Source organism: Apus apus, chromosome 5 (assembly GCF_020740795.1).
Source record: "Apus apus isolate bApuApu2 chromosome 5, bApuApu2.pri.cur, whole genome shotgun sequence".
NCBI lineage: Eukaryota > Metazoa > Chordata > Aves > Apodiformes > Apodidae > Apus > Apus apus.
In genome coordinates, this window is record NC_067286.1 from 5,500,641 (window position 1) to 5,749,348 (window position 248,708).

At 38.3% G+C, this 248,708-nt stretch overlaps 3 protein-coding genes across 3 annotated transcripts; 1 reads left to right on the top strand and 2 right to left on the bottom strand.

The window, feature by feature from the left end:
* The first annotated feature begins 26,606 nt into the window (after positions 1-26,606).
* ANO3 (anoctamin 3) lies at positions 26,607-149,970 on the top strand. The gene is made up of 27 exons (XM_051621893.1): positions 26,607-26,685; positions 71,290-71,490; positions 72,432-72,503; positions 81,711-81,847; positions 90,590-90,742; positions 93,152-93,252; positions 97,465-97,509; positions 102,797-102,928; positions 104,274-104,380; positions 105,817-105,872; positions 107,301-107,422; positions 108,639-108,773; positions 114,435-114,531; positions 119,758-119,818; positions 132,720-132,802; positions 133,710-133,850; positions 134,216-134,380; positions 135,525-135,561; positions 137,507-137,618; positions 138,843-138,900; positions 139,880-139,977; positions 140,740-140,885; positions 140,993-141,145; positions 141,824-141,971; positions 143,712-143,792; positions 144,652-144,757; positions 145,455-149,970. The coding sequence occupies exons 1-27, from the start codon at positions 26,640-26,642 to the stop codon at positions 145,635-145,637; spliced, it is 2,976 nt and encodes a 991-aa protein (XP_051477853.1). The 5' UTR covers positions 26,607-26,639; the 3' UTR covers positions 145,638-149,970.
* On the bottom strand, positions 122,187-126,007 carry MUC15 (mucin 15, cell surface associated). Its single transcript, XM_051621894.1, has 3 exons — positions 125,633-126,007; positions 123,314-123,469; positions 122,187-122,504 (listed from the first exon to the last, which is right to left on the bottom strand). Exons 1-3 carry the CDS (start codon positions 125,994-125,996, stop codon positions 122,344-122,346), a joined length of 681 nt encoding a protein of 226 aa, XP_051477854.1. The 5' UTR covers positions 125,997-126,007; the 3' UTR covers positions 122,187-122,343.
* Positions 149,971-154,081: 4,111 nt separating the features above from the next.
* Positions 154,082-169,977, bottom strand: SLC5A12 (solute carrier family 5 member 12). The gene is made up of 15 exons (XM_051621362.1): positions 169,621-169,977; positions 167,356-167,421; positions 166,003-166,054; positions 164,771-164,838; positions 163,589-163,743; positions 162,385-162,525; positions 161,017-161,146; positions 160,589-160,677; positions 159,315-159,427; positions 158,018-158,085; positions 157,584-157,670; positions 156,751-156,929; positions 156,439-156,542; positions 156,101-156,222; positions 154,082-154,737 (listed from the first exon to the last, which is right to left on the bottom strand). The coding sequence occupies exons 1-15, from the start codon at positions 169,975-169,977 to the stop codon at positions 154,582-154,584; spliced, it is 1,887 nt and encodes a 628-aa protein (XP_051477322.1). The 3' UTR covers positions 154,082-154,581.
* Positions 169,978-248,708: the final 78,731 nt, after the last annotated feature.

Below are 248,708 nucleotides of genomic sequence, written 5' to 3' on the forward strand. Positions count from 1 at the left end.
GAAATAAAGGAAGGTGAGGTGGACTCGAGTATTTCCAGAAATATCACCCAATGTACTGAACAGCAGGTGTGAGATGTACTGTTTTCTTGTAACACCTATATTTCCTATATTTATCTCTGGATGTGCAGAACAGGATTTTATTTCATTGTGTTGTTCAATGTAAGAAGAATTTGGTCACACTTCCTGAGCTGACTAACATACCTGGTGGGTAAAGGGCTTCCTACTGATCAGTACTGCAGAGTTTCCCATATAAGGGAACCTTTCATCTAGTTTAATGGTGTTTAGTGCAGCTTAGCAGCCTCTGGCCTAGGACATCATCCACTACACCATACAAGGCTTCCTGGGGTAGAATTGCTCACTGCTATTTTGTCCTGTTCTTGTTTTGCAGTGTTACTGAGTAATCAAAGATTTTAGCTAATTGTCTTCTACTTCCAACTACAATGAAAATTTTAGTCTTTGGGATAAAGAAAAATTTCTTATGATGATGCTGAATTGCTTATCTGACATGGTGAACACTTTAAAAATAAAAATTCACTACTCTCATTGTAAAGGACGGTGGAGTTAGTTTTACTTTGGATAATTTCAGTTGTGATTGTTTTTTGTTGCTTGATATTTTTTTTTTATTTTCTTGAGAAAAGGGAATTCCCGTTTGCCACCTGTATTATTTTTTGTTCACACCTATCTCTACTCTCCAAAAATTATTTTGGTAACTTTTTTTCTGCCCTTGTTCGATTCTGCCTGGATCACAGCAATTGTCTCACACCGTAAGTCTTACAGGCTTTAATTCATGCATTAGAAGGGCCCTAAAATCAATATCTAACTCCTTTCCAAAACTTCACTTGAGGAAAATGCATGAGAGAAGTTAACTTTGTAATAACAACACGGTTGTGGCAACCAGTTTCACAGTTTAATTAGGCTTCACACGAAAATGGTTTTGTTTGATTTAAACCTATTTTTGAGAACTCGATAGAGGCAGGAAAATCTACATGTCATAATTCATTGTTCGTGTCAAAGTGAAAATTCAATGCTTAAATTAATCTCACATTTTTTACCCTGTGACTCAGCAATGAGATCATTCAGCAGATCTTCTTTGACCTTAAATTCTGTGAACAATTTATCACTAGCAACCAATGTTGTTATTTGACTGTTCACTCTTTTTCCTTCTCATGAACAAATACCTTGGGCCTCCCAGGTCCCCATATATTATCTGACCATAATTTTTCTGCCATTCTGAAATCTATCAATTTATTCTTATCTTTACTTCCTATCTTTTAAATAGGTGTTACCTATCTAAAAACAATTGTTGCATGTTGTAGCACAGTAGCTTTTGGGTGAAAGAAAACTTTGGTGGGGTGGATTTTTTTAAGTTTTTTTGGAAACAACTATATACTATACCAGGTGCTTCATTCTTGATCATACACTTGTCTGATTCTAGCATCTTTATGAGATTTGATTTCTATGTTTGAGGGCCATAGGGTTTGTATTTTCTTTGGTTTTAATTATCTATGCATCTATAAAGTTTAAGTTTTGTCCTATTGGCTATATATCTAGCTAGGAATTCATAACTATTGCTTCATGTTACCAGAGTGCACTGGGCAGGTGTGTTTAAGTAGAAGTCACCTTTGGTCTCTTCATACCTGTTGTACATTGGCCATGTAGAGTGATAGAGTAAACCACTGCAAATTAGCCTACAACTTCTTATTTACCTTTCTGTAAAACCAAACCCACACAATATGCAATCCTATTATCAATATCTTTTTATAAAATGAATTATCATCAAAATACATATTTGGGTTTCCTAAGATTGCAGTTACTTTGATGCTTGGAATTATTTGCTGAACACTACTCTTAGCTCTGTTTCTTTGAATGTATCAAAGGCTTAGAAATACGGGCTTACTTTTTACTATTGATTTTTGTTATTTATATTTGGTTATTAGTCCAATAAAAAATGTGATGGTAAGGCACTACCTCATTTGAAATATGGGAATTATTCAAATCTAGTGGAAACACAAGTGCCTTTACAGATACGTTTGTGCACTTGTTGCGTATTAATTTGACATATAAGATTGGTGCTCCCTCCCCCCTTCCAGGGGTTTTATGGAATGAACTGTGCACCATGGATTATCTACCTCCTCAACATATGAACTGAAGAGCTGTGCAGGACTTTAAGTATGAGACTAAAATCTGCTTGGCAGCCTGACTTAGCTGAGGACTTCAGTTTGGTACTTTAAGGCTAGAATTGTAGGATCATAAGGCTACTCCTGTTTCTCCAAAATTTTTCCTGCCTAGACTCCTGCTGCCAACTGGAAAAGTATTTGCTCAAATGGATATTGTTTCAAAAATCAGCTTTCAGAGAACCAAGGTTCTAAAGAATTCTGGCATGCAGGGAAGAGCTCTGATTTTTCCTCAATTGTGTTTATACAGAATGGTCACACACCTCATAAAGAACCAGGTGGTGTTTTTCTCCTTAGGAGAGAGTGATTTGTCCCTTTTAAAACACATAAATCTTTGAATCTTCCCAGTTCTCCAGAAACCCCTGTGTACAACAGTACAATTAGAGCTGTAGGGGGGTGAGTTTTGCTAGCAGCAGGAGGACAGTGCAAGCGGGTGGCTGCGTGCTCTGTGTTCTGCTGTGCTCCTGGCACAGTGCTCCTTGCAGACTGTGGTAACCAAATGTCACTGTAGTTCACTGAGGACAGTGAGACACCATATTAAGAGACTACAGTCTCAGCTAGCCTGATGTTTTACTTGCGGGTCAAAAAAATGTAATTGAGGTTTGAATCACTGTAAGATAGGAAAGGTCATTAAAAGGCTGTTAGACTTTGAAAACGACTTACTCAGGAGGATCAAAGAGTGAAGAAACTCCGTGAACAAGTCAGGTATGATACTGTAGTCCTATGGGTCTGCTTTGTCCTTTTGTGAGCTCACACTAATTTAATGGAAGTTTCTGCATGCATCTCTGAGTTTTCAGCTTATGTGAAATTAATAAAAGGTGTGCTCAGATGAACCAAAACTCTCCCAAACCCTGTGGCCAAATCCAATATACAGATTCAGGAAAGAATATTACTTCTTTATGGTATGCTAACTTGGGGTTTCTTACAAGTACTTCCCTTACTATGTGGTGAAATCTAACTGTAGTATTACCAAAAAAGACCCTAAATGTGAAAGACAAATGAGCAGCACACGGGATCAGATCATAAGTTTTTATCACTCATTATCTCAAATTAAGGAAAGTCACAAGCAATCCAGAGTATGTGCTGTCCATAAGGACAATTTCATGCTAAAATGAAGAAGTAATGTCCTCTTCGCAGCAACTTTGTAAATCAGATACTTAATTTTTTGTAGGGACAACTAAATTCCTAATTACAAGGCCTGAAAGATGGGGATACTTCTGAAAATCCCCACAAAAATCAAGGTTATTTTTAAAATTATGTATAGTATGTATGTGAAGAACTCTGACAGATCTGAGGCATCACAGAGATCTGGCAGGTTATACTTGTGTGGTTAAACCTACCAAGTTAGAGCTATTTACTAGCAACTAGCTGGCAGAATCTTGCTTTTATACTAGATAAATTTGTAAATGACATAAAAAATGACAAGACCAATACTGTGCTGTTGTTAATATGCCAGTGGAACTATGCCAATTTTTAAATCAGCTGAGGATTTTCTTGGTCCTTTTTTGTTGTTGAGTCTCTCTTTCTCAGATAGTTTAGTACCCACAGGCTCTGAAGAATAAAAGGCTAAATTTTTAAACACATGATTCAACAGCAGAAGAAGGGTTTGTTGTATCTTTCAGATTAGTCAGATAAATCTCTGATTTATCTGTAACATTGCTCCGTATCTTATGCTGTAACTTTGGCTCCATATCCTAAAATGTCTTTATTTCTTCCCATATTTATCAAGTGCAGTGAAATCTAGAGTACTACTTAGGGTGTGGGGCATCTCTTACCACCAGTAGGAAAGGTGATCAAAGAAACAAGACGATGGAAATAAAAACAGATTATTAAGATAATGCTTGGTGGTATACAAAGTATATGTATATGGGAGGTGAAAACATCTGAAGCTAATAAGGAAAACATTTAAATATGGAAAAATAAATATAAAAAACTAGACTAAAAGAAATATTCTAATTTTAACTGGTTACCTTTTCTTATGCTGATCTTGTCAGAGTTAAGACTTAAAACTGAGTTGGCATGTGACTATTACAAAAACAATTTGTGTTTTCTAAGTGCTGCACATTTGAATTCATTTGTGGCTTCTTACTTTATTGGTACTATGATTTGAAATTTATCTGTAACTGAGAGTCTTCTGAAACACTGATGAATACCATGGGACAACAATGATAACACAGTCTTTCTGGAGCAACGTACAGATAAGTTTTCTCAGTGTGGTGCCAGCAGTCTGACTGCTAAACATTCATCTAAGAATCTATCTCTTGATAAAAAGCAAAGCAGTGCCAGCCTTAATACAGTGAGGAACCTCATATTTTCTGTTAGCACCAGAAACCTTATTTCTCAAACCAAAGTCATGCTTAGAAAACAAAATGAGAATGATGGCAGAAAAACAAACAAAAAATGAGATCCAAGCAGCATAACTAAGCTTTAGTGTAAAGCAGCATGTGCAGCATCCTCAGTGTCTGTGTGGCCCTGGATACCTCTGGACACCTCACCTGACATACAACACAGAGGAGCTTGTAGTACCTGGGAAAGGGCCAGAGCCAGAGAATGGCCCTTGTCCCGGGCAGAAAAGTGGTCAGACCCAGAAAGGATCCATCAAACTCAGACAGGAATGGGAAGATACTCCACGGCAGGATCAGATGAACAGATGAGCAGGTATCAGGAGAAATGAAACAAAGAAGAACATGTTTTGCCTTGCTTAACAGTTTTGGTCAACTATTCCTCACTATGAGGTATTTGTGAGAAAAATGGTGTGATGGAGCTCTAGGCTTGCATCTCGGGGAGATCAGAGTGAGTGAGCAAACGTACCTGAAAAGGTGGTGGAGCTCATCCATCTTCAGCTGCACGCCCTTCTCTACAGCATCATCACTAGGACAGTGCTCTTTAGGGCTGATGCTGAGCAGCTCCACCAACAGTTTCTGGGTTTTCTTCTCACTAGCAAGACTAAGGAAAGCATAGATTTGGAATAACAGAACATGAGGTTTTTTAGATCCATGTATGACAGATGACTGAACTTAAAGGTTTTGCCCAAAGCTTTCTTGAAATCAATGCAAAAAATGACACCAATTTAAACAAACTTTAGCTAGAGCAAACACCTCTGCATCCCAAATTCTTGTGTCATACGGGGGAAAGACACCAGCAACTGAGAGTCAAGACAATCTCCCAGACATCTTCCTTATATAAGGATTCTTTTTAAAAGGTATAATAATAGAATTAATAACACACATTAAAAAAACATATTTCAGAGTTTTTGCACCAGCTATTTATGCTTGTAATTAATATTCCTCTTTTTAGGGGAAATGAGCTTATAACAATGTCACTTTAAATCGTCTTGGAGTACAACTCTGATAAAGCCCCTTGTTCTGGGTTTGACTGTAGAAATGAGATGGAGAAAACTCTGGAGCCATAATTTAATTTCAATTGACATCACTGACATTTTCAATTTGAAGGAATGAGAAATCTGCATTCCCTAGGGGATAAATCTTCCTCTGGAGAAGATAAGTGGGCTTGGCCCAAATGTGCTTCCTGACTTCTGTGGTTGCTTACCCAATCTCCTGATGTTTATACTTGTCTTACAGAACCACAGGAAGTCCTCCTACACTATTTATCTTTCTTTCCTGGTTTTTACACATAATACGAAGTAGAAAGAGGCTATTCACTTATATAGTAGTCTAGATGTTACCACAAGTTATGTGCTCCTATTAAACCAATGTAAACATTAAACACAGATCTTTAACCAGATAAGGCAAATCCTGATCAATAATCAAAAGAACTAATCAGTAATCAACTGATCTAGTTTGGCTGTATCAATACTTAAGACACTTTGCACAAATATTTACATTGTAGGTCTGTTCCCTTTCTTATGAGGTGATTCATGATTCATATTCACAAATAATGGGACTGGAAGAGGTTAAATAATTTGCTTTATTGTGCAGCCTGTTCCTTTCAGAACCAGGAGAGAAACTGAGAGCCCACATCTTCCTGAGTCACTGCAGAACTAGTCTCTTCCTTACAATGCAAATACAGATTATAAGAAATTCTTTATGAGAAAATAAAATTCAGTGTCAGTCTCTCAGTTTATCCTTCTACTACATGAGTTTTCATTGTTAGAAAGAAGCAACTTCTCTGTGTTTACTGTAAATCATATTTATGCATTCCTTCCTAGCCCCACAAATGCTACCACTGACCTTTAGAGGAACTGAAAGGCTCCTTATTTGTTAAAGTACCAGCTTGCACATCTGGTTTTTGCTGCATGAGCTGATGGTGTTTGTAACATTAAATATGTTCTCGCACCTTCATTTTTCACACTTGTGATGCTGTTTAAGATATAAATACCACATTATACTTCATTTTTTTTTTCTTTAATAGATGAGAGAACTCATCTTTATGAATATGTTTTACTGTGCATTCACTGCATTAATGATCTGAGAATTTAAGTAGGTAGTATCACTACAGTTTACTGTGTTGGGATAAACTTTCAGTCTTTCCTACATACTGAAGAAAGGTTTGTTTGACCTATAAAACAGTAGGAGAAAAAATCATAATCGTCATCAGAGTTTTACTAACAATGAAGACAACTCATACAACTATCTCATATTTTTTCATTGCTTGGAAAGGAAAACAGAAAGGACAGTATCCAGTATAATTTCTTCATTTTCATATGAAAATAGCTAACGTATTGCTATAAATATGATTTCAGAAGGAGACTTTAAATGCTCTTCACTGAGTACTCAAATGTTGACGTTTTTCATGCTAAAAAGTTTGGTTTAATGTACACTATCAATCTGATCACTCTAGTTTTGTGGGACTTACGCATATTATTTCTAGAAATTACTATCTAGTCTGGATTTAGGTTGATTTAGGTTGATTTTTTATATACCTGTTCTTCACAGCATGGAACGAAGCTAGTGTCATGTTAAGTACTGTTGGTTGCCTATTACAATCAGAATAGCAATTAGGTTTATTTTTGAGATTTAATCCTACTATTTAAAATCTTTTTAAAAGAGCTTATGGTAAACCTATATAACAAAAATGTGACATGGAAACAAAAATACATAGATATAAAATCTTTTTATGTAACTGTAGATTCAGGTGTGTTCAACCTATTTCTAAAAGGTGACAGCATCTGAAAGATGACATCTGGTCATTTTGGAACTCTAGGGTCAAAATATTTTCATTATCCATTTCTTGTAATTATCCCATGATAAAAGATTTTAGTCTGAAGAATTTCTATAATTATTTGTTGGGGGTGAAAATATATAACCTGCTTATTCTGAATTTGCAGGTGTGTAGTGAAGAGAAGCAGGTTCAACAAAGAGGGTTTTTGTTGTGAAATAAATAGCTATGGCATTGTGCCATGACCAAGGCAGAGAGTGAATATATTTCTACATGATCAAATTAGACATGCAAATCTACAATCTTATGTTAAAATAATTTTGCCAAATCAAACCATCCAAAAGTTGAGGAATTGTGGTCCAAAAGTTGACTATGAAAAAAAAATAATAATTCTTCTCTGTGAGATGAACTTTTGTGATTTTTGAAAATGTGTCAAATGAAGCACTAATACTAATTTCTAACAGCTGCCTGAAAAATATTTCAGGATTTCAGATGTAATGTGAGAAATAATATAAAAAGTATGTTGAGCTCTAAGTTTTATAAGACTATATGAAGGTAAACTGCACAAACAGACTAAAAATAACCAAAAATACTAAAGCAGGTGTATTCCTAAAATGTATCAAGGGTTCAGAAATACTGGAGTAACTACTGCGTGTTGTGGTACTTCATTGCAACTCTTCATTCAGGATGGGAAAATAACACAGGAACTGGTGAACTTTTGATTTTTTTAATCTGAAATATGACCAAGGACCATTCTCTAGAGACGAATTTGGGTTGTTCTGTCTACTTATCCATATATATGGCACATTTGCAATTATTTTTTTCTTTATTTTTCAGCTTCATACATTCCCAGAAGGACTGTAAGCCTTTAGCACTGTTGAAAGATTCTCTCTTTTCAGTTTTTAAGTGGGCATGACAAATACAACAGGAACTGTTGGGGCTGTGTGGTGCAGTAGGATCATGGTGTCAGAACCTACCACTAAGAAACAGAAGGGAAGGAAATGATGATAAAACAAGCTGCAGGGAAACTCAGCATTTATGGGTTTCACTTTTGTTTTTCACTCTGTATTTTTATCTTTAGTCTTCCAGAGGGCCATTGAGTTTCCTGTAAATTTGCTTCTCTTTTAGGTGGTCAGATGCTACTGTCACCAGAGGACATAAAAAAACCTGTAGGTTTTATCAGTAGCAAAAAACACTCTGAAACGTGGGTCAAAGTTCAATTTGTAGCTTAATCTACAGATCTGCTGGAGTACAGAACTGAAAAATTGAATTTTAGCTGAGCTTACGGTTTGGAAAAAAAAGGAAGGCAATTATAGCACCACCCGGTGGGTCATTTTGATGTTCTCAGATAATTTAGTTTAGAAGTGTTGAAGGACTTAGAAACACTCCCACCACAGAAACAGCAAGATCCTTGTAACCTTTCACAGCATCCCTTGAATACTGGAGTGAATCTGTAGGGGTGGTTGTTGTTGTTGTTGTTGTTGTTGTTGTTGTTGTTATTATTATTATTATTATTATTATTATTATTATTATTATTATTATTATTATTATTATTATTATTATTATTGTTATTATTATTATTATTATTATTAGGTTTGCATAGTAAAGTAATTTGATACAGAGGAAAATATTCATTGAAGCTGGTAAAACTACCAAAACATGAGAATCCCATACATACTTACTTTCTTAGCTATAAACAAACTCAGAGCTCCCTCTAGTGAGATTTTGAAACACAATGATACGGTTTTTTCCCTGAGTAAATTTTCAAGGCAAATCAAGCATTTCACGAGTCCATCAAGCAAAAAAAATATAAAAAATAAACAAATATGGATGATGAATAATTTAGGAGGTGCAAAAATGTGGGAGCGTTTTCTCTGCAGTTCCCTGTTTCTCACCCCCCACAACTATTTCTAGTATGTCTCAATTTTTCTCTTCTCTTTGGCTGCTTTCATGGACTATTTATAAAGGAGTTCCATAGTTCAGGTTTGGCTTGGGAATCATGAGCATTTTTTTTACTCTTCTGAAGTGCAGTATCTTAATGATTTGAGCTTGTACACTTGCCAGATGTATTTTGTCATGAGTTTTCCATTATTTCCTGCTGCCAGTCATTAGCTTGTGAAATGCCTTTCCTGTGATATTTTGGTGTTTCAAGGCCTGATTTCAGCAGGAATGTGAGGAACATTTCTCACAAGAACGTGTCCTCACAGGACAACTGTGAAAATGAAGAATTATCAAGGAGTCCTTCAGTTAGGTTAATTTTGGTTTTGTTTTGAGAAATGGGGGGAAGAGCAGGCTTGGATTGTCAGTTGATATAAATAAACTCTATTTTAGGCCTAAATCAGATCTGTCCCAAGTCGCTTAGGGAGGAGCAGCATCCGGTCTCCTTGTATCTAGTAGGGTTTTTTTCACTCTGTCAATGCCCAGAGAGCCCAAATCAAATCAGACACTCTCTATAATAGGAAAGGTTTATGCATTTTGTATGAGAAATAACCAGTGCTCCAAAGTCCTCATCAGCTAAATATAACCTAGATAAGACCTAGAGGAAAGGCAAGTGGTATTATTCCGTTTGACAGGGAAAGTTGGTACTACTTCCATAAAGGACTCAAGGGTTTGTCCTCACTGTTGTGTAGAGGTACACATGGGCTCTCTCTACCCAGCCCTGAGCTTCCTTGCCTGAAATAATAAAACCAGCTAGGAGAAATGGCATCTCCATTTGGGTACTGCTTTCTGTCAGTGTGTTTAGAAGTCTTCTGGACGGCAGTATTCTTACTGTCTCAGAAACAGATGAATCAAGGTGTTTATTGGCTGCATCGTAGATGCCCCTCTCTGCTAGTAGACATTCTTCTTCAGTTTTTATGCTGCTAACAATGTGTAGCCCTAGCTTAAAGCTAAATCCAGACAAGCTTATTTCTAGCTGTCCTGACTCTAGGTTTTGATCATGCTGGCATTCAATAGGCAGGCTTCCTCTACTAAAAAACCCTAGTTCAGGCTTTGTTAGGAAAGTTCAGAATTTAACTGCAGCTAGTAAATGCCGTTCATCACCAAAACTGCATAAGCAAACTCCTTCTACAGTTCACTTTTAAAATGAAGCACCAAAAAAGTTTGATTGCGTGCCTGTGTGAAATTAACTGTTTAAGGAGGACAGGAGGTATCAAGAAGTTCTGGGTTTCTTCTATAAGATTTTTAAAAATAAAATTAGTATGTTAATTTCTTCTCCACAGGATGTTCTCTCTTTGGTTACCTACCACTGGCTGGCTTCATGAAGCTAGTCTGCCTTGACTGTGTTATTAACTGATGCTTTCAAAGAGTCATTTCAACTTGAACTGATTTATATGACTCCCTAATCACAACACATCTCTGCAGGATAAGCAGAGCAGTGCAGTTTGGCCACACTGATCTTTGACCCCAGTGTGACTTTATGTCAGAGAAATGGAAATATAATTTCCAGTAGCTGTTTCTGCTAGATATGTTGCAATACCACATTGTTTCTTTGAGGGATTTTTTTTTTCTTTGGATATCTGAAGGAAGACACTTTTATTCCCTGCATGATCAGGAGATATATCTGACCGAATCAACATTATTTAGGCTTCAGTATATGATGCTGTACAAACTCCTTTGGTTTTGGTTTGGTTTGGTGTTTTTGCTTGGTCTGTATATAGTCTTGGAAGAACATCTGCAAAAGTGATTATATCTTTTCCTTAGAAAGCATATAGCACTTATAGTGAAATTGACCTTTGACTCCCATTCTTTGTCCTAAATTTGTGTTTACGATTGTTTGTTGTTTGAGAGTTTGAGATGTAATCTTCTTAGTGGGCATTTCCCAAAGGCTGTTAGTAAAGTACCCTATGAAGAACTGGAGCACGGGCAAAATAAAAACTTGTGCTGGGAATAGTTGTCAGGATCTTATCCTACTGCTTTCTTGCCATAGGTCCCTCTGAGGAACCTTATTTAAAAAGGACCTTATAAAAAAAGGTCATGACATTTAAATGTTTATATTTCTGACTACTATTTTGGAGTCATATACAAAGAATCTGTAGGAATTATTTATTCAACAAGGAATAAGTAAGCTGGTGTTATTAAAATTAAATATATATATATATATATATATGAAATTTTAGGAAAAATATTCTCAGCAATTTTATTTCATGCTTTAATGCTATTTCTTGGATAAGGAAACAGTAGTGCATTGGTTAGGGAGGTAAAATGATGACAGAAAAGCGTAAATATGGATTTTTGCAAGCTATTTTACTATATTTAAAAAAAATAAAGTATCTTTCAATAATCTTTCTGGCAGATTTCTCAAGTGAACAGATTACATGGATTTTAATGGATTAAAACTGGAAGAGGGAAGATTTAGGTTAGACTTTAGAAAGAAATTGTTTAGTGTGAGGGTGGTGAGAGCCTGGAACAGGTTGCCCGGAGAAGCTGTGGCTGCCCCATCCCTGGAAGTGTTCCAGGCCAGGTTGGATGGGGCTTGGAACAACCTGGTCTGGTGGGAGGTGTCCCTACCCGTGTCAGGGGGATTGGAACTAGGTGATCTTTAAGGTCCTTTGCAGTTCAAACCTTTCTATGATTCTATGAAAGGCCTTTGGACTAGTTTAGGTTGAAATAGACATTAGAAAATACACAAAGGTGGTGTTTGTTGCTTGCATCTGCAGTGATGTTTTTCTACATGATGGATATTGATCCAATGATGGAGTTATCTTTTGACTCCCAATAATCCAAATTTAAATGGCTGAAATTAATACTTGTTTATTTATACACACGGTAGCACGAGGAAAAAATATTGTTGTTACTGAGCCAAATATCCTGCTAACTGAAGGCAGCAATTTTACCCATAGTAACACAAAACCATGAAGAGGACCTGATGCTTTCCATTAGCACCAGTGAGGGTAGCATTGTTTCATTTGATGTTTTGATCTGCTGCTGTAAATTTTGTGATATATAGTTGCTCTAGAACTTTCCTTATGTGCTTATTGGCTAAATAAATTAGTCTAGTAAAATTCTGATCAGATAGTTGTGCAATAAAAAAGAGAACACATGCAGAGCACAGAAGATCAGCATTTACCTTAAAGCACAGTTGAACTTTTACATGAGGTAAAAATAGAAATATGTTTCTATTTCCAATTAATGATCATTTAAGCTAATACTGCTGAAGTGGCAGTAAACTTGACAAAACACAAGAGCACGTTGAAGTACCATTTATTCCCCCTGAAGCTTGAGCCTCACAATTTTCCCCCTAACTGACTAGAGAGCAGTTGAAATCATTTGGTCTTCAGGCAAGTCTCTAATAGTAATAATTCAGCTGTTTGAGCCAGTCTTGTTCACTTGTAATGATTACTGTCTTGAGTGAATCAGTTTTAAAACTTACACAGTTCCCTAGAAATTCATTCTGAAATATCCATTATATTTCCACTTTAATCATTTTTCTTCTAATAGTGTTTCATGTCTCTTAATTTTCATATCATTAGTCTGCATGTGGAGAATAGATTCAATTACCCTTTCACATGTCTACTTTTAGACTTAAGTTGTCATTAAAATAATGGGTATTATCAATCTCTTCAATTAGTTTCAATGCTTCTAAAATGCAACCAAATGAACATATGGGAAGATTTACTCAAAACTAAAGTGTAACGTACCCAGATCAAGAATGGTACATATGATAGTACAACTTCCTTTATTTTTCTGTTCTTTGATATCTTCACTTTGGACCATATCACCTTGGCACATCTTCAAAACTCTGCAGATTCACACCCTTTTAGCTACACAACCTGTGTATTTGGAGTCTGCCTAATTTCCTTACACTTACAGGATATAAGTCATTGCAGGTGTTTGTGTGCCATTGAGTGTGTCATCACCTTTTGCTAGCAACTACAAATTAATTTCAGGTAGTTTACCTTCATTTTACTCTCCAAATGTGCCTATCTTCTGGTAGATGCTTTCATGAAAGCGGTATGGGAGAGATGCAAGGGAGATTTTTGCAGAGATATTGGAGACAACTTGATTGAAAATAGCAGTTAACCTCCTTTCAGACTTTGCTTATCTCAGCACTGCCTGAATCCATCTGAGTTCCTTTCTCAGTTTCCATTTCTGTGAGCTGACACACCCAGATCAGCCCCAGCCTGGCAAGTGGGCAACCTGACTCCTTTTTTACCATTGGAGTCTGGTGCTGTCAGCGTGTTTCCACAGCCCCTCAGCTGGACGTAGCTCACCCCAAGCACAACTCCTCAGAAAAAAAATTTAAATGCTTTTATCATGTGTGCACCAGCATTCCTGCTTCAAAGCAGCTGGGTAGGTAGAAGCTGTCTAGATATCTGTGATAGCAGGTGGTGATGATCTTAAAAAACGGATTGAGTGCTATGTCTCAGAACATATAATAGAGTGTAATTTCCCAAATTTCAGGTGTCTCCTATCAGATCTTTCCTTTTTCTCTTACCAAAGCTGTTCTAGGAGGCACTGGTTCATATAAATTATAAAGTATTTATCATAGCAGCAATTTTCACCCAGCTGAAATCACATGCCATCTAATACCTTTTCCTGTGGTCACATAAATATTTCATTGGTGTGAAATGGGACTGGAGAGGCCTGAGATTTGAACTATTTCTTATACTTTCTAGATGAACGTTTATCACAAGACTCATGGCTATTTGGTACTGGTAGATGCAGCTCCATTAACAACCAGTGAAATGGGGACAAAACACCAGAACTGAATGCCCAGGGGTAGGTAGGGCACAGATGGATGGGTCTAAGGTGAGGAGGATGTAGGAAATATTTTAGTTCCTTTGAAGATCGTATTATCCTTAATATCTTGTCTCTCCCTCACTCCGCCACTTGTTAAAACAGGGATAACATTAGCACTGTTGATTTCCAGAGGACAAAACTCATGGATCATGACAGTAGGCAATTTTTTTAAGGTGTTGTTCCTTGCAATTACTTGTAAATTAATTATTGTCATTACTCCTGGTTGTGATTTCTGTTTTCAGCAGCTTCAGTTTAAAAAAACCCAACAAAACAAAACAACAAAAACCCACTAAGTTTCTAATCTACTGGTATCTCTTTCAAAACACAAAGCTGTGGCTGAAAAATAAGAGTAAATAACAGTGAATGGTTCAATATTATTTTTAATGAAGCCAGATAAGGAAACAGAAGCACCTTTTGTGGTGGGTGGAGTAATTCCTACCAAGCCCTGCCTTCTGTGAACGATGGTCTGTTCCATTCCACCTAGCTATGGGAAAATGTGTCCCTTTTATTGTCATAGTACCTCTGTGGCATCTGTGTAGTCCTCTCCTTTCAGGCTTGTTAAGGGAGGCCACATCAATAGATTTCATGGGCTCCTTCAAGAACCTGTCTCTTACCTGTTCTGGAGAATAAATCCATTTCTGTGCATAAAATGCTCTGGTGCTGGGTTGATAAAGCTGCATGAGCACAGGGACAGCATGAGCTACCCCTTGGAAAGGAGGAAGAGCAGTAGCTGGCAGCTGTTCTCTGAACAGGCAGATTCTTTTAATTTTGCCACCCATGCTGGAATTCGTTTACATTGAAAGGAGGACCCTATGGCACAAATAACAGACAAATAATTACTTGATTGGTCTTAAATAAATCTGAGGCTCTCTGGGAAACTGCAGCATGCTTCCTCTTCCTGATGCCTCTCCCAAAATTTGCATCCCAGACAAAAGCAGTGGCATAAAAATGACAAGTGCCTCATACTCAAACAGCTGTTGCAGGGAGATATCAGCGAGCGTTTCCCTCCCACCATACTGGAGCATTGCTTGGCACATTTCATTTCTCCAGTGCTGACAGAAGGACAGAAATGAAAGTCAGAAAAATGTTCAACCATCCAAGCCCACATTCCTCTTTACCTCTCATTCCTGTCTGCTGCTCTTTTCTGTGAACACAGGCTCCTTTTCACAGCATAAACAGTTTTCCCATCAACAGATGGGAAGCAGAATAACTCATCTACACCAAGATTAACTGATTCATGTTATTACCATTTTTTCCTGCCACATGTCACCAGGCTGGTCCTCCCTTTTAAGTCCAGGACAGAGGTCCAGATACACAATGTTTATAGCAATAGGGATTGTCTTTGTTTGTGTACATTCCTAACAGGATAGACAGTTTACAGAGAATATGCTGTGATTTTTCTTTGGAGGGGTAGGAAAAGAGAAAGAAAAGATGCCAGAGCCATAATTTTTAAAAGAACAGTGTAAAATTTTAACTTGGTTTAACCATTCTTGACAATGCTAGTTGTGAAGTTAATTAGTTCTCTTACATTCGTTGAGTTTTTGCAACACTTTTTTTCAGAGCATGGAGACATCTATATATTGGGTTTTATGCATTTTTCTTCTTCTTTTCCATGACACATCTGCAAACGGGAAATCGATTGATAATCTTTCTTTTAATTTTCCTTTTACCTGATTTCTCACACAAGGAAGTTCTGACTTTCTCAGAGGGTGGTTATCTGGCAACCTCCTGATCTTAAAGCATCAGGTGATCTTTAAGGGGGTGTGTTTCCTCTGCTCCTCACCCTCTCTACACGATCGGTTCTTTCTAATAATGCTAATATTATTGTATTGTTATATACTAATATTATCATATTGTTATGATGCTGTTTTTACCACAGGTATAAATTTGCCCTCGTGAAAAGGGTTTTTTGGTTTTTTTTTTGCAATATCCAGAACTGTCTTCAAGTCTAACATGCCAAGACATTCTACATTATTATTTTATTGAACACTGAATGATTGAAAAGGAAATGTTCTCAGAATAAATAAGTATTTGCTCATCATTGCTGTTTTTTTCTAGTGAATGTTTATTTTCAGACTGCTTTTCTTTTGCTGCTATGGTTGATTTAGTTTTACTTTCCAGTTTTATTTACTAGAGTTTTATCTTCTTACCTGAGAAGACTAGGCTTAAATGTAAAATGTTTGGTACTATGGTACCATAATCTCCAAAATATTCAACGTTTCACTGGACATGGAAAAATTTAATTTGCTTTAATCCTAAATAAATCTGTTTAGGTATTTAAAGTTCCTAACAAATAACTAAGCATAAAATATCGTGGTGCTATTTACATTGGCCAGTGGATGTCACTGTTACAATGCAAATACAACTAAAAATAGACATAACTTTGAATAGCGTTATAAAGGAATTGTAAAAAAAAACCCACCAAAACCAACAAAAAATAAGGCTCAAGTTTCTTAATAAACTGTAGTTGTTGTGATTCATTCAAGTTGAGGATGAGAAAAAAAAAAAACACAACAGACAATCAACCTATTCCAACTGTTGATTGGGGTGGGATTATTTACTCTGGTGTGCAGACCTTCGGTGCAGAGCAGTGAATCCCCACATCCCAGGGCTGTTGTCCATAAGGTGGAAGTGGGCTGAAGTTGAGGGAACAGTTCCAGCAATCTCCTCTTTACAGCTCCACCATCATGGTGTGACTGGAAGCATTGTAGTCATATACGTTTAGTGGTGTGATGGGAAACATCTTATATTCAGAAGCTACATTTACATTTGAAAAATAGGGCATTAGATCCTGTTATAAACAATATACCATAATTACTGGGCAACGTATTTCTGGTTAGGATACAGTGTACTAAAAAGCAGAAAATGGGTACCAGGCTCTCCTATTTTCTTGATATCTTTTTTGCTGTTTTCTGTCAATCCATTGCTAATCACAAAACTCATGGCTTTCATTGTTCATTACTGTTAGACCACACCAGTTAGTGTGATGTCAAATATCTTATATACACACACAAATAGTTTTATATACACACACACATTTGTATATAAAAGTATGGTTTTTTCTCAGCTACCACTACATCTCTCAAAAAGTGTTATACCTGGAGATGGAGAACTGGCACAGAGTGGTCAGAAAAGAATGCATGATTTTCAGGGTGCTCTAAAAATTACTTGTCACCTTTCTCCTTTCTCCACCTCCACTGGCCTTTCCCAGAAGAACCTTCACTTCTCACATAACTCCTCACAGTGCTTCACAACACACTATGCTAATAAGTCTGAGGTGTCAGAATGATTCTTCTGGAAAGTGTAGTGAGAAATGTGCATATGTATATTTCTATGTATATATTTGTGTAAATATGTGTATACATACAGATACAGACACAAACTTGCTGCAGATCTGCAGAGGCAGCCTGAGCCATCCTATTCCTCCAGGCTGTTACTGACAGCAGCCATGAAGTTTCCCAGGTAAAATTCTCACCTGTTCTCAAATTGAGATTTGTTTGATGCATAAAACCATTAACAGCAGAAATGTGAGAAAACATGGAGTTTTCTATTTAGGATAGTATTTTTTTTTTAAGCTAAAACTGCTAATTACATGCCCTAATTCTCTTAAAATGTTTGCTTCCTAGTGATCATGCTTCCTCTCCATAAGCATCTCACCATTTGTTGTCTTAGATTCTTCCACGTTTTGCCTCAGTCACACCAGTTTACACATCCTAACTGAGACAGAAACTTGGGTTTTGCCAATCATCTGGCAAAACACTTTCCTGAAGAAGTTAAAAATATGATGCTGCTTCTCTGAAGCTTAAAAATAGGTGGTAGGATGGCTGAAACTGCCCCACCTACTGGCTTTTCCCGTGCACGTGCAGGCTGGGAGAAGTGGTACATTTGCCAGGTTACTCTTGTTTTCTCTACTCATGCTGGAATGGGCACAAATCATTGAGTATTCTGATATACTGCTTTGGGGAACTGAAGGATCTGGTTCAAGTGACACAGCATATGCTTGCAACTGTGCAACTTATACAATCTTAGTGGAATATGTTGTCTTTACACTTCTAAAGGAATAAAGGATAGAATAATGCTTCAATCATCGAATCATAGAATACGCTGATTTGGAAGGCACCCATCAGGATCATCGAGTCTGACTCCTGTCCCCATGTAGGGCACCCCAAGAATCACACCATGTGCCTGAGAAGCATCCAAATGCTTCTTGAACTCAGGCAGGCTTGGTGCTGTGACCACTTCCCTGGGGATCTTGTTCCAGTGCTGAGCTGCCCTCTGGGTGAAAAACCTTTTCCTGGTATCTAACTTAAACCTCCCCCGATTCAGCTTCCTGCCCTTTTCCTGAGTCCTGTCATTGATCACAAGAGTGAAGAGATCAGGACCTGCCCCATCTCTTTCCCTTGTGAGGAGGCCATAGACTGCAATGACGTCACCCCTCAACCTGCTCTTCTCCAAGCTGAATAATCCAAGTGACCCTTGCTGCTCCTCATAAGACATCCCATCCAGACTTGTCACCATCCTCATGGCTTTCCTTTGGATGCTCTCCAATAGCTTGATGTCCTTTTTTTATTGTGGTGCCCAAAATTGCAGGCAGTACTCAAGGTGAAGCTGCACCAGTGCAGAGCAGAGCAGGACAATTACCTCCCTCGACTCTGCCACTTGTTCCCTAGTCTACTTACCACCAGAATTGCCCCATCCCAGGTATAGAATCTGCCACTTTTTCTTGCTAAAATTCATGTGGTTGGTGATTGCCCATCTCTCTAACTTTCTGCTGTTCTTAAATCTCTGAGTGCACACCCTGAAACCATCAGGCTGTTTGGCAGAACTGGCAGTGTGTGCTTTTGAGATAAACAGCAAAACAAGAAGCATGTGGCAGACTGAGGTGAACTGGCATTTTCATCTTGAGAAAATGCAGTCCTTGGATTTGCATGACATACAAAAGCACTATGGATCTCTTGTTTTCAATTGGTAGAGGGAAATGGTATATATTTGATCAAGTGCAAAGCTTTTGTATGTCTTTTAAAAGTAAGATGTTAAGATGAGTATGTCAAAAAAAATTGCGGCTTTTGCCTCAGGTGCATTGAGACTGACAAACATTTTCCTGCTCCTGACAGGTTACTTCATCTGTATAGTTCTCAGTGATGGTGAAATAAGATACAGTGCGGTCAGTCAGTTCATGTTAGTTCTGCAGCACTAACAGTCAGGAGCAACACTCGATTAGAGAGCAGTGCAACCAGCACCACCACTCAACAGGCTGAGATGTAGCACTTCAGACCATGTGGAGTCAAAAAGCTATATGCAAGCAAGAAGTAGGCACACTGATTCTTTCATTTTTTGTTTTCTTTCTGTGATGATCATGGAAATAGAACAGATGACTAATATTTCTTCATTAACTACCAAATATTTTTTTCATTAAATAAAATGCATGCAAATAAGTTGAGGGATCAAAAGTGCTACTGTCTTACAGATGAGTGTTTAAAAAAGTTTTCAACTTACAAGAATACATTTTTAGAGGAACTAGCACGGATAACTTACTAAAAGCAATGAAGCATTGTGTAATGAATCAGTGTAATTCCATATTAACACAGTAATCATGAATATTTACTTTACAAAAACAATGCCATTTCTAACTAGCTAGAAAGCTGCCTAATAGCAACTGGAAAAGTAGACTTGGGAAGCTGTGTCTGTGTGTACACTATTAGTGCCTGAATTTACAACTGCCTTATTGCTTATCTGCTTCTTGTATAACTGTCTAGTTCTTCTCAGGTCAGAATATAAGATCTTGAGGCCAGATGGCACCATGCTAATTTCTCTGCAAAATACTCTCTACAGCCTTACTTCTAGGAGGCATGAGTCTTGTGGGAGTTCACCTGGTACAGCCAAGCAGGCAAGACGTGTGGTGGTAGAATGCAGAAGTCTGTGGGATGGGATAACCCACCCCAGTATGTTTCTTCCAAAATGATGGGGAGGTGATTGATGCATGGTAAATACGTGTGTGGGCTTGCAGCTCACAGGTTTGGCATCGATCCACACTCAGATGTTGCTGTCAGAGAAAATACACGTAGTTCTAGTGGAGAGCTGGAAGGAGAGGACATAGGACCTGTCGAGGGGTTGTGCAGCCATGAAGGAATCTAGCCATGCAACAGGCAATAAAGCCAGAGCTGCATGTGAGCATGATGCTGAAGACAGAAATGTGTGTGAAAATGCTAGTTGAAACACCCTCTTATGATTTTGTTGATGATGCTGCAATGAAGAAATAGTAATCTTGGAAGAAATTCTTAGTAGTTCATTTTGCTTTGGAAGATGGCATGTTGGCTGACAAGGAAGGCAGGAATGCTGTGAGACAAATTTAAAAGTAAAATTACCATCTCTGAACTTCAGTGTTTAACACAAGTCGGAAAGAAAAGTCTGATACTGCTATGCAGTGGTATTACATCATCGTGCTAGTTGCTGCCAAGAGGCTATCCTAAGGTTGTTGTTGAGCTATTTTGTTAGTATTACTGTAATCCTAGCACTTTTAGCTGTGGACTTAGTTAGACTTTGCTGTTCCCAGGTCTGTAAAGAAACGACAGGAAAGACAGTCTTTCCTGAATGAATCGTGCCAATTAATTTAACTTCTCCCTCACATGCAGGTAACATGTCAAGTTCATGTACTGTTACCACACTGATGCTGTTTTCATGTGAGTAGAAACAGCCAAATTGACAAGCAGGAAGAGGTTTTACGTAGTAAGTGGCTGGACATGCTCACGAACCACATTCATTCATCCCCTGTTTTGCCTTTCCTTGCTGCTCCTTTTAAGTTTGTAAGGTGCATTCTCCTGGCTTTTTTTAATGGTGAGAGGGGCTAAAAAATTGTAGTTGTGGCCAAAGAAATCCAAATAGTAAGAACTGAGAGGTCCTAAACTGAACTAGCTTGGAGGTGATGAGAGACTCAGCTGTCAGAAATGCATTAAGCAGTAATAGAGGGTTTATCTCCAAACCAAGAAACTGATAGTAATCACAAATAAATCTAGGAACAAATGCCTAATTTATTTTAATATTTTTGTTTTTTTTTTAATATAAATAGAGACTATACAGCTAAGGACTATGTTAATAACTTGCTTCTAAGGGTTTCTACAGCTGTCACTCTTGAGGCTCCTATGCTGAGAACACAGTACTGAAGAAAAGATCCACAGATTTTCAGAACAGGTCTATACAATGGAGACATAAATTAAATGACTGGTAAACTCATCATTGATAATTATTTTTTTGGTCTATCTGATTACTGTCTTCTGTACTTGACAAAGAAGGCTGCTAATCAGAAACATAATTATATTGCAGCAGTTTGGTAGCTGGTGCTGTGGAGTTTGATAGCAATAGTTTTTCTTGCTATTTGCTTCAGATAAAAGATGGAGTAAGAAAACAGAGGTGTATAATAGAAAATAAAAATATGACCATGTAGAAGGTTGCCTACCTGGGCAATTTAGATAGGCATGTCTATTGATGCTTCTATTATAATTCTGTTTTTCCCTCTTCCCCTGTTCCTTGACAGTAGTGCTTTCTTTATCATCTCTTTGAATTATTACAGGATATTTCACCATCGTTTCACTTCTGTATAGCTCTGTATCAGGAATTCCACTGTATATAAGGCACAAGACTACTGAACTCCTTAGAATTCCAGTTTGGCATTTTGATCAAAATATTTTAGAGCAGAATCGAGCTTCTTTGCTGGAGGAAATTAATTTTTCCTAAAATATATGGTTCTCTCTGTTCCTTGCGTTAGCTGGAGAAGTCACAGTCAAAACAGGAAAAGTAACTTTATTGAGGGAAATTATTAGGATGTAAACATGAATCTATAAAACACAAGCCTAAAAGTAAGCATGCAATTGCAGTGAGCTACAGAATCTAGACCCAAACACTTTATGTGAGTCAGAAAACTCAGTCAATTCCATGGATAGAAAATTCCATCTAACCAAAGAGAAAGGTCTCTTAAATTACCATAGAGATGAAATACTAAAATATGGAAATAAGTCAGATTTCAAGAGTTAGTGTCTTAGCAACACAACATAGAAACTTTATAGAGATGTTCAGTTTTTAATTCAGCCACTACAGACTTTACCATGCTCCATAATGTGCTTTCTAGTCCTTCTCCATAGTCACTGACAGCTTTATCAGGGCTAATGAAGGGCCTGCTCATGATACCAGTGTCTATGGCAAAATTCCCATAATTTTCAGCAAGATCAGAACATTTTCAAACAATTTCACTGTGAATATTGAACAAGATGAATTTTGCATTGCAGAGCATTAAAAAATATGGAACTGCCCTCTTTGAAAGAGAAGGACTCAACGATTATGTAAACATTAATCTTTCATAAATGTACTACATAAAAATTGATTGAAGATCAATAATTTTGGGTGCCACTGTAAACATTTAGTGCTCTCATTCAGACAACAGTTTAGACTAAAGAATCACCCTGGTCACAAAAATCTTCCTGCAAATTGTTTAGAAATTGTACTTTGGGAGAATTCTAGAAATTGGTATGTTTGAGAAGAGACATTTCATTTTGAATTTATATTTTAGACCATTTAATATCATGTTGCTATTTTGTGCTTTGGTGACCTGAATAAACATATATTCATTAAAATCCTTCATTAAAGACATTAAAAATAAGATAACATTATAGTGGGTTTTTTAAATAAAATTAAAAATTGTGTGTCTACCTCCAGATTTGAATTTGAACTCCACATGCCACGTGTGGCTTTTGTCACCAATCAGATCATTTGGCACCAAAAGGAGTTTAGTAATGTCATTTTTCTAAGTGAGATTCATGTCATTGTAGGCTGCTGGAACTCCTTATTTTATTTTTCAGATTAAATAAAGCCAGTTTCTTCAGCTTCTCACAGTTTATATATTCTAGTCCCCTGACTATCTTGAATAGCCTTTTTTATGGGCCTTCTCCAGTTTTCCTCTCCTGTATTGAGAGGATGTGAAGCAGGAAAGCTGCAGAAAATTGCAGGTGCAGCTACAGTCATGCCAAGTAAAGAGGATTAATAACCCTTTGATCTGCTGGCTACACTTCTGATAAGGTTTGCCTTATTTGTGATGCAAGTGCACAGTTGGCTGGCATTCAAGCTGGTGTTTCCCATAACCTTCAGGTCCTTCCTATCAGAGCTGCTGCTCAGCCTGTATTGATGTGTAGGGTTTTTCCAGGTGCAGAATTCTCCACTCACTGAACCTCATCAGTTTCTTTTGGATTAAGTTTAGTTTTCTTTCCGGGCAACAGGTAATAGCTGGCAATAAGTAACTTTTGAGATTGCTGTATTTCTTAAGGAAATAATTGGCATATGACACAACAGACTGATTGGGTTTTAATTTAAGGTATTTTCTGAAAAGCACTAGGGAGGTACAAAATTAAATTTAAAATATATCTCTCTCATAGCCTGTTTTAGCAGCAAAATTACTTCCTGATGTAAAGTAAATCTAGAGATTCAGTCCTCCTGTTCTTGTCAGGCAAAACTTTTACAGATCCCAAGTAAAACAGGTATGCATAGTGCTACACATATTGTGATGAAGCAAGACCAAGATAGCAAATCGTATTTTTTAATCTCTCCCAGGAAAGACTTATTAAAAAAGGCATGTCTATCTATAAAACAGAGTTAATATTAAAGTCAAACTGAATACCTCAAACCTGAGCAGTCAGATGTGTGGGTACATCAGCCTTAAGTTTTCAAGTCATGATTTTGGTTCTGTTGACTTCTAGAGATATAAGGTTGAAGTCTAGTTCTGGTTGAGCCTGATCTCTTCAGTTCAGAGTTTTGACCTGTTTTAGAAAAGGTTTATGAAACGGAAGGATAATGTGAGACTTAACTTAATACAACTAATTATTTAAAAAAAGAGATTACTCATTAGACAGTGAGTCTGAGGGTTAGATTTTTTTTTTAATAAGCTTCAGAGCCAATGTTGCTTGTGCATATGAAGTTTAAGAATGTATGCATTTCCTACATATCTTAGCCATCAATTCATAGTTGTTCTGTCTACACTCTAAAAATGCTGTTAAACTGGACAGATCTCTCCTTATTTATTGAAGAATTATCTTTCTAGACTCTTATGTTATCACATTTTAAAATAACCAAGCTTAGTCAGTTGACAGTGTGAAGGATTTAATTTAAAACACCTTTGTGAAGAGATTTTTTTCTTCTGTTTGCAGACCTTACCCCCAGCTGTTGTATCTGTAGTCTTGTGTGTACCTGCTATCTACTGCTAAAAATAGAACTTCCTTATGGAGAAATAAGCAGAAAAATAACTCCTTTCTGTCCTCAAAATGTAATTCTTCTTCTGCGTTTCTGAGCACTAGCTTAGCCTTGATGTCCCCACATCATTCTGTGCACTAACAGGGTCAGATAAATCTGTTTGAATTCAGGAGCTCTGTAAAGTCTCCATTGAGGACTGTGGTCCAGAAATTAGATGGATGGCCCTGAGTACCAAGCAGTTGATGGCTTCTTTTCCAAGAGTTTATGAGATAAGCTCTTTACGTTGTAATTTTACCTCTCAGCACCTTTTATTTGCATCTGCATTTTGTAGATTATTATAATAAGAGAGGAGTTAATGGTCCTCTCTTGTTTTCCTCTGGTAAGAAAGGGAGCATAACGTATGCTGCTCCTATACTTCACTTCCAAGTCAAAAAAGGTGCCTTGGGGAAATAGCTCTGGCCTAAAACCTTAAAAAGGTTTAGACCATTACAGTGAAAGGAATACACTTGCTGTTTGCAGACCACACATGATTCTTAATGACTAAGTTTATAGTTTGTATTATACTTATTTTTTTTCCCTGATGACTCTCAGCTACAGGGCATAGATTTGGTTTTAATCCTTACTTATGCATTCTAAAGTCTACATTAAAGCTTGAAAGTAAACAACAAAGACTTGATTCTACCTCTTCTTTTGGCTTGCTCCTGGTTTTCCAGGATTTGTTGATCCACGAGAGCCAGCCTGGCTGGCCTCCACTTACCTTATTTTGCTGTGCAAGATCTAAAGTAATGTCTCTCAGCAGGAAAGAGCTGTTCCCAGCACTTTTCCTGAAATTGCAGAAGTACAGAGGAATGCCTCATCTATTACCTTCAGCCACCGGAGACTGACAAATGAGTAGGATAATATCTTCTCAGCACCACAGCTTTTGCAACTTTTCCTAAATTAACTGACAACAGACCTTCTGCAAACATTCTAAACAAACCCAAAACTTCATCAGCTAGCCTGAGGAGGTAAGTAGGTTTATTTTTTCCTCTTGTGGTAACAGTTGTATGTGTCAGCTGCTCCTTACATAAGAGCAATGCCTGGTAAACTGTAGAAAAATCTGCTGGAGAAAACCTCCTTTGTACGGATGCAATTTTTACTTTATCTGTTTACATATAAGAGCCCTTGCATGGATGAATTGGTTTATATATGGCAGTTTAGTATGTTTTAATAGTGGAAAAACATCCTTAAACACACACACACACAAAGTGTGTATCCATTGTGGTCGTTTGACTAAACTGATACAGACAAAGAAGTACATTTTATAGTACACACAGGCCTGTAGTAAGGAGTGGCAGTCAAATAATTTTTAAGCAGATGGTGTAGTACAAGCCCCAGTCAACTCTGGGAAAGCTCTAACTCTGCTTTACTGTCGGAGGAAATCTCTAGTACATCTTCTGGCACACAAACATTGAAGGAATGATGGAGGTTTTGCTCCTAGCTGCACAGGTTCCAAGAGGTGATTTAATTTCTGTCAAGTAAATAATGTGTGTATCCCTAAATGGTGACAAGGAGAGAGATACTCAAGATGCAGGCTGGAATATTGGATTGACTGAATGTAGGAGAATTGGAAAAAGAAAAGATTGCTGTGGTAGAAAAATTAAAACCGAAACCTTTGTCAGGAGTTGATGGTACTGTTGTGAAATTTACTTAGAATCTTTTTGTCAAACGCTATCACCAGGAAGAATGTAAGCTTGAGAACACGTAAGGAAAAAAAGGCTCGTGACACAACACAGGTTTACGGGATGGAGAGGCTGAAATACAAACTCAAGTCACAACGCGTAGAGGGAAGTGCATCTGTTAGTACGTACAGGTGTGATTTATACTTGGCTTCCCTTTAGCTCATCGGTCACACCTGGTGTCTTTCCGAGAGCGACGAGGGTCACAGGAGGGCAACAGCAATACTAAAACCAGCCCTAGGACGGGTTTGCGGGCGATCCTGGGGCTTGGCCCGGCACTGTCTCTCAGAGAGGGGCCACACGGACTGTCCCGCACTCCGGGAGCACCGAGGACGGGCGGGGCTGCCTGAACCCCCCTCCAACCGGGAGGCGGGGGAAGACGCCGGCTCAGAGCCCGCCCTTCGCTGCTCCCGGCGCCGCGTTCCCGCCTCTCCCCGCCGGGCCGGTGCCGCCGCCGGTCCCGCAGCCTCTGCTGCTCCGCGGGCCGGGCCGGGCCGGGCCGCTCGTCCCGTTCCGGGAGCGACGGCGGCACCGGGGGCTGCCGGGCGGGGCGGGCCGAGCCGAGCCGGGCCGGGGCGGGGCGGGTCAGGCCGCATCGCTGGGTTCCCGCCCCCCCCCTCCCCGCAGCCGGCAGGCTGGCAGGCTGCGCTCTGCCAAGATGGTTCACCATTCGGGCTCCATCCAGTCCTTTAGGCAGCAGAAAGGTCAGTAGAAATTCCCCCCGATCCCCCTCATCGGGAGGGCCCCGGCGCCGCTGCCCAGGTGTGCGGGGAGGACGCGCAGCCTGCGGCGGGTGCGGGTTCCCCCCGCAGGTATCGCCCTGGGGAGCGCCCGGTGCATCGTGTCTGGGTCTGGAGACAGATGCCGGTGTGTGGCCGCCTGCCCGCGCTCCGCAGCCGGGCTCGTCTATCTTTTCGGGCTGGTCGGTCTTTTCGGGCTGTTTCACCGGTTCCCAAGTCCTGCGGCTGCAGCGCACGGGGAGGGCGGGGGCCGGGCCGGGCCGCCCCGGGGCTGGGGGGGACCGAGGGGCACCGGGCCCGGCCCGGCCCCGCCAGCCGCTCCCTCGGGGGGGAAAGTTTTCCTCCCTGAGGAACGGTGCTGCTGCTGCTTTGCTGTTTCCTGCTGTACAGGTGATTCTCAGTGGTGCGGACAGGTCGTTCACCTGCTGGACTTCGCTGCTCTTGTTCCTGGGTTTGCTCCTGGTTTTAGTCTGTGTCTGCTGCTGTTATCCGAGTAGAAACCCTGAGAAAGAACGGCAGGTGTCATTGCCAGGGGGGCTCTGGCGTTACAAGTGCAAATACTGCTTCGGTTTAATCCTTGCATCCGTCTCTTTATTGTTTGTTGGTTTGGTTTTTAATTGCAAAACAAAAGCTTTGGCTGCTCAACAGATACAAAGGCAGGTTTTCAGTTGTGATTACAATGGCTATTAAACCTTCTGTTGTGTTCCTTTTAGAAAAAACATACTTCACACAGTGAACTTGTTTTTTTCTTGAGCCCAAGCCTGTTATTTTTACAATTTTTTTTCTCTCTAATTCTACTTTGACAGTTAAGATGAAACCAAGATTTCTCTCATTATGAGCATCCCTTTGCCCTCTTCCTGTTGTTTTAGATGCTAACAAACTTTTTCTTTGAATGGAATATGCCATAAATTATGGTTTAATGTAGTATGCTTCATACATAAATCATGAATTCACTTATTGGATTTGGCCTCATTCAAGTTCTTCTCTTTGAATCGTTAGTGGAGAATAAATAATTCAGAACACTTATTCCATTCTGGTAATTCCATAATAAATTTAGTTCCTTTCTGTAGAAGTATTGCATTTAAGGCCTATCATGTGTGCAGTAATGGGTGATGCTGTTTCAAATTGTAAAATGTGTAGTATAGTCAGGTTAATTAATTAGTACTAAAAGTCTTTTTTTTTCACCTGTTCATCTATAAAAAGCATCAGGTGACATGAAGCCATGGTGTCAGTCCATAGTTTTTCATAATATATTTCTTATATTGCAGCAATGATTAGCAGGCTCCAAAGTCCTTATCAAGGCCCCTGGGGAGCCATTCAGCTGGTTGGTTTTTTTAAATAATCTTCAAAAACACCATCCCAAACCTAATTTCATTATGGTCAAGTTCAGGGATGAAATTTAGCTGTTTGAAACCAAGCTGTACCCTGTCATTTGTGAAATTGTGTGTTTGTGGTAGTCATGAAACTTTATAATAAATTAGTGGGTTTTGCTGGTTACCCACTGAGAAGTAGATTGTTTTCCACTTTATTCCTGAAGAAATCCTGATGATTTTAGAATTTAGAAGGCTTTGGAAAAGTGAGGATGCTCTTATGGATCTATGGACCCTGCACAGCATTAACTACTAATGTCATGAACTAGTAAATGTATTGTCCTCCTGAACATCCCATGTGCGGTGTGATGTGTGCTAAATCCACCTGAATGAGCTTAGTGTCTGTTTTCCTCAACCTACAGCTTTTAGGGATGGGGGTGGACAGCATGAAATTTTGGGCAAAAGACTACAAAGAAACTAAGCAAACATAAATCATAATCACGAAGTCGTCATCTAATCACGAGGTATTTGAAAGAAGCTGAAAGTCTTGGTACGCTGAAGATCGTGGACGTTGCTCTCTCAGCAGCAATGAGCATCATGTCATTTTGTGTAGTTCTTTCCAATTTGGTGTTTTATATCATTCTACATAAATTTAAGATTTCAGTTACTGCCATTTCTAACTTGCTGTAGCAGAGCAGAGGTTTTGACTGAAAGAATTGTGTTGTTTGTTGTTTGGTTTTTTTCTAGCTGCTGACAAAACAGTGCCCTACATTCCCTTTTTTACAGAATCAGTGGTAATCCTCGTGAAATGGCCAACTGCCCGTCACAGCTGTGCAGGGTTATGCTTCACTTGCATTAAAACCAAGCTTCATTTCTTTGGGGGGATTGAAAGGGCATTATTTTAATGCGGATTCTCAATCATATAGGAAAGATATAAAGTAACAAAGATAACAGTTCTTGTAAACTAAGAGAAATTAATGTTATCATTTTTAGAAACGGAGCCTGTGCCTATTGCCAAGTAACATAGTATCCAAACTCACTTGCTGAAGAGAGGTAACTTTTAAGATGGGAGATAGAAGGGGCTAGAGAACATTTTGTTTTCCTTACCTACTCTGAGCATTTTATTCTAGCTGAGTAGTGGTTTTGGTACCAAAGCTGTATTTACAAGTCTTGAAGGAATAGGACCATGTTCTCTGTTCTGTTGGTTGTCTAGGAATCTTCAGCAGGGATGAGAAAAGATAAAGAAAAGCCTTTATATCCCAAGGATTTATCTCTGGTTAGAGTTTGGGTTGTTTTTTTTTTTTCCCCTTGACAGAGTGAGGAGGTGTTCCCAGTAGGAGGCTGCCGTTATAATGTGCCACTGTGTTTTTTTGTCTTGCTCTTTGTTCAGATTGTGTATGCAGAGTGAAACCCTCGGTTTTCAAAAGCTGCAGTAGAGCTCAACGTGATGTTATGAAAAGAGAAGGAGAGTTTTGAAAAAATTAATCTCCTTCACCCCTGCAATTTTTGTTCTGCTTGTAATCAAAGGTATCAAAAAGAGCAGTGGCCTAAAGGTAGACTAATTGGTCTGTATTTCTCTGCACAGTAGTGTGTTGACTCACTTGAGCTATCTGTACAGTATTTTGTGGCTATTTTTAACCTGTGCCGTTGCAGAAACTGTTTTTTTTGTGTGTGTGTGTGGTTTTTTTCCCCTGAAATTAATTTATTCAGTAATATTCTCAAAAATAAAAAATATTATTTAATATGTACCTTTACACTTTTTTATCCCCCCAAAAGGTGATGTAAGTTATGGCCTCTGAAGAATAGTCAGAGGAAAAAGGAAGAAGTGCTTAATATTTACTAGTTTGGTTTTTTTTCCCAGCCATCCTTTAGAAGAGAAAAATCTCCATCATCAGACAAGAATAATACAGTTTTGCTTAAAACTACTAAATAATAAATACTTATTCAGGATGGAGAAATAATAAGATGATGCTGATAAGGACAAAGATCATCTCCACAAATAATTTGCAGTTTAATAATTCTGTGGAAAGATGGTCTGTAGGATTCAGTATTTGATCTCAATCACAATTGAGTAACAATCTTTTAAACACTGGACATAAAAATATGTGGTAACTTTACAGCAGACTTTGTGTTTTCTGTAATTGGTACAGGGCTGGTGCAAAGTAATTGCTTGTTTTATTAGGAAGCTGTATTGAAAAATTCTATCCTTTGGAAAGAAAGGTAAAACTAATTTGCAAGAGGTTTTTCTTTTAACAGGTGAGTGGGTTTGAATGTTTCTGGCTTGACAGGAGGCAAAACCTGCATTTAGGGTGCAGGTCATGGCAATTACAATGCTTAATGTTTGAGATACCTAGGACTTCAGTCCTGATATAAAGACTGCAGTTTCCTGGATACTCTGCTGGGGGCTTGTATTGACTATTTTGCTTTGTAATAGCCTATCACATCTTTTCAATGAAAGTAGTAAAGGCTGGGAAAGAGAAAGTAGGTTGATGCCTTGAAATTTAGTTGTTTTTATCACTGTGTGTGAGTTTTAGGAACTTGGGCTGCAGATCAAAATCCAGTGGCTACCTTGAGATACTTACCATGCTTCTTTTTCAAGGTGTGTAACAGGACAGGAAGGAGTTCAGCAACTTTAGTACTCATTATGTCTTTAAGGAGAGTGCTGATTTAGCTTATAAAGGGATTTATCTTGAAAATGCCTGACTTATGAACAAATCAGGTATCTCCATAACAGACTTCTTTCGAAATCTGAATTTGTGATGAGTGCCAAATATTTTGTTGAATTTCATATATTAGTCACCTGAAGTTGTAGTGTGGTTTAGATAGGTTGAGAATCTCTAAAAAGCTACAGTGATTTTCTCTTCATGGAGGCACTTCTTACTTCATTAACTGGTCTTGTTAAACTGCTTTGAGCTACTTAGAGGAACACTGCTGTAGCAGAGTAGAGAGCTTCTTTGTTACTGTTGTTTTACGCTAATTTTAAGATCTTACTGACTTGCATTCTTCATAAAACAACTTTCAAATTTAAATGTGGGTTCATAAATATACATTTTTTTGTGTTGCTCCAGAGCTTTCAGTATTCGGAAACTTGGACTTGTAATTAAGATTCTCATGGAGAATTCTCCAAGGATGTTTGATACTTCAGAAGCACTCGTGGATGTAGGGTCCAAAGAAACTGCTGGAATTACTAGTAGATGCAATGCTGTTGTACAAAAATTTAGGAGAGATTGTAATTCTAGTTGATATTCTTCAGAGCAAAAAGGTCAGGTTTCCATGTCAGCACGAGTGAGGGGATTTTTAGAGTTCAGTTCTTTCATTTGCCTTTCAAGGGGCACCAGTGTGTACGGAAAATTTCAAAGCAATCCTCATCTTGACTCTGAGAGCTTAGAACAAACACAGCTATTAATATACTCCCTTAAAATGATACCATATTCGAATAGTGCCATTTAGGATGCTCTTTCAGGGCACTGAGAAGCAAAGCCTATTTTTTTCTAAGATTTACCTGGCTATATTTGTTGTTGACTGGTATGGCTGCACAATTCAAATGCACTTCACCTCTTTCAGTCAGCCACCTTAGAAGGGCCATAATGTGTCTTTATTCAGAATAATACTGTTGTGGTTTGTAACTTAAAATACAGAGCTTCCTAAGAATTATTAAACATGACATATAAAACCTTATATTGTGTTGATGCATGAGTGCTGTAGAAATAAGTTAATTTTTTTTTTTTTTTTTTTACCTATTAAATTCATATTCAAAATTAAAAAGCTAAGGAAATCAGAACATTCTGGTTTGTAACATAACTCTGCTGACTTCAGATGATGATGTTGTGGTAAGATGTCTGTGCATAAGCTTTCTCCATTCTGATTTAAGTGTAGCTTGATATGGTATTATCTGTGGAAAAAAAGCCTTGTACCTATTCCAAAGCTTTTCAAAACTTTCTCAGTATGGACCAGATAAAATAGGCAATACCCACCAACGCTGATTTTCTTTAGAACTCTCATTTTAACACTTACGTATCATTTCACCACAAAATTCCAAGTTCCAGTTCTTCCTTTGTATTTTGATTGGTTTATCCTGCTTTTTGTCATTTTAAAAATCTGCTAAATGAGAACAATAAATGAAACAACAGTGTAAATTCTCTTGCATTTTTGTAATTGTAGTTTTAATACACCAGATTTTGTTAAAAAGCTTTGTAACAAAATTAGCAGTAGTCAACATTTTATGTGATAAGGTTATTTTACAGTTCCAACAGCCCTGAGAAATTGAAACATTCTTAACTAATGGAACACAGATCTCTGTATTCCAACAAATGCAGCCAGCTAGATTGCAAGTGGAAAAGTAATGTTTGTGGGCTTTTTTCCCCCCACTGAAAAGTGAGGAAAAAAAATAGCCATTCTTGTTTTAGACATACAGTAATACCAGAAATTAACTATGCTAAGTTCATAAGCTTGCTGAGCAAAATGGAAATCTCATGGTTTATGCTTGGGCCTAAGCTGAACAGAGTCTGTGTTATCTTGAATCGGACACACACTGAGGTTTTCAGAAAGCATCATACCTGGGGTTACCCAGGTTACAAGTCTTTAATTCCTTTTTCCAGGCTCATACTAGAATAAGTGCAGTTCTGTATATCCTAAAGTGTATGTTATGGTAGGTTGTTTATTGAAGACAAGTGTAACTCAGGACTAAGCTACATTGTACAGCAGTATGTTTTAGCAACTCTGAGCCTCAATGTATAGTTCCAACCCCCCTGCATGGGCAGGGACACCTCCCACTAGACCAGGTTGCTCAGAGCCCCATCCAACCTGGCCTCGAACACTTCCAGGCAAGGGGCAGGGACAGCTTCTCTGAGCAACCTGTTCCAGTGTCTCATCATCCTCACAGGAAATATTTTTTTCCTAATATCTAAATCTCCTTTCTTTAGGTTTGAAACCATTCCCTCTTGTCCTCTCACTGCACACCCTTGTAAAAAGTCCCTCCCCAGCTTTCCTGTAGCCGCTTCGCATACTGGAAAGTGCTGTAAGGTCTCCCTGCAGCCTTCTCTTCTCCAGACTGAGCGGCCCCAACCCTCTCAGGCTATCTTCATGGAAGATGTGCTCCAGAAGGGGTTCTAAAGAAGCTGATTTCTTAGCTGTCCTTTCAGTGATCTTCAATATACATGCATCATGAAAACAGTAATGGTTATGTTTCAACTATTTGATCTGCCTAAAAGTAGGGGCTCTTTAGGGCAAAACAAACCATAAAAATCAGATTCTCTCTCTGCAATTCAGGGAAAAGAAGGTGTAGTTTGAAGAGCATCCTGAATGAAGAGTATCTGCAGAAATCCCTTTTGAACGATGAAGCGCCGCTGTTCATATGAGTTTTGTTTCTTTTCTTTAGCAACAACATAGTACAAGAAGACTCCGTGGGTTTACTTGCTTCTTGGCTGTGATTCTGTGGAGTGCTGGTAGCTCAAGAAGGATACACAAACAAAGGAAACTAGAGCTCCCTCAAATTTGTGTTGAAAAATTCATAAGTACATCACAGTTACTGAAGAGGTTAGTCACGTATGCTCCAGATAACTACTGTGATGATGGCAAGCTTTGGAGTTAGAAAATGTTTGAAATATCTTATTCTATTCACTGCTTGTCTGATTCAGTAGAATTTCTCTTGCTCAGAAAAACTCCTTACTCCTTACTGTTTGTTCATTTATAAGCTAGGTCAAATGTGTATAATATTTGCATTCTGTTCTCTTTCTGCCTCATTAAGCTAGTGGAGTTAGTATTTTTAATGATTTTCCTGAACACTTATCCACATTTGTGGAGGGGGGGGAGTCCCTTTTTATCTGCAGGCTAACTTACAGAAGTCCATTAGCTTCCTTTTATAAGTGGTTGTTCTAAAAGCAACTTAACAGTATGAGAAAACAGCCACAAGGGGATTAAAAGGTGAAAATGCTAGGAGAAGCAGGTAATCCTAAGAATTTCCAAAGCTTATGAATGAGTTGAGATGGCAGGGAGGAATTTTTAGAGCATTAAAGAGTAATTGTGAATTAATATAGAAAGGTGGATAATGATGTAGAGATGCAGAAATGGTGGGTGGGTGGATAGGTAGGTAGGTAGATAGATAGATAGATAGATAGATAGATAGATAGATAGATAGATAGATAGATAAAACAATACCAGGCAGTGAAAGCAGACTGAACATACTGAACAATCTTCTGTGTGTGAGCAGTGCTCCTTAGCTGGTTATGCTGAAGTAGAACTGCACGCAGGGGATTTGCAGATATCTCAACAGAACCCTCTTCACATAAAGTCATGTCAGCAACACCAGCTTCAGCACTGAGTATTGATTTCAAAGTCACTTGCTAAAAGAAAGGGGACAAAGTAACTTAGAGACAGACAGTATTCACATTTCAAAGACAATCATACTGTGAGTATGTGAAAAATAAGGAAGTGTGCATAAAGCCAAACACTTCGGAGAGAAACAGGTACCAACTGAATGCAAAATCTGTAGGCCTGAATGTTGTGCAGAGGCTGGATCTCTCAGTTGAGAGAAAAAACAAGACCTGTGCATTTTCGTTTGCTCTCACATAAAATATTTCTGGTTTGTATTGGCATCTCACCTCAAATTACAGTGTGGTAAAACATATTGCTGAATTTTGAATAGTCTCAGTTGGAGAGGCTGGGGGGCCCAAATTCCTGTAGTGCAGAAACCTTCCATTTTATTGATACATTTAAAAATAGAAATGAAATATACGTATCTATATTTTATATATATTTAAAAAACATTTTCTGTATATTAAGCACTCAATAAACACTTGTACATCTCTGAAGGCTGATCCTTTGCAGAGGAAGGTTTTAATTTCAGAGCTATTTAGATGAAATTCCACTGAATACTGTCACATTGGAGGGACTTTGAATCACAATCAGATTTTAAAACATATTTTCAAAGATGTAGGCAAATTCTCTGTCAGGGTTTTTAATAGTGCTTGGCTATCTTAACAATGCAGTAATTATTAGGAGTTACGCACCTAATGCTGTTTGCAAAGTGTTGGAATTCAATGCACTCCAATATTTTAAAAAGCTGACCCTAAATATCCAAAACTTTTTTTTCTAAACACATCTGTGTTCAGCAGAAAAATTAGTTGTTTCTTAAAAATACGAATTTAGACCTGAATAAGCTATTCCTGGTTATATCTTGTATAGATGCATTTGTTGTGGTGTAGTTATGGCTACACGCAGTTATCCCAGAATTCTGACTTGGACAAGCTGCAAGCTTCATCATAAGTCATCTAGCCTTGTGAGTGTAATTGGTAGATAGTGTGTGTAAGTAGTTAAGTTAATTGCAAACTAAAAAAGAGATAAAAGCTGTGGGTCCCTGGCGTCAGCTCTCTGTAACACATCAGGGACTGAGGAGTCCTTGCCTAGAGGTGTGGGAGACATCATGGGATGGAGGGGGACAGCATTTAAGGACTCTACGAGACTTGTTAGGGGAGGAACTAAATCAGGGAAAGAGGAATCCACGTGCTTTGGGATCAGCATTTTACAGTATCTACCAAGCCTTTTCCTAACCTGTAAAAGCAAGACTTTTTCAGATAAAATGTCTTGCACTGCAGTTTTCTAGTGTTACAATATTGCAAGCAGGTGCTGTTGTCTCTATCGCAACCACCCCTGCATTCCTCTCATCACTGTGAGGTGCCTTGGTTTATAGGCTTCCGTAAAAAAGGAGGAGAAGCACAAATACTTGGCAGGAATAAATGAATGACACAGGAGCTTAACTGTGTTGCTGTTAATAATTCATACTTTTCAGAAATGCAGGACTTTGAAGTCACTGTTCTATAAATCCAGCATCTAAATAAAAAGGAAAAAATGGGGTGGAAAAGCAGACTGTCATACAAAAGCATTTATCATTACTGCTGTCCTTCCTGAAACATGGTTGCACTCAAGCATATTTCATAATGATTGATTTGATAATTATCTTGAGCATGCTTGAACATAAACTTTGCCATAAAGGTTTTATGGATGGAGTCTGCAGAGAATCCCCACATACCCTCAGTGTTAACAATGAGCTTTCAATGGATGTACCTGAGATTTTGATTGGATTTACTTTTACAGGGTTTAGCTATGAATAAGAAGTGATGCATCCTGAATGTCATTATCAAATATAAGTGGCAGGTGAAGAGGAATTGAAAAGATTGTATTAGTCACACTCCAAAACAATAAGGAGAACAGACTACTGAGGTGAGAACAATACTTAACATATTGGCCCCATATAAAGAGAAGTTCCCTGATCTTTATCTACTGGACTATCAGAGGTTTTTCCACAGCTGAGGCATGAAACAACTACTTTTTAAAATACTACACTGAAGTAGATAATGTGTTGTTAGGAATTATTCCCAACTTCCTATTATTTTGTACTGTAGGAAAAGAGCATTTCCAGCTTTCTATAATTTTATATTGTAGGAAATCTACAAATAAATGTGAGATTGACCTGTGTTCAGTCTGAGCAATAAACAAAGTGTTTTGAAATTTTCATGCATAAGTGCTTGTACTTTAATGGAAAGATTTTCTTCAGAAGAAGAAATAATACTTCATATTCTGATTACTGGACTCTAGATCTGTCTGTTTGTCTGGGCTGTTTTCCATCTTGGTCACCACCTGTAACTTCATGTTGAATTCTGTTGCATTGGTTCTGGAGTGAGTTATCTGAGGGGCCACAGGTTTGGTTTCTGAGATGTTTGGGATTTATTTGTACTGAAGACTAGTGCCTAGCATCCAACAGTAATAGTACTGTAGTTGTCATTATTTAGTGAAATAAACAATCTTTGACTTTCGCTTTTTGTCAGACTTAATGGTTCAGTTTGGAGACATTTGGAAATTAAAACTTCTTTTCAGGTCACATGGGACTTCCCTAGAGCTTTCTGGTGCTGTTATGGTTCTCACAAGTGTATTGGTTAGGTAAAGAGCTTTATTCAGGTTTTGCATCACCTCTGTTTTATTGCTAGGAGTGAACTACTAGCTCTTGGAGGATCTGGGCACAATTCAGATGTTCTCATGGTCACAATAAACGTGAAGAAGGAAGCCATGCTTGTTTGCCTACTAGTGCCATCATCTAGTTAAGATACAATCTCTAATAAACAATAAATTTCATATTTCTGACCATCCATAGGTATTTGCTGTCAAAATTTTTTCCTAAGCAGAAGGAATCCTAGTTTATTAGCAAGCTGGGATGAAAACAAGGCAAGGCAGGGAATCGAGAAACGGATTAAACTGGCTATTCAGCATTTTTTTCCCTTTAATAAGGGAAAGAGAAAAAGAGAAAGGCCTTCAAAATGAATCTTCTTTTAACTTAGGAAAGCATTTTTGCTAGTGCTAAATTCTGTCTGAGGTTAACAATCACCACTCCATTCCTGCTATTCTTTTAAATGTTTTGAGAGTAACCTTGGGCCGCTAAGAAAGCCTTGCAATATAAGGTAAAAGAAAAATGTCTTTGGTATGGGTGGTTTATGAAAACTACCATCAGTAAAAGTATTAGGCATGAGTTCTAGACAGCATACAATGGAAAGTTCCAGGAAAAAAAGAGGGATCTGGGAAATGATCGATAAACACCTGGAAATTAATGTTTTTTAAGATGAATATTAAAACTAGTTTGTGCTCTCTGCTGACCAGATTTCGTATTAAAAATACATTATGACTGTGTCATTAAAATGGACAGTCTTTGTTATAATACACTGAGCAATATAGAAAATGTTCTTTCAAAATAATGATTCTTTTTTATATGGCTGTTACTTGTTGTTCAGTTGGTTATTATCTTCTAGGCAGATATTCCTGTATGTCACATACGTTTCAAAATTCATCCACAAAAAAGGAACACTGGGAATGTTCTTCCAAGTTTGTTTTTTTGTTTTGTTTTTTTTTAGCATGTAGAACAATTAGTTAAAAAATACCAAAGTCATTAGACAAAAAAAAAAAAAAAAGAAATAGTAATGTAATTCTTGTGCATTAATTAAGAAAAAAAAATTAAAAAGGTTTTATAGTTTAGAGTACATCAATGGGAAAAACTCAGAATGCAACCCTCCCTGCCCCCCACGCCTACCCAAACTCTGAAGCTCTGGATTTTTTAAAATCTATTGTAGAAAAAAATAAGAAACAATAACATTTTTTTCAACTTTTTAACTGTGAAAACTTTTCTTGTTCCCAAATGAACTGAATGTTAAGGTATCGACTCAAAGTACATTGCAGAGGTGGAATAATTAGGGAATAATTATTTTAATTTTCTTTCTGGTTTGATAATGATTCACTTGTTTCTCCTGCCAGTTACTTTCTTTCTATTGGATTTTTCATATGCTATTTTGAAAGCTGCGTTAGTGTGACTGGTTGGAGGAGCTGATCAAATTTCAAGAAAATTCTGGTCCCTTGAAAATTTAGACTTACTGCTGTAGAGTCACTGTTTAGAGCATTGCTCACCAATTCTGTTGGTGGTTTTACCAACTCATGTCTAGGTAGCTAAAAAGAGTAGAATTATAAATGGATGGCAAAGATACTTCACTTGGCATCTGATCAACTAGGAAATGCTGTGAAGGAAGTGTCTTATAAATTGAAGGCTTAAGATAGATCCTCTTTCTTTCCCTGTCTGAGAGCTTAGACACTGTAATTTTGTAACCCTGGAGATGGTGAGAAAAATACCAGATAAGACCAGATAGAATATATAGAGAAGAATCAAGAGAAAATTAGTGGGTTTATTCTATTATCTCTCTTGCCTGAGATGGTAGATGTTTGAAATGATGGAAGTGACAGAGTGTGCTCCACCACTCCATCAAGGACAGGAGTTTATTGCTAGATTTCCCTATTGTGCAAATACCTGTTTTTGTATTTTTCATAATTAGGTCATTCTTTCTGATCAAAACATTTATGTAATTTATTATTTTGTGTGAGATCGAACTATGCACTTCTTCTCTTCTCATCCCAGCTTTCAGATAGTAGAGGACTAAAGGTTTTCCAGTTTCCCGTTCAACTTTCCAGCACTTTGTGAAGAAGACACTGCTATTAGAAAGAGTCTGTAAGAGGTATCTGTGTCTCTTTGCATATCAGAACCTTTTTGTGACTTCTAGAGAGGCAGGGAGAGAATAAGCAGCTGGAAAGAAGGTCACAGCTTTGGTAGCTCTTGCTCACTGTTGAATGTATGAAGCTATTTCTTCCTTTCCACACATCTGGGGATCCTTGAGTGACACTGGGGCCTTGAAATAGCCCATTTCTCCATGGCTGTGAGATTTTAGTTCATTTCCAGCACCCTTGTTGCACTGCCAAATGTACATTTATATTTTATATGTCCAATATCTATTCCCAAACCTCAGAGAAAGGAAATTGCTATCAGTGAAAAGATGCTAACATCTTAAACCATCACTCTTACATTAATTATGTGACTGTTAATGCAGCAAGAGGAAAAAAAATAAAATTATGACAGCTGAATTCAAACCAGAAGCAGCTTTGCCCAGAATGTTTCATAGTTTTCATCAGGAACATCCTTGAAATTTATTCTCTCATTAAAAATACATTTTAGTTTAGAGAGTTTAGCCTTTTAGTTTACTTCAGCCTCTTTTAGCTTCTTTAGGGTATTTTCCTCTTATTTTTTCTTCTCTTAATTTGAAATTCATGGTTTTCAGGAGTGTGCAGAGCTGGAGGAGAGAGGGGCAATACTTCTATAGCACATTTTATTGTTGCTACTGCTTTCATTAATTTTTATTCCTTGTGTTTATTAGATGGGTATTTAATCTGGTTTCCCATTAATATGTCTTTGGTTATGGGATTTCTTTCCCATGCTGTTTCACTTCTCATTTCATGTGTTCATTTTTCTTGTAATGATTTGTCTTTTGTAAACACAAGGCTTTCCTCATGGATTCTGTGTGAAACTTCATTTTATACTTGCTAAGCACTTGAGTGCTGAAGTCACTGTGAAAAAACTCTAGCCTAAAAATTGACTATAACTACTGCATGAAGATACATTTTATGCTACACACTTCTTGTTGAGTTGCCAATTTTGCGTTGGTTTTGTTTGTTTGTTTTTTACTATTGCAGACCTTCTCTCAAGTAATTTTATATCATAGAGTTGTGTGGGTTGGAAGGGACCTCTTGAAGATCACTGAGTCCAACCCCCTGCTGCAGCAGGAACACCTAGGGCAGATCACACAGGAATGCATCCTGATGGGTCTTGAAAGTCTCCAGAGAAGGAGACTCCACAACCTCTCTGGGCAGCCTGTCCCAAGGCTCCATCACCCTCACATTAACAGCACAGTAGAGCTCTAGGGTGCTGATAGCAGATTGCCTGTTATTTTGCATGTCTGAATTTGTCTGAATTTTAAAATTACACAGCACTGATGGTCCTATTCTCTTCAGATTTGTAAAATACTTTTTTTTTAACTATTTTTCACAAGAAAGCATAGTTAAGCACCTGGCCAAAATTAAAAATAATGCATTCATAATAGTAAAAAAATCTGAATATACTAGTTAATTTTTTTTCCTTTATTTTTTGGTTAATTATCTAGTAATCTGGGCATTCCATAGATAAATATTCTATCACACTGCATTATGGGACCAGGCAGAGACTGCTCTGATGGTTCCCACCAAAAGCCTGCACTGAGAGACAGTAAAGCCAGAGGAAAAGAGAGACCTAGAGACTGGGAAAGGGGAGAAGACCCTAACCCTGCTAGTTATATCTATGGAAATAATTTTTCCTAATGCAGGAAAAAATACTACTTGTCAGGATAAGAAATTACACTTTTTAATAAATGCCTTATGGGAAGTGATTCTAATCAAGATATTACTGCTTCATGACTCTCTTCAATTTTTCTCTCATTAATTTCTCTCAGTTTAATGCAGATCTGCATTGTAAACTTTTTTATAAAGTCATGCCAGGGATTGGGTTTTGCATCAATTTTAATTTCATGAAAAAGGAGGTCTTGAGGATGGTACCAGGAAATGTGTGACAACTGCATAGGAAGTAGAGCTGTTTGATAATCTCAGAATTGTAAGTGCTGAATGAATATATATGAGGTGAAGTCAGTTTTCAACAACTACTGTTGTTTGTTTTTTCAATGCCAAAAGTCATGCAAAACTCAATTTGTAATAGTGAGAAGTAGAGTGTCCTAAATATAGTGTAGTTTCTTGTTGTCATCTTGCTGTCTTTGGAAGCCACTGGTTCATTGAGAATAGTTGTAGCTGGAGTACTGCATGCTCCTGCAGAGTTTAGGCAATTTTGTCTGTGGCTGAGTTCTCCAAAATGGTTGTCAATATTTTTAATAAAAAGTGCTGGAAAAGCAGCACTTATCAATTAGGTAAACCTAAGGTTGCAGGGAAAGGACTCAGAATTCCCCTTACTTCAGTTTTACAAAACCTTCACATTTTTGGTAGTACTCTAAAATAAGAAGCTATGCATGCATAAAACTTTCACACAGTAAAAACTGCATACTTATCTTTAAAATAAATCTGCAGAAATATGAAGAAAACTCAAGACTGAGATACTTAAAGAGTAAAATATTCCTTACACAACTTGTGAATGTAAAAAGAGGTGTAGTTCAATGGGATCCCCTGTCATATCAACTTACAGTATTAGTGTTGCAGATATAGAATGTAGAACTTTGGTTTTGGATATGTAACTTCCAATAACAGTCACCTTGAATTTGCTGCACATCTGACTAACAAAGCTAAGTTCCTTTCAGGAATCTCTTTAAAAGTGGATACTATTGTATGAAAAATGACATCTCTGTTCCTTTGCATCTTTTCATTCCTTTATTGCCTTACTCTGTTTGCAGAACTTGGGAGATTCTTCTTAATTGACATTTTGACTGTTATCTACTTTGAACCTTCATCAGTTCCACTTTAAATCTCTTCCTTGCTCTTCCTACTCCCCTTCATTTTGTTCTATTAATTTAAGTCCTGCAGGTTTGTTTTTCTGTTTTGTTTTGGGTTTTTTTTCCCTTGCTCTGAAGAAAAGCTTCCTGAATTGTACAAGAAATTAGGTCAGAAGGTGTCCCTGGAGGCATCTAGTCTAAAACTCTGCTCCAAGCAGCCCAACTTCAAAGCTAGGTCGAGTTGCTCAGACCCTCATACAGTCAGATTTTGAAACTCTCTTGTTCCACAGCCCTCTCCAGCCCTGTGCTTTACCACTTTCAGTGGGATGTATTGTTTCCTTATGACCAACTGAAGTTTTCCATGTTACACTTTGTGATTGTTCTTTCTTGTCATTTTGCAGGGCACCTATGTCTCTCTTCTCTCTATAACTCCCCTTTTTAGGTTCTTATCTGCAAATACTGGCCTGGACCTGCAGTTAAGTTGTCCCTCAGACTTCTCTGGTGAAGCAGTGTTTCACCACCTGCTGTTCCTGTGCCACAAACTCCAGCTTTTTAATCATCTTAGCTCTCCATTGCACTGTCTGCAGCATGTTGAGGTCCTCCTCTACAGGTAGGCCCCGAAATTGGGCACTGTTCAAGATATGGCTGCAGGAGGGTCAACAAGAGGGGGATAATTTTCCCTTCACCTCCTGGCTTCTCACTTGTGCAAGCAGCTCAGCAGGGAATCAGCCTTCATTTCTGGAAGGGCTCACTGCTGACAATATTAGCCAACAACCGCCACCATGGATTTCTAAACTAAAGAGCAAAAACTCTTCAACCTCCCCAAACCAACCCTCAAGGGTTTTTTGTGAGAGGTAAAAAAACCACAACAACTAATGAGAGACTTCCCATCAGTTTGTCAGTTTGCCAATCAGAAGTAAGACTCTAGCAGTGATTTGAGTGTGTAAGAAAACGAAGTTCTTAGGGAAAGTGGCCTGCCCTCCTGGAGTGAGCTAAGGAAGTGTACAGAGTTTACAGGCAGAACTTCAAAAAAGTTGAAGGCAGTTGAATGCACTAAAGAGAAGGAGTCACATTGAGCAGAAGCAGCTGATGAGCCTTGAGAGACTCAAGTTACATATCTGTAACTGTTGTCACTTACCTTGGTGGGCAAACCAGCAGGTTAGAGATGTGTTTCTTGCTGTATTGCTTGTTGCAACTTTCCAGCAAGAAACATGGGTGCTTTTTTCCCCTAAATGGTTTTATTTGCCAGGGTTTTGAGTTTGTTGGTTTTTTTAATAGGCTGAGGGACCTGGGGTTGTTTAACCTGGAGGAGACACAGGGGGGAACTTATCACTCTGTACAACTATCTGGAGGGTAGTTTCATTTTACTGATAAAATAAGTAATATTGATTTATTCTGACATCAATATTTTTTTGTGCTTCAGTAACCAGTCCAGCCAGACTTTAAACAAAATAAACAGCAATAGTCATAGTGTGTTTCTAATGATAGTATGCAAAGGTTTTCTATCAGCAAAATGTATTTCTCTTAGTATCTGGAAAAAATTTTTGAAATCAGAGACTGAAAGATTATGTAGACAGGCAGCTGGATTCATTGCAGCAGAAAATGTTCAATCTTTTGGTTTCCCTGCAAATACCGAGTAAGAATTTTTTTATATTTTTTTTTTAAATCTGAAATGGTAATAATGAAATAATAATGAAATGGGTGAATGTAGTATTATGGTATTGATTCTGTAGCAGGGCTGAAAAACCATTTGGTGAATCTGGTTCATTTGGGAACTTTCGGATTTCTTTATATAGTGGGAGTGGAAATGTAGTTCTCAGTGGAAGCCAGTTTTATAAGCACTGGCCACATTTCATATAATAAAGCAAAATAATTACTCTTATGTAAAAGAAAAAAAATGTGAAAAAGCATAGTGTTGAGAGTCCTCTTTTTCTTTTGTAGAATGCATTCTTACTCCTGCTATTCTACGTGAAGGAATATAGAAGCAGAATAGTGGGTACAGATAACAGTACTTTCAGTTGAAGCCAAGGAAGAATACACAAATTGCACTGTGTCAAAGGAATGTTTCGATTGAATTGATTCAGAACAAACATCATTTAAGTTGATTTACCTCTTGCTTATAGCAGTCAAACTCCAAAATGCTTTTAAAAATATTGAATACATAAAAGTTATTCCCCAAACTTCTATCTTTCATTTGTCTGTCTTTTTCCTTTTTTTTTCCCCCAGCTCTTTTCATTATTGTCCTTCAGGCAAGGGAAACTTACCCGAATATCTTCTGCATAAAACCACAATCATTCCTTAAAACCTATTGCTGTTGGAGTTTTACTTGGTTGCCATTTGATCTTGGCTTATAGGTGTGTAGCTCTTCTTATCCTTTATGACTCAAATCCTTTTCATCCTTTTATTCAAGCAGTATTAATTCATTGAATCTATCTCCTACATGATGATGATTTTGGGGTTTGAATTGTATCTGCATGTCTCTCATTACTATTCAGTTCAGATCTTTACCATGTTTGGAGAAGGTGTATTCCATTTGTGTTTAGCAAGTCGTTTAACACCATTTCTAGAGTGAGAGGATTTTGTTTCCTCTAGTTTATAGCTTGTTTTTGTTAGAGCAAATAAAGAGAAAAAAGTTTTTGTTGTCTTGTATTTCCTCACACTTCCTGTCAAATTTTATTAATATAGTTCAATTTGTTAGTTGTGGATAATGTGTTTCAAAATTAAAGAAAATTTAAAGCAAATTCGGATTTTTATTTTATATGAGAGTGACCTGCTTTCTTGTCTGACACTTTCATTATCAGAATCACTAAACAATCTCATAAAGATGCCTAAACTCACAGCTACTTCTTCCTAGTGAAATCCTGGTTATATTGGAATATAAAAATCCCCATTCTTCACCCAAGTAGTTCAATTTTTTATGTATGCATACCAGAGAGAAAGCATTCCTTAGCTTAGCCTGACATCCTGATAACTCTGTCCCCATACATATTTTTTTTGCTTCCTCATTAACTTATTTTTATTGAAATAGTATTAAGATGCCTTGCATAGATGGAAAGGTTTAATTTTTAAAAGGTGAAGCTGTGCCTTGCTCCAGTGGTGAAACCTTTATGCCGTGTCTAAAGTACCCTGGGTAATATAGTTCCTCTACACCTTCCTCTAGGTTTTTTATTTAAGAGAAACATTCAGAATTATCAGCAATTACAAAATTTTAGAAGTGAAAAGTTTCATTTGATACCTTAAAGAAGTGGGATTGTTAGGGATGTCCATCTTAAAATGTTCAGGCTGAAACAAGAGGATGACATATTTCATTTTGAGAGGATGGTTGAACACTGCAACAGGCTTCCTAGAGCAGTAGTTGATGCCCCAGGCCTGTCAGTGTTCAGGAGGCATTTGGGCAATGCCCTTCGTTGCCTGCTTAAACTTTTGGTGAGCCCTGAAGGGGTCAGGCAGTTGGACTAGATAATGGTTGTCGGTCCCTTCCAACTGAAGGGCTCTGTATGCTGTTCTCTGTTCTGTTTCTTCTGGTGAGGCTAAGAAGTTTTTCCCTGCCTGTTTCTCTCTGACAGTGGCAGTTTTCTAGGTGTTGAGGCATATAGTATGAACCAAGTTTTATGTTCTTTCATTATACCCAAGAAACTTCATGTTCTCCTAATACAAGAGCACAGTATGCAGATGAACTGTCATCTTTAACTGCTGTTGTTTCACTGGAGTCCTGGGCAGCCTCAGGGTTGGAGGCTCCCACTGGTGCTTTAAACAGCCTTGGAAACACAAAGCTCATGAGAAGCCCCAGTTCTGCAGCTGCCTTCTCCTTACTCTTCCTTTTGCCATCCTCTCCCTGAAAATGCTTCTGCCACCCATGAATGGCCTCAGAATGATATTGGTTGATATCTTCTGTAATGACCTGACTGGGGCAATATCACACTGGTCAGAATGGGACTTCTAAGGCTGTTGAAAAGTTAGCCTGCTAACTCTGTGGGTGGGAGGACAAGGAAAGCAGGAAGGTCCATAGCTACGATCTTGGCAGCCTAGCCAGGACTGTCTCATTACAAATAATTAAGAAAACCTTCCAGCCATGAAGAAAAAATTGAAGGTGACTTTGTCCTTCTATTTGGAAGGCACTTATCTTCCTACATTTAATGTGTTCTGCATAGCTCATGAAATGAAAGGAGACATCTATAAATATAAATTATTAGAAAATAATTTTCAGGTTTTGTAAATCATGGTTTGTCATTGCTTTGTATGCTGATGCTTAGGCATGGTTGTCAGCTGAACACTGCTGTTACTGGTATTAATATATCATTAGGCTTTTGGTTGAAGTGCATTTGAAAAGAGCCTTTGTATATTTTAATTCTTTTTCTCTTCTTAGGGATATGATTATTTCAAATAGCTTATCAGCTCTGGCAGTTTATTTAGAAGTTCTGTTCCTGTTCCTCCTGTTTTTTCTATTTTACTCTATTTTTTATTTTTATTTTTATTTTTTTTGTGACTGGAAAGAAAAATGCAAAGAATCAGGAGACACTGGGACATGGTCTTTCTGTTTATGCAAATTTAATATTAATAACTGGTTTTACATACCTAACTATAAACAACATTTTTTCAGGGGAACCTCAAATGCCAAGTAAATTTTGCACACACCTGTATGTATACATATACACATATATACACACACACAACTAATTATTTCATGTTTTACAGAAGGTTTTGTGAAAGTATTTCTGGCAAAAGATGCTTATCTTTAGAGGTGCTCAGCCTCTTTATCTTCAATCAAGATTCTATTTTTTTATGGCTGATGTCAGCAAAGAGCTTTCATTATTTAGCCTAGCTAGGGACCTAAGCAATATAAATCTAGAAGTGTGCTATAAAGTTTTGTCATAGCACTGGATAACATTTTTAACCCATTTTTGTTGTATTAGCAAATTATGATAGGCAGATTTTGGCCAGTTTGATGTAATGGTTTTCCTATATGACGGGATGAAGAAAAGAGCGGAGAGTGAGAAATGGTTTGGAGTTCTGTTAGCAGCTGGTCACATTGTGTCTTCTTCAGCATGGTCCCTTATTAGGGATAGTTGTCAGGATGAGAGCATGTTGGCTGTGATGGCTGGAGGTACATAGATAAGTAAAGTGCTTGTCTGAACATTATGGCTGAGGACCAGAAGTCAGAAAATAAAACAACCACCTGATTTTAGACTAGCAAATTTTGAGGATTGAACCATCCCTTATTTTTGAATTCCCAGTATGGTTGATCTATCTACTTTGTATTAAGATATTGATAAATGTATTCATTAGGTTGTAGCTGCTGTTCAGTCAGCATTTTCCTGAGTCGGTGTCATTGTCACACCTCTTCATATGTTGATTCTGGTTCCTGGTCAACATACTGAGCTGGATGGTTAGAATGGGCTTTTTAGTTGAGTTTCATTCTCCCTGAACTCTGCTTCAGTCAAACTGGATGGTATTAATGTTCACGTATGATAAGACTGATGAACTTGAAAAATCTTGGAGATGGTTTAGGTTATTTTCCCTTTTACTGCAAGAGTCCAGATCTTGTGACATGATCCATCGCTACACATATGCCAGTGAAACTGATGAACTGTTTGTTGGGAGCACATTACATGCTTTTCTGGATACGCTCAACATATTTCTTCCTTGAAGGTCTGAGCTAAAAGGAGAGTATTATATTAAACAAATGTAATGGCATGTAATACCACTGGATTGCTTCTTTTTAAGTTTATCTTTAGTAAAATTATGATAAAGTGAAAAAATACTTACAAGTAGGTTTATTTAAAAGATGTGTAGATGTGGTGCTTAAGGAGATGGTTTGGTGGTGGACTTGGCAGTGCTGAGTTAGCAGTTGGACTTGCTGGTCTTTGAGGTCTTTTCCAAACAAAACAATTCTACGAGTCTTCCTGTTGACTGAAATGAGTTGATTGCAAACCAGGAATTTTGCAGTCTCACTTTTGCCAGATTTTTATTCTATTAATTTTTTTTCCTCTCCCTTAAAAACTGAAACATTTTTCTTTTTTCCCCTTTTTTGCCCTGAGATACACAGAAACAATTTACAAATCCTAAAAAGGTACTAATAATTTTTTAAAGGTCTATAATTACTTATACAAAAGCTTTCCCTTGGTTTGAGTCTCATTTTATGCTGGATATAACTCCTCTACATTTAGTTACACAGAATACATCATCATAATAATTCTAAAGGCAACACTCCAAGAACAAAAGTGAGGCAAATTTTGCAGTAGTACAGAAAATATATTTTATTAGCTAGTATAATTAGAGAGGTTAGACAAGATGCAGAAGGTGTGAGGACTTTTTGTAAATCTGAAATAAAAGCTGCAAACTTCAAATGTAAATTAAGAAATTGTTGTGAGGTTAATCACCTCTGTTAAACAAGGTTCACTGTCTTGTCTTTCTGATGGTCTAATTGATTAAACTGAATTTTAAATTAATCAGGAACTTCTTGATATTTGATAACACTTATTCCACTGTGGTTAGAAATAGTTACAATTTTATCTGTGGTATTACAATGCTATGCATGCACTCTTGTTTTATCACAGCAAAGTTGGAATTTAATAAATTTCACAATATTGAATTCCTCTTGAATGTCTCTTCACTTGGAGCACCTGCATAGTCCTCTCAAATAATGCACGGGACTACATGTTGATGCTATATATGTTGCACTGTAGTAGTTACTGTGATAAATGCTCACATAACAGTTAGGTTGAAACTTTTTCAGGTTGCTTGTTCCCATTTCTGGATGTGAAATGAAACAGTTGTGGGTTAGTATAAAAGTACTGACTTATCGTTGCAAAGTATTTTTAGCTTTCAGAATATCTTCCATTTAATTTTACATAACTCCACCTGCAGTGTCTGCTGAGCTGTTCCTTGAACAGTACTCAAAAACAGCTTTTCAAAATACATATTTGAATTTAGTATCTGTGAATTGTTCTGCCTATCCTGTTCTCCAGGATGTTCCCGAGAGGAAACTTCTCTTTATTCTCTTTAATGTGATTTTTCCCCCTCTGCACTATCAGCAGCACCTTTTGTAAATGAAGGCATTTTCTGTTACAGAATATTCTAAGTATTAGATTAAAAATATAGTAGAATCATCATGTTTATTTTTTTTTCTTTTAGATAACTGTATAACCACAGGGGAAGTAAAATTTAAAAAAGGTATTTTCTCAGGCATGTGACTTGGTGTGGTATTCCAGCCATCTTGCTGTGCTCTCATCGTCTTATAAACTAATTCTCTCTGATGTGACAGCATTATACTGTATAAAAATGTGTTGAAATCAAAAATTGCCAAGTAAGTAGAGGAACATAAACTTGTTAAAAAAAGATGTTCAAAAACTTGTTCAAAAAACTTGTTCTCAAAAAAATGCTTTGAGACAATTTTTTTAGTGCTTTCCTGGTTCCCAGTTGGTGTATGATTCTGTATTAATAATATGATTAAACACAATCTGTGATAGTAATTCTTGTGAGATCCTGCAATCTAGTTAAAAAATACATCTGTGGTTAACTTGCTGGTATTTGTACCTCCAAGTTAAAGGAATAAATTGCAAGTTCTCCAGGTATTTTAAGTTAGATAGGGAGACAATTACTTATTTTTGGTTTAAAATTACATTTAATGGGAGAAACTGCATGCTTATTTTTAAATTTATACTTTACAGTGGCATAATTTTATGTAATGCAAAATCAGTGAAGCCAATACTCTTTAGTCTGTAGTGGTTGTGGAAAACATGTTTGATGACACATTTTCAGTCTTCCTACCTATAATAGCTGAGCTTGTGGTGGTAACAGATACTTAAAACCAGACTTACCTCCATGTAGAACATAGTGACTGCCACCTCTAGCTTTCCAGATGGTCCTGTATCTTCTTGCTGTACAGCTTCCTTGCTACACAAGAAGGGTAGAATTAACTTGTGTGAAAGCTTACATGATCTGTGCTAAGTGGAAGGTCAAACAGTTTTCTAATAAAAATGTAAAATCTGTATCTTACTTTTAAAGGATAGAGTAATATGCATGATAGGTTCAGCAGGATGCTTCATTTCTGTTTACAGTATAGTGAAAACCTAAGAGCAGTCTTTGGAGATGGATCCCCTTACCTTATGTGTATTCAAAGGATGGGCATTATCAGGAAAGTCTTTCTGTTACTCTTAACTTCTCATGTGCATTTGCATGTGTGTGTGCTAGGGCATGTAACCTGCAGGATGCACAGTTCTGCATAACCTGCAGGATGCACAGTTCTGCAGCCTCTCCTAAACGTTGCAAATCGTTAGAAATGAATTGTAGTGTTGATTTTGCATTCTAGTGTTAGAAACGTAGTGTTGGGTTTGGTTCACATATATATTTATATTAGTGTTAGCAATATAATAGTTTGCTTGAGATAAGTGAGATATCTGCACATTCCAATTACACCAAGAGTGGTTTACGGCTGATTTGGTTGGAAGGATATCCCAGATTTGTAGTGAAGGAGATGCAGTGGATATTAAGAAAAGTGACAAAATAATTGTTAAAATGTATTTTCATTTGGGTTTGTAATAGAGAAATAAAAACTATGTTCTATATGAGTAATTCTGTAATTTCATAAAGTTATAAAACATTAATAAAATATATTATTCTTGATCTCTTAAAAGACATTATTAATAAAAAGAAAAAATCTTACAGTAATACTGAAATCTGAATCAGGTCTAAAGATGAATATAGAAGAGTTGCTAAGCTCTGTTCATTTTGCTTAATTGTGTTTGTTGAAAGGATATTATTTTCTCTTTAAATCATAGGCTTTGAAAGATCACTGGTAATTTTTTTTCAGGTATGTAACCTTTAGAGTTTTTAAGTACTTTAATAATGATCTCAACTTTCCCCCTGTAATTTAGGAAAATTATAAAATTACAGATTTTTAAAATAGTGCTGTACACCTCCACAGCACTTCTCAAGACACTTTGAGCTGTCTGTGTGGGCCTAATGTTCAGATACCTCACTGGAGTTTGGTACAAAGGTTGCTGTAGGTGACTAAAGAAAGCCATCTAATTAACAGGCTTTTTGTTGTAACTTGCTCTAAGCAGCCTTTGTCCCTTGCTAAATCTCCTCAGTCACTGAAAGCTAACAGGCAGCCACACTGGAGTTGGTAGAGAAGAAAATTACTCTGTTCTTCAGCATCTCCAACTGTAATAATCTTGAGAGATGATTCAGAATGAGAGGATCTGAAATGTTTAGAAATTAAACTTTTAAGTACTTAAATGGATCAGTGATGAGCATGTGGCACATTTCAAGAAATAATTAAAAGCAGTTTTGCTTTCTTCTTATCTGCTAGATACTGGCAGGAGATATGCTAGAAGCAGGTTGGAAAGTACCTAGAAATTGCTTCCTCTTAATAGGGGAAGAAAAGTATGACAAGTTACTGGATTACATACACCAGTCCTTTCCTGGTCACATCTTACAGTAGGAATAAGATTTCAAAATGTTTTTTATTTCTAATAATAAATAAGGTTTGGGGCCTCCTCTTGAGGTTTAAAAAATGTCCACATCATCACTCACCTAGGTGCTAAAACTGCACAGAGGATAGCATCAGCAAGCTATTAAAACCTTGCAAAATGAGCCACTGAAATCTTGAAGTATCCTCTGACTTAATCACCTAAAACATTAAATTTATATTGGGAAGTATTACTGAAAATTGGAGTTGTTTGAGATCATCTTGCTGGTTGTGCATAAAGTCACCATTCCAGTAATGCAAAGGAAATTTATCTGGGCAAAACTCCATCAGAGTAAAAGGGGACCATGGGAGTAGCACTGAAATGCACATGGACTGCATTAAAAAGGGAATTGAAGAGCAGTGAAAATAAGATACCAGCATGGAATGCAAATGGCCAATAAGGCAGCTAATGTAATACCAACAGTCAATAGGGTTTAAAGGCAGCATTAAAAAAACCTATTACAGATTAAATAAGAAGTGAACAAAATGCTGGCATAAGGCAAGAGCCCTTATTTGTTAGAGACTGAGATCTTGAAAGGCTGTACAACAAAAGCCAAAATAGTAAATGTTTCTGTATTTTGAAGGAAGTAGATGTAATACAACCACTTAAGAGATGCTGAGCAAGGAATAGAAAGTTCAGCTTTTGTAACAAAGGCTGATGTTAGAGAGCAGTTAAAATATTTTTGAATCAGCCATCTTTGATAGTTTAGACTCGAGAATCTTGCCATGTGTCTAGGAAGTGGGTGCAGGCAGTTGCACATGACCTTATCTGTGGTACAAACCAGTGCGGTGCAAACCAGCTCTGGTCTGAAAGCCGGAGAGATGGGTTGAGGTTGTGATCAGCCTGTGCTTTGCCTTTTGCAGTGCTGAATGTTTTGGGATATGTGTTGTGTTACCAAAAAATGTATTCGTTTTTGCAGCAGAGTTTTCCTGTCTGTGTCTGGTGGTGTGTGGGAGTCCTGATTTATAATGCGAAGAGAGTGGGCAGCCCGGGCTGTGTGTGGGGCCTGGGGCTGCTCAACCACCCTGCAGTTCACATGCTTGGGGGTGCAGCACCTTGTATTTGGCAGGGCATTTTGCATGGAGCCCAGGGAAACACTGTTTAGCTGAGGACTTAAATGAAAGTAACTGTTTCAGTTTGAGATCTATGTTTGGTGGGAAGAAAAAAATGTTAGCATGACTAAGCGATGCATTTCAATATGCAGTGAAATAAATGCAGGAATGACTTTTACTCCTCTACAGTGAGTTAGTATTTGTACAGTTAGTTAGTATCTGGGTGCTCCAGGTGCTGCTTTGGCTTGGTGGTGTGTGTTAGAAGTGTTTTGAGAATGAGTGTCTGTTATACTGTACTTAGGGCTTCCTGACTGGTTTAAGAGTCAGAATTCAAAAGATGATCGAGACATCTGAGATTCAAAACACCAGGAGGGCAATGTGTATGTGGCATATAATACACCAAATGCAGGTTGCAGTCATTCGAATACATTTATTTAAAAATCCTCATTCCAATGTAGAGCATGTTTAATTAATTTTTGAAGTATTGTATCCCCTAACCAGGTAACATTAATAGCAGTCATTTTTAATACCTCATTATACATCCCATCTATGACATTTTTATTCCAATTTATTGCAAAAACAATGTACCAGCAGAAGAGGAAGTGTCAATGATTTAGTTCTGAGCACTTGTTTAAGACCACACCTGAAACAGGTGTAACTTCATTTACTCAGAAGTATGGTTAGCATACAAAGTATTCCTTCTGAGACACTAGACAGAAGTCTGTCACTCCTTTAAATCTAAGCACATAAAATAATTATATAGGAGGTCAAGTATAATAATTTTTTTCAGATACTGAGGGATGTGAACGGAGCTGCTTTGCTCTAAGTTATAGGAAGATGGGAGAGGAGGATGAGTTACATACTAGTGGCTACAAGTCAGAGTAAAGGAAAAGTCTCCTCAGGGCTGATATTAATTCTTACGAGAGTAAGAACAGACGTTAAAGATAGGCTGGCAGAATGGCAAGCAGCAGCTCACATTGTTTTTCTCAAAAGCATGGGCACTTACCTGTCTTCCAAACAAGAGAACTTGAAAAATGCATGCATAATTGATTTAAAAAGCCATCCAGAATGTATTTCCTTTCCATGTGGAAATGGAGTTGTAAGAGAGTAAATGGGATAAAAGGATATATCCAGCCTTTTATACTTAACCCAGACATTTCTCCTTTCCTAGTATTCCTCTGGGCATACTCTTCCTTCTCTTATCGCCTCAGCAATACAAAAACCAAAAATAGCATATCAGAACTCACTGAACCTGCAAATTCATGAATAATAAGAAATGTCTGCTTAAACAACCCTGCATTGGCTGGACTTGTGATTGTGTTTTCTTCCAGTGAACACACTATTACAATATAGCCTTCACTCTCCATGCTAATATCTGAGGACAGCTGTATGCTAGGACTTCCTCAGGCTTTGAATTCCTTTTCTGACTCCTGCTCTGACTCTGCTGCACACTCATGTTTTGATATTGTTGTACCTTCAGAATGCATTTGACTGAGCAGAGTAATGGTGGTTAAAGACTGCAGACATAACCAGTATCTGGCACTTTATTTCTGACTTGCAGAAAGTCTCTGAAAAGGAGCAGAACTCAAACTGTGAAGGCTCATAACTTTTTGGAGCATGTAAATGTTCTTTTTTTGTAAAAAATTATTTGGAATCAGTTTCAATGGTCAACAGTGTTGACTGAGTAGTCTAAGTGGTCTGAAAAAATACACATGGTCCAGAAAACTACAGCCAGTTTCTAATAAGAGATTTTTTTTCTCTGTGTACTCAGATTTTGATGGAATAGCTTGCCTCTGTGTGATGACACCTTTTTTGTTTTGTTTTTTTTTGTAACACTGCATTCCAACATTATCTTCAGTACTCAGTATTTTTCTCTTTTCACCACATTGAAAGCTCTGGTACTGTAGAAGTCACGCTCAAATGGACACAAATGTTGCACACATGTAAGTATTATTAGAAGACAATTATTTTCTTGGTTCTTGCCATCAACTGATTCACGAAGGGAACAGAAACATTTCTCAGGCTTATGGACACGTTTTCTTTGGCAGGGTAAAAGTGACTGCTGGAGGTTAAAAATCGCAGGAGAGGCAAAACCAGGAGGATATTTGCATTGCTAAGGCTGCTTCATTACACAGCTGAGTGGTTTTGCTAGGGCAGGCCAGGCAGTGAAGGTGAGCTAGACAGCAAACATCAGCTTTTGTACTCAACTGGTCTAGTGTTGCCAGGCTTCATTCAGTCTTTGCAGTAGGGCAGGACAGAAAGGTGGGGATAGAGGCTTTTCAAAGGAATGCAGCTTGTTTTCCTTCAGTTTGGAAAGGAATACTTATGTATTAAACTATTTGATCTTCTCAGTGCAAGGTACCTGTACTATTCATTTCTAAAACTGCTGGTTTAGCTTTTAATGCAATCAAAAAGGACAGCACAAGTGAGAACAATCATGGGGAGATGAAAAGCAAAAAAAAAAAAAGCACTTTTCTCTTTTTTTTTTTTTTCCTCTTCTTCTTCTTCCCCAAATGTAAGCCATATAGCAGGTTTTCCCTGTAAATATTTTATAAAGGATATAGCAAATTGCCTTCCTCTTGCATGGCCACTTAGATTCTAACTTATCTTATGATAAATCACTTATTGTGCATCTAGTCTTAAAGATTACTAATTCCAATCAGAACTAAATTCAAACATCATCTGTTAAAATAGCTTTAATCTTAATTTCTGAAGGCAAAACTGACAGCTTTAACTATATGTGCCTTAAACAACAAAAAAGGTATGTGGTATGAATGTGGGAGTAGAATTGTAGTGTTTCAGTACTGGTGTCTACTCAGATCGTGGCTGGTTTTCAAACAAGGAGCTCAGCCCTCCTATACACAGAGAAAGAGTATTGGATGAGTGAAGGTTTAATCCTTACTTTAGGGAGCACACAACTGAATTCACAGTGACCTTTGCTTTTCCTCAATGTATGTAGACTTTCAATCATTTTTTCATGCAGGAGGACTGTAATGTTTCACCATTCATCAAAGATTGTCTATTAAGCCAGTGGCAGACATGCAAGAAACCTAGTTTTTCTCATCCTGAACTCTTATTTTCACATAGTAATGGCTAATATAATTTCAGTTTACATGTTCATTTAAAATGCTGAGTGATTTCAGCAAGATTCACTGCTTTTGTTCTCCTTTTGCAGATTTGAATTGATTTCCTTTAATTGAGTTTACTCTTCATAAACTTTTTAAGTATTTCTTGCATCACCAAATAAATGGTGGCAATTCCTGGTGTCAGCTCTATATGAATTTTTTTGTCCTTTTTTTGTATGTGTTCATAGCAGAATTTAGAGGCCTTCTGAAGTGCAGAAGACCATTTAATACATATTAAAGTCTGCACAAAGAACTCTGAAGCCATTAGTGTTACTTTTGTAGATAAGTACTTAGGGATTCGTAAATCCAGGGATTATTTGACTGCCTCACATGTTGAGCCCTTAAATCCTCATGTGAAATGTAGTATGAAATTTTGGTGATTGTGGATTAGTTTATCACAGAGTTTAGCAGCAAACTCATTTTTCTTCTTTGAAAGTAGAAGAGAACTAGTAAGTTAAGCAAACAAGACTAGCTGATGCTCAGCTGGGGCACACACAAGAAAATGAAAGAAGAAAAGCCCTCCAGATGCTTAATCTGTCATATCTTAAAGTTCTTCTTAGAGGTTGGTCCACAGCTTCCTTCTGAAAGAGTTAAAGCCTCAACAGTTTTGGTTGCTGAGATAAAGCCTTCCAGGCTGTGAATCCTCATGGAACTATTGTGAAAACTAGGCCATCTGCCAGAATGACTTTGCTTGCATCAAACCCTTAAAAGCACCACGTGAGCACATCTGCAGGGATGGGTTCCTTTGGTTTTTCCAGTCTTTTGTGTTTCTCGAAATGGTATGGACTAATGTATTTTTTATAGTTTTGAGTACCAGAGGCTGGAGAAGAACTTTCCCAAGTCATCTGTTGAAGGCAACTCTAAAAACAATATCATTGTTTTACCATAACAAGCAAGGGAAAGGGCAACTAGAAGATGTGATGTCTGTGAGTTGAATTGAAACCAAGGAGTTAGTGGCCTTAAGTCAGAAACAGCTAATAAAAGGTTATAAAAGTTCATAGGGAAATTACTGTAAACATAAATTATATCTGATATTGTTCATATTGTATTTAGTATAATATGTGTTATAATAACAATGCTGTGTTCGTTCTTATTTATTACTGGAATTCCTTTCATATGCCATTACTATTACTTTTTGTAAACTGTACAGTGCTAATCAGTTCAGAAAAGTCAGAACGTAAGTGGCTTCTATAACCTTAATTGAAGATATCACATAGCACATCCTGTTGCATTTAATCAGCTCCCTTGCAGTTGACTTCAAAGGAACCTGCAAACACTGAGGAGCATGATGCAAACACTCCTGAAGGAGGCTGGAGTCTGAGCCACTGCCAGCGCATCTAAGCAGACAAACCTTGAGCCTCTCAACAGAACTGCAGCATCTCCTCTGAGTGTTGCATAGGGTGGAAACGGTTTTCTTGGGGTCACTAGGCCATTCCGAATCCACAAGTTAGGATAAGTATGTTATTTCTGACACATATCAAGAAAAAAAGGAGTAAAAAAACTATTATGCACTATATTTTAGGGCTAGCTAAACTAGCTGTTAAGAAGTTTTTCCTAGTGTTCTCAGAGTTGTTAGTGGTGTCTGTGAGAGAGGACAGAGGTGCAAGTGGTATGGGATGATCTGGCACCATCTCAGGAAACAGTTGATGGCCTTCAAGTTCTGCTTGATTTCTTGGACAAGCCTACTAAGTCCTACTTAGCAAAGAATATCCATCTTACTTTCTGTATATGAACAATGCATTTGAAGCCTGGTTGCATTTTGTTGCCTGTTGCTGATGAGATCTTTCAGTTAATGTAACTAGGTTCTGACCCTAAAGTCTTGACCAAGAAAAGCACTTACATAATAACTACAAACACGGTTGTGCAGCAAAAAGATGTGCTTATTTAGTCCCTACCATTTCAAGATGTTTGTAACTGAGTAGTGATGTGTTTACATCAAGTCACAGAGCTGAGCTCTTTGCAGGGTTGTGTCCTGTGAGCACCATTCCTGCTGTGGTGTCCAGGTGCCTGGTCATGTGAGGTGAGATGGATAAGGTACAGCACCTTCTCTCTGGTGACTAGTTAGTAGGTCAGTGCACCCTATGGAAAACAAATAGATCCTTTCATTTGCCTACAGTATAAGTAAAAAATTAGTGTAAAGGTGCTAGAGGAGTTCCTTATCTTTTTCCTCTTGTCCAATGACCAGAAAAAAATACAAGTTGCTAAAAAAAAAAAAAAAAGTTGCTTAGAAAAGCAGCAGGGTATTTAACACAGAAGAGTGGAAAAGGATGAATTAACTCTCTTTATTGTATGAGTATAGCATTCAGATTTTAGTTTTTTTAAAAGTAACTTCTTTTTTGGTCCTTTTTCATGTTTACTAGGTTAACCTTTTGTTCAAGAATACTGTATCCTTGAAATAGTTATTTAAACAGTGCCTATTTGGAACTTAACACATTAATTGAATGTGTTAGTAATTCTATTGCCATAGTATGACCACAGGGTTTAGATTAGAAGCAGTAAGTGTTTGTTGGGGGTTTTTTTGTTGTTTTTTTTTAAACTGCAACAAATACCTGTTATACTGTAGATTTTTATACAGTTTATTGAGTGGCATCTATACTGCAGTACACAATCTAAAAAATAAAAGATATGGATGTTCTTTCGTTACTCCTTAGAAAATTTAAAATTTGCATTATTTTTTTCTTTCTTACAATAAATAATTTATCCTTTCTCCCATTTACTGACAGAAGAAAAATATGGTGCAAAGAGAAGTCAAAATGGTAATAACCAGTCTATAACTGAGGTAGTATCTGTAGGTTAGGTTTAGAATTATTTATGGAATTAGAAACAATTATAAAAAGGATGAAGAAGGCTTCAAGATTTAACAGGAAAAGGTCACTAATTACACAATTGTGTGGTACAGGTTCTACAGGGGCTTTTGCTTAGATTTTATTAACGTGTGACTGATTTATTTTTTTTTTTTTTTACAAGGAGTTCCACTGGAATGGAATGGCTTCCTTGGAGAATGAAGGCAGATAAACCAATGAAAATTATTTCCTCAATACTGTTTGTCTTACTGTTGCTAAATTATTATTTTTTAACTACCTTGTTCTAAACATCATATTAATGCTATTAAATGTTTTCTTCTGAATATCTCATCTTTGTTTGCTTTTACTGCTCTTTAGGTTGTGTGTATATGTATATTTGGGACCATTTATTGTCTCTTTAATTTGAGACTTACATCCACAAAAATGAGAATACTTTTTTCACATTAATTACACCTATTGTGTTTTAGTACTATCCTATAGCAAATTTCATCTTTCCTTCAGTAAACGTTTATACGTATTTTATTATTTGAAACCATTCAGGTTGTATTTATACTTGCATTTTTAAATAGATAGATTATTCTACACAGCAGTGCGTTATTCTCTGGGTCTTGCATGTTCTGTAACCTGCCAACACTACCATGCTCAGCTTTTAAAGTGACTGCTACAGGACTCCACTTTCTTTGGAAGGACCACCAATTCTACACAGTGCACAAAAGTCTGTCTTTAGCAATGTACAATGCTTTTAACTTCTATATTGTTTGTGTATGCAAAACTGTCAAGTACTGTCTTTGATCTCTTTTTATCTTAATGTTTTTTAAAAAATGTCAAAATGTTCACAGAGCTTTTTTTTTTTTTTTTTTTTCTATTTGGCACCAAAAAATGTTTAAGTCGATTTATTTTTTTTCCCTCACTTGTTTTCAAAGTTCACAGTATTTGTATTTTTCCACCATCTCTTGTTGTACCATTCCATCTGCTGAGTATGTACTAATCTACCTCAAAAAAACATTTGGGTTTTTCTCTGACAATACTAGTTTTATGGTTATTCTCCAGTACACTCAGCTCTAATCCATAGCAGAACAGCATCTAAAAACAAATCTCTGCTGCCTGCTGGCAGAAGGATTTTAATCAATTGTATTATACATATATATATATATATATTTATTCATTTATTTTTTTCCCCTTGGAAATACATTAAGCCTCGGTGAAATCATTGTCCTGAGACTTTCTGCCTAACTGCAATTCTCAACTGAAGTTTTCCAGCCATCAGTTTTTCAACTAAATATAATCAACCTACTCATGGATTTCTTTGATTTGGAATTGTAGGACTGAGCTTGGCATTTCCTATAAACTGCAGATAGGTCTGTCTCCATAATTGAAATCTGGGGGTGGGGGGCACTTCTTCCAGATCTGACTGAAGATACATAGACCAGTAGTGCTTGTAACTGAAAATACAACTACCAAAATAAGCAACTTTTCTTTCTGTAAGTTGGTAAATGCCTAAGCACTGTTCAGGGTAAGATCTGAAGCAGCACCATGCACCTGATGCATCTGTAGTTAACCAGCCATTCCTAATTTTAGATCAATTTCTGAAATGTAAAAACAAATTTAACACATCTCCAGGTTGTTTTTTGTTATGTTTTGTTTGTTTGTTTGTTTTTTGTAGCTTTTGAAGTCTCTTGCAGAGCTAAATTCCTGATCCACTTACACTAAAGTCTGAGGAATATTGAGTTATTAATACTCTGCTGACTGAGCAGCTTTTTTAACTGTGATTTACTCTGCACAACACATTATGCTTTTTACCTAAGGCACATCTCATACGTTTTTTATACATTGTTCTGCAAAGACACATTCAGAAAGCTGTGCAAAACCAGAACTTTGTAATCATGTTCCTGTTAACATTGTATTTAAATACACAAAATAACATGGCTTGGTAATACACTATGCCTTTTGTCTTGGCTGAACAACTTTATTGTTAGAAATCCAAATTAGGTTGTAGGACCCTACTTCTAATTTGTTGACTTCTAATCTGACCAACCATGACAGAATACAAAGACAGTGAGCAAAGACATTTCACAATTAATCTTGCCTGTAAAGGAACTGGTTGCTGTCAGACCTTTCATCTTCTAAGGTGAAAAATGAATGGAGCCACTTGGTTTTGCAAGTGAGAGAAAGCACCAATATCTTTCGTTTTATGCCTTCTTGGGCTGTTCAGTTGTTTGTTCTTTTGTTTGCCTAGTAAAAAAAACATTACAACCTGGTTCAAAACCCTTGATACCTATTCATTTTATGCTTGGTGCATTTAAGCCCTATTTTGCTCTATTAAAAGGCAATCATGCACTTTCTTACTATTCCATAACCTCATTATGTTTTTTGCTAAATCATCTAAATTGTACCAGTGCTGGTCTCCTGAGACAGCTGTGAGAAAACATTCTCTGAAGAATTCCAAGCATGAGGCCTAGGGAATAGGCTACTTTGATGAGGACATATAGCCTTCCAGACATTTACTATGGTATGGGGTTTGGGGTAGAAAACAGAATATTTTATGTATTTCTAATGGTTTTTGGCAGATATCTATATAACAACTTTGGAGATCTTCCAGATGCATCAGCAGCCTTCTGAAGCCTTTTAATTCCCTGCTCAATTAAGCACAAAAATATTTTGCTTTGTTTGCATGCAAGTATTATTGATTAGTCAGGCACCAATTTCATTTTGTTAAAATTAAAGTTTAAATTAAGAAAAAGCAGATATAAACAAACTTTATAAAAGGTATTGCATAAAGCTTTAGAATGATATCACTATTTAAAGCTGTTTATTTTTTGTAACTCCCCTTTTAGTGACAAGTAGGCAAAAAAAAAATAGTCATCCACTCTGCTTGTCTGTACTGTTCCTTACTTTAAAACTATTTCTCTGACCTTAGCCAGGAAAGGTCAAATGTATTGTCTGTTACCTCCAAATTAGACACTTCAAAATGTTAAAAGTACCTCTCACTAATATTGGTAATGTCAGGAAATGTTATAATCCTGTTTGTAATAGTGATCATGAGACAGCCTAAGTTTTGTACAAGATGAAGAGTATTTTGTAACGTGTTAAATTTTGTGTGAGTCCTGACTTACTGATGCAGTATTAAAACAACATTTTGTATTTAATTTGGATGCACTTTCTGTAGACAAAAAATAAATCCATTTTTCCTTTCCATTTTGATGCTCTTCAAAATCCATAAACTAAAATCTGTTTCATTAGAAGTAATTTCCTTGTGGAGAATATGAAAAAATGCAATCTTAAAGCAGTTCTCAGTCAGATGTCAGGAAAGAGTAGATTTGGGACCTGTGTTTGGTAATCAAGAGGATGTGAAAGAACACTTATTTTCAAAAGTTAGCTGAATCATATTGATTCTGAAATAGGTAGTTGTACTTGGGTGGGACTACTAAGTTTTTGTGTGGCAATCCCTATCATAAAGGGGCTAAACCACTTAAACTAAGAGCCACTGGGGCCAACACATGGTTGTCTGTAATAGAAGCCTTCATTTTTTACTAATTTTGTGAACATAGGTGCAACAGGACTCCTTAGAAATTTCACGAGATTAATAACTTTAATCCCCCAAAAAACTCAAACATAGATTTCTAATAATATTTCAATACAGAGACCCTTAAGTATTGATGTCTGGTTGGCTGCTTCTATAAATCTTGCAGTTTGGGACAACTTCTACGTTTTGTAGCTTTGACTTTTCAAATCACAAATGAAAACACATTTGTACTTTAAAGTCATAAATGAAAACACGTTCATACTTCCTTTTTTATTTTACATTTCTCATACTGTGAGTTAATTAGGTAATTTTTGTCAAGATAAAGCTGTTTGAAAGAATAGACCTCATTTTAATTATACAGCTGGTCGTTACAGGAATTATCTTGATAGGTGCCATGTGGGAGCAAGGCCAACTTCCTGCTATATTTAGTAGGAGAGGTTTGTGCAGCTTGCGAGCTATTTTTTAGTTCCAACCATTGAATTTCCTGCTGCTTTCAAAAGGAATAGCTCTTTGCTTCAGTGGCCTGAGTGTGAGACATATATATTGGAAAAAACACAATTTCTCGCTCTCTGTGAAAGCACCATAGTAGGTCTGTGCTTAGGGTTTGTTTTTTAATTTGTTGTTTACTCTACATTTGATATAGTCATGAGAAAAATCAAGCCACAACTGTTTGAAAAGAGTTTGCAATCAAAGCTGCAGAAACAGAGATTTTTGTTTGCAAAGATAAATTAAATGGGAGGAATGCTTCAGCATTTTTTATATCCTTTAATTTTTGTGCACTATTGATTTGCTTCTGCTGGCACAAAGGGAAAATGCCTGGGTGAGGATGATGCCACTAGGGAGTGAAGAGAGTTACACAATAATGGGGGTATCAGATGCAAACCCAAACACAAATGTAAAACTTCAAAATGGCACGAGTTTTGTTTTTCTTTCTTTTCACCAGTTTTCTTTTCTGGTGGAGCCCTCTGGGGATAATTTATAATCATAGCTGGTATTTTTAGTAGTGACCTGTAAGTGTTTGTAAAATCATCACTGCAATAGTGTGCAAAGGTCATGAGGACTGACTCTTTTACTAAATTGAGTGCTGGCCCATAATAAGCCATTTGTACAAAAGTTGGAGACTTTTCCTGGGAAACGGTGTCTCAGAAAGGGATTTTTATTTTTGCAAGACCCAACTATTTATAAAAGAAAATCACTGTCCGTGAAAGGCCTAATGTGACTTTCAAGCCTTGGTTTGCTGTTCTTACAGTGCTATTAGAAAGTTGAGTGCTGCTCTATTTTCAAATTAAGAAAAAAGAAGCTGAAATATTGATAGGATTCCATTCAGCCTTCCTTATACTGCTATACGTAAGTAGTTATTTCTAAACAGCTCATCAGAAAAATATTTTTAAAATAAAAAAAAAAATGAGAAAGGATGATCTGGTATCAGAATCTATGGTTATATAAATAAGTGAAGTAGTAGCTTTCTTTTTCTATGATATGGGAAACTGAACCTTGCACAAAATGTTGATACTATTTACAAGATCTGTGGGGGAAAATTCACCCCCTCTGAAAACTATTATGCCAGAATTCAGTGTTTTCTTAAATAATTATTAATTGAACTAACCATATATATTTTAGTCTTGCTGTTTTCTTGGAGACCTTTCAGATACTTCCACCAATTCCTTTCCCATTCAATAGCTATGCTTCTGGACTGAAGGCTACTTCTTACATGTTTAACTTGAGGGGAAAAAAAGGCTAGCAGGTGTGTAGGCATTTGCAGTTTACTTTAATGTTCCTCTTTTCACAATACTTTAAACTGCAAAAGATTGAAGTAAAATCAGGGTGTTTATTGGAAGCAATGTTTAAAGGCATGATTGATGGTATCATTAAACCTTGTATTATTTCATAAACACCTTCATAAATCAATGCTACTTGTGTAGTGGGATGAAACTGAAAAACCATCACAGTGACTTACTGTCATTCAGGATGTATTTATTGGCTTGCCTGGGAGTTATACTCACCCAAGTGGCTACATTTGAAACATTTAATAGTAATAACATTGAACTGGATGATCTACAGTTGGTCTTTATGATCTTGAAGGTCTTTTTCCAACCTAAATAGCCTGTTCACTTCAAAATGGAAAAGGCAGTTCAGGTAATCTTAAAAAAATACCTTTGCAAATTGGAATTCATAAGCTTTGATGAAATACTGATAATACTGAAGAGAAACAGGGGACATCCTTGAAGGCTTTTTTTCCCATGTTTAGTATGTGACTTTATTTTTTTTTCTTCTCAAGAAAGGGATTTGTTAATTTGCTTCAGTTTGGATGAGGCTTTTCAAGTGTGTTTATTAATGCACCAAGAATGCTTGATACAGGGGGGTCCTATCTGGTGAGAATATAAAATGAAATCAGAGGTTATCCAGTAAGATTCTACCTTTTATATAAAAAAGGAAAGCATGACTACATTCCTGACTTACTCAAGTATGGGTTGAATGTGTGAAAGTGAGTACCCTTTGTATTTGTTGAGGTATTACAAATAGATAAGAAAACTTCTGCTGTTACTGAAATAAATGATTCTTTCTTCATTATTAAGTATCTTTTTGTTATGGTTTCTCAAAATTAAAAAAAAGTAATTATCATACATTAAATTTTCTTTTGTAGATTGCAGCTGCCAATTAGTAAGGTTATTCTTTAGCAGTAAGTACCTGTTACATCCAGTGAGTACTGAAAACTAAATATTCTTCAAAATTGAGCTGTTTCATACTTGGTACTGTTGAAATGTGTTTTCACATTAAATTGAAAAGTCATTAAAACTGTTGAAAGCTTTTCATCTTTTATGTGATTAAAGATTCTAATTATGATGGTGCCATTGACAGAAACATTTGAGATTTATCAGGTTCTCAGTCTGTATAATGTGTTTTATGAGTGACATTTCTTTTTAATTAGTGAAGCACAGTATGTGAATCCAAAGACTTTACATAAGTTTTTTACAATTAAGAAGGTATTTTTGTCAAGCAAACTTGTGATGACATGAGTAGTTGGTAAGATTCCCATGTTGTGGATACTGGTTGTAGACATTACTATAAACCTGATGCTATTTATTTGATTTACATAGTAGCCACTCCGGTTTTATGCTAAGGTTTATCCTGGATTAAATGGGAAATAGTTCTGGGCTGTTCTTTTTGAAATGAGCACTGGTCTAGCCTTGCTTAAGGTGCTTCCAGCATTTGGGCCAGCAATGCATAGAGACGAGCTCTTAAAATTTCCTAATCTAAAATTAGGAGCAAATGAAATCCTTTCTTTTTTCTCTTAATATAAAATAAATTATTGACTGTCTCTGTTTTTCTTTGTTTCCAGTGGCCACAACCTGGAGGCCTCTGAGAGCTGGCTTTTTTTAAAGTCTTTGTTGATTGGCATAATGGTGAGCATGCAGGAAATTGTGCATAGCGATTTAATGATCAGCAAAGCTCCTCATAGCTCCATCTTTCCTGCCTGCCCTGACAGGGAGCTATGAGAAGATGTAGTACAGCTGGCTATTCCGGCTTTGAGCCATGTAGGGATTTGCCTACATAACAGGAATCCCTGGCTTCCCCTTGGAAAGAGCACTTTCCAAGGCAGAAATGCTAAAATAAAAGGCAGGATCTGATTAAACCATAAACGTTAACCATCGGGTTCTGTAACATGAGACATTTGTATACTCATTCTATACTCATTTCCATACTTAACTAAGTGCCAGAGGAATATTTTGTAAGGAAAAAAGCAATAAATGCAGTTTGACTAGAAAAACAAGTATATTATTTTCTTTTTTTCTTTTATTTATTTTTTATTTTTGTTAAGTGTGTACATGTCTTTTATTGCACTTCCAAATATGCCTCTACAAGTAAAGTCTGTCTAGCAAAGTTCTAGTTGGGAAGGTACAGATTCTAGCAAACAACCCTATGGAGAAGAAAGGAAGGAATAAAAATAATTTCAGTAAATCAGTTTAAGTGACCCAGTTGATGATGTCAGCCAAAAGCTGTTTGTGTGCCAAAGCTGGGTAAGTAATTGGCATGGAACAGCAAATGCCACCAAAGCTAGCAGATCACAGAACTAGGCTCTGACACGCTAGCAGAGAATCAATTAAGTTGTTAAATTCGAATCATAAAGGTAGATCATACTACTGGTATAAGAGCAAATGAGCTCTGAGGTTACTTTGCTGTGACTCACTCTCTGCAAGCAGAAGCAGCGTGGTATTAAGGAATCTTAATCTTGAAATGACACAGAGAAATATTAAATGAGAGAGAGCAAAAGGGAGTAATTTTGTTTTAAATTGAGGCAGTGCCTCATAGAAGAAGTATACTCTTGTTGATGTGTATCACTTAAATTGTTGTTCAGATTGAATGATGGTGTGTGTTATTTGAATTACTCTAGATTTTTTTTTTATAATAAAGTGATTCATCTTGCTACACACAGTTACTCCAATACAGATTCAAGAAATGGTCTTTTCTGGCAACAATATAATTATGCAGTAGGGTCCATAATTACTGACAGCATCACTGCTTAAGAAATCGATCATTCAACCCCTCCAGAACAATTAAGAAATACACCCTTTTATATATGATTCCTTTTTCTGTGTCTAAGTATTAAATATTTTGAATATTTTGGTCTAATAAATGCATCCGCTAGGAAGAGCTACAAAGAATACTTCTCAGAAAGCTTGCAAGTAGCAGAGCAGGCAGTGTGTGTGGCATCGGTCTGCTCTGATTGAGCTTCAGGGCTATAGCCAGGTGCCACTGCCTGCTCAGCTGGCACAATGTCCATTCCAGAACCATTGAGAAGCAGAGTCCTTTCTGGCTGTTCCTGTTTGAAGACTATGGCACCTTCTGAGGCAGCAGCAGAAGTTGGCCTCCAGCTGTCTTACCCTTCTGTTAAATTAACACCTGATCTGTCTGACCAAGAACAGTGATGCTGTGCTGCAGATCTGGGAGAACAGTCCTAGGTGGACTAAAGTTCTGCCTTTCTTGGTAAAGGAACACTTACACTGAAGGAAATCTCAGGGAAGTTATTTAATGAAAGACTCATTTAAACCTTAGCTATTCATATGGGGAGTATCCTGCTAATCAAAGGTCTTTCTTCATGGACTCATATGTTAAGGTTTAGCCAAGAGTGAAACTTGCAGAGTGTGACATTCTTCTTCAAGTGGCACAGATTTTGATAGGGAAATTTCCTTGGAAGGTCATGGCACTGCAGGCAGCAGCAATGTTTAGATTACTGGTTTCTTTCTAGCACATTCAGAGAGAGGTAATATATATCACTAAGAGACTAAGATCTGTAGGAACACGCTGCAGAGTAAATTGTGCTGTCAAGCAGAGAAATAGTGCAGTGAATCAGACTCTACACTAATCTTCTGAGGATCTTTGACACTGTGTACAGCAGTCACAAAAGATCTGCTGATCCTGTATAGACAGGAGGCTTTAGCATTCTTCATGGCAAACCCCATGTATTTAATTTTCCATGGCATTGAAACCATAGATATTTGGTTTTGTTGTTTGTTTTTTTTTTAACTCTGCCTTGTATTTTTGTAGAGGTGATTATTAATGTATATTTGTAATCTTTTATGTGAATATCCTTGTTCATAAAGATTTCCCAGATATTTTGGGGATTGTATTTCTACTTCTGTGGTGTGTTTCCATATAGCTCACCTTGACAGGAAAGGCAGTAGTCTCTCAGAGGTCACGTTGTATTGTTCTTGGTAGAACAACTTGAGGGATTTTAACACGAGAGTAGCAAAAATTACTGGGTCTGCCTGGGATGGAGGTAGTTTTTTTTTATAGCAGACCTTAAGGTGCTGCGTTTGGATCTGCAACCAACCGAGTGTTGAAAACACCCCAGCATTTTGGTGATTGCTGAGCAGGGCTTGCACAGCATCATTTGTTTTCCTGCTCTGCAGCGAGCAGACCAGGGGTAGGCGAGAGGCTGGGAGGGGACATGGCCAGGACAGCTGAGCCCAGCTGACCAGAGGGACATCCCGTGCCATACAGTATTACACTTGGCAATACAGTCTGAGGGATGAGGAGGTAGTGAAGGCTGGGAAAATGGCTGCGCATCCATCTGCTTGTGGGAGGTTGTGAGTGGTTGTCATTGCATTATTGTTTTGTTTTTCCTCCTTTATTTCTTTCACTTATTAAACTTTCTTTACCTCAGACGACGTTTTTCTTATTCTTGCTCTTCCCGTTCTCTCTCCCCATCCTGCTGTGAGAGGGTCAGCAAGCAGCTGTGTGGTGCTTAGCTGCTGGCCATGCTCAACCCACCCCAAGGTGGTCTTTGAAAAAGTGTTTCTAATTTTGTAAAAAATTTAAAGCTTCATAAAAAATTAAGAATTCCTATTAATCATGCAACTAGCTACTGAATTACTGAAGCAGTATGAGAGACACTGGCAAATACATGCTAATATATTTGCTTTTGAAAAATTTTTATTTTTAGGTTTCAACAATCAGTTTCCCAGTGGCAAAGACCACCTGGCACAGGTGCCTCTTGTCCTTTGTGAGTTCCTTCTGCTCTCCCTGTGACCTGGCTGCTTGCTCCATGCTTTACACCGTGATTCCTAGTCCAAAGAAACTGCATGTCCCCTGATGGGATGTGGGTCTCTTGCTCCTCAGCTTTCAGGCATGTTCCATCAGTTACCCAGCACATGGGATGTCCCCGTGCTCCAGGCAGTTCCTGAGGTGTCTGTAAGCAAAAGCAGAAGAAGCAAACTGTGTAAATGAGGGACCCAAATACAGGTTATCAGCTCTTTTGGGGACTTGCCTTTTGCTTAGTGTTGAATTCTGCAGTTTTTACAAGGATGATGTGCATCAAGGCCCTAGGTTGAGTCAGGCTGTGTATAATAGTATCTCTTCCATCTAAACTTAGGAAAGTTACTTAATTTCCTTGTATCTCAGAAACAACTATGAGGGTTTGTTGTTTTTTTCCAGATCATTGTCCCAACTGTTTTGTTGTAACTGACTTTGACATGTGGGTTATTTTGCCACCATGTGTTTCCATAGTGTTTTTCACAAAGGTTACCCATTGGCAAAAAAGATTTAGAGCATTAATATAATTCCATAATGGTGAAGGGGAAATTAATTTTGTAGCTTTGAAAGGAAAGTATAAATATTTTACAGAATGGAAGGCCCTTAAGCATCTGTATTTTACCCTTCCTTAAAAGAAAAAAACTAAGTTCTTACCTTATAGTGTACAAGTGTCTTTCAGAGATAGTTTTAAGTTTTCATAGTGCCTATAAGCCATCCTTTGTGCCAAATACCAGAATACAATAGGAGGCATATTTATTGCAGAGTCACAGTTGTAAATTCATATTGTCACCTTGAATCATGATTAAATAATTACTATCTGTCAAACCTGAACATTTAGCAATGTATCTTAGTGTAAATGCGAAAATAGGAATAATGATCCTGTAAATGGATAATGACAGCAGTTTTCTTACAAATTCCTGAGATTTTGGGAAGAAATATGGGGAAAATGGAAGTTTATTATGGGAGTTAAATGGATTGAACATTTGTAAATTATCATTTTGAAAGGGTCATTGCATATTTTTTAATCGTAAATAATTATCACACTCAAAACAGAGACAGCCAGTTCATACCAACAAAATGGACTCAAATAATCCATACTACTTAGAAAATGGAATTATTGTTAATCATTGTAGCACATCAACTGGCTTAATTGTTTAAAATCTCATAGTACACGTTAGCAAGAATGCTGTAAAATAGATTCAATATTGTAACTGCTAAGTAATTTTTCATACTCACAGTTCTTAATTTTGGTGAAGAAAAAAATCATATAGCCAGTTTTATAGTTCTCTGGTTCCTTTTCAATATATTAATAGCAAAGTCGTGTTCTGTGTCAGTGTAGTAAGAAGTAGTTAACAGTCAGCAACAGCTAAACAGAGAAATAAAGTAATCTTTTTTTTTTCTCAGAAATCTGACTTTTGAGTTTAATTTTGGTCTTATTAAAATGTGTAGTTATTTGTGACCAAGCTGAGATGTATTGAATTTGTCAATAGGACCTGGGGACTGACAGTAGCTGACTGTGTAGCTGATAGCCTTGTTATGTTTTGGAATTAAAAGACCTACGTGTGAACAGTGAGAATACTCAAAATAATTGTGTTTATATATGCAAAGGGATGAATAAGATATATTCCAAGGAAGAAACTTGATTCACATAGGGAGAAATGAAGGCTAGACTGCCTCTCATCTGCCTTTGAAGCCATTGTACTATTCAGCTGTTGATATACCCTGCAATGATGGATAGTAGAAAAGTAACAAAACTGTGGTGGTGTTTTTTCATTTAACACTAACATTTTCAATATTCATGACTGTCTTCAGGTTTATGTGGGAGTCTCATTTATACTTGGGTTCTTTTATGAAATACCTACTATTCAGTGCCTGTGTGTATTTAAGTGCCATTAAATTGTTTCAGGCCTACATTTTTGTGGCTTAGTCTAATTAAAGTAATAGTAATGAGAACACTTTGATAGTGCTGGGGAGAAAAAGGAGACAATAATATTCTCATGGCACATTGTTGCATTTTCTAAATCCTAATTGATAAAAAGTAATAATGTCAGCAAAGCTAACTTTAATGCATTTTGGTGTACATTGACAAACAATTCTGTACTGGGACCGTGGTTGGGGGTGCACACAGCAAGACTGGACAGGGGTGAACTCTGGGTACCCTGGCAAAGAGCCTTCCGAGTAAAAGTTGTAGAAAATTGGTTCTTTGGAAGGTGCATTTGGAAATGTGGAGCTGTAATGCTAATGTGGGACAAATTCAGAACAGGGAGTGAGTTTTGTGTCATTTTTTAAAGGACATGCTGAAATCAGTGATCCCCAGATTGCACTGTTGATTTAAACCAGCAATCTGATTGTTCCAATGTTCTTATTGATACTGCACATTTGACTGGTGTATTCTGTCCATATGTAGGCACCTGAACCTAAACCCAGTCAATCCATATGAAAACCCAAGATTTTTCTTGGGTCCCAGAAGAAAAACTAGAAACATGTAATAGATTCATCAGAACTTACACAGATCTGCACTTCAGAGGAGTTCATGAATGTCTATTGTATCAATATTTTTGCTAGTTTGCTTGCTTGTTTGAGGGTTTTTGTTTATTTCTACCACTGTATTAAGATTTTATTTAGCCATCATAATGTGGTTAGCACTAGATGCTGCTGTTTGCTTTTGTATGGCATATGGACCACAGAATCAGCAAATTTAGAATATTGCAAATTGGAATTGTGAGATGTTGATGGAAGGGTAGGTGAAGAATTCCTGGACTCTGTTCCAAACTCTGTATTCTTCTTTGAACTTTGAATACTTGTTTAGTTGGAAAGTTGCTTATTAAGTGGATGAATCATCTTGAGTTTTCATAATTAGCCACCTGTCTTTGTCATTGCCTAATATCACAGAGCTTATGTTCATTTTCTTTTGGCTTTTTCAGGTATGAACACAAGCAAGAGCGAGACAGTGAAAGAGCACCCATTAAAGCCCTCCAGAAGATCTATGCCATGCCTAGCCCAGAGCCAAACACATCCTCAGAGTCTGAGCAAGCATTCCTCATTTCTGCAGCCAAATCGTGTGCAGCCACAGCCCCTCAGTGCAGGGACATCTACAGCTACAGTGGATGTCGTGTCAGAAAGAGGTAGGAGGTTTTTTTCTTTCAGGACCTTGTTCCAACACTGGAAATGGACAGGAACGTCATTTGAAGTCCTGTGGTGCCTTAGATGTAATTTTTTAGCATTTTTCATAAAATTATAGAGACATCTGATAAGCTTTGATTTGTTTAGAGATCTACAAACTGCTGGAGAGATGTTTTTGCACAAAAACATCTAGGAGAACTAAGGTACCAAGTTCTTGAATTAATACCTATAATGTTTGAAGTGAGGCTTAAACTGATGATGATGATGATGATTCCGAATTACAAGATTATTTCCTTCTCACTGAAAACAAAACAAGAAAGTGCTCCTGTATGCTGGAGAAGAGCATGATATCTTTCTGTAGTCCATTCTAGGAGAGAGCAAAAGTAAATATTAGGGCTTTGGCAAGAAATGTCATGAACATGGAGGAGAAGATGCATTCATTTATGAACAGCAGATTCAGGGAAGATTTGTATGGAGAGAATAAGAAAAAAGGGAGAAAATCCCTATGAATTTTGGCTTGTGTTAGAAACAGTAATTACTTTTAGGTTTTCTATTTTAACACATAAAAATACCTTAACAGAGAGACTAGTCTAGCTGGAGATCTTAGTCACTGTATGTGTCACCTGTTGCCAGCTATTGCCAACTGTGCATGAACTTTTCTATAATAAATTAACTTTTCTGGCTTCTGCTACTAAATTTAATTAAATCCTTCCTTGATGTTGATAGGCATGAGTTATTTCTTCAGTACATTATTTCACCAAGTTAAACTTCTCTCGGGAATAGAGTGAAAGTCTTCACTGAAGTGGTCTTGTTCTTTTTTTCACCAATGGAATGTGCTCTTCATCATTAACTTTTTCATTTGAGTCACTGACAGCTTTAAAAAGTGTGTCTTTTACTTTCAAAATACATGTGAATGCTGATATGAATATTGTCTTTATTCCAGCTAAAGTGGTGGAGACTTTGGAAAACAACTTGCTTAAGCTGTCTAGTACAGAATACACTGATCCATTTTTAGGTAAGTTTATGTTTGAACAGAAATAATAATTAAAAAAATATATGATTCTTCAGTTAGACCTGCAGTATTTGAGTGTGGAAAGGACATACCTCAAACTGCCAGTTTTTTTGAAAGAGGACACTAAATGTGACTAAAGCAATAGATGCTGTCAAATTTCCTGATACTTTCACACCTTTTACACTAACAGTAGGTAGAAACTAAAGGCAGAGAAGTGTTTCTTCATACCTTCAGTGTAACCTTTTCCCATAACAATCCTTCATTATACAATTGCGTGGAAACAGGTATTTATAATTCCTATGAAATACTATTATTCGGGAATTATTATTCCTGTTTATTCATGTTATTCAGTATTGTCATGACTGCAGTTGTCACATTGTTTTTGCTGTAGATACTCAGATATAAGAAGTGTTCCAATCTGGCAAAAAAAAAAAAAGTTATGTGGAACAATACCTGAAACTGGATCTTATTTTTACCTGCATTAGTGTCATTTTGATGTTTTAAGTCCAAGAAAGTAGGAAAAGAGTTATTCTCAGAATAATCCCATCCTTGCAACTGTAAAGTGAGTCTGTATATACACACAAGTAGTAATTTGCAAGTTCCTACATTAATTAATCTTGAAACTCCCTGGTTGTATATTACCCATCCAAAGTACACAAAGATATTGCTGTACCTTGCACAACTACTGTGAAAGATCTTTTTGCTCACAGTCAATGTAGCATCAAACTAGAAATTTTATCTTCATGCTGAAGGAGAGAGATCTGCTTTCAGAAAGCTATTTCTGCTCACCTCTCACAAGTTTAAGCATTGATTTTTCTTGACACCCAAAATATATGATAGATAAGAGGCTCTTCAAGGTCTCCTCAAGAGGTAGTTACTGGAAATGTGAATGAAATAAATACTTCCTCCAAAACAAAATCCAAATGTTCCAAAGTCATGACACAGATCACAAATTTTGTATGAAGATTGTATAAGAAAATCACATCTCAGTAAGGCTCTAGTTAAAGCTACTTCACTCTCTGTGTAATTGGTTTCATTGGGTAGCCAAGCACAGGTACTAAAACATTTCACTGTTATAATTTGCTTCAACTTTTAAAAATATCCTGTTCTATTTTTTACTAATTGCTGGTCTTATTTCATGTTTATGTATGGCGGTTGTAAGTCTTTCTCCAAGTAAGTGAGGTGCTGTTTTTCATTCTCATCATCTAATTTTAACCTGAAAAGAAACATGGAGGGGTCAGGGATTGAGGAAAACATAGACTGAGTATCATCTGCTCAAAATTGTGTAAAACTTTGGCATGCATGTTTCTCCTCTTCTGACTACAGCTCTGCTCTCTGAAGAGAGAGGAAAACATTTTAAGTGGTAGCCCTTTGCTACCTTGATTCATTAATTTTCCTTTGTTAATTGAGTCAATCCCAAGTTAGATCACTGCAATCTATGAAGTTACTCTGTATTTACAGAAGTGTAATTGGTTAGGACGTTCAGCTACAAGCACGAAAGGAAATGCTATTTATAAATAAATCCCAGAAGTCATTAGTAAGATTTGACTTAGAAAAAAAATCAGCATCATCAGTTGGGTTCACAAAGAGAAATCAGGGACAGTTAAAGGTGCATTTAAAAGAACAGCCTTTCTGTAAGCTCTCAAAATACAGTTTGTTTGCACTTGAGGATCCCACTTATGTGGGAAAGAATTTGTGTCCAAGACCAAGACTTCCCTTTTTATCCTCAGTCTGGGGTATTGAAAAAAAAAAATAATTTAAAAAAAATTGCTGTTTGAACTTTGATCACCACATAGTTGAGAGTGATGCAGCATTGCTACATGCTTTAGTTGCTGTTCTGGCGCTTCGATGGAGTTTGCAAAATAGGCTGATTAATGGGTATCATCATCTTAGTGAACCTTTTCAAACTGCTCTCCTGGGAATGTGAAAGGATGCTGAATTAAGTGAACATGGGGAATTTTTAATTAGGCAGAATCTTGGAAATGCCCATAAAACAGGCCAAATGGCTTTCTCCTCTTTCCGAATTATGTCCATAGATGAACTGTTTTCTTGTGAGAAGTGAATTAATAGGCATCAGAGAAAAGATTTTCCTTCAGTGGAAAGGTTCTCTTTTATTTCAATTGACTACAGATGAGGTCATAAATGTGTGAGGCTTGTTTAGTCAGGGATGCCGATGGATTTATAAAACAGCTAATGTATTACACCTCCCTTACTGCCAACACAGACAAATGGCATCAAAGACATTATGGATTTATATTCTCTGTTCTCAGTCAATTTTTAATGGTAAATAGAGGTTTTAGTTTGAGGAATGAGTAGATCAAACAAAGCAATAGGCACTGAGCGTCTGTAACTTAGAAAGTTAAGGATGAGGTTTCAGACATGCTGGCATTCTCAGTGTTTAGCCAAAGCTTTGTAGACTAAGCTTTCCAGCCAGTGAAGGTTATGATCAGGGCTTTTGGATCTTACCTAGGTGGAAAGCACCTGCTACTTGCATCTGAACATTTCATAAAACGTTATGCCTTGCATTTCTCAAAGCATGGTTGTATAATTCAGTGCTCAGTCCACAAATCACATTATTTTCTCCATTTGAGAGTCACACCAGTGGCACTTGGACATTTGACATTCATCTTCTCAGAGGGAATTCAACATTATACTTTTTTTTTCCCCAAAGTCTTTTATCTGTGCATACAGGCTTTACAGAATGTAGTGTATATTTATATCTAGTTTTTACCGTGCTTTGTTTTTCTTCTGAAAGACATGTTCAAGAATCACTTTGATTGTGCCTGCTGGATTTAAATGACATAGCTTTAACTTCAGTTACTGAATTTCTGGCTTTACTGCAGCTGTCACTAATAGCTTGTGGCTGTGGAGCTGTAAACAGTAAGTAGGGAACAGTTAGTTCCCAGTAGCTGCATTGTAACTACATACAGAGTCACATCAATAGAAATTTGCTTTACTCTAGAACTTTTAATTTCTGGAAACAGAACAGAATTGCAGACACGTTAAGGTTAACTAATGAGTTGATTAATCCAGGAGCTGCTCCACTGGCCTTAAAGGCCATCACATGCATAAAGGGAATAAACCTTGTCTTTGAATTATTACATATTTGGCAGTCTTTTCTAAAAGAAATCTGAATGTAAACAATTTTGATGAAGGTTAATTGCACTAGAACTTTATCTCCCATGAACAGCCAGAAAATCCTCCTTGGTAATCTCTTAAAATTATAGGAGATGGTTACTACTTTCCTTTTTGGAGTTTTGAGTGTACTTTAGAAATCAGATGACTGAGTTTAAGAGAATCTAGCAGTTCTGTATTGTTGAACTGAAAAGTAAGTACTCGAGTTAAGCTGAAGAGAATTTTTGTAACATGCAGGAGAATTTGTTTTACTTCATTTTGGTAATAACTCCATTTTTCTAAGGACAATAAACTTTTTCTAGCCATAACTGAGATAAGTGTTCTCTTCTAATAAATATTACAGGTGAAAAAGAACTATGTAAAGTGCAAAGGCTCATAGTGCTAGTAAATAATACTCCACTGAATCATAGAATGGTTGGAGTTGGAAGGGACCTTAAAGATAGTCTATGGTTTGATCTTCTCTCAAATCATACTTGGGGTTTAGCAAAAGGGAGCAGAAGAACAGTGACAGTATTTGGAGTGATAGATCACATGCTCTTCCATTTGCTAGGTCCATTTCCATTGTTAAAATTCCTATTAGTGTTGCCAGGTTTGACTTCCTTTGTTTAACGTTCATTCTCGAACACCGTGAGCCACATTAACAAAAGTAATTTCTTATTACAGTCCATCCTAATGCTTTTAAAAATCCAATTTATCACATACATACCTAAGGCATCCAGATTTTCAGGAGTTAGGCCATGCTGGAAATCCAATTAGACTAGAGGAGACACTAGTGACTCTGATACTCTGCTTGTTGACTCAGAAATCCAATTTTCTCATTCTAACACAAATAAGCATGTAAATTGCTTTCTGCAGATCCTACCATCAGAAGTGGTAGAGGATCACCAGAGTATCTACCCTCCATGTTAGGCTGAAATATTTCATTTCATATAATTAAAGGGTCATATAACCAATTGAAATTGGCATTAGAGATTTAGAAATAATGACTATCTAATTTCAAGCTATTTGGCAAATAAACTCAACACTCAGTAGCAAATAAAACAACACTAATTTTTTCAGTTCTGTTTTTTTTTTAATTATTTAGGTTAATTAGGAGGGATTTATGCATAATGAGTCACGACATGTGTGACATGAAATTGTTTTGAGTTAGGAACTTGCTTGTGAATGACACAGTACATATTGTTGCTCTAATGGTTACCTTGTGTTCTGAACTTATCCTGAATCCAATTACTACAAAGCTGATATAAAAGAAGCTCACTCATTTATGTCCCATGCTGCAGTGTAGTGAACTGAGAAATATGAGACTTTTTTTTTTTTTTTCCAGTGTTCTATGCCAGTAGTGCTTTAAGTGAATGTTGAGGGTCAAAATATCAGAGAGCTTTAAACATTTAATAGGCTTCTGGTGTACAGAATTGGTATTCTGTACACTATCTTAACTCTTCCAAACAGCAGTAATACCTGCCTGACTCCTTTTTTTAAAAATTAGAAAAATTCTTTGTACTAAAGCCTGCTCTTGTCTGTTGTGATAGGTTTTGATACATAAATACACACACACAGGTGTACCCAGCAGAATAAAAAGGGAATTCCTAAATCCATCACAATGCCACTTATCCAGGTGTCTAGTCCAAATAACCCAGTCCAGGTTATTTGTTGTTTCTAGGACTAAAATTAGGACACAAGGAGATTAATTTCTTGACCAATAATCTCATTCCTACTAAAGCTTTGCAAGGTCTATCCCTAAATGTATAAAGGCTCAAAGGATTTAGTCAAGAGTCATCCTATCAAATGTTGTGAAACAGAAACTATTTAGGAAATGTTTTTATATTAATATTCCTTTCCAGAACTATGCCACATTTCAGTTGAAAACATTTGCTATTCTGCACTACAATTATCTAAAATATGTTGGTGGATTACATGTTACAGGGAATTTGGGACAAGTGGTTTTTATCCTCTAAGTGTTATAAAATTAAAATGCACTCTTGACCTTTCAGAAAAGTATGATACAAAGAAAGATAGCCAGGGAATTTAAAAGACCCAAAAATGAAGATGCAAAGTGTGGACCTAGAAATCAATTTGTAAATTAAATACTTCTGCATTGTCAGGTCAAAGACTCCCAGAAATGAAACTCTCTCCAGCATTTTACCCTGTGAGTGCCCTTAGGGCAAATATTAATGTCATGCATCAAGCATAGCAAAACTATGTCAGGAAGTATAAGTAGTTTTTTGTGATATATGAAGACTGAAGTTACTTATCATGCCTCTGTATTATAAGATAGCAAAACAAACAGTCTGCTAGGATGAAGAGATCTGTTATCTACTTGGTCAATGCTTGAATCTTTTTTAACTCACTTTATGCTTGAGTATGGATCCAAGCTGACAGTACACATTACTTAGTCATATGTTCAGGTATGTTAACAATTTTAAGTATACACCTAATTAAGTCTGTCCTAATTAAAGAGAAGTCCTTGACTGATTTAATAGTGAAATTCCCATTGACTTAATTGAAATACTGTTTGGTCTCAGCCTCTAGAATTATAAGCTGCCATCCTTTTCTCTGATTTAATATCCTCATCTTAATTTAAAATGCAGCATTTTTTTTCCCCTTGTCTTATTTTTGCAGTGTTAGGGAAAGCTAAACAGTTTAATACAGAAACCTTCCTTTTCCTGACTTGAAGTCATAGCAGCATATTAATTTTCCTTTCTGTAACAGGTCACTTGGGGCTTGCAAATTGTATATATAACTTTAATGTTTTTTAAATAAAACTTTTTATGTGACAACAGTTCAACAAGCTTTCATCCACCACAGAAGTTCTAAGTAACTAATTGAATAAGTGAAATACATCAGCAAGATTTCATTATTGGCTATGCTAATTGCTTAGAAATGCACTATGGTTACATTTTATAATTGTTTACCAAGTTCTGCAAGCACATAGTCTTTTAAATAGAAGACTTTGTAGGATTAATGTTTCAGTCTTTCTCCTCCTTTTATGCTGAAAACATATATAAAGGTGTCATGTCAAAGGTCATGCACATTCTGTTTGCATTAGCAATATTATTTTGCCTTTTTAACACTAATCTTATTTCCATCCCCCTTTTTTCTTGGTCTTATTACACCTCTTAAAGTGTTGCAAGGTTTCAGACTTTTCAGATAACTCAGCCACTTACTTTAACATTCATGTAGGAGAGGTGCTTTTACCAAAGAGCCTCGTCAACAGGATAAATTATTTAAATGTGGGTGTTTCTTTTAATTTAATCCTGCAGTAAAGGAGACATGGAAAAATGTTTCATAAACAATTATTTGCATGCTTTGCCAACTTTGTCATATTTTTACATTGACTAAAGATTTCGTAGACATTTCTGGAAATTACTATTCACTTGGATACCTTACTGAATTAGTACCTGCAGTGTAGACTAACTGAAAGCTAAATACTCCACATCTACTCAGCTGATACATTTCACCATATAAACATTGACCTTTGGAGCAGTATTTTAGTGATGAGACCTACACAGCTGAGAATCTGGTCAATATTTTTCAGCTCTGAGAAGACAGAAAAATAACTTTAAAAACCTCACATTTAATAAAAAAAAAAATCATGAGCACTCAGAAGTCTCCTGGCCTGTGGGAAAGGAACATTCCTGGCTCGTGTCCTTCAGATGTGCCCAGCAGAGCAGGGGTGGGACAGCACTTAGTAACAGTGGAGAAGACAGCATAGGCTTGGGGGGGCAGGCAGAGGTCTGAGGTCTGTTAAGAAGCCATCTTTCTGTTAATTGGTGTAAAAGCCTCAGCTGCTAGAGCAATAGGAACTGAATTTGTAGTTTATGGTGGAGTGTGTTGTGGGGTTTTTTTTGTGGGTTTTGTTGTTTTTGTTTAAATCTCCTGTGGCTTCTTGCCTACATATTCCGCTCCAGAAGTCGTGCAAGCTGGTTGTGGTGGTTGGCATGAAAGCCCCTCCAAGAAGTGAAAAGCAGGGAGAGCTGGCAGTTGTTCTGACTAAGTTGTTGTAGGCCAGGGAAGGCATGATGGGAAAGAAAAACTGAAGTAAACAGTAGCTTTCCCACAGTGCACAGGGAAAGAGCTTGAGGCGGCCAAGCTTTTCTCATGGTGTTTTGTGGAGCTGCAGCCAAATAAAGGCTCTTTGTTTGAATTTACAGATGGATACTTATAATGCAAGTCAAACAGAAACACTGTTAGACCATATCATTGCTTTAGGGGTATGTTACATTACAAACATCCCTGAGCAATACAACTGCAGCCACAACATTCAGGGATGCTGTCTTGGTTTGGCTTGTGGCAATCCAAAATGACAGTTAAAATGCAAACAGAAATAATAGAGGCATTGGAGGAAAGCATGGTAGAAAATAGTGTTCTTTTATAGACGAACATCATATAAAAAGCTGATGACATCTGGGTGTGAGTCGAATCTACAAAGTTACTTATCTATCCTTTTTCCAACTTCTTATACCTGCTGCTTGAAACCCTCTTTGCAGCCTATTGCTACGTTCACTGCATTACACAGAGTAACCTGTATTAGGCTAAAACATTGCTTAAAATAAATAAAAACAATAATCTCTGGGCTGTTTCACACATTAAGAAATCCCTTCACTTTTTTACTGAGGTTAATATTGGTGTCAGAGATTACCGAGGGCTCATTTTGTGTAATCATTATGTAAGCAGCTAAATTGCAGAAAGACCAGCTCTTGGTAAATGTTCCAGTTTAATATTCCATCTCAGAGATTTCTAGGCTACGTGAGATAATTGTGATGGGTTTTTTTGTCCTTTTTGGTTTGTTTGTTTTGGTTTTTTTAATGTACTACTTACTGTGGAGTATTTAACTGAGCAACTTAATGAAAAATACTTTTGTTGTTGCAGGTGAGCTTTTATGAATATAAAATTCAGGGAATTCAAAACTGGGGTTCCCACAGCAACCATGACTTGTTTCTTGGCTTCTATTTAGGGTTTAGAATTACTGGGCTAAATGCTGCTCCCAGTTCCCCTGACTTTTCCCATGTTCGTGTGAAAGTCGAGATGAGAACTTGGCTCAGGATTTAGGGGTAACTTTTTTGTCAGAATATGTTCCTGTTTCCAGTTTCTCCAAGATATAATTGTGTGGGAATAATTATTCCATTTTTTCTAGTCTTTAAAATATATTTTTTTCAAGACTCACCATTTTCCAACATTCATGAATAGGTACATTGACCAACATTGTACAGACACCACCCTTAATGTTCCTCCTGCTGGGTATATATGTGAAGTAATGTCATGATTTTTTTGATGGAGAGTGGGCAGGAAAATTAAATGTCTGGAAAAAAGGCTCCCAGCTGATAAGAGGATGTAGAGAGACTCAGAGACATCAGTCACTCTAACTTTCCTACAGTGATGATGCATGAGGAAATTTAATATGTGAGATTTGGTCTCAGTAAGGTTTGAGGGAAGTCTTCAGTCATCTGCAGCTGTCTCAGGGTTATTGACTAAGTTTTATAAAAACTTTTGTTGAGCAACTAAATCCATTGAAAAAGGAAAATACTTTCTTCATGGTGTCAGATATCTCCTACCACTGTTAGGTATACATCTTAAAATGTGTTCTGAAGTGATCACTGAAGTACCTCAATAGGCAATTTTTCAAATACTGTTTCCAGTGGTGTATGAAGGGGAGTCAGGCATTTTGATTGCTTATTTCAATTTAAAACTTGAGATGTTACTCTGGTCTCCAGGATGCATCTGCCCATTTGATAACACATTGTAAGTCTTGACAATTGTGAGTCAAACATAAAAGCATTTGAATATTTGATTTGTTTCACTTATCAGGTGTTTTTAAACTACTGTGAATAATGTGGGCTTTTTTGATTTTAATCTTAATAGAAAAAAGTTTCTACTAAAAATAGAAGCCACTTCTAGTTTAAGACAAACAGGATAACATTGCAAGTAAACAAATCTTTTGCAGGGAAGGATAGAATACAAGTTGTTGAAAAATGGATACTTTAAAGTAATACTCATCTGTGGCTGTAACACTGCTGTTAATTTCTCTCCACTATAACCTAAAATGAGCCCACTGTTTTCTTCTGTTTTTTCTTTCAGAGGTAGGAAAGGACAAAGACACATACACAGATGATTCAGAACATGGACATTATGATACTCGTACAGATCAGTCATTGCTTATTCAAAACAAGCTTGCCAGACAGAAAACAGAGTCTCGGACTAAATCATCTTTAAAGGTAATGGACAAAAAACTTGATTAAATTTTATCAATTGTCAAAATTTGCTTAAATATTTTTTAAATATAATTTTTAAGGAGTTAGTTATATTGCAGCTTAAATAAGTAAGCATCTCATGGTAAGAAATTAAGGTGGCTCTCATATTGTAGTTTGACCTACAGAATCAGTGAATGGGATTCACTGCATCAAAAGGGACCAAAATTATATAGAGTCAAGGATTCTAACAATTTGTATCAACTTATCTAAGAGGCAGTAGCCTTCTTTCAAAAAATGTATATTGCTCAGAATTTAGGATGTAGGATTCCTAGTATTCATGTCAGCTGGGAGGCCTCAAGACATTAGAGTTTAGATTAGACATTAGATATTAGAGAGCTTAGAAGAATAAAAATTATTTCTTTATTTATTTAGAAAATCTAGTGGTCAAGAGTGATCTAAAGTGCAGGATTGTCCTAAGCAAAATCCAAATGATAGTTAGGCATATTGAATGAAAGGTAAAATTCACTTAATGTATAGGAGACTGCAGAATTATTTTTCAGGAACCTCAACTAAAGCGCTGGGAAAGCCACCTCCACAGCAGTTCACCCACTACAATACCACAGAGTTATGACTAATTTTCAGTTCAAATCACATGCCTCACAAGAGTTGTGTAACTGTTGTAAGGCTTGTTCTCTCAGTCACACAGATTGTCATTCCAGGATTCTGGAACTCAAGTAGTGGGGGTTGAGGTTTTATTTCATGGGATGCTTTTAGAGAAGAAAACATTTATAATTATAGTTATCTATTAACTTTTGCATAGGTTTACAGGTAATAGTTTGTACAGATTGGAAAGCTGTGACCTGGAAATGGAGCTTTCGTCATAACAGAGAAGGTTTCTATTTTAATCTTAACCATTGTAATGAGAACTTTCTGTGTTCACAGATTTTTGGCTGTTTCTGCAGGGCTATCTGAATTAAGGCAGAAATAATTATGGATGTTCTTATTTGATTTTGTTGATCAGGTAGACAAAGACTTTTATGTCAAATACGGCCTAAAAGAAAAAATAATGCAGAATCTTCAGAATTCAGGCTATCTTATGAAGTTCTAAATATTTTTAAGAACAGGTAAAGCTGCTGCCAAAAAATGTAGTAAAAGATAATGTCTAACTAGTAACAGGCATTCAACTGTGCTGAAGAAAAATAATTTTTAATATTTTGATGTAAAATATAAAATGACCACTAGCTGTATTTTCTCCAAGCCCTGCATTTGAAATTATATAAAGTTTATAGGCAGCCAGTAAAGTAACTTTCTGTCCAAGTTTAAAGAGCAGCTTTGTATTTATATTAAGTTTAAACAAAAAGGCTTTTTTTTTTTTTACGTCTCACTCTTTGTATGTCCTGCTCTACTGAAGAAAGTGCTTCAAAGTTTAAAAACAGTCTTCTGTAGCCACATTTGGCTTTTAGCCTTGACAACTCTTTTTATTACAGAAATTATTTTGGAAACTTCCTTCTGCTTTTATACTCGTTTTGCAAATGAGGCAACCAAGCAGGATTCTCCTCCTGTTTACTGTTTGCCTGCCTCCGTGGGAAAAAGGCAGAGGGGATTTAGATCAGTCTTGTTAGAAAAGAAGGTTACTATTTTGCTTTTGAATTATTGTACAAGTCTTCGTGGCAATTAGTGGAAGATGTCTGAGGGAAACTTCTTTCCCAAACTGATATAAAACTAGCAAAAGGAGCCTTCTAGTTCTTCTTCATACTGTTGCAAGCACAGAAGACAGCTCTGCAGCTTTACAGATGGTAAGTCCTCTCATGTATTTGAAAAATAAACAGATCTATCTTGATTAAAAAAGGCTCCTCAGACTGACCAGAGCACGACAATGAGAAACACTGCATCGGCAAAGCGTACAAGGATAAAAGCTGATTCTTATTCTCTACTTGTTGATGATTCTAGTTCAAGCTTGTTTTGGAAATGTTCTTTTACTCTGGAGAGACTCAGGAGGGAAAATTGTTTAAAAAGTTATTTGCAATCAATGCTTGGTACTCTTCTCTGTCTCAGTGACGAGCTGCTTGGATACTTCAGCAATAACCAACATGTCTTGCTGACGTGATTACAGCCGATACGAGCTTTTTTCAGGAATTTAGTGTTTCACATCACATGGATGATGTTTCACTTCCCATAAATCTGGTCTGTATTGCTACAGTTTTAAAGGTCTAGAAACATCAGAGAATTTTGATACAGCATCTGGATGCCTACATTCATCTTGATAATCATCTACTTTTCTCATTTCCTTGATTAGGATTTATAACTCATAATCTCCTTTTGTGTCAGTGGGTATCATTTTGGAATCCACAGCTTTCATAATGGAAAACTGTGAGTCATTCAGACCCATGAAAAAGCTGTCTTCATTATCCATCTCTGCCATCCTCTTATCACCAGCTGCTGTTGAGATTGTCTAGAAAGTATGACTTCATGTAGGTGATTCTGCTGAGGGATCTCCTGCAGAGGAATGATGCCAACAAGAGGCTGCTGAGCAAAGTATGGAATGAGTAAAGTCTGCTGTTGCAAGGGAAATGTAGGAAATGAGAAGGTGTCCAGCTGAGAAGTTGAAATTTGCAATGTTCTAGTTATATTAAAGAAGGAAAGCGGGATAAACGGACTTCATCATTTGAATGGCAGGCAACATTTGTCCAGATAACCAGCAAATTCAGTAGCAGTGAATTATTTTCTCTGCCAAATAGTATCACATATATAGTGGACACTTAGGAATATTTGAGAAATTATGCTTCAGTTTCACTACATTACTGTTACTGCCTTTGATCTGATGAATTTTTTATCTAGGTAGCATATTTTGCTATCTGGCAAGGCAGAGAGAGGATTCTTAGAACAAAATTCACATATCACTGTGGCTTCAGGAACTATAAAGAAGTTCTGCTTGCACAGTAACTTGGTTTACTGCCTTTTCCTGGTATCCACTGATTCCCACTATAATACTGCATGTCCAGACCAGCTTTGTGTGGGATCCAGTCTGAAACAAGTTCTCCTTTGATCTTCAGAAATGCTACATAACTTCTAAGGAATTTTAAGTAATACCTTAAATAAGCAATTGACCAAAACATATGGAGAATTGTATCTAATCAGCTGGATGTACTGCTGAAAATGAATTGTAAGTTGAGTAAAACAGTGCATTCAGTGTAGATTATTACAATGATTATTAAAGGATAAATCTGTGAAAAACTGTAAAACATTTTTTGGGTATTTTATTGGATTCTTTGAGATTCTGAACATATTTATTCCTCTGTCTCCTGGAAAAAAAAAGTTTTGATTACAAAATTTAATGTAGGTCGTTTTGAAAAATGGACTAAATTAAATGTAGTATCTGCAGAATAAAAATGTTCTTCAGTCTTAATATTGTATTTTTCACACATTTGCAGGAAGTATTTTCATGTTTCATTTTTTCCTGTTTAAGTCCATAACTTTCAGAGTTGCACAGATTTGTGCTGTATGTTTTAATCCTGTCAATTTAGCACTGGTTTCACATAGATTATTTCGCTATTAACCTTGCTCCTGTGTTCAGTGGAAGTCAGGCATGTGTGCTGCAAGAGAAGGCTTGGCAATGAAAATGTTTTGGTGTATAAATAAGGATGAGATGTTGTCAGCTGACAACAGTGTACTGGAAAGGAGAACAGCAAAGGGAGCTGGGTAGATAAGGAGAAGTCCACAAATGCACACTAACTACACAAAAGAAAATAAAGCCTAAAAGGAATCATAACAGATATAATCATTATCCCAGAAGAGAATGACATTGTAAAGTGCAGCAAAAGTTAACTTCATGTTTATGCTTCTAGTACATGGCTGTCATCTGCTGTGAGGTTTTGTTTAATAATAATAATTAAAAAAAAAAAAAAAGAGAGCTCAGGAAATATTTCTGGAATTGTAAGTAATTTTATCATCAAGATGAAAGTTTTAAAAAATAAACATAGAACAAATTTCAGTGGTCATGTCAGTGTGCTTCTTATTAAGGCCTCCCTGTTAAACTTCAAGAGCAAATAAAAGTGATTAAGTATTAAAAATGTGAAGCCTCCTCCTGTCTACAAACATCCTCCATTGCTGCTTCCTTATATAGTAACATAGAACAGAGTTCCTTGCAAGGTTTTGCATAAGATTGTCTAAACCTAGTCCTTTTCTAAGCAAAATGTATTTTTCACATTATACCTAAATGTACTTTTCATGCTTCCTCTAAGTCTGAATAGAAAGAAAATGGAAAAGAAATGTTCTCTGTGAAGAAGCTAAAATCATTAGTAATTCTTTGTTCTTTGGTTTAGTCCTAAAAAGTAAAACTGCAGTTTTATTAAGAAGTTCAGGTATTTCTGGAAGTCTTCCTTCAGTTTTTCAGAAAACAAGTAGTTTCTGTGCAGTGCAGTATACACAGAAATACATTAGCATGGGTGATTGCAGCAGCCTGGCCTGTTAACCAGGCTGTGTTGTCTCTGATGCCCAAGGTAGTTTGGTTAACTTTGCATATTAAAATATGTCCTCAAGTTTCCTCTCCTATATTATTCTGCTGATAGTTATTTGCTAAAGAAAAGGAACCCAAAACTACATAGACCTAAGATCAATCTCTGTTTTTGGAATTAAGGAATCAAAAGGATGAATCTGTTCCTGGCTTATCCATTCCAAAACCCTTTAGGCACGCAGAGATGATTGCTGACTTAGTTGGGAGCTTAGATAATTTATCATAAAGCCTACCTTAGAGTACTCTTAATCAGAGTATGATTTTTAAAATGTAAAAAATGAGTCTAGTATTATTTTTTAAATATTTTAAAATACTTTCACAGCTAATTCCATGTTACTTAAGAAGTCTGGAACCTTCTTGGGGTCCCAGGTTTTATTTTTAAACAGCCTGAACATCTTGAAACAAAAGAAGCATTAATTAGGAATCTCACTTTTGTTCATGGAAATAAGCCAATTGTAGTTACCATCAAAAATGTTATTTATTTTCAGATAATACTTAAACATAAGAGTTAAGTAATAAGCTCTGAATGTGGACACTAACCGTGGACATGGTGGATCCTTCAGTGTGAATGTTACTTATTTGTAGAAGCATCAAATAAAGTGAACTTGACCCAAGTTCAAACAAAACAAAACAAAAAAAAAGAGGTGCCTCTCCCAAACATGAGCTGTGGAAACCCTTATAAAAAGTGTTGTAGAATCTGAAAGATTACGTGGACTGGGGGGAAGGTGGGCAAAGTTATGGAAGAGGAATTCCACAGACAATACACCTGAGCGGAAATTGCCTGAACACTGGGTCAGTGGTAGAGGGAAATGTCATTGTGCTTCCTAGTACATGCTCTCTCCCAGACAGGTTAGAGAGAACTTTTCATAGACATTTGAATGTGCTTGAGGTTTTGCTGTTGCCCAGTGTACATTGTAAATATTTTGACAAGTCATTAGGAGTTTGCTTATTGGTTAAAAAAATAGCAGGGTCTTGTCACTGTTATGCCAAGTGTAACAGAGTTCAATGTATTTATGGAAATGAAATTGCAATTAGCAGATGAAGCTGCAATATGGAGTAAATGAGCTTGGGAAAGGGACAGAGAGGAAGAATTCTCGAGTTCTATCCCCTTGTGAACCAGAGGACTGGGAATTAGAAGCAAGGAAGAGAAGGAGCATCCACAGACCTGCTAGTCTCTGCGCTTAGATCCTGCCTGTGTCTGAGAACAAGGTGGCCTATAAATCACATATCAACACGCAGCTAAATAATTATTCAGAATTTATAAAACTGTCTATACAATATGTCTATAGAGGTTTTGCCAGCCTTTAAACACTTGCTTTTATGTTAGCCTTGTTGAGGCTGGTCAATGGTTAAGTGAAGGCAAAATGAATGGTTCGAATAGATACTTTATATTAATATTTGGTTCTAATTAACTTCTGAGTTTACCTTGGTAGTACATATTATTCTTAACTTTCAGTGGTATAAAGTGAAAAAAAAAAAAAGTATTTTGATATTTCACAGTGTATTTTTCACTAATTTTCAGTAAATTTGCTAGTGGTTTTCCTATTACTAAAGTACCACAAATCTGAAGCCTACCCATACCATGTCCTTGACTCTTACATGAACCTCAGATTTGCTTACTGTTATGGGAATGGTTCAATTCACTCTTCTAGAATGTGTCTTTCTATGTATGGGGTGAAAAATTGGCAAAAGTTGAATCTGTGAAGCAGAACAGTAGACTGAAATCAGTGGAGCTGAAATAGCTATCATTTCTGTGAATTGTGCTACTTAAATTAATTGGGGAGAGAAAGATCATGCAAAACAGCTGTTCCCACTTGGGAAAGAGGGCATTGCTTATTAATTAGAATCTGAAAAATAGTTTCTTGAAAAATCCCTCCATGTTGGCTAAATCAAAGGAAAGGCTTCTTGTATCATATTAACTAGAAATGTAAACTCTATTTATTTTATAACTTTGCTAAATAATTGCATTGTACTTCTGTTTCATTTTTTCTCCTGGCGTGAAAACTTGTTCTGCTAGGTTAAATTGATCAATTTGTTTTGTCTTCTGTGAACTATAAACGTCAGTTTCATAATACAGTCAGAATTCTGAATTTTACACTGTTTCAGGCTCTGAAGCAGTATGTCATGTTATTTGTTATCAACCAAAAATGATGATAAATAATAAATAAAACCAAGGATCTGCACCAGATCTGTAGTGGCAAAGCCTCGGGTAATAACTGATGCAAACCAGTGTATTACAATTCTGCGTTATGAGCAAGTTTACTGTTGAGTGAGGAAGCACTTCACAGCCTTAGCCTACACAACTAGATAAGATTTAAAGTTCTTGTATTTAAAGCCTTGGAAGAACATGGTTAATTTAAAACTGGCATGTTGAACTATATAACAATACTCTAAAAGGAATTTATCAAATCAAACTTGAAGTTTTCATATACGTGTAGATGTAGGAAAGCAAATCATGTGGGTGCTGTTTCAGAAAATCTGGAAAACTAAGAGGCTAGAGAGGATGAAGAAGATTAGAGAGAAAACCAAACATTCATCAAACCTTTTTATACGTGTTTTCCAGGAGAAACAAGAAAACTAAGAGCAAGTAGAGGAGAGTAAGGGCTTTGCACAAAGTATTTCTGCTGATGCTTTTCTCTTCCATTCTGTTGAGAAAAAGGTGAAAGAATGAATCAGAGATCTATTGGTCCAAAACAGCAGATAAATAATAAATGTGCATTAGCCTGAATGCCCACTGTACTCAAAGATTGATTCTCTGTGCCAGGTGTGATCAGTACACCTTGACTCATACATTTAATTGAAATAACTGCTCCCTGATTCTGCTTAGACATTATGGAGCTCCTTCAGCTCAAATGAAAAAGCACCTAAAGCATCAGATAAATTCTTTTACTGGCAGAGGTGTTCCTGCTCGTAGAGGGGAACAATGTTGGATGAGAATTACAATAAAGTAAAGCTAGCAAAGTCCAAGTAGCATTCAAGTGAATCAGACCTGAAGTCAATAGATTATAGGCTGGGTTCACTGCTTGGTTGTGATAAGTGGCTTCAGTATTGCACATCTCAGCATGTGGCAGTACTCACCTAAAGTGGTCTGAGAGGAACATCTGGAAAATGTCTTTCTGCTATCATCAAAGCTCCTTATTTATGGAACGTTGCCCCCCTATAAATCTGTTTAGTGCAGATGAAGCTGAGGGCATATTTGCATGAGAAAGAAAACAGGGATTGAAGGAAAGCAAAAGATTGGAAATGAGCAAAGAAAGGCTAGAAATAATAATACAAAGAAGTGTAGAACTGCATTACAAAAAGATAAATTTAATTTGCAGAACATCTGTACAGAAACTGCATGAGAAAATATTGTCTAGATCTCCCCTTGAGGGAATTTTGGCCAGGTTTTTTCTATCTGCTTTTGCCTGCTTCATGGCTAAAAGGTGCAGCATTCCTAGACTTCTGGTCCCTTATATATGGGTGTAACGGATCTTCAAACGATCATACTTGTTCTGAACAGTTTGTGTGCTTCATTCTCCAGAACAAGATGATAGTTTCTCAGTTTACATTTTCAGATTTCAAACTCTTCAGAGTCTGACACCAGTTGATGCAGTCACTGTCTATTCTGAATCATGCAAAACACAGAATGCAAAAACAGCTTGCAGCAGCAGCATGTAAAGCAGAGGTTTGCATATCAGGTCAGAGAATCCCTGGTGTTTACAAGCATGGTGGGAAGGAACTAGACAAGATTTAAACATTGCTAACATGACAATGAAGAAGCACTTAAACAGGAATACCCAGGAAAACCCATTCCAATCAATGTAACATCTTTTTCAATTTTTTAGATTTATTTCTCTTTTGGAGAAAACACAGGTATGTTTGTTTTGTAAGGGTTTTTATATAAAACTTACCCAGATACAAAGCTGGTAAATTGATTTAATTTACTTTTCTTTAAATGTTATCAATTCCTACTTGAAAGTAAGGATTAGCAGAAGTTCATATCTTATATACCATGCAATAATATTTATGTTTTTCCACAGATGAAAGAAATAGCTAGAACATGGGCTTTGTGGAGCTATTTTATTTTGTTTTGTTCTAATGAATTTGAAATCCTGACCAACTGATGCCTAAGAACTGCCTGTTCTTGTGACTTATTCAGTCTTGTGGACATTTCCATGCTTTAGCAAATGCTGTGTTACATGGAATTGTTGACAGGGCTTTTTATCTTTATGATTGTAATATTTAGTGTATTTTTATTTGATCTTTTCCAGGCTGATCCCATGGCATCATCAGGCCTCTTCTTCAAAGATGGCAAAAAACGCATTGATTACATCTTGGTCTACAAAAAGTCAAGTCCACAGGTAGAAAAAAGAAGCACATTTGAGAAGAATTTGAGAGCAGAAGGGTTGATGTTAGAACGAGAGGTGAGTCTTGGAGCTCATGTGGTACAAGAAAACCTTTATAGTACTGTCATATTAATTAGATATATAAATTATTCCTAATAATCTTACAAGCCTTTCCAATTAGGCTTTTAAAAATGCTATTAATAATTAATAATTACAGTTGGTTTATAGTGTTTATCCATATATACCCATGCTTGTACCACCCACATTATAGTAACTTCTAAGTTGAAGCAGGTGTAATGCAGTATAGAGGGAAACCTTGCAGCTCCATATGCTTGCAAAAGCAGAAGAAGCTTCAGTAACTCATGTTGTTGCTTTAATATATAACATCAGCAGAATTCATGAGACTGAATTCTCTGTTTTTAAAGGAGTAAAGATTTTCAACAAGTTGATCCATCTCTAGTTTCCATGGCTTAATCTGCATTGGGTTCTTTGAGCCAGACTAGTTTACAATTTCAGTGCTACTGTACATGCTTCTGAATTTTCTTTAATCCAATTTAAAAAAAAAGGCCTGTAATTCTAATGTGATTTAAAAATTAAATTCTTATAATATGCCAAATGCAAAGTTTTACTTTCACATTCCTCCTCCCTTTCTTTAACTACTGAAACTTTTAAAAACTTTGAGTCTTAGAGTATAAGAAGGGGTTTGGTTTTTTGTTTTGTTTTTTTGGGGTTTTTTTTTGTTGCATATTTGTAATTTTGTGTGTTGATTCTGATCTGTTATAGTTTGTTTTCCCAGCATTCCAAGCTAAAAACTCTTCAAGTCTCCTAGTACAGTTGCTGGTACAATAGAGATTAATTAATATTTATTTCTAGGTGCTCACAATCAAGCTTCTAAATAAATGCTAAAAACAAGGTATTCTTTGCATTGTTAAAAAATAAATTGTTGGGAATTGTGATTTTTTTTTTAATATTTTTTTTTCCTTCTGTGCTGTTTGCTAGTGGAGTGTGGTGGATTGTCAGGAATTTTCAGTTTCCTTCTGTGAAATGATAGGCAAATGCCTTTTGTTTTTTCCCCTAGAACCATTCCACAATCATGTTAAATTATTGCTGCTGTTGGGATATTAGTAATGACACTACTAATATAAAAAGGAGGGGGGAAAAAAAGCCAGAAAAACAGCCTTGAAATTTTACTCTTTCATTATTTACTTCTAAAACTGGCATATATTTAGTCTATCCTGAAGTAAACTCTTATAGTTCATGTATCTTTCATGCAGATTTACACTTTTTAACTCCGTAGAATTAGCATCTACGTTCTGTGTTAAAGCAATGAGCTTGTAACTGTTTTGAAGTCCTTGGAAGTTCTAGCTGACCATGGAGCACGTTGAAAATTAAAAAATAAATAAACTACCTGAGAGTAGTTTACAATTTGTTTTTAAGGTTGTGTTTGGAGCATAGTAGACAAAACAATAAATTGGATTTTGGGATATTTCTTGAAACCAGAATAAGCTCAGCTGGAGTAAATTCAGAAGTATTGACACTTGAGAGAAAATTTTCTAAGATCATAATTGCTAGATATCAAGTATTGTTCATTGTCTTCTGGTTGTATGTTTTTGTCTTCACCTAGTGAGTAAAAGAAAATCCTGTGAGTAGTGTTATTGAGCTGTGGTCTGATTTTATGGAATTGGTAGGTAGAATTGTGAACATTTAAAATTTTATTAAGCCTTTAACTAAATTTTCTTTTACCTTTACTTACCAAACCATTTGAGGTTTGGGGAGTCTTTAATCAGACTCAACTCTATCAAAATATATACTTATAAAGACTCAAGCAAATACATCTGGGAGAAGCGTGTGGAACTGCAGTGTTCATAAGAAAAGATAATTATAGGAGCCTGCCATGCTGAAGCCTCTATTTTATGCACAAATCAGTAATCAGTGAGTAAATCAGTAAGAAAAACATTTGTGTAATTTTATTAAAAAGTTCAATTAATACAGAGATCACATTTATAACTTCACAGCAGAATGACTTAACCATTCCTTGGAGTTACCACTTGGCAGAGTGGGACCTGCAGCTTTCTCTCAGCTCTTCTCCAGCAGCTGAGTACTAGGCTCCTCAAATGGGCCACACACAGAAGGGTCTTCCAACTGCTCATCTAAGGTGGTTTTGAGGGGATTTAAATTTCATTAATTTATTCCACGTGAAAAAATGTTGCATGTAGCCTTTCTCTATTTCTGCGGTGTTTATGAGCAAAGATCTATCCCACAGGTTCCTTTTGACAGTTGCTAGTTTAGTCATATTACAGGGTCTGGAAGAAAAAAATAGTTACTAGCTTTCCTCTGTCTAGCTCAGAGCACTTAGAATGTTTTCAGTCTTGCATGGCCACTTCTGGCCTAAAACCAGCATTTGATCCTGAAGGATGCTTTTAGAAGGGTGAATGCCACAGAGGTTTGAATCATTAATATGTTTTTATTTTTTACTGCTCTTTACAGCCAGCTGTTACAAACAGTGATATCATGTTTGTTAAAATTCACTGTCCATGGGAGACATTGTGCAAATATGCAGAAAGAATGAACATCAGGATGCCTTTCAGGTATAGTGGAAGCTATTTTAAGAAAATTGTAATTTAATGCTTAATATTAGTACTTTGTTACTTACCTCAAGGCTAAATGCAGTCACTGCTGCATAATGCCCAGGCATGCTTATACTTAATTTAATGAGATGATGTGGAAGGGGAAGAGGAGAAACAAATAATAGACTTTTTTTTTTTTTCCACACTTAGCTGTGGTAGTTGTTTACAGGGTTAGCTTCCAAGTCAAATTGAGCATGTGTCTTTAGAAAATAATGTTAATACTTTACACATTGTTTTGATTGCCCTTGGCAGAGGTTCAGGTATTCCCCATCTCAACACAAGTATTCTCCATGATTTTAGGTTATTTCTGAAGTTTTACCCAAAGCCAAGTGAAGTGATAGAAACAGCTGGTGGCTTTGGCTTCTTTGTCTCCAATATAACACATACTGACATGCTTCAATGAGATACCTTTATTTCTTGGTCTGAGTTCCTTGTACTAAACTAATCCTATCATACATTTTTGCAATAAATATTTTATATTTATTTGTCATACAGTTGATATCTTCTGCAATAATATAGAAGTTTTTAAAGGGGAAAATGTATATTTTAATAACGTTCTTCCAGAGAGAGAAGAGAGTGTACTGTGCTCTAAATCTCATCAGGAGTTGAAGTGGTATCCAGATGCCAAAGCTGTGTGGCTCCCAGGGGAAGTACCCTTACAGCACTCCTTTCTCACTTGCATTGCCAAGTGCTCTTTCATGTCCCTGCTGATTTCTGCTGTCACAATGTGGCTCTTTTTGGTCCTAAGCCAGAAACATTGTGAAGCATCCTTTTCTCAAACCTTTCTTCAAATAGCCAGTGCTATACTGAGTTTCCACCTCATCTTATTAAGCCTTGAAAGTGCTTTCCATAAGAAAAAATAGCTCTATAAGTCATCTTCCGTATGTTTGAGAATATTATTTTAGTGCCATTTGAGCTTCTCTAGATTGAATAAGACTTGTCACCATTTTAAATATAGAAGTATTTTCATAGTGTGCACATAAACAATCTAAATTCCAATTAAAAATAGTTCTTTCTTGCTTTTGATGCTTGATACACAAAATGAAGTTAGGATTTAGCGACGTTTTGATTTGTTCATCATTTTAGTAGTTTCACAGTTCAGTAGTACTCTTCAGGGGAAAAAAAAGTGTTGACTTTCGTAATACTACTTTTTTTGGAAGGCATTCAAAGTCATGTTTGTTTATTATATTATTATATTATTAACTGCCATGTAAATACATTCTCTTTTTTTTTTTTTTTTTCCAAAGTGTCTGATCCATGTTCCTGTGTTTCTGGACTCTTGCTTTAGCTTCATTTTATCCCACTCAGTTCAGTGCACCAAAAGTACATAAAATGCTAAATTTTGCTGTTTGACCTTGTTGGCAGTGTTGCTGTAAAATGAAACATATTGATTTGGTAAGATAAAAGCCCACTGTCCACCTCTTAACTCCGTAACAGAACTGTGAGAAATAATAAATTGATCACCATTTCTTTTTTCTTAAAAAATATTTTAATAGGAATTTAAATGACTTAGCAATCTGAAACTTGTGTAGCTTAAAGAGGCTGTTTCTTTAATTTCTATACTTTTAAAAAAGTAAAAGTGAATGTAGTTCTATTCTGCACACAAAGTGGACATAGCCGAGTAGAACAAAGGTCTGTCTCGCTCTGCCAGCAGCCTGTCTGAAGTGTCCAATACAGAAGCTGAGCAAATCTAGAGCAGTGTCCCTCTCTCTCTCCAGAAGGCTGTGGTTTAGGGACTTGCTGAGGCAGTGTTCATGTCTTTATCTTAGGCTACCCCTGATGGCTTTTCATGGATGCAGAACGAGCCATCTACACTTCCATAACATCCTATCACTACGCTGTTTGTAATTTGATTACATGTTCTGTCAAAAGCACTTGTGCTTAAGTCTTGAGCCTGCTTATTTAAGTAAAGCTTTCCTTAACTGGATGGCACATACTGTTTTCCTGAGGTAACTATTTTCTCCAGTCAGTGGACAGAGAAGCTCAACTCATACATTTCTCCCCCAATTACAATGAATTATGAGTCGTTCCCTCCCAAGAAGTTTCAGATAGCACTACGAGGAGCCAGGAGTTGGACTTGATGATCCTTATGGGTCTCTCCCAACTTGAAGATATTCTAGAATTATAAGAACAGATTATTTCTCTTAGCCTTTATCTGATTTATCAGTGGCTTCTTACTGTCCATTTTTAATACATAACCAAAGCAGAGAGCTAACCTTCCCAGCAGTATTTAATGCACTACACTCTTGTTCTCTTGCACAGTGTTGCAAAATTTTGGCTTTCCATTATGGTCACTTAAATATATCTTATGTCAGTATCATCAATTCACAATACATGAAGAATTAAACTCATACTTTTTAGGTTCATTTTGCTGCATCCAGGAATCTAAAAAAAAATAATAAATCCATAGACTTATGAATTAGGTTAAGAAGTGTTTCTCTCTGTTGCTGAACAGTGAAACTGCTTTTTTTTTCTGATGCAAGGGACCACCCAGCATCCAAGAACTCTTTTATTATGGTATTTTACCTAAATGTGTTGGCAGATAAATAGTTCACGTCATATATGTAATAGAGATGGAATCTGTGATTCAATTGGAAAAGGAAATTTTTCTAGCATTTCAAAAGAGTCTGTGGTAGTCTCTGTTGTCTTGCATATGGTTTCAGACAGGATTTATGTTAGCACCAAGGTTAGATAATGACTGAATTATACTTTTTAAACAATTTATAGATATTTTTGTTAAGTATGGAGCCTGTCAGTAGAAATGAAGCTCTGTTACCTATTTCTGAAACTCAGACAAAAGGTTCATTTCATCGGTGTATACAAGTATCTCTTGTGACACAGAATTATTATGGTGTATAATGAATAAATTAGTTGTATGTGTAGCTCACCTGGACTCCATCTGTGCCAAAGAGGTAAGGGAAATTAAAGGGAATGAAGGAAGTGTTTTGTTCAAAAATGTTATGTCTGAAAATCCTTTATTAATTCTTCATTGCTTCATTTACAATTTGCCTAGTGGTACCAAGTGTCAGGCTGTAACAGCCTCCAGATTGGTAGATACAGAGCTTTCCAATGGCCATGCATTTTCTAGGCAACGTTTCCTTCCCACTCCTTTTAATGTATTCATGTCATTGTTACTTTAATGTAAGTAATATACTTTAATCAATCTCAGTGCCCAGTTGGGGAGTTGCAGACCTTAACTACGAATGGTTCTGGGCTTAAAAGTGATGGAGAAGTAACCAGAGTGCAAGTGCCATTTTTGTGTGTGTTGGGGGGGGATAATATATCCACTGAAAATAGTGCTGAACTTTTACATTAATTTATCCACATAAGCTTGTTTTAATTTCCTCCCAAAAAACAAACCTTGCAGAAGCAGAAAGGATTTAGGCAAAGTTTAAGTAGAAGATGAACTAAGCAAGGAGCAAAGATCCTGGTGCTGAACTTCTCCACTTAAGTCCCAGAATTAAGATACAGATACCTTGAGGATTGAATCTGCAAGATTCCACTACTTGGTGTAGTGGAAATGTGACATTATAGCAGGAGACAAAAAAAAACAACCAAACAAACAAAAAAAAACCTGAAAAAATTGAAACTACATGTGTAAAATATTACATTGCAGCAAATATGTTTCTATCTAGTTTCAAAATAGCTATTTACAGACTTTACTGGGAATTTCTGGTCTTGTTTCTCTAAGTTGCTATGACAGGTGATGGGTTGAGAGAAAAGAACTGTGAACATAAAAGTTGTTTGTTGCAGGTAATACTCAGGTTTTTTAGGACCTTGTATTGTTCTTCAGTCAGATGCAAAATGTCAGGGAAAGATGATAGTATAACATTTCAGATAATGAAGATAGTGCCTAATGGAGTTAAGTGCTTATGGTATTCATTGCATAGAGACCATAGGCATTTAGTAGACTGTTAATTCTTCTAAAATGAGTTTAGTGAAATAAAAGCTAAAAAAGACCACATGAAATAAAGACTAGCATGACACCACTGAACTGTGTCTGATGAGTCATATGAATGTCATTCTATTTCAGTTGTCTTTTTTAAATGTTTTTCACCTTTCTGCCTATGAAATTGCATGTTTTAAAATGTCCAGTGTTCTTTTATAATGTATATGTCCTTTTCAACTGTCTCCTACTTGATTATTCTCAGCTGATTTTTGCTGTTCTTTCAGGAAAAAATGTTATTACACTGACTGGAGGAGCAAAACCATGGGCAGGTTGGTGGGTGATGTGTAGCTTCTAATTTTGTCAGATAGTCACCCTGCTAAAGAAAATCCATTCGCAGTTGTAAATTTATCCAGGAAACTTGGAAAGTTAGATTATTTTTCTGAAAACTCAAAATATGTTAGCCCAAAGTGTTAAAATATTCATCCGCCAAGAGACACAGTACTTTACAGCTTTGCCAGGTCTCCTTTTAGCAATGCAAATGTGTTTATGCCAGGGGTAAAAAAAAGCCTTATCCTGACAGAAGAGCTTTAATATTGAAGCCTTACATTAATGTCTGCTGTTACCAAGGCATATTTCTTTAGCATGGAAGATGCTTTGGAGTGCATGTCTCAGATTCTGGTCGTCAGCTGTTTCCTCAGACATGCAAATGTCTCTCATATGTGTCCTGGTGATCAGGACTAAATCAGTGCCATGCACCACAGGCTTCTTTTGAATGTTTGTTTTATAGCTGACAGAATAAATTATATGCTGCTGTAAAAGCTATTTGTGACTCTCTGGGAGGCAGACACATGCAAACCTCACCTGTGGCTGCTGCTGTTGTTACGGTTTCTGCCAGCCAGGAGAAGGGTCCAAGAGGACACAGCAGTGGGCAAAAGGAGCCTGGAGGAGCTGGGGAGTGAGAATAGGGGCCACTGTGAACTGGAATTACTCCCCATTGCTCTAGTCAGATATAGTGATGTCTTGTAAATCTGAATTACCTACAGAAAAGATATGAACATTTTTACATGAGGGAAATCTCCAGAACCAGTTTTCTATCACAGGTTTTTATTTGAGTTGGATCCTGAGATGAGATGACATTTGATTTAGGTTCTCCTGTTTGTACTTTAGATGATGAAGAGCTCTCATTATTTCTCAGGAACAGTTTAAGTAGTCTCATGATATCAATTTGCTTGCAAGATGATCAGCTAACAAAAATAGACAAAACAATCTTGAATGATAAAGTGAAGAAACTTGGAATAGATAAGCAGATAAAGTATATTGAGATAAACCAACCTAAAACATAAATTTACAACTGCATTTTTCCTCTTCCCAGTCATTCACATGCTTGCTCCATTTTAGTGTGCATTATGAAAAATTTAAGCGATGTGCTTTGTAATGCAAAGGCAAAATCAACAAGCTTTACTGCAAAATTGTCTCATTTCATCTGTAATCCATCTGGTGAGTACTAGCCATTAAATACATTTATTTTCTTTATTTAGAAGGACAGATGTCTGAAACACACAACTGAAGTTGCACAGTACCTGTGAACCAAGTAATAAACAATTTTGGTGCCAGATTAATTTTTCATTTCAGACAAATGTTTTTACTTCTGAGAATTTGGGGATGAATATTTTTCTGAATATTTCCTCTGCCACTTTATACGAACCAGTGTACAAAGGAATAATGTGAAAAAGATATCTCTAAAAATTAAAGCTAACTCTAAAATTGCTGTCATACACATCTCACCATTTGAACTTCTGCTACTGTCATTGTTTCTTTGCGTCTTACAACTTTTCAAAGTTAATTGCTTGTCTGTAACTTACGAAATCTCTCACTAATATTTCTAAGTTATTAAGTAGAATTTACAAGAGCTGTGATGAATAACTATATTAAACTCTTTATATAGCAAAAGTAAAATAATAACTCTATAGTGTTTCTATAGTTTAAGAATAAAAGGCAACACCAGTTTATTAGACTCTGTTGGGGCATGTACAATTCTCTGTGTTTATTGACATGGTTATATGGTAGATGCATAGATCTATACATGTTCTTTAAAAAGTTTGCAAAAGATTAGTAGGAACATCAATGAAAGGGCAGAAGTGTAATGGTTATGTTATACTGCCTTATTTGTGATAGCTATGTGGTGTCTCTCCTTTATTTACATACCTTAAAAAAACCCAAATCCTTAGCATTGTACTCAATACTGTGAAGCCTGAACTCTATTCATAGGGCTACACTATAGGAATAATTTCTCATACTCCTTAAGACCAATGTTTTAAAAGCCTTTAAGCAATCATTTCAGAGGAAAGGAAGTTGCTAGAAGTGGGACATGGAAGTAAATAATGAAGGTGTTAAAACTTCTCTGAACTCTCAGTTCTAAGACTGAATAATCTAATGAATCAGTCTTGTGTCTGCCATATCAGATGCACTGATTCCATGCTGGTTAAGAATGACTTTGATGAAAAGAAAATTAAAAGACAGTTGCCCATAGTATGCAGCTTCACTCTGCCCCCTGAAATGTTGAAATGAATTTATACTTCTAAGGATAGAGAACCAAAAATGACTTTGTTTAGCAGCTGAGCTGCAATAAGCCTGCTTTGCAAAAGGACTTTTAAAACCTTCTGGATTTCAATCTGCATACTGAAGTGAAATTGTTTATATAATTCCATTGAACTAATAAAGTTGTTGGGTTTTTTTTCACTTATTGGGTGACAACTGTATCCATATATTGAATCTGTCAACCATAAGGTATTTCCCACTACAAAAGGTAGTACCATGCTCAGTAATTTGGTTGACAGTACTGGCTAGTGTCTTGTATATTTTTGAGAGGTGCAAACACCTAGCAAAATACTGGGTGGTGATTGCTATAAAAAATAACATACTCGAGTAAAGCAGTGACCACTTGTCATCTCATTCCATAACTCCGATCACATCATCCCAAATTCACTTCTGCTATGTTTCTTTGCATTGCAGTCTGCTGAGTAAACATAGTATGTGAGGATTTTTGGACTTCAACTAGTCCTGCAAAAAAGAGCAACCAAGTAAAATCCAACAGGACATTTCACTAGGAAAGCTGAGCAAAGCTGAAATTACAGGCCTCTACATGAAATATTAATTTTGTATATCTAAGAATAAAAGATATACGTGTTTCAGAATATCCCATAGCACAAGGTGCATAAAGTTACCACAGCACCAGCTGGAGCAGTTTCAGTAAGTGTGCCTGAAGTGCTGCCTATATCCTTGCAGTGCTGTTCCCCTGGGATAGTTTTTATCTCATTGAGTGACTTCAGGAGAGACTTCACCAGACCAGCTCTGTCTGCTTTTACTCTTCTTGGATAGGCTACACTGACTAGATTAAGTCAAGAATCCATTTAAATTGCTACTTGCTAATACTTAGTCCTGTGATTTAAGCAAATATTTGTCTGAAATTTGTTGTCACTTTGAATGAGAGTTCCATAAAATTTCAGTTTCTTCTTTAATTGTAAAACAGTGGAAACCAAGAAAAGAGGTTTCTTTTGCTGGATTATTTTTGTATATGGAGGTGGGGTGTACTTTTCAGTTGAAATCTCCTCTGCCACATGAAGGCATTAAGCTTTGGATTGACCAGCTGTAAGTGATGTAATGAAAAAGCAATCACACCTGAGATAAAAAGCCTTTCTGCCTCAGAAGAGAAACTGCAAATGCAATCTGGAGGAAATTTTTAATTTACTCAAATGCTGTTCTCCATAACTTTGCATGTTAAAAGGAGCACACATGAATTTTAAAAGAGCTAATTTCTTTAAGATAAAAATTATCTACTAAGTTTTTAGACTTCTGGAGGGGGGAAATGATCAGGGCTTTTTACATAACCAATTCTAAGAGAATTTTATAATGAAAACTCTGAAATCAGATGCATTGTTTTTCTGTTCTTCCTGATGCATCTGGATAATTTCCTCATTAATGCAGAGCCTGGGTTCTGACTCTAAAAAACATCAGCATGTGTAGAATAGAAAAAAGATGAATAAAGTAAAAACTGTACTTACATACACCATGTGCAACTTTGTACTGGGAGAACTTCCAGAGGAACTGGTAAAGATAATCAGCTCAGACAGTAAGAGATTATTTGAGTTAAGCAGACACTTAAGGGATGCACCTGCCTGGGAACAGGTTTCTGTGTTTCAGCTTCATTATCCTAGTTATGTTCTTTGGCTCATAATGCTTAGTATCAAATAGAGCAGTGTCCCTCAAGTGCAGTATCAGTTACACACAGTGTGCACCAATACATATAACAGTATATATCAAGAAGAACATTTTGAGAATTTTAAATCTAAGTGTAAAACATTTGGCTTAGATTTCTGTCTGCCATGGTGTCCAATTAGGGGTAGAACTTTTTTTGCTGTAATAAGAGGCACATTTTCACAAAGGAGAGCATCCTACTGTGTCATCACTTACTGCTCTTAATTATGAAATGGGTATCTGTGCTTTTGCTTAGCACAGGCAATTAAGTATTCACCTTGGATAAAACTGATATTTAACTTTACATTTTTTGTGGATGTGATATACATGTGCTTTATATATCATGCATACATATTCATTGAGTAAGGCCCAGATACCTCTGGAAAAAATATTATTTGGAGAATGTTTCTCTAAAAATGTAGACTTTTTCTGGATGTCTGATATGCTTATAGTATCATAACATATCACTTATTTAGTATGAAAACTACTCCTTAAATGGCCACATTTCATAGCAGTTGAATACAAAAGTAATGTAGGTCAGCAAGGAGTACAAAACTAAAGCGATAAGGAGGTAACTTCTAGCACTTAACTGCACTTCACTAAATTAACCCCTGCATAAGCCATGTCCTAAGACACTAGGCAAGCTGCCAGTAGAAGAAAGCCCTTTATATTACCAGTATATAATCTAGTTGTGGATACAAAAATGATGTTCTGTTTGTGTTTTATAATGTTAATTTTTAGGAAACTGAAGGAAGCCATACCTAGGGGTTTTGTCTACATACAGTATGACCAACTGTAAGGTGTCCTTCATTTGATGCTTAGGTACATTGTTTTGCAAGGCAATATCAGCCCTTGGATTTTGAGGAAAATTTTACAGGGGAAGGCTTTATTGAAATCAGAAACCCATACAAATTTGATCCTGAGTTGTTTCGTATTTTCTTTCAAATTTTATGAATTTCAGTGTCCAAATTGGCGGGCAAGGGAGGGAGGAGTTAATTTGCCTTGTCCAGGGAGGCTAGACAGAGTTAAGTGGAGATATTCTTGAGTAAAGCACAATCCTTCACAATGATGCCAGATGAATTACCTGCAAAAGTTATTTTCCCCAGACTCAATACAGCAGTCTCATCTCAAGCCATAGTCCCACTGATTTCATGATCTCCTGCGTTCAAGTAAATTGTGCAAGACATATCACAAATAAATACTGTTAATTTTGCTCTTTAGCTCCTTATTTTCTGTTAGCTACATAATGTGGACATTCTTGCTTTCATTTCATTTCTACCACGGTGTCGCTCAATCCGCAGTGCTGGAGACAGAAACAGCAAGCAGGTGAGAGCCTGTAAATCTGACTTCTTCTTGTCTCAGTTTGCAGAGAAATATGAGAGAGCTGAAAAGCTGGTTGCCCAGAAATCCAATGAAGCTTGATAAGGAGGCCTTGCCTGATCTGGAAGAAACAGATTGCTACACAGCACCCTTCAGCCGCGCGCGCATCCACCAGTAAGTGCTGGAACTGGAAAGGCAGCACCAGAGACCACAAGGACTTTTTTTAAATTTTCGCACTTCTTCTAAGCAAGTGCCACAGAAGCAGCCGTTAACAGATGGTCACTGGCAAATACTCAGTATCCTATTTCATATTTTCTATGAGTTTTCTCTTAAAGCCAAAATCTACTCCCTGTCACTTGTTAATTTGATGGTCATGCAGAAGTATAGGCAGAAATTTGACCCAAAAATGAACACTGCCTTTTTGGTTTAGTAGTTTTTCTTTCCATTACATTCCAAAATGCATGTACTTCCTCAAGTTTGCTTTGCTTATTTACCTAATTTACTTAGGCAAAACCTGGCACAGCTGTTAAAATTGGGAACACCTGGAGGCAAGCTAAAAGCAGTGATGACTTTTTTCATTCTTATCAGATCTGCATTTAAAATACGCTTTTGTCTCTGAAAGCAGAAATATATATATGCCAAATAAAAACTGTTCAAATCAGCATGTTGGTGGTGATGTAGTTAAACTGCCATAGAAACAGACTCTTTCATAATTTTTGAAGTATTTTGTGATCGTTCTTTTAGGAGTTCAAAGTTTATTTAAAATAAAATACAGGTATAAATTAGGCCAAATAGGAATTTTTTCTTCTCAGTAGAGAAGCCATATGCTAATAGACGGGCTTTACCCTGGAAAACAGAGTAGTTGCATTATAATATCTTTTTTTTTCAGTAATGAACTATATTGCATTAGAACAGTCACCTGGTTTTGGTGTTATTTCTCAACCTGCTCAGCTGACATTATCAACTGTAATAGTGTCACTTTTTGGCACAGCTGAGCAAACAAAAGCTCCTGAACGTCAGATTTCTGGCCTCCACAATCCACAGCCATCTGGGAAAGGATGCTTTATTAGTCTCCCTCCTAGGAATTTCTAAGAGAAAGTGGTTCTGGAGCTGCTATTCAAGTGTCCAGTGCAGGGAGATAATTACTTTTTTCTAAATAGTAGTTCTGGTAGTTCTATGACACAGACATCTGCCAGCTCGTAAATAACTTGAATTTGAGAGCACCTTTTCTGAACATCTTTCTAAAATTAATTATATTCAAAACAGAAATTACCTAAACAGTAGAATATTTTAAAATTTAGTTTTAGTTGCTCTTTTTTTCCCCCAACAGTAACCTGTGATGATGATAAATTTATCAGAACTGCGAAGATGCTCTAGGGATGTAAAATCTTATATCATGTGCAGTAATCAAGGAGGGTAAAAATCCAGTAAATCACTGTAAGAAGAAAAAACTTGAGCAGTTATGTTTCAACACCCATACATTGCTTTGAATATTAAAATACATTCATTACTTTAACAGTTTTACAATAAACAACAAAGACAGCTTCTTCAGCAATTCCACAAGAAGCAGAATTGTGCATCACATGCTACAGAGAACTAAGTATGAAGATGGAAAATCCAAAATGGGTGAGAATGCTCTGTTTTTTCCTAACCTGAAGCTTTAAAAACGTTGTATCTTTACTTGCCTGAAAATGTATCATTTGAGTAAAATCAGTTATTTTTGCCATTCCATAAAAGCTTTTTGTTCACTCAGTAAGAGAGTTGAAGGAATGAAGGAATGGCAGATCAACTATTTTCTGAAATAACTCCATGAAAATTGGCAATATTTTCCACCTAATTGCTCATTCCTTAGAATAAATTTGAGAGATCATGATAACTTGATGTAATCAAGAGCCACAGTAAAGCTAACATGTACCTCAGAAAAGTGTTGAGTGTTTTCAAGGACTGGTGCTAGCAGTTCTGCTGCTGCCCAGGAGTTCCAGTCCAGCAGTCAATGTGAGCTGCACTTCACTTGTTTGAGGTCTCCATGCAGCTCAGAAACAGTTGACCTGAAGAAGAATTTCAGTTTATATCAAAACTGCTATTGCAGTTTATGCAGTATTATTTTTAGAAGGTCTAACCACTCATTTTAATTTGCAAAGAGGGGATGTACATATGATTTCCTGTTTTCTTTGCAGCAATTAAATTAAGAATTAAATACATAGAGATATATTAATACTTTATCCTTATGAAGATTATAGAAATTACAGAAAGTTGTTGCTTGAGTTTCTGAAGAAAAGCATTAGTAAGAAAAACATATAAAATAAAGGTTCAAATCTAATGACTTTGAAGTTGATGATGGCAAATTTCATGACAAGATTAGTTCAGCTTTATTTGTATATTGGAATGGACAAATCTGAAAACCATCCTAAGTTCTTATTTCTTGGGGAAGCTCTTAGCTGCAGGTGTGCTCTTACAGGCTACTGAATATTTTAATTATAATTATTAATGGTTATTTATTATTTATTTTTTATAATGTGCTTTGATAGTACAACAAATCTGTTTTTAGGAAGACTGAAGGAGCTGATGCTAAACTGTGCAGCCAGTATGCTGCAGAGCATTGGTCTGATACAGACTCCTTCAGCTGGCTTATATTTAAAAATAACAACAGTTAGCTTTTAAGCCTGCAGGGGTTTTGCTGCCTCGAGGATTGTCTGTCCATACCCCTCTCAGTGTATGTCAGGTCATCTGCTCACTCAATAAATCTGTATCATATACTCTGGTGAATACAACATGAATGTAAGGATCTTCTCACACTTGGTCTGGCATGAGCACCTGGCCCTGAGAGAAAAGTTGCAGACACTGGCCCTCAGAAAGTTGCTGTAGTTTGAGGCAGAAAGCTTGAGGAATCAGCACGACCTTCACAAACAGTTGGTGGGATTATTGATTATTGCCACGTTTAGCAGCATCCTGAGCATCTAATATTAAGTTATATCTCAATAAGTAACCTGAAAATTCACACTGCTTGAAATTAAATGTGTATAAAAAAATGATACCAGAACTAACGCTTTCTTTCTCTTTAGGTATTAATAGATTACTAAATAATGGAACATATGAAGCAGCATTTCCACCACATGAGGTAACCTGTTTAATTTTGTATATGTCTCTATATTTAGATTACAGCTTTCATTAATGTTTTGAGGTCCTACTTTATTTTTAATTTTATCCTGCAAAAAAATTTCACTGTGTAATTTGTTGAGACTTTTTTTTTTATTATTTATAGCTCTAGCCTTAATGCTGAATTTTAATTTTTTTCTCATCTAATGCATAGTAATAACTTCCAGGAGCATTCTCTTACTGAACTGAAAGAATATTATAATGCTTTATTTTTATGAACCAGATATTGCCTGTGAAGTTCTTAAGATCATTCTTTCCAAATTGTTCCAATTAATATGAAATTAGTTTTGCCTGCCACCTACAAAATATTGTTTTTCTAGTAGCTTTTGCTCTTGATCAGTTAGAGAGACTGGTTAATTATTTCTCATTTAGTCTTTTCTGAATAGTTGTTCTACTTGGTGATACTTTCTTCAGTAGGTTAAAGTCTACTAAAGACTCTAAACCTGTGAAGTAAACGAAAAACTTGTTTGACTTCAGGGGATTTTCAGACAGTCTTTGTGTATGGGAAAGATAGAAGCAAGCTACACTTCAGGTATTTCAAATGCTGACCAGTAGCTTGGTCATGAGAGCTGTGAACTCTGTGGCTGCTTGGGCTGAATATTGTGACTTGATCTTGTGTTTCAACAACTGACCAGTGCTTTACAAATCACTGAGAGCAACTTTTTTATATGGCATTAATAATTAAATACTGGGAATGTAGAGGAGTGTTTTAGATAAATAATTGAGCATCACTGTTAATGCTTCAGCTGTGCATTGCTGACTTCAGGGAAAAGCCTGCCAGAAAAACCTGAGAGGCTTTCTATGGCTGTCAAAGCCATGCTATCATATTCAATTTATGTATATTTTCCTTTGTTATGTCATAAGCTACTGCTTCAAAGTTTTAGTTAAGGTTAATGAAGTCATATTTTTAAGCTCGTCTTCCTTAATTGCTGCTTGGCTGGTGCTAAGGGCTAGTGGTTGAACACTCTCCATTTTTATTTTCTTTTTCTTTTTTCTTTTTCACACAACCAAATGAGAGTGAAAATTCAGTCCCAGTGGAAATGCTGAGGCTTGAACTCTGTTATGGATAAACAGTGCAGGAAGAAGCGGGGGGGGGGGAAACCCAGAAGCATTCTGTAAAGTCTTGTACTAGCATATTTCTATCATTAATTCTCACCAAAAGCAGCCATTTCACAAGTATAGGTACTTGTATCTCTTCTGTTAGACATAAAATTAGCTCCAGCTGGCATGTCCTAGAGGTGTCTGGAAGAGACCTACTTATTAGAAATAGTGATCACCTCATTTAAAATACCTCTGCATTTTTATGTAGTGCCAAGTATTGTAGATTTTGGAGAGTTATGTATTTTCCATAGTGCCAGGTAATGTACATTGGTTTTCTTTGTGTTTTTAGGGAAGCCACAAAAGCAGACATCCCATCAAAACACACGGAGCTCAGAATCACAGACACCTCTTATATGAGCGCTGGGCACGGTGGGGAATGTGGTACAAATACCAACCTCTTGATTTAATCAGGTATTAGTACTTTGAAGAGTAGCTTGTTTCTTGTTGATACAGTTAGCCTGGTCACAGTGCATTAACTGTGCTGCTAAATTCCTTGTGCTTTTCCCTAATAGCTTTTCAATATTATCAGGTAAGACTGGAGTCATCCCAGTTGTTTCTTCTGGGTGGTCTTTCATGCAGGGCTGCTCATTTCAAATGAGTCTGCATGAAAGGCAGGTAGCTCCAGCTGCTTGACAGTTTGCATTGTGAAACTTAAAACTCAAACCCATGAGGTGTCTGCTGACACTTGCCCCTCCCGAGAACACCTTTGGAAGCAAACACTGTTACCCACATGGACAGTCAGAATTACCAGGTCCATTGGAGGGAAAATGCAGCCTGATTGTTACATTGCTGCATGAGTTTAAATAAGGCTCTGTTTATGTATCTTGTAATTATTGTAATAGATTACGAAATGTAAAGCAGGGAAATACGTGCATTTGAAGTTAAATTATTGCAATTTTGGGGTTTTATACTTTCCACATCTTTGACATTGAATACCAACAACTCATTTTTCCTTGCTGTCAGTTTTTATTCCTGATCTGACAGTCATAACTAATCATTGTGTGCAATATTGTTCTACTGAAGGCTGTGAAGCCAAGCAAATGCCATGGGACAATTCTGTGCTGATCAAATAGTGTTATCCATGACTGAGTTTCTGATGACTGCTACTTCATCTCTTCTAGCTACTGATACCCAAGTTTTGAAGGATTACAGCTTAGTCTTCAACTTGTGTTTTCAGTCCATTGTTTTCTCTAATAGTAGTTTGAAATATGTCATTATGTTGTTATCTATCATAATGCTTTTTATAGTGGAATACTTAAGTCATGCCAACTTGATGTATCCCTTTCCAGAAGTTGTGTGTCTGTCTACCTATCCATCTATCTCTGCATGTACAAATGAAATGTCCTACATTTAATAAGTTTGAAACTGGTACATCTACTTAGTCATTGCAAGGTCATGAAAATTACAGAGTATTTCAGTTATATCCGTAGAAAATACATATTCTGGTAAGTCTGTAATTAATGTGATTAGCATGTCACATGCTAGCCTGAAATAGAACTTTTTGGTAAACTGACAATGATTTTACCATAAACTTGCCTTATTAGGATTATTATTCTGATGCTGTGAAGATAGATAAGTCATCATAAGTCTTAACTTTGAGCAATGTATGTGTTTCCTTTTCATGTAGGCGATATTTTGGTGAAAAAATTGGACTGTATTTTGCCTGGTTGGGCTGGTATACTGGAATGCTTATTCCTGCTGCCCTGGTTGGGCTCTTTGTGTTCCTCTATGGGTTATTTACAATGGATTCCAGCCAAGTAAGGTAAAGTACCATTTAAAAACATAGCCTGTTGAAAGTTAAGAACAGCCTGATACAACTTTGATCATGATTATACTTATAAATGCATTCCAGGTATAGTAATAATTTAAATACAGCCCAGTAGAACAGTGGGTTCTTCAGTCAATTGTATCCACTTTGTATATCTGTTTTTCATCAAGCTGGATGCATATCATTCACAGCAAGTGCCCTTACTCCTGCCTCACTGTCTTTCCCCTTCTCCTTGTAAGGAAATACAGCAAGTACCAATTCTAAAGTTGCAGGTACTGCAATGGTTGTAATTTGAGTCAAGGCTGACAGATGAAAAAAACAGTCAGACATACTCCTCCTTTACCTCTATCTTGTCTGTAACTGCCAGAGTGTAGCACAGTTGCTAACCTTCAGGTTACTTTGGTCTGTGCCTTTTTTTTTCCTCATGGTGGTAATAGTGGCAATTTTTTTGTCTAACAAAATTCCTCGCTATCTCAGTCTAAACTGCAGCCAGGAGACCCATCTTCAGGGTGGTTACAAGCACATGAAATTAAACTAGTTTTTTTAATTTCCCACCATTTTGACTTTGCTGTGAAAGGGGTTTATATCAATTAGAAACAGTCATCAGGGTGCTTGAGTGAAGTGCTGGCAGAATTTTTAGGAACTGCTTCAGAGGACACACCCTTAATACAGTTTTCCATTTGGTGTCATCAGACACAACAGTATCAGTGTTCTAAGAATTTCAAGAGTTGCTCCCAGCAGCTTGGATGCTTAAGGCCACAAGTATACTTGGAGTCAGATTTGATAGGAACTGTCTCTTGGGCTTTGAGCAGGACTGTTTTATGTTTCCTTTATGGACTTGCCTTTATCTGCTATTTCACAGTGAGTTGTTATATTCTGCAATGCTGTAATTAAGGCTTTTTTAGGCTTGCCTTTGTACAGGAAACTCCTGAGGGACTTTGCAGCTTCAAAGTGCATTAGATGCAATGAATGTATCAGCCAGAAAACTCTACTATCTTTTGGATGTTGTTCTTTTTATTAGAATTGTTTTGCACAGTGAATGTCTGTAAAATGCAGTGGATGGAATACAAAGTAGAGAATCAGCCTCTTAAGAGCACAGGGACTAGGACTATGGAGCTTGGAAGCTTTTATTCTTCCTGTGTACAATGCCATAGTTTCAACAAGGGGGGTATCTTGTTATCAAGTTATAGCTTAATATTTTAGACACTCTTTGTGGAAGAGATGTGGCTTTGATGTTTCCCCAAAAAAAGGACAGGGTTCCTAAGAATTTAATTTTTTCAAGCTGTAAGCTCATAGATGTGTCATACACTTCTGAGAAGACCTGGAGATGTGACTCCTGCTAAGCTTTTTTAACAGAGAGAGACCGTTATCTTGCTTGCAGAAGGTTGCAAAGAATAAGCCAAAGAAGGGCAGAGGTAGCCTAGGTTTCATGTTTTCCTTCTAAGTTTTTTCTTGTTGGCTACTGTTGAGCAAAAAGAACCTGCAGATTTTAGTTTGTTCCCCATGGAGTCTGGTTCTGTCCTGAGTGTCTCACTGTCCTGCTGTGCTGCACAGAGCACCAAGGTTCCCATCAGGGGCTCAGGACTCTGTTCCAGAAGCCTGAAAGTGAAATTATCCACCACGTAAGTCCTAGAAGGGGAGGAGGGCATTTGTGTATATATATATATGTATATTTTTTATAGCTAACATGAGCCGGTGTTCATTTCAAAATACCGACAGAGGCTGAAGCCCCAGTTGTGTGCTCTGTGGTAGCCCCAGAACATCTGTAATCTCATTGTGTTAATTCTGGGCAGAATTATCTCTACCTTTGATGGTGTGAATCTGTACAGTCCCTCTAGTTAGTCGTGACACAATATTGTCACATCAGTGCATTGCTATGACCAAGTTAATAAGACTTGCTGTGAGACATTGATTCAGGAACAGAGCTTAACTAACTCAAGCTGATTGTGGCTGGCCTGATAAAACATATGCAAATGTTTTCTGCATCACCTTATGTACTTACCTAATTCCAAGGGCCAGTGATAACAGATGCTGCTCCTTGCCATATTTGCTTACTTAGCCTGGCAGGAGTTAGTGAGGATTAGACAGAAACCTTCTACCTAGAGCAGGCAGCAGTCATCTTTCAGCTGGCAGATTGTCTGCACAACCTAAATGTTCCTATTCTTGCCATATTCCGGGACTGTGAGATTATTTATCTAGTGTTTCTGCAGTCATTTAAAGAAAACTGCTAGCTAAACATCTATAACAGTTTTAAAATACAACATTTGATTTTATGCACTGCATCTACTGCATTATGCAAATGCAATGTTCAGCAGCCGTCAGGAAGAAACAGTTGGGTACATTATTCTGACAAAAATCTAGACTCAGGAAACCCAGTGGCAATTGGGTATTCAAACCTAGTGCCCAGGGCCTTATAGCAATGTCATAACTGCCACATTGCCCCAGATTCAGTATGATTCAGAGCAATACTACTTAATGTGAAACAGGTTTCACCCTGTTAATGCCTGTTATTTGGAATCGGTGCATGACAGGAAGTGTTGATTTTACAGTAAGATGAATCCTATAAAAAGCCCTATTTTTTCATCTGACTGCTATACCACGAAATTTGAACTTACTGATGGATCAAATAACTTGCAGAAGCATGCTTTGCTTAGGGATGTCCCCTCACCTCTCAGGTAAAGGGACCTGACCTGAGCCCCTCTCTGTGGCTGCAGGCAGAAAACGATAACTTCTTTTTTGGCTGAGGTCCAGCCCAGTTTCAGCAGAGGAGGAAATCTGTCCGTGTACATTGCTGTAGAACCAAATGTTATTTGCAATGCCAGCCATAGGTTTTGTGCAGCAATAATTCAAGGGTTCTGCAGAATGTTGTTACTCCTAGGAATTAGTTTGTCTTGTTTATGACATGTACAAGTGCCTCCCTCTGCTCCGTGCTCCGAGTCCTGATACCAGGTGGCTTATATAATATAAAAATATTATCTAAATATAAAATATATATTTATCAGCCTGTGCCAGGACCCCATATCAGCTCAGCATGAGACCGTCAGTTCCTGCCCTCTAGGTAAAGGAAAAGCTGTGTTGTTCATCTGTGGCTGCCACAGGCAAGTTGGAAGTGATCCCTTTTGATGGTGTCCTTCCTTGTTTCCTAGGGAGAGTGCCTCTCTCACACTGCCTGTGCCCCTTGTCATTGTCTCTCTCCTTTCCTCAGTTACAGCTTTAGTGAAAGGATAAACTTTCAGGTCTGATTGAATCATTCAATAATTCAAATGATTTGTACAGAGAGGAGGAAGGTGAAACAAGACAGGAAGACAAAAACCTGCTTGCACACTGATGTCAGGGGCTAGACTGTTCTGTAAGCAAACGTGTATGTGTCCCATGTTGAGACACAGAAGTTTCTCCATTTTACACAGTCAGGGACATTTTTCTTTCCTATCACAAAACAAGTGCCTAAGGTGGGGCAGTGTTACTGAAAGCACACTGGAAGCTGGGTGATACTGTGGTTGCCAGGAGCCCGGGGTACAGAGATTTCAGAGTTGGCAGTTCATTGCAGGTTTCTGTTGTGAGATGGAGGTAACCAAGAGAAAAATCCAGAGAAACTCTGGATTTGGATTATATTCACAGGGCTCAGACGTGCAGAAGCAAAAGTGCAGAACAAAATTTGTATTTCTTGTTTCATACATTTTAAGTATATTTTGATCCATTTGCCCTCTGTGAGCTAACCTGGGGGAACTGTGAAGTGAGAGACAAACAGAAAGGCTTACGTAGTCCTCCTGGAGCAGTCACTTCATTTGGGTTCTTTTCTTTCAAAAAATGATGTGCCATATCTATTACCTAGCTTTATTCTTCTCAAGTTAGATGTCAAGCTATTATATGTTGATTAATCTATATAAAATTCAATGTGATGAATTTAAAGATTTTAGTTTTGATGGGTTCATACATGTAATTCCTTACCACTGTTGTAAGTTGACCCTTTGTTGTCAAATAGAAAGGCCAGGCATGAAGACAACGTAGTCTGAGGTGTCTTTGCAGCATGGGCTGTAGGCAGATTCAGATCTATAAGTAAGGACAGTGCAAAGAAACTTACTTTGCTCTGTTATACAGAAGATTTGAGTTGCAGTAACAGTTACCATAGCACCTGTCACAAACACTTTTGTAACAAACACTGTTGCCTTTGCAGAGTAGTGCTGAAGCATCTGACCTACCACTGCAGTGTAATTTTGTGAAGATTCATATGTTATTAAAAACAAACCAAGGCTTTAACTGAAGATTTGTAATAATGAAAATCTAACATTCATAATAGTGACTTAAAATTCAAAGTGCAGTACAATTTGACATGATATTTAACAACAGTTTCTAGGATTGCCAGACTTGCTATAATGTATTGTTGAAACATGATTTTCTGTGTTTAATAATTTGAATGAAAATGCCAGCAAGAAAAGTCTCTGACCTGACACACTATAAAACATCTGTTACTCTTCAAGTCTGAAAGGACTGGCTGAGCCCATTCTGGCCTAAGGATTACTTAGGACAATTTCTTTGTCAGATCTGCATTATGTTGTAGGGTTTCAGTGATTCTGATGTGTGACTGAAGATTTCAAAAGTGGCATCTGGGCAATCAGGATCATTTATGTCTATTTACTGTTATGTCAGACAGTATTTAATAGATGCACTCATTTGGAAACAAGCATAATCTTCCATACAGTATTAGAACTATAAATTTGGCTTTTATGAGTTGGAGAGTGAAAGCACAATGTTTATTAAACAAATCGGTAGGAATTTCCTGGCATTTTTTCTATACTGCTACCTTCCTAGTGTGTCATAGGATCATTTCAGTCATGTCAACATTGCTGAAGGATAGGGAAAGGTGATTGCTGATGTTCTTTGGGAAGTTTACCACTGCAGTTAAAATTTGCCTTAAAATTCATTTTTGCATTTTTGCTAATTCTGTTTGCCTTTGTCAAGGCACTTAACTATGTACTAAGGTTTGAATATGAATGGTGCCAGTGAAGACAGTGACTTCATCTTCCTAAATCTTAGGATCCTTCTACATGAGAATGTGGCTTGGCAGTATTTTGCCCCCAAATTGGATATTAAAGTGTTTTGGTTTTTTGTTAGCCATATATGTAAGTGATAGGAAATAAAAACACACAGACTTGATATAGTTCTGCCAGAAATCCCTTTCAGTGGATTTTTACGTGTGACTGATGACTGATGTGTGTATGTGAGCATCCTGTGGAGCAGACCTTCAGCTGATGCAAACTGGAATAGGCTGAAATCAGTGTAAAGTGTTAAAGATAACTTTTGTTCTCTTCTGTGTTGCATAGAAAAATATGAAGCAAACAGGTTGGAAGACAATAAACAATGTTTTGTTCTTCTGTTTGTGGTATTTGGGAGAAAACGGGATAATTCCCAAGTGTGAGAAGTGTAGCATGATGCCTAAAAATATTACATACTACTGTAGGGCCTGTAGTTTTCAGGTTACACATTTGTGTTAAGCTTTTCAAGCCAAACATTCACTTTTAAATTATTTTATTTAGCCATTTTTTGTTGTGTAGGCATACTGTTAACAACTAGAGACCACAAATGGCATCACCTCAGAAAATCTTCAGAATGCTAAAAGCCTTTTTATAACCTGTATTTTCCTGTCTCATGCTAAAGCAAAGAGATCTGCGAGGCCAATGAAACCATCATGTGCCCTATGTGTGAACGCAATTGCACGCTACAGAAACTCAATGAAAGCTGCATATATGCCAAGGTAATTACTGTCTTACTGCTCCCATGATAATTCTTGTTTAAAGATCCACTTTCATTGTGTAATGGTTGCCCATGTTTCAGCAAAGATTCCTACAAAACGTGTTGTTTCTTTACAGTGATTTTTTTTCAGCCTTTGTAATTTATGTTTCTAATAAGGGAAAGCTCTGAAATTACCAGAGATTGTTCTTACATTTTTTTTTTACTTTCAGTGAGTGTTTCCTTCCTAAATCCTTGTTAAAGTAACTCGTGATAGGATGAGAGGAAATGGCCTCAAGTTGTAGTAGGGGAGCTTTAGATTGGATATTAGGAAAAATTTCTTGGCTGAAAAAGTGGTCGAGCATTGGAACAGGCTGCCCAGGGAATTGGTGGAATCAACTTCCTTGGGGATGTCCAAAAACATGTGTAGACGTGGCACTTTGGGATGTGGTTTAGTGGGCGTGGTGGTGTTGGTTTGGTGGTTTGACTTGATAATCTTAGACATCTTTTCCAACCTCAGTGATTCTATGATTCTATTCTAGAAAAGTTTTTTTTTGAAAACTGCCTATAATTAACTTCTTATTCTGTTTCCCTTGCTTACTTATAATTGAATTTCTACACCTCCTAAAATAATTCTTTAGTATAATGTGCATGTGATTTGCTTTGCTCTGTCAAACTAATTAAAAGATTTTACACAACGAATGTTTTCCTACAAGAAGCTGTCCTTCAAATTAAATAATCACAAGCACCTTTGTATACGTGCAGTGTTTTCAAGTGAGCAATATATTTGATGTGTGGTATGTTCAGAGTTCTGGAGTTTTCTTGAAAGTCTTTAGCCCATAATATAAATCTTGCTCAGGAGTCTGCATATATAAAATGTGATTATCTCTCCATCATGGCCATGGCATTACAGCAACACTGCAGCGAGGAGAAAATCAGTGTTGTGCTAGATTTCAAAATTTCATATAGATAGGACCAATTTTGAGTAAAAATCAACATTTCAAACCTGTCTGTGAAGGAAAATCCCCAAAACATTTGACATTTATTAGCAATATTTCTTTTTAGATTTTATACGTGTAAGTTACATTTTATCATGTGCAAATAAAAGAATTAAAAATTTGTTTTGCAAGAACATAATAAATACCACTGAAAATGTTTTACTTAAGGCAAAACTGGTTTTTGTTTTTAAACAGTGCTGTATAACTCTACAGCAGAAAATGGCCCTGTGAGATCATTCGTAACTTATTTATACTAATATTTTTTTAAATATGTATATTGAAGGTCAGAGCTTTCTTAATTGAAATAACATTATGCATGCTATACAACTCATCCCTTAAATGCCTCTTTTTAGAAGATGACAAGTAACTTCAGCAGTCCATGTTAGTTTAACAGAAAATTAATACATTTTCCACTTTGGCATCCTTTTACATTTTGGTCCTCTTATTTTAACATCACCAGTTAATAAGAAGCAGTTTTTGTGTCTTATTTATATTTACACTGACAGCATGTGCTTAAAACATGCAAATGCCACACTTAATGTCACATTGTGAATAATTCATTGCAGCAAAAAAACTGTGGCAGCCCATCCATATTTCCATGTATTTTCAAACCAATCCTCTCAGATGACAACCAGAGAAGACAAGCAATAACCACTCATACTCAATTTTCACAGGCACCTGTTTCCAATGTCTGCAAATATGGAAATTCCTGTAAGCTCCCAGCTTTTTCTGCCAATGCTTTTGCTCTGAATTATAGATCAGCCTTACATGGAACACAGAAAACAACCAAAAATGGTCTCTTTTCAGAATTTGTCTGTTCTGGATCTCCCCCAGGTGGGAGAGAGACTTCTCTTTGGGAAGGAGTCTCTGGCCACTCAAATGGCAAAGAAAAAAATCTTAAGAAAAAGCTCACTGAGGCTTTTTATGACTCTGAGGTTATAACTGTAATGCCTTCACATTGTCTCTAAAGAAAAGTTTGCTGCAGCTTCACTCATTACCCCCTCACTAGGAAACATCTGGTTCATGTGTTCATGTGTGTCAGCATTGCCACTGTGTTTGCACCCAAATTAATGAGTGAAAACAAATCTGTAATGTTAGGACACTACAGTCTGATTTCAGATCAAATGTTCCTTTCTACTTTCTGAACCAATGTTTGTAGTATGACTAAGTGAAACTAAAATATTTTAAAATAAGGTGTCAGGTCTTCTCTCTGGGTGAAGAAAAAGGCATTTCCTGCTTGCTTGCTTGTTCCTGAGATGGAGCTTGTCAGCATTTTCCTCTGCTTCTGTTGTGGGAACAAAATTATTTCTCTTGTCTTTCTTGCAGACAACCAAGGGAAGGGAAGCTATTGCACACACACATAAAGAGCTGATAGCAAGGGAAGCTATTCCTGATTCATTCTGGGCAGTGGCACTCTTATTCTGGAATAATGTTTTAATCTTTATTCATTCAAGTAGCTTATTGTGTATGAGTAGAGAAACATTGAGTTAAATAGGAAAAGTGAGTTCCTTTCAGTGAAGTTTATCTCCCCAAACCTGTTCATGTCATGGGACCTTCCTCACTTATGTAAGGCCTTGTGCTCATATGTCATGTTATTAAAACTGCTGTCAGGGTTTCTTTCATTGAATATCTGCCAAGTTTCACTTTAGAGGAGCACTTCAGATAGAACAAACTAATGCAGGAAAAATCATATCCTTCAATTGCTTTTCCTGACAAGTTTTTTTGTAAAGCTGGAGGCAAAATACAAAAATGCCTTTTTCCTTCTTGCTACTGCCCATTTCTTTCATCCCTTCCTTCTTTATTCCCTTCCTATTTAAAAATGCCACTCTGGAGTGAAGTTTATACTTTAAGGGAAAGGTATGTAATACCTGAGTTGAGATTCTCATCCACGTTAAGTGGGCTTTTTGATCCGTGGGTGCTTAGCCTGGTGCACAAAGGCTCATTGGTCCTGTGCCCAGCCCACCTTGCTCTGGGCCTCAGGGCAGGGTGTTGATTCAGGGTGGGTGTGAAACGCCTGAAGTCTTGTATGATGATGCAATATCAGTCAGGTATGCTGACAGACTGCCACCCAGTCCTGCAGTATTTCACTTCTGCTTGGAAGCATTGGGTCAACTCAGAGTATCAGACTGCTTGTTAGCCTTTAAGACAGTCAAATTCTGAGTGTGACTTGAGCCCATACACTTTAAAACAAGGTCGATTTGGAGCCAGACACACATTTTCAATTTTTAGCATCAGTCATTCTTCTGGATTAGGTTTGGTTTGTAGGTTGCTTGGTTCATTTTGTATTTCCTTGGAAAGATGCACTCTTTACTGAGGAGGATGTCCAAAATCACATCCTCACACAGATCTACATTCAAAAATGAAAATGTTCATTAGGTTTATCCTACTGCTTTTGTTCACCACTCACATTTTCTGTCTCATACCCATTATGTCTGTGTGTTCCTTTATGGAAGCAAAAGAAGAATGCGGGAAAAGACTCATGTATGTGTACAATTGAGGTGACTGATTCATGCAGGGAATATACTTGATTTATCAATATTCAATACCAAACAATCAATTCCAATTTCAGAGCCTTAAAAAAACAACAAAAAGAACTGACATACAGATAAAATATGTTTTTAACAAGTTCTCAGAATATTAGAATAACTTTTCTCAGTAAGAAACAAGATAGAGGCAAGTAACACTGTTTCTATTAAATTTTTCTGCTTTTCCTAGTTAAGTTTTCTTGATTTGCAAGACAGAAGTGATAATCCCAGCCTTCTCTAGAAGAATGAAAATCTGTCAGCAAGATTTGTTCTCCTTGCAGCAGGCAGCTCTTGCAGGAGAGGGTTAGGTAACCTGCCCAAAGTGGGCTTTCAGCCCCAACATCCTGGCACACCTTGCATTCAGAACATTCCTGCTGGCCAGAGTAAATGCAGGTGTAGGAGAAGGTTACAGTACTGTAAATGTGAGTCTGGCTACCTGCACCTTTCCATTGGTCTAAGGGCAGGTTTCTGTTATGATAGGAGCCTAAACGTTGGTCCTCAAGTCAGCAACAGAGTCAGCACCCAGGAGAGTCTTTTCAAGAATATTCTATTTGAAGTCATTCTTATTTCAAAGAACGGGAAATCACAATGAATTTTCTGGATGGTTTTGGGCAAAACATATGAAAGGCATTTGCAGCACTTTTGCATTTCTTTTTTCCCCTCTCTTCAGGTACTCTCTCTAACATACACTTGTTGATGATAAGTTGGTTTGCTTTATGATTTTATAATGACTTGTGTTGGTTTTTTTTTTTCAAATAGGAGTTCAAAGCCTGTGCATTGCTTACTGATGCTCAGCAACATCTTAAACCACTTGTAACTAGAAGTAGTGTAGGCCCATTATCCTTGGGTAAATTACTTTGCTGTAAATTGGCAACCTTAACTCTATTGAAAGTACATCGATTTTAACGTCAGCTTCCTAAATAACAGTTCATATTCTCGCTTGAGCATTAGAAACTCTGTTTTTTTGTAATATAAATTTTCATAAGTGAGACATGAAATTCACCCACTCAGAGGCTTAGAATGATCCATAGGCATCAAAAACTGTTACTCGTTTTCTACTGGTCGGCCTTGGACTTTGCAGAATGTCTGTTCTGCCTGAAAAATTGTATGACAAATAGTAAGATAAGGGATAAATCCAATAAAAAGCAGAGTATTAAAGAGGAGAAATTAAATACACAATTTAGAATTCTGTTTTGGGGAGGGTGTGGTATTTAGAATTAGCCTTTTTAAGAAGGTGAATATGTCAACAATTGGAGAGGCTGAGATATCTGTATAAAAAGGAACATATATATTATTCTTACCTGCAGAAGAATTGCAAGATAGTTCGGGAGAAGAAGGAAAGGTAATAAAAAGAGAGTAGTTAATATACAGAGAAAGAAAAGTGAGAAGACAGAAGTTTTTTAAGTTTATAAAAATGTTAAATTTGACCCAGCGTATGAGAACACTGGAGGAATTTTTTTGCCTGCCTGGACACAAACAGAGCAGCTCTTAGTGTCTGTGAAAGAAACAGACTGCAGATCTGTGAAATGAATGTCTGCAAAAGCAGAGTTCAAGTTATACTGAAAGACACAACAGGACAAAACTTCGTAGAAGAATCCTGCAACTAGGACTTGTTATTAGAATGCTCAGCTTTTAGTTTCTGCCACTGGTTCTGTACTCTGGGATTCTTTGGGGTGGAGGATAAGGTGGCAATTTTACTTGTTCCTGATGTATTTCTTTTCTATTCAGGTTACACATTTGTTTGATAATGGAGGGACTGTCTTCTTTGCTATTTTCATGGCTATTTGGGGTAAGTACATTTTTATTTGTTTTGTACTTTTAGTTCACCTGATCCTTTCCTATGATTACTGGGTAAAGGGAGATTATAGCTTGATAACATTTAAAGAAGGATTATTATTTTGACACAAACTTTTTTATCCTTATTCAGCTTCAACTTCTATGCTAGTCATGACTTCCTATATTGTCTTAAATGTGTGTAAGCCTGAATTTTATATAATCCTGACTGAAATCATTTTTAGAGGCAAACATTTAGGTTAATTTACAGGTCTGGAGTCAATATAAAAATCATGTTTTGTGGAGGATCCTTACAGAATACATGAAAATTATTTTATGGGAGATAATTAAAGGGTAGTATGGGAAAGATTTTATGTTAAATGCCTACTGAAGTCCCACTACTTATATTTAAATTCTCAGTCTGAATATTTCATTGCATTTGCACTGGTACCCCATGTGACATGTTGTGGGGCACAAAGCCAAGCAGGGTGATATCCACAGAGGCCACTGTGAAAAGGACTTACTTAGAACAGTTTTCCCTCTCTTTGAAGTGTAATAATGCCACACAAGGCAGTTGTAATAGTTCCAGCCTGAAAGATGGATGGAATCAGCTTTCACTGAAACTAGTAGTATTTTGCTGCCAGAAAGTAGGGAAGGCTGGTATTAGGACAAGAGATAATTAATTTTACCAATATAAATGTTTGTTTGTGTAAATCCTGAGAAGGTAACGCCAGTTCATGTACATACAATTGTCTGAATTCAAACCAGAGTTTTACAGTTTTTAATAGAATCAAATGCTGCACAACATTTTTATTTACGTAAGATGTACAGATAAGCATTAATGATTCTAACTTAAAGTGAAGGATGAACAAATGTCACAAATTTTGGAGGGCTGGTAAAAACAAAAGACAAATATACAAACAACAGCAAAACATCAAAGAGAAACATAAGCATATGCACATACATACAGAAATCATAATTAGATTGTTAAGAATTAATATGATATAAATGTAACTGAAGGACACACTTTGCTTGCCTCAGTGATTTTTCTTCATTGGCTCCTGATCTTTCTGTTACAGCCTTGCAATTACTAATAATTAGTTTAATAAATTCTAAAAATATATTGCACTTGATTATACTGTTACTAACACAGGCAGTAGTTTTTTACTACCAGTAATAAACTGGTGGTTTCATAGCATCTCTTAATCTCTGTCTTCAAGTTCTCCTTAGAGAGAGCTCTTTCAATTTGCAGCTGAGGCCAAGATTCAAGTGTAATAAGGAATTTTGCTTATTTGCTACTGCTTTACCATTACCAGGAAAAATGGCATAATATGTGCTAAGGAAAATGAAAGCTGAACATTACATTATTAATTTCAAGCAGCAGAGAGATACTCTCACCTAATGCAGGTGAATGTGTCTCAGATTTTCAGTCTGCTATCTGATGTGCTGGATACAGTGCTAGAAATCAGGTTTTGGTTTTGCTGGGAAGTGATCTACAGTCTCCACACCAAATAAAGCATTTTAACAGTCATATTAACAAGCACATATCCTATATGAGTAGTTTTTTTCGCTGCACTTCATTTTGTTTATTCTGTGCCTTTACAGGTATTTCTTTTTCATGTTATTTTTTTTCCATTTAGATATGTCTGCTAACTGCAAACAGATAAACTACACAATTATTTGTATTATACTGTCATCATTTTACTCTTTAGCAGGACAAAACTAGACCATGCTTTTTAGGATATCTATATAGCTGGCATAGAGAATTCCTTTCATGTAAAGATTAAGTATTTTTCCTGTCTAACCTCTACCAAAACCTATTCCATCATTTCTACAGATCTAGCCTGAAATGCAAACAAGACATCAGTTTGACAGAGGAATAGCTTGTCATCTTTTTTTTCCCCATCAGTAGTGATTTTAAGTCTGTGTCATCATAGGCAAAGGTTAAATGTAGTCCATGTGACTCAGTAGTTCCATTCTCCCCAGCAAACTTCCATCTCTGAGTAATCCAAGTAAATCTAATACTTTTTGTCGTATTCACTGAGGACGGAACAAATGTAGAGCAAGGAAAATAATGTCCTGAGTCATTTATCAGATAGAAATCATATCTGGACAGAACAGTTTCACCTCAAGATGGTTAAAATTGGTATTATTTTTTTAATTACTATTGCTGCTAAAACATCATTGCAATCCTAGTCAACTTTTGCTGCGTTCTTGACTGAGTTACACAAGGCAAAAATTTACCTAGATGCTGTTTGTCTGTATTGTTTCCAAGAAGGCTGGTATAATATCCTTCCAGGAAAACCATCCGTTGATCATGTAACTACAAAGTACAAGAGAGATGCTCTACCCCTGGGCCCTCCCTGTTGTGTGTTAAGTGTGTCTTGTGATTTTCCACTTGCTTTCCAAACATGGTTTGCACAGCAAAGGCTGTAAGATAACAGCTGCCAGGTCATTTGGGGAAAAAAAAGGAAAGGGTGTAGATAACAGGTGAGAATATAATCTGTAGATAAGAGATGAGAATATAACCTGAAGTGAATATTACAGCGAAGGGAGGGATGATGCAATGTCAGCCATAGGAATGTCATAGGATGAGCTCCCTGTGTTGTCTTCCTCAGCCTTGTCTGCTGTGCTGGTGTTGCCATGTGACACACGTCCAAAATGGGTATCATATGGTCCAAGTGAGCTGTCTAAGTGGAGAACTGAAAGGATAATGTAATTATTTTTTAAATATTGGTTGAAATATCCTTATCCCCATACTCTGGTTACCTCATGGTTTAGTTCAGCAGTTCCTCACAGCTAAATCCAGTTAACCTCTTTCTTGCATATTAGGGAGCAAAAGATGAAGGCATTGATTCACAGTCTTCTGAAGATAACATGTCCTCCCAGTCATGCCCCTTCAGCACTACACGGGTGGTCACCTTTCAAAGCTAGTTTCTAATCTGACATTCTGGCAGTTTTCAGCTCTTTGTATTTAAACCAGAAAGGGTACATTGCCAGAGTTTTATTATATGAGAAAAAAGTGTGTTTAGCCTCTCAGTGTTTGTTTAAACATTTAAAAATAAAGTCCAGGAACATAATATAAATGTTTGGAGACTGTGTGATCGCACATTAATACAACTTTATACATATTCATTGAGAAGATAAAAGCACTCTTCCTTTTAAGCCTCTTAAAAATATTTGTACTCCTAAAAACAGGTATAGTTTAATCCCTCATTCTGTAACTGAAGTTGGGTGAGTAAGGATGATGGCTTTTTGTCAGTTAATCAAAGTTTGAGAGAGCTTTTGAGCTACAGTTTTGAACTTGCTGGGAATTCTTTGAACAGGTTCACTGATACTAGATACATTTCCTTATACTTCAGAGGTTAAAATAATAACTTGGAGGAGACATAGAGTTAAGGGCATTGTGAGTAAAGCTAAAATTTAACAATAATAAAGTACTGTCAGTTGAAACCTAGTTTAACTGGTGATGACTGTATAATTCCTAATAATTCAATAAGCTTTTGCTTACCTGGGTCATTCCTTGTATCATCATAAAGCCGTCTGTGGGAAAATGACTCAGAACTTTTCTTACCCCATATCAAATACCCAATCAGACCAATGAATATAGATCCCAAAATGGCTCCTACAGTGACACCAACTATTATTCCTACTTTGTTGGTTTTCTCTAGGAGAGAAAGAAAGAAATGAGACACAGTTCAATGAGAACAATAAATGTGTATGATCAAATACTTCACTGACTGTATCGCAGTCAAAGGCTTTGGGGAATGAAACTTTGCACCCATGATCTGAAACACTTTGCAGACTGTGACTAAACCAGCATCTCTGCAGAAACTCTCTGCCTTTGTAAAAGAAAACAAACATCTCTGTCCTTGATTTTCAAGGGAATAACTGAGTGTTGGTGTGTGTGTTTTTTTAAAAAGGCTAAATGAGTTTTTAGTCGAAGAAAAAGGGTTCCAGGTTTAATTACAGAATCAAGCAATATAGTTTTATTTAAAGAAGTAGTCAATAATCACTCTTCGAATGTAATAATTTGTAAGTATTTAAGCCAGCAGTTAAAATTGCTGCCTCTGAATTTCAAGTGATTGAGTAGCAATTTTGAGTATGCAAGGTAAGGAATCCAGTAACACTTTCTGCACCTGTTCAGTTAGCAGGATAACTGCATCCCTTCCAAGATTTTCCTCAGATTCATAAAATTTTCCTTCAAGGTATTCTGTTTTTCTTGGAACTGAACTTTTCTTGAAACTTCCTTTTCTGTCATGTTACCATGTGCATGGTAATTAATAAAACTGTGATGGGAAACATGAAAGTCTGATGCACCTTCAGTTCTTGGTACAAATTGTACTCACCTGGCTATGATGGATAACCTTTCAGTCCTGTGTTTAAAACTTGAAAGCTAATTCATGGCGAACAAATTACAGTGTCTCCTAATCTTTTCTTTTGCTGAAGACCAGATTTGGAGCAGCAGGATAGAAAAGTGGCATGATAATTTTATTCTCCATTGTTTTCCCACGCATGCTCTACTTGATAATAAAATGCACAATGAGTAATTCCTTTGGAACTATTTATAAGAAATCATCTTTGGTAGCAAAAGTTTCTTAACTGAAGTAAGTTGACATGATACATGTTTTAAATATTATTTCTACACATCTGCTTGAAGGTCCACTGCAGTGTGAATGAAGAATACCTGTAATTGGGTTCCCCCACTCTTTGAAGTTTTGAACAATAAAACAGCAAATCATTTTAAAAACCATTTTTAATTTTGGGTGAGTTTTAGTTATAGTCTGTGATAGGTCACCTAGGGCTCAGTTTTGGGGCCAGTCTTGTTTAATACCTTATCAGTGATCTGGAGGAATCTGTAATCTCAAGACTACAAGTTGGGTAGGACTGTTGATCTGCTTGAGGGTAGGAGGGCTCTACAGAGGGATCTGGACAGGCTGGATTGTTGGGCCAAAGCCAATTGTATGATATTCAACAAGGCCAAGTGTTGAGTCCTGCACTTTGGCCACAACAACCTCATGCAACGCTACAGGCTTGTGGAAGAGTGGCTGTAAAGCCGCCCAGCAGAAAAGGAGCTGGTGGTGCTGGCTGACAGCTGGTTGAATATGAGCTGGCTATGTGTCCAGGTAGCCAAAGAGGCCACCAGCATCCTGGGTTGTACAGCAATAGTGTGGCCAGCAGGAGTAGGGAAGTGATTGTTCTCCTGTGCTCAGCACAGGTGAGGACACACCTTGAATCCTGTGTTCAGTTTTGGGCCCCTCACTGCAAGAAGGACATTTAGTTGCTGAAGCATGTCCAGAGAAGGGCAACAAAGCTGGTGAAGGGTCTAGAGCCCAAGTTGTACGAGGAGTGGCTGAGGAAACTGGGTTTGTTTAGGCTGGAGAACAGAAGGCTCAGGGGAGACGTTCTCACTCTGTACTGGTACCTGAAGGGAGGCTGGAGCAAGGTGGGGGTTGGTTCCTTCTCCCAAGTACTCAGTGACAGGATGAGAGGAAATGGTCTTAAGTTGCACCAGGGGAGTTTTAAATTGGATATTAGGAAAAATTTCTTTACTGAAAGAAGGGTCAATCATTGGAACAGGCTGCCCAGGGAAGTGATGGAGTCACCATCCCTGGAGGTGTTCAGAAAACATGTGGACATGGTTTAGTGGACATGGTGATGCTGGGTTGACAGTTTGACTTTATAATCTTGGAGATCCTTTCTAACCTTAGTGATTCTGTGACTCTATGATTAATTCACATGTCTTGTGAAGCTGCCTTTTCAATGAAAAAAGGTTTGATTTCAGCATTATAATTTTATCAATCCCATTGGACTTCAGTTCGATACTTACCTTCATTCGCATCTTCTGAATTAGATGATGTATTAGAAGTGTTACTAGAGTTCTGATTCTGCTCTGTTGTCTGCTGAATGGGTTTTAAGTTTGTTGTGTGACTGTCCTGAGTCACCATGGGTGATGTCAGAGTAATACTGGTGGGGAACAACGTGGTGGCATTGATTGATGAGTTATCACTGGGGAGCACTGCAGCCGAAGGGGCGCTAGAGGTGACTGTGAAGTTACTTGGTGATGCTGTGGAAGTAGCTGCATCAGTTTTAGTCATTCCAGAAAAGTTGCCCATGGTTGTAAATGTTGCTAAAGACATTGGGATTCTGGTGAAGTTCGTGACAGAGTTAGTTATTCCACCTTCCGATACCATAGTGACGTTTGAGGATACAGTGGTGCCATCAGTGGGCTTTGGGGCTGTGCTGGGCGGCCCATTGCTCATCTGTCTTCTGTTTGTTACAACTTTTTTGGCACTGGCAGATGTTGGTGCAGCTTGGCTGACAGTAGATGATTTTATGGCAGTAGTCATACCCAAAAGGAATCTGTGTGAAGTTGTTTGCTCTGGAGGCTGGTTGTTACCTCTAATGGAGCTATTTCCAGTAGTTGTTTCACTTCCTGGACTGTTCTCAGTGTTGCTTTTGTCCCATTGCAGACTTAAAAGCAGGAAAATGAAAATCATTCCATAGGAGAGTTGCATGGTGTTGACTTCAAAGTTTGTTGCCTTATATAGAGAACCTGCAAGAAATTCACTTTAGTCTATTATTTCATTATGCAAAGCAAAGCTTCTCAGTTAAGACCCAAAAAAGCTGGTAAAAAAAGGTTTCTGTTACACTACAGAAGCCTCAGGAGTTTACCACCAGTTGGTGGTGAAAACTTTACATTCTTGAGTGTTAATGACTTAAAGAAAGACCTAGCACAATACTGATGATCAACAAAAGGTTTTCGCTCAAGAAAATTCCATGGTTCTATAAACAGACCTCACACTCAGAGAGGAATAATTCAAAACCACTTGCTACAGAATGAGGTAATGAGACATACCTGGATGGTGTGCTCAAGGCAATGTTTTATGGGCAGGCAGCAGCTCCAAGGGCATGCTGAAGAGTTATGCTCCATCACAAAGAAACATAATTGTTAAAATTAGCCTTGAAAGTTGATGGATAATGTTTTGGGACCCTGAGCAATGAGTGTCATATGAATGCTGCCAGGAGCAGACTGAAAACTGAATCAGTTTGAATTTGTGTGGAAACTTCTTTTCCTATATGAAACTGAAAGTTATATGTTATGCATTAATTTTTCAAATGTTAGATTGAGACGGATGAAGAAAACTCATCTTCAAGTCACTTGATTATAGCAGGTATGCTGTTCAGTATATCCATCATGTTTTGACAGGGGTTGTGTGATTTTCTCCATGTGAGACAGGCTGAGATAATGCAGTTTTTAACTCCCACACATAACCTCTCAGGTGACAGCACAACAAAAAGTGTAGGTAAGTTCCATATTCAGCATCCTTAATTAACTAGGTGTCCGCATATGTGGGTACTTTACCACCTGAAGGAGAGGTACCACTGAAGGAAGGAACTATTTCTTTTATATTCAGGCTCCCCCCTACTGTCTTGTGGTTTTTCCTATGGGTGGGGGTTTTGGGGGGAGTTTTTGTTTTGCTTTTGTCATTTTTTTATTATTTTGTCATTTCATTTTACATTTTCCCTGGCTTCTTTGTATGTAACACTGTCAGAGCAATGGAAAGTGCATGTGCAACAGTAGGGAACAGTCAGCTGTGGGTAATGTTACATCAGTGGGTAGATGATAATTAAATACCATGTCATATCTCATTTTGGCTTTATTCTTATTCCTGTTGTGGTCTGTTCTTAAATGTTTCCTGTGTTAGTAGTTAGAAGGTGGTACCGTTATTTGAAACACATGTATTTATAAAATTCCATGTAATCTGCTTTTTAAAATGTGGTCCATTTCTCCACACTGCTTATTTCCCAAATTAAGGTCAGTTATATGGTGGGAAGGATCTATGCTTGGAAAACATTTCTAGCTATTTAGCAAAAAATCAGAGAACTGCTTGAGTATCAGCCAAACTCAGAATAACCACTTTGACCCCAAATAAGCAAGCCAAAGAAAACCCATTTGGGATTCAATTATCAGCTCCAATTATGTTTACAATTTGAATGATAGGCTGTCAGATGATGTCAGAAATGCTGTGCAATTTGAATATTAGATTTTGATTTGTTAGCTGCAAAAGTGAAGGAAAAAAAGCATTTGTATTTTACAAAGTTTTCAAACACATGATTCCATTTTAACAGTATTATTGTTTTAATTCACTGTCGTGGTCTTTTCTTCTTTGTAGTAATAGTTGTGGGTTTGGTCCTATCCCCTCTCTGGAAGGTCTGATGCCCCCTCCCTGGAGGTGTTCAAGGCCAGGTTGAATGAGGCTTTGTGCAGCCTGGTCTAGTGGGAGGTGTCCCTGCTCACAGCAGGGAGGTTGGAACCTGCTGATCTTTAAGGTCCCTTCCAACCTTAACCATTCTGTGATTCTATCCCTTAATTAATTAAAAGGCAGAGGGAATTTTTGCTCAATTCACTTTAACTGTAATTTTAATTTACAGAACCCTGTACAAGGGTCAGTATTCTTGCTGAACAGATTCTTTGCCATTTTTTCTGATTGGCTTACTTGTGTAATCTTCTTCAAGGGGGACCATAAAGAAGAAACCTCCTTACTTTAAAGGTTGTGTACTGTAGTTCTCGGGCTGGGAGGAACTGCTTCCTGGAAATCCTTTCGTTTGTAATAATTAACTCCTCTTTTTCTAGTGCAACATTAAGGTTCATACAGTTTAGAAAAACACTGAAGTTCTTCAAAGGTACTTGTTGCCTTTGGAGCTCAATATACAAATAGTGCTATTACAGTAAAACAGCTGTGCTAGAGATTAGCCAAAACTTGCAGAAGAGCTCAAACCTTAAATTACCTGGTCAAGTAAGTGTTTAAGGAAGCTATGAACAGATTATCAATAATAATAATTAAAAAAAGGTTTCACTGTTTGATTGGTATTCATGTTAGTTAGTGAAACTCAGTGTAGTAGACATAGCCTGAATTGAGTCAAAATTACATTGATAAGGGATTAGGATGCAGTTAAATTACCTAGATTAGCTCTACATGTTTTTAGCATGAAAAAAGAGGTTTTTACATAGGGTGGTCACCACCATGTTCCTTCACTCTGCATTTGTTTCTGTGCTGCTAGAATCAAATTTCATTCAAAACCTATTAAAGCTGGGGAGGAAAAAAAAAAAAGAAAGCCAACTCCAAAAATGAGAAGGCTAATACTTCCCCTTGGGTGAATGATGAAGAAATGTAGTGGCCCTTATTTGAGGAATTCACCAAGACACGAACGCAGTTTCCCATTAACATGACCCTCCAGCATGAACCTGAGTATACCCTGATTGTAGCTGTACTGGAAAATGTGTAGCCCAGTTGCAATAGATCTGTAGAGGTGCTAAGGATTTGATACTTACTCTTCCCGTATTTCTGGAGGGGTTTACTCTGAGTTTGCCACAATCTCTTCCCTTTGACTGAGCACCCTTGAAGGGCTGGCTGTGTGTTAGGCTAATCATGGAGCACGTCGCTTAGTGTGTAACGGGGTGCTCACTGGTGTAAGCCAGAGGGCAACAAGTGGAGGTGATCAGGAACCTTGCTTTAAAAAGCACACTCTTGATGTGGATTAAAATCCTAATATAGGCACAGGCATGTTGAAGAGGCTGTGGTTATATGTCATACAGAATTTTAATTGAAGTAAAATTGAAAAAAGGCTGCAAAAATTAATAAAGATTAAAATTGCCTTACAGCAGAAAGTATTCAGTATGAAGCTACTGGTGTACATACACCTGCATCTGCACACCTACACTTGGGTGAAGCTCAGTCCCATTCAAGTCACAACCTCCCTGGGTCTATGGACTTCATGAAGTTTGCATTGATCCTACATCTGGCTTTGTGTTTTCCTTAAACTGCTCAGATTTGCGCTAAATGTTTCTACAATACAAAGAAAATAATGTCCTAATAAATTCTTACATGGCAATTTTCATACACATATATATTCAGTGGTGTTTTAAGTATTTAAAAATAGATTTTTGGCATGATAAAGTAACGTGTTTTTGAACACAGCCCAGCACCTGCCCATGATAGGTATAATGTCTCAAAAATCTCTGCAACTGTCAATAAAAAACCATTTCAGCTTCTTATGGGTAGATGGTACAATGTTCAGAGCTATAAATTAAAAGGACTTTTTTTGCATGTCAGTAAATTGAACCTTGCACCGTTTCTCTCCCATCCAGTAGTGATTAGAAAGTACTTCAATTTATGTAGTAAACACTGCCATGATAAGCAAATTATTAATGGCACTTCTTAAGTTTCTTGTGGTCTGGAGTAACGTTCATATTTGCAGAGCTTTCATGCTTGCTGTGCTTTTTAAGACTCATAAAGCAGATTAATTTTACTTTTACATCCATGATCCAAAAATAGACTGAACAATTATCAAGTAAGATATGTAGAGTTGATGTTCTAGAATTCCAGAAGAAATGATAGCAAGTGATGGTCCCAGAAATGCACTGGATTTTTGCACCAGTGGCCTCTTGCTATGTATTTCAGACAGCTTTCAAAGGATGAAATACTTTTAAATGTAATGAGCAATGAATATTCAATGTTCAATCAAGTATTTTTTGTACTGAGAAAATAATTGTGACGTTTTAGTGAATTATAAAGAAATATAAATAAGAAGCATAAATAACCAGTAAAGTATGAATCTGAGTGAGACACTGTCATTGTTTATAGTGGCTACTTCTCTGCTTTAATGTTTGATTCAAAAAATGGGGTGTTTTTTCCAATTATTTTCTCAGAAATACACTCTAAATGAAATTTGGCCACAACAGCACGGATCACCTTCCTGAACACTACATAGAGCAAAAGACTTCAATTATTCATCAGATCCACTAATAAGCATGAAAAAACACCTCCGACTTACCTTTGAGCTCCACAAAATATGCAGGCATCTGTGGAAACACTGCTCTGACCCAGAGTGCAGTGAGTCTGGCAGGAAGAGGGGAGCTCAGGTACAATAACCGTGGCCGTGTGAGAGCGGTCGGGAACGCGCCGTCCGGGCGAGGCGAGGCAAGGTGGGGCAGCCCGTGCTGGGAACCAGCCTGACCGACTTCCCTGCCCTCAGGACCCAGCTCTGTCATTACAGAGTCCACCAAAATTGCAGTGTTTATGGTAAAGTGGGTAGGCAGTGCTTATTGCCTAATCCTTTGAAAGCCCCTGAACTGGTATTTCAGAAAGGTGCCTGTTTTCTGTAAACTACAGAAACTATTGTTCAGTGTACTATGCAACTATTAATTTGACAGAAGATAGCTTTGTGCTATCACAGCTTCCTACAGTACAGTGTGTGAGATGAAGACTGGAAAAGGTGTGTCTTCTACAAAATAAAGCAGCAAAATGAGTTCTGATAAGAAAAGCATGCTGCTAGAAGTGGGTCTGACCCTACCTCCAAATATGTTCACAGTTGCACATAAGATAATCTAAATTCAGATTTTTCTGGATGTATCAGTTGTCATTAAGTTTTACCTTGGTGTACATAACCAGCTGGGGATCTGAATATTACAACACTTACTTTAGTATAAACTCTTACTTTTGTATACACAATATTCAACTAAATTAAGAATGAGGAGGTCAGGCACTTCATATATAACTTTTAATATGCTGATATAGTCAACCTGTGATTTTGTTTTTATTCTTTAATCCTTTATCTATATTTATTCTAGGCTGGTATGTGGTGAAGAGTGACTCAGAAATGTTTCAGTATTGTGTGACTCTTTGAGTGGAATGCTATGATGTTGTTGTCTGTTTCCACTTTAAATTTTTAAGGCATCAAGTCTAAATACTATTGCATAACTTATCCTTGAGATAAGCGTTGAGGATACGGCATATACAGGAGATGTTTATATTGGAGCAACTAGTGGTGTTTTCTTGAAAACACTGCAGTGAGCAAGTGGAAAGTCTTCACTGAAGAAAATGGATCAAGTTCTCCTCTTTTTAATATCCCTTTTTTAATATCCCTTTTGGGGTAGTAAGTGATTTGTGTGGCATGAGGTGGAATGGGTCTGTGAGAAGTGGGAGGACAGAGTCTGATACTATGGGTTTGGTTTTCTTTGGAATCTGGTCTTCTCTGCAGTGTGTATCAGCAAGCTTCCAGATCACATTTGTTGCTGTGTCTGGGTGGACCTGCATCTAACAGACTGACCACAGGATCTGAAAGCAAGCACTGCAAATTTGTGTCTGAATTTGGATCTTATGCTGCATTAACCAAACGACAAGTTATATACTAGGTTCAACAGTACACACCACACCAGCATGCTCACATTATGGTGCTGACAAGCCTTTCTGATAGTTTTGTTGTGGGGTTTTTTGTGTTGTTTTTTTGTGGTTGTTGTTTGTTCTTAAAAGACTATTTGTATATATAATACTGAAAATAGCAAGACCTTGAATATTTAGGCTGCAATTTTGTCAAAGTGTATCTACCTTTCTGTGAAAGTCGTTCCTCTCTACTGCTGCCCTCAGCCTCAGCATGGGGCTTGGAAAAGTGCAGGCTCACTCTCTCTCTTATTTATTAGCAGTTTCATTCATCTGGTAGGAAAAATAGAAACTGTTTACTTGAGTGACTTAACACCTAATGGAAAATGCTGCTTTTGAGACTTTGTTCTGACCTAAGTTGTTGTGCACCTGCAGTGTGGTGCCAGGATGCTGGTGCTGAGTCCTGGCCTGCTGTTTCTGGAAGGCAAAAGCCCCAGCAGTGAGGCTGAGTGCCAGCAGATTCAGAGCTGTGGCCCTGTGGTTCAGAATACTCCAGGAGTAGGAGATGAGGCTAAGCTGGTTTTCAGCTGTAAGCCTGTACTTCCTGTGGCAACTTCAGGAGATCCTATGAGGAAGAGAGCCAGGAAGTGGCTAATGACAGTTGCTGTGTTATATCTTGCTGTTTTTCTTGAGATCTGCATGGCCTTTTTTCTTTCTTTTCCATAATTAAAATGCAGTTGATGATTTCCACAGCTACAGTCTTTCTAGAGTTTTGGAAAAGAAGGAGAGCTGTATTAACTTACGACTGGGACCTCATAGACTGGGAAGATGAAGAGGTAAGACTAAACAGCAGGAAACTTGTAAATCAGCAGGATTTAAGTGTAAATACCAGTACATATTGTATGCCAGTAATCTGAATTTGTCATATTTTCATTTGTAACACTAGCTGCAGAACAAACAAGTATACTTGAGACTATACAAGGATACTTTGTCCTATGCAACTGGCATTTTAATTCCAAATACAATTCTGCATTTATTAAAAGTACAATTGAAAATTGGAGTGGAAATACTCCCTGTACAGAGGCCAGGAGCTGCTGCTGGTGTCAGCACAGATGCCTTTCAGTTCTGTGGTTTCTTAAACTGTACATTTCGAACCCTTTATAAAAATGGGACTAGGACAAGCGGAGGGACAGGAACTAGATTTTATAGCCTTCCAAGAGGCATAACTTATCATTTAACATTCTGTTATCAGCAATCATAAAACTGTATTATTGCTTTACTTCTTAAATCACTAGTGAATATAGCTGTAGTTTAACTATATTGGTGATTCAAATGCTATTAAGTTAATATAGTCTTTATCGTTACTTGTTTTATTGCTTTACATGGGTGGTGTCTTTCAATAAATGGTTTCATATCACAAAAAGCACCATCATAACTGGCATTAATTTGTTGTTTTCTTATTGATTTCTGCAGATAAACTACTGTTTCAGTCAGTATTATGACCCGTGATCATTTTTAATACCCTCATATTGTGGGGAAGGCTTTTACAGTTTCTATTCTTTGTTGGTCTTTGGCACTGTTTCTAAGGATTTTCAAAAGAGCAAATTATTTGGATATTTGGGTTGGAGCATTATTTTTTTTAAAAATTATCAATATAAATTTGGTACTTCATAGCATATTTGTGTCTGATTTTTGATACTTCACTGAAATAAGTAGTACAACAAATCTACCTTGTAATTCCAGGAAGAGCTGCGCCCCCAGTTTGAAGCTAAATATTCCCAAGTGGAAAGAGTTAACCCAATCACAGGAAAACCTGAACCTTTTCAGCCTTTCCCTGATAAGCTCAGTCGACTGATGGTGTCTGTCTCAGGAATATTCTTCATGGTAATGTTTAATATTATTGCAATTATTGTTGCCTTTAATCTTACTCTAATGTAAATAGTAACACAAGTCATGAGTGGATTCGTTACACTTAATGGATTTGCATAATTCAGGCAAAACTGGTTGTCTCAGTCTTACTGCTTGTTTGTGGATCTTTTCCTGTTAAAATATGTAGTATAGTTAGATTGTAAAAGAACAGTACAGAAATGTTTTAATTCAGCAATCTAGTGGTTTTGTTCTCTCAAAGTCTGCTCACCAAAACAAACAACAGTCTTTAAAACGCTTGTTAATATATTAATTCAGTGGCAATTATTTCAGCTATGGTTTATTTTCTTCTAATATCTCTATTCATAAACCCTTACCTGTAGATTTCACTGGTCCTCACTGCAGTGTTTGCAGTTGTTGTGTATCGTCTGGTAGCCATGGAACAGTTTGCCTCTTTCAAGTGGTATTTCATCAAGAAGTACTGGCAGTTTGCAACATCTGGCACTGGAGTCTGTATCAATTTTATGATCATCATGTCACTCAATGTTGTAAGTCTTCTTTTAAAGGGAGGATTTAAATGAGCAATTTTTACGAGGTTATGGAGTTTACTGAATGTCAGATACATACATGTTCTTGCTTATTCATCTAGCAGTGCCTGAAGCTAGTATTTCAGAGGGTTTTTTCTACTTAATTTGTCACTACACATCCTTGCTTATGTCACCAAGTCACACTTGTACAGCCTACTGTTTGCTACATTGCCATTTTGGTTGTTTACATCAGCTTTTACAATATACCTCTTCTCTAAATGGAACTACTATTATCTTCTTGGCTATAAATTTTCTTTCTGTTTTTGATTAATTGATTATTAATTTCAATGCAGCGTGCACAGTACTAGAATCACTGTGATTGATAGATTATTTCAGTTGAAGTTTTTCCTGTCGTGTGACAGCATGGCTTTAATTTTTTGCTGTGGTAGCAAACACTGATATAAACTCTCTTCCTTCAACTTAAATGTAATTTGTCATTTTTCACAAACAAATAAAATGAAGAATAGCACATTGTTTGCAAATGTTATCTTTTAATTCTGTTAAGGAGATTGTGGATTTGCTGCAGTAAGAAAGCATTCTCCCAAACAGACTGTCATGTATTTTATTTCTGTTACTATATATGACCATTCTAAGTCATAAAAAGTACATTCAAGTGGGAAAGCATGCTAAAGCTATTGAAAACAACTTGCTATTAATAGTAAATACTCAATAATTTTTTCAGAGTTGGTAACTACCTTGGGCTAAGTGTCATTTAAAATAAAGACTGGAGATCAGCAATACACAAACAGATAAGGAAGTTTGCAGTAGGAGGCTGAGACTTTTGCCTAGTTTTAGATCACATAGGTTCCTGAATTTAGAGGAAAAGCATCTAACTGGTCATTAAGAGAATCATTGGTATCTTAACGCTTCTCTTGACCTATTTGCTCTTTATTTATCTTATTGTATGTTTAATGTATATATGTATGTACATACATTTACATGGATAAGAGAACAGGACTAAAGTAGTACAATGAAGTCTGTATAGGAAACTATACATTCATGAGTAACTAGGATATCATCCTCCCTTCTCTGTCCAGATGCCTTGATGCTGCAGGATAACAGAGCATCCATGCTCTACTTACACCATCTCTCCTTTCTGTTTTAGGTCTATGAAAAGGTTGCCTATCTCCTGACAGACTTGGGTATGTGGTTCTTTACTAGTAGTTCTTACTACCTGCAGGATATACCCTTATAATTCCCTAAAACAGAGTTCTAAACTTCATCTGTGCTTAGTGCCATACTGGCAATTCTCTAAGCAAATGAGAAATAGCAAATAAATAAATTACATTATTATTTCGCTAAGGAAATAATAATAAAATTATTATTATACTTCTACTTCTTTGTTTTTTTATGCTTTATAGCATAAATTGAAAAATCTGTCATGTTATAATGGAGCAAAAGTCAAAACATACTCTTTCTTCGAGTGCTAAAAGGGTGTTTTTTTCCATTCTTCCCAAGTGCTATGTTATTTTTTTCATTTTTTTTTAATCTGAATTTTAGTATTGAAAAATAGGTTAAGAGAATTACATTGTCCAGGTTAAAATATTGCCATAAAATCTAATCTGTCACATTAACAATTTACACTGAAGCCCCTAGTCACGATGCAATCATGGAGATGAAGCTTTCTAGCTTATATAAAATAAAAAGACAGTATTTATGATCTCCTGCTATGTGGATATATTACTTCTTAGATTTTTTCTTGACAAGCTCTCTTTTTAGCCTGTGTCAACATTATGTGGTTGATCCCGTCATAGTTTAAAAAACAGCTCCATAGTTTAAAAACAAGGTTAAATGTGCCAGCTCCCTCTTCTGGTTAACGTCTTGAAGAGCATGTATTAAACACCATGCTCAGGACTTCATAGCGATTCAGGTAACAGGCAGTTGAAAAGGTTAGAAAGATTCAGAATGTACAGTCAACTTATTAAAATTATTAAAATATTTTAAAGTAATTTTTCAGATCACACTTATTTGTATTCCTACTTAACTCTTTTAATATATTATATAGTTACAGACCAGGAAAGAAAATAATGATTTCACCTATGCAAGCTGGTGGTTGCTCACTCCACCTCCTAAGGTGTTTTATATCAAAGGACATCTTAACTTCTGGGAACAAGCATCCATATGTAAAGCTAATATCCTGTACATGCATATGCTAATTTAGTCATCAAAGTAATTAAGTAGTACTAGTTTTAACTGGAAAATCCAGGCAGTTTAGACTTCCAACTCATATATATGCTTTAAAACTTTTACCAACATACTATATTTATTCCAAGTTTAATACATGCATCAAAGAAATTTGAAATTCTAACTACCCAAAAATTAATTCTAATCATTATCACTGAGTTCTAATTCAGACAGAAGTCATCTTCTACAAACTGTAAGGAAAAACATCCAGGAGAGTGCAGTCTCACTCAGAATACTTGTAGCCCTACTACACATTTCTACATTTCTTTCAAAAAAGAAAAAAAAAAAAAGAAAAAAAAAAAAAAGAAAAAGAAAAACCTTCATCCTTTCTTCATGGAATTACAAATTGTTTAACACTTCACATGCATTATAATAGGGAAGTTTTGAGGATGAAGTAGTGGTTTTACAGAATCATTTAGAAGGTGAGATGCTTGGATGAGAAACCAAGGGGCTGTTGGTTGCCTCTTGTCCCTCTGCTTCCCTTGGCAGCCCCTGTCTGTTGCTGTGCTGATGCCAACTCTTTTTGGTTTTTGTTTGTTTTTTTTGTTGTTGTTGTTGTGTTGTTGATTTATTTTTTTAAATCAAGATACTTGTAGCCTTAAAATCAAAGAATAACTTGAAATTAAAAACTTTTTCATGGAAGTGGGACAGGTACCTGCCCAGAGTTGTGACCTATCCTATACCAAGGGACTTGTATCTCCTGTTTTCACATAGAACTAACATAGTCTGGGCTGGGGCAGTGATTTGTGACCTGCAGACTGAACACCTGGAGGGAAAAAAATGGAGTTGTAACCTGATGAGGCACCATGACTTGAAACCATTGCTTGTTTTGATCTCTGAGCAAAGTTAGGCATAACTCAATTTCAGTTTTTTTTAAATAATGGATATTGTGTCTTTCCACAGAGCATCCTAGAACAGAATCTGAATGGGAAAACAGTTTTGCTTTGAAAATGTTCCTCTTCCAGTTTGTCAACTTAAACAGCTCCATCTTTTACATTGCCTTTTTTCTTGGCAGGTAAGTTATCTTTGCTTAACTGCTTTTAAAGAGAAACTTGCACAGAGCTCCTAATCCTGTCTAATTTTATAGGTTCAAAAAAAATACAGTGACAGTTTTAACTGCAACATTGAGATGCAAGGCCATTTCTGAGGATAATTAAAAACAAAATTAATGTTTTTAACTGTATGTGAGGGATGGATCCTTGAAATCTTGTAGTTATGAAACTTGACAGTAAAAAACCTACTTGCCTATGTACATGACTCTCCTACTAAATGAGAATTCATTATCTTTGAAAATACAACCACTTCCTAAATGCATTTAGCCCTGCACTAATGGGCCTTAGTAATTTTTTCTTGTTGATTCCCCTTTGGTTACATTTCCCAGGATCCATTTCTATAAATAGTGCATAGTGTCTCATAGGTCTCATACAAAAATTCTGGCTCCAATTTCTGTGTCTATCTTTTGGGCAGAACATGAGACACTGGACAGGTATCATCTGCAAGGTATCACCTTGCTTCATCTTCACTTCAGTTTTGTTGTGATCAGACTTATTCCTGCAGAACCTACAGAGTATTTCAGAGTACCTTCCATAAAGTTTTATATTATAATTTCAGTTCAAGATTGTTTGAAAGAGAAAAACCTCTTGAAAAAGTGATATCTGATTGTTACATCCAGTGATCCATTTGCTGTGCAGTTTCTAAACTTCTCTTTTCTTTATAATCTCCTGTGTTTAGTAAGACCAGCCATGGCTGTTTTTCTTTCTCATATGTAACTTCCACTGAGGTCACTAAGAATTTTGCCTCAGTTTGTTATACAAAAATCTGTTAGATCTGTAAAAAGCATTGAGTTATGATTTTGGAAGTGATTTTATGCTTGTATGTCTGAGGGTGCAGTGCAGTGCACACTTGACGTGGGCAAACAGATCCCTGGGCTGCAGTAAATTCCTATGTATTGCAATAGCTTATCTTCAAAGAAGTAGATTAGAAAGTCTGAATATCTAACATCTAAAACCTCTGAAGCTATATTTTTTGTTTTGGACATAATAAAAGTTTAGGATCACTTGCAAAATGACGGTCCTTGTTTGCATTCTGAAACTACTGTATCTTACAGATACCAGATTTAAGCCTGTGTGATTTAATGGGTTTATATGTCATTACTTTGCTCAGTGGATGTTGTGAAGTAACTATTTGATACAGAGCGTTCCTGTAATGTCCACTGAGAAACAGAAATCTTGTTTTCCAGGTTTGCAGGTCGCCCAGGAAAGTACAACAAGCTTTTTAACAGATGGAGACTGGAAGAGGTAAGCAATCCTATTTTGTGTTCCTGTGATATTTCCATGAGTAAAATGCAAATGGCTGAATGATATGAATTATGTCCAGTTGGAAAGATTTCTTATGCCGTCTAAGTGCAGTGAAGAGTAAACTCTTATTTATAGCAAAGGATAGGAAACAGGAGATGTGTTTTTCCTTCTGCATTCTCCACTGTGCTGAGGGACTCTGCACAAGTCATGGGGTTCTTTCTTGACTCTCTCTTTGGGAAAAGCAGTGCATAGTTCCTTATGTGACAGGAAGGGCTAAGCCCTACATGACTGGTGTCTCCTGGGTATGTAGATGGGTGGAGAACAAAAATACAATGCCATCAGCTTTTTAATCAGATTCTTGAGTTTCTGCCTGTGTGAAAATATTTATTTAAAAGAAGAAAAATAGTATTTTCAAAATGTAGCTTGAAAATGTGTTAGAATTGCACCTCTCTTGATATCACTAGCATGCCGAAGGTAACTCTAATCTCTGAAAAACATGTTTCTTCTGTTGAACCTTGGTAGCCAGAAAGGAAAATACCATGACTTTGTAGTCTAAAAAAGTTTGTGTAATAACTAACCATTTTAATATGGCAATTTGAATAGTTAAGATACTGGTAGCAGAAATTCAGCTACTAGCTCTCTGTTCAGACTTAGGATATTACAAATGAAACACTGTTCCACTCTTTTGAAATGAATAGGTATGTATTGGTCTAGATGAAATGGACTGTACCATTTCTAACATACCTAGCACACAAAGCCTTAGCTTCAGTAACACGATCCAGTTCTCCAAGAAATAGTAAGTCTGAAGGTAGTCCAACAAAAGTCTGTGTTACTATTTATCTTCTTAATATTTCTTTTAATATTTCTAGCAGGAGGCTGGTGTTCTTCACCAAATGTATATGAGTATTTTCCATTCACCTTGTGTACATTAAAAGGATGCACTGATTTTAGCTGCTGATCTTCTTCCATTTCATTTCAGTGTCATCCCAGTGGCTGCTTGATAGATCTATGTCTGCAGATGGGAGTTATTATGGTTTTGAAACAAATGTGGAACAACTTCATGGAGCTAGGCTATCCGTAAGTTCAGATGTTAACATTTGTTTTACAAGCAGTGATTGCATATTAGTGTGATTCAATTATAGGGAAAAATACTTTTTCATCTGAGTGGAGGGCAGAATTTCATAATTAATTGAAATTCATTATCATCATTAATTGATGAAGACAGTGAAGAGCTGAAATACTGATCTCCAGAAGTGTATGTTTGTAAGCACATAAAATGGGATTCTTCAGCAGGTTCAAGTTTACATGTCTTATGTTATTACTTAAAACTTCATGATCAATGTTGATTTTCAACCTTCCCTGAAGGATGAAGAGAACTTGTTTGAGGAGCACTTACACAAGTCTTGTGTTCAGTAATAGCTCTAGAGTTCTTACTGAGCTCTACTTATTTGCTTTGTCTTTTACAGGATTAAAAATACAACACTTTTTACTTTTTTAATGCTCTTACTGTGAATGTTATTTTTCCTGTTCTTTATTTTATTTAGGCATGCAGGTAAATCCTAGAAAATGTCTATGCAAGCAAATCCCGTGTTCTACAAACCTTACTTGTAAAATGCCTAACATTCTACATTAAGACATAAACAAAAGAATAATTCAGAATTGAGAATTTTGGGAAGCTCTTTGAATTGTATGTTATATGATATTGTGAATACTGCCAGAAAATACCTAAGTAAACATTCAGGTGGAATTCAAAATAGGCCCACTTGCTTCAAAACAATACCAGCAAATATTGTAAATTACTGAGCAAGTGCAGGAAATAATGTTGTTTGTCTGCTAAAGTTTGTTACAGAATTGGTGGTCACGACGGAAAATGAAGAGAAGTGGGCAATTAATGGAGCATAAAATTTCTCTACCTCAGTGGGAAAAAGATTGGAATCTGCAGCCTATGAATCTCCATGGTTTAATGGATGAATACTTAGAGATGGGTGAGCAAATTTAGGGAGACGTCAGTTTTCTTAAGAAACTAGAACTGTGTTGCACATTGAAAGATCTTCTGCATTTCCAATTCCTAACCAGAGAAATTCCTGTCCAGTTTTGCAGTTTGGCTTTACCACCATCTTCGTTGCTGCCTTCCCACTGGCACCACTCCTGGCATTGCTTAACAATATCATAGAAATAAGGTTAGATGCCTACAAGTTTGTCACCCAGTGGCGAAGACCTATGCCTGCAAGAGCAACAGATATAGGTGAGAGAACCTAATGACTGTCAGGTGCCATCTCTTTGTTTTTCTTTCTTTCATGCAGCTTGACCCTGGAAATATTTCCTGCCTCCAGAGTGAAATTGATAGTGCGACCGACAGATCTCAATGACAACTGTCCTGTTAAACAAGGAAAGGGTACTAAATTGCTTAGCTAAGAGGACTCCTCCAATTTCCTTTTCATTTCCAATAGGGGATTCTAATGGTTGGAATTTTGACATCAGGCTAAATCATATTTTAGGCTTCTGATTTGTGCAACTCTAGGTCTAACATGCTATCCAAAATCAATTGAATTCAGAAATTAAGATATAAGGACTAAATTCACTTTTGATGTAAAACTGAATTAAATAAAAATAAGAAATCTCTTTCCAAAATCCACTATTTGGTCATTATAACCAAAGATTATGGCTGTAGCTTTGATGCTTAGCTATTCCTTCTCAGCAGGGTGTGCCCTGCTGTAAGACTTCAGTAAGTGTAGCCAGTGGTGGCAGGAATATGGGGACGTGGCTTAATCTTGCCTGACTTTTCCGACTGAGTAGTTCTTTCTCAATAACAAAGGAAAACTGTGTAACTAATAATGACTTTAATATCACTAGTATGATTTGTTTATAACTTAATTAGACTGTAAAAACCTGATGACTTCATTGTAATTTCTCTTATTTCTAGGTATCTGGTATGGGATTCTGGAGGGAATTGGAGTTCTGGCTGTTATCACCAACGCCTTTGTCATTGCCATTACTTCTGATTACATTCCACGTTTTGTCTATGCATACAAATATGGTCCCTGTACAGATCAAGGGTACAGACAAGAGAAGTAAGATACTCTCTATATATATACACCCCTATACTTCAGTGGAAGCACTCTCTTTCTACTTTCTGTGTTCACATATATCAGTAATATTTTAACTTTTACATCTGTGCAAAGCTTCACAGATGTTAAGTGCAAGTAACTCAGTCATTTCAGAGAGTCTGCAAACTCACTCCACAGTTACATCAATGGCAAATCATGTCTTCCCTTCTGAATGCAAACAGCAAAGGCCAATATACATCATGGCAGTTTTCAGACTTTTTCTGGATAAGCTTTTCTTCTTCGATAATTCTGGACTGTCCTCTCCCACTACCCACACACATATATGTGCTCTTGGACCATCTTTTATTGTAAGCCTCGTTCAACCTTGAACATCTCCGCCTGTTTCTCTTCAGAAATGCTTTCAGCCAAGCTATTTGTTTAGCCTAGCTCCATATATAGTGTCTCTTAGCTTCAAGCAAGATATCTGGAGTATCTTTGCACCACCAGGCTGGTTTCCTGCTCTCCAGACACTTAGCAATGTCTCTGAACTGTGGGTTCCAGTGTCTGCATTTTTCACTATCTGCCTGACCTTTTTACCTTATCTAAATGAATCACAGCACTCATGGGCATCTTGTCTTTCGTGTGGAGATTAGTGCCCTACAGGTGGTTTTGGTGGGTGGTTTTGGAGGGTTTGCTTGGTTTTGTTTTTTTAATATGGGCATCAAGGTTACCTCAAGAAAATGAAGGATCACTTTCCTAGTACTATAGCACAACTCCTGAGCACAGCTTACCTTCTTTATTGCACAGGAGGAAGGATAAGAGTGAAAGCCTCAAGGCTTGTCCAGCACTGCATTCACACCACAGGATCCTTCCTTCCCTCATTATTCCATCTCTAGTGTTTCAAAGTTAGAGGTATTATCTTCCTGTGGTGTCACTGGAAGAGAGAATTTAAGGACAAAAAGAATGAGAGAGGATAGGATGAAAAAAGACAGTAGCAGAAAAACATTAGTTCTTAACATGCACTACCCATTTAATAGAGAACTGTGTAATTCTGTTCCTTATTTTACCTGTAGTGATTGGATTTGTCCCAGGAAACCCGAAGGTTGAGGAGGTATAATAGGATTCCTGATGCATTTCTTTTTAAATGTCCTTTGCCTTTGAGAAGCCCCTTTTTTAGATTACAGGACAGATTTCCAGGAAGACGGCATGTCCTACGTGTCTCTGGTTTTCCAGGAACAGACAACAATTTCACTCCTACTGTCATAATTCAGTATTGTTAATACCAATATATTGTTGCCTTTAAGAGAGCTGTTTGGTATATATGCACTGTTCATTTCCTCTTGGTGGAAATTCTTTTATTCAACTCATAAAAGCTGTTATTTTGTGGTATATACTGCATGAGTGGTGGCAGATTCTGCAAGGATGTTAAATTACCCTCCTCTCTGCCTCTCTAGCCATCTTTCTAAGTTCAGTCATTTTTAGGAGACAGTAAAGAACACTTTAACAGCAATTTTTGGTTTATGTCTGCTGGTAGATCAGAAGCAAAACCACAAAAACTACTAAAAATAGATTTTTTAAACACTGTTATTCCTGAAAGAGATGTTTGTTTCTTTCCAATGAAACTTTGCTTCTCTCCTTAAAATTTTAGAGTTGCTTTCATACAACAGTATGCTCACAGTATGTGATAGAAAATGTTTACATACAGGATTATGCTGAATAACCACTTTATGAAGAAAGCCCTGACCTTTGGTCTTTTCTTTTCAGATGCTTGAAAGGATATGTCAATAGCAGTTTGTCAGTCTTTGATTTGAGTGAACTTGGGATGGGATACTCAGGATACTGCCGGTATGTTTTGGTGCTCTCCCTTCTTGTAATACAAGCTTAGAAGTTAATACAGACATTACATTGAAAGTCAGTGCTTAAGTGACTGGCAGAATAGTTTCTTTTTTGCCTGTAAAAGCATTGGAGTTGAGGTTTGTTCAACGTGGAAGTCTTAGGCAGTATGCAACACTAGCACACTGGAAACCTGTGTTCTAAGTTTTTTGAGGACTCTTGCAAGCCATATCTCTCATGCTTCTGTAAATTGTATAAATTGTTTCATTTCAAAGCTTCCCAGCTGCCAAGAAGGGTAAAAATTCTCATTTCAGTTTTGTTAAGCATCCAAGGGTCTATTCATTAAAACACACATTTAACATCTTTGTTGTGGGTCTAATTCAAGTCAAGATCCCAAACAGTTACGCAGAAATATACAAGAAATTCAGTACAAAAATTAAATGTGAAATTACATACTTGCACTCCTCCTGCTCTCAGGTTTAGTTTTACAGTGAGAGTTAGCTTGAAGTGACTGAGAAACTACAGAATCATGTTACATTTGTGCAGACTTTGTCTGGCGAATCCCAAATTCTTATAAGCAAAGACAAGAACCAATTTAGGGTCAACACGCTTGAACTTAACACTCCAAGGTGTCAGCTTTGTAGCAACAAAATAAATTGTTTGCTCTGAATTTTTTTGAAGCAGAAAGTGCCATCTTACAAGCAGCCCTATTTAATTGCCTGTGTTGTGGACTAAACTTCTCCTTTTCAGTTTAATGCTTTCACTTCGGTTTCTCTGCTTTTAGCCAGATCTGGGATAAACTAGAGAGCTCTTCACCATGTTCAGGTTTTTGACCCCAGGCTAACCTTCTCAGTTTTTTTTTGCTTGACAGGTACAGAGATTACAGAGCCCCACCATGGAGTTCAACTCCATATGAATTCACTCTGCAGTTCTGGCATGTCCTGGCAGCACGGCTGGCCTTCATCATTGTATTTGAGGTTAGTCATGGAAAGAAACAATTCCTTTCCTCTTTAAAGTCCAAGTGGAGTTTTTGCAGTAATCCCATAAATGAATTGTCAGTTTCATCGACTGGTTGTTTGTTACAGTCAAGAGAGAGGAAAAAAAATAGCCCTCCCCAAACCGTTGTCAGTCAGCTGCTTCAAAGTGAACGGATGAAGTGTGCACAGAGTCCCTCCAAAATCATATTTCCTTAGCTTTCCTCATCTCATACATCATTTTGGTTCCCAACCAAATCTTTCATGCTTTATTTAAAAAGAAGAAAGGCACCTTTAGAGTTATTAGAAGTTAAAATGTGTTTGAAAAAAATTATACATGTTTCTAGCCTAATATAAAAACAGCCATGTGTGTACTGACTTTGAAGAATGTTGTGCATACTGCCCAGGAAGCTGGTCGGTTACTTCCATTGCAAGCTCTTAACAAAGGCTTCTTGTAGGTATTGTTTACTGTGGTTATTCTAGCATATCCTGCTGTTACATATTCATCAAGGTTACTTTTTTACTTTTCAGAAGACTTCAGCATTTTCACATTTCTGGTAGATCCCTCGTTTATTCCTGTATCTCTGTGTGTGTATATTAAAAAACAAAGGAGCTTCTTTTTAGTCATTAGCTACAGACTTGGTCCTAGAAATTAATATTTATGCATCTTTGAAGCAATTATTTTTGTTCTTCTTTCCAGCACCTTGTTTTTGGAATAAAGTCTTTTATTGCCTACCTGATTCCGGACATACCTAAAGACTTGTGTGACAGAATGAGGAGAGAGAAATACTTAGTCCAGGAAATGATGTATGAGGCTGAACTGGAGCATTTGCAGAGAGAAAGGAAAAAGAATGGGAAACAGTATCACCATGAATGGCCTTAGTCACTACCATGCTGCAACAAAAACACTGCTTGGAAACTGGAGTGCAGTTACAAACTGAAGTCAGAGTCTGGCATCGGTGCGTGAGGTTCATGGGGTGTGGATGTTCTTGCTGGGCAGAACAGTTGCAGGCTTTGGTGTGAACTGGAAAATAGATGCTTCCAATGAAGAAAATGAAGAGCCTTACCCGTAACTGGTCTGTGGTGAGCACCAAGGACAACTGGCACTCAGGAATGTGCAGACAGATTTAAAAATTTGGACACCCTGGTTTTAAAAAAAGGCAATGAGTTTTCATGCTGCTTCTTCAAGATACTAACAGCATAATGAAACAAAAAATTACCTGTGAACTTACACATAAGGGCATGACTAAAATCAACTTAAATGATATCCACTTCTTCTACAGCTTCTGATTGCTCAGCTCCATCTATAATGCCTCTGAAGGAAAGAGCAAGTGTTGCCTTTGTGGCCATAACTTGATATCAAATGATCTTTCAGGCTTACTGTTTTGTCAGGTTTGTCCTAGTCTCTTGTTGAGATTGTGGATGTGGTCCTACCCTAAAAAAGGGGTCTGTGGCTGCTTAATATATACTATGCAGTTTGAGATTTGCACATCAGTGTCATTAATTTATCCTTCTAGTTGAAAACCAAAAATTCTAAATTCAAGGAGAAAACAGCAGCACTAAGAGAACACATCACATTGCCCACATTGCATCTATATTTGAAAATGACATGGCTGTTGAGTGGTCTTTCCACTGTTTTGTGCAGAAAGGCCATCTCCACACACTTCCAGGATAGAAGAACTGTCATTTTCATGCTCTGATGTAGCATGCAGATGTGTGTTACTGTTCCCTCTGGCCTGTCTGGGCAATGATTCCATGACTTCACAGAATGCTAACTTGAAATATTTCACACAGTGCAAATGATTCTGTCCTGAATATACAATTAACTCTTTATAGTATGCAAGCTTATGCAGATATATATCAGACATACAGTATAACATTATGACTTGCTTGTTCAGGGAAGAAGCAGAGCACTTTATAACAATGCTCTTATTATAACAGTAAATGTTCCCATAATGTGCACTTCTTTTATTGGCCTAAATAAGTCAAAGCATGGGAATTGCATCCAGGCAGATGGCAGTTATGTATACAGGTTGTATATAAATGCACACACACACACAGTGGTTACTTTTAGATTATTTTTATTGTTATTTGTATGCCTTCTTACAGTTTTGAGGGGCTTCTTTGGATAAAATCCCTATAAAAGTTAGATGTTCATGTAAAGAATCAAATTTCAGTTTTTCTGTGCATACAGCAGTGTTGCTTATGGTTATAGTCACATTTTGGTCTACTACTAATATTTCAAATGTGAGAAAAGATAAGCACTTAAACAATTTATACAAATATGCAGGGTTCACTTGCAGAGAAGAGAGTGGAGAAACAGTTACAGTCTTTCTGTTTCTCTGATAAAATTTTAAATAATGCTTCTCTGTTGGATAAGAAAAATTTTAAAAACAGTCAACAAAGCACAGGAACTATAAAAGCAGCAAATTTTAATAATTTTTTAGGGTTAATGCTTGAGCAAAATCACAGCTGACAGGTATGAATAGACCTAAATTTTTACTACTTCCCAATACCCTATTGAACCAAAAAGTGTGATTTCAGTATTCACTTGCATATATTACCCACAATTATTTTATTGTGCCATATAAAACTTTGAGAGTCAGGAGCCCATCAGAGTGGATGAGTAGGATCTTTTGTACCCAGGAGGCCTAGCATCATCAGACCTTAAGTTCTTCAGTCATTTCACTGTATTATTGAGACTTCTTGGTTAATTCCAGCTCTCTGTGACCAGACAAGGCAATTATAGGAGTATCTACAGTATTGCACAAAGGAGAAAAGAAATTGGAAGGTATGGTCTAATCAGGTATATTACCCAGTAGTTCTGTCATAAAGGGCTGGTGGAACTCAGCTTCCCATGTTTAGGAAAGGCTGTTTTGTTCCTTCAAGTTCTGGGTTGTGCATTAAGTTCCTCAGGAGTCCTTATCAGAAATAATTAATGCACTCTCCTCTGTGCTTATTGAATCACATAATTTGATTTAATTTCTTGTCTCTCTGTTTCATTCTATGGACTATCAAGCACTGTTTGACAGCATGAACCGTGTGTAGCAGCTTCTGTGTCTGTGCCATGTAATGATAGTACTTCAGTTCTTCAGAATGTCACAGATGAGCTCACTTTTTGAAGTTTTCTCTCAGAACAAATGCCTTGGCTGGCCCAAGGTATACAGGATAAAAGTAGGCACAAAATCAGAAATAATGGTTTGTTGTTTTATACTCTCCTGTTTCTGCTGTGGATATTAGCACGTGTCAAGACATACTTAGACAAACTGCAATTGGACTTAAAAAAAACCAACACATGAGGAAGAAAACCTTTTTGTATTGGAGATTTAAATATATATATCATTAATGATTTTCAACACTGGTGTATCAAAGGCAAGTATGTAGGTCTGACGTGCATTTTACGCACTGGAAAAGCACAAGAAGTTTTGGAGAAACACTGTGTGTGTTCCTTTATTTTTGCAGGACATCAACAATGTCTGAAGGTTTTGCCACTACCCACTCATTTGCTTAAGCTGAGAAGTTTTTGGCTAGACTTTGTTTAGTATGCTGTTTGCATTGACTGCACGTTCTTTTACTAAAGTATAAGGCACACACTGTCCTCAGGAATAACGTATTTTATGAATGGTGAATGATCTTTTCATACTCTAAATATTGTCTTTCCAAACAGATGAACCAGTATGAGTAGACTGTGCATGCCAGCTGCGTTTGTGAAATCTGACCAAGCTTTAGAACTTCAATCTGTGCAAAAATGCTTTAGGTGGGTGCAGATCTAATCTATGACTACTTTGCTCTATGCATGCGCCCTTAGAGAGACTGCATGAGCAACTAGATATTTTTAAATACAAAAGATTAGTCCAAAATGTCTTAATTATTCCTAATCACATTCCGTGTCTTGATTCAGACAAAAGAAACTTCCATTTCACAAATAGCAAAAAGTCCACGTACATTACACACATCTCATTTCTAATGACTTTTCATTCTAAATTTGTGCCTAATGTGTGAGATCTGAATTCTGGTGATTAAAAAAGGAAAAAAAAAAACCCACAAGAGTTCTGCTTCATTAGCCATCCTAATGAGAGGTACCTTCTTAGAGCTCAAAGTCTGTCTCTGTACAGAGAGATGCATTAACAGCTCAAGACTCACAACTGAGCACTCTGACAGGGTTGCCTGAAGGTTGAGCACAGGCTCTGTTACACTGTAATTCAGTTTCCTTACCAGAAAGACAGCTCAGTGATCCAACATCCTGATATGGAGTCATATTTATAAACAAGACAAACCACACGATGGCTATTTTTTTAATTTTTCTTCCCTACCCCTTTATGTTAAAGGATTTACAGAAAATGTGTCCCTGTACAGGAGGTTTGGATCTAGATGAACTTTAAGGCCCCTTCCAACCCAAACCATTCTGTGATTCGATTATTCTATATTTAGATGAACATTGAAATTAATATTGATGATGACAAGGCTAAAAATTCCATAATGATGATGGCCAATCAGTGTTTTTTTGTTAAATGTTTCTTCTTCACTACTACAAATCACTTACCAGCTGTTGCTGTGGCCTTTTCCAACAGCAATTTGTCTCACATCATGTTCTGAGGAGCAGTTGGGCTCAATTGTGTCCTGTTGAAAGCTCAAAAGAAAAATGTCTGGATGGCCTAGTGTCAATAAATAAATAGGTTCATTCCTTAATGTATAAATTCATCATTCTCCTAAGGTTTCCTTCATGAAAAGTTCTGCAGAAGGAAAATTATCTTGGGAAACACAGCTTTAGGGTGAGTGTTAATAGGAGGAAAGGCCAGAACTTCAGTGATATTGTATTCTTAATGTGCCATTAAGATGATCAGTTTAATGTAAGTAGTGCACATCTCCTGTTTCCTTGTTGCAGCGAGGAAACTCCACATGGGAGTGCTGCCAGAGAGAATTTCTGGAGCCATGGGATCCTGTGACATTACCTGCAAAGTCCTAAATGACATCATGGGACTTCCTGATCTTTTACATAATGTCACAGTTTGTTCAGGGGCAAGTTCGTGTACACATATTTAGAAGCATCATAGCATTTTGATTAACTGAAAATCATCTGTGTCCATAAAAAGAAACTGCATACATAGTTGACTTAGAAGTGTCACAAATTTTCATTAAAACTGTTGTAAACTAGATTTTATTTTTTTTTTACATACACTGGGCAACAGCCACATCAATAAAACTTATTTTATACAAACAGCTAAATATGAAGGCAATAAAGTTAATGGAAAAATCAAAGAATTGCATTTTCTATGACGTGTTATGTAAGAGAAAAGGGACAGAGGCAAAACCAGTGATATCAGCAATCACTTACAAAGCAGTAATACTTCCAGAAGCATTTAAGTTTTTGTAATCCTCATAAACTATTAATGTTGCTTAATTGGAGGTAAAGGTTGAAAAGAATATACAGCCAGCCTTTCATATTAATGTTTATTTGGTGTGAAGGCTGACATTAGAATTTAAACAGAATACCACCTTTAGACAGGCTTGTTATTTTGTGGGTTCCAATGCATACTTTGTCTGACTAAAATGCACACTATGACACTTTCTGAAAGTGTTTAAGTGACTTGCAAATCTAAATCCCTGTGGTGGGGAATCTAGTAGCTTGAAAAGATCTTTCTGTACTCAACCTCAAGCCCATGTTCTCCTGGGGTGAAATGCAACAAGGCAGCACGTTGAGGCTGAGGGTGAGCAGAGAAAGCAAAGGGCTCCTGTTAAGCAGGTTTTTTTCCAGAACCTCAACAGGTTCTGCAAAACAAGGAGTTCAGGCTGGAGCATGGTGGCAGCCTTCCTGATCCTTTTCCTTTTCCCCTCTGGCTTATTCTTGATTCATCCTCAGTCTTTCATTAAATGATGCCTTCTTGCTGACAGCCCAATATCCAGAGCAATCCTGTAACTGCAGGATTTCTTGCAGGCTCTTTTTGCCTGTCCCTCACTGAGAAGCCAAAGCAGAAGGTGCACAAGCACTGGTTTGTCTGGTGCTTTCTCCAGCTCAGTGTGCCCTGGGCAGAGCAGTGCTGGGAAGCACAGAGATCATCTCCCTGTGCCATTAGGCCATCTGTTTGTGGGGCTGTCCCCTCAACCACTGCCCGAAACAATTTGCACTCCCTAAGTCCCTCCCTACACACACACAGGCATCCCAAATAGCCTCCACAATCTTAGCATCTTTACATTTCTATGAATAGACTCTTAGTGACCATTTTTGTCTAATATTGACATTGTGACCACATTTCCCAGAAATTTGTATTGGCACAAAGATTTTGGCATAATCATTGTAGCACAATGTTACCACAAAGTCCTAATGGCACAAAAAGGAACTGCAGAGAAATCACTTTGCTGTTCCATGTTATACAGGAACTTTTTAAATCTAGGACTGGCATTTAGTCTTGATATGTTTCTGGTGTATCTCCCTCCTGACTGCACTGAAAATTACCTTGTGTTGGTTCTGTTGGCTCCTTCTAACTCTTTGCCATAACCTCTATAACATTGTTCTCTGTAGTTTGCATTATTGCTGTGAGCTAGTTGTTAGGATGCTACTGGGTGAGAAATCAGGATTAAAACCAAGGCAGTCTAAAAGCTAATGAGATTCTAAATACTAAGAACACAATGATTTTTCTGTTCATAATGGAAAAAAAAGGAAATACCAGATCAGCTTTTTATTTTATCTTCTATTTAGATGACACAGAGTTTTGTATTGAAAAATCTTCCAACCTGTTTGCTCTAATTTTTACCTAGAGCAGTATCACTGAAATTTCAGTTCTTTGAAATAATCACATGTAAAATCTAACTGAATAACATAGGTCAGTAATTTTTTTACTCTGATAGTCCTGGCTAACTTGCAATATCATGATTGTGAGAGATTTCTTAAAATGTGTATATATTTGAAATTTATGTAATATTTAAATACGACTTGGTTTCTAAGTACGAACTGAGAATGTCAACTATTTTTTCTATTCATGAATCCACACTTTGTAAGTAATATTTAAAATGCAGTACCACAGTTTCAGAGAAATTTACTTTTGTGCACTACAAGCTTAGAAGTTCCTCTGACCTGTCAGCTTTTAGTTTCTTTTGTGTTTTAAGATTACTTTTACAAGCTGATATGTACCCCAGAATTAAAGAAACTCACTGAGGAAAAAGCTGTGTGATTAACTGTTGTAAGACACTTATGGCATAAATTTGTCTTTGAGATGCTGTTTACTTTATCGAGGTTTACATGTACAAATGCAACTACTTACTGTATCATACACATTTGAATATTGCATTTTTTCAGTAATAAACTTGGATATCTTTGAAAGAGACTTGGACCTTCATTATTCCGAATATTTAAAGTTAATTTAAAAAAAAAGATACCATGCACTTCAAAAGTGAGTGCTCATGTGCCTTCAAACCACAGTATTGTAAGGAAGTAATTTCAGGGTTAAACTTGATTCAGACACTTATTTGACATTTAACAAATAACTATTCAGTTTACTTGGGTCTCAAGGTACATACAGACTAACTTTTCAAATTTGCAATAATGTTTGGTCTGCTGTTTTCACTAGTGACTCATAATTTTTTAAATTTAAGCTCCTGTGTTAGAATGTACATGTTCCTGGTTTCTTAATCCTGTTTTTGCAACTCAAGTGCACAGGCTGGTTCTCCTCTGCAAGAATCACTGGCTCAGGACATAAAGCAAACAAGTAGATAATAACTGTAAATGACACTGACCTCAGGAGTTATTATTCAGAATGGTAATTTTCCTGAATCCCAGATTTGCTAGGCCACATTCTTGTATCTTGGTAGAATGCTGAATAATGAACTACTAATGAACAATTTTAGCTGTCATACATTAAGTGTACACACTGGATTTTGTAAAACCTTGTGCAGTGCCTGGCTCCTCTGCAAATACAGAAGACACTTGGGCTTGATAAGCAGCTTTGGTTGAAACAAAACTAGTCCAGAAATATGACGTTAAAGAGAAATTCTTCAGGCTATTTCTTCAAAGGTGTTTTGAAATAATGCAATTCTAGCCAACCTAATTCACTTTTTTTGGCCATTAAATGGACCAATTGGGATTCTCTTTTGTGGCAAAGGACTTGGAAAGCTACTCGTTCTGTAGTGACTCCAATGTAAAAGTGTTGCTAAATTTGTGAAAAAAAATACTGAAAAATGCAAACTGTGCATCTTCCAGCATGCAGAGCAGAAGAACAGTGCAGTGAGTAGGTGTCTCAAGAACTGTGGAGAGCAGACTTGGTCATTCTCATGGTTTGATGTCTCTAATTCAGATATCCTCCAGCTGCCAGTAGAGAGGGGTTTTTTCATCCAACAGCCAACTATGTAACTTCAAGTGTTTTGAAGCACTTTCACTCTGGAATTACTTTACATCCTTAAGCATGATAGGCTCTCTTAGTATAATCTTCAGCAAAAATATGTGACTCTGAGACATAAATGATGCATTTGCATTATTGACTGAGCTTGTCTCTGCCTTGCTAGCCATATGGAGGATGGAAACACAAAGGGAAAGCACAGGAGACACCAGGCTGCCTGCCAGACTCTGCTCTAAGCTTTTAGGAGATTATAAAAGTGGTGTAACAGGGATTGACACAAATATTGACTTAACTCTGGGTTTGTTGACAAACTGTCCCCTCTCAAGCGAGACAGCATTATTTACAGGCTGCTATTTCTGTTCTCTAATTGAATATCCTGGGACTGTTCCCAGAGGCAGGGCATGAACACAGGGCAAGGACCAGGTTGCCCTAGATCTACACCATAAAGATGGTCCAGAGAGAGCCAAAGCAGCAGCTGGGTTCTTCAGAACAATATGAGCTAAATATCAGCTGGGTCCATAATGGTCTGAGTCATCTTTGATATTTTCAGTCAGTCAGTTCTGTTCAGTTGTGCTTTTTGTTTAAAAACAAATACATTCATCCAAAAAAACTACATCCAGAAATTTTATTTACATCAGGCAAATTTTAGAGGAAATATGTTTTACTGAAACAGAACACTTAGTGGACTAGGTACTGTCTTCCAAGAAGAAAATGGACAGGTTTTACTGAACAGATTATCTTGCCTACTGATGGGCCTTTTTCCAAAATTCAGCATGGATTATCAATTAGGAGGCAATCATCAAATGTTGTATTTTCTTTATTGCATAAAGGTAGCAGATGGAGCTTTTTGAGCTGGAAGATTGTCTTTCCAAGACTAGCACAGATAAAGAACTACCCAAATTCAAAGTACAATTTGTTACCCTGTCCTATAGCTTTTACAATAAGACATTATAAAGAAATTTGAGTTCCACAGAGGAAGCAAATATTATTTACTCAGTCACTAAAAGACCAGTCTGGTCTATACAATAATCCTGTGAGGAGGCTTTTTGTGATACATAATATTAGGCAGAGGGTAGCTCAGCCTGACCTCCCTTCTCCCCGGGGCTCCCTCCATCAGAGGGCAGCTCATGGTCTCACCTTAGTGAGAGACCTCAGAATCTTCTCCAAGGTCTTGCTTTATCTCAAGTTCACCTTTGCACGTTTCCCTTCAATGACTAGTTACTGGGCAGGGCATGTGACAGAGACTGTTGCAGCTACTTCCCAGCAGGGGCTTCCACAACAAGATTCATGAAATGTTTCTTCTGAAACCGCAGTGCTTCCAAAACCCCCTTGTCCGATGATTTCCCAGGTCTCTCATGAAATCCATAAATAAAAATCTGGCCTTTATTTCTATATCCCTCCTGGTCATTTACAAGCTGGTAAATGTGGTAAAAAGAGCTCTTCATTTCTGAAACTGGAGAAATAAAGTTTGATTAGATGTCCTCTGTCCCTCAGCTGCTAGAGGCGAGATTCTTTGCTCACATTAGTGTAAGAATTTTCCTCGGGGTTGTAACCAGGGAACTGGCATCTGTTTTCTATGTTGATATTGTTCTTGAAGGTGTCATCTGTTCCAGTTTCATTTTCAGAATTAGACAGATGTTTTTCAAAGCCCACCTGAAAAAAAATTTAAATACCTTAGTATTTGAAGCCTGTGTTTATTTCACTACTTTTTTTTTTTTCCTTTGCTTAAAGGGTATGTTGTTGCATTTTGACATTTTTACATCCTTTCTTATAAATCTGAGGAGCTACTTCAGTACATCAAATGACTCTCAGACCCACAAACAGACACAATTTAGTGTGTCCCCTGCACATCCAACCACTGATTTTCTCCATAGAAGGTCTTTGGCAAAAGCAACAAAACAAGCTTCTCACAGTTCGTCTGTCCATGTAAAAATCTTGAAATGTGCCCTCAGTGCATCCTCAATCACTGTAATTTAATTTGTCATTTGCATATTTATCCACATTTTAGTGGGCTGTTCTTCTGTCTGGCCTACCTTTGCCTCAGTAGTTTCACACTGCAGCTACTTAATGATGTTATTCTACATTTTAAGCAAACACAAAGGGATAAATCCATGCGTTATGTTTTTTGTTGGGTTTTTTTTACTACTTCTATTGAGATGTTTTTTTTTCTCCAGAAAAGTTCTAGATGAAGTCTGTGTTGAGCACCTAAAAGCCAAGTGAAACAGCTGAAGCAAATCTAGAGCTGCTGCTGGGTCCCATATTAGATCATTAGCTTTAATGTCAAATGTAAGGCAAGCTGGGTGGAAGAACAGCTTCTATGTTACTGCTCAATACTGTGAGTCTTGCAGCTGAAAATTTACTTCCAAGATTTAAAAGTATCTGTAGAGTACTCTAAAGGAGCTGAAAACATGTATTGCTTTATGTCCCTTTTATAAACCTGGCAGAGTCTGTTAGGACAGAGCAGTGTTTCTCTGCAAACTGTTACAACACTGCAAGAAAATGGCTCTTGTTCTTTATGGCTTGTTAAGGAGCTACGAAGTCCTGAGACACCTGGGGAAAAGCTGGAGGAGGGGGTGGTGGGCAGGAGCAGTCCAGGTGCTGGTGGTTGCAGCGGGTGAGCAAGGGGTGCTGCCCTGGAGAGGAGAAGCTCTGCTGAGGCTGAAGGAGTGGATGGCAGCAGAAGAGCTTTGTGGACCTGTGAGTGCTAAAGTCTCTCTTGCTGGGTGAACTCTGTGGGGTTTGTTCCCATTTGGCTTTGGGGTTGGGGGGGTCAGCCCTGTTCCACAGGCTCTCCTAGAGACTGTTTATCCCTTGGGACCCTGAGTCCCCACGAGCTGCCCAAACAGGGAAAATGGGTAACTTATTACCAACCAATGCTGGTCAGGGCCTGGCTGATCTTGTTTCCAGACCGTGGTGCCTACGTAGCATCCCTTGCACAACTGGAAAAGCAACAGCTGTGAGCCACGTGCCCTCAGCCTGGGACCTGCCCGCAGGCCCCGGGGGGCCGAGCGCTCACCTCCGGGCTGTCGTGTCGCACGCCGCACCAGAGGAGGGTTTTGAGCCTTTTGGACCAAAAGCAAAAAGGGTCACAGACTGGCTTAATTAACATCGGGGGGATATCTTCACCTTTGGTACGTCCTGAAAGAAAGAAAAATAACGATGTATTGGTCTGAGAAAAGCTAGGTGTGAGCCTTGGGAACCCCACAGCATGAAGTGGGGGGCAGTGGGATCAGAGCCCACTGCCTGGGTTTGTGTCTCACAAGCTGCTTGCTGGACTTTTTGAAGGCTCTTTTATCAATCTGGTCAGTTTCTTGTGCAAAAGCATTTTTTTATAGAGGTCTATTGAACACCAACCTGTTATAAAGCTGATCACCAGCCCTGTGATGGCACAGCCTAGGCAGCCGATGGCACTGAAGTACAGGTAGGACAGGGAGTACCAGGTATCTGCCAGCAAAGGCCTGTGAAGAGGTGAGAAAAAGGAAAGAAGCAGCTAGTGATGACCAATGGGTATGTTCACGTTGTCTTTTGACTCTGCCAGCAAAATACAACTCAGGCTGCAGTCAGGGTATGATCTGGCCAGTGGTCTGGGCTCCTGGCTGCACCCCAGCTGCAGGCTCAGGCTCCATGCTGTGCCAAAGTGCAGGTGTGGGGTGCTAAGGAAAATACCTGTCTGGGGCCACTGTGGGAGCCACCGTCATCAGCACCTCAGTGTTGTTGGCCAGTGTGCAGTTGAGAGTCGACAGGTGCAGAGGAATGGACTTGATGGGTGGGGCAGGGTAAATGAAAGAGCCAACACCGGCCCAAAAAGCTAAGGTGATCCCAGCTAAGAGGCCTCCAATAGCTCCCTTGGCAGACAGAGAAAGACAATGTTAGAGGTGATGCATGGGAAGTGCTTTTCTGCAAACATGAATTAGGCAGGAGCAGGTGATGACTGGTTACAGTCTCTGTCAGTGTAAATCCATTCTGTTCTCTCTCAACTAAAGTATAAAACGTGGTCATTTATTGCCCCCTAGTAATAGGAGTTGAAGCATAACTCTGTTGATCAAAACTGCAATATGGAATTTCATTATCCTTGTGGGTAAACATGATGGTACTGTTCGTGGGGCAAGATGAACCAAGCTCATAGTGTGTTTTGCCTCAGTTAACACACAGCAAATGAAATACTTCCGTGCTTCCCAAGGTCAGCATAGGCTGGAGGGAGTGTTCAATATTTTTTTTTTAATTTTAATGAAAGAGAAGAACCTAAAAAATAATCTTTAAAAACCCCCTATGTGGATCTGATCACCAATTATTCCACACTTGGGTGGTATTAAATTTAAATGGGATAAATTCAGAAACTGGAAAGGGACCATTAAACAGATCTTGGACTACTTCAGGCTCTAAGTCTGAAAGGCAGCCTGGAGACTGAAACTAAAAAACCCAAACCGTTTTCAGGGTGGAGGTATAACCAACAACACCAAGATACTTTCTTTTAGATAAGGATTTCTTTTTTTCCTTACCTTCCAGTTAGCACAGGGAAACACAATTCCCAGGGTAAATAGTCCCAGCATGGGCCCTCCACACATCCCATGGATGGAGAGGGAAGCCTGTGGATGTAGAGATGAGAAAGGAGCTCAGTGCAGCAGCAGGAGGGAGCCTGCACATTTCTGGTTTCAATCTGTAATTTTCAGTGGGAAATGGAGGGTGGGAGAAGGGACCTGCCCTGATTTTGGTGCACATTTTAGTGCAGAATTGAAGAGAGAAAGAATCATGCTCAGTGTAATTTCCCAGTAGTGAGTAAATAGTGAAGGAGTTGGAGGACTTTAGATTTTATTTTTTTTTTCCCCTCGTTATTCCTCTCAGCAGAGTGTCCACAGGGATGTCAGTGTTACTGAATTCACTGCATTTCTGTTCATTGCTGTTCAGGTCACTGCACTTCTGAAGCACAACATACCTGCACAACTCCCCCCAGCAGCGACGCTGCCGCAGCCATCGAAGTGCACAGGACACCATATAATATACCTGGAAGAGATCAGGCAGTGAGGTCGTCAGTGCTGGGTAATAGTGTGGAACATTTCTAGTTCATCTAGTGTTCAAAGTGGGCAGGCAGCATGAAGGAATTTGCACTTTGCCTTTGGTGTTTAAAGCGGACCATTGAGCACCCAGCAGCGTCTTGTGTGAAGTCTTGTTGGATTTTTAGTTGGCTGGTTTTTTCTAATGAAGCAGAACTTTGCAATGAAATTAATTTAGAAGTTATGCCTCATGTAGAAATGTTTCTGTTGCCTTTAAGTAATGCTCTTAAAATAATCCAATTAATTAAAAGGGAAATTATCAACAACATGGCTTTCTTCCTTTGACATCAGTTTTAGCTTTGTGGTAGACAAAGCTCTGTATGTAGCAGTCTCAAGGAAAGCCATCCAAAATTCATCTTATGTGCTAGCACACCTTGGTTTCAGAGGTAAAAAAAAAGATCTTTCTGGATTCTGAGTGCAAAAATTTAGTAGTAAGTGGAAAAGCAGAAACTGAGGAAGTTGGAGACAGTTACAAAGTACTGGTTTGGCTCTTTGACCTTTGCAAGCATAAGTGTAGGGTTATAGTATTATGACAATCCTTATAAAAAGGTTCTGATATTGCTGCAGTACTCGTCAAAAGCATCATAAAAATCTGAACCACTGTGGACAATTGATATTTGATGGTCTGTTTTTCATTTATTTTTACATTTTTATTTTTCTTTGAAAAACTGAACTGCCTGCTCGTGTGAAATGGCTTTTTTGTACTACTATAAAATAATGGTATTTAGTAATACTACTTTGTTGTCTTGTGGTAATAACTGCACTGATATTCTTTCTGTATTGTAAACAAGATCCCAGAATGTTCCGCAGTATTTTCAGCATGCAAAACTTCTCCAAGGATTTTGAGTAGTGGTTGTTGATGCTTGTCTGCATTTGGTTTTATACCATATAGTGACCATTCTTCATTTTACTGAAGCATCAGGCTGATGCTCATCCTGAGAGTTTGTAAAGGGTTACAGTCCTGTGGAGGATTCTGAAGCACAAGTGGGTTTCTGAAAAAGTGTCTCCAGACAGTACCCTTCATTAGTCACAGAACTGCTCTGGGAGTCAACTGAGAGTCTGAGATTCTCAATGCTCAGAGTATATAAAATCCTGCCCTATTTTCTCCTGGAGTCATAGCAGCTGTGGGGAGTTGGACACCTTTGCTATCAAGAAATTTATCCTATTTAGGGTACCTACACAAGCCTTTGCTGATCCATGTGCTCATCTTCTCAGAGAGGTTTGGGAAACCTTTCTTGACTAAGTCTTCAAAGGTAACAGTTGCTAAAGCATTGATGCTGGCAGCTACCGTGCTGCAGAAAGAAAGAATGTTAAGTAAATGGGAAGCAATATAACATGAAATAAAGTTGTATTCATAGAGAAATGCTGCCCCTTCTTTAGCAATAATACTATAAAAGGTACAGTTCTGGAAGAGTAATTTTTATAAACAAAGATGATGCTGGTGAGGTTTCTGTCCCTTCTGTGATTGCTTCATGCTAGCACAGAGCAAGATGGAAACTCATCCTAATTGACCCTTCAGTCTACTAAGCTGCAAAGACCTTTAGAATATAGAAATGTTCCAGAATAAAGATACTGCCCCCTGATAAGTCAATGGATGTGCAGTTACCACTAGTGATACCCTGTTCTTCCACAAAACGTCTGTTCTGTTCTCTCTTCTAACTGAAAAATACGGAGTAGGAATAGTCTGATTTTAAGATAGGTGAGTTAACCCATATTTGGTGAATACCATCTCTGTGAATTTGTGGTGACAACATGGCAGTGGCAATACCTACAACACAATATTTGGTACTTGATGCCACTAGTCTCCTACCAGGAGCAGCCAGTACCTTATACAGTTCCTTAAGTTTCCCTTCCCTTCCCTTTTTCCTTCCCTTTTGTTGTCTCTTTTTTTTTTCTACAGATAAGAGTCTTTAGAAACAGCCTGTTGGAGACTGACTCTATGGTGTTTGAATAATATCACTGTGAAGTTGACTTTTCTCTTTCTAATGAAGTATTGACGTTTGGCCTGTAGGGGGTAGAAACTACAGTAACATGCAGGCACCTCCTGAAGAACGCACGGTTTTTAAAACTTCTCAGTGCAGACATCTCCTTCTAATCTGTTTCGTGTGCAGGTAGGCTTGCTGAAAAGCTCTCTCCCTATCTATGATATTGTGGCAGTCAGATTAAGAAAAGGCAATTTCACCATGAGCTCCTAAGGTGTTTCAGGAAGCTGAGCTCAATTTTTCTACACTTTTGTCTGTATAGATAATGTTATTCTATGGGATGACAAGATACTGGAGAAGTGGAGCTAAATTTTGGCATAAATATAATGTAACTTAGCAAAGCTCTAGTGCTTCAGAGAACATGCTAAGAAAAACAGCTGGGCTTTCTTTATGGTTCCTTGTTTTGACCTCTTTCTGGATCCTGAAGAAATCAATGTTATGCAGCTAAAATGTTAATTCAGAGTCACAGACCTTAGTGTTCCACTGAATGCACAGGCCACAAACAGTCCTGGGACTCCTGGCATCGAAGAAAAAATGTCCATAACAAAATATGGCATGAGCTGGGGTAGAGGAAGCACAGAGCAACACAAGCAATTAGTTAAGATTTTCCTGGCTGACAGAAGAGAAGTATCTGTTTCTAAGCACGTTGCTAAATTCTGGTTTTGCTCCAGCTAACAAGAGAAGTCAGATTTTGAGCAAAGGGGATGGTGTTTGGCAAAAATGCTGAATCAGATTAGTGCTGCAGGAGTGCCAGAACAGACATTCTAGCCCTGATTTGGCCCCCACCTTAGTGCCTGAGAGCTGAAAGGAAATGAAGCATCTCACAAAACTTCAAATGTCTCTATACAGGCTATGTCTGGGCCTGAAATAATTCTAATTATAGTGAGTGGTATCTGTACCTGATCAGGTGCTGAAATGAAATCAGCAGTCCAAGGGTCACAGGTCATGTAATGAGAGTACATCACCAAACCACAAAATACTGCACATACCAGGACTGTCCAAAGTCCCAACAAATTCAGGTAAAGTGCCCTAGAACAAAGGAGATAAATTCTGTTTAATACAAGTATAGAATAGCTGTTACAAATTAGTAATTTCTAACTTGTTAATCCAATAGACATGTTAATCCAAGCCAGCTATGTAATTCAAAACTAGCTATAGAATTTCTTAAAGTCACCACCCGGATAAGAAATTGCATTTATTACTGATTTTAAAAAAACACCAGGGAAACATACAGCCTCTCTCAGAGTATTATTTTGCATAGATTCTGTCTGGGTTACAAAGTAATACACTTGGCTTTTTTTTCCTTTGTCCATAAAATGGTTGTGGATGACAGTATGTGCTGGGGAGGTTGTGTGACTGCAGGTCAGTAATCCTGTAGCTCCTGGGAGCTGCTAGATTTTTATACAGCCTGCATCATGTTTGGATGTCACAATACATGAGGTCTCTTGCTAAGGTCAGTTCAGAGCTGTGCTCCTGGGACCCAAAGGTCTTTCAGGACTTGTTACTAGAGATGTTCTCACTGTTGAGACTTCCATACATTCTTCAGAGACTGAATTTCAACAGGATCAAATCATATAATCTGTCATGGCCTGAAAAGAAATGAGTATGATTGCCCAAAAAAAGCTAACAGTTTGACAAAGGAAAGAAATTGCCACTTTTATGCTTTAGCCAAGTGGACAAGCAGTTAGCATAAGGTGTATCAAACAATCTGGTTGTTCAGTAAAATGTGTGTCTAGCTATGCACATACTACTGCTGAATTTAAGCAATGTATCAGGCTGGAGACCTGTATGTCTACATTGTGAATTTCACATGGTTCTTTGCCATTGATTGTAATTATTCTTCTATTTTAGTATGTTAAGAACTTACTTATTTCATTTTACTTAGATCATGACTTAAAATATAGTGCCCCATTAAATCTATAAACACTTTTAATACAATGCAACATAAACACAATTCCAGTGGATACATTTTTCCAATAAAAATGTAGGTAGAACAACTTCTGTGTGGGCATCTTTCCCGTACTCTGCTTCTGAGAGCTAATTTGGCAGCCTGACCCCAAACTAATAAACTGCAAGAGTTAGATAGGTACCCTTCTTTCTTTCTCCATTTACTTCTGTCACTTAGGGCCAGAAGGAGTAAGACTGTCAAGGCAAAATTAGCTTGCTCCCCCCCAATGAGAACCCAGTATTTATAGCTTGCAAACTGCTAGTATAATTCCATGTTGGTATGTTTGGTTGCTGGCATAGGTTAATGGCAGGTAACTCACAGTTTAGCATGTTTTTCTGATTTGCAGGAAATGCATCTCTGTATTGTGGACTGATTGACTCCGTAGAGCCCCAGCCACGTAAATGTTCCCCCAATAACGATGGTCCAGAAGGTGTGTCGTCTCAAAGGATCAGCATCAAAGCTAGAAAAGAGGAGATGTAGTTCAGTTCACTTACTTAAATGCATGTTTGATTAGGAAGAGGCAGGTGATTTTTCAGTAGTATCTGGTAGGTCTTCCCCTCTGAATCAGAAGTACCACATTGACAATACTGTTTTCCAGCAGACATCTGATGTGTTTAAATTCAGATTTGGAAGGCTTTTTACTTTTTTGTTGGAACATACTGCTGTCAAGTCAGGATAAACATATATTATGCAGACTCAGTCAGAGGTCCAGTTGAGATAAATCCCATTTATAAGGCTTTTTATGCTGAGACTTCAGATCTGTGTCATATTGCAGCAACAGACCTGTAAGCCATCCTGCCGGGAAGCCTGTCCTCCGCAAGGACAAAGCCACTTATTGAACTCTAAAAATCCTCCAAGCTCTTAGTTACATCATCGTGAGGTGTTATTTCCTTTATAAGAAATTGCTTCAGCTGCCGTGTTATCTCTTTTTGACAATGGAATTTGATTACTCAGTCATTCCAACCAGTACAAGTACATCTCTCTGTCTTGATTCTGTCATCTTTGCAGTTCTGCTAATCTTGGTAAGTACAGCAGATAACATTTGACCTTGCTGCTGGGATCTGTCAGTGACTTGCCTTGATCAATGAACTTTTCAGTCAATGCCACAAACAGCCAGAGGAAGGTCAGTTTGTTATCCCAGTGCACTGGTGCATCACTGCTGGCTGCTGTGGTGAGTGTGCTTGAAATGAAGCTTCAGTTTTATGACTAGAAAAATGAAAGATATAAACAACTAGAAGGAATAATTGGGTTGTGTTTGTAGCTGCAAAAAGAAAAATCATAGAGCTCCCTTTCAGTTCAGCAGGGCTTTGATTTCTTCAGAGGGTCATAGGAAGAGGAGTTTGGGTCTCCTGAAGGTCAACTGCATTCCCAAGAACAGAGATATAGGGAATGGACTTCTCTGAGTCAGAGAGGTTTTTCAGCAGTTGTATAATAACAAGTCTGAATATTTTTGGCTTAGTGAGGGTAGGGTTTCTAAACATTAAATGCACAAAAATATAAGGTTTGTGCCATTTGTTTCTTACTCAAATATGTTTAGTCGTGCTCCTTCTTGGGCATTTTCCCAGACCTTGGTCAATCCACCATTCAGCATAGTTCCTTGAATCAAGACTGCCACGAAGCCAGCCACCATGACAATCATTTGAAATGCATCTGTCCAGACAACAGCTTTCAATCCTCCCTAAAACAAACAGAAACCATATGGTCTCATCTTCTTTCCTGTTGTTCAAGAACAGCAAAAGGTAGAAAGAACCCTTATTTTAGGGGCTCATGTATGGCATCTAGCAAATCAGGCCTTTTCTTTAACTTTCTCTACATTCTTCCACAAAGGTTGTATTTTTGCAGAAAACAGTACAGAGCCTAAACAGTTTGTCTACAACCATACTGAGAATATTTGAGCTCCAATTAAATGCTTATTTTTCTGCATCCTTTATATTCATTTGAAGAATGTCTCATGGGGGTTGAACAAAAGCTTAGGGATTACAGATTGGCCTGTGTTTGTACTTCCTACAGCACCCTACACTTCTCTGAGCTCACTGGTCCACAACCCACAGCCCAACACAGAAAAATAGCTTCAGAAAATTTGTAATTCAGCTTTCTTCCATAGCTACTTTAGTATCTGATAAAATCTGTGATAGAGCAACATAACAAGTGTTTTCAAAAAGGGTTGACTGAAATACTGAACAAATTCATTAGTGGTAATGAGAACAGAAATTAAGTTGTATCCTGAGCCCCAGGAAATCCATCGTCTCATGCTGCTTCCTCTTAGAAGCAAAGCTCTCCATGACCAGTTGATCATCCTTCCTAGGCTTTATCGCTCTGTTCATGATCTGGGAGGTACATTTTTCACTACAATGTTTTTCAGTCTATAACTTGCAAAAGATAAGAATTGTCTTCTGAAAAGATTTAGTATGGCAGAGGAAGGTTATCACCTCCTTATCTGAACTCTGCCTCAAGCTGTCTAGTTTAAACCCTGAGAGGTACAGCAGAGGATTGCAGAGGAAATATTTTTCTCCAAATAGACCTATTTGTACCACAGAGTCTAAAGGAAGATTGTCTCTATATTCTAGTACTTTAAACTTCAGTCACTCAGGCTGTATTTAGAAGCCACCCATCTGCTACAGCCTGTCGTGTATAGATGATGGGTGAATTAACCATCCTTTATATGACAGCTGTGCTCCAGCTGTTTGCTTATGCCTCTTACGTACCAGAGTGCAATAGAAAGTGCAGACAATTCCTGTTGCAGCTACAGAGCCCCAGAGATCAAATCCAGTAACTGTGGAACCAAAGAAAATCAAATGGTTAGAGAAAGGGGGGTTGGTTATCTGGGTGGCAACAGAAAAGTTACAATCCTTCAGCCCTAGAAGGGTGGGAGTAATTACTAATTTGTTTGTTTGTTCATATTAGGAGCTTTGTTGGACTGTTTAGGTTTCTTAACACTACTGGATACTCTTTTGCATTGCTGTTTTCTTGCACATTGGATTTAACTCACTTTCAAGTGTGCAAAAGCAATACGTATGAAGAATAATTGCACAAAGCACAAACATCACTCCTGTGGGACACAGCTTTATAAGCAATGCTTTCCTTCTCTTCTTAGTCCAGAACTTTCTCTTGAGAAACTAAGTTCTTCAGAGATTTCCAAAGAGTCTTAAGAAAAAAGCCAACCCCAAGCTAAATTCCATTCCCTGCAACTAGGAAGAGTTTAACACTAAAATGTGCTGCATAAAGCAATTTATCATGTGAGTTTTACTTTATAAAGTTACTGTATAAAAGATGTAAAAAATTTAGGTTGGTTTATGTTGAATTCTCTCCCACCTGGCATGGATTGTGAGGGCAAATCTAGTTGTAAAGGTTCTCTTATTAGCAAAGTTTGTGACGTGAACTGTCACATAAAATTCAGTTGAGCTCCAGAGGAAGGAAGCTTGGCACAGTGTGAGAGGTGGGATTGGACACACTGGATGCAACTCAGATGACAAAGAAGGAAAAGTGCAATAAAATTGCTAGTACCATCTCTCATGGTGGATGCTGTATGCAGATTAATTGAGAAGTATGCAGACAGTGGCACAAGATTCAGGTCCAGCAACGGGGAATGAATTTATGCCCATGAGAGACAGGGAAAAGGGGAATCAAAGTACAGAATATGGTCTTGGATCATCAGCTTGTACTGTGAACTTTGTCAGGATGTTGGGAAATTGTTCATTGCTAACCTCTTTGGGTGGTTACTGAGTGCAAAGGAGAGCAGAACAGTAAACGTGAGGCTCCTGCTAATGTAATGGGAGTCAGAAATGCAGAGCTACAAGGTGCAGGCAAAAGCCTTCAGAAACATGAGAGGGTTTTTTCTGTTTCAGACTACTTAATCTGTTTTCCTTACTTTGCTTATTCTAATTGTCATGTGGTGTGGGTATTTGGGGTATTCATGTAGTGTGACATGGAAACTCACCTTGGTTGAGTGCCAGTGATGGAGCATAAACCACTATTCCTGTGTAAAGGATCTGAAGGAGAAAATGTTAATGGGAAAAAAAAAGTATGTATGTGAATGCTCAGTGATAAGGCTTGTATTTAGAGTGAGGCTGAGAGAAAAATACCAGATCAAGAAGTTTCTTTATTTCAGCTTTCTGCTTCAACCTTTACAAAATAATAAAATACAAAATTTACAAAATAATTATTTAGTTCTTTTCTGCTGGAAGGGCCACTATCTGTCTTAGTATTACTTATTTTACTCATTGCTAAGATGACCAGATGACACAAATACCCTAGTGAAATGGAAAGTGGAGCTCTTGGAAACATGGACGGTGATGCAGAGATAACTTGATTTTTGGAAATCAAACTTCCCTACTTCCATTCAAATCCTTTCTAAGGAGCTGTCTCAATGCCATTCACATATATCTTCTGACAACTGAGGGAGAAACAGAGTCTGGAAGTCAATAAGCATTCAAAGCTATTGCAAAAGGGTTTGGAATTAATAAAATGGAATTAATGTAGAAAGAAATGTCTGCCAGTGCCCCAAGACTTTCAATCAAATGCTCGACAACTGCATTCTTTTGAGAAACTTAGTGAAACTTTAAATCAAAGGGTAAAAAAAGCTGTTTGATGTTTACAATAGTATCTTGAAGTTTGGTGTCTTTTGGTAAAAGTAGGTAAAGTTAAGTAGTAGTAAAGTGGTGTTTTGGGGGGTAAGTAAAGGTACTCTCTCCCCTGCCTCCCTGTCCAAGAGCCAGGAATGTTATTTATTTTACCTACACACAACAGGGTGTGAACTGGCTAGTCAGTGGCTTATAGTGATGCAGAGCGGTATATAAATGTGGAGTCTGAACATGCTAGGCAGAGATTTCTGCTCTGTGGGCTCCTGGGCTTAGTCCGTGGGAGCAGCCCTTGCCACGTGCAGCTGCTTTGCAGTGGGACAACATCCCCCTCCTGTTGTGAATGTGTGACTGGTGAACTAAACGTAACCAGCACAGCTCAACTGGCTTCTCAAGAAAGACAGGATCCACTCACTTAGAAAGAGAGAGGCTTCAAGGGAACATAATGAGATCAAGAATTTAAGCATCTGTGAGAGTTCAGCACAACATCCAAATGTCAAGGACAACAAAAATGGCATTTTTAATCCTAAACAGAAGAAAGCTAGAAAGTTAGGAAAGCAACCATTCTTTCTTTTTGAAATTCACAGTCCAAATGGGGGGGGGGAAAGGGTTGTCATTAAAACATCTCAATATAAAAAAATGCCCAATCTGAGACTAATCCCTAAAAATAAATGAGTGAAATTAGCACAAACCAAGAGTCAATGTCTCCTTACCGTCTGCAGGATGTAAATCAGTGTTGCAGCAAGACGGACAATCTTGTTAAACCTTAACTCCAAATACTAGGAAAAAGAGGAATCTCAGTAAATTGCACATGTAGCATCTGTGACACAGATATTAACCTTCTGCTCACTCTGACTAACAGCTTGCTCTGCAAGTAAATTGCTGGCAGCTGGCACTACTGCTATCAGGAATGAGCAGGAGAACATGATTGTTATTACATGTAGTGATAACCGCATTTCAGAATCTTCTCATAAGTAACATGTACTTGAAGTAATATGTTGGGTTGCAATAATCAGTATCTGCTTTGTATCAGGAATAAATGAAAGAGCCCAAGGGCTACAGGGAAAATTCAGACTTCAAGTTAAAGCATATTCCAACTACATGAAGAGAAAACTTGAGATCGTCTCTAAGAGAAACAGCATAGTTTGACTCTTGTAGTGACAAAAGTGGTGGTGGAGCTGATGGAGACGGAGCAACGAAGAGTTTCACAGTGAGCTAAGCTGACATTCTCACTTGCTCTGTCTCAGTCTAAAGCCAAATCTGCACATCATCAATGTGGAGAGGCAAGTGGGGTTCTTGTGGACCTCCAGGTGGATGTAGAGATGTGTTCCTGATTACTGTACAACTGCAAACGTGTGGAGATCTCTAGCCCAAACAGCCCAGATTTTAAGCCTGAGTCACCACCTGGAATCTCTGTACAGTTGACCCTGTGGCAGCCTCCCACACAGGCTTGAGTGGGCTGGATCTCACCTTGGGCCATAGTTTCATGCCCCTCCAAGCAGGCACAGGCTGTACAAGTCTCTCTTTCACAAGTGTCTAGGCATGGTACCTTCAAAGCAGTGAGTATCGATATCTTCTCCAAAATAGCAAGTGAAAGGACAAGGGAAATGGCCTCAAGCTGTGCCTGGGGAGTTTTAGATTAGATATTAAGAAGAATTCCTTTACCTAAAGTGTTATCAAGCATTGGAACAGGCTGCCCAGGTGGCATTTAAAAGACCTGTAGACTTGGCACTTAGGGACATAGTTTAGTGGTGGACTTGGCAGCGTTAGGTTTACAGCTGGACTTGGTGATCTTAAAGATCTTTCCCAACTTAAATTATTCTATTATTCTTATTAATTTTATTCACATTCAACTTTCTAGTGTCTCTTGCATCTTAAGCCCCACAGTGTGCCATACAAATAAATAGCTAATTTATGTAACTTGAAGTGTTTCTAAAAATAAATGATGAAGCCAGCAGAGCCATCTTTCCAGCATGCTTGAAGGGTCTCTGGGTACAACGACACCTTGGGTGGTTCAGATGAGAGAAGCAATTCATTCTCTGATCTTGCATCAAAACCAGTTATAAAATGCAATTATTTGTGGCAACAATGGTCGGTTTTACTCTTTCCCAACATCTAACTGAAATATTTCCAAATACCCAAGCGGAGCTGTTTGAGCAAAGCCCCTCCTTGGGCTTGGGTTTAGAGAACATGAGCAGCCTTTCTTTTACCAAGAAGCTCCTTGTGAACCAACCTGACTTTCTTCATCCAACTCTTGCTTGATTGAGACTGCCCACAAATAGGAGCAACCAAATGTGACTAAAAGGCTGCTCCCCAGTGCTCAATAGCTGCCTACAGGTGTGCAGATGACAAGAGCTGCAGGCTGTGCTTCTAGCAATACCATCACAAGGACTACTGATTACTTTTAATTTTTTCACTACTGAACTGTCATATGAAGAAAATTATGTGCTCCAGGAGAAAAGCCAGACAAAACTCTAGGTAATTGAGAGATTGTTAATGTCATTTCCTAGAGAACCCCTGAATTCAGTCTCCAGCCCTGACTTGTATTTTTTAGAGACCTGCAGTCTTCTTCCTCATTATTCCTTCCTCCCACCTCTACTTTTTAGATACCAGATAGTCCATTTTTATAGAAAAATGGACCAAATTGCCAGATCTAGACCCGTTTCAAATTGGACACCATTGAATTCTGTTCTGAAAGACCATCTTTAATACCTGAGTGGAACAGTTACTTATCAGATCAAAAGCATTGGGATAGACTTTGAATATTTTCAAGCTATAATTTAATTTGGTGCTGGAGTGTAAACCCTTATCCAGTCTTTGGTATATATGGAGAACAGAAGCTCTGAGCCTTAATTTGTGCTTTCAACACATGCAATATGATCAGTTTGAATGTAGATTTTTCTCTTAAAAAAAGCTATATGCATAATAGTGACTTTGATGCTAGAATAATACCTTTCCATAAAATCATTTTTACTTACCTCATAAGTGCTTGTAATACCAGATCTGTAAAATACAGGTAGAAAAAGTTCAGCAGTAAAAATGATGACAAGTGCATATGAAAGAAAGAACAGCACAAAGGATGCCCCATATCTGTAGACTTCGGAGGGTGTCCCCAGAACAGTGACTGCTGACATGAAACTTGATGTGAGAGAGAAGGCTATTGGTCCACATGTCATCTGCCTACCGCCCACCAAAAATTCCTTTGAAGTTTTCTTTTTCCTCTCTTTAACTGCAAAAAAGACTCCAATGCTAGCAGATACCAAAAATAGCCCTGCAAAAACAACATAGTCCCAAGCCACAAATTTTTTTACTTCTGGAGCTACAAAGTTTGACATAGCACCAGTTGGACAGTTCTCGGGTGGAGGATTCTGGTTTTCTAAAGCTGTTTCTCAGAATGGATTGATTCAGTTGACAGCAAAGTTGAAGCTTAACTGCAGCTCATCAATGACAAATAACAAACAGAAAGTCTATTTAGCTAGGAGACTGGGCTTTTTTTAATCCAGTTGACTTCTAAGGTGGAAAAAAATAGCGAAGACTGAGTTGGGAAGGTGCTGAACCCACTTATTCCCTGGTCCTGCTGATGCTTCTGTCGGGGAGGCTGGAGCTGGAACGTAGCTGTGAAATCTGTAGTACACTCCCTTTTTATCTGTGAGGTTTTAATTTAAGGTTAAACATTAGCCTGACACATTGACTTGATCTGACTCTTTTCTAACCCCTCTCAGCATTTTTAAATAATAAAATGAGAGCAATAAAGAAATAAATAGAGAGAAATGAAGGAAAGCTCAGTGTACAGACCTATGACCCCACTGAGGAGCTGGTTTTTCAGAGGAGCAATTCCCTCGTATGGTTAAAAACTAAACTTGAACATCAGCCACAGGTTTCAGTATTGTCCTTTGATGCTCTTAGCATGCTCCTTGGGGGACCCTCTGGAAGTAAAAGCTGCCTTAAAGTACTGGAGCCTTTAATGGTTAAAAGAAACTGTGGGACTTCCCCACACCTGCTTTAGCCCAGCCTTGGTGTGTTTGGGAGCCCAGGGCATCTCTAGATGAGCAGAAGTGTGATTTGTGCTACACTGAGGATGATTTTCGGTTAAGAACTAATTTTTCATTGACTGCTACTAACAACAATTTGACTTAAAGCTGATATGGGTTTGTGGAGCAGTGGCTTGTTCTATTTATCCATGGACAAGAGGGCAAAGAGAAGCAGATTAGATAACAGCAATGCTTTTCTTAACTATGTCTTGGGCATAATTTGTTGATTTCAATTAATTGTGGGGGTTTTGGCTTTTTTTTTTTTATATATTTGTTCTATCTCAATCTATGCCATGCCAATACATTTTCCAAAGAAGCAGGAAATGTCTTGTCATCCGGAAGGATTAACTTGTCCAAAGAGATGGTGTATGTAGTTTTAGCCCTGAAGGAAGTGGAGAGGGTCCATTTTAAAGACAATCAAGAAAGAGATGCAGTAACCTTTGGCAGCCTTTAAAAAGCAAAAGTCCTTTTCTTCAGTTGTGTTCTGTCTGGGAACAAATCCCTGATTCTCCTTCTTCGGGCATCACTAAATCGAGATGTTCTTGCTGTATCAGATGTACCCTGAAGATCAGTGAGTGTCCAGATCTGAAGCCTTCAATGTTCCCCTCCATCTGCTCAAGAGAAAGACAAGTACATGTGCAGCAACATTCATGGCTTAGTGTGGAGTCAAAGAAAATCCAGGACAACCTATGGTTGCAGCTGACAACTTCTGTCTGCATGTGCAGTACAGATTGTGCAATTTTTGTGGATGATTTTTGGTGGGACCAGGTATAAATGGGGGCATGGAAAGGCCTATTACTGCTGCAGCATATGAATTTAAAAATAAATAAATAAAGGTGTTGCTTCATTTAGAGCGGAGGTACTCTCAGTTTAAAAAGCATGATGTACACGTTTGTCAGGTATGATCCAGGTCTCTGTGGAATCTGGGGATATTGATGAAAGCCACATCAGTTGCCATAGCACTTGTTTGTGTGCTGTAACCTGTGGGTTGCGTGACAGAGGGACCAGATGAGAGCAATAAACCATTTTGCATTACTGTGGGTCTAAGTGAGACAGTGTAAGTAATGCTCTGTAAATCCTCATCCAACCACCTCACAGTAATTTATTTATCTAAGTATACTCCCATTGCTAGTTAATATTTCTCTTTTGTACAGAGCAAGTATCTTAAGGTGTGTCCACTCTCAAAAAATCAGTGACTTTCACTTGACAGGAATTCCTCTGGTTTTGGAGTGGAGGTTTTTTGCCTTTTTTTGTTGTTCTTCTTCTCTGTCCTTATAACTGTAAGAATGTGGATGTTTTCTGCAGGTTTTAGTTCATACCTACAGAGTCTGATTCCCAAAAGTGTAGCAGTGGTAAAAGCCCTGCCAACAAGGAGGCTCTGGGGTCAACCATCAACCCAGGCTGAGGACAAGGTTGATGTCATGGGGCATGAATGCAGCCTTTAGGGCTAACCAGGCAAATCCTGTGTGTGCTTCTACCTAGAAACCACAGCTGATTGCTAGCTTGGTCATGATGCCATCAAGTGGATTCACACCAAAAAAAAAGCTGCAAAGAAAAAAACTTGAGGGTATGTCCTCTTAAACTTGAGCCACTGAACTGCACCATGTAAGAAAGACTGCAGCAGTCCTGCTCCCAACAGTGAGAGGGTGGAGAACTCTTTGTGAGCCCTGGGGTAAGAATTACAAATAAGAAGTTTTTAAAATAATTATAATAATCTGTGTCAGAAGCTTTCTGTGGCAGTCATGTTACCAGTGGAAGTCCAAGTGGAAGATCCCTGGAACATTCACTCAGGGAAAATAAGTGTAGTCTAATCTCTTATTACTGGCCTGAACAGATATTTAAAATGGCCTGTTTGCCATCAGCAAACACTGCTAATTAGCAGCTGGGCTAACTGTGCTGTCACACAGTGATGAAGAAAGCTGTCTGTCCACTCCCATGGGCTCAGTGCATAGTAATCTGGGTTGAATTCCAGGAAGGTTTTCCAAACAGCAAAATTCCTATTGGCATAAATTTCACCCTGCAGCATTCTGTTTAAATATATATATATATATAAAAAATATATAAATTATTCTTCTAGCAGAGGAGTATTTTTGGATTGTAGTGCTCCAAAGCAGATGTCCCATTGCAGGGACATTTCTTGGCCATTCAGCTCAGGTTGCCTGTGCCTCTTGCTCACATGCATCTTGCTATCAAATTATCAAATTTCCTTTATTTTAACTGTGTTTTTCTCTTGATTTTTCCCCCTCCCTTGTTCTCTTTAATAAGGCAGTGAAATTATTGGCAGCTTTTCTCAAAGGGCAGATCTGTAGATTTGATGCTGTTTTGGCAGGTGGATCCAAGGTCTATCAGGAGGGGTCTTGCACATGGAGGTGAACCCCTTGCAGGGGACTATGCAGAACAACAAGGCTGTTTCTTACGAAGGGCAGGGAATTGAGAACTGAGCTGTGCAGTGCTCCAAGCTTGAATTAGAGGTGTTATGGGTGTGAAGATCCTGATTTGGCAGCACGATTATCAAGAGAAGTAGTCTCTGAGTCTACTGAAAAGTAGTCAAAAGTTTATCTAAGAATGTATTAGATTCTTGTGTCTAGACTGATAGTACTCAAGCATCCATTCAATTCTTGCATTGCAGGAAATTAATTCAGGCACAAGTAGCTGCTCTTAATTATTTTGATTCAAAGAAGCTTTGCTTTAGAGACTCTGATAGAGCATAAGGAAAGTTCTCCTGCTATAACCTCAATGACTGAAGCATGTCATGAACAGTTCATGTTTGGATAGTTAAAATAATTATGGGATTTCCTCATCTTCTAGGAAATCAACACCTTCTGAGCTTTAATGTGTTGAGTCCTTTTACCTTCTTTTCCTATTAGCCTGTGATGCCAGTTAATTATTAATGTAATGATAAGAACATGTCCAAACTCGGAAATCTGCCAAGTTTGGTGCTCACATGCCATCCACGTGGGATGGTGTCGCATTCTGTAACCAGTGACAACATCCGTTGGGTGTAAACCACTCACTTCAAGGTCACATTTGACCATCCTCAGTGACTAATTCTGAACTAGCTTATCAAACATGGTCAGCACTACAACTATTCCAGCATGATGCTTTATAGGTAGATTTTTAAAATGCCAAGGGATATTACTTGTAGCTGTTCTTCATAGACCTCAGGACTGCTTGCTACTGAAACCTACTGATGAGGGGACTTCAAGGGTTTTGAGCAGAGAAAAGATGACTAGAGAAGAAAATACAGAATATGTGAAACTATTGGAAGTTTATAAAGTGAAGAATGTTCAATGGATTGTATTTTCGTGTTGTGCTTTAAGCTGGCAACATCCTTTACCATGGGTTGGGGTTTCACATGTTAGAACATGTGAAAGAAGGTTTTTCATCAGTTACTCAGTTCTTTGTTTGGAATTACATCCTGTCTCAAATAACCTATGTGCATTACCTGCTTTTATGCATTTCGGTGAGGTCTTTGAAGTATTTTAGTTGTTGATATGTTTATTTTTGGAGGTGGGGATAAATGATGATATCAAACAGCCTTGTGTGTGCAGGGAAAGTAATCATGTAGGACATGATTTCTTAGACTTTTCTGCAGTGGACTTTTGACTTCCATTAACCCAGATAGTTATAATTTGGTAATATTTTAGTTTGCATGAGGTTTTTCCAGTAAAAAGTAATCTCCCTTTGGGGAGTGGGCAGGGAGGCTTTACTTAGTAGAATTCAATATACACCACCATGTTTGGGGGGGTTATATTGGCTGAAATAAATTCCTGAATAAGACCTTTGCATTATTTTTTAATAAACTTAAATTTCTCTCCAGATCACAGTTGCTAAACTAATTTAGCATAGGTATTTTAGAACTAATACTATATATCTCAAGTTTTGGTGTTCATATATATTAAGGTATTGAGGATTTGTTTAAAGAAGAGAGTTCTTATCATGACAGGCAGCTAGTTTCTTTGTAGTTGATGCTATTAATTTTAAGATGAGCCTGATGAGCAAGGTGAAGACTCTCCCTCCCCAAAAATGGGAGACAAGTAACAGTTACATATTAAAATATGGTGCAATGCCTTCATTGTCAATAGTGGATAATCATCTACAAAATGCGGTAGCATTTCTGCAAGGTGGCATCAACAGCAATGATGAGCTCTGTGGGTGTAGGGTTTGCCAGAAAAGCCCTAGAATATAACATCTTCTAATACCTGAATCTTCACTGGCTTTGCTCAGAGACTTTTTTGACAAATAACTCTTCATGTTCTGCAAAAACATACTGGTTAAGGGGTCACTTGGGCAGCCATCACAAGTGTACCAGGATGTTCTGCGTGAACAGCTTCAGTGAAGTCTTCTTCACTGAAGAAGCCCTTCAGGGCTGAGAAAGTTTTAATTCTTCTTGTCTGTTTGATTCCAGTCTTCCATGTAAAAATATCTCAAGCAAAAGCAACCATGGAGATCCCAAATATGGGTCATAATACCCTTTAGGGAAGTGCCTATCAAGTATTCAGTTAATAATCAGCAGATGACAGCTTGGTTTTCAGTAACTACCCAAACAGGAGTCATTTCTCTCAATGACTGAGGAATATCATTAGATGGGATAAAAGAGAAGGGTAATGAAGGGTGAAATTGATCTCATGTAGGCTGCTTGAGAAGTGAAAGGATTGGAAGAAGCCTCAGCAAAATTGCTGTGTACATCTGCTTTAAGGTAACACATAACACAAGGAATAGCAAAGTGAGGATATGCACCTGCATGGTCAAATGGCCTCTTTGAGATACCTCAAAAGGCCAGAATTAATAGGACCAGAATCTGGCAAAGGAAGTGGACTTGTGGCATAAAGCTGGTGAGATAGTCTGCTCTTTGAGAAGCCTCTCCCACTTACTTGCTAGTATTAGGGAGAACCATGATGAAACTTTTCTACAGACATCCAGGACCAAGCACTACCAGCAAAATATTAATTAACCACCAAGATACTGGTGCACTGAAGTGACTTTCCCTTTGTCATAGAGAACTTAGTCACAAGAAATGCTGCTCTTTGCCCTGTCCAGCAGATAACAGGGAATCAATGAACATTTAGGAATTCCTTCCCATATGTTACCAGCCAGCTTCTATTTGCTATTGATAATGAACAAAGGGTTTGCTGTACCCTGGTACATGACTGACTTATTTTTCAGCTTCCTTCTCATTATTTTTCCTGTAGAATCATAGACTCACTAAGGTTGGAAAAGACCTTTAAGATCATCACGTCCAACCATTAACCTAGTACTGCCAAGTCCACCACCTAAACCATGTCCCTAAGCACAACATCTACATCAGGGATGGTAACTACACGACCACTTCCTGGACATCCTGTTCTAACGCCTGACAATCTTTGCAGTAAAGAAAATTTTTTTAATAGAATTGTTTTGATTGGGAAAGACCTTTTAAGATCATCAGGAATCAATACAGAGCTGTGAAAAATTCATAGAAATAGGCACTACAGTATTAAGTCACATTTAACTACATGGCTAAAAAGAAATATTAACTAATCTACTGAGAACAAGTAAATTTCTGGAGCACAAAATACACTGAAAATCAAAGGTATATCGTTCAGAGGTCCCTGTTAAACTTACAGGTAATTATCATTCCTTAACAGTGGACTTTGTCTTTTCTTAAGAGGCTCCTCTTTAATGATTACTCTTTCCTTCAAGAGATATGCTCATTTATCTATGCAAAGATCATTTCAATTCAGTAGTGCGGGAAACTGGGGGTGTTGCTTATAGGTTCAACATAAGTTATTCCATGGAGACACAGAGTCCTCCCCGTGGGATTGCAGTCATGTCAGGGCACCCGTCGGGGCCTGAGGAGGAGGGCGAAGTTTCATCCCACCTGGCTGCTAATTTATTTTGCAGCTTGGGATGCAAAGTTTGCAGAGTCACTTGCTAACCCGGTTGCACGCCTCGTGAATGTCTTTGGGCCATACAGAGGTGGGGTTTCGTCGTGTACTTCCTGAAGGAGAAAAATGCATGGTTGGCCCTGAGAATTGGATTCTCTTCTACAAAGCTGCATGGGAAGAAAGTGCTAATCTGAAACACTGAGTGTCCAAGAATTTTATTTTAAAAATAAGTTTTAAAAGCTTAAAATCATGTATCAGTTAGCATTTACTCTTCCTGGCCTGTAGTTCAGTGGAAGAGGGTCCCTCTCTACTGTGTGGCTGCTTTTTCCCAAGGATCTGAGTATCCTCACAGCTCCCTGGCTGCCTCTCCTGTGGGTTCCTCCACAGGACCATGCCAGCCACCCAGCATGTGGCCCAGCAGCCTGGCTTCACTCCAGCCCCACTCCCCCCTCAGGTGGGGCTGAGAAAGGTCTCATTCTCTTTTGGAGCTCTCCCAAGTTATTGCATTAGGATCCTTTACCAGTGGTGTGTCTTGCACTTGCTGAATTCCAATGTCTGGCTGCTGCTGCAAGTCTCCAGGTTTCAGAGGAAGTTTCCAGTATCAGATCTCCTTTTTTTTTTTTTTAATTTTATTTTTTTTCTCCTGGTTTTGCCAATAGATGAGAGAAGGGTGAGCATGGCAGAGAGAAGGGAAGGAGATGGACCTAGGGAAAGCAGGACAAAGCTGTGCTAGAGAAATTCACATCCCATTGCCAATTTCAGATGCTTGCAAAGAAGAGCAGAGTATTAATAATATAAGACAATGTAACTTATTTATTTTGTGGGTAAAACTAGCTTTGCAAACTAAGGCTGTTAGGCTTAGTTAGGAGAGCAGGTTTCACTACCTGCTAATGGGGGGATGTAAAGCCTGACAGAAGGATGAGCCATCTTGATCTCAGCATGTTTCATCAAGATGCAGCATTCAAGGACTGAAAAAAAATAACGGTTCTAAACTGAAAAAGGGTAGATTTAGATGAGATATTAGGAAGACAATCTTCTGTGAAGGTGGTGAGATACTTTCCAGGTTGCCCAGAGGGGCTGCGGATACCCCATCCTTGGAAGTGTTCAAGGCCAGGTTGGATGGGACTTGCAGCAACCTAGTGGTCTAGTGGGAGATGTCCCTGCCCACGGCAGGGGTTGGAATTGGGATCTTCAAGGTCCCTTTCAACTCAAACCATTCTAGGATTCCATGAAAACAGCAGCCTAAAAACATCCTACTTTGTTTTAAAAAGAGGATAAGGTGCAGCAAAAGAAAGACACCTTATATGCTGATCAAAAAGCACTTCAGGAATTATGTAGCAGCTGGGAAGGAAAGAGGGAGCTGAGATCTCACTGAGGGTGATTTAAGGATAAAGGAGCACAGAGTGCACTTTAAACTGATGAAAAAATAATGTGTGCTTCATATTCCTGTGCCATTGAAAGCCCTAGAAACCCAAGCCATTTGTGTTGGTCTTCAGTTGTTAGTAAGTAGTAGAAATATTGCCTCAACCCTTCAAGAAGCATTTAGGAATGGTTTCCCAGCAAGCTTAGGGGTAGGAAGATGGTGGGTACTTAACAGGATTGCTGTTAATGGTCCATCGAGGAGGCCTGTGCTGTTCTTGGGCAGCTTTAATAAGCATCCCTGCTTAAAATAAAGCTGAGAAACCCTACATTTACCTGCATGTTACCCAGCTAAAGGGAAAGGGGAAATTCAGGCACTCCCTGAGGAATGAAGCTGTTTCACATAAAATTGGCCTGGTACCTTTTCTCACATCACAGAAAACTCCCATCAGTGGAGGACTATGTTTTAGTAGGACTTGGAGATCAATAGTCTTTAATAATTCTTTGTGAATATTCAGATATTACTTATTATGATAGTACTCCCCAAGTTATGAGCTTTTTTTTTTTCCCCTAGCTTAAAATAAGTTAAAATAATCAAAGATAAAGAGCTGGTCATAGGTAAAATAATATAGCAATAAATTTAAATAAATGAATGTCTACAACCATCCAATACGTTTCTCTTGAGAGATTCGAGTGGCAGTGGGCCCCAGTGGGGCATGAAGTGAGGAGGAAAAGGGCCAGGCCAGGGTTTTTCTGTAGTTCATTGCCTTGATGGACCTTCTATCTGGCATCTGAGTGCCTACAGCTCTTACTGCTTGGCTAAAATATCTTAATTAATTTAAATTCAGGTACATGAGCCTTTGTATGGACCTTTCCTTGGGCTATCTTTAAGGCTGTAGAAGAAGACTTCTTGTCTTATCCTTTCCTGAATGGCCAAAAAACGAGGTGGGGGGAACTTCTGGAGGCTACCAAAAAATAATTACATAATGTGATCATTAGGGTTTGGAGAAAATTGATTTGGCTTAATGGAAACTGGACATTGACCCTAGAGAGTAGATAGCAGGGGAGTTCATGTGTGGTGTCGTGTCAGCCGGTTGTTGTCAGAGCTGAGCGTGTGTGCTCTGCACCTCATGTGAAGCAGGGTGTGTGATGTGCTGCCACAGTAATTGCTTTGAAATCAGGCAAAGGGACGTCAGAACAGCATGAAGAGCTGTAAAAAATTTGTTTATTGGAAAAAACTGGAATTTGCTTATGTGATCAATTACTCCTACATCTGTTCGCTCTTTGTTACAAATTGCTCAGTTTTTTTATGTGTTGTTGACTCCAGTGCAGCAGGAACATTTTGCTTTACTTGTTTTGGCCAACCAGAGATGTAACCTAGGGATAACTAAAGGAAGCATGTGCCCTGCTTATCTGGGGGCAGAGGGTGCACATGGGGGAAGCAGGCTGTGGTTTGGACACAGGCTGGAGGGAGCTCTTTTGAACAGGGAGCAAAAGGGCTGCAGCTCACAGCAGTACCTGGCCACCTCTGCAAAATAAGTTAAGGAAATATCTCAGGGTCCCCCCCAGATATTAGGAACCACAGTGAAGGAAACAAAATATCAACAGCCTTTTTTATTTCCTTTAAAATTATTTAAATAAGAGGTCCCTGCTCCAAAGTGAACACCTGCCTGATGCCCAGGAGAAGGGTTTGCTGTGCCTGCAGCCTGTCAGCACTCACCCAACCCAGAGGTACTGGCATGTGGCATCAGCAGGGGTTTGATTTGGGATCCACAAATCCCAGTAGTCAAGAGTTTGGGCTGGGATCATACACAATATGAAAAAATGTAATTTAAACTGAAGCCAGTTATAGAAAAATTAGGGCTCCATTCTGCTGCTAAGTTCCTTGCTTGCTGCCTGCTGAAGCTTTTCTACCACAGGTAATGGAAAAAGGAGGTAAATTGTCTTGGTGCCCATGTAGTAGCCTTAAATCACTCTCTGCTTCATCATTTATTGGCAATCAGTGTGTTGAATGCTGGAAAATGTCCCAAACATCATATTGTGTGTGATGGTGTCTATATTATATTGTATAAAATGTGATTGCCTCATGCCTACCTCATTCTCCTTCCATCTCGTGCCTTTGTGTGTGCATATTTTATATATATAGAAAGTAAGTGTGTATGTTTGTGAATTAGAGGGGTCACAGAGATTGTGTTGTTTCTTCTTCCATTCATCAGGTTGGTTTTGGTTTGGATTTTTTGGGGGGTTTGCTTGTATATGAAAATACTTTGGGGTGGTTCTCAGTGTGAGCTGCAGGGAGCTGAATGTTATTTTTATTCAATCTAAGTAATCTGCTCATTTGAAAATTTGACTGAGTACGCATGTTGAACAGTTTTAGAAAGCTAACCCCCAAAGTTATGCAGGGAGAAGAAAAATATTATTACATTAGAATGTGGTCTACAAATGGTAGTGAGTTATGCATTGAAATTAAGGACATTGGAAATAACTTCATCTCTCCTAACAACATATTCTAAATTTTCAACAGCTTCTCCACTATAGGGCTTCATATATAACAAATATCTAGATCCAGAATTTATTGTGGAACCTGAGTTTATTTCCTAACATGACACATGGAATATTTTAAAAAAACATCCTTTAAGTATAAAAATTTCACCTTTATTTTATGTAAATGTAAACAGGATGTCTCTGTTGCATCTGTGCTCTGTGGTGCTTTAATGGACATAAAAATTAGAAGTGAAATAAACCTTGCCTGTCTGCTGCAGGCTTGAGAGTAGATCAATTACTTTGCTTCTATTTTATGTTTCTCTGGCATCTGCAAGAGGGTAACTGAAAAATTCAGGGTAAATAGCTTTCTGTTGGGAGTCTGATAACTTCACTGCTGAAGAATTTTGGACATGGAGATGACAGGAATTGGTTTTCAGCCTTTTGGTTTTTGCAGCTCATCTTGCTCTTGTCCCTCTTCTACGTACCCAGCACAAAGTAGCAGTACACAGAATTTCTGGATAATCTGTTTACTACTGTTGTTTGGGTTTTTCCCTGCTTGTTTCAGTCTGTTTGTTTTGGCTTGGGAATTTTTTTGCCTTTTCAATTAACATTTTTGTTGTTTTAATTTCAGTGGTGTTTTGCCCTGTAACATCTGTGGAACAGTAACTCTGTTGGTTTCTATTTGGAGGAGTGAAGGGAAAAAACAAAAGAGAGACAGCTGTCTCTTTTGGTTTTATTTTTTGAGTAGGGTTTGTCTGCGGGTGAAGACTTGGGAACAGGACTTCCGATCCAGTGCCTCACCCCTGCCAACTGGCTGCGTGGCTCTGGATTAGTAATTCAGTCTTTCATCTTCCTTTTCCATAGGAAAATTAAAACAAAACAAAATTAAATTAAATTAAAAAGACCAAATGCTTAACTTGAGGTGTAGGAAAAGGCATTACCAAACAACCTCTGAATGGGTAACCGAAGGTTACTGCACCTAGGGGTGCTGGACAGGGAAACACTTTTGGATGGGTCGAGATCCCACTTGCAATGCAAAAATATCTGTGTCGCTCTCTCCCAACTCCTTCTCTCAGCTGCATCAGGAGATCTGGTCAGGCATTTGCCATGATGACCTGAATACTTTTTACAGTCTGGAAAAATTTGATACATAACTGTGGGACAAGATGTGGGACACTTGTTCTCAAAATGTTATCTAATCTGGTAATTTAATTATGCTAATGAGCACTCACAGAAGTGCTGCTCCTCTGACTACCACAGCATGTGTTAAACATTTGTCAATTTATTTTACCTTGTGCATAGTTCCTTATCAGTTTTTTCCAGAGGCTTTAGTGACTAGGCACAGCTCATGACACAGAAACAGCTGCTGAATTATGTATCCAGTGGTGAAATGAGATAGGAATAATCTGGAAATGATAATATAAAAATCGGAACATAGCTGTATTGAAGGCTTGAGCTAATACTGGTTTAAAACAAGTGACTGGGAATGAGTCAGTTTTTCCCCTTTGGGATTATGAGTGACATTTGTAAAGCAGGGTTTGATCTGTGTTTATATTGATCTGCCAGAGACATAGGCAGCGTGATTAGGAATCTTGCGAACAACTGAGTAGTGGCAAGACTACTGCTCTTGAACTTCACTTTATATTTACAACGTATCTTTCTTAGGAGTTGGCAAATCTAGAAGAAAGGACATAAGGACTGTATATAATTTATTGACTTATCTATGATTGGGATAAAACATACATGCATACATCAACACCATTTTGCTGTTTCTGTTGCAGTGACTTCTGGTTTTTGTGTGGGCACAGCTCAAAGCCATGCAGAGTATGAAAAGACACTGCTGCTGAGCAGCATCTTTGAAAGGCAAGATGTGGTTCATGTGTTGAAACTTACTTTTGTGTAAGAGCACGGTCTGATTCTGCAGGTGAACATCCTACTTTGGCCATGATTTAGTGGCATGAATTAGAAGTTTTACCTATTTATCTCTTTCCTAGATCAAGGCAATTCATTGCCAGTTGACTGGAAATGAGAAGGCAGATTTAAGTCTTGATGCAATGGATTGGTTCATACCTGCCCAAGTGCATGTATATATTTTGTTCTTAATTTGTGCTTGATTTACATGAATGTTAATGGCATTAGATGGCAAATGTATTCCAAATACTCAACTTTTTGCAACTTGAGCTGTTGTGGTTTTTTCCCTTGTAACATTTCTCCTGAACACAGTTTGAATTTTCTGTTTTGCTTTACCCAAAGACTTGTAATGAATCTCAGCTAGAGTAAAGCCTGTAGGAAAAAGATATGTATCAGTCCTCTTCAACACTTCTGGGCTACGACAGCAGTTTCCCAGTACAGGAGCAAAGTGTGTAATGAATATCAGAGACATTGGAAGGGGCCATTCTGTGTGTGTACATGCATGTTTGGGGAACAGCCTGTATAAATTATTCTGGTGTGTGTTGGTATAATTTATTGTGTTGATACAGCACATACAGCAGCTTGTGTAGATAGCTGCAAGGCCATGCATACCCGGGCCACAGCGCTTGGTAGCTGCTGTTTTACACAAGAGATTGCTTCTGCCTTGTTTAGGCTTTTTTTCTTCTCTGTGTTTCACTACAAAGCTGTGATATCCTGATATTATTACACAGCAGAGTAGTTGCTCCTAGGTGAAGCTTGGGAGGAATCAACCCAAGATCTCAGCAGGAAAGACTGGGCAGGGGAAAGAGGAAGGGTTTGTCTTTGGTCTTAAGACCTCATGATTCAGTGGAGGGACTAGACAAGGTTCCAGAAGCCTCTGTGTTTGTGCACCTCTTTAAAACTGTGTAAGTAGGTTATGGTAGGTGAATTTCCGTGTTATTTCCAGTTTTTACTAGAAGAAAGAACCACTTCAGCTCATATTTTACTGCCTAATAACTACTCACCTTTTAGTTCTCTTCCATAGCAATAGAGACAGGCTTTTTTCCTCCTCCTAAATGAGATCCCACACTCTGTCTGAACACAGACAAAACTTGCCCTTCCGACACTGACAATGATTTTTACTTAAATAGCAAAATTTAATCTAGGAAAAAAAAAAAATAGGCTTTTTAGTTTCATGGATCAAAGTAACTCCTTTTGTATTTTTCTATACAATTAATTGAAGTACAGTTGGTCATCCTGTGTTTCTGGGGCTTGGATTGTTTGGGTGGCTGTGGGAGAGGAGGAATTGTTGTTTTTAAGAATCAATACTCAGTGGCATCAGGAGGAATGACTCTGTCACTTTTTCCTCAAACCAAGCGTGTACAGTCCTTGATGCTTTCAAATGCTTTGGGCTCTAGACAGCATTGAAAAATGTGCAACCAGCTGCCAAAAGTGTTATTATGACAGGGCTATCAAAAAATTCAGAGTTGTAGGGTGAATGTTGTACACAAGGCAGCCAAGGTGAAGGATCATTTTATCTTAGTGAAAAACAAGCCTTTGTGGAATGTGACAAGAAGACTGAGATGGAGGAGTAAAATTATTGCCTTAAAATAACTGGGCTTTGCTTCTATGGATGAAACTCAAAACTCATTCCCATGGTTGCTTGGCACTTTTAATCTGTCTTATTTTCAGTAAGATTACCTTCAAGGTATAATATTTTACAAGGGGTGCTTTGGCAGGGACTCAGCCCACAAAAGTCTGACTAGCTTGTCTTATCTGACTCCCATGTAAGTGGAAATTCAGAAAAATGACTGCAGGTAAGGAGAAGGTTGCACTGATGTTAGACTGAATGTAGCCAGCTCAGCTGTCACAGGGGACTTAGATGGACAGAGGGTTCTTTCTTCCATGAAAGCCATAAATTGAGGTCAGTGCTTGGCATACAGACACACAAAGATACATGTCTGGTTTTGTAATTCTCTGGTGCTGTTTTCATCAAAGTCTGGTATCTTATTTCATTTTTAAAACTTGTGCTACACGTTGGAGACGCACATGATGAGTTGTTCAATTTGTTTTCCTGGAATGTAAAAATTCAACATGTCTTTTATTGAAAGTTAATCAATGGGTCACTAAATTATTCTTACTTAGTAAAGAAATAATTTCGAGTTTAGAACATGTTAAAATATCATCTCACTGCCACACACTTGACATAGAGATGTTAAGAATGGTTTCATAACCCCAGAGCTCAACTGGGTTTATATTCCTGGTTTTTTTTATGCAACGAATAGACACCTGGGAATCTGCAGCTGAACCCTGTAAGCAGAACACCTGAAATACAACAGTCATCGCCAAACTTACATACCTATGGGGTAGTAAAGGACATTGAGAGTGTTTATCAGCACTTGTGATATTAGGAACATTGTGTCCTAAGCACTGATATGTCAGAGTAATTCCCAGCCCACAGAGATAAGGGGTAGATAGAACACCAAGCTGCTGATAGCTCAAGAAGGCTGGAGGGGAGTGGGGACTTACAGACACATGCCAGTCTGGTATCTGGCTTTGCATCTGCCTGAGATTGGTTCACTGGTAGCCAAGGAGGTTGGAGTGACCACATTTTGTTCAGATGGTCTCCAAAATAATAATTACATAGAAAATACTACGCTCAAAACCGTATCAAGCTTTGATATTGGTTCTTCTGTTGTTTGGAATCCTTCAATGTAGGGATATGTCACATAGTAAATTCAGCAACTTCCCACAGTATTAAGTAGAATCATGGTATTAGAAAATACCCCTTTTTATTTTTTAAAGTTCTTGACACTTAATGTAATTCTACTGATGCCTGGCATGCCAGTAAACAAATAAAATTTTTACTGTCCAGCCTCTCAGCTGCCTAACCTAACTTTTACAGGTATAGCAACTATTTCAGTAGGAACAGTTCTGTGCAAAGGAGGCTGGGAAATACTTGTCAAGACTTTGACTGAAGTGATTTGAATTTAAAGATTTAACAGAAAGAAGCCAAAATTAATTTATGTTTTGGTAAACAATAATCAGAATTTTGTCCAAGAGCAGAATGTGAGAAGCTGTCGTAATATTAATTCCGAAGATAACTCTAAGATAAAACATGCTTTGGATGCTCAGTGGAAGATTTTATGTACTAAGTTTCTTGGAAGAGAGCAGGCAATGTTCCACACCACACTTCTTCATCCTCTCTGTTGGACTGAAATCAGAATCCATCTATACCTATCATATTGGTAAACAAATTAGTTTAAGTGTCATTGGCCTTTATCAAAGGTAGAGAAGGAAACCAGAGCCTCCAGGGTCCCTTGCTCAGAATATTTCACATAAAATCCCCTGGAATTCTTTCTCAGGGAACTCAGTAGTGTCCTTGATCCTGCTAAACTAGTTCCATATGGGATCCTTTGTGATGGTGAGAATGCATATGCCATTTTTGTGAATATACATCACTTAGATCAAGCCATTTGTAAGGCAAAACAGAAGGTGGATCAAGGCAACAGCAAATCCCCAAGGAGCTGTGATTAAAATCCCATACAGGGTAGACTATGGAAAAAAATACTGCTTGGGTGCTTATAAAATTTACAAGGTCTTGGTCTAGGTCTTTTGTCTTTTGGGGAAGTTAATAAATTTTAGGGCAATGTCACTATAAACTGAACAGTGGTGACCTATGAAACTACTTTCTATACCTTTTGCTGAGATGATCTGAAATCTCTGCTGTTTCTTTAAAACTGTGTATTGCAGATGGTGTTGTCAGGGTTATCATAAATAACTAAAGCTGGAAATGGGGTGTGTGTGTAAGATTCCATGCCAGGCAGTTTGCAATATGTTGCTTGGTGAACATTTGGTAATATACAATAAATAACTAAAAAAAGGGGGTGGCAATGGAGAGACAAAATGGAAATACTTCGTTATAAGCAACTGCAGGCAATACCTGGCATTAATATAGTTGTAAATCTTAATGTCTCCTCAGAAATCTTCATTGGAAGCTTTTAAAAAATGTTCCTAAGTGACTACAGCAGCCTCAGGATCTATGTTAATACACATCTCTTCAAGCCAATTCCAGCTACAAAGTCATTGCCCAGGGAAAGCCAACAGGATGAGCTGATTGTGACAGTTTTCAAGTAGAGAGTGTGTGTCAATGTGGCAGGTCTGTCTGCTGTTACCGACTGGAAGGGATGTGGATAAAACAGTGCATTTAATCACAGGCATGTTCCATGTTATTGCTGAAGGTCGTGGGTAGGATCTGTGATCTTACTGCTCTAGGAAAACACTAGATATAGAAAACAGAAGTGTTGCTGGGCAGATGTCTTTCTTGAGTAATCACACAGATGTCGGTGTGTCAGGTAAATCCAGATCTATAAAATTTCAAAATATCTTATGTTCACCAGAGTATCCCTTCTTCTGCAGGCCATGGGACATTTGTGGCTCTGGGATTCATAATCTTTAAAGGCTGCAAGATACATAACCGATAGATATGAATGCTGATATCTGCTATTTTTTAATACTTTTGGCCAAGGTACCTGAAACTCTCTGTTAGAGGCTGGTCATTAACATGTCAGAATTGGACACTTGCAACCCGTTTACTGAAATGATCTCATCATTTTAATTATTAATATCAATGTGGGGCTAAAAGAAATAGAAGCTGGCTCTTTTTAGGAGTACCATGTAGATGCACAGAATACAAAAAGATGTGCTAGTCTAAACAGTTCATAATTCTTGTTTTTTCCAAATGCAATCCTGGCTACAACACTTCTTGCACGTGATGTGAAGTGCTTGACAGAGAGAAATCCAAGCTTAATCTTTGTGGGTTGTTTGGGGGGGTTTTGTTCTAATTTAATGTGCAAAGTAATGTACTGCAAATGTTGACTTCAAAATTATAAGAAAGAATTCATTGCTTGTCAACTTCCAAATTGCTCATGCAAATCTATTACATAAAATTTTGTATCAGGAATGGTTGTCATCTTCAGATCTAGTCCAACTCAAACAAGACGCATTCACACACAGGAAGTCTGACTGGGAGGTCACAGCTGTTTGTGATGGTCTGTTATTTACATATTTATCTTCTTCATTATGATATTTAAATAGTGTCTGCTATGGCTGTAGCATGGAACCTGTGAATCTTAACAAACGTTGCAAGCAGCTACTCCTCAGTGCTTCCAGTTTCTGCACCAGAAACTAGGAGTCTGACAAACACATGGAAGATCTTAGGGAACTCTGCAACAGGCTGAAGGCTTCTCTTGACACACACCCAGAAAATGGGAGCTTTACCTCACTCTGTGAAGAAAATGCTCAGCCCCTTGCAGCATTGTGCCATAACGTGCAGAAGTCATTCCTTACGCTCCAGATGGTCCTGGCTGCGTGTGTCTTCTTCAGGTAGAGCAACATAAATTCATTTTTCTCTCCTCTGTTCTAACAAGTCCTTGGGCAGACAAAATAACCCAGCAGGAAGGAAGACACCATGCTGAAAAATTGTCTGCCTCTTAGAGTGCTCCATCTGGAAAATAAATCAGGTAGGAAGAAAACCAGTAAATCAGGAACAGTAGGGACTTCAAAAAATGAAGTTAATGTTCATTTGGTCAGGAGACTACAGAAATGATCTTTCCTTCTCCATTAGTTTTTTCTGCAGTCAATTAAATTACTTTTTTTCAACTCCCATCCCTCCACTCCTCATCTGGAAAACAGAAAATCAAAAGAAACAAGAAAAAATATTACCACAGAGCTGGGAGATCTTAGCATAGGCGTCATGTAACCTGTTTTTCCAATTGCACAAAACCCTTGTGGATGTGTGCTGGTGCAGATGTGTGTGTGTGCCTTAGGTTTAGAAAAAAATCACTTTTTCAGCAGTCCAGCCATTTGTGTTAGTGTTTCAAATCTGTCCAAGTCCTGTGGATGAGCTGGAAATGTAGTTTGGTCCCACACACCAGGGCTTTGACTCTCCCTCTGTAGCAGACAAATAAATCCTATTAAATTTGATGGAGATTTACTGATGTCTTTTTTGGGGAAAAATTTGTGTTCCTACTTTTATGGGTCTTAAAGAAGGGCTAAAGAATGGAATTCACGTGCAGGGAGGTCTGTAGGGATTATTTTAGTTTCCTTAAGTACAAAAGGTAAACTTCATTATAGTGGTCTGAAATTCCTGTTTGCAGGAATTGTTTGAGCACCTCCCTTGAGTTCTGTCACATTAAAGCAGGATGGGTAAAGTTTTGCTTTCTTTTAAAGGAAAAGGTGGAGCAAAGTGCTCCATTTTCTCTAAGAGAGATGGGAAGTATCAGCTGATGCTTTGCAATGTACATTTATTTAATCTGAATTATTATTGTAAATTATAAAAAATCCTCTCCTAGGTTAAGAGTTGTATAACATTTCTAAAAAGGTTCATAATATATTCATAAAACTGGGGCATTCAAGCCATCTCCTCCTGATCTATTTTTATCCTGTAGATGCTTCTTATAGCCATATCACTCGACTCATTCATCTCTCTGGTCCAAGTTTTATTAAATCTGAAATAATAAACTGAATTTTTTTTTCTCTCTCCTCAAAAGAAATAATAACTGAGCCCATGAGATGTCATAAGAGTCTGTGCTTTTAATGCTTTCCAAGCCCCTGTTCTCATTTCAGGAGCAATTTTACTGGCCTTCCCCTGAGGAACACCAGGGCACTCACAGCCATGTGGTTCTTCGAAGCACAAAGCCCTGTCCCAGCTCACTGGGGACAGCACAATCTCAAACTGGTCATTTTCACTGGTTAAGCTGGTTTGAAGTCTCCCAAAGACCAACATGATAAATTCACAGCATTCTAAATAATTAAATAAAATTGAGCAGTGGTGGCTTAATTAAAACACGGAACGTTGTGATCACTGTAAAAATGTCTTATGCTACTGTAGAGGTTCTCCTGTTAAGCAGCAGCTCCTGTGTGTGTCTAGAGAACAGGATAACCTCAGAAAATAAACAGGGAGGGACATATCTTGGATAATCAGTAAATTTACAAACATTTTCATCATGGGTTTTGAAAGGAGGTGGAGAAGGAAGAATTTAGAGGTAATGAAAACCCACAAACTTTCCCAGTTTATATGAGGTTTCAGGACATTAGAAGGTTATAAATGTGGTACCAATATTTCAATAATTGCTAGGGAGTGGAGGGCCAGCCTGAAACACTTCAAACCATCAATTTAACATCTGTATCTTATAAAAGCATGGAAATAATACTTAGGGCAAATCAAAAGGGTACATATGTTGTAGTAATACTGTAGCAGAAGACAAATGTTCCTTAGAAAAGTTTAGTGCTGTTGTTTGGGTTTTTTTTATTTGGTACACACTCTGATATAAAAGTGTTGTCATTAATACTGTATTTCAACATGAGTCAAATAAGATTTCAGCGTGAAAGACTTTCTGTAGTGTGAACAGCAGATGAGGAACAGAGTGACACAGAACCAAACCACAGCTGTCTCTTGTGCTAGCCTGCACAGTGACATCCCCATTCACTTGGAAATTCACCCTGTCGTCATTCATGGCAAAATTACTGTGAATATTAGTTCAGATTAGAAAGCATATTGTAATGAGATTATGCTGTGATCTTTCTGTCCTCTCAAATTGAAAAATGTACAGTTATACTCAACTAGCTTGGTTTTAAATAAAAAGTAACTGTAGGCACAAACATTTGCTTCTAGCTAGTTCAGCATTGTAAGAGTTGTGGTTTGTGCTGTCCTCATTACATGAACTAAATGAGAAACATGTCTGCTTCATCATCCTATGGCCTTCGCTATATATCAAGAAAAAGTGAGTTGCTGTGAATATTGTCATGCTACCAGCTTTATCCAAACCCTTTTCCAAACCACTTCAGCAGGGTTACAAGTATATTGCTCAGAAAATAATGACAGCTTGAAGGTCCATGAACAGCCTCTGAATAAATCCACCATACTTTTCTGAGAGTGACTGTGAAGTGTTGTATTCCTCTGTCTTCTGTGAGGGTTATAAAATGTTATTATTAATAATAATAATTGCGGGGAGAGCTGGACCAGCAATATTTGTTGTTCTACCAGGAGAGAGGGTTGGCCAAAGGACTGTCAGTATCTGTCACTAGCACTGACCTGCTGGAGGAAGCTGACGAGGCGGTTCCATTTACCTGTCCACCTTTTCTCTTCCATATCCATTTTGAAGATAGGTGGTTATCTAGTTTCCACTTTCCTTCTGTGAGGCCTCAGTTCAAGAGAGCTTTTATCTCCTCTGAGGTCTTTCAGAGTTATTGCCAAACACAATTTTAATAAATCACTTTTCTTGCCATAGCAGACTTGGATGATAGAGCCTCCATGGCACAATACTCTAAACATCTGTGGAGTACTCCTAAAGCTTGTTCGCAGCTGGTCCGGACCTTGATTTCATGTATAGTGCCTTGGATCTGGAGCAAGGGAATAGTGTTGGGGCTTGGACAACATTTGGTCCTAATTCCAAAATAATTTGAGCTGTATTTAAATGCTTACTTGGAATATCTCACTGGTTGGAGATTTTATGCTGGCAGTTGCATGAGTTATCTAAATTGTACAATCATGGATAAAGTGTATTCTTATTGAGAAGTGGCTGCTTTTATTGTAAACTGGCTAAAAACAGAATACACTGGCTATGAGATGAACTTGTTTAAAATGTAAAGATACTTCCAGTTAACTTTTTATGGTGATTAATTTTAAATTTCCAAGGTTATTTCATTTTAATTTCTAAGATTGGTTTTGTCCTTCAGCTGTTGTTATTTGCTTCCTGTTTCTTGCTGACCGTAGCCTCGCACAAACATTATTTTAGCTGGTGTTTCTTTCTTGATCATTACCAGACTCTCTATCTATTTTGGAGCTGGCTTCTGTTCAGGCTGAAATCTGTTTGCCTCAGATATTTCCCCACACCTAGAAGGTAGTCTGAATTGACTATGACAAAATATGGGCTCTAAAATCTTCCACTCCCAAAACAGTCCCTGCTCCTGTGTGCTTCTCTCCTGCCTTGTTGACTCCAAGGACTTCAGAAATGCAGTCTGGCCCTCTTTGATACTTCTACTAAAACACTACAGGAAGGAGTGTTTTCCTGACTGATGTTATACACTGCTGGTAAGACTAAGAGGATGTCACCAGATATTTCATACCAAGTACCTCTCTCTCCTGCTTCAGGCCTGTTCTATGTCTGTTGTTGACTCTTGCTGTTTTGCCAAAAGGATGGAAAGTTGTTCTTCCCTTCAAAGGGCTGAAATGAAGGTTATATCCTGGGCACCTTAACCTGTTGCCAGGTTAAGAAGAAACGAAGTTAACAAGAAATGAAGTCATTTCCATGACTAACTAAAACCAAATGCAGCTGGCAGATTCCTCAAAACAGCAGCAAGCGTTAGCCAGCAAGGAGGAGGCACAATTTATCCCAGCTGAGTGTTTATTTTAGAAATTACAGTTAATCTCCTCTGATGCAAACTCCTAGAGCCTTTGACAGCTAATGGGAAAACGCTTCTCTTGGAAGTTGTCAGATGGAGCTCTTTCCAGCATGTCCGAGCATTGATTTCCCCAAGACAAACAAAAGGAATCCAGTGGTGGGTTCTGAAACATCTTAGATTGATAGTGGTGTTTGGAAATCAAGTGGTAGGGAAGGTGATGGGGTGTGCCCTGCAATCCTTCCACTTCCCATGGCAGTGGCAGCTGCTTTGGCAATGAACAATCTTGGGATCTTGTTTCCAGACAAATGAGATGTTGATGAGTGAAGTAATCTGGAATTATAAAGAGAGTTAATAATAAGAAATACAGTGAGGAATTCTCAGGTCGGGCAGAGAATGGATTGAGAGTAGTCCTGAGAAAAAGGACTTGGGAGTGATGGTGGACAAGAAGCTCAACATGAGCCAGCAATGTGTACTTGCAGCCCAGAGAGCCAACTGTCCTGGACTGCATCCAAAGAAGCGTGGCCTGCAGGTCAAGGGAGGTGATTCTCCCCCTCTACTCCACTGTCATGAGACCTCACCTGGAGGATTGTGTCCAGTTTTGGGGCATTTAACATAAGAAGGTCATGGACCTGTTGAAGTGAGTCCAGAGGAGGGCCATGAAGATGATCAGAGGACTGGAGCAGCTCTGCCTTGGAGACAGGCTGAGAGAGTTGGGGTTGTTGAGCCTGGAGAAGGGGAAGCTCCAGGGAGACCTTATAGCCACCTTCCAGTACCTCAGGGGGCTACAGGAAAGCTGGAGAGGGACTTTTTACAAGGGCATGCAGTGATAGTTTGAGGGAGAATGGTTTCAATCTGAGGGAGGGTAGGTTTAGATTAGATACTAGGAAGAAATTCTTTACTGTGATGGTAATGAGACACTGGAACACGTTGCCCAGGGAAGCTGTAAATGTCCCATCCCTGGAAGTGTTCCAAGGTCAGGTTGGATGGAGCTTGGAGCAACCTGGTCTAGTTGGAGGTGTCCCTGCCCGTGGCAGGGGGATTGGAACTAGATGATCGTTAAGGTCCCTTCCAACCCAAATAATTCTATAATTCCATGATATCTGAATGTCTTGCCATCAAGCCAGTTTAAATGAGTCTGACAGAGAGCAGCCAGGAGCAGCAGTCACGTACAGCGTATGTGCCATGCCAGAGCACTGTGTATTTGCCTGTGATGGCAGAGATGTAAATGGGCTGTTTGAGCAGATGGGGAGATGTCCACCTCCAGGCAGAACAACCTATAGTGACTGCTGCTGCCCTATAGCTGGACCGTTCCTGCTCTCCTGGGGGTGCAAAGGACATTGGATGTGTGGGAGGAGAGGAGGAGGTGGAAGATGGAGAGGGGTGGTGAGTGGTCAAAAGGAGAAAGCAGCAGCATCCCCCTTTCCTAGCACTGTTGCCAAGCCCCAGCTTTCTGCTTCAGGAGTTACCTCCATGCCCTCCTATCCAGACATCCCTGTGGCTTTCCCATCCTTGGCGGTGTTTCATTTAAGTCAGGATTCTGGCCCACTCATAAGAAAATAAGGAACATACAATTCTCCTCTATTTCTCTGCTTGCTATACTAATCTCTAAATAGATTAGGCTTCTAATCGCCTGTTCTGTCCAGCTGGAGCATATATTTATGATATACACTCACAGGCTGTCTCTCATGTGCTGTAGGATGTTCCACTTTCTTGGAAAAAAATGTAAAAATAAAAATCATTTAAAAGCCAACTACCAAAACCCAAGCAAGGAAAGCAACCTGGCTGCCTCAGTAAACTATGCTAGCTCCCAGCCCAGGCAATGGCAGCTCAAAGGTCTGGCTTAATTTGCATGGATGGTTGTTCACTTCAGAAGCGACAGGTAATGTGAATATTGAACCTGAAGAGCCAGGGGTGCCTGGCAAATACTCACAGTGCCCCCTCCCTTGCTATGTAGCTCACAGGAGAGATTTTAGATGCTCATTTGTGCTGGGTTGTGGGAGTTTTTGTTTTCTTCAATCTCATAACCTTTCAGTCTGATGTTCCTGGCTCAGAGCACCCTGTTCTCATACTCCTCTTGCAGTCTAGCAAGAGGAGCCAGCTCTGCTATTTTTCATCTGTGAAATGGAATAAACAATTTGAGCTGCAGAAATATTTTTCATTTCTAGTTTCAAAGCCACAGATCTATTTTTCCCCAAGATGGTAAGAAGCTCAGCAGGTTTACCACGTTGTTAAGGATTTGTCAAATACTTCTTAGGGTTCAAAAATTGTTTGCAGTGCTACATTGGGAAGTAAAGGCAGTATGTTCTGTGTTTTCTTACTCTATTTCTGCTCTACAAGGGATTTTACAGAAGATGTGATTATATTTGAGCTCCTGCCTACGACACCTTCATGGCAACCAATGAGTTGATGGCTGAATTCAAGATTCAGTCTTCTGGCTGTGAAGGAAATAGCATTCCCCACACTTAAATGGAGCTGATCCTAAAGGAGAATTTATTCCCAGTAAGGTCAAAATATTTAAAAACGTTATGGATCGAAAAAGTCTAAACATTATTGAGGCTGGTTTTGTGGCCACTGTTTGGTCTGACATTTTTTCTCTTGTGCAATGCCTACTATCTGCCAGGAGATTGTGCTTGTCTCTGGCCTTTTGGGAGAAGCCCCAGAGTCATCATGGGTAGGTTTCAGTAGATCGCTCATTCCCTGCCCTGAGGAGGTTCTGAGCAGTTAACTAGTAACAGGTGGCTTCACTAGTAAATATGACACAAACTTAGATAAGACAGTCCTGAATAAAAACAAGTAAATGAAAGTTTAATCAAACAAACCAACCCACTGACATTTTATTTGTTGGTTTCTTAAGAGAAGCCCCAACATACTGCTCTATCAGATCCAGTGAGACTGGTGGCAGTCACTGATCTCTGCTGGTGTCATGGCTCTGTTAATCACTGTAACACCCTAAGCTCCAGCCCTAATTCCTTGTCATTAGACTTAACCTGAGAGAACATATATTCCAAGTATATGTTTGTAAGTAGGTCAGGAGAAGACTTGATGATCTTGATATGCAGGGGAAAATTCATCTTAAATTCTTGTCCAGGTGGTATTAATCCAGTGAACCTGATGGATGCTGTGGCATGACACTGCTCCTGCAGAGGTGTGTACTGGATGTTCCTGCAGAACTGGCTGTTGAGTTAAAGCCAAGTCCTGCATGTGCACATAGGTACGGCTTCTGTGGAGTGGAAGTTAAACATTTTCCAGTGTACTTGTAGAAATTATGAGGTGACTTTCCATTTTCAGATTGATCAGGCCAGATCTTAATTTCAGTTGCCTGCAAGCTAGTGGAGTATTGGGTCCTTAAAAGAGTCATTTGAAATGACATGTTGGTAACACGTACCCTGCAGTCACAGAAACATGTGCATACGTTTAATTTCCATGTCTGTGAAAGGCCCATAAACCCTTTTGAAAGCTTAATAATGCAGCTTCCAGTGAAGAATGGCAGATTTTTCACTCATGATCTTCAGACTTCTGCAATTGAGCTGTATGTACGTAATGTCTAAAACATCTTGTGTGTAAACACGTGCACACGCATATACTCTGCAGTGCTCTGGCAACACTGGAAATGCTTTGATCTACATAGTTGGTTTTATTTCTAATGCCTTGGATAATCTTTTTTTTTTTCTACTGATCCATCCAAGAGGTTCTATTGAAGCTGTTCTTTCCCTCAGCTTGTATGATGTGACATACAGATCCTCTCCCCAGCAGGGCAGCTTGGACACCAGCTCAGAGCAGCCAAGAAACAGCTGGAGCGGGCAAGTGGAAGCATGTGATTTTGTTCATGTTTATCTTGGCATTTTAGAGCTGTCTGAGCTTTTCCAGACTTGAGTATTCATCAATACCAAAAAAAAAGGAAATAAGTAATTTATGTTAAAATAGAGAATGAATGCAGAAATAAATATTTTTGGCTAGCTGTAAATTTAGCATAGCTGGGAGACTTCTATGGGTCGAACAGAAGGCCATTAACAGAAAGGGAGATTTCTACACATTATGCTATTTGCCAAGACTTTGAAAGCAAAACATCACTAGAATAAAACAGATAAGCAGTTACTTCACATCTAAATTCTTACCCTTTCAGTCTTCTGCTGCCATCTGATTAGGAAAGGTTTCTAAAAATAAGTGCACAGAAAAAATATTTGCAAAAAGAATTAGACCTGCAAACGAGTGAACCATAGGAATGTGTTCAGAAGGCAAAAACAGCTTTGCGTATCCTATAGAAAAAATTATTCTGTCATCATGTCAGCAGGGAAGTGTCTTTGACCAAATGCTGCCCTAAGCACCGATACCAAATGGCCACTTCTTGCTTCACTCCTCCCTTTCTCATGGGGAAGTTTGGGGAGTACAGGACAAGTCAGTTCAGCCACAGGCAGGAGTGGCCTCTCCAAGGAGGCATCAGAGGAGTCTTCTGCACATTGAATTTAGGAATGGAAAGGTCTGTATTTACTGGCCTCCAGATGGAAAATGTGGCTGAGCAACCCCAACCCATGTGCGACCACATTCCCGCCCAGTTCAGATCTGGACACACTTGTAGAATAGAAAGAACAAGTGTCCCTCAGCTTTTCAGCTCAGGCCTTCACTGTACCTGTCTGCTTCAGCTGTACCTGTACAGCTGCCTGCTTCAGTGATGCAGGAGCATGCCCTGGGGCTCCTTCTTCCTTTGTTTGGGGAAAGCTGCTGCATGAGGTTGCAATGTGCTGAACACTCTGGGTGACAGCTGCTTGCTGTGCCCAACACATCTGCACCTGGGGACAGGCAGCAGAGGGGACACAAGTCCCCTGTTTTACAGAGTGGTCAAATGTGGCAGCCTGACTGCTGCCAGTTATGCTCTGCAGGGCTTTGAGGTGCGTTGGGATGCTCACTGGAGCAGCACTGGTGAGTTAAATCCATGTTTAACCCTGCAGCAGTCTGGCATTCAGGGCTAACCTGGGACTCAGCATGGGTCCCATGAGCCCCTGACCCTTTGTGACAATGCCCACTGATTACCCAGCTGACCCACGTGGGGACTGCTTAGGACTCAGGAGATGACTTATGGCAACTTCTGTTCTCTTAGTAGAGTATTTGTGAATTATTATTTTTTTTTAATTTTACATATTGGTTCTAGTTTTATCCTAGAGGTCTTTGTTTAAGCAGATGCACGCTGATAGCTGCAAAATGAGCCTCTGAGAAAGAACCATGTAGAGCAAAGAGCAGTTTCTAAACCCTCATTTTTACTATTACTGTTTCTCTTTTGAATTGCCTGTTGTTGTAACAGATTGACTCCTGAAAATTTTTAGTTTACAAGCTGGCTGGGAAATCATAAGTAGTTCATGCTATTAAAACACACTCAAAACAAAATCTTCCAGTTTTATGTGTCTGAAAGACTTGCAATTTCAACCATCCAAAAATATTTCATTTACTATAATTTAAAAGCTTAAAAGCAGCTTCAAGTTACTAATAACTACATCCATATGTTTTTTTGCATGCTAGGATGGTGAATATATAGGCTAGCAATAACATCTCAGTTGCTTAATACATCAATCCCCAAAAGTCTGTCTGGGGATTTTTTTTAAGAACAGTGATTTCTATTGTTTCTCATTTTATTATTCAAATTACTAGTATTTTAAAACATATCCAAAATCCTAATATTTTCTTTAAAAATTGTTTTTTAAATACTTTAATGTTTTTTAAAAATAATTTTTAATTTGCCATCTCCATGGTCAAGAGGATAGTGAAACAAAACCAGTTCCAACTTCCAGGGTTTAACAACACAACCAGATTATCACAGCATTTGCAGTAAAAATGTGTTGGTGCCAACCCTGGTTTGGTTTCAAGTTTGAAATGCATAGTTTAGCTGATTACTAAATGTCTGAAAATAATGGAGACCGGGTGTAGGTCTTTTCCTTATTCCAGTGGTTCCTCAATGAAATCAGGGTGTAGCTATTCACATCCATGTCTGTGTCCTCACCTGGAGGCACATTCCAGCTGACTGGAAGGGCCTAAGGAGGAGCTGAGGGACTAGTGGCAAGGAGTGGGACATGTTTAACTCTTAGTAGAGAATGAACTGTATTTCATGTTTACACTACTCATGTCTTCAAGGCTTATATTTAATAAAGAAATGTCTTCTGCTCTAAAAAGAGATGATAGCAGGGGGCTACCATAAAACTTCTTCCAGACAGGATAAATGAAATGCTGTTAGTATATTAGGCTGAAATTAAATCACAAATGCCACTATAAATAAAAATAGCGTATAATAAGCTTGATAAAAATAAAAGCTTTCCATTATCTCCCAAGTTACCTTCAGTACACTATCTCTTTATAGTAGCAGAAAGATGTCTGCTCATTTTTTATCGCTTCCATGAAATGCCAATAAACTAAATATTATAATGCATTAATCAAAACTCACTTAAAGATAATCCTTAACGAATTCAGTATACCCAGAGATTCTGGATTGTTCCTCTGCTAGGTGTAAGAGACAAGATGGGGAACCTTCTTATCTTTTTCACAGTCAGGTGAAGGTTTCTGTCAGGCTTATTCATTTAAAATTAGCAGAAAACCGTGAAGTTGTATTTAGCATCCCTGGAGGTATTTAAAGGATGTGGAGGTGTGGCACTTAGGGACATGGCCTAGTGGTGGACTTGGCAGTATTAAGTTAGCAGCTGATGATCTTAAAGGTCTTTCCCAATCTAAATGATTCCATGATCTTTAGTTATTTTCTTATTGGCTTGTACAAAGCTCTGAGAGGTTTCCTTAATGAAAGGAACTGTGATATCTCAATCAATCATTCTGAAAAGCATTGATTTTTAGATACTCCAAACCGCTGAGCTTACAACTTTTGGGCCTTTCTAGAGAGATAAACTAGCCCAGACCCTGTGCTGTTTCTGATACTCAAATCCCACCACATGACACTGGAGTCACAGGCTTCTTCAGCTAACTTGGGTTTCTCCATGTGGTAATAATTTGTTGTACTGATTTTTCTCATTCTTCCAAAGAGTTCAAGGAAGAATCTGTTTTCTCCAGAAGAAAGTCAAACTTAGCAATTGATGTTCACTTCCTGGCCACTTTTCCACTACTTGCTTAGAGCCCAAAGGATTGTCCCCTTACTGTCAATGCCAAGTCCTGTTGAATGCTGCTTGGCGTTTATATAAACTCTGAAGGACAAGGATGAACACTTGTAATTGCACTTTTAAAAACACATTATAAACTTAAATGGAAATCATCAATCTTTTTTTCCTTCTGAAGGAGGTAAGATCCACTGAAAATGGAAATACAAACTTGCTAGAGTTTCCAATCTTGAAAAGAATTACAGGTTCCTGTTAAAAACCCTTCCAGTTTGCATAACACCTTTGTTTTTCTATGTTCAGCTTCAGACAAACTTCAAATTACTGCATCTTGAAAGGGCCCCCCATAGCAACTGATTCCTACCCACAGTATTATCTGACAACCTCAGTGGTTAGTTGGCCAAGTCAATGTTTACCAGATGTTCGTTGTATTGACACTTGCCAAAATATGTCCTGTAATTGAGACTTTTTCCTCTGCTTACATCTTTTCCTGCTGTTCCCACATTGTTTCCAACAGTCAAAAGGGGGATGCTACAGAATAGCCAGGAGGGCCATTATTTATGCAGGAGTCTGATAGTTAGAAGATGGAAGAGTAGGTTTCTGAGCAGGATTGTAGTGGAAATAATATAAATACATTTTAAATGTTATCAGGAGGAAAAAAAAAAAGTGAAATAAAACTTTGTGTTACCTCTGTTCTACTTATTATCGATTTTTATGTGATTGCTTTCCTGCATTTCAAAGAGTTAAGAGTCTTGAAGTGTCTGAAAATTGATTTGGGCACATCATATGAAAAATATTTTTTTTCCACTGTGATCTGGGTAGAGATCTGGTATATATTCTCTCTGGTTTATTCATCTCTTGACAATGTTTTCCTCTCCCTTTTAAGATGAAAGTGAAGAAGCAAGAGCACACAGTAATGCATGTACAGTAACAGGTGAAGGCAGGTCCAGACAAACTTATATTTTAGACAGAATTTGAATGAAAGTGGCTTGATTAAACAAGAAGACACCAAAGAATAGTAGAGGTAAGAAGGAGATAAAGAAAAAAAATGGGGGAAAGTAGGCAAGCTGTACCATGAGCAAGCCTTGCTTTTTGTTCAAAATTACCTGACCAGCTAAGTGTGAATTTAGAAACTGAGACTGATGCTTCCTTGGACCCTCAAAGGGGAACCTACTCCAGAGCACTGGCCTGTGGAGCTGGGTGTGGGAAGGGAACCAGCCCTTGGCCTGGACCTTGGTCCTGGTGTGTTGTCCTCTGCAGAGAAGTGACAGAGAGAGGGAACTGTGGTGCAGATTTGATTACTGGGGGAAAGACAGTGCAGGGTGCATGGAAACATCTCTGGAAAATACTATTTCCCCCCCTGTTCCTTTAAAAAAAAAAAACCACCCCAAAAAAACCCCAAACTGAACAACAAAACCAACCAAAATACCCCAAACCTCTTCAGTTATATTATACTTGTGTAGTTTTGAATATAAAAACATTTGTGCTAAGAAATTTCCTTGTACTTGTTTTGGAAGGTCACCTGCTGCACAATGTCTTTTTCGAAAGTACATTGTGTTTTGTTATCCATGTTTTCATGAGAAGAGGAGGGAAAAAAAGATAGTTTTATGACTGCAGGGAAACTAGAATTTATCTTCAACTTTCTTCACAAGACAGGATCAGAAATCATTCAAGCACAGTTTAGCTGAAAGGGAATAAATTAAACTTAAATTGCTCCACACAGACAAATAAAATAAATGGCCATCATCCCAGATGAAATACTCAGATAAGTATTTTGAAAAGTGCATCTACTTGGCATTTGCTGCTGTTCTGCAGATCCAAAGGAGATTCATTAGGTTGAAAACAAAACTCTCTCTCTAACTTTTCCTCATGATCATGGATTACTCATGTTCAAAACACAGTATTTCTCATCACTGGGACATGATGCTGTTGTCTCTAGGCAGGAAGAAAAAGTTCAGCATTCATGTTTTTTTGCAAAGTGAAGTCTGAAAATGTTGTTTTTAGAAAAGCTTGACTGAGCTTTGTTGTGTTTTCTCAAAGCTGTAATTTAGCTGTGCTTTTCATGTCTATCTCTTACTGGTTTTGAAGACTTTCTGAGCCAACTACATTTGCCATTGATCTTGTAAGAGACAGCACCCATAGAAAATATTTCCATCATAGAATGGTTTGAGTTGGAAGAAACCTTTAAGATCATCTAGTTCCAACCCCCCTGCATGGGCAGGGACAATTCCCACTAGACCAGGTTGCTCCAAGCCCCATCCGACCTGGCCTTGGAACACTTCCAGAGATGGAGCTTCCACAACTTCTGGGGGCAGCCTGTTCTAGTCTCTCACCACCCTCACAGGAAATATTTTTTTCCTAATATCTAATCTAAATCTACCCTCTTTTGTTTTGAAACTGTTCCCTCTTGTCCTCTCACTACGAGCCCTTATAAAAAGTCTCTCCCCAGCTTTCCTGTAGCCCCTTCAGGAACTGGAGGGTGTTCTAAGGTCTACCTGGAGCCTTCTCTTCTTGAGGCTGAAAAACCTTTTTCCCTGTGTGCTCTGTCTTTTTTATTTTGTTCAGTGCTTGCCCTTAGTGAAGAATAGATTCTCATGAAAAGCAGTTGGCAAGAGGAAATTCCTGCAGAAATTGCCATCTGAGTGAAAGCAAGTAAAAAAAAGAAAAAAAGGAAAAAGGCTTTTTCTCTCAGCCATCTGTACAAACCACTATAAATAACAGAGCTACCAGTGTGCTGCACATAGCAGGCTGGATGGTAAAGTTCACAGGTGTGGTTTTCCTTTAAGAAAATAAGTGATTTTGTTGTTGTGCCTGCAGTTACTTGTGTATGGATTTTTATCTGGAAATCCTATAATTGTCTTAGTGACTGTCTGCATTAATTGTTCCTAAAGAAAAGCAAAAGCCCAGAAGCTTTTACCTCATCCTTGAAAGTCTGTGCAGCCTGATGCAAAACTGCATCCACCTACAGAAGGTGACAACTTGCAGGGTGTGTGGGCAGGGGGTGCTGCAAAGCATATGAGCTAAGCCATGCTCCCCTCAAATGTGGTGGAAAGTTCTTTGAAATAAGCCTACAGGCAATAGGATTAAATTTAGCTCAGTACTTGCTTTCAGTGATTACCAGTTACCTGTTTACAAGGCTCATGGATGTTATAGTCTTACAAAATTAGAACGAAAGTACTTGGGGAAAGCTATTGTTATTACAATTTTGGTAGGAACTGAAATAAAAATTGACATTTTATTTGTAAAATGCAGTTTTAATAGGAAGCCTAATAGTTGGCAAGAGCTAATAATTTTCAGTACTTAGACTTGACTATCTGCTCAAATAGACAAATCTAAATAGATCAGAAGGAATATATGCCCTCAACTCTACATGATGAAAATAATTTGTTTCTTAGAAAGCCCATCTAAGTACATACTGGCTATTCCTCTTCTAAGCTATTCTAGTCTCCTATTTATTTAGCTGAGTGATAAGAACTTGATCCTTGTAGCCTAAATTCAGTTTGTTTGCCTGAATTCAATGGGATACATGAGTGGGACAAGGAAGTTTCTCTCATCCAGGGGCATATATACCCAGTGTCAAATATTTCACAAGCAAATCCATTTTTAGAATAAACAGACTAAAAGTGCTGATAAACCTATGCATGATCTTAAATCCATGCTGAAGAAATAGAAAACAAAATCAATAGAGCGAGTCATTACAAATACACTAAGGAAAACCTCCAGATTAATCTAAATACTCTTAAACTTCCTCAAGGAGATTAAGTGAACAACACCTACTTGGTGAGCTTTCTGTACAGAATGTTCTGCATGCAACTCTGGCAGTGATTTTTGCATCACTGATCTAAAACTGATTTTCCCCTCCTAATTCATGCCCAGTTCAGCTACTGTGCAGTCTATTGCGCAGACTTTGCCATGGAATGTCATAGCAAACTTTCTCTGAAGACAATATTCTGCTGCCTAACTTTTCTCCTGCTGAAGTTGCTTATTGAGCCAAATCACTTATTTTGAAATCTGTTCTACTAGGGAGGCCTTTATGGTGTCACAAGTCTCAAATATTTAACTGTTTCTCCTCCTTTCTCCTTTATGGTTTCAGTCCATAACTTCAGCTTGCTCCCTTTCAAATTATAGCACTTCTCTCCTTTGTGAAGTTAGATTATGCCTAAAAGAAGAAATTCCTGACCTTATAAGAAAACCCAACAAAACACCTCCCCTAAATAAAACAAACAAAAAAACCCACCCCACAATAAACAAACAAAAGCCCTGAACCAAAACAAACAACAAACAAAACAAAAAGAAACAAGAAGCGAAAACAAAACAAAAACCCTACAAAACTTAGAACCAAACAAACCACAAATGAAAACTTTCCCCACCCTTTCCTGCTTCTTTGGAGCTGTATTGTATCCAGTGACTGAACAGTTTTCTTTCTGTTAAGTAAGTGTTTGATTGCATCACATTGCATCCTCAGAGAAGAAAATAAGTATCTTGGTAAGTGTCTCCCTTTGAAGCTGTTCCAAGTATGTGATTCTGGCTATTTTATTTATGTCAGTCCTTTCTACCATCCTCCGGGCGATGTGATGATCAAAGACGAGTCAGAATATCCCAAGAATTAATTCTGAACATTTAAAATACTAAAAAACAGGAAAATTAAAAGCATGACAAGAGCAAAATCAATACATTATTATTATTATTATTTCAGAGACATTCTCTTTGGGAATGCCTGTGACAGGCCAGGTCTGCCTGCAATATATTAACATACCCATTCCCCAAGTGATCTGCAGGTCCCGTTTTGTGTACAGACCCAATCTGAAGCCGGGCAAGGGAAATTCTATTTCTTTTTAATAATTACCCTTTTCTAATAAGAATAACCTTTGTAAGAATACAAATAAGAAAAATATAATAAATTCTCATTTATTCCAATGCGAGCAAAACCAGTACTGGACAACTAGCTAGAAAAGCTTCATGGGGTCACACAGTGGTCATATTCCCTGCACCTCTCTCAACTTAATGACTGGTAACTCAGGCTTTACCTCCTGCAATAACCTCTATGTGTTTCAGTATTTCACTGGAGGAACTGTTAATATGACTTTATGGGTTGGAATTCTTTTTTCCCTAGAACTCCTTGCTAGGAGCAGTGGAGTCTCCTTTCCCTGGCCACACATGGTTGGGATGTGAGGGCTCACGTGTGGTCGCATCTTCTGTTCTCTGTTGGGTTTCTCAGCTGGGGGCTGCAGGGAACAGGATGTTCCCTGGGAAACAGGAGGAGCAGGAGGACACGGATTACTTGAGTTGGAGTTTTCTACATCCACACAGAAGGGAAAGATTTTTTCCCCTCTGACTGGACGCCAACTTCGTTCTGGTTAACTACTAATTGGTGCAGTTTTGTAATAGATTGGTCTTGGAAACAGCTTAAGAGTTGGTTAAACATATTTGCTAGTATATTTGTCATTATATTTGCACTCAGTCAGTATATTTGCACTCTCCCTTGTTATTGAGAAAATAAGAGTATTCAATCTTACGTGTCTTAACATCTTTAACATTTTCTTTTTTCTTTAAATAAGCCATTTCCTGATGCTAACTTCCTTGTTTAAATAAATCCATACAGTTATATATTTTATATACCTGTATTTCCAACTATAAAATTGGAATAAATTATTGATACATATTTAATCTTTTGAAAGCATCTTTTAAACTTTAAAATCATTTGAGAAGTCATTATAACTACTCTTTTAAAAACACTTGGACAGAAAACTCATTTCTTTTAACTTCAATGATGAGTGCAATCATACATTTCCATAAACAGTTTTAATTGATGTTACAAAATTACACTGCATAAAGCAATATGAAGGTGAAGCATCGAGTATCTTCACCTCTCAGTTTCACAGTCCACATAAGAAAAGCCTCAGGATATTTCATGCAGTTTGTATGCAGTACTTGCAAGCATATCTCTTCAGGAGAACCCACCAAAGCTAGTGTGAAAATATTATTTAAAAAGAAGCAGAATGTTTGGTACAATGTTTTCCAGTTATTGGAGTTTTTCTAAGTTTGCACAGTTCACAGTGCTTATAAATTAATCTGTGTCTGATAAGACCATTTTTTGTATTTGAAGTAGCCACTTTTGATTGAAAAGGTGATAGGAGAAACATCATAGAGTTTAGTGAGAAACAATTATTCTGATGACTTATCTCTTTCTTTGGTACCCCTTCTGTATATATGATACATATAGATAATAGACTATTATTATATCTTTAAGAAGCTGGGACTCTCAGCCAACCTGCAGTTTAATTTCAGAGATGTATATTCTCCCTCTACCTAACTAGCATCTTTTTTAAAAGGATCTTATAGTTTGCAGATAGGGATTCAGGGAAACGTGATTTTCCCACCAATAAAAGAACGTGTGCTAATTGTATACGGAAGAAGAGGAGTTAAAAAGAGAACTTTCTGTAAATCAAGGGTTCTAATAGCCAGTTTTAGCTTATACACTTCCAAAAATCAAGTAAAAGAGAACTGCTAAGAAAACTGAAGTGAAAGAGAAGTAATAAAATCCTGCTTTTCAAAGACGTCAAAACCCAGTAGGGGTTTACTGACAACAGTTGTTTATTTTTTCTTTCTTTCTTTTGGATGCTTTAGACTTTTCCTGTGGTGTAAACAGAAAAGGAAAATATTCCTGGAATATTTTCTATTTGTCTGGACATCTAATTTAGTTAAAAAGCAGGCCAAAACAAAAACATGTATGGTTACATTCTACAAAGACTATAAACAAAGCAATGATCTATTATAGTAGCAAGTTATATGAATTTCATTATTAAACACGTTGTTATAGCTATTGGGCTCAGGCTTGGTTTTGGAACAGAAAAAATCCAAGCACACTTTCTGGAAACAACATACCTTGCATTTCAAATGACACAAAACTATGTATTATCCTGTCCCTGTGTTAATGTCCTATTCAGTAGTATTTTATTTCAGTCAAAAATTATTATATATAATAAATTCTACCTGATTTAAATCCATTCACCACTTTTGAATAACGGCCAGAGAGCTTTTACTCTTGCTGCTGAAGAGGAGCAGTTGCTGAGCTCCTAGACAGCTTGTCTGTGTTCAGGCCTAAGGCTCAGACATTTCTGATCCTAATGTATGGAAAATAGTAATTCAGGCTGAAAGGAAGTCAGAGGAATGTGACATTTATTTTATGTCAGCTCTCCATTCCTGCAAAGAGGCAAAGCAGTTAGCAATTTAATGACATTTTTTGAAAAGTTGTTCGAATCAATAGTTACATGCAATGACAGTATTTCTGTGCACATATGTGATCAACAGGAATGGGTTGCTTCTGTTATGCAAAACTTGTTACCCATAACGAGGAAAAATAAGTTTAACTAATATGTTTTAATAAAGTTACTTTAATAACTATTTATGATTGGTTCAAGCAGATTGCATAACAGATGGCTTTTTTTATTTACTGTATGTTTTTTTCCTAATTGTTACACCTTCATTTTTATAACTGTTATATACTACTTCCTTCAGGTTTCTGAAATAGCTTTTCCATTAATGGGATCTGATAAAGTCCTTATAAAAATTGCTAAAAATTGCTGTTGCCCTAGAAAAAAGAAGCAACCATTAAGGACATGTTCTGCTAAGACCGTTTAAATGAAGCAAAAGACAGGGGCTTACTGGAGGGGCTGCCTGCAGAGGAATCTGTCACTGATATCCACACAGTACTTTATTGTGTTTGGTTCATGGTTAGGAGATACAATATGGAATTCAGAGCACACTGGAACCTCCTTAAGTTCCACCCCTCTGCTCTTCTGAGTGTGCACAGCGTTTGTCTCAGTGGGAAGGTTCAATCACTTGCCCATAGGGATGGGACCATACTCATGTGTCTCTGCAGTGGTTCACATGGAGTTTTGAAATCTGGAAAATCCATCTCCACTGAACTGTAGGCTTTAGCAGTCTGGTGTGACAATGAAAATAAGATATTGTGTGTGCGCAGGGAACTGTGACCTCAGGTTTCAGAATGAGGCTCAGAGATTTTTCTGGCTGAGAAAAGACCATAAAGAGATGCGTTTGGGGTGTGTCCCATCAATCAAAAAATCAGTTTGTGGTACAAGCAACTTAGCATGTTTACTAATCTCTGAAAAAAAAAATTAAAATTGTTTATATATTTATACAAGGAGCTGGGAAAACTGTAACAATGGAAACACAGATGAAATGGTTATTTGGGCATTTATTCAATATTATTGGTGTAACTATTGTTATTGAGTATAATCTAGGAAAACCCTGCAGGAATTATCTTGGTAGACATATAGTTCACACCAAAGGGTGTTTGGAGATTTCCTAAGGCAATGGGATAATATAGAAGAAAACTGAATGCCAGGAAAAATTAACTCCTCTTGAAATCCTATACATCAGAGTGCTGTATTCCAGTGTATAAACCTGCATTTTCACTCAGCACACTGGAACTAACTAACCAGGCAGCTGAATAGGTGGTTTGTCTTTGGCTTCTGGGCAGCTCCAGCATCCAGACTGAACTGCTGGTTCATGCCAAATGAAACATTTCTTGCCTGTGTGTGTTCCAAGTGCTACTTGCACCCACCAGCACACTGGGACAGTGGTGCACAATCTGCCAGTGTAGCAATGACCTCTGAGAGCTTGGGTTATGTTGGATGCTGATGAAGTAAGCAATAATGAAACATGGTTTTACTCAAATGTGACTTGTTTTTGCCTAAAAATGACCATAAATATCAATAACATTTGCCCTGTGGACTCTACAGCTACTCTTGCAAATTTCTTTAGAAGAGTTTAAGCAACATATAAAGAAAGTAATATGTGTGTGTGTGTATAAATCCTACCCAAGATTCTCAGTTTGAGTACTGAAGGGAGGGAAAGTCACATATCCTTTGTGCCTCCCTGTAGGTACTCTGTACCTCATAGACCAGCAGCAAGGGGACTGCAGGCTCTTGAAAACCAGGCTTTGAAAATCACATATGAAACCATTAAAATTCAGTGCATGCCAAGAATGGGAAGACTTTCTTTTATGGTATACAGATGTGTAAATATTTGTCTAACTTCAATTCTTGATGGCAAAAATGAAAATAAAAAAGAAAAAGGAACTGGAAGAATTACAGATGTAAGCAATTTCTCAGCATGTCCTCTTGTTTTTTTGGAAATGCTGAGGTTAAGAATTCACATTTCTGGTCACTTTTTTTGCTGTTCCAATTGGGATTCTTTCTCTGAGTGTCATTATAATGTAATTTCTTCTCGAGTCATTGTTACAGCTTCATGAGCCTGCCTGTTGCTTTCAGAGGTTCAAATTACTGTCAAAGTATGTACCAGCATAAACCAGCATAACCTTAAAGAAATCTATAATAGTAGTGTTAGTCATTAGTGTTTCCCATCAGAGCAAAATAAGCTCTCTCAGACACCTTTCCACATGGATGTCAAATCATCTTGTAAAGCATTTGCATCAATTGAGCAGAGTCAACAGTAGGTGAGTTAGTTGGTGCTGAGAGGAAAAACAAAAATAAAAAATATATACATATATATATATCTAAAAAAGATTCAGAAATAGTTTCCCAGTTCCTAATTTATGTGCTGAAAAGTTCTTCTGGTTCTCTTTCAATATCTCATTCAGTGCAATACACACTGTGCATTCATTTTGTGGCTTCTCTGAGCGTCCTGAATCCTTTTCCCATCTCTATTACAAATTTCCTTTCCTGTGTAGCATATAAAGAGGGATAACTGGCTTTTTCCACCATGTCCAGTTGGTACCTATAGTGTCAAGAAGCCTTCTACTTCCAGGCCCTCTCCTTCCTCTCATAAGGCTCTACCATGGCCATGGTGACATTTTTGTTGATTTGCTCATGTTTTGTAGCTCCTTTCCTTTCTCAGAATTGTAGTCCCGCTTTGTGGCATTTCTCTGCTGTCCTTCAATGTAAGCACTCAGTTTACTTGCTGCTAAAATTTTATCATCTCTTTGGAAGAGCTCTTCAGCATCTGTCAGATGTTCTTTAGAACCGCATCATTTTCTTAATAATTTTCTGAGTCTTGCTCCTCTTTGTCCAGGACAAAGCCATGCAATGCAATGAAGCTTCCTGTTGGATTATCAGTTGAACCCTCCTACTTTTTGTACTTTTTCCCTTTGATAATGTACCCAAGATCTTTTGTTGTTGTGTAGCTCACATCAAGTGTGTAAGGGGAAATACATACTTCATCAGTTCCTTTTTCTTAGTAATCTAAGTTTATCATTCTGACTAATTTTCTTGCCACTCCCTGCATCATTATTCAGAATACTTGTCATGACTACAGACTTTCTTCCACAGCCTCACCAGTTTATCTTATAGTTGAATCTGTTGCTTGTACTTACGATATGAAAACTGCTCAGGGACTTGTCTGACTCTAATTTGATTAGTTGTTAGATTATTAATAATTCATTCTGCTTATGTACTTGGATATCAGTGTCTGAGTTTCATAAATACCTCTGAAATTTTAAAAGCTATAAAAATAACTAATCTCTAGGAAGTCTGGTGAATGTTTGTTGTTTTTTTTTTTTTTCTGGCGTCTTATTTAGATATATCAAATCAAACTGGGGGCCCAAGTTTCATCACCCAGGTACAGAAATGGTGTGTATTATAACTGTTTCCATGGCTACTGAGGTAGAGAAGGAGCAGATGTGCAGAGTCACACAATGGGTGCTGAGGACCTGATGTAAAAAATGGTGTGCTCTTGCCAGGGGATTTAGTCTGGTCCACTTCCAAGCTCCTCTATGGATATTGTCAAATTATGAATTTACTCATTGAGATAATTCTCTTGTTAAGATCCCCAGGGACTTACATGGTGGGGCTGGGGAGAAGAGGAGATGCCTCAATGCTGGGACTGGGGCAGAGGGTGGTGATACTTTGACTTGTTGCAGTGTTTCTGGGCACGCATCATCCCATGCAGCAACCCCAAGCTGGGATGATTCTGGCTGTTCCCAAACCCGTGGCACAAGGCTGCTTGGGCTGAACTGCTGCACAGCCTCTTAAAAAATTATAGCCTTTTTTTTTTCCTCTCCTTTTTATTATTGTCTAGCCTGCAATAACTAAAGAGTTTCAGTGCTATCTTGGTAATGATATTATCAATAACAGAATACACTGTTCTTGCCGTGTTTGCTGCTGCTCTCGCCTCCTGTGGCACTGTGTGCTCACCCACCTATAACACTGCAGCCTGCTGCAAAATTTGTCCCTAAGATTCCCAGCAGCCAAAAAAGCCTTACAGCCACTATTGCTAAGGAGCAAAAGCCTTTGGACAGTAGTCAATTTCTGCTGATGGGTTGTACTAATTAATGTTTACGGTTTGTTTCTTAGAAGGAAAAAATGAACATGTCGTATATTAAAGACACAAATTAAATTACAATGCCAAGTGTTACCTCCTGTCATAAAGTGGAAGGGTGCACATTCAGCAGTTTTTCCATGCCTGTATTGGAATGTCATCACCTAAGGCAAATTGTTTCCACATACATTTATGTCAGGTTTTGTATTCATAAAGCCAGAGAAGTTTAGGTAATGAATTTTGCAATATGTAGGTGAAAGGTAATACCTAAAATATCTGGAGCAAATTATTTTAAGACACGCTGATGTGAACCTGGAGTTACCTTAACGTCCTAAACATCCATCATTTAGTAAAGACCATGTTAATTGTATTCAGAAGTAGCTGCAATTTACTTCAGCTTTTCCTATTTTTTTTCTTTAAAAAGCAGTGTTCATAAACATGGTTAAAATTCCACAGATCCGATTTTTTTTCTCTCTCCCAGAGCATGGATTTCCCTTCTTTATTTCATAAAGAGTTCAGAACCAGATATTTTTCCTTCCAGCTTACCAAGGGATTAATAACATGAAACTTGGCAAGGAAATTGCCGTCTGCAAACTGGAGTGAATATGACTTGATGTAATCCAGATATAACAGTTCTTGTGCAAGCTGTACCTTTTGCAGCATAAAGAACATAGGAATGATTTAGTGGTCTGTGCAAATAAAGAGGAAGCAACTTTAACTTGTAGGCATGAGGGAGGGTTTTTCCTTCCCCACTTTAGGCAAAGTGTAGTTAACACTGAGAAAACAGGATTTTAAAAAAGTTCCATTTGGAAAAAAGGATCTGCTTGAAAGAATACAAAATGTGGGGTTGGTTTGGGTTTTGGGGTTTTTTTGCTGATATCTTCCAAATTGATGTTTGCTCTGGACTGAGATGATTCAGATCTTAGTGTCTGTCATGCCTTTTTTTGATGAAAGTGGAGTTAGCAGTTCTGGACTCTGCCTGCAGTGAAAGCACAGCAGTAGCAGCCAAAATCTAGAGGTAGGCAAGAACTAGAAGGATCTGCTGCATCCCTTGCTGATAAGGACTTGAGAGGGCAGCAGGGAGGAAGCTGTCACCATGCTTTATAGGAAAATGTTGTTTATGTGGATCGTGAGTTCAGAGCACAAGTTTGAGCTTTGCTGGCTTCTGTTTCCCTGGAAATCCAGCCCTAAAAAGGAGGCGTCGCTCCCGTGCGCACACGCTGACTCTGCTCACAACAAATGTGTGTTCTTGTAGCCCCAAAAGCTTCCTCAGCTGGGGGCATGCAAGAGGGTTGCCTCTTACACTGTTGTTAATCTACCATCTTCTTATTCTAAAAGCTAGTTATTTTCTCTGTATACACTAAATCACCTTTCTGAGGGTTGTTTGGGGTTTTTTTCATCTACTGAAGTATCTGTACCTTCCTGTCTATAGTGCAATGATGTGCATGACCATTTGGATTTGATCCAAGGAGCTCAAGCTCTGTTTTATATATCATTCATGTGTACAGGCCAATATGTGCAAAATATCTTTCTTCATCTTCAGGAGGGGGGAAATGGATCATAGGGTTAGCTCTGGATAAAGTCTTGGGTTTACATTTTCCTTGTGCTTTACATTGGTTAATCCGGGTGTATAAATCCATCTCATTGCAGCAAACTGCTTATCTCAGAGTGCTCAAGCAGTGGATACAAACTGCTATAAAATGCAGTTGTGATCTTATCCCCAAAAGATGACGTTAAATTACTGCCTCCAGAGCCAAGATGTGACTGTAAAAATGGTTGGATGCCTTTGTGTGAGCACGTTGCTCTAATGCCTTTTCACCAAAGCTGCCAGCCTTGTGTTTTGCTAATAGAAACCATTAGCCTACTTGCCCAGCTAAGGACAATCTCCTTCATTCATGTGCACAATATAAATTTTATATATATATATATATATATATATATATAAATAAAGAAGGTATTAAAGTCAGACAGACCAAAAATAAAAAATAATAAAAAAGAGGAGGCATGTTCCAGCTCTATCATTTAATAAAGCACAGAGATCCAAATATGAAGAAAAGGGGCTGCACAAGCCTTTTTTACAGGCTTTGGAGAATTTTGCTGTAATTTGCCAACAGATTTTGTAGGTTTTATGTTCACAAGCACTCATCTGTTCACCAAAACACGTATGCACTTTGGCAACGGGTACATCACATGATCCACACCTTCCACTGAGGTTTTTGGGTGCTGTCTTTAATAAATGTTAACAGCAGCCACATATAATGCCCTGTCTAAAAAGTATAAATGTTATGGTAGACAGTTATATACTTTAGTGAGTTTTTTTCTACAAATAAATCCAATATTGTTGTAATAAAATAGAAGCAAAAAATCATCCTTCATTACACGCTTAAAGAACAAATGGGAGAAAATTATTTAAAACCAAGCCCATAAATCATGGTAACATAGCTCATAGAATCATAGAATGTCTTGGGTTCGAAGGTACCTCTAAAGGTGTCATCTACTCCAACCCCTCTACAATAAGCAGGGACATCTCCAACTAGACCAGACTGCTCAGAGCCCCATCAACCTGACCCTGAATGTCTCCAGGGATGGGGCCCCCATCACTTCTTTAGACAACCTGTTCCAGTGATCCCCTACTCTCATATTGAAGAACTTTTTCCTAATGTCCAACCTAAATCTACACTTTTCTAGCTTAAAACCATTACTCTTTGTCCCATTGTTACATGCTTTTGTGAACAGCTCTTCCCCAGCCACCTGACAGGCTCCTTTCAGGTACTGGAAGGTCACTATAAGGTTCCCCACAGAGTCTTCTCTTCTTCAAGCTGAACAAACCCAACTCCCTCAGCCTGTCTTCATAAGAGAGGTGCTCCAGCCCTCTGATCATCCTTTTGGCCCTCCTTTGGACACGCTCCAACAGGTCCACATCCTTCTCGTGCTGGGGCCACCAGAGCTGAATGCAGTACTCCAGGTGAGGTCTCACCAGGGCAGAGTAGCAGGGCAGAATCACCTCTCTCGATCTGCTGGCCACACTTCTCTTGATGCAGCCCAGAATACAGTTGGTCTTCTGGGCTGCAACTGCACATTGGTGGATCATGTCCAGCTTTTGATCCACTAGTACCCCCAGGTCTTTTTTCCACAGGGCTGCTCTCTAGCATGTCCTCCCTCAGCCTGTATCCGTATCTCTGGTTGCCCTGGCCCAGGTGCAGGACTCTGCACTTGACCTTTTTGAACCTCATGAGGTTCACTTGGACCCACTTCTCCAGCTTGTCCAAGTCCTTCTGGATGGCATCCTGTCCCTCTGGCATATTGACTGCACCACCCAGCTTGGGTCATCAGCAAACTTGCTGAGGGTGCTGTCAATGCCACTGTCAGTATGGTTAATGAAGATATTAAACAACACTGGTCCCAGTACAGACCCCTGCAGGACACCACTTGTCACTGTTTTCCATGGGGACAGAATTCTAGAAGTTATTTTGAAATTTCTTTAATTCTCATTGATTGTTGTATGCTACATATTACTGGAACTCACAGGACATGATTTCTTGATATCTCTTCCATCAAATGCTACAATTAAAAACATACTCCTTGAATTATACTTTCATTTCACTGATCTCTTCAAATGTTAATACATTTAACAGGACAACACAGAGACTTTTGTTTATCCATATATATAAAAACAAAATACTACATTTACTATGTACACTACTAGAGTGTATATACTGTTCTATATATAATATGTATAGTGTGTGTGTAGAGATGTATGTGTGTGTAAACATATATTTAGATATTCCAAAAGCTTTGAGAGACAATGAGATCTTTTCTGTAGGTGTTTTTAACTATTTATGCAGAAAACCTTTGCAGTCTTAGAGAGGACATCAGAGAGAGGTATTTTTCATTACATTCTCTAGGCTTTTTCTGGAACTATGAGGTGGTTTGTTTTTCTTTTCTTTTTTTAAGGAAAACCACTATTGTTGATTTTGGGCAACACTTCCTTGAAATGCTATGTATAGTTGCAAATTCAGCAAAGTATTTTAACACATGTCCATTTCCATTTCCAGTACCATTTCAGAGGGTGTTTCACTTGGGCCCTGTGTATCCTTTATGCAGTCATTATCTTCCAGCACCACAGAGTCGCAGCCATCCTTTGATCCATTTTCCCTTCACTATCCCTCTCCAAAAGAGAGTGCTCCACAACACTGAACTGAATACTATTTCTTATGGCCACAGCATGAAGAAGGAGGGGGAAAAAACCACATTCCTAGCAGCATGGGGGCCTTGGTGCATGCACCTTGGTGTCAGAGGGAGTGCTCTCCTATGTGGAATTAACGTGTTTGACGTGCAGTTGCTATTGAAAGGGTATTTTGCAGCAGGGTAATACCTGCAAAGTCAGGCAGAAAGGGTTTGTTTATCCAAATGCATTCTGCAGCCATTACACCACTCAGTCCTTTTGAGCAGCTGCCTTTCCTCCTAAATAGTTTCCCTGGGTAGAGTATTTCTGGTTTCTTTCTTTGGCACTTATGCTTAGTGCTTCATTCTTTCGTTTTTGTTATTATTTGCAAAAGTAGCCTCTTCAACTTCAGTTTTATCATCAGCATGAGCAAATCAAGTAGTATACATTTCCATAATTTAAAACCACTGCCCTTAATGCTCATTTTTCACTCATGCTTTGTTTAGTTTTTTGTTGGCATTTTGCATGCTCAGGCCTTTTTTGGCCAGTGGGATGATAAATGTCCTGTGCACTCAGGGCAGTGGCTGGCTGAAAGCAATTTGGCAACAGCCCCAGAGTTGTGACTCTGGCTTAAAAACCCTACAGGAACTCTTTTTCACCCTTCAGTTACATTTCTTTGAATAATACAGCAGAAATATGAGGACCTGCAGTGAGACTTGGCATGATGGGGGTTTGTTGCTGCACTTTTCATGCTGGCACCGTTAGAGGCACGTCAGTGGCCATGGATATAATGTGACCCTTATGGCACTTGGAAGCTGTCTTTTCATTCAGTTATTTTTGCTGTAATAAACAGGGAAAAAATTCAGTGGTGGAGAACTTTTCTGGTCCAACAGCAATGAAATCACAGGTACTGTGTTAAAATACACAAAGCTCAGGGTCACATTTTTCCGAGACTGTGAGGCTGTTGGTGTCGTTAGAAAATACTGCAATTCTGTAACTGAAGAAGGATAATCACATGTATAAATTTGCTTAGATATGTGAAATTGGTTTGTGTTTAGAGTTGTAATGGTTCCTCAGGCATAAAAGTCTGTGTGCTCTTTCATACTGAAATGGCTTTGCAGGCTGAGGTTTTTGCCACACTGATGCAAAGTTTGTGAATAATAATTAAAATACAGAGAACCCAATTTTATTTTATTTTGGTAAATTATCTTCTGTTCCCTTTCATGAGATTCTGTCACTACATGTAGCACTGAGTATTTTTAATGGGCTGGCAAATGTAAGAGTTAACTGTCTTCCTACCTATATCAGGGATGTTGAGAGTGATCAGAACTTTAGAGGAAGAGACCTATGTGAAACCAAAACCTGCATCTTTGTGCCTGCTTGTGACATTTGAAAGCAATGTAGCCAGTATCAGCATGGGGAGGTGATATTCACTAGCTCATATATACCAAAAACTTGATTTTGTCCTGAACTGAAAAAACTTGTGTTGGTTAAATCTCTTCTGCCTTCTCTCCTACTTAAAATTCGTAAAGTGCTACAATCTGAAAGGAAGGACAGCACAGTCCCATGAACTTCTTTACTGAGTTTAATGAGCTTCGAAGTAGGTCCTGTGGCTACTGTAATGTGAAGAGCAGCAGATCTTTTGTGATGATCACACTAATAAAAATGCAAGTCGTTTTCATGGGGACTGTAGTAGCTTCCTGAGTACCACTTTTTCCCCCTTTGCCTCAATCTGTTAAAAATTGTTCTCTGCCACATACACAATGCCCCATAGCTCTGCATACTTGTTCTTTATAAATATGCAAATGTAACCTTATTATTTTCCTGACAGCTTAGTAAGACTGGTTTCTCACTATCGAGACCTTTGGTAGGTTTCTCAACTGTGCCATTACAGTAAGCGTAACACAGGTGTCTCTAAACCACCTGTCAAGTGCCCTGTCTTTGGGACCATGGCAGTTAGCTTTGGATGTAGGTTTTTCTTGGCACCCAGAAGAGCTTCAGCTGCTCTTTTATGGCAAATCAAATCATTGCCAAAGGGACAGAGCAGGATAGGCCATTGTCACCTCCTTGTCCCATGGCTCATGCAAAGTTGGTACTGCAGGCTCTGGACACAGAACATGCTTGTCCTGGTTTAAGCCAGTCTTATTATTTTTAATTTACAATCCTTAACTTCTTCTGTGGGAGAATAAGGATTCCCCTTTGTCTTCTTTTGAAGCCTTTGCTTTAAAGCATTTTTTGCTGGAGAGCAGCCTCAGACAAACCAGAGGAATGTGCTCTGTAAAGCCCAGCAGTTGCCCAAGGAGTTGCCACCACACAGTAACAGCAAGCCAACAAGGTCAGAAACTCAGGAGTGTTTCCAGTCCCATCCTCAGGCTGTTTTCATTTGTGCTGAACCTCAAAAGAATATGAGGATATTTATTCCAGTGCTTTTTTTCTTTCTCTTTCTCTTTTTTTTTTTCTGAGTGAGCAAGCCCTGCCTGTGGGGCTGCACTGAGGTTAAGTACATCTTTACTTTTTATTCTGTAATTAGTGGAGAAGGGATCTGGTAATAAAAGAAGGGGAAGAAGAAAGAGCTGAGCAGTGCTGTGTTCACACAGATTAGAGGTTTACTTTGGCAAAGTTCATGAGCATGACGTGTACTTGCATCACAGGTGTTTTCCCAAAGCATCTCAGCTGCCTAGACAAGATGTAATGGCAGCAACTCGTCCGTGTGCTTCCTCCTGCTGGAGCAGGGCCAACGTTTTCCTTAACCACAAAATAACTCATTCAGGAAAAGAAAAAGAAAAAAAAACCCCACAGTGCACTCTCAGTTGTTTTCAATTACAAAAGTGATTCTTGGGGCCAGGATTATTCTGATTTAGGCTGTCAGAGTTCATTCCATCATCACAAAAAACATAATCCTGAAGCTCAAGTCCAAGGCAGAAGAAGAAGATCCAGGGTCTGCTCTGAGCTTTGAGCGAGTCGCTTTTATCTTTAGCTTCTCCCTCATAGAATGACAGCTGAGCTTTGCCTCTCTTGTCCTGTTGAAATCAGATCTGCTGGAGTGTAACCACTTGGGCTGGGGGACATCTTTGACAGTGCCAGGGTTTGTATTGTTTGGGTCTGACTGGCCACTTACTTCAATAGCAGTCATAGACAGAAAGATTTGCAAACAATGTGTGAGGACAGTAACGGGGACTCCCGTTAAGGTTCATCATGTTGCTGAAAATGTCTCTGAATTTGTTGAATGAAAATTTGTATGGAAACTTGTATTATGCTGGGAATACTATCTCTGATCTGTAGGAGAAATATCAATGTACTGAGACAGTGCAGTGGAATAAGGTTGCCATATTTTAGCTGAAAACAAGCACTTCTTGATTTGCTTGTTGCTCTGGAAGCTGAGAGCAAAGTCAAACACTCTCCCTTGCTGTTGAATGGGACCATTTGTAAATGCCTGACACATTAGTGACCGTTTCCTGAATCTGTTCCAGAAATGACATCAATCAACAGTACGTAGTTATGCATGAGAGTTTAATTTGATGAGTGCTGGTGAGCTGGTTTAGTGAGGGCACTTTATCAATTATTTCCAACTCATAATCCGATGTTGAAACAATCTTGCATGAGCATTAGCGTGGTTATTTTCCGTGAAATTTCCACAGCTCAGTATCTTTCACTAATAAGTGTTTGCTGCCAAGTGAGAGATGGTTTGGGGCATAACCTTTTATGAAACAACACAGGAAGTGACAACAGCTGTAAATAACTGAGACTGACAGACAGAAGGCTTTTGTAGAAAGTCAGTATTAATATTTTCCAGAGTGTGGATTTAAAAAAAGAATAATATTATTATGCTGTGATCCTGGGAGGAGGTTATTAGATGATGAAAATTAATTGGTCTCCCAATCTTTGCTGTTAGGTATGTGTTCATGTATCTATAAGAAAGGCAGAAAGGAGGATCCGGGAAACTATAGACCTGTCAGTCTGATCTCGGTAGCAGGGAAGGTCATGGAGCAGATCATCTTGAGTGTTATTAAAAGACATATAGAGGATAACCAGGGGATCAGGCCCAGTCAGCATGGGTTTATGAAAGGCAGGTTCTGCCTTACAAACCTGATCTCCTTTTATAACCTGATGAGCCAACTATTGGATGAGGGAAAGGCTGTGGATATTGTCTATCTGGACCTCCAAAAAGCATTTGACACTGTTCCCCACAGAAATCTCAAAAAAACTGGCTGCTCATGGCCTGGATGAGCACACAATCTGTTGGATCAAGCACTGGCTGGGCAGTTGGGCCCAAAGAGTGGCAGTCAATGGAGTCAAATCCAGCTGGGGCCAGTCACAAGTGCTATTCCTCAGGGCTCAGTGTTGGGACCGTTTCTGTTTAACATCTTTATTGATGATCTCGATAAGGACATAGAGTGTATTATCAGCAAGTTTGCAGATGACACCAAGCTAGGCAGGATTGTTGATCTTCATGAGGATAGGGAGGCTCTACAGAGAGACTTGGATAGATTAGATCTTTGGGCTAATGTGAATGGCATGGGCTTCAACAAGGCCAAGTGCCGGGTCCTGCACTTGGGCCACAACAACCCCAGGCAACGCTCCAGGCTTGGGGAAGTGTGGCTGGAAAGTGTCTGGCAGAAAAGGACCTGGGGGTTCTCATTGACAAGCGGCTGAATATGAGCCAGCAGTGTGCCCAGGTGGCCAAGAAAGCCAATGGCATCCTGGCCTGTATTAGAAATAGTGTGACCAGCAGGACTAGAGGGGTGGTTGTCCCCCTGTACTCAGCACTGGTGAGGCCACACCTGGAGTGTTGTGCCCAGTTTTGGGCACCTCTATTCAAGAGAGATCTCGAGGTGCTGGAGTGAGTAAAGAGGAGGGCAACGAAGCTGGTGAAGGGCCCAGAGAATAAATCTTATGAAGAATGCTCGAAGGTGCTGGGAATGTTTAATTTGAGAAAGAGGAGGCTGAGGGGAGACCTCATCAGTCTCTACAACTACCTGAAAGGTGTTTGCTTACATGTTAGAATCTTTAGCATGTTCCTGGGGAATGAGCAGTCAGGTCAGTAACTTTCCCGTGCCATAACTTACTGAACTTAAATGATGCTGGTAGAAGTGTTGCTTGTGTAAGATGAGTTTGAAGAAGGGCACATTCAAAAGAAAGGGAACTGTAGGGCTGAGCAGGCAGCACAACTGTGTCTTGAAATTGAAGGAAAAAGGGAAAAAGAAAGGATGGCACTTAAGCATGTGTTTCACTTCAAAGTGACAAAGAGCAGCAACTCTGTACCAGGAAACTGTTATAAATTCTCCTGCAATATTACAGAGTGTCAGACAAAAGCATCTAGGAGGACAAGGCAGCTGTGGGAGCTCTTCTCACTAGACATGAAGCAACTGAAGAGCTCACAATGTAAGGTCTATGTGCAAACCTCAGCTTAGCTGCTGCTGGGGAAATATCCTCTATGCTTGGCATCTGGCCCTAGAGGTTGCTGGCCAAGTGTAAAACAGTTTACCACTGGAGTGAGGCTGTTTACCAGATGAATAAGCCCCTCCAAACTGAGCTCAGCTAAGCACAGGCAGAAGTGGGAGATGCCAGAAAGTCTGAGCTGTGGCTGGGACCTGGTTGAAGGACCCATTAATGGGAAATGGCACATGGAGAGTACAGCTGGTACCCAGGGAGAAGCCTGTAGTGCCTGAGAATCTGCTTGACCCGACTGGCTTTGTGACAGGGTACACACAGAACCTCTAATGCCTTCTGTATTCCTATATACTTAACCCCAAACTAATTGCTGTCTAGTCTGCAAGGGTATTGAAGCCACAAGATATTCTCTCTAATATGGGAATTTTACATTATTCTCATGAAGTGTCAACACAATATCATGTGTGCACATATATGTGTGTCTATATATGTACATATATATTTTATATCAAAGATTACTACATTTCACAACTACTTGTTAGGATCCTTTTGCAGACCAAGGAGGAGAGAGAAAATAAAAGCAGTCTCCCTCCATTTTAAAGAAAGGGCTTTGGAATCAGACACACACTCATGCCCTTCACTTTTAAAGCTCTATCTTGTTCAAAAGAAGCATGCAAAACTGCATAATACCCATTTTCTCCTTCCAGAAGGGAAAGTTGACACTCCTGGGATTTCAGCCTGTGGTAAGGTTATCATAATCCTGAGGCACTTAAATCACAAAGCCACTAAAAGTCTTGCATCTCCTGTGCAGATTCAGTGCCCCAGTGAATGGCTAGCAATTTGGAACTGAATATTAACATGATATGGCTTCTTCCTGTCCATTGTGTGTGGTTTCTTTTGGTATTCCTGTCCTTTGTTAAAGCAGCAGGTATTGCTCTCTGTATCAGGAGCTAGGAGTTGCATCCGGGCACATGTCTAAATTCTCAGCACTCCTAGGAGCTTGCACAGCACGGTTTTGTCACCCTGCTCATTTTGTAACATACCTCAAGTGGCGTCTCTCCTACATTACAGTGTCCTGCAGGCTTGTAATTGAAACATGCCAATGGTTGTTGCTTCTGGTACCTGTCTTTCTTGAGAGACGGAAGGGGCAGATTTAAGAAGGTGACCTGTTGAGGAGGAGTGGTTCTTCTTCTCCCCTGAAAGGAGCTGGAGAGGGGAGAGCCGTGTCCCAGAGTCCAGAGCTGACATTGCTGCAGTGCTGGCTCACCAGCACTTTTCTTTTTTCTGCACTGACCATGGGGTGAGGGACAACAGGCTGAGACCAGGAATAAAGTCTCATTTCTTTGCTGCTAGCTGATGCTAAACCAGATTGCTGGTACTCTGGATGCTGTTTACACAGGTGAACAAGCATTTTGGTACTCAACACTCCTGTTATGCCTTGAGCTGCAAGTTTTCACAGTTCATGTGTAATTAACTTGCTTCAGAACAAGAAGTCTCAAGTGAAGCTGATTTAACAGGAGGTAAAAATGGAACAGGCCCTGAGATTTCTGTGCCTCTAGGCTCTGATATTTTTCTGTTGTCATGAGGATTAAATTATCTCTAAAGGCTAACAGCAAATCTGAGGTTCTGCTGGCATCTTCTAATATTCCAAACAGAGAGAAGTTCTAGAGCCAGCTTTTAAATTGTACTTGTCCTTGGCTGTAATGGAAAGCAAGTATCTGCCAACCCAACACTGAAAGCTGTAGAACCAAGAGGGGGGTTGTCAGGGCTTTGTACACTCAATCTGTAACTGCATGAGAAAACACAGCATCTATCTGCACTTGTGTTTTTAGAATAAAAACCTAATGTTTTGGAACTTTATCTTGACATACCTGCATGCTATTATTTTGATTATTTTATAAGGAATTGAGGACCCAAGTCCAAGTAAAATTAGAGCAAAGTGTTAAATTGGTCAGAATCCTTACCTAATTAGATATTTACATAAGGCAACAGCTTCACACCAGGCATTTGATCTTCTCCTAATATTGCAGTTGTGCAGCAGAAGGAAACAATCTCTTCAGATTGAAGCCTGATGGTGAGGAACAAAACAAAAAAATTAGAATGAAAGCTTTTCCATCTGATTCCTTTATAAGAAACTGAAATACGGTTGCTCTCACTGCCTGTCACAGACATCTTCTAAAGTTCTTATGCGACAAGTTATTTCAGGTAAGAGTTTATATTTGGCAGCTAATGCTAAACTACAATTGCATAGAGAAGGTCTTCAAGCAAGTTGGCATTTCATGTCTACTTCTGCACTTGACTACCACAATTGACGTCTCTTAGAAATGTCAACACAGAGAAGTTTTGCTTCCTGACTATTCTGTGGTAAAGTTTAATAACTTCCAAATACAAATAGAGCTGTTCTTTGGGTTTTGTGTTGTTTTGGTTTTTTTCCATGGACATAAACCAAAAACTATCCAACATATTACCATAACTAAAGAGGAACAGCACAAAGGAAACATTACACCAAATTCTGTCTTCTCAGTAATGGCAGGAGTGCAGTAAATATGGCAAAGTGGGATCTGTGAAAAGAAATGAAATCTTCCTTGCAGCCACCATAAAAAACTCTTGAAGGGTGATGAAATAAATTAAGAATAGAGGGTATCCTTGGCAATGTTACCTGTAGAGCCCAAAGGTTGTAACTCACTACTGTTGCTACAAAGTTTTTACCTATACAGCTATCAGTGACTTATATACGACCCATCATGTGAGCATCAACTTAGGTGTCTATTGCATAATTTAGCCCAAGATATTAAGCCACAAATAAAACTGTCCACAGGTCAGACCACACTGTGGCTCCATGGGATGTTATTAATGCTGCAGGTCTCGCTGCAAGACCAGAGTTTGCAGGGATAGCCTTTCCTCAGAGTCTTCGGAGCTGCTGTTGCAAAAGAGTGAGGGAGAAAAAAAAAAAATAAGAGAAATCAGAAAAATGTAGTAGGCCTTGGTGCACATGTATTAATGCAGCTTTGTATCATGAGGAATCAAAAGAGCATACCTGTGGTCAGCGTAGTCCCTGAGCACCACTGCCCTCCCCCTTTGCAGAAACTTGGGGTTCCTTCTCAACACGTCATTCCCATGGGCATCCTTTTGGTAGCCCAGTGCAAATGAGCCTTATAGTTCAGGATACGTGGTCAATACTTTATGTCGTGTGTCATTTAGATGAGTTATTCTAAATCTACCATTCTTGACAGAAGACAGCAACATTTTTAGTATATTAACTAGCATTTTCTGCAGGAGGGTTTTTGTTTGTTTTACTTAGGTGGCTGTACCTTACAAGTCTGTAGAATAAACAGAAACTTTCTTATTCCTGGAAACTGTCTCCTGCTTCGAAGGCAGGCCAAGAGAGGAAAGAACTCCAGATTCTGTAACAAAGGTACTTGCAAGCCTGTGTTTATATGAATATCTGTTAACTCCATTTATAATATGTTTCTACATGATATAATCACATATTTATAATATATGTAATATTTATATTGTCTACCAAAAAGCTGGTAACTCCAGAATGGTCCCAAATAACACCCCAGGGAGGACTTAAAAACAAGAGAGGAACCATGGAAAAGAGAAAATTGCTGACAGTGTAGCCCTTGTGTTAAGTTGGAGCTTCAATGAGAGGGGAGAAATCTCCCTCCATTGCTGAGTGGGGATGGTGGGATGAGCTGTGAGACCCAGGGAGACTTCCTTCACCTTGTGCCAAAGGAATACGTGATCACTGAAACCAAGGAAAATAAAGGACTCTTGTTCTGAATGGGGAAATTGCCATGAATCTCTCTAGAGAGGGAGAAGGTGCTGGAGGGTGGGGTGGAGAAAGAGCAGTGTGTTCCTGCGTGCACACGTCGGTAGCGTGAGGTTCAGGATCTAAAACAATCTGTAGGGTCAACTTTTGCCTTGAGATTTTGCAAAGCAGGATTACATCCCCCCCGATGTAATCACAGGGAACTACTCTGAGCTACGTTATCTTGGGCTCTGACTGAATCTGACCCCCATGTGTTTTGCTTCCAAGTAGCAATGATTAAGTACCCAAGAGTCCTTGTGAATTATGTTTAAAATTAAAGATGCAGCTTCTACATAATGACTTACGTGCCTCATTTTGCAGACATATGGCTCATTCTCCATGTGTTGTACCATGAAAAATGTGGCTTGTAACTGTGCTGTGAAGCAAGATGTTCGTGATTAGAAACACAAATTACTTAATTATATCAATTATTTTATTTTTATAAAATAAATGGGAGTTATTAGAGGATCCTCTGATTGTGGACAGCAACAAGATCATGTTTTACATATATTTATAAATGTGTATGTGTGTGTGTTTACGTGCATAGCCTTCCCAGCAGGATGCAGGTGGCTCTTTCTGAGTCTCAGGGGCTGGTGGTATATCCTGAAGGCAAGAGATCTGAGGAGGAGATGACTGCTACATAGGCTCTGTAAGGCTGGAAAAGTGCACCAGCAGTACAATTGGCTAATTAAAAAATATTCATAAGAAAGAGGCTGTCTAAACCATGGTAACAGCTCTGAAGCTTCCCCAGTGACAGGTATGATTTCACGCATTTTCCACATGTTGCTCTGAAACCCAAATGAGCCCAGGGGGCTGCTAATGAAACTGATCCTATTTCCCTGGAAAATTCTGTTCCAGGAGCACTCAGAGCTGCTGATATTGGTGTCAGAAGGATCACAAAGTAGGAAATACTGATTTTGTGTGCTGCAGGAGGGCTGCTTTGGGGGCTGGAAGGGTGGTAGGACACAGTCCTTCCTCAGGTTAGCAAAAATGGGCTAGAGGGCCCCAGACCTCCTCAGTCAGTGAAAATACACCAGAAATCTGACAGGAAAGACATCTTCTGTATCTCATCATCTCCAGTTGCTAGAGAAAACCCAGAGGAGCTTTGGAGATTTGGCAGAAAAGGTAGATAAGATCCAGCCAGGCACATTGGGACTGGAATGCAGTGCTTGGCCCTGGAGATGGGGAAGGAATCAGAAAGCAGATACATCATTTATTCAGATGTATTTCACCTCTCTTTGTGTAATGCCTCAACAAGCATTCATTATGCTGGAAATTGTCAGTATCTTGAGGGTTAGTTGCCTTTCTCCTTTTCTTGCTGCTGAAACGTGTAGTCACAAGTAAAGTTGTTGGGGTTACTCTAATAACTACAAGTGTTACAGCCCACACTAATGAACTTCAATGTGAACCATTGTTTTCCAGAGTCCTACCTACACGAGCTACACCAGGTTCCTAAATAAATGTAGGCATCAACAGTACTTACATCTTGTTTTCAGGGTTTGCAACCCATCTGATTAAATGCAATGTGTCCATCTGAGCTAACTGCTAAGAAACGTGGTAAGACCAAGGCTAATTAATAGCTTTTCCTTCTTTTATTCCTCCAGTTGAGGACAAAATGTACAGGTGAGATGACATTAAAGATTAGGTTTGCATTTATTTTAAAATATTTTTCATAAGTAACTTTTAAGCTTGGTTATTTTTGGCAGTGCCTTTGAGACTGTCTCTGCAGAAATACCTGAACTGAAGATTCATCTTATGTTTCATACATTTAGATGTAATTGTATTACCTGAACAGCCAGGAATCTCTTTGCAAGAAATCTAAAGGAAATAAAGAACTACTGAGAAATGAAACAGATTTGCTCTTCTAGCACCGAGAAATAGCTTGAAAATTCAATGACTTCTAACTGCAAATTGAAAAAAAAAAAAAGAGAACTATTTCCTTTACAGAAACAAGAACAATGAAAAGTAATATCAGATTATTTCATTATACTTTCAATGACCAAACATTGTCCAACAAATTTGAGCTCGGTTCCTGTTTTGTAGTAATAAGGGAATCAGTGTTAGAATCACATCTTGACTGATCAAACAGGAACAACTGTAAAAGTTCTTTGGCAGAGATCAGTCTACACAAGAACTTGGCCTGTGTACAGTGAAAATACACTACAGATGTATAAATTATGCAGGTTGGGACAGTGCTGGTCAAAGCCTTCTATAACTGGAGTCATGTGGGAAAGAAAGTCTAGACATCGTAGATTAATGTACTTCATCTAAAATCATGCAATCAAAAATTGACCAAGCCCACATCTGCACAAGTACACATACAGAATTTTGTAACCTGTTATGTTAACCAGAAGTTTAAACAGGAAAAAACCGAGGGATTTTAGCCACTTGGCTCTATTGGTAAAGCTTACATATAATTTTAGTTATAGCTTTTTAAGCAACCAATGAATGAGGCCAACCAGACAGCCAAAAACAGTCTACTTTTTATTACAGAAAGCAACTTGCAATTACAGTCCTGTATTTTCACAGTTGCAAATCAACTTAATCAAACCAAAATCCAAATTCCTCGTTATTGGCACACAAGGCCAAATGAAAATAATTTTATATTTTTAATAATTTTAGCCAAGGGCATAGGCTTTTCTGCTGGAGAGACAAAGTTAGAGTGGGAAAGGAGTAGCTCAGGAGTGTTTGGTCATTCTTGGGAAAGACAGGGAACTGTGTATGGAGCTACAGTCATTTGTGGATGGCAGGAAAAACTGGAGAACTGATGGTGAGGTGGGGTTTTTATATGTTACATATAAATCCCTAATTTATTATCTATATATAGTTCTAAGAGCTTTGTAGTTAAACTTTCTCAGCTGTGCCCCTTTTGATAATTGCAGGTACAGAATTTGTGAGGTCATGCCATGTCCATGCTTGTTGCAGACAGTCAGGTCATGACTGGCCTTTTGGACCTAGATGCTCTGTCCCAAGGGGCAGATTCAAGGGGTCTAAAGACACTGTGCCAAGGAAAAAAAGATGTCCAAGCAACCAAGCAGAGTACAAGGACAACAGAGTGAGAAGTCCCAAACCTGCTCAAAACTCCTGCAGGAGAGTCTGTGCATTACCTGTATTCCAAGGTGTAGCTATTTAGGAAGGTTACAAGAACTTTTCCAGGTACCATCTGTCTGCTTCCTTCAGAGTTAAGCCATCTCCTCTGCCCTCAGCATGAACTTCACACTCCAGCATGCTCCACACAGCAGGAACATTGAAGACTTCTTATGTTAAACCTTCTTTCATGGTCTCAGCTCTTGCTGAGATGTTAGCCACTGCCATATCTATCCCCTCTTCTCAAAGCTTCTCTGGTCTCTTCCTTCCTTTCAAGGCTCATCAGACCAGATGAGGCTACTGGTACCAGTTCTTCCAAATGTTTTAGTCCCTAAATGATTTTGTGCTTTAGATATCCTATGCTGTGATAGCTTTGTCATCACAATCCTTATGCGTTTTAACAGTGTCTCTCTGGTGCTGGCAATTGTCACAGCACACACAGAATCTGTGGCACTGGACGTGGCTTGGATCAAGTTGATGCAGACTCTGCTCCCGTTGTACTGCAAACACAAATTCTGTCTCAGGTACACATTCAGCTTTCAAAACTAATTTGAACAGGCTTCTTGCCAAGCTTCTTTTGACTCCTTTCCAGCTGATCTGGCCTCCACAAATACCAGTATGAAACTGTTTACCTGTCTAGACTAAAGCTACATTTTTAATTGAGAGGTTTTACTAGCAGTCATGATGGATGTACCAAAATTTGACCAAATGTCTGGAAGAGAACTACACTAATGTCTGTCTTTGGTGGCAAATGAACACAGGAGGGAAAAAAGGTGGGAGAGGGAAGGTGGTATGTATATACAAGAGATGGCACAGTCTTTCGGAAGGCAGCAGAGATTCCTCCAGTATTTTTCTAGATTTGAAAAACAAAACAAAACAAAGCAAAGAAACAAAAAAACCACCGCAGGATTTTCTTGAAGTGACTTATCTCACTATACTGATCATGCAAGTAAGAATAACAGGTCTTTACAGCCATCAGTTAAATTAGACATTCTATGTTTGTGGTATGAATACTTGAGCTGTCATAATGTATGTTAAAGGCTCAGTTTGTTTCCCTGCAGTCAGCCTAGGAAAAATTACACTGAAGGATACAAAGACTGTTTTACTGGGAAAGTACTTTAAATGTTGTGAAGCTTTAGGGTTCCTGTTGTTAGTGCATCCTTAAATGAAATGTTTTTCACTGGAAATGAAACATTTGTGAGAGGGTTTTTCATAGAAGATGTTGAGTGTTCACAGTTTGATTTTAATTCAATTGAAGTATAAGAACCCAACTTGCAGAATATATTGAAGTGTCTAGTGTGAGAAAACTTAAATTTGATTTTTCAAGTGCGTGTCTTTCCAAGATAAGTCCAGGTTTTCAAGTCAAACAGCTGGTAAATGAGAAATGCACAAGTGGCAGATGTCATTTTCCAGTTGGTTTTCTGGCTGGCTGCAACTCCCCTCCCCTTCCAGGCTCTTCCTGTCCCCCCTGCAGGAGCCAGCCCCTGTGGCACTGTCACCCCCCAGCAGTATTAGGGTATCCAGCCGTATTAACTGCTGCTGTTCTTCTCCTGTGCAGCTCTAGTTTCTCCATGTGCCCTGGTGGTAACTGCTCCTCTGACCAGTGCCCACCATGAGCCATCCAAAGCTGTTGTGTTGTCCTGGTTTCTTCCAGGGCTTTCCCTCCACTCATCAAAATGAGCTGGATGAGCTCAGCAAGAACCTGGGCCACGCTCTCCATCACCTCTCTGGCTCATGGAAACCAGTTCCATATTACAGGGGATAACCATGGCATATCATTATATTCATGAGTTCCTCAACCTGCATTTCTGAATTGTTCCAATCCTTGGCCTGTGCTGTTTTACTGGGAGGATGTTCAAGAACTTTTCTTCTTCAGTGGCTCATTTCCACCCAGTTTATGTCTATTTGCTATAGGTATGTATGTACATATAGTCGTTTAGCTTGAATGGTTCTCATATGTTCCTAACATTTAGCTCATAGTGTATTTATGGAAAGCAACTATATTGCTTCTCAGGTTTTATTTTAGTAGGCTTAATGCAGCTGGGGTCTTCCAGTCTGTCACAAGAAAGATTTTTCAGTTCTTATGCCTTCCTTTTTTTCTTTGAAATAATCTTGCTTTAACAGTAAATTTATGTTAACTCATTTCAAGATACAATCCAACTAATACTTTAACAATCACACTCATTTATTTCTGTCCAAAATGTCTTGGTTGAAATACACAAGGCTTCACTCACATTCTTCCACAGTTGCATTTGAGTGGTTTAATTATCCTGTGATCAACTACTATCCAAAGCTTTTTCTCCTCTCCTGCCATTTAATTTGCTGAGTTCCAAGCTCAAGGCAGAAATTCTTGCTCTCAGGTCCAGAGTATGTTTTTTTTGCCAAATTTCATCCTGTTTCTACTTCCATGTGCCAGTTATAAGTTCTTCTTTGTCTTCCTCATATTGATTATGCCTCCCAGTTTTTGAGCACTATCATCTTCTGTTAATATTCTCCAGGTTTTTGTGCCAAAATCATTAATAAAAATATTAAATTATGTTAGTTCTAAGAGTAGTTCTTGAAGAGCTCAGTAAGTTACTTTGTTTAAGTTGGATATTCTTATTTTATTACCATACAAGCACTTGTATACCTGTTACTGCCTCTTAGCAACATTTAAGTATTTCTGGAAAGAGACTTATCTTGATTTATATAAGGGTTGTTTATGACCCCAATATCAGATTTTACCCCTAAAATCATAAATAAGCATTTCCTTAAAATAACAAATGATAAAATCCTAGCAACACAATGAGTTTTTTGAGTAAGTTGAGACAGGAAGACTATGCTGGAGACAGACAAACCAAGAAGAAGATTAGACATCAACAAAAAAGTGATTTGTTGTTGAAATCTGCCATCCTTGTATGTTTGTGTAGATCCTGCAATATCTTCATCATGATGCCCAAAATTTTGCAGTTTTTCAACTCTGCTTAGTGCATACAAGAGGTTTGTTGGGGAGCATGGAAAATTACAGTCTTTTTATAATTTCACTTAGGTTTGAATTTCAGTTTTCAGGTCAACTGAAATGGCTAACTTAGCTTGAAATTTAAGAAGAATGAATTAATGAGAATTTCATCTGCTTGCCTGACAATGAAAGTGTGTTCTTCTTCTTCCTCTTTTCATTATGAACCAAAATGCAGTGAAAGGAAAAAGTTTTGACAGAAGTCTTTCTTCACATGTTTAATAAGTGAGCAGTAACTAACTTATTTCTGCTGAAATGAAGGAGTCACAGCAATAAACTTTGCCAAAACTAATCTGTGTTGTCTTAGGAAAGAGACTGGGCTACCTTTTCTAGTGGATGAAGTGCATCAGTTATGTATTTTTTATCTTTTATAGGTAATGAATGAATAATGGAAAGGTAAAAGGTGCTTTAATTTTTGTCAGAAAATCATTAATATACTTTAGAGTACTAAAGGCATAGGTCAGTCTAGTTAAATGGGTCAATACTACTTAAAAACCTATCTCAGATCTGAAAAGTGTTGTCTGCCTTCAAAGAAGGAAGTCATATGTGAGCTAAATATTCCATATATTTCTAAAGGATGAGCTCTCCTTAGCAATCCTTTTCATTCCAATTCACTATTTCAGTCTTGGTTATGAGCTCATTTTCTGGCAAGTTAGTAGTAGATAAGAATTTGCATGAACTGTCATGCAGGTTCAAAGATGTACCTACAAGTTAATGTTTTCTGATAATATCTATTACTTTGATGGCAACTGGTGACCATTACTGCAACACATTTGGGATTGTGGAATAGTCTTTACTGACACCAAAAATGCATTTGTAAACCACAAGACCTTAGTATTATAGTTTTTCTAACAATTTTTGTTGTTGTTGTTCTAGATGGTTATTGGAACTGCAGTAATCAAAGAATGAAAAATAGTGTAGCAGTTTTATTCTAGAGATGTTAAAATATTTGATAGTTGAGTAAACTGATTTGTCCCTTTAAGGTGACACCCTGAGTTTAGTTTTCACTTGTTTGTAAGATAATGAGGTTTTTCTAAACCATTTTTTTAAACTTACATTGTATGAATAAAACTAACACACAAAATGCCCCTGTCAGAAATTGAAATAATCAGAATTTCATAAGCACAATATTCCAGATATTTTCTCTCAAAAGCCCTAAATAAGACCTAGTGCCCCTCAGGGAAGAAATACTGGGAATGGAAAACTGATGCAACTGAGACTCACATGGGTTTTGTTCAGTTCTATGCTAACACTGTGTTAATTAATGATGATATAGTCTCTAACCCACAGGCTTTTTACCAGTATGTATGGGTATAATCTGATATTCAAGAAACAATGTTTTTTTGTGTGTATTGGGTTCTTAGGATGAAATTTGCCCTACAAAGAAGACCAGCAACAGAATTAGGCAAGAATTAAGTGCTATTTTGGCCTTTGAAATGGAAATTTTCTGGTGCCCTGTCCTCTGGCACCCAGGGAGAGGTCTGGGCAGTGGGAGCAGAGCCAGTGTGTGCGTGTCCTTTAACCAGCAACTCTGGGAACTGACCAGAAACCAGGCTGCCTTTGAAGGGTGGTCTTTTAACACACCTCAATGGTTTCTTACTTTGAGTGATTATTTAATGAAATCTGATCTCCCATTAAATTACTCAAAAGACACGTTGAGGTGTCAGTCTTCGATAGCTGTATCCTGCAAAAGAAGGCATGCAGTCAGGTTCTGGAAAGGATTACACACCTCAGCCCCTCCAGCAGCCAAATGTCAGCCTCAGGGATCTGAAATTCCCTTCCGGAGCTCCCTGAGAAGCCAGATTTCAAGCCTGCAGGAAATTACGTTTTCCTCAAGTTTAGCTTGAGTTCAATCAAAAGAAATCCAAATATTTTTTTAGCAAAGCAGCTCTCCCAGCTGCTCAGGGGAGGAGCCATTCCTGTACTACTTTGTTGCTAACGAGTAAGGGTTTTTGTAATGTCTGCATCCCAGTTGGGAATTTCTTGCCACAGCACTGGAGAACTGCTCTCTCCCAGGGAGCCACAAAGTGAAAAGGTGCTGAAACTGAGACACTCCAACAAAGCATTTCAGGCCTACTCTTTTATTAGATATTTTCATCTGAATCTGTGTCCACATTTGTGTTCAAATTCCCATCTGAATTACGCTATGGCTAGTACAGCACAATGCTGTTTTAACTAGTATTCTTTATTTGAATAAGTTACATGCAGAATAATCAACTATGTCCATGAGCTAAGACAGCACTAGAGATGGTTTTTCTCCCAGAAACTGTACCCCACAAGGTGAGACCCCTCTAGTATCTGAGCAATATATATTTCTTCCTCATAGCTTGACACTTACAATCTAAATTCTTACATTTGGGAAGAGCATGAGATATGTTCCTATAAAGGCTTGTCCTATTAGGTGCTGAGAGCTCTCAAATATAAATAGTACACAAAATGAAATGGCTTGTGCAGAGGTACAGAGCAAGTCAGTGGCAGAGCCAGGAGAATGTCAAGTTAGGGAAAAGTGCCACAGTGCAACTTCAGTTATTATAGTATAGAGTGATTAGTATAATAATTTGATAAAATCCCATCAGCTGCTATTGGGCTTTTTGGTGATGTGGAAACTGTGCTGGATCAGATCTGCCTAAGGCCAACGTGACACTGGCAATGCTTTTCCAACCTGAAGGGCTGCCACAAAATCACTCACCTCCATTAAAAACCATTGGCATCTTGGAGATAATGTTCTCTTTCTGTCTGATTTTTCATCAGGTAAAAAGCTTAGCTGTGGCATTTTAGAAATATAACTAATTCAATTTAATTTAGGCCCTGTGATTTAACTTCATTTGCTCCAGGAGAAGCTGCTTGCACTGGTTGATTGCTCCAATCTGAGAAGGGAATCAATACCTTCTGGCTGAGGCAAACGAGCAAATCTCATGCTCTGTCTAAGGCAGGAAAAAAAAGGTTATGAACTTCATCACATCTCAGATGTGATTGCACAAGCATATATTACTCTCATATGGAATTTTTTAATATACTTCTGTGGAAAATGCAGTGATTAAAAAGGGTTTTCTTCTTATTTTGCAAAAGAAAATTTATGTCTGTGCAGTGTGCTAAAAAAAAAAAAAAAAAGAAGAAAGAAAAAATAATCCCAAGTTTGTGCTCAACTTAGAGCCCTTTCTTGGAGTTAAACCCTCAGGTAACCAACTTGGTGAAGGATGAGCCAGATCCATGAAGAAAGAGATCATTTACAAGCTCCTGAAATTCTATTCCATTAGCAACAGATGGTAAACACAAACATATAAAAAAATATTTTGCAAGTACATTTGATACTACCTCTTTAACTTTGTACAGAGCTGCTACACATGTCAGACTTTCCAGAGGAAAGAGCTGGGCTAGATCAGCAAGTTTGCTAGACACAAGTTCTCTAACTATGTGTAGATTTTTAAAGAAACTTATAGCACAGGAGGCTTGAATAGTAACACTTTGCAGCTATGAATTAGCAAGAACTGATGGAACTTCTTCCTATGAATAGGTGTGAGCAGAGATTGGAGGCAGAATTGGTTTATTCCAGAGGAAACTGAACTGGAGCTGGGTGCCTTGGTTGCCCCACAGCCCGGCACGTGGGACCTGCCCCTGCCCTGCTTGCTGGGTTTCAACATTCCCAGCCCCACCAAAAAGAGATCTGCTTAGGAACAGCAGCTGTTTTCCTGATCAACTCTGCCGAGCATTGAAAATACCTTTTAAAAGTAACAGCTCTGAAAGAGAGGAGTTGCTTTCTGCAAACACCGGGGTCTGTTTAGACATATAATGAATGTGGTCTTGCACTTATGGAAACTTGGCCTTTCTACTTGGGATGGTTTTGGCTCAGGGTGTGTTCTTGCTGCCTTTTTTTAAGGAAGGAATGGCTCGTTATTTATTACTGAAACGTCAAGCACTATTAATACTGTAGTGCTGACAGACAAAGCATTTTCCCAGTTTGCTGTTCTTTTTTCTCTTTCCCTTGAAATGCTTGCTCTCTTTCCATAAGCAGATGCAAACAGACCAAAGGTTTCCTGCAAAATAAGGCAGGGAGTACAAAGTGGCAATAGCAGGGTTATCTTCTTGTTGAAACCACATATTTTATTGTATGTCTGCACACATTAAAGCACAAAAGTGGCACATAGATGAGAAGTTTTTGTGTAAAGGTGTTTGCTTGCAGCCAGTTTTATGGTGGGCTGTATAAAGACAACAGGTATTCAGACATGAACTGATGAAGCAGGAAGTTTTTTTGACTCCTGTCTCCCCAGCTGTGCCATTTAATGCTGGATTTTAGCTCTGAGACTCTCAGCTACAAAGCCCTTTTGTGAATCTAAGTTGCAGTGTTGCTGCTCTGCCCTGCCCAGAGAGCTTGAGCTCTGCAGGAGATAGAGATGCTCTTTGGGGGCCTGAACAAGATCACTGAGTCTGCACGCACCACAATTGCTGCAATTTGTCAAGCTTAAGAAAAAAATTAGAGTTTGGGGATATATATCTTTGACAGCTCTTTTAGCCAAATGTCTGATACTGGGCAGACTCGCCCTACCCCCAGCACACCCAACAATGCATACCAAATTTCAGGGCAAACTGAGTTCAAGGCCCTGAAACAGCTGACCTTTAAAGTGAAAATGCTTTGTAATCCCTGACTAGTGGAAGCTGCCACCACTGAGTCAGAGAAACATGCTGGGAAAACTGAACATGAGCATTTCTCATTGCTATGAGAAGAATGATATGATCTCAACCTGATATATTTCATTTCTTTTTTTTTTTTTTTTTTTTTTTTGGTGCTGGATGTTTACTAAAGCTTTCTCCTTCCTAGCTGATGCTTTAAATGCCTCGAGGGTTTTTTTTCCCTGATACAAAGAGTATGGCAAATAGTCTAGTCCTTATTATAGAATCATAGAATGGTTAAGGTTGGAAGGGACCTTAAAGATCATCAGGTTCCAAACTCCCTGCTATGAGCAGGGACACCTTGCACTAGACCAGGCTGCACAAGCCTCATCCAACCTGGCCTTGAACACCTCCAGGGAGGGGGCAGCAACAACCTCCCTAGGCAACATATTCCAGCACCTTCCTACCCTCATGGTGAAGAATTCCTTCCTGATGTCTAACCTAAATCTCCCCTCTTTCAGTTTAAAACCGTGACCCCTTCTCCTGTCACTGCCCTCTCTGATGAAAAGTCCCTCCCCATCTTTCCTGTAGCCCCTTCAGGTACTGGAAGATGCTCTAAGGTCTCCCTGGAGCCTTCTCTTCTCCAGGCTGAACAGCCCCAACTCTCTCAGTCTGCCCTTCAGTTTATCCCCACTCCCTATCTCAGGAACTTGTGAAACTGCCAGTAGCTACCTAGAGCTGGACAAATGTAGGTATGACAGTAACTGCAAGAAAGAAAGGAGCCTTGTCTGTTACAGGAAAACACCACCATTACAGAAAGCTTGTGAGCCTAGAGTGAATTATATTATGCAACCAGAGCTTTACAGCTTTATTTCCTGGTCACATGAGCTTGAAGCCACAGTACAGTAATTTAAAACATTGGTCAGAGACAAGAAATCATTTGAGGAAACATAATATTTTAGACTAAGCTGTTAAACAAGATACAGAAAGTAGTAGTTTCCTAAAATAAAAAGAACCCCCCTAGGACCAAAAAAAAAAAAAAGAAGTTTCTCATCCATTAGAAAAATAAACAAAAGAAGACTATTTTTTAGGCTTGAGAAAAATAGAGATTTCAGAAGTCTATCTAAAGAAAGAGCTCTTTTAAAGACTATAATTTAATGTACATGTTCTTCTGAGCAGAGATTGGAATGATTTTTTGCTTTTCGGTAGTTTGTCCAGAACTTCTTGCTGCAGGGTATTTTTCATAAGCAGAACTTGTTGGTGAAAAGTAGAGCTGAAGAGACAGGCCATCAGGAGATGGTAAGAATTGCAAGCAGCAGCCTAATGGCACATCAGCCTGTTTGCTCACATTTCACATTCCTAGCACTGAAATACACACACGGCTTAAATGGGTTTGGACTTCATGCTCTTTTTTGGGCTGGGTAGCAGGAAAGCTGTGGCTATGCCCATATAAAAAAGACAAGGCAGGTGGGTGAAGCAGAAATGCCTAGCTCCTAGCTGAAATAAATCCTAGGGAGATAAATCAATGGGTTGCCCAGACACAATTTTTTCCAAATCCAGCAAATCCACTGTGAGTGAGTCACCTTATTCCAATGCACAGGACTAGGCTAATCCAAAGGCCTCTTCAACTACTGTATACACAATGCTTTATGAGTCTTTTCTTATTTTCCCTACATGCAAGTGGAAAGTACCAGAGAAATAATCCTCTTCAGCCTCCTCTGCAGTGCACTGGAAAAGCACACGTGCCTGGTTTTGAAGTGGTCTCAGCTAGCTTGAAGCACAGAGAGATGTTTTTTTTCAGTTGTTACCTTCTAGAGCTGTTAACAATTGCCTTGTTCCTCTCAGGTGTTTTGTTTTAAAGAGCTAAAAAGCCAAAAGCACTGGGATTTTGACTGAAAAGGATTTGGGGGGGGAGTTTTAGGTTTTTCAGTGCTGTGACTCTGACTCAGTGAGTTATGTGGGGTTTTAATTTTCCTCTGGGTTCCTTGGAAACCTTCTATAAATGGCTTAAATTTACCAGGCTGGTTTCTTTAGTCTGCCTGGTTTCCCTGCTCTCCATAAAGGCTGCTTTGGGTTTTTATGACCTCATCATTGCTCCTGGTTCACTGATAACAGCTGGCGATAAAGGAAATCTCCATGTAGGCTAAAGTTCCCCCTGCTCCCTCTGTCCTGCTTTGATACAAACTGTTCAGATTTTTTTCTTCCACAGTGGCTGTCATTAAAAAAAAAACAAATGAACAATGGAAACAAAATATTTAACCTGGCCCTGGCTGTCATCCCCACAGGATATTTCCAGGGAGGATGCTTTCACTGATTCCAGGCTAGCTTTATATTTTTTTGCCCCTTATTGGAAGAGAACTTTGCTTCCAGTTTGAGAAGGTTTTTCTAGTTCTATCAGTATAACACAGCTGTGGTGGCTGGTGCAGCTGCAGGAGCGAGCTGTGAACCAGCCAGCTTGGTAACTGTTTGCTAGCAGTGTAGCCTTTGCAGTCCAGAACTTGCTGCAATCTGCGGCGTCATGAGTGAAGCTGAGTAAAAACCTGGGCATTTTTCTGGAGCTGAGATCTGGCCACAAATAGCTGCTGTCAGTACTCACAAGATAAGGCCATTCTAGGAGCTGTGGCTGTGCATGGCATCCCAGTATGTTCTGACTGCTGGCAAAGACAGTCTAATCCCAAGGATTTCTCCAGTGAGGAGCTCAAATCTCTGATTTATCAGCTAATGGCTTTCAGGGTCCAAAGTTATCATTCTGATAACTCTCCTGAGGACTACAATTTATACCTTCAGCAAGCAATGAGGTAGAAGCAGAACTCTTGATGACTGTTTGTTTTGTTTTGTTTTCTTTTAAACTGGTGTGTTTCCTCCCTGACAACCTTCCAGTTCTCAGAAATTGCTGGATTCAGGCCACTACCCCCATCATTTCAAAATTAAATTATATGTTTCATCTCAGGCAGTACTCAGGACCACAGAGAAATCTGCCATATTTACAGAACATATAAGCAATTACAAGGCAGCTTCCCACTGCTATTTAGGGGGAGCAAGTGTCCAAGAAAAATACAGCAAGAATAGTACAGCTTGATCGTTGTTAGCTCGTATCTTAGAAGAGTCGCATGGTTGATGTGCAGCATGCAATTGCACCTAAATAGTGATGGCAGCCAACAGAATGAGGTCCTTTCTTCTTCTAGGGGTGTATGCTAACTGCCCGGGGGCAGATATTGTTATTAAGGAGAAGTACAGAATCATTATTTAAGGAAGATAAGTGTATTTCCACTCTGAGGCAACATCTGTGCATCACGGGCTAAGTGCAGAGCTGAGAGAGAAGGACCCAGCGATTCAGAGAAAATGTAAGATGGTAAAAATAGTCAGTTTCATCCTAGTCTTGATTGGAAGCCACTGTATTTTTTTCTTGGATAAATGCAAAGGGGAAAAGGGAATTGTTCAGCTTATTTCTCTGTGGTCTTCAGCAGTAAACCTTATCTTTGTGAGTGCTGACACAGAGCTGAGAAGGTTTGCATCCCTCATTGGGATCTCTTACACAGGTGACATTAGCAAACAGATCTCCCAGAGTGGCTGGTCACTAGCTGGCTGATGGTGGGAGCCTCCAATGCAAGGGTCCTTGCAACAGCATCTTCAGCTGGGTGGAGTGAGACTCCCCAGGCTGTTATAACCTTATATTCAGCTGGGCTGTGATCCCAAGGGACCGTGTTGCCAAACACATGAGCTGTTTCTATAGATGATCTGAAACGATGAACTAAACATCTCCGGACTGTATTGGCTACATACAAAAGACTGTCCTCTGTGACCATCTGTCGAGCAGTTTCTACTGAACATTTGCAATTCTCTGTGCATGGTTTGGTCAGTTCTGCAGGCAGAGGAGCCCAGGGCAGCTGCTGGGACTGCCAGGTTCTGTGACTCTACACGCTGAACGTGCAACCAGTGCTTGTCAGCCAGCTTCTGTGCAGCACAACTGCTTGGAGGGATTTCTAGGCCTTTCCAGAGGTCCCCCAGCAATGATCAGAGTGCTGTGCTATGGGGTGGTTGCCTGCCCCAGCTCAGTCCAGGCAATGGGTGAAGATCTGGGAACAACCCGGGCCAACCCAAGAGCTGATGGCTGAAGTGCTCTGGGCGCACACACAGACAGTGCCCTGGTGCCTGGCTACACCTTGGTTGTGGCAATGGGACAAGCATTAATTTCATGTTGTTATTTATTAGTATAATTTAGATTACACAGATCTTGCCTCAAGTCTTTCAGGGAGTGTTGCTATGACAGTGTTCATATACTGCTGAGATTTAGTTTTGTTTTCATTTTTTCTAAAATGGACTCTTCTCTGAGTAGCTCTGGAGCTGACTGGCTAAGATGATTCATACAGGCCTCAAGTCCTTCAGCAAAGCAGTAAATTAAGCTTTAGAATTTTCATCAATAGGAGCAAAACTTCTCATCTCTGTGCTGTGCACCTTTAGAGGCCCTCTAAGCTCCCACCCTGCTGAAGTGCATCTCCCACGGGGTAACTCATGTAACCATTCTCCATGATCCTTGTCCTGTTTAAGAGCAGGATGTGGCTGCTAAGGTTTTGGCTGCTCTATGAAGGCATCTGAGGTTTAGGTTAGCATGGTCCAACCAGCTGCCTTGACCACAGGCAGATCTGGCCCACTGCCCTTCTCCTGGAGGAGACAAGGAACAGCTGCTTGAGATGCAAATGCAACCAGGGCTGCTGAAGGCTTCCTGCTGAACCAGCCCAGGGACCATACAGTGGGAATGATGGCTTTGGACCGGTGTGGGAGCACCAGGGCAGCACTGCCAGCCCCATGGTTGCTGGGCTGGCACAGAGGCACAAGAGTCTGCTGGTGGGGAAAAAGGCTGTGGTTAAAACTTGAAACTTTGGTTTCATGGAGACCTGGGGCATCTACCTACTGAGCCACAAGGCACTCCAGTTGTCAACCTCTGAGTTGGCACCATAAGCCTGGAACTATACATATAATATTTATATTAATGTTATATACACATATGTTTATATTATATATGTTTATGTATTTATGTTATATAATTATATATAATTTATATACATACAGAAGAGATTCTGCTATAGAGAGTTTCTGCCTGTGTACATGGCTAAGAATTAGTGCAAGGAATGGATTAGTATTAAGCACAGTCTGAACATTTGCTTGTCCTCTGGTATCTTAGGAAAATAAGGATTGCATTCAAACAGTGGAGGAAAGCTGACTTTAAAAGGAGAAGATGTGTATGGTTTAAATATTCCACAGTGTCGCCATAGCAACAAGGTAAGTCTTATTTTATTTTTTTTATTTTATTTTATTTATTTTTTCCCTGCTTTAAACTTAATGGAAAGGGTAAGAAAATATTTCATATGTACAGCTACTGCTCTGGCTCCTGGGTGGGTGCTGCAGGGAGCAGCTGGGGCCCTGCATGTGCTGTAAGACACAGCATGTATCCCCATGCACCCTTGGTGCAGAAGTCCCAGTTCCCAGGCAGTGATGAGGAATTGCACTGCCACGATCCCATTGCCAAATATGGTCCACAAAAGTCAAAGTGGACTCATAAAAAAACCCACTAATTAATCCTTGCAAAATCCAGGTAAGGTAAATCAAATGTATTGTTAGCTGTGTGCTACAAGGAGATGAACTGAAATAGAGAGAATGTTGTCATTGACTACTTATAAAATAGTCTTCAAGGCTCCAGATCTATAAATTGCAACTTCCAGTGCTTCCCTGGGTGTCATGGTATTTTCTCTAGGAGGTAACCAGCTTCACACACACTGGGGGAAACCAAATTTCTGTGCTAAATAGCTCAACCTGCATACCAGAGCAGGTTAGGTATTGATAGCAAAAGGAAAGATTATTCCAGAGTACAATATATCACAGGACCTGCACTTGGTCTGATCAAATAACCTGTTTCAAAAGTGGATTTAAACTCAGAGCAAGTGCTGACAGGCCCTGCAGTGAGACAGGCTGCTCAGGCTACCCCTCTCCCCTCTCTGTCTGTGCTGAGCACAGGCTGTGTCTGTCACTTAGCTGAGGCCAGGCACTGCCTGGGATCTGACACAGCAGCAATGAGAAGCGGGGATGGGTATTGCTGTTCCCGCTTACACCTGCTTTTCACTCTGCGTGTTTGTACGGACCTTTAAGCCTTTTTTACCTGGCCCAAGTTCAGGGAGAAGAAGCCAAGCAAGCAGCTCTACAAAGCCTTGGTATTTCTGACCTACTGGGATCCAGCAAAGCTTTCTGGAAAGATCTGACACTTTCTTTTGCGTGTCTAAATAGTGCAAGTAGCAGCAACCCTGGATATTGGTTTGTTAGTAGATTTCATTACTGAAAGGCAATGTTTTGATTATGTTAAATAGCTGCCAGCTTCAGAAATTTTTCAACAATTTGAACTGTTGATATTTCACATGGATTTTTTTCCCAAAAGAAAATATTTAGTTAACACTCACCATTAAATCAGTAAAAACCCTACACTTTCTGCACATGCATTCTCCTTCCTCTCGACTCATTTGCAAGCATTTCTGTCCGACTTGTCTTTATCGTCTTCATAGCCATTGTGAGAAAATGCTATTTTCACATTTTTTCTGGCTTACACTGGTTTATATTTTGTGCTGGTATGGTCAGCTTCTAGTATTACATGTGGTTTAAAGAGAAAAGACATGGTAGGAAGACAAAATTTCTGTGACCATTTTGTGGGTTACCCTTAAATTGACTGGTACAGCTTCAGAAGTATAGAGCAGTTAGTGGGAAAGGGAGAAAGGGCTGAAATGTCTGGACAGGATATACAGTCAACCCATTTTTCAGCTCTCCTCTCAAGAGATCACCTATGGTGTTTGAAACTTGCTGGCTCACCTTGGTGACCCATTGGTGGGGATGACCATACAGAAAACATCTGCTTCCTCAGACCCTTGTCTTGTGAGGACTCCGAGGACGCTTCTCTTTCTGAATGTAGCTAGCCCTGCTGAGTTTGGTAGGCTGTGCATGTGAACACAGGGAAGAACAGAGAAGAATGTGGCCTTCAGCCTTCGTTTGTCCAAAAGCACAGATGGAAAAGCACATCCATTTTTTCCTCCTTTTGAATCTACAGAAACAATCACGCCGTAGTGAGCTCCATCAGCCCCAAGGGATGTGGGGATCTACGTGGTGTTAACCAGGCTCATAAAATACATAACCTACACATGGAAGGTAGTGAGGACAGCTTTAGAAGAGCCCCTTGGGGCTGGGAATGTCTTCTGAGTCCTGACCGTGCTGCCAAGAGGTAAATGCAAGGTTTTTCCCACATGGCAATCTGCACAGGTGCAATCCTGGCCTTTCCAAAGTCAGTTCAAACTTTCTCTTCAGTGTCAACATGGCCAAGATTTAACCTTAAATCTTTCTAGTATTTTGGAAAGACACTGCTTATTCTTTCAAAAAAAAAACAACAAAAAAAACAACAAAAAAAACCCTAAAAATAATTTTAAAAAAGTATTTCAGAACTCACACAGACTCCTTCAGAATGACACACTTCCCAAAATGTTGCTTCCTAAACAGAGAGACAGATTTGCCTGGGTGGGCAGAGAACAGCCCCACCCTCACATCTCCTGTTGGGCTTTATTCTGTCACCCTCTTTTTTTAGAGATCCATCCATTGTTTGCTGGTTTTCACCACCACTTTTGGCTTACAGGTGATGACCACTGAGGAATTCTTGATTTGGTTTTGTTACGGCGTCACAGAAACACGTGCTGGCTGCTCTCAAACGTCTGGTGGCTAAGGCTGCCTTGCTTTCAAATCCCCCGTGAACCCTGGCATGGACCAGCTCTCTCCAAAGAGTTGCCTACAAGATCCAGAGTCTTAGAATGGGCAGTGGAACCTCCTGTAAACATCTGGTCCAAGACAGGAGGAGAGGTAGGACTGGAGGGGTATATTTATTGTGCCTGTGCTGTCTCTTACTGTTCCCCTACTGATGGTAATGCCCAGAAGTGTGAATCTGGGGAAACCACTCAGGACTGCTAAAATGTTGATGCTTCTAGAGGCATTATTTTAAAGTCTTGAAGTCCTCTCTGCTTACATCAGAACTGGTAACCACACTCAACCCAATAGTACAATCTTATTATTAACTGCTACATATTAGCTGCAACAAGTGGGACATGGTTTTCTTCATACAGTTTTACTTCACCTACAAACCCTTCTGCTTCTAATAGGCACAGGGAATAAGATGAAAGAGAATATTCTGTGCTAGTCCAGAGAAGATTAGACACGTTTTTATTCGCTAATGCATTCCACTTCCAACATATTTACTGCTGTAACATCTGGAGAGAAAAAGAAAAGATGTTTGGTAAAAATGAAGTAACTTGGTAAAGTTACAGTGTCTGGAGGGGATTGCTCTCGAGTTACTACGTGCTAATCACACGCAGTGTGACTGTATATCCAGTTAGTTGGAGCCCCATTTGTATATTTGATGAAGTGAAGAAAATGGAATTTTGAATGGGAAAGCAACAGAACAAAAGGGCCCTGATGCAGATAGTTTAATCTCCAAATTAGATTTTATTTACTTGTTTATCATTACAGTTGTACATGTGAGGCAATGAAGTGTTCCATTTGTGTTAGTTAAGAAAATGTTGTAATCACTCAGCTTTTCCTAATCAAATAATACAGCTAATTGTTTCAGAATGCTTGATAACCAAAACCATTTGTAAATGCCAACAATTTTGTACACCTCAGCAGAAATGAACCTCTGCTGAAAATTTGGGCCAGAAGTATTCTTTGCTGTGAGGACTTTTCACATGCAAAAACTTTGTCCCAAGGCAACCCATCACGTATCAATAATTATTACCAAATAGCTGGTGGTCAGAGAGAACTATTAGAAAGAATTCTGTTGGCCATAATTTGATTAACGACAGCAAAAACATTTTTGTAAACCAGCTGGAATTAACACAATGAACAATCTAGGAATTACTACTCATATCTGGAAACGCCTAACATTTTCCAGAAACAACTAATGGTTCCTGTATTATTCATTGTGCTGATTCCCAGATGACTTGCAGTCCAAAAAAAAAAAAATAAAATAGAAAATAGAAAAGGCTACTGTCTGCAAGTAATTTGCCAGTAAGCCAAGTGCAAGCAAGCCAGCTACAATATAGAGCAAAATATTTCCAAGATTTGTCTTTGACTTGGCCCTGCCAAAGGCACGGGTTTATTTCCCACCACTTTCAGCAAGAGTTAGAGAAAACTTGGTTAGAAAATGCAGCCCTCAGTATCTCTTTCTGAGGATCTCCATTACAATGGTAGTTATTTTCTTTACTTATGCTGAAGCAGCTTTGGACTCCCTTTTTGTCACTGCATAGAAGCAACTTGACAGTGAATTAAGACTGAACTGATCCCTTTCAGAACAAAAAAAGGAGAGGAAATAATACTGATAAATATAGTAAGACAAATAGATGATTTTATAAGGTGAAAGTAATAGAATTTAAATTACTGCCATGGAATTAGTAGTCCTAACGATGATTTATAACTTGCAAGCCTTCCCAAAAACTGTAGTATAATGCTCATTGCTCATTTTAACACTTTTGAAAATCCTGTGCATACATTTTCAGGAATGCAAGAAACCACCACAAAAACAGCTTGGGTTTGGAGGCCATATTTATATAGGATCCTAGCTGGACTACTTCCAAACAAAGGTAAGTTAGTTTTAATGGATGTCTGAGTATATTTTGATTGGTGCATCCATCTCAGCAACAAGACTTCCTCGTTAGTTCAAATTCTTCAGTTTTACAAGTAATCAAAACATTAGAAAATGCTGTCTGATTTTTCAGAGAGCAATGTCAGAGAGCTTGGCCTGATACTTGGTAGGCTGAATCAGTTCAAAGGCATAATGTTTTTTTAAAAAACAGCAATAGGAGAAAATGAGCAAAAAAGTGGTTCTTGGAAGGTAAATACATAAAAAACACCGAAGTAAGTGTAATAGCAATGCTTGCAGTGTGAGTGGCAAATCCTCTGAACTGTACCTGAAGAGGGTAGATCTAGGTTAGACATTAGAAAGAAATTATTTCCTGTGAGGGTGGTGAGACACTGGCACAAGTTGCCCAGAGAAATTGTGGCTGCCCCGTCCCTGGAAGTGTTCAAGGCCAGGTTGGATGGGGCTTGGAGCAACCTGGTCTAGTAGGAGGTGTCCCTGCCCATGCAGGAGGCTGGAACTAGATGATGTTTAACCTTTTCAACCTTTAACCCTTTCCAACCCAAACCATTTGGTGATTCTAAGACAGCAGCCTGACCTTGCAAGCCCCTCTGAAAGCAGTTTCCTGGGGCAGAAAAGGTCAGCACATCTGAAAATTGGGAGGTAAGTAATTAGGAGGGTAGAAAATGGTTTTATTACCCAAAGAAATCTTTGCTGCTATTCCCAGCATTTTTATTTGTTGTAAACTACTCCATCAAATGTACATGCAAATTACTCCAGTGCAACAAAAGGTTAAGAAAACACAGGATTTAACACAGGAAAACACAGGATCTTGCCATCATCCTGTGTGCAGACTTTCTACAAAAAGGGAATGATTTTGAAGTCCAATGCCATACCACCCCAGGAGCATAACCTGTGAAATATATTAAAAGGCAACAGAGTAAGTAGTGATTTAGGAGGTTTGAAACCAAGGGTGAAATCTCACCTCACACCAAAGGTGTGGCACAGAGCCAGGGGCCAGCTTTTACCCAGAGGTCATTCCTAGTATATCACCCTGTACGAGAAGGGAGCCACAAAGGGGAATATTCATTGCTTTTTTTGTGCTTTTTTTTTTCCCTTTTCCAGAGCAATATTTGTGCCTCTGAATGTGTCTGCCTTTGAGCTACTGGAAAAACGGGGTGAAAAAGGCCACACGTTCCTGTTATTCCTATCTGTTTGGTCATTGTTGCTACTAATGACAGATTTAATGATGGAAACTTAATTACACAGGGTCTTCCCTTTCTTCTTTGGGAAAAGAGGTGGGGGGTGGGGAAGGAGAAGCAACCCTGTGTCTATAGACAGGCTCCCTCTGGTCTGAAGGTTGTGGACACTGGACAAACAGTGCACACTGCAGCCCTTCAACCTGCAGATGAATTCTGCCTGGGGGCTGTGCTGATAGAGAGGATGGGTTGTTCAGCCCTGCCTTCCAGACACATCTCAGGTTTGAATGTACCTTCTTAATTTTTATTTCAGTTGTCACAGCATTGCTTTGGTTTGGTTGGCCCTTCTGAACGCCCCGAACAGCGAAGTGCTTTCAACACCTCCTAAGCTGCCTGCTGTGAACAGAAGCAGTGATTCTGTCCCCAGAGGGAGGCTGCTCCTCTTTGTGCTTCTGCGGGTTTGGGTGCTGAGATCCTCCAGCAAATTTAAGCCCAAGTGTCACCTGCCTAACCCTGGGGGAAATGTTCCCAAGTCTGCCATGGCACCACAGTGCTGCTCTCTCAGGCTTTCCAGCACCCTAGCAAGACGATCCCTAGGGAAAAGCACGTTTATCAGCTGACAAAAAGCATGAACCCCAATGGGATTAAAGCACCAGAACAGACTGATTTGAGAGACTAAACATGGTGCTCAGAGTCTCTGAATGCCAGCAGCAGGGCTGAGGCTTTCTCATCCAAGGTAACCAAGCTGGATGAGCCATAATATTTCCTAAGGCTAAATTAGCCCGCAAACTTTATTCAATCCAGCTTCTTTCCATTAAAGCAAATCATATGTCTTTGCTCCTTGACTGTAAACGTGGAAAGAGGCAGGCAGTGTCCCTGCAGCTCTGCAGAGCACCCTGTGCACTCCGTGTCTAAGTCAGTCATAGCAAAGGACCACGCTGGGGCTCCAGGTCGAGCTGCAGAGACAAGTCGTTACCTGTGCCTGTCACATCCTCTGCAGAAGGGCCCACAAGCAAGTCATCTGGAATGTTGGTTCCTATGCCATGACATTCTGAATAAAAGTCATAAACTGTAGTAGGAGGGATAAATTCCCTTTCGATATTCTGCACCAGTCTCAGGCACAGGAGAATAACTCAGTGTTAGGGCTGCTGAATGAGTGCTCTGTGTGCACCAAGTCATTAAAAACCTGGGGAACAGTCAACCATGACTGCACAAAAATAAATATAGAGCTGACTGTAAATAGGACCCCTTCACCTGCTTTCTCAAGCAGAATTTTATAAGAATGTTTGTTAAAGAGAATGATTTTAATGTTTTTTTAACAGGGAGATTTTGGTATATTTCAATTGAAACCATATGCTTGGTCATGTGCTGCTCAAATACAAAGTCAGGCTAGTTTTGAATTTAATACACTGTTAAAAACACCTAAATAAAAATCCAAGTGAATGTGTTAGGATATAAAAAGGACTTTTTCCAACTTCTAGGAAAACAAATCTGTTTAGTTAATTTTCATATAGAGACACATTTTGGTTTATTCTTTATTTGCTGCACTGGGAAAGGTACAGGTTAGAGGAGTTTAAACCAGTTAAATCCTAGAAGGTGGGGGTTTTTTGTCATTTTCCATCTTTTCTCACTTCTATCTGCACAAAGGAAACTATTATATTTCATTTTTACCTGAGGTAGAAAACAGAGAAGCTGAACTGCTGCAGAGACATGTTTAATAAAACAATGTGCAGTTGGTTAACCTGAACATGTAAGTTCCCACTCTAAATTCACGAGCACAGGCTTTAAAGGATTGTTGAGAAGAGGAAATCTGATGAGTAATCAGTATAAAATATGCCAGGATCTAGCTTTTATTGAGGAATTAATCCTTGATCTTAATATCTAAGATTATGTGTGTAAATCAAAAAATGCCATCCTTATAAAGGTGACAAAACTGGAAATTATATAGTGTAAAATCTGCTTAAATTGCTGGGGAACTGACCCAGAGAATAGGCCTGGTGAAATTCAGCTTTCAGAAACTGTAGGTGTTTCCAAGACCCAGCCTCAACTGAATACATTAGATCACAGGGCTGCAAATCCTGAGCAACTGCATCAATGAATTAATCCCATTGGAAATGACATCAGCATTTCCCCATTAGACTTTCTTAGATTTCTTCCATGGCTTTTATCCAAATTCTTTTCCAATCCTGCCTGAGCAGAACACATCAGGTTACAAGCTTTTTCTATTCTGTAAAGGAGGGAGAGAAGGAAAGAGAAGAAAAGGTTGTTTATTTTTTGGTTTAAATCTTAAAATAAATCTTATTTTTCTCCTAACGGGTTAGGGGCAAGGAGAATGCATTATCATGAACAATTAGCAACCTTTGTTAATGTAGTATTTGCAAAGTTTATGTTTTCACATACAGCCTTTCACATTCACATGGGGCACTAAAAAGAACATGGAAAGGACTGAAAATCAAATCAAAGTTTTAACCACACAATACACTGTCTCAGTAACAAATCACATTTACAGCAATGGGAAAACTTCTCCACAGGCTGGCCAGTGATGATTCCTTTTAAAGTGTTTTCATTTCCACCAAGGAGGAGGTGTTATTTCCACTTCAGGAACCTTGCTGAAGAAATACCAGTGATATCCCTTTTGGTGTTTGAGGTTTTTCATCAACAGACATAAAATGCATTAGTGTAATACTAGTAAACGCTTCCTCTCTTCAACTCTCTTTTAAGCCCCCCTCCCTTCTTAGGAAACATCCTGCTGCATCAAAAATAACCTGAGCACATCCTCAATTTTTCTGCTTTAAGTAAATTATATTTACATAAAGTAAACCAGCTCCCACTACAGAGAGAGGCTGTGGTAAAATCTCTTGCTGTATTTTCTGCCAAGGTTGAGCTCATTTTGGTGTTGGCTAAAGCTGAAGTAGGTTCAATAGTAATTGCATATTCTTCTGAGACAACCAGCCTGACTGACTCTTCTATTAGTTATATTCACATTAAGCCTCATACCCAATTCTCCCTATAGCTTCTTGTGTTTTTTAAATTCAGTTTTCTGTATTGTTTAATCAGGGAAGGGCAGTGCAAAAGGATGTGGAGGACTCCATGCCCAGACACAACTGTGGTTTCAGCCTGAAATCTGGGAAGAAGAAAAGGATTATCAGAATCTGTCAGCCTTAAACATAAGTTAACAACAAAGCTGTTTTCTCTACAAAGTCACGTTTGAGAAATCTCTTGTTCAGCTCTTCCAATTCCAAATTAAATGTGCCTTTCTGAGAAATGCAAAATTTCAGTGTAACCACAGGTAAGCACGCTGGTCCTGGAACATGCAATACATTTCCTACTGCAGCATATTCATTCCTCATTTATCTTGTATTCCCAAGCTCTGCTGAATGCATATTAAGGGAATGCTTTATAAAAGTTTCATTCGATGTATCTTTTTTCATTCTGTAGAATTTCTGGTATATTCTTATGGCAATTTTCCTGAAAAAAAAAAAAAATGGTTTATTCTTTCATGGGTTATTTCATGCCCACCTAACTTGATGCCATTTGAGCATTTAGTGCTACACCCTACAACTAGAAATTACACACACATACTTGTTAGTCTCATGTTTCAACAAGGTATCTTTATGTAAAGCTATACAACAGTTCACAGCAGGAAAACAGAAGCCAGCAGTCAGAAAACAACATTTATACCCTAAAGCCTGTGGGGCCCTAAGGAACATATAAAATACATATCTGTTCTCCAAAT

What these genes read in the sequence shown, in the direction of transcription:
- SLC5A12 (XM_051621362.1), bottom strand. Translation starts at nt 169,977, where the DNA reads ATGTCAAACTTTGTAGCTCCAGAAGTAAAAAAATTTGTGGCTTGGGAC. An exon ending in CCCACAGTGGCCCCAGACAG is followed by an intron (nt 156,543 to 156,750) that starts GTATTTTCCTTA and finishes ACCTCTTCACAG; the next exon opens with GCCTTTGCTGGCAGATACCT. An exon ending in TGCGACACGACAGCCCGGAG is followed by an intron (nt 154,738 to 156,100) that starts GTGAGCGCTCGG and finishes ATTTTTTTTCAG; the next exon opens with GTGGGCTTTGAAAAACATCT.
- MUC15 (XM_051621894.1), bottom strand. Translation starts at nt 125,996, where the DNA reads ATGGTATCGGAAGGTGGAATAACTAACTCTGTCACGAACTTCACCAGA. An exon ending in TTCAGAAGATGCGAATGAAG is followed by an intron (nt 123,470 to 125,632) that starts GTAAGTATCGAA and finishes TTTCTCTCCTAG; the next exon opens with AGAAAACCAACAAAGTAGGA. An exon ending in TGATACAAGGAATGACCCAG is followed by an intron (nt 122,505 to 123,313) that starts GTAAGCAAAAGC and finishes TTATCCTTTCAG; the next exon opens with TTCTCCACTTAGACAGCTCA.
- ANO3 (XM_051621893.1), top strand. Translation starts at nt 26,640, where the DNA reads ATGGTTCACCATTCGGGCTCCATCCAGTCCTTTAGGCAGCAGAAAG. An exon ending in GGTTGATGTTAGAACGAGAG is followed by an intron (nt 90,743 to 93,151) that starts GTGAGTCTTGGA and finishes TGCTCTTTACAG; the next exon opens with CCAGCTGTTACAAACAGTGA. An exon ending in TAGACTGGGAAGATGAAGAG is followed by an intron (nt 132,803 to 133,709) that starts GTAAGACTAAAC and finishes TTGTAATTCCAG; the next exon opens with GAAGAGCTGCGCCCCCAGTT.